This window comes from Thamnophis elegans, chromosome 8, assembly GCF_009769535.1.
Source record: "Thamnophis elegans isolate rThaEle1 chromosome 8, rThaEle1.pri, whole genome shotgun sequence".
NCBI classification, from domain to species: domain Eukaryota; kingdom Metazoa; phylum Chordata; class Lepidosauria; order Squamata; family Colubridae; genus Thamnophis; species Thamnophis elegans.
The window spans coordinates 19,680,059-19,968,416 of NC_045548.1; the positions used below are offsets into that span (position 1 = coordinate 19,680,059).

At 37.5% G+C, this 288,358-nt stretch overlaps 4 protein-coding genes across 5 annotated transcripts in view; 2 read left to right on the top strand and 2 right to left on the bottom strand.

Annotated features, from left to right (window-relative positions):
* Positions 1-26,114: 26,114 nt before the first annotated feature.
* SOCS6 (suppressor of cytokine signaling 6) lies at positions 26,115-51,713 on the bottom strand. The gene is made up of 2 exons (XM_032222778.1): positions 50,958-51,713; positions 26,115-33,280 (listed from the first exon to the last, which is right to left on the bottom strand). Exon 2 carries the CDS (start codon positions 33,145-33,147, stop codon positions 31,546-31,548), a length of 1,602 nt encoding a protein of 533 aa, XP_032078669.1. The 5' UTR covers positions 33,148-33,280; positions 50,958-51,713; the 3' UTR covers positions 26,115-31,545.
* Positions 51,714-63,873: 12,160 nt separating this feature from the next.
* RTTN (rotatin) lies at positions 63,874-164,904 on the top strand. Of its 2 annotated transcripts, none has more exons than XM_032223051.1 (49): positions 63,874-64,174; positions 65,253-65,440; positions 66,981-67,170; positions 69,176-69,262; positions 72,987-73,077; positions 74,007-74,121; positions 75,916-76,066; positions 78,090-78,255; positions 79,695-79,876; positions 82,218-82,333; positions 83,285-83,455; positions 86,408-86,620; positions 86,935-87,047; positions 88,564-88,690; positions 89,419-89,544; positions 90,411-90,527; positions 91,989-92,125; positions 93,255-93,426; positions 94,238-94,337; positions 95,131-95,219; positions 96,622-96,739; positions 97,033-97,129; positions 99,639-99,707; positions 100,209-100,397; positions 101,028-101,267; positions 101,958-102,102; positions 103,666-103,820; positions 104,286-104,505; positions 105,871-105,999; positions 107,650-107,757; positions 114,211-114,369; positions 115,367-115,438; positions 125,536-125,728; positions 127,149-127,231; positions 129,489-129,597; positions 130,643-130,841; positions 133,631-133,721; positions 139,748-139,904; positions 140,940-141,077; positions 142,733-142,941; positions 146,601-146,706; positions 147,666-147,763; positions 150,129-150,206; positions 150,871-150,997; positions 153,766-153,968; positions 157,354-157,621; positions 159,344-159,447; positions 162,350-162,419; positions 164,533-164,904. In XM_032223051.1, exons 1-49 carry the CDS (start codon positions 64,108-64,110, stop codon positions 164,613-164,615), a joined length of 6,735 nt encoding a protein of 2,244 aa, XP_032078942.1. In that variant the 5' UTR covers positions 63,874-64,107; the 3' UTR covers positions 164,616-164,904. The 2 variants fall into 2 exon arrangements, with proteins under 2 accessions (XP_032078942.1, XP_032078943.1); XM_032223052.1 differs by having other exon boundaries at positions 139,751-139,904.
* A 5,641-nt stretch (positions 164,905-170,545) lies between these two features.
* Positions 170,546-197,681, top strand: CD226 (CD226 molecule). Its single transcript, XM_032222877.1, has 6 exons — positions 170,546-170,630; positions 171,009-171,353; positions 184,645-184,980; positions 192,563-192,650; positions 193,489-193,555; positions 196,888-197,681. The coding sequence occupies exons 1-6, from the start codon at positions 170,546-170,548 to the stop codon at positions 196,999-197,001; spliced, it is 1,035 nt and encodes a 344-aa protein (XP_032078768.1). The 3' UTR covers positions 197,002-197,681.
* A 7,590-nt stretch (positions 197,682-205,271) lies between these two features.
* Positions 205,272-288,358, bottom strand: part of DOK6 (docking protein 6) — a 185,576-nt gene continuing 102,489 nt past the window's right edge. The window contains exons 3-8 of the mRNA XM_032223099.1: positions 280,575-280,689; positions 263,052-263,171; positions 254,697-254,886; positions 250,893-251,031; positions 235,572-235,689; positions 205,272-205,540 (exon numbers count right to left, since the gene is read on the bottom strand). Coding sequence (XP_032078990.1) covers positions 205,407-205,540; positions 235,572-235,689; positions 250,893-251,031; positions 254,697-254,886; positions 263,052-263,171; positions 280,575-280,689 — 816 coding nt within the window. The 3' untranslated portion in view covers positions 205,272-205,406. The remainder of the gene's footprint in view (positions 205,541-235,571; positions 235,690-250,892; positions 251,032-254,696; positions 254,887-263,051; positions 263,172-280,574; positions 280,690-288,358) is intronic.

Here is a 288,358-nt window from a genome sequence, read left to right on the forward strand (position 1 = left end):
CAAATCTATGGCACACGTGCCACAGGTGGCACACGGAGCCATTTGTCAGGGCATGCGAGGCATTGCCCTGTCAGCTGGCCAGCTGAGTTCAGCCTTTTTTAAAGCCATTTTTCGCCCTCCCCAGGCTCCAGAGGCTTTATCCTGAAGCCTCCAGAGCGCAAAAAAACGGCCCTATGGGCAGCTGATTTTCGGGTCTCTGCTTGCATGCATTGGGGTTGGGGGATGCAGTGCCCCCCTACTCACGCCCCAATTTTTGGTTCCAGGAGGCTTCAGGAGGCCTGCTAGCACCAAAACAGGAGTCACAAACACAAATGCGGGGCAGGGCGGAGCAAGGGGGCATCACATGTGCATGGATGGGAGTGGGGCCTGCAGAGATCATTGCATTATGGGTGTTGGCACATGCTATCATGCGCACCTGCACTTTTGGCACCCAAGGAAAAAAAAGGTTCACCATCACTGGTATAAAGGAATGTGATTCTCTCCCTCCCTCCCTCTTTTTGTTAATGTTTCATTCTCCTAAATCAGTGTTTCTCAACCTTGGCAACTTGAAGATATTCGGACTTCAACTCTCAGAATTCTCCAGCCAGCGTTCGCTGGCTGGGGAATTCTGGGAGTTGAAGTCCAGACATCTTCAAGTTGCCAAGGTTGAGAAACACTGTCCTAAATCTATCCCTATTTCCCCCCTACTGTCAAAACAGGTGAGGTTCTGCTCCAAATAGTAATATGAAAAATGAACTTGGTAAAATTGTTTGTTCCAGGGGCACCCTTTATGCGAGTCCTGCAGTTAAACGACTATAACAAATAGTGATAGCCTTCAAAGCCCATTACAAAAGGACTCTCGCCTACGTTTTATTGACTGTCAGAAAACAATCCCCATTTTGTACGACAATAAAATCATATTAGTACAAATTTTCTCAAGGTTAAAGCCTGTAACGTTCTAACATCAGATGTGGAGGGTGCCATAGGCCTTTTTTTTTTTTAGCTCCCCTTAACCCAGCTTGAAAAGAAACCTGGACTTCTGTCATAAGTTCTTTTTTAGAAAAAGATGTTTTGCAACATTCTGATGTATGACCATCTAGCAATACACAGGCATGGCCTCAGAAAACGCTTCCAAGTGCTGGTTTCCATTCATCTGACATATTGCAACTCACTGGGGGAAACTGAAAAATGACACTCTTATACCAATGAAGCTCCCCTCCACCCTTCTCTAAGTTAAAAAGTCAAGATGTAAAGAAAATGACAGCATAAAAAGTCTCTTTCTTCCCAGTGAATGATTTTTTTAAAAAAAAATGCTGTTAAGGGGGCAGAAAGTGTTTATGTAACAGCTAGCAAGTCACTGCCAAGCTTAATTTAATTGTTTTTTTTAAATCCTTTAAAATCTTGTTCATTACTGAACAATTATATCCTGAACTTACTTCTAAACAACTGTTATACCAAGAATGAAAAATATTAAATAGAATCAATTTGGTTTTATTAAGTTGTTACTTATGTATAATACCTAGTTTTTCATGATGTGGAAGCTAAGAACATAATGAATAAACCTGTGGTGGAATGTAGTCTGGAGGCCCAATAGGGAGAGGCAAAACGACAGCAGAGCTTGGAATGTCTGGTAGACAGGAAGAGGACAAAGATGGTTCACAGAATATGTCTCTAGTTATGCGGTTACTGGTAGTTGCTTTAGAGCAGTGGTGGGTTCTGGACCCCATCGCACCCGGTACACTGTGCTTGGTGCCAGGCATCCTAGTTGGGCACACGCTCTGCACACGCATATGCCTGCCACTTCCCTGCAATACCCAGCTGCTCGGCAGAGGTTGCGCAGGTGCCGTACACTGTGCGTGTGTGTGCTCAATTGGCCCGTCACGTTATAAACAGCCATGGAATGCAGGCTGGCGGGCAGGTGGGTGGGCCAAACGAGCCACTGTACTGGTACAGTGGCCACTGCTCCTGGTTGCTACCAGTATGGCTGTTCTGGGCTGTACCGCCCACAAACCACCACTTCTTTAGAGCCATAGTGGCGCAGCGGTTAGAGTGTAGTACTGCAGGCTACTTCTACTGACTGCAGGCTGACTGCAATTTGCAGTTCGAATCTCACCAGGCTCAAGGTTGACTCAGCCTTCCATCCTTCCGAGGTGAGTAAAATGAGGACCCAGATTATTGAGGGAAATATGATCAACAATAAAAAAAAAATACTCAAAATTAACTCCCAGTGCTATTCTTGATTCTTGGACCTGACAAAATCTTTCAGATGGAAAAATAAAGACAAGAAAGATTTATTTGTTTATTGTTTATTTATCAAATTTCTGATTTCTGAAACTAGCTTCTTAGCAACCAAAGCATTTCTTTTTCTGAATAATGAGATAACATGGAAATTTATTTAAATGGGCTCATTGACATAGGTAGTCCTCAACTTACAAACCTCCCTTCAGGCTTTCCGTAAATCCGTTAAAACCTGGCTGTTCCGACAGGCCTGGAGTTGACGAGTTCCCTTCCCCGCTCGAATTGTGTGACTGTTGATTGTTTTTAAAAATTTTTCTGTATCCTATTTGTTGTTTTTGCCTTGTCTGTATTACTCCCTCCCCTGGGTTTGTTAGCCGCCCTGAGTCCCTTTGGGAATAGGGTGGCATATAAATGAAATAAACCTATAAACCTATAACCTAGTTGCTTAGTGATCATTCAAAGTTACAATGGACTTCCACAAAGCTACTTATGACCCTGTTTTACAGTTCTAACATTGCCTCCCCCCCCCCCCCCGGTGATCCCATCATCTCATTTTGAGTTCTTGGCAACTGGCCTGAATTTGGGGACTGTTTGCAGTGCCCTACAATCATGCAATTGCAATTTATGAACGTTTTCTTGAAAACCAATATTTATTTCTTGTTTCCGACATATCTGCCCCACAGAGAACTTAACAATTCTGGTATTCACTTAATGGCCACCACAAAAAAGGTCATAAAATCTGATCCAGTCATGTGATGATAATGAGAACCCAGATTGTTGTTGGGGGCAATATGCTGACTCTGTAAACCGCTTAGAGAGGGCTGAAAGCCCTATGAAGCGGTATATAAGTCTAACTGCTATTGCTATTGCTATTTATGACCATCATGACTTCCAATTGTAATTGCCAGGCTCAGTTACAGTCATAGATCAAATACTACCTAATATTTGAATTACACTAAATAAATCTGCAGTATTGTGTTTGTTGTGGCCGACCAGTGGCCAGCGGAGCTGGCAGCAGAATTGTACAGTGAGGAGGTTGGGGAAGAGCATGAGCCAGTCCTGGAGGCTAGGGAAGGCTCAGACAAGGCATTAGCAGCAGAGGCAGAGATGGGGCGGAGGCCATCTGACAGTGATCAGGTGCCTACGGAGTTAGACAGCAGTGAGGCAGAGGAACAGCTAGAGCCTGTTCCCAGTGTGTGCATGTGCAGAGCTGCCAAAAGAAAACTCAGAAATCAGGGTCGACTTGAGAGTAAAGTCACAGGTGGAAGGTGATTGGCCCCTTCCATAGAAAATAAAAGAGGAGCAAAAAGGGAGTGGGCTTTTGCAGGAAACAGTTCATTCATTCAGTCATTAGATTATGTTTCAGAAGTATGAAAATCTGTCCATGAATCTCATAGACTCTGGGCCCAGTCTTTCCTTGCACAGCACCACATTTGGAAAATATTTACATGGCAGCTTTCCAAGATAGATAAGGTCTGTAGTCACAATTACTCCTTTGAAAGACTGTTTGCCAGGCCTTCACTGAATATGATTGAGAGGAATTCACATTTGTTTAATAAAAGGGGTTTGTCGGGACAGGAGTCTGCCTCGTACTTCTTGGGGTAGCCTAGGTCAGACAATATTTGCCTTGTATAAAACATTATACACTAATAATAGATCAATATGAGAGGACAACATATGTTGATATGTGTGTGTATGTGTGTGTGTGTGTGTATTTATATGTATATGTATATATACTGTATATGATCATATATGTATATACACACACAGTATATATATAATGACCCATTCATTTTCTTTTGCAATCTGCAAAGAACCTTGTTTTTAATATGCACAGAGACATATTGTATCTTACAATGAGTATTACATGAACATGACTGCATATCTATCAATACCATTCCCAATTCCTGAATGCAGTATGTCTTCTAGTCATTAAGCAGAAATAATGTAAAACTCCACTGCTGTAATACCTAATCTATAGCGTTTAAAAAATAAATCTCACTTATGGCTCCTTGTCTTTCCCACTAATGAAAAATAGAGAAATGTGGGTATTTGGAATTCTAAGCAGATACATTATAGAAGGTTTATAAAGGATATTGCACGTTACTTATGTTTATTTTTAGTAATTACATACTTGTATTTTTCCATGAACCTGTCATAAGTCCCCCTTCTTCAACACCTTTTGTAACTTTGAATGGTCACTGAATTAATAATTGACAGATACTGAAACTGAAGCTCACATACTTTGGCCACCAAATGAGAAGAGAAGACTCATTGGAAAAGACTCTGATGATGGGAAAGACTGAAGGCAAAAGGAGAGGATGAGATGGTTAGACAGTGCCATTGAGGCAATGAACATGAATTTGGGCAAACTCTGGAGATATTGAAGAACAGGTGGCATGGTGTTCTCTAGTCCATGGGGTTGAGAGAAGTAGGGCACGACTTAGTGACTGAACAACAACAACAACAACAAAACACACATGTATACCCTAGAAACTGAATCTAAAGAGAAATCTTCCAGTTTCCATCACATGCACACGCGCACACTCCCGTTTTGGCACTCAGTGCCAAAAAGGTTCGCCAATACTGTTATATAATATCTAATCTCCCCTCCCCCAAGCAGGGAAGTTGTTTATTATTAGTCCTATAAAAATCAATTTTAAAAGATTTTCACTAGTACAGTTAAAAGGTTTCAGTAATTCACGGACAAGCCAGTCCAAGCACAAAATCTTGACTTTTCTCAGAAAGAGATCACAACATTTAAACTGGCTCATATCATGTGCCATAATCACACATTACACACTACATTTGCAGCCAAAACAGAGGTCATGTCACATATTCATTTATTTCCGGAAGACTAGAGATGCCTAGTTTTTTGGAATGATAAACCAGCCACCTGGAAACCACATGATGCCATGGTCTCCAAGAGGTTAATTTTGATTCCCTGCCTTTATCCTGCTGTATTTTGGCAGATATTTGACTAGCGTGCAATGAAATCAAATCCCATTCCAACTATAATAACCATTTTTATCTTATCCTGTTTTTGGCATTGGAGGTGTTTACCTAAATAATGAATAAAGGAGACTACAACAACAGAATATAGCCAGGAAAGGAAAGTAGGAAGCCTGGTTATGATAATAAAAACACTCCGATGAGCAATTTAGGCCAGAGAGTCTGTCAGTTTTATTCTCTCAGCCATCAGGACACTTCTCAGGGTAAAGAATGTCAGTTTGGTTCCTTCCAAACACAGTGTCTTGTGATGGAGTTGTGTCATTTCAGTCACCCAGGACCACGTGCTGAGTAGTATTGGAATCCTTTGAGCATGGATACTTATGTAGAAAGAGTGTGATGATCCAGGGCAAGGCATGGAAGCAACACAGCCAGCTGATAGTTTGAACTCCTCTTTATTGTTCCAACTTTCCCACAAACGCTCCCACATTTAAGGCAAGTCCCAGACCAAAGCACTCACACACACCTCCAGCAGCTTCTGTCTGCCAGTAATCCAGCAAAACTCTGTTAGCACAACGGCTTCAAGGCAAGAAGTCCAACGAGGCAAAGGAACAAGGCAGTAATAAGGTAAAAAGTCTGGCAAACTAGATGTCAGCAATGGCATATAAAACTCCACAAAGTCAGCCCTTATTCCTGACAAGGGCCCCTCCCCACAGTGTCTCCTTAAGATTCAGGCCCCAGGTATGCCTTGTGAGGAGGGGCAGGGTGCTCTCCTCCGGAGTCATCAGGTTGTCCTGCGCTGCTCCTGCCTCCTCTTCACTCTCTGTGCTCACGATCAGGAAGGGGAGGTCCTTGTTCCTCATCTGAGCTCCATCGCTTCTCATCACCACTGCCTGCCTTTTCTTCTCTCCTCTCTTGGTTGTCCTGTCCCCATTTTTACCTGCTGGCAAGGCATCCCAAGCCCAAGGCTGCCTCGTCCTGCTCCTCCCCATGTTCCTCTGAAGCCAACGAGGCCACCCTCTTGCCCTCCATCGGTGACAGATTTTAAAGCAATTTTCATGCTTCATTTATTTTCTCAAGTGACGTAAGGCACTTCTTTCACTTGCTTGGCACAACCAGAATATTTAAGCTATCCCCAAATTTGTTCCAAAGCTGAGCATCTTGCCTGACAGAACAATAGCACCAACTTGCTACTACCAGTTGCATCAATTTCTTTTAACCTCTGTCTCGGCTGCTGACTTTTCTTCTCATTGATTTTATTTCAACTGCTTGCTCTTGTCTTGCTCCCATTTCTGACCTTCAGCCGATATTCTCATTATGATTTCTGCCTTTGGGCAATTTAATTGCCTGCCGTTAGTTACAGGCAATGCACAGCTGAGCTCCAGGCCTAATAACCCTTTCAGTGCTTCAAAAAAATCGGGATCACCATGCATATTTGAACTGTACTGTGGTCTTTGAAATCCTTTTGTTCATTTCAACATCTTTTAATATTATCAAAATGCAAACATACCATGAAAATATTGGATGTAATGTTGTTTCATGTTAGATTGCAACCTTCCAAAAAGAGAATGGTTTGAAAAAGTTAGTTTTTTTTAGGAAAAATTAGTAAAATGTTAGCTTCATGTAACACATAAATTGTGTTAATAAAGAAAAGTTATGTTGGATCTCATTCTAAATTTGAACTATCAGACTCAATTTAAGGAACTATAATCTATAAGTGTTAAAATTATCAATATAAAATATATATTATTTTTAAAATAAAAATTTAAACGCATTACTAGTTACTGTTGAATTTCAGAGTATCCCTTTTAAGAAGGATATTTTGAAATGCTGTACTGTATTTAAGGCTATGAAAGTGGGAGTTTTAAGACAAGAAATAATATAGTTTACCACTAGAGGGCGCCTTTAGTAAACAAATCTGCACCACAGATGGGAGTTTTATATTTTTGTGTGCATTTGTGTGTAATGTGACACTAGTAGCATTTCATGCACATGCTGTATATGGACATGTATATCAAGGCTTCTGATCTACACATCTGTATAGCAATGCAGTTGTAACACGATGTACATGCAGGTTGCTCTCTTTTACCTGCATCAGTGTAAAAAATTCCAGAATATAAATATTCTGATTAATGCAAGGAAATTTTATTATATGTGAATGTGCAATCCAGGTGTTTCCAAATGTGCATGTGTTTGCTACATTTTAATAATTGTTTTATGTATTTATTTTTTTTAAAGAGTTTTAGAAATCGGTTTTATGATATTACATTTCTTGTGGTAGAATGCATATCAGTTTAAAACATTTAGTAATTATTTATCATGCTATGGAAAGTATTAGTACAAGCATTCATGTTTATCACCAATTATCAATTACTTTTTGAGACTTTATTCCACATGGACACTTTGCATTAGCTTTAAGACCCCTCCACTATTGGAGGAAGAAGATCACATTTTACTGAAACAATGGTTGTTGGATTCTAGATTATTAAGGAAGAAGAACAGATCTTTTCAAAACATTTTTTAAATATCATTTTTAAATTGTGGATGGGAAATTCTAGGGCTCTGATTTGCTGTCAGTGTCTTGGGATCATTTAAGAGAAAACAGGATTGGTTTGATTGTGCTTGTGTAAGGAGGACCATTTCATTCTTAAAAAGCACTGTGTGTTTTAGATGTGACAGGGGGCTGGAAATAGCCAGGTTCTTGTTAGCAAGTAGAGAAATATTGAAAGGATAAGATGCTTACCTCCCAGTTATTTTGGCTTCTTTTGTTATTAGATTTGGCTTATCCACAGGCATCTTTGCTGCCTCTATACAATTTCATTCCGCCTTTGTTAATAGTAAGAGGTGCTTCTTTCTTTTCAGCACTGTAGGTTATAGCAGTTTCATTTAGAGGCAGAATAATTCCTTTGCACCTGACAGGTTTATTGTAAGGTGGGAAACTGAACCTGGTTCCAGTCGTGTTTTCAAGATCAGGGGAAACTGTCTTGGGGATAAACTATCATCTCATCCATAACAGACTTTTAGTTCATCAAGAAAGTATCTTCCTAATTTGCGTTTCAGAAAGCAGTTAAGTACTATAGAACCACTATGGTGCAGCAGTTAAGGCCGTGACCCATCAAAACCGTGCTCGACTAAACCTTGCCCGATTAAACCGCGTCGCTGACGTCATCAACAGGGTGACAACAGCCAGCGCAGAGAAAGAAGGGCGCTTTAAATAGTGCTTTGAAAGCAAGCCGATTCAACTTAAGGTAAGGGTTAGGGTTAGGGTTAGGGTTAGCTTTAGGGTTAGGTTAAGGGTTAGGGTTAGGGTTAGGTTTAGGTTTAGGTTAAGTGTTAGGGTTAGGTTTAGGGTTAGGTTAAGGGTTAGGATTAGGTTTAGGTTTAGGTTAAGTGTTAGGGTTAGCTTTAGGGTTAGGTTAAGGGTTAGGGTTAGGTTTAGGTTTAGGTTAAGTGTTAGGGTTAGGTTTAGGGTTAAGTTAAGGGTTAGGATTAGGTTTAGGGTTAGGTTAAGAGTTAGGGTTAGGGTTAGGTTTAGGGTTAGGTTAAGGGTTAGGTTTAGGGTTAGGTTTAGGATTAGGTTTAGGGGGGGCTAGGTTTAGGTTTAGGGGTTAATTTTAGGTTTAGGGTTTACAGTGTGCTTCTGTCTCCACGCTGTTGTCGCCCTGTTGATGACGTCAGCGACGCGGTTTAGTTGGGCGCAGTTTATTCGAGCGCGGTTTTGTGGGTGAGCCGTTAAGGCAACAGGCTAGAAAACAGGAGAATGTGAGTTCTAGTCCTGCCTTAGGCTTGAAAGCTGGCTGGGTGACTTTAGGCCAGTCACTTTCTCTCAGCCCAAACTATCTCACAGCAGAGGAGATATTCACTTACCTTGCCTACTGATTCACAAATGTGAGCATGTGGACGTCCGCGTATGTGCTCAGTCTTCTATGCATGCGCTTTGGCTAAAGAAAGTGCCTAAATGGGATGCCGTAGAGCCAGGGCAGGTAGGCGGGGCCACCCGTGATTTCTGCTACCGATTCAGGCGAACTGGGCCGAACCGGCAGAATACCACCTCTGCCTCACAGGGTTGTTGTTGTTGTGAAGGAGGGGAAAAGGAACACTATGCATGTACCTTTACTAACTTGAGCTACTTATGAAGTAATAAAGACTGCATAAAAATCTAATAAATCATATAAATTATGTAACAAAAATGAAGAAGTAATCATTACATACCAATACTTAATGGAAATAAATTTAAGGAGGTTTATCCTTTATCTTGAGAATCCACTCTTGGGGAATTAAGTATGGAAACATGAAAAATAGGGAAGATTTATGTGCATTTTAATAAAAATCTTTAATTATCAAGATGGCAATTTACACTGACTTCTATATTTTAGTTGTTGCCAATGTATAAGAATGTCCTTTAGCTTTGACACAATATGCAGATTGTGCTGAAAAGCATAATAAATGATAATAAAACTGTAGTTTTACTGCATATGGTTTCACTATCCAAGCTGGAAATCCGATTTCTATTTCCCTGTGTTATATCCATATTTATACTTTTTCTTACTTTTGTTTATAAAGATAGAGAAAGTGCAATCCTAATCATAACCCAAATTCTTATCATTTAATACTTGCATGCAACATTGTGACACAAATATGAAAGGATGTAGTCTGTTCATAATATCACTATGCAAGTTTCAGCACTGTGATTAGCTGTGGACATTTCTGAATGAATAAAAAAACACACTTCTGTATTAAAAGTTACTCCAGTTACTTCAAATTTCTGTTGAGAATTGGTGCAAAGCAATGCCTTGATGAGTTGTTATGGCCACAGAAAGAATATTTTTTATGGTCATGGCCTCTCAGCTCCGGCGGTCCTTGGATGAAACCGATTATCTAGACTCCTTTCAGTCTGGATTCAGGCCTGGCTACAACATGGAAACTGCTTTGGTTGTGCTGACCGATGATCTCTGGAGAGCCAGGGACGGGGGTCATGCCTCCGTCCTAGTGCTCCTTGACCTCTCAGCGGCCTTTGATACCATCGACCATGGTATCCTTCTGCGACGGTTGCGAGAGGTGGGGGTGGGAGGCACCGTCCTTTGGTGGTTCTCCTCCTACCTCTCGGACAGGTCGCAGTCGGTGTTGGTTGGAGGGCAGAGGTCGACCCCTAGGCCCCTTAAGCATGGGGTGCCACAGGGTTCGGTCCTGTCCCCCCTCCTGTTTAACATCTACATGAAGCTGCTGGGTGAGATCATTCGGCGGCACAGGATAAAATATCACCAGTACGTGGACGATACACAGCTGTATCTGTCCGCCCCGTGCCAACTCAGTGAAGCAGTTGACGTGATGGGTCAGTGCCTGGAGGCTGTTAGGGTCTGGATGGGGGTAAACAAGCTTGCACTCAATCCAGACAAGACCGAGTGGCTTGTGTTTTTCCTTCCCAACAATTGGCCATGTATTCCATCTCTCAGGCTGGTGGGTGAAATTATACGCCCCTCAGACAGGGTTCGCAATTTGGGAGTCCTCCTGGACCCACAGCTGACTTTAGAATAGCATTTGTCGGCTGTGACCAGGGAGGCATTTGCCCAGGTTTGCCTGGTGCACCAATTGCGTCCCTACCTGAACTGGGAGGCTCTTGCAACAGTCACTCACGCCCTTGTGACCTCAAGACTGGACCACTGCAATGCGCTCTACATGGGGCAGCCGTTGAAGAGCATTCGGAGACTCCAGCTTGTCCAGAATGAAGCCGCGCGAGTGATTGTGGGTGCACCTCAGTACATCCACGTTACACCTATCCTCCGCGAGCTGCACTGGCTGCCTATTGGTCTCCGGATAGGCTTCAAGGTGCTAGTTGTCACTTCTAAAGCCCTTCATGGTATTGGACCTGGGTACTTGAGAGACCGCCTGCTGCCAATTACCTCCCAAAGACCTATCAGATCCCATAGACTAGGCCTCCTCCGAATTCCATCCGCTGGCCAATGCCAATTGTCGACCACCCAGAGGAGGGCCTTCTCTGTGTCTGCTCCGGCCCTCTGGAACGATCTCCCCGTGGAGATTCGGACCCTCACCACCCTTCAGGCTTTCCGCAAAGCCGTCAAAACCTGGCTGTTCCAACAGGCCTGGGGCTGATGAGTTCCCAGCCCCACTCGAATTGTGTGGCTGTTGACTGTTCTTAAATTGTTTCCGTATTTTGTTTGTTTGTTTTTTATTGCTTTTTGTCTGTATTATTCCCTTCCCCTTTGGTTTGTTAGCCGCCCTGAGTCCCTACGGGAATAGGGCGGCATACAAGTGTAATAAACCTTGAACCTTGAACCTTGAAGAAGAAAAGGTGAAGTATTTTCATTTTTTTCTCATTCCCCCAGTACAGAAATAACCTATTAAGTGACCCAGGCCAGGCAAAAAGAGATCAGATATGAAGACACTTTCCACGCAGATAAATTTCAGGTGGCAAAAGCAACTGAAGTTTGATGGGTTTTTTTTAAGATAATTCATATACTGAGAATTAATTTTCTGCTGATGGAATTTTTTTTCTTCAAAAGGAGTGTTGTGAATTCAGAGAACATGGCATTACTGAAAAATTTCCACCAGATGGTGTAATCCTCAAGAGACTGAAACTGATTTTTCTCTTAGCCCCTTTTTCAGAACTTCAGAAATATACATACAATAGCAAGAAAAATAAACATCTAATTACTGAAAGATTCAAAACGAAAAAAAGTTCATCGACTTAAAGTCTTTTCCTTAAATGTTTAAAAATATAGTACAGGTGAGGGGGGGGAATCCTACATTGGAAGGGGAAGGAGAGTGGGAGGAAAAAGAAAAGAGAAATGGAATAGCAACTTTTAACAAGTGATGAAGGCAATATAATATTTCACTGTTTATTGTCTTTCAGTTCAATATTATTTTTTTTAAAAAAACACCAGTAACATTTGTAAGAAGCAAATTATGGAATCCACATCCTAAATCTTGCCATAAATAAAGCTACATTTAGACTAGAAGAAAAACCGATATGAACATACGTCACATAAAATAGCTTGTCCTCCAGTTATGCACTATTCTTAACATTTAGGAAATGGTCTTAGCCAAGGGATCGTTTCCCAAGCTTTCCTAGGAGTGATTAATTAAATCGAACTATTGTAACCTTTGTACTGTTGGCATAATATATGGAAGCAGTGCACACCCATGATGTAATACAAATTTGGAATCAGGTGGGCATTCTTTGTCCTCCCTCGAGATCCATGGAATGACTGTGCTGAACATTTTTAGACTGAATAAAAAATTATAATGTAAAAGCAAGATTCTACATTTAGTCAGGAAAAACAAAATGCACATGTATAGTATAGGTCAGTGATGGCTAACCTTTTTGTCATTGTGTGCCCAAAGTGTGCAACCCTCTGTGCATGTGCCCATGACCACCATCCCCCACTGCCCATTTTTGGCTTCCAGATTGGTGCAGGAGGCTTTCCAGACATAAAACAGGTCATGGGGGGGGCACCCCCAAGCCCTATTTTGGGCCTGGAAGGCCTCCTGAACCAACCTGAAAGCCAAAACAGGGCACAGGGGCATTGTGCGAGGCCCCAAAGTGCAGTGCATGCATCCCCCTTGTGAATGCACCCCCACGTCCTGCACATGCACAGCAGAGACCTAGACCAGTTGGCTGGAGGGAGGAGCACATGCATGCATGGTGGCCCTGGGCTGGGGCGATAGCTGGCATGCCTGTGGAGAGGGCTCTGTGTGAGAGGGCTCTGCGGAGAGGGCTCTGTGGCACTCATGCCATAGGTTCGCCATCACGGGTATAGGTGGTACCTGGCTCAATAGTATTAACTGTGAAGGGATCTTGAAATTCTAGTGGACAATTACTTAAATATGAGCCAGCAGTGTGCTGCAGTTGCCCCCAAAAACTCCCAAGGCAGTTCTAGGCTGCATTAACAGAGAGATAGAATCAAGATCACATGAAGTATTAATGCCATTTTATAATGGTTTGCTAAGACCACATCTTGCTTCAAACTGTTGTGCCTCATTATTGCTCTTAGCTTAAACTGCCCCCTTTATTAGCCACTTTATCAAGGATTCATAGATGTGTCAGCCATGTCATTTCATTTCCTATACAAAGGTCTGAAGCACTTTGTAGGCAGATGAGGCAGTAACCGGTATACTTTTCAGTGCCTTGAATCTACGCAATGCCACTTTCCCCCTCTATTTGGGGGAGAATGCTAAACAATTAAATCCATTGCATCTCTGGTTTCTTCTTCAGCAGTATGTCCAAGCCCTTCCTCTTCTACTCTGAGTTTTTTTTTAGCATTTGATTATGGAGATAGATGGACTTCACAATTTATTCCCAACTGATTAGCAGTGTTATAAATACTAACTGCTTGTCCATAGTCCTCTCCTGCTTCCTCTCTTTCAGTGAGGGGTAGATGTGCCTATCTCTGAAAACCTGGATAGAGAGTACGACATTAACAGTTCTGAGGGAAGCTTCTTCTTTGTCTATTCTGTAGCACTGCACTCTTCAAGATGGATACGGTTTTTTTAATGAGCAAGCTACATAGAGCACAGTGATAAGGCACAACATTGGAATACTTTAAAATGGTTTTATTTTAAATTATTGTCTATAGATTATTTTTAAATGGTTGTTAAGGATTTTTTTATTAGTTATAGAATATCTTTAAAAAAAATAATTTTAGGGAATTTTTTATTTATTTATTCTTTATAGAATATGTTTATTACAAGAAATGTTATTCCTTTTTGCAAATGTTTTATTTGTGATGCAATATGTTGCTTTTAAGTATGCAGGTTGGTGCATGGTTTATATGTCTCAAACTGGCTGCTTTTCTATGGGCAGGCCAGGTTGGTGCAAGGCAGCTTTGCCAGATTTTGTGTGTTTCTGTGTGATACCTGGTTGTTTAGGTAATTGTGGTTCCTGGTTCTGTGAGCTTCCTGGCACTGTCCTTTACAATTTGCCACAATGCCTTGATGGTTTTTATTCCAGTGGCTTTGTCTTAGGGTTAGGGAAAAAACTGATTTCATCTGCAGTCTTTTGGGGGGAAATTGTTATTTTTTGGTGTTTTCCTGGCACTGTCATAGTTTGTGTTTGTGGGGTTGTAATGTCCCACAGTTATCTACATATTAATAATGATCAAGTACTCTTAATATTTCCTTATACATTTTAGTGACCTTTTCTTACATAATTGGTGTTTTCTTTCATACTTTTAGATTTCTAATTTCTGTTTCTGTAGTTAGCAATTGATAAAACAAATGTCACGTGAAAAAATATTCGAAGCCTTCTTGATTTTAATTGTCAATTTATTTATTCCTGCACATTCTAATATTTATTCATTTTCATATCTTTGTTTTTCCACTGTTGTGCAAACACAATTCCAGCAGCTGTTAACATGTGTAAAATTAAATATGTATTGTATTTAAACAACAAGTCTTTATCTAACCACAATACCAGGACTCTTGGCCTTGCTATCGCAGCTATTTTAGCTGTTTTGACTATTATGAGTTGCAATTGCTCTGGGAGTACTAACGCCACCTTGAATAGCACGCGGCAGAGGAGAAGACTAAGAACATTAAGACCTCCTCCCTCATATTAGCACAAACCTCATACGAACTTTGCACAGTTGCGCAATTTTTTAACTTGTATGGTGAGTGTATGGGATATGCGTGCGATTGAGCAAATGAGCCCACTTTTATTAACCTATTATTATTGTATTTTGTGTTTTTTAATTATTGTGTGGGGACTGCTTGGGTGAACGAATGAGTGTGTTTGATTCGGAGGACCTGTCGAGGAACGCGGGGGCCATTGGGGTGGTCGGGGGAATTACGGACACGGGAGTGGGCCGGAGCATTATGGTCGTAACAGGGAGGGGCAGATATGGCGGGGACTCTAGGGCTGGCCATTACCGGGGAAGGAGGGCTCGCTACGTTACAGAGATCCCTCCTTCCAGCCCTATGAGTCCCACTCCAAGGCCAGATGGCACGAGTAATCAGGACCCTGGCCTCAGGCTGTTGTCGCTAAATGCCAGGTCTGTAGTTCATAAGGCTCCTCTCGTCCGGGACTTAATTTTAGACGAGAGGGCAGACCTGGCATGTATTACTGAAACCTGGCTGGGCCCGGAGGGAGGAGTCCCCCTCGTAGAGATGTGCCCAGAGGGTTTTCAGGTGCTCCATCAGCCGAGAGCTCAGAGAAGGGATGGGGGTGTGGCCATTGTTATCCGAGAGTCTCTAGTACCTCGTAGGATCCCTGCTCCGGAGCTTGTCGGGTGTGAGTCCCTGCTGGTGAAGTTGGACCTCAGGGGTCAAGTGGGTCTGCTGTTAACGTACCTGCCTCCCAACAGCATTGCAGCAGCCCTCCCCTCGCTCCTCGAGTCGGTAGCCGAGCTGGCAATTGAGGTCTGGGGGATTTCAATTTGGCTTTGCTCGGTGAACACTCTGATGGAGCGCAGGAGTTCATGGCTTCCATGACAGCCATGGGCTTGACCCAAGTAATTCGGGGCCCAACTCACTCGGCGGGTCACATGCTCGACCTCGTATTTCTCTCGGAGCAGTGGACTTGTGATCTTGGTCTGAGGGGTAGTGAGATCGTACCCCTGTCGTGGTCAGACCACTGCCTACTGAGGGGAAGGTTGTTGAGAAGGTGGTGGCCTTTCAGCTCCAGCGGTCCTTGGAGGAAGCCAGTTATCTTGATCCATTCCAGTCTGGCTTCAGGCCTGGCTACAGCACAGAAACCGCTTTGGTCGCATTGACCGATGATCTCTGGCGAGCCAGGGATGGAGGCCATGCCTCCATCCTGGTGCTCCTTGACCTCTCTGCGGCTTTCGATACCATCGACCATGGTATCCTTCTGCGACGACTGCGGGGGGTGGGGGTGGGAGGCACTGTTTTACGGTGGTTCTCCTCTTACCTCTCGGACAGGTCGCAGTCGGTGTTAGTCGGAGGGCAGAGATCGACCCCTAGGCCCCTAACATATGGGGTGCCACAGGGTTCGGTCCTGTCCCCCCTACTTTTTAATATCTACATGAAACCGCTGGGCGAGATCATTCGACGGCACGGGATAAAATACCACCAGTATGCGGACGATACACAGTTGTATCTGTCCGCCCCGTGCCAACTCAATGAAGCGATGGACGTGATGAGCCAGGGCCTTGAGGCTGTTAGAAACTGGATGGGGGTTAACAAGCTTGTACTCAATCCAGATAAGACCGAGTGGCTGCTGTGCTTCCCTCCCAATAATTGGCCAAGTGTTCCATCTCTCAGGCTGGGGGTCAAATACTACGCCCCTCAGATAGGGTCCGCAACTTGGGAGTCCTCCTGGACCCACAGCTGACTTTTGAACACCATTTGTCAGCTGTGACCAGGGGGGCATTTGCCCAGGTTCGCCTGGTGCACCAGTTGCGCCCCTACCTGAACCGGGAGGCTCTCACAACAGTCACTTGTGCCCTTGTGACCTCTAGGCTGGAGTACTGCAACGTGCTCTACATGGGGCTGCTCTTGAAGAGCATTCGGCGACTTCAGTTGGTCCAGAATGCAGCCGCGCGAGCGATCGTGGGTGTACCTCGTTTCACCCACGTAACACCTATCCTCCGCGAGCTGCACTGGCTACCTGTTGATCTCCGGGTGCGCTTCAAGGTGCTTGTTGTCACCTTTAAAGCCCTTCATGGTATTGGATCTGGGTACTTGAGAGACCGCCTACTGCCAATTACCTCCACTAGGCCAATAAGATCCCATAGATTAGGCCTCCTCCGAATTCCATCAGCCGGTCAATGTCGACTGGCAACTACCCGGAGGAGAGCCTTCTCGGTGGCTGCTCCGACCCTATGGAACGAACTCCCCGTGGAGATTCGTACCCTCACCACCCTCCAGACCTTCCGCATAGCCTTAAAAACCTGGCTGTCCCGACAGGCCTGGGGCTAAAGACTTCAACCCCACCCGAATAGTATGACTGTTGCGTTTTTTAATGATGTATTGTCTTTATGTGTGTATCTTGTTTTGTTTTCCCTCCCCCTGGATTGTGAGACGCCCTGAGTCCCCTCAGGGAAAAGAACGGCATATAAATAAAGTTAAAATTCTAAAATCCTAAAATTCCTTTTGAAATGCCCAACCAAATATTACTGGTTTTAAATCCATATCTTGCTTTACCATTGCTTCTAATCATGACACCACTAACTCTTAAATAGCTACTTGGTTTGTCCTAAGTACTGAACCTAATTCATATATTCCTGTTTTTTGAACTGAGAAATAAATTTCAGAAAAAGAAATCTGTATTGCTCTGTGAATCTACCTATGACATTCATTCTTGATCTAACTTCTTAGATGAAAAAATATATCTTTCCTGTTTGTTGGGGGACATCCTTCCTGAAAAGACTATGTATTGTTGGGTGAAAACAGAGGTCCCTTCTGTTATCTGTAGTGTAGTCCTCAGCTTACAACCACAATCGAGCCCAATATTGTTTTATTTCTTCTGCAGTTCGAGGTGGCGCAGTGGTTAAATGCAGCACTGCAGGCTACTTCAGCTGACTGTAGTTCTGCAGTTCGGCTGTTCAAATCTCACCGGCTCAGGGTTGACTCAGCCTTCCATCCTTCCGAGGTGGGTAAAATGAGGACCCAGATTGTTGGGGGCAATATGCTGACTCTGTAAACCGCTTAGAGAGGGCTGAAAGCACTATGAAGCGGTATATAAATCTAACTGCTATTGCTATTGCTATTGCAGTTAGTATTATTTAACAGGATGAAGAGGCAACAGAGTATGACCGCTAGGACAGTCATCTTTCCTATGTAAGTAGCTGTTTTATTGCTTTGCGTGTTTGTTTCATCCTTAATATAGTAGTGCAAACAATTAAAGTTTTCCTTTCTGTTTCTCTTTGTGCAGGCCATTCATTGGAGCAAGGTGGTCAGTGGGTGACTTCAACACACAAAAGGACAGTAATCTTCCTTTTCTATTATTTTGTGTGCTGGTTTCATCCTAAAGCAGTGCATGCAATGAAAGATTTCATTTCTGTTTCTCTTCTTTGTGCAGGCCATTCATTGGAGTCAGTGATATTTAAGACTGGCAAGGACAGTCATCTTCCTTCTGTAAGTAGCTCTTTTATTGTTTTGTGTACTTATTTTAATCTTATTTAAGTAGTAAGTACAGAAAATAATAAATTTCCTTTTTTATATCTTTTTGTAGATCATCCATTGGAGCAAAGAATTCAGTGACATCGTCTTGGCCACTCCCACACGGTCAGATGACTGCCAAGCCACTCCCATCCGGTCACATGACTGCCAAACTACTCCCATCTGGTCACATGACTGCCAAGCCACTCCCACCAAGTCACATGGCCAGCAAGCCACTCCCACAAAGCAGGCCACACCTACAGAAGAGGTTCCCAAAAATTTTGAAACCCACCACTGATATGTATGTATGTATGTATGTATGTGTGTGTGTTTATGTATATAAATATATGCTGGTCTTGTGTATTCTGGTCTTTTCCTATGTAAGATTGTTTCAATCTTACAATCTTACACGGGAAAAGACCCGAATACAATAAGACCAGCATACCTACACCTGTGAAAATCTACAAAAATCTATGAAAACAAATAAATATATATTTATTGTCATTGTACAAAATAAATACAATGAAATTGGTTTTGCCACATATTAAATCAGAGAGCATTCCAGATAATTCCTTTGAAGGGTGAATTGCTTTGTCATGTACTGTATTTACAAAATAGTATTTATTTTAGTTATTTAATGTGATGGTTGCAAAAATTAAAACAACCCAAGGAATGTGACATACTGAGGTTGTAGAAAATTCTCTGACCAATTCCAAGATTAATGTTTAGAAAGAACTATGGAAATAAGGAAATCAAGTCTGATCTTTGATTTCCTTATTTCCAGAGCAGAAAAGAGGAGGGATTTTTTTTTATTTAAAAAAAGAAGTTGTTTCCAATTAACCCTGGACATAAACAACAACAGCCATAATACATTTCAGTGAAAGCAAATTCAAAACTGGAGAGATCTTCCATTTCAAGCAGTTTTTGCTTTGTTTCTTTATTTCTTCTTGCCTTCTTTGCTTTCTCATTCATTCTTTCACTGACTGAGAAACATAACTAGCTTTCCTGCTAGTTAATGTCCATCTCAATCTTCTTGCTGATAAGAAAGGAAACATTAAGAACAGGAAGCTCATTACAGCTCCTAAAAGTAACTTTAGCTCAATAGATTTTTAAACTAGCAGCTAAAAAGAAGGTACAGCCAGCATAGAAAATACAGTGGCCTTTCACCAGAAAATAATAAAATGAATCACAAGATTTGTTAACTGTGGGCCTTATCTTTGGTACTCCTTATACTGCAAGCAACTACACTTTAATAATTAAATCTTGCTGCATTGTCAAATGATAAAGCAAACTATAGTTGTTGTTCTATGCATTGCCAGATGGGCTTGTAAAGAATCAAAACTTTATGATTGGCTGAACAAGCATTTATCCCAATTATGCTGAGGAGTAAAACATTCTACTTTAACACTACCCTTTTTTTTACATCCTAGGAAAGTAGCAAATATAACATTAAAAAAAACATACATTGGATAAAAAAATAGGCACATCTGAATGGCACTGGTGTAATCAGCACTCGCTAATTGGAGACAATCTCCCCATATTGATATAGATTAAATGGAGGTATGAACTAAAATTGAATTACTGTACAGAAACACACAGCAGTGGAGTGCCATATAGCTGCTTATACCAATATACACAGTTATTAGCTGCTCAAGCCCCAAAAGGTGCTTTTTCAGGAGGCAACTGGACTTTCTTGTTTTTCTTTTTTAAAGATGTTTCACTTTTCATCCAAGAAGCTTCTTCGTGTCAATCCCAATTCGCTAAGGAAATTGAAATATTTCATTGGATTAAAAGATGAGGGATTGCAAAGAGCCATTAAGAGAAGTAAAATGAAAACAAGAATTCAGTATACAGTATACTGTATAGGTATGTATGTTTGGGTGCAAAAAGTGATGAAATTTAGAACAGAAAAAAATATCCACATACTGTATGCTTATAGGATTTAAGTCAGCAGCAACTAATTAGGAAAGGGATTTAGGAAGATGTGCTCATTTAAAATCAAAAGATGATACTTGTTAAACCAAAACTTTTAAGAAGGAGACTAGAAATGAAACAATGAAAATGTAATTGCTAAATTTCAGATAGGTTAACTTGGGAAAAGACAATCAAAATTATTCATGGAATATAAAAACTCTCTTGTGAGAAGCAGTTGGAATATGGGAGAAGCATACAATTTACACAATGATGTATCATAAAGAAAAAAGGGATAAGGATTATTTTTTGATTGTGTCAGAGGGACAGTGGACTGATAAATCACCAAGTATACAGTGGATGCTTACCAAAGAAGCTTTTTAAAAAGAATTGGATAACTTTAATGGAAGATGATAAGAAGGACTCTAGAAAGCGTGCAGAGAAGAGCAACAAAGATGATTAGAGGACTGGAGGCTAAAAGATATGAAGAACAGTTGCAGGAACTGGGTATGCTTAGTTTAATGAAAAGAAGGACCAGGGGTGACATGATTTCAGTGTTCCAATATCTCAGCCACAAAGAAGAGGGAGTCAAGCTATTCTCCAAAGCAAATGAAGGTAGAACAAGAATGGATGGAAACTAATCAAGGAGAGAAGCAATCTAGAACTGAGGAGAAATTTCTTGACAGTTAGAACAATTAATCAGTGGAACAACTTGCCTCCAGAAGTTGTGAATGTTCCAACACTGGAAGTTTTTAAGAAGCTGTTGGATAACCATTTGTCTGAAGTGGTGTAGGGTTTCCTGCCTAGGCAGGGAGTTGGGCTAGAAGACCTCGAAGGACCCTTCCAACTCTGTTATTATGTTCTGTTATAAGCCTAACCATAACTATTACCTTGAAAATCCTTTAATCTTATTGCTGCTATTCAGTATCCTTATTCTTTCAGTGACTACAGAATACTGTATGGGAACCCCATAAGCAGGCCATGAAGTCAGTAAACCCTTTTCTCTTTTGGTTCTCCAGCAATATGCTTCTCTCCTGCTAGAAACAGCATTAGGCATTATGACTAATATCTGCTAATTGTCACATCATCAAGAAACCAGCCTAATCTCTGCTCGAGATGTTTATTCATACTGATTACATGCAAAAAAAACCCTTTATGACAAACAGCCTATTAGAAGTCATCGGAAAAATAACAAAAAAGCAAGAAGTTTAATTGTTTCTATCTGCAGTGTATCACCTACTCTTTGCCTAGTATTTTCAGGGAGATTTGTATAATGACTTCCTTGAAAGCCTGTAAGAAATTTATTAGTCAGCTCATCTGAATGTGTTTTGCCAATACCCACTTAAGATTAAATTTCATTTTAACTAGGGCTACAGGTTCTGGTTTTCAGAAATCAAGTTAGCAGTAGAGATATTTTTTTTAAAAAAAACCTTCTTAACACGTTTTTGCGGCCCAGATCTGAATCTATTTATTTGACATTTTATTGCTTGTTATTTTAAGTGGGAGGGAGGGCGCTAGAAGTTTAACAGCCTACATGTATATTCAATTAATATATACACTTTTTTTTCTCCCAGCTGAGTGCTGTTCAGATACCACAGATCAAATAAGAGTGTCCATACTAATTCTTGAATTAACAAGTATTTTAAAGAGGAAATGAAATGGCTTTCCTTTTACCCTCATATGCTATCCTATAATTCATCCTGAATAATGTTGATAACTATGACTGTTTGAAGGCTTTTGTGCTGATTCAGTTTTGGCTTCACCTTGCTGCATACCATAGCAGTCCCAGAAGAATGGAGAAAAAAACAGGATCCTTTGAGTGTTCCACCTTTTCTCAAACTGTGAGAAGGGATTATTTGTGCCTGCTCGGCTTATCTTTCATCTTGTTCTTAAACATGTACAGGAACTATTGTTTACACCATAAATTCATTTCAGTTTTTTTAAAAAAGAATATTTCCCGTGAATTGGCAAGTTTGGGGCCCAGAAACCAAATGTAGAATCCCAGGATTTTGAGATGAAAAGTTGTTGTTAGATTCATAAACTTAATTTTCAAACGTATCCATATTATTTAACCTGACAGATGTTAATATTTTTCATATGCCCCAACTGGGATTAATCGTGACCTTGTTCTTTATCTTTGAATTTATAAAAGATTTCATTGAAAGACAATCTGTTTTATGGATGTTTGTAAAACATACACAGTTACACCTCTGTCTGTCTTAGCAGTAGGCCGAAAATACTTTGGAGTGTGTATAGAGTAGCCTCCCTCAAACACTGCAGTCCAAATATGTTGGAATGAATGCCTGGCTGAGGATTCTGGGAGCTGTAGTTCCCACACTTCATACAACTGGCATCTGGAGGATGTTTAGATGTAGGTGAGCAAAATAAGAATATAGGTAGTCCTCTACTTACAATCACAATTGACCCCCAAATTTCTCTTGCTAAGTGAGTCATTTGTTAAGTGAATTTTGTCTCATTTTGTGACATTTCTGCTGCTGTTGTTAAGTGAATTGTTGCAGTTGTTAAGTTAGTGACACAGTTGTTAAGTGAATCTGGCTTCCCCATTCACTTTGCTTGTCAGAAAATCACAAATCTTCACATGAGCCCAGGACACTGCAACTGTCATGAGTCAGTTGCCAAGCATTTGAATTTTGATTATGTGACCATGGGGATGCTGCAACAGTCATAAGTGTGAAAAATGGTCATATGCCACTTTTTTTCAGAGCCGTTGTAAGTCCAGAACTATTGGTACTAGTTGCTGGGGTTTGCAAAATTGCTGAGATTCCAAAACCTTATTTTGTGGTCAGTGTCTTGAAAATACTATCAGTTTTTCAACTTGTGCAGGAATGTTCCAGGGTTTACTGAAAAATTATCATAATTCCTTGAATGGCTAAAAGAGCATTTTCCCTTTGACAATAAACATCCATACTTCACCATTTTGATGCCCATTTATCGTAGTGATTCTCTGAAGGACTAAATAGAGAAGACACTGCCACAAACATATAAGAATAGAATTCTGTTCTGTTCTATTCAAGAATGTTTGAAAGCTACATTTGAGGCCATGAACATGCTGTTTCTCATGGGACAGAGCTGCAGGATAATCTCCAAGTATGTTGAAGCTTTGCGGTTCTTTTTCTCTTAGTTGGGACATGGTGAGCAGACATTAAAAACGGAAAGGAGAATATGTTGCCTCCTGGAGGCCTCATATGCTCCTCCCTGTCCCTTCTCCAAATGAGCTGAGAATTGCAATTTTGAATGATGCCTGAATTTATGCATGAGGTTTTTTGGAGTGCTTCAGGACCTACAAAAGGACTATCTTAATATTTCCTCTTTATGGCAGTTGTTGCACTCAAAAGAAGCCCCTTGTTATTTTTCTGTTTGAATGATACAATAGATCAATTCTAGCTTTGGTTTTCCTTTTCTAGTAGAGTAGAAAAAAGCTTCAGCATCCATTTTGAGATGAGAATGAGCGCAAGTCTAGCATGTACAAAGCATTTCCATTTCTTATCATCTCTCCTGTTGAGTAAAAAGAAGAAAAGTTCAAAGCAGGTGCTCGGTGAGTAAAAAAAACTGGAAAAAAAATAGTGGGAATAAAGCTAAGATTATATTTAATGCAGAGCATGCTGCTTTCCCTTTTCATTAATTCAAGTCATCACAGTTTTGGGAGTTGTCACTGCATATAGGCAAAATGGCTTTATCCATTGTTTTCTAGCTTGATGCTTTTAGAATCCGAGTTGGCATTACACAGAGTTTTATAAGAATCATATAGTCAAGAATCACATGCCAAAAATATCATTTTTAATTGATTTAAAATTTTTTTACAAGTTCAGCATTAAGCTGGATATCGAATTATTCAAAAAGAAGAAATAAGTGGGACAAAGTAGTCCCGATTGCCTATTTTCACACACAAAAAAAACTTTTGGTACCAATGGGGGGATGTGAACAGGGGAAGCCATCCCAATTAGACAAATTGGAGTTGCTCCATATTGAACTGCATCCATTCCCACAGCACTTGGCAGCTTCCTGACTATAAGTTGCTTTGTTATTTAACTCTGAAGCAGGAATATGAAGGTCTGGTTCCAAAATGTGGACACAACCTCTAGATGTCAGTAAAGTAAAACCCAAAAGCTCAAAATCCAATATCTTGTTTGTTTGTTTATAATAAATGCATACTAAAATTTGTACACTGATATGTTGACACGGTTACTTAGTTGCAATTGGATTCCTTTCTGGATTCCTTTTTTGTCCTTTAACCTTTCTTAATCTTTTCACCGCTTTTACCATTGTGTTGTATTTTTCTTAGCAAAGTTTTTACCCTCAAATTCTGTTTGGGAGAAGCAATTTTCCAATGAACTGGTTTTGTTCAGTCTTTTTCCAGACATTTGCTCCTTAAACTAAGGAGCAAGTGTGCATTAGTTTGCTCAGCCTTTTTTTCAAAGAGGAGCAGCTTAAAATGGTTGCTAAGTCAAAAGCTAGCTTTTCAAAAAGCATAACAAGATGACAAGCCAATTTTGCAATTTTAATTTGAGGTAATTCTCAATAAATAGTAATAGAAAGAGCCCCTAGACTTACCTCTTCACATTTTCTACAGTCCTCTTGAAGTGATTTAGAGTAGGCATATGGAAGACCCAACAATCTGGATCTTCATTTTACCGATCTCAGAAGTAAGGCTGAGTAAGGAAAATTAGCTAAGAGTGAGGCCCGAACAAATTGAATTTGGCTCACACACTGCAGAATCTTCATACTTTTCTCAGGTTTGGGGAAATGGCTCTAATTTTGGCATAATTTTAATGCCAACCAATTTCCCTAGGATACTAAGAATCCATTGTGAAGCAGAACAATTTTTTTCCACCATCTATCGGAGGCAGAGGAGGGACCTAGGCAATCTTTGACATTTCATTAAAATATCCACCAAAGATTTTTGTGAATTTTTTTTATTTACACACTGTATCTAGAAGCAGATACATAAATTCTTATACAATTCTTTTCAAAAAATGTGCAAGAAATTATTATAATCTTTTTAACAAACCAAAACACATTTAAAATCAATGGACTTTGGATAATTCATTCTGTTGTGTGCTTAATACAAATAGTGCACACATTATTGAAACAAACAGAAAAGTGTAAACTACAGCAATCTGGATTTTAAGTATTATTTTCATGGCACTCCACCACCACTATAAAAATCCCCCCCCCCAATACACGGTAATACAAAATGTGATAAGAATTTCCCCTCCCACCCTATTATTGGCATAAAGAGTTTGGATCATTTTCCAAATACTTCAAACTTTACAGTATTTTTTTAGGAACTATCCCAACTTTTGTCAACAAATGTTTAATTCACATTTTATAACATTTTACAATACTAGTGATTGCTGATGTAATAATCTTTTTAGCTTATTAAAAATTTCAGTTATGTGGCTGAAGACCATTCCTTACTGGAATTCACAGTCAGTATATTGCTGGTATTTTGGTTTTATTTAACAATTCCAATATTTACATATTAAGAAATGCATTTCTCTGAAAAACAGCATGTTTTGTAAAATTCACCAATTAGGCTTCATAAGGAGATAAGCACTTGATAAACAATAAAGATACCTGTGGCTTTTTTTATCCCATTCTTGGATTTACAATATTTTATCTCCAGAACTAAACATTGACCACAGGACGGAAATAAGTAAAGTCCATTTTAATCCCTTTTTCCAGAAGATCACTTGGATAAAATTAGAGTAGATCATTATACAAAGCGTATATGGAAAAATATTTCTAAACATCATCTGAATCTCCAGCTTTATCAAACTTCCTTTCTACTCAATGATCTAAGTAGTAAATTTAGGGAAAGTAGTAAATTATCTGATAATAAATTTACAGATAATAGTAGCTGTAACCTGCATTCCCTTTCTCTTGAGCAATCCAATCTAAAAGAAATTGCTTTGTAAAAGGCAAGTACTATTTTTGCAGTTACAGATGTTATGGAATATATTGAGATCTTCACTACTTTTAATTCAAATTCTACGATATGTAAGATTTTCCATTGGAAAAATGGAAATTTCCCACATCAAAGACCTGGATTTAGGTGAAACATCCTTTGAAGTTTATCATGATACTCTTTACAAGCTGTGTTACAAGATCCTTGAAATAGGAAAACCATTGTTTTGGCTCTATTCAATGAATTCCTGTAAGACATTATGTCCAGTGCTAAGAATCAGAGAAGGCATGAGCTGCATGTAAAAGTCTTATACTAGGTGTTTAAGATTTATGGATTAAGTATGTATCTTTGCCTCATGAATAGACAATAAGAAATATCCCTTTGTGTGGTTTGGGGAAGTACTGAAACAAGTAACATTTGAGACTCTGGTGCTCTATTTATAGAACAAATGTAAAGCATTGGCTAATATAGATATATATGGAAAAAGAGAAACAAAAACTTGCTGCTTGTCCATGAACCAATGTACCAGAATTTCTGCCTCACAGATAAGTATATATAACACACACATTCTTCCTGATAGATAGATAGATCAGTTTTTCATCGCTATTGCCTTGCATGTTATTTCTGAAAAAAAAATAATTTAAAATTATTTTCTAATTTATTAGATAACAGCTAGATAAGACAGACAGATACATGTCAGCAACACTGAAAATATCTGTTGCTTCTAACAATTTAATCTATTAAAAGATTTGGCTAATTTCTAAAGATTCTCTTATTTTTCAAGAATTCAATCTGAATTCTTCTACCTAAGTGTGCATGTTGGTTGACATGGCCATTTACAAAAATTGATCACTGTAGATTTTTACTGCAGCTTTTTTAAAAAACTTTTTTGATCTTTGAACAGAGAAATGCAACCAGAAAAGCAACTTTTGTTATTGCCTTATTTTTGTGATTAACTTTGTAACAGAGTGATTTTTTGTTATTTTTATGTTAAATCTCCTGAAACCTTTTTTAAAAAAATTATATTACTAATATTTTCCAATTGCATTTATTAATTTAAACTATGCTAACATTCAGGTTATAGTAATTTTGTTTTAATTAATCAAATTTTGGTTTATATCAATACTGTCAGATGGGACTTTTTTTATCAACATTTCAATAGCATAAAAACTTTCACATAATCTAAATTTCTCATTGTGTTACAAGAAATGTTAGGCAACCAAGAGTTTCCCGTTTTGAGGATGCCCATTTTCTTTTTCTTAAAATGTACTAAACATAAATATGTAACAGCCTATGTGTTCCCCAACATGAGCTGTGTATTTGCTCAAGTGATGTAATATTTGGGAGAAAAATACCATTTCGTTGCAGCACTTTTTGTAAACAGGTATTTCCATGTTTCAGTTGTTGTTCTGAATTGTCACACTGAATAAGGGAGCACTCACTAACAGAAATGTGCAGAAGAAAAGAAAGCAGCATATAATTATGCATGGCAAAATATGTGCTTTCTACAATGAGTACACAAGCAAGAAATTTTGTGATGAAATTTTCAATCAAGCCATTGCAGAATTTTCCATTCTTTTTTAAATCTAATATGCAACATACCACTTATTGACACACACATGCAGAGAGAGATACAGCTAAGGTCTTAATTGGCATAATGAAGATTAGGTTCAAAACAATTATCAATAGCTATTTGTCTTACTACCTTAAAGAGCTGCCGCCCAGAAGACCTAAGTGGATTATTTCTCAAGTTCTTCCAACCTTCTACCTAACCAGCCGCTGCCATAGCCAACCAAAGCAGAAAACAAAGATAGCATTGCCTTTGCTAGGTTGTCTCTTCATAAGCTAGAACGGAGGTGTCAAACTCAAGGCCCAGGGGCTGGATCCAACCCTTGGGGTGCTTAGATCTTGCCCATGGAATCACCCTAGAAACAGCAAAGGACTGGCCTGCTGCCCACTGCCAGTAAAAAGGAAGATTGGGGGGCAACATCCCCACAAGCTCAGTTTTCACTGGCAGAGGGCAGCAGAAGGCTGTCATGACTGAAAATGGAGCTCGGGGGCCTGTTTTTGTTAGCAGAGCAGTTGGGCCACCACAGACGCCAACATGAGTGACGCCCACCCTGGCCCCGGAGTCAAACACAACCCTGGTGAGTTTGACACCCCTGGCCTAGAAGATCAAAGCAGATTTGCTCCTATTGGTGAACAATTCTTGCTCGGCCAAATGTAGGTGACTCAAGGCTCATTTCTGCTTCTAATTTTATTTGTTATTGTTCAGTGAATGAGGGACTAGTGCATGACATTGGCTGTAGCTATTCTAATCTGGCTCTCTGGAAAATGAAGGGCAGACAGAAAGGTTAAGGAGGGTACTGAAGAAGGACCTTCTCATTCACATGGCCATTTGCTAATGTATGGTGTCTTTCCTAGTTCTATATAATGAGAAAAACTTGTTTGTTCTGTGAGGGATAGGACTAGGCGTGCAATACAAGCATGTATTTTTAATATTAATGAACTGAAGATGTAAAAAGATGGCGACAAATGTAGTAAGCGGGTTCAGAGTCTACCATATAGCTGAAAATAGGATTGGGCTATTAAAAATCTAAATATGGAATTGTAATACCATCATAGTCCCTCAAATCATTCTTTGTTAAACACTGGGACTTTTTGTCATAATATACATTAGTTACTCCAGAGAACTTTCTTCATCTACCACTAATTAAACAGTCCTTATTTGACATTTCTTAGAGGCAAGGATTATACTCTAACATGTACTTTCCTACTGTAGAAAATAATTCCTTTTCTTCATTAGACAAAACATGGTACCGTCATATATCATTGTGCCTTTTATATATAAAATTTGTAATCTTGCTTGGGAGTAAAAATTAAGAAACAAAAATGAAGATTTTGCATAAATATCAGAATGGCAAAGCTAAGATATACACACATATATAGAAAAATTTTGCGCAGGAATTTAAGAACATCTCTCTTTATATAATTTAGTTTTCAAAATCTATTATTCTGTAATTTGGTAAGAGAGCTGTTTCCCCCTCTATATCCCAGAACAAAAGACATACTTTGTCTCTGATACTCTTAAACATTATGATCTAAAAATATGTTTTTTAAAAATAGAAATTTAGCATATTGACTCACACAACCCAAGATGTCAGGCCACTGCAGCACCTCCATAATATTAATTATATAAATTCATTCAGAAAAATCACAAAACAGGTAGAAGAAGCAAGAGTGAAGTATCCCAAAATAAAGATTTCTCAAATTTTCATCACCCTTTAAATGTTTTAATAATCAGTAAAATATTCAGTATTCAAATTAGAAAAATGCAAACAAAAACAAATGAGACACATTGCAGTGGCACAAACTAATTTCTGTAACTTTAAAACCACTCTCTCAAATTGCATGATTTTATTCAGAAATTTCAGAATACAGTTTCCTACTTGTTAAGATTTTGGTTCACAGAAACTCTTAATAAACATAAAAATACTTTGCTTCCATAGTATAATGTTCATCATGGAACAAATTGCAGAAAATGTCTTTTGACCACAAATATTTTTAAACAGTTAGGCTCTAATTTCTTTATAAACCTATTGGCATTTTTTTTCTACAAAAACATACACAAAACAACACCATCAGACTTAAAGCCTATTGAAGGCAATGGAGCCAATTAACATCAACTTTTTCCAATTTTTCATCAAAAGAGGTGAAGGTGTTCTTCAAAATTGGGTTTAGGCTATAGGGCTTTGAAGTCATTGGAAATTTCTCCTATGCAAACCTCACTAAAGTGAGAAAAAACAATATACTAAGGCTATGGAAATCTTCTTGTTCCTGGCAGATTATCCCATTATAAGTATCCAAAATTGTATAGATTTTCCTTTTTTTTTTTTTCCAAATAAGAATTTATTTGAATGAAAGTGGCAATGCACTTGAATATTTCCTATGGCGACTATTTTGCTATTTAATGTCACAGTCTTCAATTTTAAAACACGAATTTTTATTTCAAGAATAATATTTGGGGTTAATTTTGGTTCTCTTTATTTGCCAATTAAACTAAATGATAATGATGATAAATTAATGCTGAACAATAAAAGGAAAGGACATTTAAAACTAAGGCCAAAATTAAGTACTTCTTAATCTTTTTATTTTCCATGGGAAAAGATTATACATGTGGTTACCTCATCCAAGGAAATTAATGGAATTTAAATCCCTATTATTTAAGGTCCAATTGTTGTATTAATTACAGGATACAGGTAGTGCTCAACTTACGACCACAACTAGAATCAGAATTTCTGTTACTAATCCGTCCAACGTCATTATTTTTTTTGCAATGGTTATTAAGAGAATCACTGTAGTTAAGTGTGTGGTCATTAACTGAATCTGGTCCATGACTTTGCTTGTCAAAAGCTAGCTGGGTGGATCACATGACCCCAGGATGCCCCAACTGTCGGGAATACATACCAAGCAACTGAATTTTGATCATGTGACCATGGGGATGCTATGGTGGTCCTAACTTCAAGGACTAACTAGTCAGGATTTTCAGGGTCATAACTTCAAACAGATGCTTGACAAATGGTTATGTTGAGGACTACCTGTATTTTTAAATTCAATGCTACATCATTTTTTAAAAAATTCTGTTGAGACAAATCTCAGAGTTCTGAAATTACCTGAATAGTTTTATTTAAATCCAATTTCTATAACCCCTTCAAAACATTTTCAATGTTTTAAGTATATTTAGCTTTTTGTTTGAATATTATTAATGACTTCCAGTATTCATTTTCAAAGGCTATTTTCAAATTTAAAAATGCTTAAGAATGAACAAAAGAAACAAAGCAACATCTGCAATTATGGAACTGCTTAGGAGATAGGAAGCTTTCAAAATGTATGATGCATAACTGTATTGGATCACATATTCCCTCCAACCCACAGTTATATGTTTTTAATTAGATATTAGGGGATCATTTTAAGCATGTATCCAAATTTGGTACACCGGTATTATTTTACCCCAAACCTTTTTTAAAATTAAGAAAAAAACAAAAAAAACCCCAGACTATTTGAAAATGACAAAATATATCCCATCAAGTTTCAATTTTTTACGTATGGTTGAAAACACATGAAATGTGCTTCAAATGCATAAAAATCACAGTGGATTAGCAGCAAAGGAAATGGGGAGTTTAAGGACAATATTTATCATTCACATTGTGATTATTTTGCACACTGAATGAAATATAGTTATTTTACTCTTCTAAAAAATGCTTTGAGATCGTTTAAAAAAAAAGAAAACCCCCAAATATCCATTAAACTCAAAATGCATTTTTTTCTTTATGCACAAAAATGAAATTATGGCAGCAAAAAAATCCCAGGTAATAATTAAGTTTGTAAACTGTGTATCAACCACTCTTTTATTTGTTGTTGTTGTTATTCCCAAAGTGCAAGCTGCAAGTTTCCCATAAGCTTCAGTAGTGCTTTTCTTGTAAATAATCCTTCATTTTGTTTGGCAAAGGCAGTTTCTGAATCAGATCTATTCTGGTATACTGACGTATAACAAAGCGACAGAGATACTGCAAGGAACGCACTTGCATGAAACGAGATACTGGATTAGTTAGTCTGACTGGGTAAGTTGTAGATCCAGGTAATCGAGATCTCGAATAGCAAAATGCACCATTTTCAGAGTCCCTAATCGAGTGTTCAATTAGATCAACTATAGAAGTATGTCCTTCCACATCGGGCTGTTCATAAAAGCTAAACCTACCATTTGAATGCTCAATTCTAGTATGAAGTGTTTTACCATGAGAACGGAAACTCAGACTTAAAAGGTAGCGGTCATCAGAGCTGTCTCGTACAAGAAATGAACCGTCGGGAACATTCGCTAATTTCCCCTCTGCTTCCCATCGTGTGATCGGACCCCAGTACCATCCTTGTTTCGCCAGTTTTTTAAGTTCCTCTGTGAGACTTGTTACAACCATCGGACCACTATTTTGTACAGAATCATAGACTCTTGCAACTCCTGGTGCAGAGTTAGGATCAAAATTCAAATGGCAGCGCATACTTTCAGCCACATGGACATCTGTGCCATTCAGGCTGCTAAAGTTCCTTTGGATTTGATTATTCTGTATTGGAGGTAGCAATGGCGAGAGTGGGGGAACTTCATTAACTCTTGGACTTTGCAACATGATTCCTGTTGTACCAATCAATAAACCGTTTACTGCTTGGTCCACAAAGATATCTGGAGCAACTACTACGTCTTGATTCACTGAAACCTCTTCTTCATGAAACGTACTACTACCCATTTGAGAAGAAACCGTCGAAACCTCCATGGGTGAGGAACTATCCAGACAGTAACTACGTGATCCTTCCAAAGGATACATTCCCTCATCTAAAGGCACAGTGTACTGAATGTAGTCCTGAGGCATAAGTCCAATAACTACAGGCACGTGTTCATCAATATGAAGATGCAAATCTCCATTCTGAGATTCTGTACTTTTGAATGCACTGTTTTGTTCATGGAACCTGCTGTCTGGCTGCAAGTCATGGAAATCTTTGCGTACACCATTCAGTGCAGGGCTTGGGTTTGTCGAGTGGACCAAGGCCTTTACTTTCACTTCCATTTTTATACATGTTTCTTCTGAGTTTGTTGGACGAAGAGGCCATGGTGTTGGACTATAGTGGTGGTTTCGGAGGGATGTGGACCGAAGAGGTCTTTGAGCTCTTACCTCTTTGAAAGTTATTGGAGCAGAAGAAGAAGAAAAGGTATCTTCATCAGCAGAGCTCACAGATGGTGTGCTGCCCTTTCCACCTTTTTGTTTCTGTTTTGCTGAAAGTCGTCTTTTTAATGTACCCATTAAGCTTTCGCTCTTTGATCTGTTTTTGCCACCTTTCTCATCTTCGCCGTTCATGTCACAGGTAGCCAAATCTTTACCATAACAGCCTGCAAACAAGGAGTCATCTTTTCCAAAATCATTTAATGATGGCTGTGCAACCACAACAAAGTCACTGTCATCTTTGCTTTTATTTAAGTTAAAAGATTTACGAATGGTCTTGAGACTAATTTTCTTCATTATGAAATGCAGCAATTCTGGTAGGGATTGTTTATTCTTGAGTGTACCACAGATCTGTCCCTAAAACGTATGAAACCGATGCTTCCACATTGATGCACCTTATCCAGACTCATTAACTTTCAAGACCCATTTCCTGAAAACAAACAAACAAACAATAAATTTCATGCAGGACATGATGTGTAAAGAAAATGAATAACTAAAATGTAAACTAACAAAATCAACATTAATAATAATGTTAATATCAACATTACTACTGATCAATAATAGGCTATTCTGTTTCCCTGAAAATAAGACCTCCCTGGATAATAAGCCCAATTGGGCTTTTGAGTGCATGCACTAAAATAAGCTCTCCCCTGAAAATAAGCCCTCCATGAAAATATTGCAACACAGCAACAGCTATGAGGTGACCATGCTCGCTGCCTCCTGCACCTTAAAAACAATAAGACCTCCTCGAAAATAAGGCCAAGTCTTATTTCACTGTCTTATTTTTGGAGAAACACGATAATTTATTGAGCAGAGTTTATTTCATGCATTATGTTAAACTTTGTTCTGTTGTCTTATTTTTGTATAACATATTTTGGGTTAGGATACATAATAGTTCAGACAGTTGCCATCAAACTGTACATTCACATATTTTATAGCTATTCTTTTGCATAATCTTTCTTCTATTTCTATTAATTTTAATACTATTGTGTTAAAATAACTAAAGTGGCAAATCTCAGTTAGTGCATGTCTAATAAAATTGAATTTAAAAATATGCTATTTATTCTTCTTAAAATCTGAAAGAAGATAACCACTTCATTCTGTTTCAACCACTCATTAAACTTGGCAAGCATTTTCTGTAATCATCCCAAACTGAAGAGCCTTATGATTAAAAACGTTAGCCCATAATTTGTTTGTATGCCCAAGCTGATAGGCCTCGCTAAGAAAAAATGAGGCAAAGAATAAAGTCCAATAACAAAAAGGAAATGCAACTTGGTGATTAACAATTTTGCTTCCAATAAGCAAATTACTTTACACAAGCTCTCTTTTTCACGTCCAACAACCATGTTCTCTGGAATAATGTAGAGAAATGCAGTAATAAGAACTGTAGAAAATATATTAAAGGAACACTGTACATTCACACTATAGATCCAAAATTCTAAGACATGCTGTTATTCTGGTTTTAAACCCTTTTTCTATATACAGGTAGTCTTTGATTTACAACAGTTTGTTTAGTAACAACAGCACTGAAAAAAGTGACATGACCATTTTCCACACCTATGACCATCACAGTATCCCCATGGTCATGTGATTTACATTCGAATATTTGCTAATTGTTTCATATTTATGATGGTTCCAGTGTCCCGGGGTCATGGGATCACTTTTTGTGACCTTTTGACAAAGTCAATGGGGGAAGCCAGATTCACTTAACAACTGCTACTAATTTACTGCAGCCATTCACTTAATGGTGATAAGAAAAGTCATAAAATGAGGCAAAACTCACTTAAGAAATTTCTCACTTAGCAACATAAATTTTGGGGTCAACTGTGGTCGTAAATTGAGGACTACCTGTGTTCCCTTGCTAACCTCAGCGTGCCCCTCCAATGTACTCCAAAACAAGGTACTGAGAGGGAATTACATAATTATGAAATGTAAAAAAGTAGCAGTCATGGAGATAAAAGATTTGATTACAGTATGTAGGAAGAAGATTAATACTTTTTCTTTGTGCCAGGCTCCTTTTGAAAACTTCTTTCTCAAAGCTGGTATTGTGTCAGGAAAAAAAATGTAGCTATTGATACAGCTTTCCTCCTGCATAAACAGCTTTAGGGAAAAAGCCTGACAAGTCAAGGCATGGCATGATGTAAAAACTTACTTCCTTTTTTTTATTATTATCGACCACTTTAGAGTTGCAATTTCTTTTTGAAAATACAAGACTCGTGAAACATAAATGAAACATGTCTCATGTGATCCAGTGTAACCCTGAAAAAAATAATAAAGAAGTTTCTGAAAAGGAAGAACATTCCTGAAAAGGAAGAACACTTGAAAAGAAAGAATAGCATATATGCAAGTCTGTAGCTCACATTAACCCTAAAGGAAAAAAAAAAACCTATTCTGAACAATTGAGTAAAATGGAGACTTATTTTAAAAAGCAAAACGAGGTCAGATTGGGTTAGCACTTAAACAAGATACTATCATAAAAATCAGGGTTAAGAAATTACAGAAGGTATAATTGCAGAGATCCGTGTGTTTTCTTCCCCAACTACATGCAAATAGTCTTTGATTTATGGCTTTTCATTTAACAATGAAGTTACAATGGCCGTAGAAAAAGTGACTTATAAGCCATCCTCAAAGTTCCAATAATTGCACTAGCCCGACAATCACATGATCATAATTCAGGCACTTGGCAACTAGCTCATATTTACAACAGTTGTCCCTAAGGTGCTTTTTCAGGAGGCACCTGGGCAACTGGAGAAAGTCCAGTTGCCTCCTGAAAAAGCACCTTCGGGACAACCATGACCTGGATGACTAAGAATCTCTGCAGACATTTACAATAGTTGCAGCATTTTATGATTGAGGGATTGTGGTTTGCAACCTTCCCAACCAGCTTCCGATAAGCAAAGTCAATTAAAGAAATGAGTTTCACTTAATGACATGATTTATTAACAACTATTGTAATCCACTTAATGGCCATGGTAAAAATGGTTAAATGATGAGTTGCTTAACGACTGTTATTGCTTAGGGATCGAAATTCCAATTCCAATTATGGTTATAAGTTGAGAACTACCTATACCCATTAAATGGAAACTGACTGCTTGAGAATAGAAGTAGGTCAGTTGTGTCCTTGTTACTGTTAATAAAATAATGTTAGTAATGAAAACATATTTTAAGGCCCCCAAATGACTCAGTGTATTGAAGACTTGAGGTTACTTGCAGCTTATGAACAAGTTGCTTGTAGGCATAGATTTAGTGTGGGAAGTTATAATGAAGTGTGTGTGTGTGTGTGAGACAGAGAGAGGGGAGTGTGTGGAGGGGAAGAAATGGAAAAAGAAATGTTCAGAGGTAAGACCATAGTCACCAGTGAAGCTCAACCTGAAGGCTTTTCGAATTTTGTAAATATAGCAGTAAAGAGGCAAACTATAATTAGAGTTAGTAAATTCTGATTACAACTCATTTAACATTTCTGTCAACTATACTATTGCTATACTTGAATTAACAGACCAAGCAGGGATATTTGACATGGCATTCCATTAATCCATTAAATCATGGATATGTGAGCCATATTAAACCATGTTAATGCTAAGTCAAAGTATCTTTTTGGGGATATTAGTTTTACTGCAATTGTACCAATTTATTTAAGGAATGTAGAAAATACCAAACTGATTTCTAATTCAATTCACAGTGTGAATCACAATATGAAACACATACACTTATCTTATTTTTTAATGGCTCTAAAGTGACCCAAGAGCAAGTATTCACTATATCATTATCTGCAGAGCAACCTCGTATATGCCATGAAGTTTGGATTATCTCTGAGAAACAATGTAAGTAATTTCAGCCCTAATCCAAAAACCACTGATAGATACCACTGAAAAACAAACAAATAAACAAACCTATAGTAATTGGATTTGGCTTTCTCTTTGCAAGTATCAGTTTACACATTTAGTAATAACATGACTTTGTAAATAACATTAAGAGCCCAATGATTTTCCAAATATGCCGAAATGAAAACTTTATGTTTGTATGAAAACAGCTAGTTACACTGCAAAAAAATAATCAATACTTTCCTATTTAAAGTCAATGCAATGATGGTGAAAAATATCACACACAAAACTTCAGAAAAGTTTCAGGAGAATTTTAATGGGTTAGGAAAAATTCTTCACTTTCACATAATCACTAATAGATTACAAATCTGGGCTGCCCATCATACTAAACTGTGGTTTAGGGAAGGGGTCAGTAAACATTTGGAACCCTCTGGCTACCTTTAGTCATTCCCATATTAAGTCCTAGATTATATACAGCAGGACTGTCCAACCTTGACAATTTTATGACCAGTGGACTTCAACTCCCAAAATTCCACAACTAGCCGTGAGGGACATCCATGATATAGAGCAGTGTTTTTCAACCACTGTGCCGCGGCACACTAGTGTGCCGTGACATAGTGTAAGGTGTGCCGTGGGAAAATTACTTTATATATAGTCAATATAGGCACAGAGTTAAAAAATTTTAACATTTTCTAATGGTGGTGTGCCTCGTGATTTTTTTCATGAAAAAAGTGTGCCTTTGCACAAAAAAGGTTGAAAAACACTGATATAGAGTACATTAACTTTAGAAGCTCTCTAGCAGGGGTGGGTTGCTTCCAGCATTACTGCCGGTTCGGTGCACGCAAAAATTTTAAGATTTTTAAAACAATTGCTCAAAAATGCAAGAATATTCAAAATTCTGAATTTATGCAAGCCTGCAGAAAATATATGGAATGCTAGAGTGGTCATGCAATAGATTGTGGTTCACATAAGAGTTTAGCCACATTTAAATTTTCAGTTTTTAAAAATATTTAAGCAACATCCATCCAATCCAGTGTGCTAGTCTCATTTGCCAGAAAAGAAAATCCTAGAAGTAAGAGAACAAATTAAAGTCACACTGTTGACTAAACAAATAGCTATTTCAATATAGTTCCCAAGACTGAACAGGTAGTCCTTGACTTATGACAGTTCAATTAACTATGGTTCAAAGTTACAAACTCCTTGGAAAAATAAATGACTTATGACATCTATTTGCACGTATGATCATCACACCAACCCCACAGTCACATGACTGCAATTTGGGCACTTGGCAACTAGCTCACTATTTGCTGTATTTGCTGTAGTCATGTGATTACAACGTATGGCAAAAATACCCATTAGTGAAGCTAGATTCATTTAACAACAATACTTAATCCCGTGCTGAATTGTCTTTACTTAGCAATCACCATGAAGTTGTTGTAAAATTTGGTCCAATTCATCTTATGACCACAACATAAGTGGTGGAACTTCAAGTCTAATTGTGGTTGTAAGCTGACGATAAGCCATAGCTTGACGTACCGCATTGTGATAGCACACAACAGAATAAGACTAGTTTACTATTTGGGTTGAAGGCTACCAGGAAATCACAAAATTATAGCCCAGACCAGAAGGTTAAAAACAATCCTGAAGAAAATTCCATATTTTTGCCAGGATAAATAAGTGGAGGTGTAATTTACTGATTGAATTGCATGCTGCCTTCATTACCACATTAACTCTAGGCAGGAAGCATGCATTTATTTTATTTATCTGTCAAATTTATATAGCTGTCCATCTCACAAACAACTTGTTTCTGACACTTTTGGTATCAAAATTAGGCTTGAACTTGGAAGTTGAAAACTTGAAGGCTGTATTCCAGAAAGAAGATAATAATAAATAAAAATAAAGTAGAAATCTAAATTTAATCTGAAATGAATTAAAAGTAAATTCATACAGTTAAAATGATTGCTCTTATTGTATTTAAAAAATATCCCCATATCTGGGGCGTGTATTCAAGACTCTGTGGGTCCTTTGATTGTGTCTCTTTGTTCTATCCGTCTTTATCTGTTTTGAATACTGAATATGCAACTTAAAATATTCATCTTTAAAATATTGTCAATTAACAGATATTGTTACATATTCCATGAAAGCACAATGCTTGAAAAATTGTCTTGCTGTTCATTTGTCATCTATTTGACTGGTGACAGTTAAATGACTTTTATAAATGTCCGGAGTACGCTTTGTTTTATCATAAAATACCAATGCAATTATAACTTGTTTTTTTTTTTTTAAAAAAAAAAGGTCAACTAATTAAAAAGGAAGAAATTTAATGAGCCATTTGGATATTTCCATGTGGTTCTATATAAGAACCATCAGCAAATATAAGTGGACATTGTTCACAAACAGCATTATCAGCATATTTCACTGCATAATTTAGAAACAACCCAGTTGGGATAATTGTCACCCACAGTTCGGGAAAGCTGGTTCAAAAACAGGAATAAATAATAGGGTAAAATGCTTCTTCCCTCTTATCCTTCCATTATGACTTGTATCTGACTAAGATTGCCAATTACATCAAACAGGAGAACTCCGAATTGGATAAATGACTGTCTTTTTCCACAATGGGAGATGGCAAAGAAAACCATTTATGACACCATGAGGAACATACATTTCTTAAAACTGAAAACCAAAACTTGTGTTTAACGTTGCAGTAGCATTTTTATCAAGATAATTTATGCTCATGTCCTCTTCTCACAACACATACACCCATAACCCACTTTCTCATGGATAGAAGAGGTGTTACAATTTTAATCTGTAAACTATTCCTGGTACAGAAAGACTTGATAGGGATGTGCAATCTACTGCTTTTCAGATGCTGATATGGCCATGCTTGGTGGGCACTTGGAAATATATTTCAACAATTCTGGAGGGCCATGTTTTTATGCTTCACCAGCCTTCCTCTAATCAAGCTTGTAAATCTTACAGGAGTAAAAAAATAGAAAGACATTCAGAATGCAATTTGGTTAGCTATAGTATATACAATAATGCTGGATTAAATGTACAGTAAAACTAATCACCACTAAGGTCATTCCTGAATAGTGGAAGGCTAAACAATTGACATAAGGGTCACAAGCGCCAAGGAAAGGAGGAAGCTAGAATTTGGCGTTCAAAGGCCTATCACGTGCTCGCAGCTGCCCCCCCTGCCTCCACCCCGTGGGCTGGCCTGGCAGGGCAAGGCTTCTGGGGTCGAAAGGAACAGGGTCCTGGCCTTTGGGAACACGTGGCACCCAATGCACCACCTGGGGAAGATGGCCAAGGCGCTGGGGGCACCCGGGGGTCCGAGAGGGAGCCCATGCTGTCTTCCTTTGGGTCCAAGTGGGAAGAAATTCCATAGCAAACCTCAACTGGCCCGTTACTTGGGTAACTCCATGGATCTGAGCACATTCAACTTCTGAACAGGGAAGATGCTAATGAGCAAGGTGAACAAAAACCAGCAAAGGATGCACTATGACTGTTCAAGCCAAGGGCCATTTTAAGCAACTTTTTGAAACTCTTGAAAAAAGAGAGGTCCTTGGTTTTGTTCTAATGTTCCGTATTAAATCTATACCTTTTCAGAAAGCCAAAGAGGATAACCAGATATTAGAAATTGAGCCCTATGAAGAGAGTCTTAAAGAGCTGATATATTTAACATTGCAAAAAGAGAACAGAGGAATTGGCTAGCACGGTTCAAATATCTAAACAGGTGTCACCTCAAAAAGGCCAGGACCTATTCTTTATCATGGAATAATATATTTAAATTGTAGAAAATGAATTCAAATAGAATGCTAGAGGGGAATCCTCTCAAGAGTAAATACATTTCAACAGGGGAATTACACAGACTCCTTAATCAGCGTCTCTTTACTACATGCATTCAAGGAGAGATTTGATAACCATCTCTTGGAACTTTGATATCTAGATTGATTCTTGCCACCAACAGATAATTACATTTTAGCTTAAATGGCTATTTCTTTTTAAGGATTCTACTTCACCTTTTATAGAAAAATAATAATTGAAAGTACCATTAACAGAAATTCATTCTCTGACACTTGACTTGAAAGCTATTAATATGGATGCTTTCCCAAGCCAGAGGAGCTATCCTTCCCATACCCAATTCTCTTTACTCCTGCTGCAAATAAAGCAAATATGAGAGAGTAAATAAGACTCAGAAGGCTGATAACTCTTTTTTCTCTCTCTTTTTGTGTGGCACTTTTTAAAAGAGCCACACAAAATAGTTTTTAGCTTGCTATTACATAATACATCATAATTTCATAAGAATAAAAACTGTGAGTTGGGCAGCCATATATATTTAATAGACAAACAAATAAAATTATTGGATTATCTGATCCTATATGTGCCTACCCTCCTGGATTATCCAAATAATATATAATAATAACTCTTGAATTGTCTGCAGTGATCCTTAAAAAAAACCCAGTACTTTGGTACTTAAAGGAGCAATTCAGAGGAGTGTTTCACAAAGCATCCTTCCAAATGATTCACATAGCCCTAATATTTAAATTGAGATTCTGGCAAAACTCAACCAACTCAAACTCAAAAATAATGATTATCAAACAACACAGAAATCTATTGTTAGGTGCATACAGAAGTAACTGAAAAGTTAAAGTAAAAACCTCTGGCTTAAGCTCGAATCTGGTGAAATTCAGAGCAGCCCTGATTAACAACTATTATTAAACTGATGAAAAGCATACAAATACATTCGTTTCCTTAATTTATCTGAATGAAAACAAATACTTCCATGGATTGTCCTAAAGAAACTTCTAACAAAAATATTTCCAATCTTATCTTTCATTTTTTTTTCCTTCCTAAATGACCTTGTGTCACAGCAGATGGATGATCTTGAAAAAGCGATGTGACATTTGACGTTATCCATGGCTTTGTATCCAAGTTAAAATAGACACTTGGCTAAAGTGTTTGATTCTGATGAAATCCCAACTCAGTTGCAAAGCTCGATGGTGTGACCTTAAATAAACTCTATTTTGTACACCTTTGCTCCACTACTTTACTGTAACAATATATTAGGGCACTGGCATAGAAATGGACATTTATGTTTCTTTATATATGGTAAAAAAAAGAAAGGAAATAAAAAGGAATGGTAATAGTATATGGCAAGAACTTGAGAGACAGGGCAAAGAGATGCTGCCTAGGAAATGGTCAAATAAAGAAACAACATAGCCCACAGATAGTAAGTGGGTAGGGCAAGAGACTCAGAAGGGACCCTCCCTAGTATCTCAACATGTAAAGGAGGCAGACAGCAAGAAAATAACCCTTCCAGACTTGCATGATTCTGTTAATATAGCTTTATAATAAAATAGGATTAGGTTATCTGGTCATGTTTTCTATTACTGGTTGACAGGAGTAGAAATATTTTTAAGTATTAACAGAGATTTCTAAAGAAACAGCATAGTGTATTCATGTTTTCTGCCTATACAAATTGTACCCAGATTGTAGACAATTTGCACATAACAACAAATACTGACTTATCGTGTTTGAATTAGCAGGCTGAAGCATGCTCACTATTTCTTGTATGTCTTCTACTACCAGCAGGGAATAGTTATAAAAAACAGTGTTTGTTGTGTACTACACATAAGCCAAGATACTAATCTTATTATTCTTAAAAGAAGCCAAGATGAAGCCTGGTTTTAAATTCCAACATGTCAAGAGAGGGGCCTTGATCCTTATGGAAGGCTAAACAAAGTATACTTACAGTATGAATTTCCAATTAGTTGTGCCAAAGAAGGAGTTAAGTGTGGATCAGTATGCTTAACCACAACAAACATATACGACTCATGTAACTATAAATCTTAGTTTCTCCAGAGGTTATCGCCTTAAAGTTCAATAAATTAGGCAACAATGCAGAATCTAAACCAAATTAGATAGCAAAAAAAAAATTTCTGTTTCTGCATGCAAATAATTTTAAAAGGCCCCTATACAAATCAATTTATAGCATACTGCTTCACCTCTTACCCCATCTAAATCAGATACAGCCACTATACTGAATCTGCCTATTGAATGCCTAGATTATTCCATTTCAAATAGCTGTAGGATATTGCAACTGATGCAGTGACTCATCGAGGGAAGACACTATACTCGTAGAGATTTGAATCTATGAAAATTAGTGAGTAATATATGGACAACTCTTTGTTTCCTCTTCCATTCACTTGTTTTTATTCTGGCTAGGAAGGAAAGCTTACCCATCTTTAGCTTTACAGACTAAGAGCTTAGTGTTCCCTATGGAAATGCAAGCAAGCTACTATCTTTTAAAAATTATTTACAAGCCGTCTTAATTTCTAAGAACATCATCTTAAACACACTACTCAGTGAAGAGATAAACAATCTGGTTCCTTTAGAAGTGTAAGAACTCTCAGAATTCCTAACTGCTAATGCTGCTGTGTTATGATTCAAAACCAGGATACTTAGACTGCACTAGAGTTAACTGAACAAAAAAAATATATTTTTAAATACTGTGCAGCACATTTGCATAAATTATTGCTATTATTTAAAAATAATTATAACTTATGTTTGTAAAGCCATCAGACTTTAGTCATTTGTTAATCAAATTTATATAGCCTCCTATCTCATAAGAAGTGACTCCGGGCAGTATACAATCATGATAAAAATAATATTGTACGTATATAAAAAGCCATTTAAGAATAGAAAAATCAGCATTAAAATGAAAATGATTAAAACATTACACCCACACACACACACCATTTGTCTGAAGAGGTGTAGGGTTTCCTGCCTAGGCATGGGGATTGGACTAGAAGACCTCCAAGATCCCTTCCAACTCTGTTATTCTATTCCATTTCATTCCATTCTAAACAAATCCCTGACTCCTTGGGAACATGAGGCCTGATAGCATAATCAGGTCTTGAGGGATTTCTGCAACAATAAAAGGGTGGAACTACCCAATGTCCGGGGGGAAATGCTCCAAATGGTGAGAGTCACAGCAGAGAAAGCATGCCACCTGGGACTCACAAAATATAGGTACCTAGTAACATACCCTCTCTGCCAGATCTAATGGGCCAGCCTGATATAACTGGAAGGAGGCGATCCCTCAGATAATCCAGTCCTATGTCACAAAGGACTTTATGGATTAAAACCCTTGAAGTGCCTGGAATTGGATCTGGAAGCAAACTGGCAACCAAAGTCGCTCACAGAGATGGAACAAACGTGTAACATGAGCTGTCCAAGGAGCACATATAACTGCCCATTTCATTGCATCATGCACATTCCAAATGCTCTTCAACGGCAGCCCCACAACAGTCCAATCTGGAGTTGACTAGGGCATGGGTGACTGTGACCGGAGCCCCTACTGCACAATTCCAAGCTGTGCAAGGGTCCTCCTAGGCACTACTGCCACTTGCTACTCAAGCAGAAATTGTTTTAGGAAAATTTAGACTGCACACTGGGTCTGTCCAGGACAGTGTGACCCTCATCCAGCACAAAAGATGACATAGTCCTAAAACCTAGTAGATCCTGAAACATGGAACTACTCAGTCTTGCCAGGGTTCAGCTGAAGCCTGTTGTTCCCCAACCAGATCCACATAGCCTCAAGACACCAGGTTAAAACATTCTCAGCATCGCTTATCCAAGGGCTGAGCTATGTAGTTGGATATCATCAACATACTGATAACACCTCACCCCATAGTAGTAGATGAGTTCACCCAGTAGCCTCATGTAAATTTTAAGATATGTGCAAAGAGGCTTCATCACTATAATTCTTTTCCGATTTTTTATTTTTATTTTTTGCGAAGGAATGCATGGATAACTTTGAGGAAAGGGAAGTGGTGCTATTGCCTAGGAACCATCATACAAGAGAGCAAAGCCCATAATAGTTTAACCATCAAAAGAAAAAGAAAAAAAAACTTAAGGAGGACCTGCCCTAATGGATCTAGCAGTTAAAAGTGGCAGGCGGGAAGTTGGCAATTTCAGATTTGCGATTCTGTTAATGTAGTCTTACAATAAATGTAGGTCATCCAGTCATGCTTACTATCCAATTTACATGGGAAAGTTTCAAATGAACTGAGAATTAATGACATAACAGAAAGCAATAGAGAAATATAAATTGGGTGTACAGGTCTATGAGCAGTTATTTAACGACGATTCAAGTTATGATGGCCTTGGAAAGGATGTCTCCTGGACTGTAAAGCACTTTTGACCATAGTTAAAAGTTCCTGATAGCTTGCTCCCCCATCACACAACCATTTCAAACACTTGGAAACCTGCTTGAACTTATGAACTTCAAGAGCACTGAAGTCATGTGCTCACCATTTGCAATCTTCTTTGCTGGCTTACCCAGGAAGCCATTGGGGAAGTTGGCAGGGAAGGTTACATGCGGCTAATCCAAGGATACTTCCAACTCTGTTATTTTGTTATCTGCCAAGAGGACACCGTCTCATCTCTAGGGGCTGGCTGAAAGAGCTGCCTACCAAGTCGAGCTCAGCCCTTCCACCAGGCTGCAGAAAGGAGCTGGGATCCCAAAGAAGGCTAAGCAATCACCATAGTTCTTGTGATAGTTTGATAGGTCCTTTCTCTAAATTGCCTTATGACCTTTCCAATGATTGCAAGAACCTGCCTGGAGCACACTACAAGGAGGCCTCACTAGCAAGGCCATCTTCACATTGACTGGACACGCCTACAGCTGCAAAGGTGAGTGGATCTGGTTATTGTGGGGCGGGGAGAGAGCTCAGGTTTTGCAGCATGGTGAAGCATGGAGAGGGCTTAAACATCACTTTGCTCATGGAGAATTTGGTTACAGTTGTGATTGTAACTTGAGCACCATCTGTATATTCTAGATGGAGAACCTATGGCACGCAGAACCATTTGTTAGGGCATGTGAGGAGTTGCCCTGTCAGCTCCAGTGCACATGTGCGTGCTGGCCAGCTGACTTCACCCTTACAGAAAAACCGGAAATTTGTTCCTGAACTTCTGGTTTATCCCGCAGGACCAGGTTTTTTGCCTTCTGGAGCTTCAGGGAGGCTCCTGAAGCCTCCGGAAAGCCTACGGGGGGGGGAGTCTGTTTTCGCCCTCCCCAGGCTCCTAGAAAGGCTCTGGAGCCTGGGAAGGATGAAAAAAGCGCACAAAAAGCAGGGGAGGGGAAGTTCTGGTTGTGCACGCATGCGCGTGGGGGGCAGTCACGTGTATGTGCGCAGGGACGCACATAGCATTATGGGTGTGGACATGCCCACGCATGACCCCCCCCCCCCGCGCTCTTTCCACTTTTGGCACACAATCCAAAAAAGGTTAGCCATCACTATTCTACGACATGCAATCAGTTGTATTTTTATCATTCCAGATGTCCAGATTTAGTTAAAATACATTATCCTGCAATCTAGTAACTAATGTTTGTAGAGTTGCAAATAAAATTATAGATGAAAGTAAGCATCTAGAAAATTTGTATTGCACAGTAAGTATCTTATAAATAATTATATAAAAAAGGAAGAACGTTTCTTGGCAAATGGAGTTTATGATCTTGTAATATGCTTAACTTCATGGTACCTTTGAACAACTTTCTATATTTCACTGAACTAGTTTACAATATTTCTTACCATTAATAATGGCAATCTGTTCTAAACACTGGAAACATCCATTTTTTTTATTTTACACACACAGCATAACTATCAATTATGGTTTATAAAGATTTTTTTGAAAAACAATTCAAGCATCTAAAGCAATACCACCACATACACAGACACAGACAGAGAGTACACATTATTTTAGTGTTCAATTTCTCCATTGCTTTCCCCACCTATTATTAATTCCATAATTGTCACATGCAGAATCAAAACAATTGTAATGATTACCGTATATACGGTAGCTTTCTATTCCAAAAGTTGAGGCACAAGGATAACTTTTAACCTGCAGTTCAGCATTTTGTAAGTGAAATACTTTGGTGTTTAATGAATGATCACAGATCAAGGACCACACCTAGAAATTTCTATTAGTTCACATACAATTGGTTTTTCTACATTAAGCTGAATGTTCAAGTAGTTAAGTAAACAAACAATATTCATGCAGTATTCTTTTAATTGTTTATGAATCCATTTTCCCCAAAGAAGAAAAAGATATTATTTAACGCATGCGTCCTCGCCAGAACATTTTAGCACGCTCTATAATACACAGGAACAGGGTGTTTAAATTAAAGGTAATTTTAATGTTTTATCAAATCCTTTGGATGGTCACAAGACAAAAAAAAGTCACGCAACTGTGTTCTTGCATCATTTATTATGTAGAAATGTATCAATAGGAGTGTATAATATTGCTAGACTGGTCTTCCTGTAGTTATTTGACTCAAATTTATGCCTCCCACCGAATTAAGTTACTTATAGCAACTTCATAGTATAAAACTATCACCCTCCGACTTTTTAGTTTGAAATGTTTTCACAGAAACAATTTTTATTATTTGAATAAAGTATCAAAGTATTTGCCTGCCAGAAGTTCAAAGGGATGCATTTTAAAAATAACACAATTGCCTTAGTTCAACATAACAAATGATTATTTCTTTTAAGTAGCTCAACCTAAGTATACTATGTTAAAGGTCATGCAGTTGTCACCAGTTAGCATTTACATGATGCTAGGTGCCTTTCCCTTTAAGGTAATTTTATTGTTTGATGTTACTATGGATATAAACATTACATACATCAACAGATAATGGCTGACCTTTAAAAAGATAAAAAGTCTTGAACTTGATTAGTTCTTGGATTGAAAATCACAAAGAAATCCTGGACACTAGAATATAGTAGGCCAGATGGTTAAACAGATCAATAGCAAATCATTATCTTATTGTTGCCAGGAAAGCAACATAGATCTGTCCACGCAGTCACCATGGATTGAGCCTGACTCCAGGAACCTTAACTTACTTCAACTAAAATGATGGTTGAATAATTAACCAATAAGTTGTTTTATAACATATCAACTTATGTATTTTCCAGATGAATCATTCCCTTGAAGTGCTATTTCAATAAGGTTTGATAAAATTATATTGATTCTACATCCACATCAAGAATAAGATCTACATCTCATTCTTTCATGATATCAATAAATGAGAAATATTAAACACATTTGAGTACTTAAGTCTATTTCTAAAGCAATTCTACCTATGCCCAATAAAATCTTCTCTAAAGAAGGTGCATGTAGAACAGTACAATTAGAAAAAAGGTTGTGCCAACTACGTTCAGGAAGGCTAAAGGCTGCATCTTGAGTTTTCTGCTATTTAAATAAAGGAAGGTAAAAATCAATCCATAATCTTAAATTTACTACATGAACCATTTCTAGTCTTTAATTAGAAACACTTAATATTAAATTTAAATAGCATTCTACTATCAATATTATACTATCAAATAGCATAACGTTTAGCTTCTTCTGAAGGTAAGTATATTTTAGTCGTCTTCTTTTATTTTTACAATTATGCTACGACAGTCAATATTATTTAGTTGCTTTGTATCTTCAAACTAACAATTAAAAGAATTGAAAAAAATATATGTCCAATTAGTAAAATGTAATAAATGACGGGAATTTACATAAAAGTCCTTTGGGATTGTGTAGTATTAAAATATTTAATAAATGATAAATGCATAAATAAACAAATGCAGCCAAAGAAAAAGCAATTCATATATAAATATAAATCATGATAGTGGGAAAGTGATTTATAGAACAGAATACTCATTTTTGCTAAATGCAGGAAGTGTAAGAAAACATGAAAGAAATTAATTCTGAAGGCAGGCAGCATGCAATTGCTATTCAGGAACGAAAGAGTATATATTATGAAAAGAAATCCAAGTGCACTTTTAGCATCTTTTTAAATAACTATTTACCAGATAATAGAGAGACAACTGTTATTCGGTTTTTTGAAGAGAACTGAAACTACAACATTTTGTAATTGGAAAAAATATGTTTCCTCCGTTCATGCTCATATATAGCTTTTGGGTGCGCCACTTGTGCTGACATCACAGGAAATCAGGACTTTTTGCTAACCAAAATTATCCAAAGTTACTTTTAAGTTATTTTAAACTTTACTTTTTAAATGAATCAATGTCCCAACAATAGGAGAGCCTCATTCAGTATGTAAGACTAAAGTAAGGATGAAATTAATCACCACCAAATGAACTTTACTTCTGCATAAACTCATTTCCATTTATTATATCTTCATTTAATGTAGTTTATCTTTAATTGTGGATTTTATTCAGTCTTTCCATCTTTGAACTGTATGATAATAAAAAAGACAACTAGGCTACCCATGATGCAACAAAAGATACCTTACATATGTCATGGAAGCAGAATGGGAAAAATTCTCCACTACAGTTTTCTGTGGCTTGGTGCCTCCATACTTATTAAATTATAATGGCCATACTAACTGGACTAGAATCACTGTTACCTGGGAATTCCCATGCAACTCAACTGGAAGATAGAAAATTCAGACAGGTTATTGTCTCAACACTGATTTCAGCTAACTCTATAATACTGTGGTCCTTTACCAGGTAAATAATTTGACACAATTTTTTTACAGATCCAAAAAACAGTATCATTATATCTGCAAATGATATTTTTAAGTTCAAAATAAGCATTACTGTAGTAAGTTGAGGAAGAAAAAGGTAAGATGAAGAATCTATGTTAAACATTAAAAACCAAACTGATCAATGAAGTTATCTAGAACTGTTTCTTAGAATTGTATGGTCCCGAAATGGATGAATTTGTTGAACATATTGACACAATTTTGTTTTTAAAAATATTTAAACTGATTTAAATATTGAACGGAAGCAAAATATCTATTCCAGTACTAGTTTTGAAAGTTAACTAAAATCCATACTGTATCACTTGTATGCTTACAATAGCAACATGTAACATTATTCTAGAATAATTATTAGAATGTAGAGATGAATCGTGGCAATATATGGTATTCAGACTGCAAACACACCTACCCTAAAATATTTGTATGTTCACATTATTATTAGGTTTAACTGCAAACAATACACATAGAAATGAAGCAAGAAGCTAAACAAGACCTAAGTTATGTTCTATATAGACCATTTTATACATAACTCTCACCATACTATTTTAGTTTCACTAGAAGTCTTCCTCCTGCTAAAATTACATCAGCACATGAACTTTTGATATACCCTGGGGGGAAAAAACTTTGGTAAAAGTGGAAATACAAATTTAGGATCACCTTCCATGTATTTTATGCATGTTTACACAAAGAAAATAATATAGTTTCACTGAATTTTGTACCATTTGGTACACCAGCCTTACAGCCAACTGTCTCAACTAACAAGTTAAATACACTTTTTCAAGATGGAAGTGAGTGACATATAATGTGCTGTTAATGAATGTTTACTTCAGAGAGATCACTGGGCTGGGATTGTAAGAGGCCTACTTTAGAACAAAATTAATTGTCTAGACTTCATTGTTTCTGATGTGTGAAAGAAGAAAGGAGGCTGGCATGGGGTTATGCTTTGGATTCACAGGAGTTCTTCAGATCCTTCCACCATCAATCTCAGTCTTTCCCTGTTCTCCCTGCCTTTTCCCCCTGCAGTTCAAAGGGGGTTCTCCAAACTAATGAAAAAGCTAAAAGCACACCCAAGTTTTTTTCTGTCTCTCTCTTTTCTTTGGCGCCTTATACCAGTGCCTGGAACTTGAGAGGATGGATGGAGGAACATCAGGATTGTGTTGAAAAGACAAAAAAAGTGCTTAAAAGGCAAGGACGAAGTTTATAAACCAGACTTTTCCAGGTGGCCCCGAAGTCCAAAGGGAACCCAATTCCAACCCCACCTCTTGGGGGGGGGGGGTGATTCAACTCCTTATAGCTCTGGCGCAGCCACCCTGATTTTGGCTGGGGACGGGGGTATTAGGAAGGTGGAGGCTGCCACACTGAGCCGGAATAAAACTGCAGGACGGTCCTCCTTTCCTTGGATGACCACGCTGCGCCTCCCCATCCCCTCTCGAGCGCTAGCGGAGCTCCTTTTTCTTCTTCTTCTCTCCAGGCCTCGGCTGTGTAGCTGCAAGCCCCCGACAGAACAAAAGGGGAACGAACGGGGGCTGAGCAGGGATGGGCGAACTGAGGCCGAGTCAGGCCAAGCAGGAAGACTTCCACGCTGGAGGCCGCCGCTTGGCTTCATCGGGGCCTGAATCCCCCCCTCTTCCCCGCCAATCAACCCAGGCCCGGATTCCCTTTCTTGCACCGCACGAGCGCGCGGCTCTCGGACAAGAGGCGTAAGGACGGCGCAGAAGTCGACTCACCGAAGGCAGCCAAATGCTGCTGCTGCTGCTGCTGCCGGTGGCGGCCGTCGTAATGAGCCGAGTGCAGGCCGGCCGGGCTCAAGCGCCGGCTCCGCCTCCGCCAAGCTCCCTTCTCGTCGGTCGCCGCTACTTCCTCCTCCTCCTCCTCCTCCTGCTCCTGGCGTTACAGTTTCCCCCCGCCTCCTCGTCCTCCTTCCTTCTCCTGCGCCCTCCGTCTCCGCAGGGGCGCGAGGGGGGATAGCGAGGGCGCTACCGCCGCCGTCAGTTCACGTACGAGAAAAGCTTCTCCACACGCGCCTGCCGTCGCAGGGCTGAAGCGAGGACAGAGTCCAGGCCGGCCGTCTCCCCTTGGCGTGTTTGTTGTTTTTCCGTCCGTGTGACACCCGGCCGCATTCTTTACGCCCCCGCTCCCTCTGGTGCCCTGCTTGCCCTCAGACGCTCGCCTTTTTCTTTTCGGTCAGTTTTACCCTTTTCGAGCAGCTTCGTTTCATTCCAACGCTGTGCACCTTAACTGGGCAAAACATGCTTGTATACTGTTCGGTTTTCTTTCCTCAGTTAAGAGTTGAGACGCTGTCCGTGAAAGGGTTAGGAAGACGCACAGTACTCCATTCCTGTATATGCGTGTCAATCCCCCCCCGCCCCAACATTTCAGTGGGGTTTGCCCCCTTTGCCAATCTTCGCTGGAAATAATAAAAAGTACGCCTCTCTAGCTGTTTCCTCTGCAAGTCAAGAAACGACCGTTTCAAAGCTGGGCGAATTGACAGGATTGCGAAATGTTTTTGTAAACTATTAGTTTTTTTGATGGGACGCATCATGCATGATTTGAAAGGGGAGGGAATACCAAGAGCTTTTTAACTATTCCTTCCTTGTCCGGGTTGGCTGACCTTCTCTAGATAGACGTAGTGGCTGTATAAGGAATTGCACGATGTTGTTTCCCATTCGCTGCAAGCATGAACTACGCTTTACGGTGGTATCTGTGGCAGCCTTTCTCAGGCTGATGCTCTCCAGTGGATTTTGACTACAATTCCCAGAATTCAACGTAAACATAGCTGTTACTGAAGGTTTAAAATCTTGGTACTTCTAATCAAAGTTAGGAGTCTGCCAGGTTCAAAAAGGCTGTCTATCCTTAATATTTATTAGAACAAAACAAAAACCCTCAAAGCCAGCAGGGCTATCTATTATTAACTGTTCCTTTTGTCACTATGTTGGCTGAGGTAAAGGCAAACCAGAGTTAAAAATTATGGGCTGTATATAAAGTTTGAGATCTGATTCCTGCCATCTTTGTGCCCATCTGTTTCCATAAAAACTTTAAAAGGTTGAAATCTGAAAGTTTTCCTGTAATTTCTACTCCTCTATCAGCTGCAATTTTAACTCAAAAAAGTTTAGTTGTGGAATTAATGTTTTGGTTTGACTCTTAAATCCTTCTGTTCATGTCTTTGCATGAATGTATCTTTTTTTCAGAGTTCTCTAATTTTAGCTGGTTTCAGCATTTAAAAATAGATTTTGGTGTTGTTTTTATTCCAACTCAGGCATGGTCCTACTCAATTGGGAAGACTAAAGAGCTCAAAGAGAAGTAGTGGATAGTTTGGAAGAAAATAACCATGTAATGCTGGATTTCTTGATTTTGAAGGAGATGAATTGAGTTTAGTCAGATGTGTTCTTAAGAAGCTAGATTTTAATAAACATTAATTATTTAGTAAGATTCCATTACAGAGGAGCTAATAAGGAGCTCAATTATCTGGAGTTTCTAAAAAAGAAATAGCAAAAGCACAAGAAGTAATTCTGTTAAGGGGGAAAATGCAACCCAGTTTTGAAAGCTAATATGACTACACAAAGCCTAAAATAAATAAAGGCAGATACAGGCAGTGGAAAGAAGTACTTTTCCAAGAAAGAATATGCAAAGATAGCCAGATTCCTAAAAAAGGTATTAAGAAAAGGTAAACTTTAGAATGAGCTAAGAAGAAATAAAAATAATTTCTTCACATACATTTTTAAATAAAAATGAAAAGAACTTCAAGTACATTGAAGATGGCAGAAGTGTGAGATTAGTCAGAAATACTCAACTATCTTTTCTAGAAAGCTGTATGATCCATAGGTAGTTGGGGAAATTGGTCTGAAAGATTAATATTCTGTTTTGAGCTTGACAGAAACTCAATTGAGGAGTGCATGACCTTGGATGAATCCTAATCTCCAAGAGTAGGATTGAACTTAAAGTACTAAAGGAACTTGAAGAACAAAGATTCCTCATTTTCATGAAAGTATTGAGGCGGGGAATGGGAAAAGGGAAAAAAAATCTGCATTCCAATCAATGTAATATCTGAACGTATAGAGATTAATTTACAACATATAATAAAATTATTGAATTGTAGGCACTTTGAAAACAATATTCAACCAACCAATATGTATTCTGTTGTGGAGATATCTATCAACAAAGTGTCTTTTAATGGCATACACAACTACAGTGATCACTGGACTCTTTGCCAATGAAAGCATAAGAATCCCAAAGGCCACAAGACTACAGGTTAGACACCTTCTAAAACGGTATGGAATATTATAAAAGGAGTATAAGGTATGACATGACCTTTATTGCAGGAATATGGGATGAGAAAAACATGGGTTAATGTTCTTCAGTGCTTTTTGAAATCAAGCTATATTAGATCTACAGTACATATTCCACAAATCCACTAAGGAAGTTAACCATTAAAAAAAGATTAAATCAGCAAATTGTGGGATATAAATAATATCATAGATACTAGGTATAGTTCTAATATAGCTTGATTTCAGCAGAACATTTGACAAAGTATCTGAGTGGCTTGCTGGTTGACTATATTGTTTGCAAACTATTCAAGAAGTTCATCAACAGTTGTATTCAAATAATGCTAATCAAATTGGGAAAAGATAATAAGTAGGATTATTATCAGATGATTTGTATTCTTCAACATTTTAATAATATAGATGAAAAAGTGTGATTGACTGAAAATATAAAATGAAATTGGCCACAGACATATAAGAAAAGGAGGGGATTAGGAACTAAATTGTGTACCAAGTGACTGAGGAAAATTGGTATGTGTAGTTTAAGAAAAAACGATTGAGGTGAAATATGAAAGTATTCTTCAAGGCCCACCATAAAGAAAGGCATATTAAAATAAATTCATGTTAGAGAAAGGTAATTGCCAATCAAGTATCAGAGAGCTTATCGTTGTGGAAAAATTTTCATAGTACAATATATCACATAGGCTATTGGATGTGATCAAGTTGACTGGAAAACTATTTATTAAATTTATATGTCACTCACCTCACTATTAAGCAACTCTGGGTGGCTTTTAAGCTATACATTAGACATTTTAAACCACCCATTATGGTTGTAAGACATGATGGTTGGAAAGCAAACCATCATATAACTGCTCCAATTTTATTTTTGTGATGGTCATTAAATCAGAGTCATATGGCCATATGCTACTCATGGTCCAGACATAGACCTACTTATATTTAACACTGAAACCTACTTTGGAAAGTTATCACAGGATGTACGTATAGATTTTTGTTGAGTTTAATTTCAAGGACAGCCAAATCCAAGATGAATCTGGGTAATTTACAAATTAAAAAGAAAATAAGTCACATCAGGAAAAAAAAGGAAAAAACTAACCAGAGGAAAAATGTAAAGAATCTAGCAGGAAAAAAAAAAAACTAAAGGGAGTCAACTACCTGGGAGAATAACCAGGTCTTTAGCAGTGTGTATGTATGTATGTATTTCCCACCTTTATTACTTTTACTATCAGTTTCATCTATATACAGTAGTTATCTATTCAAAAGAAATGAGATAGTTTGTGATCATTTTGAAAAGATATGAGATAAAATATTGATAAGATTACACATTTTAAGATTCATTATGGTGTGTCTGTAAATACAGTAAATGGTTCACCGACAAATGTGCGCTTGACAAAAGCGCGCCGACGAAACTGCAGCGAGAAAACCATGAGGTCAAAATTGCGCTGACGAATGAGCACAGAAGCATGCCGACAACAGCGCGCTGACAAAAGCGTGCCTTCAACAAAGAACTAATAACAACCTAATAACCCTAAACCTAACCCTAAACCTAACCCTGAAGCTAACCCTGAACCTAACCCAAACCTTAACCCTTACCTTAACTTAAATCGTGCTTCCCTTATCTTAACTTAAATCATGCTTCCCTTACCTTAACTTAAATCACGCTTTTGTGGGCGCGGTTTTGTCGGCGTGTTGTTGGTGCATTTATGACATTGCAGTTTTCTCGCCACAGTTTTGTCGCTGTGGTTTTGTCGTGCACGCATTTGTCGGGTCACGAAATAAATAAATGTGAGTACCTATATGATTTTTAAATACCGTACCATATTGGCAATGCCCCTTTTAAAAGTCATGTTTAAAATGATCCTTGACCTCTATTTTCACTTAATTGACTAGAGGCTAGAGAACCATTTGTAACATTCATTCATCATTATGCCAATGCCATTACTTTATATTCCCATCTACATTATCCAGCTGTTTTTTTCTTGTAGTATTTGGATTGCAAATTTGCTGAAATGAATTATTGTAAATTTACATCAGGATGTGAATGCAATTTGTCTGAAAACATGTAAGCAATCATGCACATTTGAGAAAATGTCTAGGTGAAGCAAATTCATAGGATGCTTTCTTTATTTAGACCAACTAAAGCATCAAATTTGTATAATCACCCAGCTATCAAAATGTAATCTGTTAATGTAATTTTAAATTGCATTTAATAAGTAAGAAGCATGATATTCAATGCTAACTTTTACTCCAATCTTATTACATTGTGATTTCCAAGGTTACTTAGACTTTTTAAAGAAATACAACTTAATTAGATCAAAAATATTTTCTAATGAGAATGAAACACAGAAAGAAGAATCTTCCCAATAAATCATCATTAAAACATCAATTGCCAATGCAAATTTAATGTGTTGAAGTAGACTGAACACTACAATACACTAGACATTAATTTACAATTTTATATTTGGAAAAACTATAATACCTAGACATTCTTAGTGGGAAATCACCATAACTTACAATTTATAAGAGGTAGCATGCAAACCTTGAAAGAAAGTTGAAAGAAATCATTTCCAAAGCTAAAATTTCCTAAATACAAAATTGTTATAGAAAAGAAAAAAAATGAGCCAAGCTTTAGGTAGTTTTTGACTTACAAACATTCATTTAGTGACCATTTGAAGTTACAAGGGTACTAAAAGAGTGAACTGTGGCCTTTTTTCACACTTACTATCATTGCAGCAACCCCATGGTCATGTGATCAAAATTCAGACAATTGACAACTTGCATACATTTATGGCAATTACAGTATCCCAGGGCCATGTGATCATCCTTTGCATCCTTCTGATGAGCAAAGTCAGATTCACTTAACAACTGTGTTACTAACTTAGCAACTGCACTGATTCATTTAACAATTGTATCATAAAATGGGGCAAAATTCACAACTTAACAATAAAAATGTTGGGCTCAATCATGGTTGTAAACCAAGGACATACTGTACAAAAAACCCCTACAAAGGTAAAATGGATAAACATATATAAAAAGGCTATTCAATTATAATGTTGCAAGGTCTACTGGTATCTTTTGATATCTTCAAAAATAATTATTTTCAAAACATGCATCTAAAATTCCATCAGTGTAATTTCATATTCTTCAATGTTTAGGTCCCCAAGAAATAAAAATGTGGGGATTCTTTCTGATAAGGAAAACAAGAATTTGTGCAAATTTCACTTTCACTGTTATGTCTTTTTTTTTTTATTTCAAATATCCACATGTTGTTTCATTTCAAGACTCTCTATCATGCCAGGAATATGAATACAAGTAAGTAATATAATAATTTCACTGTAATATTCTCAATGCATGGACTATAAAAGTTATCATATGAAAATCCATTAAAACCACATGTAACTTTGTGTTTCAGGAAAGAATACAAAAGATAACTAGAAGTCTTGCATGGATTAGCCTAAAACTAAAATTAAAACATGTGGTGCTCTTTACCTACAATGTTTCCAGATGAGAGATTTAATAAGCTATCATCATATCTTATGAAATTTTATAGACTATCAGAGTGGGTTGCTCCCGGTTTGGCCTGGATTGGACGAACCAGTAGTAGTGGCAGCGGGAGGCTCCGCCCACCCACCTGGATGCTTCTGCACATGCAGGACCATGCACAAACTGGTAGTAAAAAAAATTGGCAACCCACCACTGGACTCTATATAACATCACTGTTATATTTTGTGTGTGTGTATCCCTTCCTATTTTTGTAAAGGATGAAGCCAGCAAAGCTGGAAGTCTGAAATCAAACAAACTTATTATTAGAACATTATAAAAGTTCCCTCAAAACCCAAAGCTGAAAAGCAGCAAAAGTATGGTGCCATGTAAGGAAGAAGACAGGCAGGATTTAAATCCTGAAGATGGATAAGACAGACAGTAACTCCTTTTATTTCAGTTACTATTATTTGAACCTCCTTATACAATATTTATTATAAATTCATAAGTGCATGTCTGTGTTTCCAGAGGAAAAAATTGTTGTGGCCAGTTTTTTCTACATTTTTCATGTATAATTTTAATGGGGATAAATTCATCAAAAGTCTGAGTAGATGACAGTACTGTCTTTCAGAACATTGGTGGGATGTAGTTATGTATACTATGGCTTTATGAAGAGTGTTTTAAGCATTATGCCTCCTAATTTTAGTTTGTCCATACCTGTATAATGTTGTTCCTTGTAACAACCTTTTATTTTGCATTATAAATAGGGCTAATGAAAGGGCTGCCATGGAACCAGCAAGAGATTTTGCATTTCCAGAAAAATTTTTAGGGTACACAAAAATAAAAAGTGCTAATGAAACAATATTCTATGATGGTGACACATGGAGTATTTGTGCAGGTTCTCTATTTCCATGGGATCCCCAAGATAGCTGGAAAAATAATGTTTTAGGGGTTTTCCAGAAGACTGGTAGGGATGGGCTAACTTTATTTTGAGGGAATGATATTCCAGAAGGCAAGAGCCACAACCGAAAAGGCATGTCTTCTGGATCCCATCAGATGGAGCTTTTTAGCAGACAGGACTCATAACATGCACTCCTCTTCCTGATCTGGTGGGGCAGGTAGTTGTAATTGGGAAGAGGTAGCCTTTCAAATAACGTGATCCCATGCTATGTATGGCTTTAAAAGGTATATGATTGATCACATACTTTTATCAGTAAGATGAATAATGCAACTGTAGAACTGAGGGATTAATGATCCAGCATCAACACTTGATGCCATTAGCTAGCCTCTTTAGCACTACTGAATCACATATCCACACACTGTGGATTAGGTTCCCATAAGCACTTCCTTGTATTAATGCAGATTCAGTTTATGTCTTTGTTCAAGGTTTTTGGAGCTGGAAGGTAGGACAACTCATGGAAGCAAATCTATTAAGGTGATTTATGCAAATATATTTTGTCTTTGAAAAAGCAAGATAAATATAATGCTTATTTTAATACCAGCATACAAGGATTCATATTATACTTATTTTATCGAGGTGCTTTCAAAAGTTTTTAGGTGTTATTTTAAATATATTTAGAAGAACAATGTTCTATCATTACAATTTAAGTGTGTCATAATAGAATACATATTCAAATGTCTATCTCCTGGCGAAATACAAATTTCTAAGTTTTATCCTTGAGCTAAAAATTGGCATCTATTTTGTAATTACATTTATCTTACAAGGGCAGGATGTGTCATTGGCTAATTTCCCTCTGCTTCAATTTTAGTTTGGAGGATAACAGCAACTATTTTTCAGTAAGCAATGTTGCAACACTGAAATTGAGTTTTGAAAAAAAAATCAGATAAACAAAAAAATGAAGAACAAGCTGTTCTTTTAGAAATAATCATTTAACAGCAGTTTTAGTTTATGTGTGGATCTTTTGTTTCTGGTTCTGGGAATGGCATATGGACAATTCCTCTTACCCTTAGAGGTCAGATTCCATTATATGTGACTGCCACATTACAAATTAACAAACAATGCTATTTGTGAGCATTCACTACTCTTCTTTGTTAGTCATGCAAATGATTCTGCAGTGATGCTATTTCAGCTTTCTAAGATGATTGTTGTTTCAAAAACAAAATGTAAATAAAAATAAAAACCCAAAGCAGTTAAAGAGTATTAAATGTGAGCAAGGTAATATAATTCAACAATAGTAATGGGTAATTAAACATACAATGCCATATTTTTGTTCTATTATTATGTTGGAATATATTGCAATTGAAATTCAGAAATTAATTCTTGATTCTTGAATGTAAAATTCACAAAAGTGCAAAGAAAGCCTTATCCATCTGTAGCAAACAATTCTGCTCACATAATTTAGCCAATAAGACCATGAAAGCATCAAATGAATTTCTATATTCTGGGGGAGTAAGTTATATAATTGGTATCTCACATCATCACAGATTAATTATGGTTTGAAATACACTGCATTTATACAATTCACTAAACCACAAATCATGGTTTCGGTAACAACCCAGGTGATACTATGTTGTGTGAATCTGTCTCTAAGTATGATAAAGTAGGCTTCGGTTGCTCCAAATGAAGATTTACTGATATGTTCGAAGTTCTCAACCTATTCTTTCTTTCACCCTGGATATATTTATTGTAACTGTTTTTGTTAATGGCCATTAGATATGGTACTTCTTTTAATGGAAGCACTTTTCATTTATGGAACTAAAAGGGAAAACGTTTCTCTAGCTGCATTCCTCATATGCTTTACTTATATAGGTGAACTTCCTATTGCATTAATCCACTGGCATAAATCTACTGGCATATGCTGGATGCCATCCTTAATGTTTTAAATACCAGTAAAATACATACATACATACATACATAGATACATACATACATACATACATACATACATGTTGTGATGTAATCTTGCTTTTTTTTAATTCATGGGTCATTTTTACATTTATTTTGGATCAATAAAAATAATATAGTGATCAGTTTTATTGTCAATAATATGAATTGTATAGAAATTGTGCTATTTACTGGTTAGGTCTTCGTTCAGAAAGTAATTTTAGTTTGGGATAGTATGTATGTATGTATGTATGTATGTATGTATGTATGTATGTATGTATTGCATACATACATAAGCAAGCCATGAAGCAAACAAGCTATCCCAAACTAAGATTACTTTCTGAACGAAGACCTAACCAGTAAATAGCACAATTCCTATACAATTCAGATTATTGACAATAAAACTGATCACTATATTATTTTTATTGATCCAAAATAAATGTAAAAATGACCCATGAATTAAAAAAAAGCAAGATTACATCACAACTTAAATCTTTGTCTATAAAAATGCTGAAACTATGCCATGATAATACTATACAAATATACAGAAAATAAATAATTTAGGCAACAGATGTTATTATCTTACCCTACAAAATATCTTAAACTTAACTTACATTTACCATATAGTACATTTATGGCCATTCAGAACTTTCAGAGGATAAAAGGGCAATCAAATTCAACTATTCAAGACAATTAATAATGAAATCACAAGACTTCAGTTGTCTTATGGCTCTCTGCTAGATCTGGCTTTATGTCCTGGATCTGCTGAATCATCATCTGACTGGCAGCTGATAGCAAACAGCACTGCTCTTAAAACACAGAACATTCAGTCTCATATGACTATAGTGTTTCTAGCAAAACAATAAGATTAATTCATACATAACTACAAAATTACATTTTCACGGCAACTTACGGAAACTTCTATCTAGTGGGACAAATGCCCTTTGACAGGTTGTACAGAAGTCCGGCTGTTTTTGATTCAGACCCTGAATAATCATATTCTAACAAAGTCAATCATCCCCTTTATTTGCATCATCACATTGCTTTTATCTTATCCCAGTCCATCAATAAGATACTCTATAAGTTCAGTATTTACCTCTTTAAGTCAACACTACCCCTGTTCAGATTCATGATATATAAAGTCTGTTAATGTTTTATCACTTTGTATTCTGGATACAAAGCTATGAGACTTGGATTTTTATACATAATATACCTGCAAGATGTAGAAGTATAAGCTACCAATATCATACAAATTGAAATATTTGGTCTTAAATACTGCAGATAGTTTAGAGTAAACATAGGACTGCAAGATGTGGGTGTTTACTTTACACTTAGAGCTCTTCTGCAGGCATGTGTGTATCCTTCCCATACATGCCCTCTACCCTTCCCTAAAGATAGAAAAGGGTGACAGGAAGAAAATACTGCTCAACTTTGCTTTGCAGTGAACTGTTTTCTGGATACATGAATGTTTAGACAAAATATAACAAAAAATCTCATCACATGATTAGCAATCAGCAATCTCTAAATTCAGTGATTTATTTTGTTACAATAACAGTATTTTACTTTCATTCAAAAATTTACTGTTGCTTCTAAAATGTTGTATGCTTTGCACAATCCAAAGAGTTATTCCAATGGTGTATTTGTATTGTTTAACTAGAAACTCTTTTCCTCTGATTATATCACCCACTACATAACAAACTACTTTTGAAACCCAATTTTGAAGTTCATTTGAGTACAATTGGTAAAGAACAGTTTGCTGTTCAAATAAACATTTTATCTCTCTTGAATATTAAGAACTAGATAAATACTACTTGGAATCCTGGCAATTTCTAGAAAAGAAAACTTTTAATGAAGCTTGGTACCCACTAAATATACTAGATTATACTAGATTATACTTCCCATAATTCCAGTCAAGAAGTTGAAAATTATGACAATTAATGTTCTCATTAAAATGCCCCTCTTGTATTCATTCTCTAACATAAATAACATAAAGTTTAAAAGCTATTCATAACTAGTGTGGCAATTCTTATCAGATTTAGTGGGGGAAAAACTGCTTGTGTCTATGAGTCAGAAACAACCCAATAAAATACGCCTTTTCTTTCTACAGAAATTTATGAAATTATTAAAATGTGGGAAATATTATTGCATATGAGATTCCAGCTGATTTTGTTGTTTCAGTTCAACTTCCTTTGAACTTAAAACAACTGCTTTTGCGAGGATCCAGATTTCAAGTCATCAACATACGAAATGAATAACATATTTCCCATTTTCTGAGCTTTGCATTATGTAAAGGAAACAAAAAATTTAGCCATGGATTCCACTAATACAGATATTCTTCAACTTGAAGAATACTGAAATACAACTGAAAAAAGTGAAAAAAGCACTAAAAAAGTGACTTAAAACCATTTTTCATAGGTATGACCATTACAGCATGCTCATGGTCATTTGATCAAAATTCAGACATTTGGCAACTGACTCATATTTATAACAGTTGTAGTATCCCAGGATCATGTGATCACCTTTTGCAACCATCTGATAAACAAAGTCAGTGGAGATAGATTCACTTAGTAACGTGTAACTAACTTAACAATGCAATGATTAACAACTGTGGCAAGAAAGGTTATAAAAGGGACAAAATTCATTTTTGAATTAAGCTGTTCCTGACATTCAACCCAAATATTCCCTGTAACTTAAAACCATTATTCCATGTGCCACCATTATTTATTGTGGAATGCTTCTAAAGAGAGATCACAGACAAAACAGCTATTATTTCCCCTTTCTGTTATATTTTATAAGTGCTAAAGATTTTCAGCTCCCTTAAGTCTCTCTTTGCAAGACTGATGCTTAATCTTCAAATTTGTATTTGGATGACTCACTTAGTCAGTTAATCCAGTTTTGTGGCTTTCTAAGGTGCATACATTCAGAGAGAAATGTAGGGGGGGGGGGAAATAATCATCCAAGATTATTTAGCTGACCTCTTACTTCAAGTGGGCCTTTAATTTTAACACTTCTGTGGAAAGGATCCTAAGAAGTTTATTGTTTAATTACATTTGTTACATTTTTACTTACAACTGTTTATATAGTTAAACTTCTCTGAAATGATTATTCTGACATGTGACAAGTAAATAATTGCAGCTAATAATAAACTTACCCCATGAATTGGATTTGTATACTATACTAGGCTAGAAATAAGGTCGATTAGCTTGTGATTCAATGTGTTGAGTGATCACAGCCAAGAACTGGAGTAAAATGCATATACACACACAAGTAAATGTGCACGTCGAAGTATTTCCAGCAGTACATTTGATTCCAACACACGCTTCAGTGCTGCTTGGAGTCACGGACATGCACAAAAAAAACCCCACTACTGGAAGCACTTCGCTGCCCGAATGAATGCTACTGGCAGAAATTGAAAGTAAAAAAATTGATTATGGTGGAAATGTTCCATCTGCTATATATTAATATATGCAGTGTTTCTTTTTACCATGTGCAATGACAATAAATTAAAGTAAAGCCCAATTAGGATATATATTTATTTATTTTTATTTATTTAGTTTGTCAAAGATGTACGAGATAACAGGTATAAGTATAAACATGGACGCGAGCACATGAAATGAGTACAAACATGTTTTGTACTCATTTCATGTGCTCGCGTCCATGTTTATACTTATACCTGTTATCTCGTACATCTTTGACAAACTAAATAAATAAAAATAAATATTAAGCGTTATAGACTCTTCTGCGGTACACTAGATTGCCGCAACTACAACTCTCAGAATTCCCAGTCAGTCTAGAAAATAGAACCAACTTCATAACATGTTATTCTATATTGTTAATTGTGATCCAAAGTCTTAGGTTTAGTGACGGTTCAGAAAAGGTGTTTCATAGGCTTGCCTAGAAGAGACCCCGTTGGCCGCTGAAACAATTGTGGCAGAGATTTCGCCATTGAGAAGACTTAAGTTGAAAGCCGGGCGAATTCATTGAAAAAGGCCGAAGCGGGAAAAGCGGCGCTTCCAAAAGGCGAGGGGAGAAAAACTTGTTCTCTAGGCAACTAGGAAGACTCGGGTCAAAACTCGCGAGAATTACCCAACCACTCGATCTCCAGTATAGTACTCTCTGGTCTGAGAATAATCAGAACGGGTGGGCGGGGAGTCACAGACGGAACTACATTTCCCAGCGGCCTCTTGAGAAAACAGCCTCCCGCTTTTTCCGAGCGCATTCGCGTTCCCTACGGCGCGGCGGTTGAACCTGGGCCGCTCTGGGAAAGCGGTCGCGATGGCTGGCTGCAATGTTAATGCGGCGTCTCCCCCAATCGAGTTGACTCCGCTTATCCGGAAACTTCGTAAGTGGTTGGTTTGTCCGCACCGATAGCCAGTGAGCCTACTCAGAGGCTGGGGTTTTTTGTTTTGCTTTTGGATCCCTAAAAGTTGATAATGGCTTTGCTTTGGGGATGAAAAAAGTAACCCCAAATCACTGCTTAACTGCACAAAACATCCCAAACCAGGATTCTCAGGATGTACAAACCCCAGTGTGAATCTGTTTATTGCACGCAGAAAAGTAGCATATTCCGCCCCTATTTCTCTACTTTTGGTGTTGAGTTTGGTAGATTCTCAATACGACCCCCTTTTCAAAGTCGCATCTATTTTTATACGTATTGATTGATTGGTGACTGTGTCATCCCATCAGTGTCAACTCTTAACGATCACGCAAAATAAATAAATGTTCTTCACAATCTATACAAAGGGAATACCAAAAAGAGGAAAATTTGATAAAGAGGGTAGGTATGTTAACATTGTTGCAGCAGAACTGCACAAAACTGGCTAGAATGTAGTAAAAGGAGATGGAATGGAAAACTAAAAAGGAATATTGACACCGTCAGGAAATGGAAAGAATGCAAGTGACAAAAACAGTAATAGAAGCTTTTAACAATAAAGATTATTATTCCTGATATTAAAAGAAGAAGAAAAATGCTTAGAAGAATAGATTATATGAGATCATGATTGAAAGATAATGAACAGTCACATGTATTGTCCTCCCTAAGAAAGTATCCTAAATTTTCAGTGTGATGTTTTAACAAAATCAATTCACTGGCTAATTTTGAATATGTGTGTGGTATCGCATGTACAAGAATAGATATGAGGAGGCACAGTCTCTAATAATCGAACCATAGATGCAGAAGCTCATTGGGTAATTTTGGACCAATCACTCTCTCTCAGCCCTAGACTAGGAAGTTAAAAACATCTGCCTGTCACCTGCACTGTGGTAAATTATGGTCTGTAATGTACAGGGAAGAAATTGTTTACTCCGCCGCAGATTGTTTGGAATTTATAAAATGTGTGTGTGTGTGTGTGTATATATATATATGTAAAAAAATAACTTTTTTTTTGCAATATTTCCCCCTTTTTTAAAAAAATAAACAGGTCACGAGCTGTGTGAAATTAGAGAAAGAGCGCTTAAGAATATTTTATCTAAATTAAACCATAATTTGATTACATATGACGATTTGGTTCAAGAAAAGCTACTATTTATCAGTCTTTTAGAATGGTTCAACTTTCCTGTAGTACCAATGAAGGAAGAAGTTTTGAATTTAATGACCAACTTGTTAAAGGTATTGCCATCTGTATTCCTTTATTTCTGAAAGAGTAATAGAAATAGTTAATAAATAATGTCTACTAAAATGTCACATTTTAAAAAAAATCACAGCATTACTCAATTTAATTTAAGCATTCTTTTGGAATAAAAATCTTAAAATATACACTTTGGTACATTTTAAAATTTTGCCAACAGACGTCGTCCTTGATTAATAATGGTATTTGGGTCTGGAATTTCCATCACCAAGAAATATGGTCATAGAGTACAACATCACAGTACTGCATTGGTCAGTGACAGTACAGGTAGTCCTCGACTTATGACCACAATTGAACCCCACATTTCTGTGGCTAAGCGAGACATTTGTTAAATGAGTTTCGCTCCGTTTTATGACCTTGCTTGCCACAGTTGTTAAGTGAATCTGGCTTCTCCATTTGACTTCATTTGTCTTAAGGTTACAAAAGGTGATCATGTGAGCTCGGGTCCTGGCAACTATCATAAATATGAATCAGTTGCCAAGCATCTGGATTTTGATCATGTGACCATGGGGATGCTGCCATGGCCCAAAATGTGAAAAATGATCCTAAGTCACTTTTTTTCCAGTGCATTTGTAACTTTGAACAGTCACTAAATGAACTATTGTAAATCGAGAACTATCTGTAGTCCTCGCACTCCTTGTTGCCATTATTAAGTAATAATCATGAGTTGTTAATCAAGTCCCAGGCCGCTTACAAGTAGGCTGTCTATTAGGAAAGTGGGTACTTTTGAGTGCGAGAAGGTGGATGGTTGCTGAGAAGGGAAGGTTTCATGTTGCGTTCAGGCCATGCCTGTGAGGCATGGCCTGAACGCAACAGGGCTGGGTGTGGCTGCTTCTGGGTGAGAACTTGTGTGAGCAACTTATTTGGAGCAACCTGTGACCTTCCCTTCCCTATTGACTTTACTTATGGGAAACCATCAGAGAAAGTCGCAAAGGCAGTCATGTGACCAGGACATTGTGACTATGGTAATTAATCCAATTGCCTAGCACACAGTTTGGATAGCCAAAACTTCGACAACTGATCCTAAGTAACGCTATTCAGATCCCTTGTAACTTCATATGGTTGCTAAATGAGGACTACCTGAACAGCATATTCAGAATATGTCTATCAACAAAACTTTGGACACTAATATTCTAGATTACTTTATAAATTTGTTCATTTGTAAGGCTTTAAACTACCTCTACTGTAACTTAAGTTTAATCGATTCAAAATTCTGCACTATAAAGAGCAAAATAATGTTACTATATGCTTATACTCTCTACTATATAGTACACATAGTGAATGTACTATATGTAGTTTAAATCTATGTGCTTGTGTGTTAATAATGTATAAATGTAGAGATGAGTATTAAAATATAATAACAAGGGGGCAAATACTACACGAGACAGTCCAAATATGATACCATGTCCCTGGTTCTGTATTTGCAACCAGGTTTTTGTTATTGTTGTTACTTATTTTACTCAGAAGAGATTAGTCACTTTTCTGATAATTTTAAATTCAATATTTCATTTATAATTTTAGTGTCCTTCTGTTGTGGAACAATTGGTTGGGATTGGGGCAGTAGAGTTCTTCACTCAGCTTCGTCCCAATGTGGATTGTAGTCTTCAAGCAGTGATTGATGGGATTCTAGATGGTCTGTTTGTGTTACCTTCAGACGTTATGTTGGATTATCACACAAATCTCTCTGAAGCTGGACCAGAAGCTAATTCAGGTAATTTATTTATTAGGGGTCCTTGATGCTCTCTAAGCTTGCTTGTTTTTTTGCAGATGTTTCATTACCCTAATTAGGTAACATCATCAGTGCTAGTAAGGAATATCAGTTTATATTCTGGTGTCTTGCCTGTCATATTTGGTTGGGGGTGGTCTTAGAGATTCTTTGGCTGGGCTATTTACTTATGGCTCTTTGGCAATTTCTTAATTGGGGTACTGCTTACTTGATTGTTGGTCTGACGTTAACCTTGGAGTTAATCTATGCTGATCTGAGTGCTGATTACTGGTGGAGAGGGCTGGATCTTTTCCTCTTTTGGGCTGGTGGATTGTCCCTTTTCCATAGTCTGTAGATGTTATTGTCTATGTGTCTATTGATGGCTGATTTACAGTACCAGGCTCTGAGAAATTCCTTGACATTTATTTGTTATTTATTTATATATTTTATTTATTTATTATTCACAGTATGTTATTAAGCAAATTTTACTGAATGTAATGCTGTTTGTGTTCATCATTGTTGATCCATTAAGTACAGGTAGTCATCAACTTACAATCATTTGTTTAGAGATGGTTCAATGTTATGAGATTGAAGAAAGTGATTTACAACCAAATCTCATGCTTGCAACAGCTGCAGCATATCCACAGTCACATGATCAAAATTTGAGTTTTTGGCAACCAGCATACATTTAGGATAGCCCCAGCATCTTGGGATCCTGTAATTACTATTTGCAGCCTTCCCAGCTGCCTGTCAGATTCAAATAACCAGGAGCATTTGTTGAGTTCAAAGCACAGACAAGTGGTTCCACCACAAAACCGCGATGTCCTTATCCGTGCCGACATAAGTGCGGAGGCAAATCCGCGGCGTCAGAAGCGCTAAGAAAAAAACGACCCTACCGCCGCGACAACAGCGCGGTGACAGAAGGGCGTTCTACATGCTTCGTTCTTTGCCTCCAAAGGTAGTCCTCCTCCTCCAGCTGACAGCGGCAGTGGGCACGGGACAAAGCGGGCTGCCTAGCAGCAGCAGCCCGCGGGAAGGGTCCAGCTCAGCCGCGGGGGGCAGCAGGAAGCGGAGGAGGACGCGGCAGCGGCGGCGGCTGAGGCTCTCCTGGGCCGGCGAAGCGGGCTTGCCCGGCGGAGGCAGGCTGCCCTCTTCTTCCTCAACAACATCTCCTTGGACGGGCGGCCTCCGCCGCCGGCGCCTCCCCCAGAGGAAGAGGCAGGGCAGCGGTGGCGGCTGAGGCTCTCCCGTGGCTGGCGAAGCGGGCTTGCCCGGTGGCGGCGGCCGCCCATCCAAGGAGATGTTGTTGAGGAAGAAGAGGGCGGCCTGCCTCTGCCGGGCAAGCCCGCTTCGCCGGCCCCGGGAGAGCCTCAGCCGCCGCCGCTGCTGCGTCCTCCTCCACCGCCAGCGTCGGTGGCCCTGCTCGGGCCCCCCGCGGGCTTCCTGCTGCCCCCCGTGGCTGTGCTGGACCCTTCCCGCAGGCTGCTGCTGCTGGGCAGCCCGCTTTGCCCCGTGCCCGCTGCCGCTGTCAGCTGGAGGAGGAGGGCTACCTTTGGAGGCAAAGAACGAAGTATGTAGAACGCCCTTCTGTCGCCGCGCTGTTGTCCCCGCGGTGATGACGCGCGGTGATGACGTCGCGACTTTAGCGACGCGATTTAATCTCCGCTATTTTGCGTAGCGCGGTTTTGTCGTGCCACGCAGACAAGTAAGCCAGATTCACTTAACGGCTGTGTGATTCACTTAATGACAGTGATTTGCTTAACAACCAGAGGGGAAAGTGTTGCAAAATTTGGTGTGATTCACTTAACAACCATTTTGCTCAGCAGTAGGAATTCTCATCCCAGACGTGGTTGTAGGTTGAGGTCTACCTGTAATTCTAAGAAGAAAAAACCAAATCTGACAATGTAAAACATTCTTGATAAATAGTGTCACTGGAGAGCTGGACTAAAACAATAATAAAAAAGAGGAAATGCTGATATATATATATACTATTGTTTTATGTCTTGTTAAGTAATTCTCAAAGAACCTCATGCTGGATATTTTCATCAAGGGAAAAATCATTCACAAGAATCAGAAATGCCACCCAAACAGCCAACTGGTAGGTAATTGCAATATTTATTTGAAAATATTCTCTTTGTAATTTATAATTGATCAACACAGAAATCCTAGAACATAGTAGCAGATGTTTACAGAGCTGATGTGTAAACAATTGGTTTATCCACTAAGCATGTTTTGTCTCAATATTTAACTATTTCTGCCACTAGCCGCCTAATAAGAAACGATGTAATATTTCTGTATCCATCCAGGAGACTTAGCTAAGAGAAGCTGTTTCTAATTATAGCCCTGTTCTATAAGTATTAGGACAGCAGATGAGCTATTGATTCAGCTTCATCAGCACCAAATAGGTAGATGTGATCCAAATATATAATATATAGTCTATATTGGACACTGCTGCTCAGGGTCAAGAATAAGCGTATTAAAATGTGCAGATGTGAAAACTGTTCTCTTGAGTTACTCAATTTAGATGGGTAAGCTACTTAACTGTAGCAATGATGTCTCTGGAAGTGCTAGTATAAATCAGGCACTGACTCCTAATAATTGGGATGTTATCAACTGTTATTTGCTGGTTAAAGGTTTTCTCAACTTTAGTAAATCCCAATCACATCATAGAATTCAGGGCAATTGTAGTAGCTTGTAACTTGTCCTCTACTATTTTGCTGCCAACTAGACTAATGGTTTATTTTATGTTTCAAAAGAACCAAAAACAAAAAGGGAGCAAGTAATTTCAACCAGAATTTTTAAAAATACTGTAAACTCAGGCTCTTACCTGAATTGTGTGTCATCTTGTTTTCATCTTGTTATAAAGCTGCATTTAGGACACATTAGATATACCATGCTTAGTAATGCCTTAATATTTGCATATGTACATAATTTGGAGCTATATAGTAGTTGGGTCATCTGCCTGAAATATGTTAAAAGCTAAGATAAAATAATGGCCCTCTACCACGTGAAGTAGTTTAAGTAATATGTTGTTTCAGTCCAATTGATCATATATTCTAAATATAAGTAGTCGTTGACTTGTGACCATTCATTTAAGGACAGTTCAAAATATGATGGTCTTGACAAAGATGACTTATGGCTTGTAATTGCACCTATGACCATCAAGCCCAGTGGTGGGTTTCAAAGTTTTAGAACCTCTTCTGTAGGTGGGTCTGCTTTGTGGCTTGCTGGCCATGTGACTGAGTGGGAGTGGCTTGGCAGTCATGTGACTGGGTGGGCGTGGCCAACTTGTGAAATGTGGTGAAACACACTTAACAACCCTCTTGCTTAGCAACCAAAATGTTGGCTCAGAAACTCTAGCATTTGAAGCACACAAGTCTTAAAGCTGTCAAGTTACAAGACCCTTGCACCCCTAACCCTTATAAAAAACCCAGGGGTGTTCAAACGTGACAGCTTTAAGACTTTAAGTTTTAGATAGGATTCTTCGAGGTGGATGGTGCGATTGGTGAGCCAGCCAATCAGTAAGCAGCAGGCGGGGCAAGCGTAGTGTGGATGGGGAGGGAGCTGGAACCGGTTCTAAACGGCACAGTAGATTTGTAGAATCTCTTCTATAGAAGAGGTTAGAACTGGCAGGAACCCACCCCTGATCAAGCCACTCCATGGTCTGGTGATTGAAATCTGATGCTTGGTAACTAGCTCTCATTTAGGACTAGTTGCAATCTAAATGCAGTCACATGATCTCTGTTTGCTATCTTTTTTGCGTATTTCCAGCAAAAGACATCCACTAGGGCAGGGGTGTTAAACTCTCAGGCCGCAGGCCGGATGCGTCACATTTTGGCCCTGGCTCCGCCCGGATTAGGGAAGGGGAAAAAAAGTCCTGATATGTCATGTGACAATGCAAGTTTGACACCCCTGCACTAGGGAGACTGGATTTGCCAAATGACAGTGTGATTTGGTTAAAGACTGTGGTGAATTGTTTAAACCATTATCATAAAACTGCTTCTGACTCAACTTACGATTGCAATAACGTAAGACAGAAATTCTGCTCCCAATTGTACCTGTAAGTTGAAGACAACCTGTATGTCCTCCAGGGTATATTAAACCTCCATTCATTATTCAGCAGACAAATTCTTTTAGCAAAGAACATTGTTCTTGCTTTATATTAATTACTTTGCAGTCCTTATTCTGACTAATACAGAACAAGCTTCTCTTAAGCTTCTCAACTCCATTGGAGAGATAAGAAGGACTGTTGCATTCTCAGCATATTAAAAAAATCAATATATGAGTTTCTGCTTTGAGGAGAAGTAGATATTAACGATCAGATTGATTCTTTTAAACATGACAAGGAGTGATAAGTTTACTTAATTTTCTTTTAGTTTATTGCTAACACTGAGCTTCAGTGTCACTTTTTTCTCTGTTAGGGGTTTTGTGTGTTCCATTGTTATGGCAGTGAGATCTGTCTGTGACACGGTGGATTGAATGTTTTGATGCAAATAGATTTTTAATGAAAAATTTAAATACCTTTCGAATTAACCTTTGCTTAAAAAAATGGGAGGTTTGGATAAAATTAAAGTTTATGTAAAAAAGGAGACTAGTGTAAGTTTTGATTAAGCGGTGTAACATCTGAATAGAATTAAAGAAATGAGGAACCTGTGGGCAGATATATTTCAGTGTTGTTTAAAAAAACTACTTAGTAAAGCAATGAACTGAATATGAAAAGATAAGTATTTTGAACAAAAAGGGAAGAATGAAAGAATCTAGACCTTATGTTTGGAAGAACAGGGATAACTGAATCATTAAGAGAGGAATTGATCCAAGAAAGGAAAAAGCCTGAGAACAAAATCAAAATAATTTCGGATTGATTTTATTTGGCGCAAGATAGAGCAGAGAATAACTCTCTCAAGTCCTGAAGATTCTGTTCTTCTGACCTGTCACAATGAAGAGCATTGTAGGAATCCTGGCTGTGCCTCTTTCCTAACTTTGCCTGACTCAAAAGCTAAAAACAGAAGAGCATTGAATTATGTGGACATTGAGGTAACTTCTAAATAAACAAATAAATATTGAACTATGAAGTGGGAGTATTGAGCTGTCATATGCAGTATGTCAACAATCACCCGTCATCCAGCTCCAAGGTCAAAAGTCCAATTCTAAAAGTCTGTTAAACTATGAGAAAAAAGGGAAAAAGAAGTTACAGAATTAATGTAAATGGAAGATCGGTGGTGGCGCAGTGGTTAGAATGAAGTATTTCATGCTAACTTTGCCCACTGCCAGGAGTTCAGTCCTGAGGGGCTCAAGGTTGACTCAGCCTTCCATCCTTCCGAGGTTGATAAGATTGTTGGGGGCAATAAGTTGACACTGTAAACCACTTAGAGAGGGCTGTAAAGCACTGTGAATCATTATATAAGTCTTAAATGCCATTTATATAAGAGGCCAATGAATTGTTTTGTGGATTCCCCTTAGTATTCCCCATGCTATGTTAGATATTTGAGTGAATTCAGCTGAGGTTGAGCCATGCTGAGTTGTGTCTCAGAATTTATGCTAATAGCATAAGCCATCCATTTGTAGGTTTACCAGCATATTTTTCATTCCTGTATTAAAAAGCTGTTCTATAGCAAATTAAGTAATAAATATTTAAAATCTAGCTTCAAGCTCAATTTCAAATTACATTATTTTTGATGCAGAATTATGAAATTGAGCATTAGTGGTACTAGATTATTTTTTTTTAAAAAATAAGTAGGGTGTTGGGTAAACACTGTCTGTTCCTGTAAGGAAAGCACTTGAGAATTTACACATACAGAATTCTTTGTTTTTTTTCCTTCCAGTGAAACATGTAGTGAAATGTCTGAGGTTTTCTACATTTCCTTGGTTATCCCTGACCACCACAGATAGACATGTTCTTTCATCAAGTGAAAGGTAATATAAAATTAACACTTAATTTATTTCAGAAGAATAAGTATATTTTGCCTCAGCTTATGAATGATTTTGAAGAGTGTAACTTTAGCAAAACTATGACAAAATAAACTAATACCCCCCCCCCTCCCAGCTTAATTGGAGAAAAGTTCACACCACAATTGGTTTTTATATTCTTCCCAATTCTAGCCCTCTAATTGATGCTCTTGCTGAAGCTACATTTTCCCAACTTGGCTTGATTTCATTGGCAAAACATTAATCTCCTTAATGGTAAGCTCCCATTGATTAATCTTACAGTATGCATTTAAAAGCCTGTGGTGTACTGAAATGAATGGGGCTTAAAAAGATTCTAGATTTGCCTGAATTGTGCTCAGTAGCAGCTACCTGTATTGTAATGTTAGCTACAGTCTATAACAGTATATATTGTTTATAGAAACAATACAGTACTGTAGAGCCTCAAGACATGGAAATTAGCTCTCACAGATCACCAAGGACTGTTAAGTTACACTATAGGTGGTAAGAAAGCTTGTTAGGAAGAAGAAACAAGGCAATATTTGAAGGTTCCCAGCGGCTAGAAATTCAATAACTTTATACTGTACTAAAAACAGCAAAATAAACATGTTAGTAATTATGCAAGTCAGTGCAGGGGGCTTATTCTTTTTGCATAATATCCTAGACCCATTTCTAGAAAAACTCATGAGTAACAAACAGCAGAGATACCATGTTATAAAGTGATGATTGCTGGAAAGTCCATGGGATACTGAGACAAAACTATTCTCAAGCTATGTTTTATGTCTCAACAGTTAAACTATGCGGATCCAAACTATTTATGTTGTTGGTTTATTATCCATCCCAAAACTAAATTAATGAGAAAGATTTAAATAAGTTTGCTAAGCAAATGCCTAGCGTCATCATTTACATGTATTTTTCAGTTCACTGAGAAGCAAAAACTCCAAGTTAATTTGGAATACTTGTGAGCTTCTGCGAGATGTTATCATGCAAGACTTTCCTGCTGAGATCTTTTTACAGAGGCCAAAGATTGTTCAGGTTAGAATGTTTTCATTTAATTAAAATATTTCATTGGTTCCTTTGGGTAAAGTCATATTTGGAAACCTTGAAGTTGTCAGGATCACTGGTTTGAAATACATCATGACAGCAAGACATTTTTCTACACTCAAGCCAATATATTCAAAAGTGAACCTTTCACTCTTACTAACTCCAGAGGTAGATATTAGATTTCCCTGATGATGCTTCCGATGAGAAGGATTTTGCAAAATCACCATCAGTTGATTGCAAAAAGCAGTGCTACTTAGAAAAAGCTTGCATCCTGTAACAATATCTTTAACACCAAACATCATCTGCCTATCCAAGATCTTGGGAAAGACTTGATAGTTGGATAAAAATACTAAATTCAAGTCTAACCATCTGGCTGAGTAATATTGGCCTGCATGATTTTGGTTTCATTGGACTAGAGGGGTTTTTTTCCTCCCAAAAGTTTCGCTTCCTGAAAAAGTTGGTTACACTCTTTCAACTAAACAGCAAAGATAGTTTCAGAATGACTATATTACACAGGAATCTTGAGAAATAGGAAATTAACTTTTAATAATTACTATGCTCCATGAGTTGAACAAGGCTAAAAATGTTTTGCTGCTGATTTTCAGTATCAGTACCATATTTCCCCAAAAATAAGGTGTTATTTTCTTTTTACTCCCGAAATAAGGACTTGGCCTTATTTTCAGGGAGCTCTTATTATTTTTGAGGTGCGAGGGGCTGCGAGTGGGGTCACCTCATGGCTGCTTCTGTGTTGCAATATTTTCAGAGAGGGCTTATTTTCAGAGGAGGGCTTATTTTAGCGCATGCACTCAAAAGCCCAATTGGGCTTATTATTCGGGGAGGTCTTATTTTTGGGGAAATGGTATCTGATGTATCTCACTGCAGTATCCAACAATGGTCAGCCACCATTGATGGATTCCAGTTGCCCATTCTTCCATTGTGGCAATGTCCTTGTGAAAGCTTTCACCATGTTCACCAATGGCTGCATCTAGATTTTCAGGAAAGAAGTTCACGTGTGAATGCAGAAAATGAATCTTCAGTGACATGTTGCACTGCATGGTCTTGTCTGCTGTAAGAAATGTGTCAACCAGCTGAATGTATTTTTATACTCTGTAGTTGCCAAAACAAATTCTCAACAGCTTCTTTGAATGCTTTCCTTACATCTCTGAACCATCTTAAGTCTTCAATTGGAAATGGGAAATAGTGGTTGTCTTCTTAAGCCTGACAAATCTGACATTTGATATTATAAGTAATATGGGAAACAAAGGTAATGTTTGCCTGATACAGGCCCGAGGTTCATCTAAAATAAGAATTGCTTTGATTATATGGATATGATTCCATTTAATGTATAGCCTATAATTTAGTGTATTTATATAGAACTCCGGGGATAGATGTTTATACTCGCATAGAAAATTGCAATCCCTAAGGATGTTTACAAGAGAGTTCACTTCCTGAACAAAATAAAAATCATCCTCCTGGGTAATGGTTTCTGAAAAATAAATGTTTTATAGTCAGTCCTTTATATCATGGATGATGACCAAAATCCAAATGTTGTATATTGAAATAATCTATTGAAAAGTACAACTATAAAAGTCCTGAATGTTTGCACTGCATAAATTCCATGGACTCATGTTTGTCTCTGATTTGCAATATTTTGGCAAGAAATATTTAGGAAAGAAGCTTCAGCAATAAATATTTAGGGTACACTGAATATATTAACCAGGCAGATATGTATAATATTAAAAGTATTTTGCTGAAGTCATCAAAATGTACTTGTGTTTATTTTAGAGTCTTCTGTGTCTAACAACGCTAGGCCTTGCAAAAGATGGACAACACCATTTGGCATTGCAAGCTCTCTTATGTCTAGAGCAACTGTGTGTTTTCTTAAGGAACAGACTGAACTTCCATAGAGATCCAAGTTTTGTTTCAAGTGATACAGGTCTGCATATAGCTCATCAGGATAACCTGAGTCTGTTTTATTCACTGTGAACTTAATGATTTCTTCTCCCCCACCCTCCCCTGTTTTAAGTAAGATGTAGAAGTGTATTGCTCAAATGGCTTTTACTATGGGAGGTTTTAAAAAAAAAGTTGTGGAGAAGAGTGTGAGGATTCAAATTCAATTTACTTCCTGTGGCTAAGGAGTCTGTTCTATCTAAAAATGCTAATAAGAAAATGAAATGGTGGCTTGTAACAGTTAAAATAGTGAAAAGAAAATAGCAGTGTTGGGAAGTAATCGTTTCAAGCAGTTTAATAATGGAATTATAAATATTATCTCCAGGATACCATATATTATCCAATGGAACCTGGATCTGTCTTTATTTTAGCTTTTTTTTCAGGATTTCCTTCACAAATGACAGAATGACAAGTGGTTCTGGATATGTTGATTGTACAGATAGTCCTCGACTTACAACCACTGTTGAGACAGTTGCTACATGAATTTTGCCCCATTTTATGACCTTCCTTTCCACAGTTGTTAAGTGAATCACTGCAGTTGTTAAGTTAGTAACACGGTCATTAAGTAAATCCTGTTTCCCCATTGGCTTTTCTTGTCAGAAGATCACAAAGAGAATTATATGGCCCCAGCTGTCATAAATATGGATCCTATTATGACCCTTCTTGTATACAATGAGAGTATTCAATCCAGTAAAGTATTGCTAAACTTAAAATGGCTTTTTGTGGATTAGCTTTCAGACTATTGTGAAGTCTCAGTAAAATAATTTCACAGAAGGGAGCAAGGAGTAGTAAATGTAAAGCAAACTAAGAGATGCCAGAACCTCAAGAGTAAGGTAACCAAGCTTTAGGAGCTGATGAACATTTAGTTGTCCTTCATGATCTATATCCGTGTTGGCGAACTTTTTCAGCACCAAGTGCTGAAACGGAAGTGTACGCGTGCATCCACAGGTGCAAGTGCCGGAAACCAGTAGAGCAGTCGGCCAGTACGCATGTGTCCACCAGGAAGATGATCTTCCGGTTTCTAGCATGCATGCACACATCAAGATCAGCTGGCCAGTGCACATGCACGTACCGGAAACTGGAAGATCATCTTCCTGGTGCGCTGCTCTTCCAGTTTCCGGCACTCCCATGCATGTGAAGACCAGCTGGCCAGAGTGCCGGAATACGGAAGAGCAACGGGCAATGGCTTGCATGCCTGGAGAGATGGCTCTGTGTGCTACTTCCGGCACATGTGCCATAGGTTTGCCATCACGGATCTATGCGATGAAGACCATCTTCACTTCTGGATTGAACTTGAAGGTCTGGAAGTTTTCAAAAAGAGATTGGACAACCAATTGTTCGAAATGATGGAGGGCCTCCTGCTCAAGCAGGGGTTGGACCAGAAGACCTCCAAGGTCCCTTCCAACTCTTATTATTCTATATTCTATGAGTCAGTTGCCAATCATCTAAATTTTGATTGAATGACCAACCATGAGAGATGCTGCAATGGTCATGTTACTTTTTCCAGTGCCACTGTAACTTTAAACAATCACTAAATGTTGTAAGTCGAGGACTACTTGTAGCTATTCTCCACACATAGGAAAAGTCTATAGCTATTGCAGCAAGGACTTTATTTGAAGCTCCTTAGCTAATCCCGTAGATCACACCAGCAATTTCTCATTGTGTTTTATCAGTTGGGGTCCGGCTTAGGTATGCATTAATCCTGCCCTATTTTACACTCATTATTATTTTTTCCTTTTTCCATATTTTTTCGTCCTCCTCTCCCTCATTTTTTTTGTTGCATTTTATAGTTTTAGCAAAAGGGAAAGGAATTTTTCCAGCTGAATTTCAAATATCTGAAACACCAAAATCTTCTGAGCATTTTAGTACAGCCCGATGGCAGGGATCATGCCTTCCACTGAATATATTTTTTTCCTATGCAGAAAGAAATAGATTTTTCCTTTTAAGTAAAAGTATGTGTTAGTGATATGACAGAGGTGATATCTACGTATCTATGTGTGTTCTGAAAGGTACCATTTCCCAGAATTCGTCAATGTCATATTGCCAAGATGCCCGAAGATTTCCTCATTCGCAGAATCCATCTCCTGGAAGCAGCAGCCCTCGACCTTCTGTAATAGGACGTATAGGCCAGCGTCCAAGGGGTGATGGTCAGGATTGGGATGCAGAATCTTCCAAGTAAGAAGACATCTGGGAATATTATGATTATTACAAAAGGAACATGTTCCTCCTCCTCCTCCTCCTCCTCCTCCTCCTCCTCCTCCTCCTCCTCCTCCTCCTCCTCCTCCCCCCTTCCTGATTTACATTATTTAGTTATTGATTTGTAGGTCCTTCAACAATAGTTTAAATGAAATTATATCTAAACTATAAATATAGTTTATCCGAAACACCAAATCTTCTGAGCATTCTTTGTTCTTGTTCTTATTTGTATCAATTATATTGGTGGAACAACACAGTGAAATAGTTAAATAGTTGAACAACACAGTGAAACAGAACATACCTGTAAGTCTGGAGTAATTAAAATTTCCTTCTGCTGCCATTGGATTAGGCCAGGATTCACAAAAGAAGACCGACAGATATGTCCCAGGATAATGTTGCAGGATCCTATCTGGGCTGGTTATGGGTTTAATCTTCTGAGCTTTTGGACCCATACTGGAGCCCATCCTCAGGGAACTTCTCTCTCACCAGAATGCTCAGAAGTCTAAACCTCTGGTTCCAGTTACCAACCAGATTGTAAAATAAGATTATTTGGAATGGTATTATTTCCTTTAATATAAGTATTTCAGTGTTGCTATTCCAGAAAATAATAAAAAATTGCACAAAAGGCAATTCTATTTTTTAAGATTTCATAAAAACAAGTATTCTCTTGTATGCAATTACACCCTTTTCCAGAAATTTGTATCATTGCATCTACAAGCACGCAGTGAATTCCTATTCTTGACCACATAGGTAGTATAAACAACTTGGGCATACAACGAAGCAAAATGTAGGATGAGCTATATAAAAGCTTAGTAGTGGAAGATGTAGATAAATAATTATGTACCCAATGAATGTGATGATCTTGACTATGAAATCCTAATTGGGTTGGGCAAATGTAGAAGTCTTTGAAGTTGCAGTTATCTCAAGAAGCTTTATAGCCCAACACCAAAAAAAGGGTGGGAAGAGGGGAATAAGATTGTCCTGTGGCAGCATCCTAAATATGGAATTATCTTGCCCCAATGGATAAATTAGCTACAATACTAATATAATTTTATGCAGGCAGAAAGAAGGCTTTTGATTCTTCCTTGCCTTCAGTGGCAGTCAATTCTAACCTCTCCATTTTCTTTGACTTGTTAAGGTCTGTTTTCAATTCTATTTGATACATCTGTTTTTTAGGAGGCTTTATAGTATTATAAACCACTTATAAAGATCTTGTTGACAAAAGATTTGCTTTATCCACAGGGGAAGGAACTCGGATGGAATTACAGATCCATCAATTGTAGTTTGAATAGAATAAAAAAAATTTAGGCCAGTTTTCCCATTCAGCCTGATTATTGGTTATTTTTATAATATAATACTGGCTATAGAAACATAGCGCCTTTTTTATATATATCATTGTTTTGTTTTGTTTTTCGTAGTGGAGGCAGTGCTCACGGTAATGTAACTTCTAGAATATCCAATCCATCACCTTTGGATATGGGTCATGTTGACCTGCCAGAACTGGAAAATGTGGACACTATGGAGTTACAGTTTCAACAATTTAGTCTTCCTCAGTTCTGTGTAGCCATTTTGGAACATGTGATACCTCTTCTTAAAACAGGTAACGTTTATTTTTAAAGGAATTTTTGCTTACAGTAATCATATTTTACTTCCAACCATTTTTTTTCTCCACACAAAGAATAGGCTTGACATGGCAATCTGAACGCTTTAGTTGTGAATCTAAGCACTCGCATTTACATTTTTCATATCTGTCTAACAGTCGGTGTGAAAACTGTAGTGTTTTGGAAAATTTAAAACCTGTGTTTTGGGGCTCTGCCTTATATTCAGCTTATCTCCTTTTAGTTTATGATTCTTTCTGCACAAAGGGGAGCTCAAAAGCAAGATAGAATAGCAACAGTTTTATTGTCTGTTTCAAAATTTTGTTTATAAAGGTTGGATTGATCCACCCAATATGATTGTATGGCATCTTTCCTTCATGTCGATTAGGGCATTCTGCATGGTTCTTCCTTCCCTCTGCTTCTTTCCTTGTAGCAACCAATGAGCTTCACTTTGACAGATAGTTTATAGTTTATAAAGCTGGTTGAGGTTACTGTTTTATTTTAACATCGAGCTGTCTAGTTTTATTGTCTTTTACCATTTTACTTTAAGATTAAAAGAAAATATTTTGACAAATGGGATAGGGGAGATAGGGGAATTGTTGAAGGGAATGGACTGGAAGATTAGGTGGGATTTAATGGCTCCACTTTCTTGAGGCGTTGCAGGAAAAATGCCTTCTTTACAAGGTGTAATTTGTAGCTAGCTGTTTGATAAAGTGGTAGCTGTTTATAATGTATTTTCATGTGGAGAGAAGAACTGAAGAAAGTAGCAGACTTGGTCGGAAGAATTTTCATACTGTTTTCATCAGGAAGGGACTATCTTAAAAATTTAGAAACTTTAGAAGTTCCAGAACTGAGCATTAAGATTGAAGCAATGGTTGATACCAATGGGTTTTTCGTTGTTGTAACACCACTCTGTTTCTAAGGCTAGTTTGAAGAGTTGTTACTGATACTTAAAACTGTCCCCAAGCATTCAATATCTGAAGTGCAGTCTTCTTTCGGAATAACACTTCCTGAATTGCCTCTGAAGCTTTATTCTGGCTGCACACACAAAATGAAATTAGACAGAGAACTGTGAGTAGTTTATAGTGTGGATACTATTTATGGAATGCCTTTGTCCAATTATTACCATATAGGCGTTCAGATTAAATGTTGATAGCTTGATTTTGAAATGTCAAGTGCCTAATTGGGTTTGAAAGGAAGGTTTTATATACACCCTTCTGTTATTTACTGATTTATGCTATTTTTTATTTCTCTTTTTACTTCTTATAATGGCATGGTACCCTATACTGAAAGCCTTTGTTAAAATATACACATGACCCTCATTTAACATCTATTCATTCAACAATAATTCAAAAGTTACAGCGCTGACAAAAATTGACTTGTGACTGGTTCTTCCACTTACGACTGTCGCAGCGCTCCTGTGGTCATATGATAAAAATTCAAGCCAGCTCTTATTTACGGCTGCCCGCCCCCTCCTGCTGACCTTTGTCATCTTTACCTACCTTCTGCTACTTGTCACCCATAAAGCCCTCCATGGTAGTGGATCTGGGTACTTGAGAGACCGCCTACTGCCAATTACCTCCACACGACCTATTAGATCTCATCGATTAGGCCTCCTCCGAGTTCCATCTGCTGGTCAATGCCGACTGGCAACCACGCGGAGGAGAGCCTTCTCGGTGGCAGCTCCGACCCTATGGAACGATCTCCCCGTGGAGATTCGTACCCTCACCACCCTCCAGACCTTCCGCACAGCCCTTAGAATCTGGCTATCCCGTCAGGCCTGGGGGGGAACATTGTAACCCGCCCGAATGGTATGAATGTTGTGTTTTAATTATGTATTGTCTTATATGTAAAAAGTCTGTTTCCCCCCTTTCCTTTTTGGATTGTGAGCCGCCCTGAGTCCCCCCAGGGAAAAGGGCGGCATATAAATAAACCTTCTAAATCTAAATCTAATTCTCTCTCCTGGAGGTCACCATCCTGGTCTTGCCCAAAGAAATGTGTTCTTACTGCATTGCTCAGTGATGGAAATTCCAGTCCCAATTGCTGTTATTAACTGAGCACTACTTGTAGTAGTATTGTATAACAGTGTTTCATTTAGGAAATATTAAACATCTAAACGGCCTTTGGCAAGAAAAATGTTTAAGACTTCTAAGGTGCTGCTGGACATTTAGTATAGTGCAGTTTCATCTGAGCAACCAGCACCACAACGCATGGAGGGGAAATCTGTAATGATCCTTCTTTTAATACTTCTTTATTTAAGAAATCCTTACCAATTAACATATTGCATTATTCAGCAGGAAGGAACATGACTGCTTCAATCCTTCTCTGTTTATCAATTCTCAGGTAGTAGGAGAATAACCATAAAAGTGTTGGAATTGGTTGCCGAAGACCTGCTACTTATTGTTGATGCTGTGTCTGAAGATGTTTGGGAAGACGAAAGTCTCTTTGGTCAAGAATTTGTGAGAATTTAAAATTATTCTATTTTAACCAGAATAATTTGCTTATTTATTTGTTTGCTAGTTATAGTTATGCACCACCATAATCAAGGACCAATTCCATGCAGTGATTGTAAGCTTATCTTAAATGTGTCATCTTTTTATCTTTAAGATAAAAAATATTATGTCTATTTTATCTCTGTTTTAAGCCTACCATTATGATGAAGGGTTTATAAACAATAATTTTTAAAAATTGAATGATACATTCTGTATTCTTTTTTTAACATCCAGTCATGAGTAAAAGTAAAATTACATAAAAAGTCATTGAGGGAGTTAAGAGTGATCATTCTCTCCGTGGTCCTCTTCAATTTCCTCTCTGTTGTACTCTTGCAAGGTCCTCCATGGTCCTGTTGTGTGGTCCTCCATTCCATCTCTGTGGTCCTCTTCAATTTCTTCAATACTCTTCTTAAGAGTAGGAATATGCAAATAAATATGCAAGTTGTGACAAAGTTGATTTTTTTTGTCTAGTTATCTAAAAAACTCCTTGAAACATAAAGTAACAAAGAACAAAATAACATTCTTAATGGAAAACATCATAAACTAATGCATAAGATGCATTAGAAGTCCACATCACCTCAACAATTGCGCTGACATGGTATTTTTAAAAAAATAGGTTGGAACATACTTTCTTTGTAGATTTGTAATGATTAAAAAAAATCAATTGTTCAGGAATTTATTTTGGCATGAAATCAAAATAGAGCTCGGAGAAATACATGTTTGTGACTTTTATTTTGGTTAGCCAGCATAAATGCTATTCATTGATAGGAATATGAGATAGAAATTAAATAACTAAATTAAACAATGAATGAATTCTCCAGGGAGGCTTTATCTTCAAACAGTCCCTGCATTAGCAAGTGACTATTCCTGGCACCTGTTGGGAGTATTGATTTGCAACTTTTTTTGTTTCATCTACAGAAAGAAAAACTGACCGGAGTCCTAGATTCATTAGGTGAAATCATTACCTATCACAAAATCAACACTAGCTCAGAAAAACCTGAGCTTGCAGTAGTGCACCACAGGATGGCATTTGTTAGCGTTTCGCTTTTCACAGTTCGACTTCTGCAAGTATTGCTACCTGTAGAGAAGGTGAGATGTGCCCATTTCTTTACAGCTCAAGGTTATGTTGGGAAAAATGCTTAAGATAGCATGCATTTAAATGATAATGTTTCAAACCGGTCAGTCCTAGAGGAGATCAACCCCGACTGCTCCTGCTTCAGGCCAGATCCTGAAGATGAAACTCAAATACTTTGGTCACCTAATGAGAAGGAGGGACTCACTGGAGAAGAGCCTAATGCTGGGAATGATTGAGAGCAAAAGAAGAAGGGGATGACAGAGAATGAGGTGGCTGGATGGAGTCACCAAAGCAGGAGGTGTGAGCTTAAATGGACTCCGGGGGATGGTAGAGGACAGGAAGGCCTGGAGGAACCTTGTCCATGGGGTCGCAATGGGTCGGACACGACCGCAACTAACAACAACAAATTTCAATTAGACACAGATAAAGGAAAATACAGTGCAGAACTCTTAAAAACAAGCAAGAGCCCTCTTTCTTAGGTAAAGGTTTTTCCCTATTTCCCTCCAGGTCATCTCCCTGACTCTCTACAATATCAAACAATCTATAGCGGTGATGGTGAACCTATGGCACGTATGCCCATAGTGGCACGCTAAGCCATGTCGCCCGGCATGGACAGCCTTACCTATTTGTCTTCCGGGCTTATGGTGCACATGCACATGCGATGATCAGTTGTCCTTCACATGCGTTGCATTGCCCAAAACCGGTGTGTGCATGTGCTCTGGCCAACTGATTATTGGGTGCATATGCGTGCCAGAACCCGGAAATTCGGCTTATCCGGAGCGCAATTCCTTCATGTACACAGCAGTGCCAAAAACTGGTGTGTGCATGCATGCTGGCCAGCTGATTGTCTGGGCCCGCATGTGTAGTACAAGCCAGAAATTCGGCTTTTCCGGAGTGCAGCTCTGACAAGCGTGTACATGGGGGACATTTCCGCACAACCTTTTTGGCACTCGGTGCCAAAAAGGTTTGCCATCACTGACCTATAGCATCTAATATATTACTAGAAGTAGTTGATGTTCTGTTTAGCTTTGAAACATAGTCATCAGTATCTGGTCTTCATTGTTTTGCTTTTGTCATGCTAAGTAGTTGCTTTGACTTGGTGTTCAAATTTTGACCTCCTTATACTGATGTTTTCAATTGCAGTTGTCAAAGAAAAGCCACTTGATGTTGTTGTTCACGCAGAATAGATTTCTGGTCTGACTTACAGACCTTGTATTGGTGATGTTGTGCAATAAATAAGTGGAAGGTATTGCAAAACAGCATTTTAAAGGAACAAGTATAAAAATGACAAGTGCATTGTCTGCCCCCTAGTGGCTGGATAGGAATTTTACATCTTTAAATGACTGCTACTAATCTTGAGATTTTTCTGATAATTGTCAATTCTGTTGTGTCTGAGAGGTTATTCTTCCGTCTGATTTCAATTATAAATTGGTACAGATCGTCTTTGACATGCAACCATTCATTTAGCAACTATTCAAAGTTAAAGTAGCATTTCAAAATGGGTTAGGACTTTTGACCCATCCTCGCACTTACGACTGTTACAACCTCCTCACTGTCTCACGGGTGCTTGGAAAACGGCATATATTTCTGGTGGTTGCAGTGTCTCAAGGTGATATGATTGCAATTTCCAATCTTCCCAGATGGCTTCCAACAAGCAAATGGGGAAGCTGAATTCATTTAACAATCATGATTCACTTAAGAACGGCAATGATTCACTTAACAATTTTAGCATAAACAGTCATAAAGCCATGTGCAATGTCCTTCCTTAGCAATGCAAGTTTTTGTCCCAATTGTGGTCAAAAATCAAGAACTATTTATAATGTTAAAAAACATTGATGGTAACTTGTGTAATTTTACTGCTCTATATTCCTGCTTAAAAATTGCTTTGCTGCATTGCAAACGTCAGCTGTTATAGATATCATTTGTATGTTTGTAAAATATATAATTGTTCTTTTTTCCTTTACAGAACCGTTTAAAATAATATGTACAGGTAGTCCTCAACTTATAACCACAGTTGAGCCCAACATTTCTGTTGCTAAAGGAAACATTTGTTAAGTGAAATTTGCCTCATTTTACGACCTTTCTTGGCACAGTCCTTAAATGGATAATTCCAGCTGTTACACTAGTAACACGATTGTTAAGTGAATCTGGCTTCCCCATTGATTTTGCTCGTCAGAAGGTCGGAAAAGGTGATCACATGACTCCAAAACACTGCAACTGTCAGAAATATGAGTCAGTTGCCAAGCATGTGAATTTGATCATGTGGCCATGGGGATTCTGCAAAAGCCCTGAGTTACTTTTTTCAATGCCTTGTAACTTTGAATGTCATTAAATGAACTGCTGTAACTGCTGTATTTGTGATGATAAATTCATTCCATTTGATGATGCAATATAATTTATGAAGCAGCTGAAATAGTTAGTAAAAGAAGGCCAAAATAGAGATTTACCTGGTGGGCGCAGAAATAAGCAAAATGTAAACATTTCTTGGGGGGGGGGGATTATTAAAATCGCTTTTTGGGGTAAGAGAACTCAGTTCCCAAGAGATAGATTTTAGACCTTTAAAATAATCTAGAAGAAAGCAATAAGAGATTAAAGATCCTGGCATATGCCTGTCCCAGGAAATCAAATAATTACCTTATTAAATTAAGCATAGTTTTTTTTTGGGGGGGGGGGGTTGCAAACATTCCACATAAAACCTGGGTTACTACCTTAGCTGGAGGTGCTGAATTCTGAATGTATTTTTAATTCTTTTATCTCATATTAACTATTTTAACAGTAGTTAAAAATTCCCAAGAGATTTACTATCACTTTGATATAATTTGATGTAATATCTCTGCAAATTAAACATAATTTTGTTTGAAGAAATTATGTTGGTCACATATTCAAAATAATCAAAAGTTAAGACTAATATTTATTATATAGGTTGACTTTTAGAGTCTAAGCCTTTTTTCTTTTATTCCCTCCAGGCCACTAGTGTTTTACCAGAGACTTTAGTGACAGCTTTGTTCGTCCTTTCTGTGGACATGCCATTTTCCTTAGAATATCCAAATATACATGAGTCAGTCATCGCTTATTTGGAACAAATGAATTCAGAAAACTACAGTATTTATAAACAAGCTGCAGAAGCTGCCCATTCAATGGAGTGTGCTTGTAATTTTATGCTGGATGTTCGCAAAAAGGTAAGACATTCAGCTTAAGTGAACTTCAATTGGGGGGGGGCGTGTAAAATGTCATGTATGCCTCCCTAGACCTAGTTAAATGTTCTAAGTGTACTTCTGATCATCAGCATTTTCAATATTTAATAATTTGATATCGTTATTGATAATTCTACTGGTAAACTGACTTGTCTTGTCTATAGAAGTTTTGAGAGTTGCTGCTACTTGTTACATTCATCTTTACTAGATAATTATTTTTGTTGATCGTCTGAGTGCAAGTTAATCATTAATTCATCTGTCTATTCTTTAAAATGAAATATGTTTTACTTTTTTAAAAGGGAGAAAAAAATCTTCTTGATTTACTTGAACTGGCGGAACAAGCCATGAAAAGTCTTCCATTTCACCATTATTTTGTTCTACTTAAGGAATACCTCAACATTTGCTCAGATATGTAAGTTGGGCAATTTGCATGCCATATGAAAATCTTATATTAGGATTCTGTGATGACGTTTTCAGCTATTACATACATAAATTGTTCTTTTGACTGAATAAAAATATTGGATAAATTATTTATGTTTTGTTGCTTTTAAAATAATGGAAAAGGAGAAAAAGAAATGAATAAAACGCAAAAATACAAGTGGTCTTTGATTTACAACCACAAATGAACCCAAAATATGTTGCTTAGTTTGCCCCATTTTACAACTTTTGTTGTTACATTAAGAGCCGTGGTGGCACAGTAGTTAGAATGCTGTACTGCAGGCTACTTCAGCTGACTACCTGTTGCTTGCAATTTGGCAGTTCAAATCTCACCAGGCTCAAAGTTGACTCAGCCTTCCATCCTTCTGAGGTGGGTAAAATGAGGACCCAGATTGTTGGGGGCAATATGCTGACTCTGTAAACAGTTTAGAGAGGGCTGTAAACACTGTGAAGTGGTATATGAGTCCTAAGTGCTGTTGCTATTGTTAAGTGAATCAATGCAGTCATTAAATTAGTAACACGGTTGTTAAGGGAATCTGGTTTCCCCACTGACTTTGCTTTTTAGAAGGTTGCACCAGGTGATCACATGACCCCAGGGCTCTGCAACTGGCCTAAATGTGAGACAGTTGTCAAGCCTCCAAATGTAAATTACACGACCATGGGGATACTGCAATGGCCGTAAGTATAAAAAATGACAAGTCACTTTTTTCAGTGCTGTTGTGGTCACAAAGCAAACTGTTGTAAGTTGGGGACTACCCGTATATATTATTTAAAAATATATATATGGTGAGTCCGTAAAAATAAATGAAAAAATACAATAGCAAAAAAATAATTAAAATATATAATATAATATGTCCTTACAACAATACACAGTTGCAATTTTATACATACAGTAATTATTTAATTGAAAGATGATGCATATATACATATATAGGTGCATAATCTTTGAATTAAATAATATACATGTATTTTACTATATTAGGCATACAAAATCTGTATCTGTAGAGAATATTGGACAAATTTAAGATAGTATTATTTTGATAATGAAATGGGAAATTTTCACTAAATGGTGCCATATATGTGGTAACATGTTGTAGCTAGGTATAGATGAATACACACATCTGTTTAATGAAAATACATCTTACAATTTACAAAGAGATTTAAGGCAAACAATGATCACAAACTTTCCCAAACTTTCCTACCATGACAATGGTGACATCCACAAATGTGTCAGGAAGAGCTAACAGCGTTAAAGTAAAACTTCCTTCATTTTTCTTCAGAATAAAAGATTACAAGATCAGTTTAACTGCTGAAATTACCCCAAATCTCTTAGCTTGCCAAGTTTCATCTTCTTGGGGATTTACCCAGGAATGGCAGCGAATAAATAACTGAATAATAATCCAAGGCCTCTGCGGGTCTTGAGTGGAGAGAATTTGCTATCTAAGCCTTGAAGCCATTTCGGTTATTTCTCTGTTTTTTTCTGGTTGTAGCTGGAAATCTGCTGGAGCTGACCCACTGCTGCAGAATGAGAGTCAGAAGATGCTTCTCCATCTGTTGTCTCATCCTGTGCCAAATATTAGAACAGAAGCCTATCGCTGCTGCCTTGACATTGTTAAGGTTAGCATTTAACAAGCCCCGTGGTTTCTTCAGAATCCAGGAGTTACTCTTCCCTCTACCCCCGTCTCTTCCATCTAAATTCCCCCCTTTTTTCATTTAATAACCTCCCAGGTATTTTAGTCAGGTTGAAAAAGCTCAATCTTTTACTATATAAACTTGAGATTGCCTGATGTGAATTAATTCTGAAGTGGTGGGTTGTTTTTTTTAAATTTGCTGAGTTTCAAAGAGGAAGGGATATCTGTTTGAGTTTTTCATGTTAAAAGGTGTTATGATTTAATGATATCATTGCCTTATGGAAATAAATTAACTGCATGATGTACTTTTGGTCTTTATCAATTGTCAGGGTTCCCTTGTGTTCTTGCTGTTTTCTTCTCGTTCTCTCCCAGCAACCTTAAAGAAGGTTGGCAGGTGGGACCCAGCAGAAAGGTTTTTGCTTATTCCAAGTTATTCTGCTTGCAGATCACTGATTTCTTGCTGTGAGAAACTAGCAGTTTTGAGCTAGATGACAGGATGTATTAGCAATAGGAAACCAGCAGTATTGTGCCCAGTTGTAAGCTTCAAAAGTTTGCAGTTTTAGCGACATGGATATGGGTGTGTGTGTGTGTGTGTGTGTGTGTGTGTGTATTCCAGTCTAAAGGTTGGTGGTTGCTCTATCTTAACTGAGTAGATTTAAGTATTTTTCATGTGTTGTCAGGTTAACATTTAAACATCTTTTATCTTTGTTTTAGGAATGTTTAGGCATTCATAATGCTGTTAAGTCTATTTCTTCACTGAGTTGTGGTGTACATTTTCTCCTTCATCCCAAAGTTCTTTATGAAATATGCACTTTTGGCCTTCAGGATTCCCAGCATGAGGTACATCATTCTAAATATGATACCACTTCCAGAATTAATCTGTAAATTAAATGAAATTAGTAGATCTAAAGCTTTGTAACTTTGTAAACTTTACCCTGTTTGGCTTTTTAATTAATATATAGATTACAAACCTGCATTATATTTATTATCTTTACTACAATTAATGGAACTTGCTTTTGTTTTCAATATGCTTAGGATTGCAACAAGTTTGAGAATTTTCAAAAGTATAAAAATAATTTTAAGTAATGCAGAAAATGACTAAAGTGCAATTAGTCATTTGGCAGCACCAGGCTTACTTTTGATTTTTATACAGTATAATTCTCATTTGTTTCCCTCCCTCCCTCTCCTTCCCCCCCTCTTTCTCTCTCTCTCTCTCTCTCTCCCTCTCTCTCTCTCTCTCTCTCTCTCTCTCTCTCTCTCTCTCTCACACACACACACACACACACACACACACACACACACACACACATGTCCTAAGATTCAAGTTCAGGTAGTATGTCAAGATCTTTTTCTAATATGCCCTGCTTTTTCTGTGGGTAATAAGCAAACCAATCTTAAGTTGTGAAGATTTCCTAAATGTTTAGGAATAAGAGCACTATTTTTAAAAGTCTTCTTCAGTGCTTTATTGAAAGCATTTCTTGACCTGAATCACACTCTCTGCTTGAAGACTGTTCAGTGCTAACAGGCAGTAGATTCTTGACAGTATTTTATCGCTTTCTGGTTTTTTTTAAAAAAAGAAAAAGAAAACAAACACAAAAGCTATTTGGTGCAATGTCCCAAGGCAAAGCCTAATTTCCATTTCTGACACCAGCAAATTGGTTTGAACACACTTTATTGCGCTATTGTATCTTCTCTCATTAAAACAGGTGTGCTCAGCTGCCACATTTCTACTGATGTATCTTCTTCAAGGCCGATTGATGATGGCAGCAGAGACTTGGAACAAGTTTATTGAAACCCTCTATCCTGTTATTCCAATTCTTCAGGTAATCTCATCTTCTTGAAAAGTAGTTTATCTTCAGATAAGCTTAATTGCTTTGCTGAAAAAGCAGTACTGACATTACACAATAGGGGAAAATATGTAAACACGGTAACCAGAAATAAGAGGGGTCGCCACTGGAGTTGTGGCTTGAATGCTTGTAACTAAAGCTGAATGAATAAGTAACATTAGGCTTTTTCAATAGGAAGTATCATCTTGAAATTGGTGATGTGACAGTTTTTTAGAGGAATATCTACTGTTCAGAATTATCTTGAATTTTTGAATGAGAAATGGCTTGTGGGATATAAATGAACAATTTAATATAATCATTCCATCAGGAAACTTCTTGCCTAACCATTGCCTAAATACTTTTCAAATAAAATTCCAAACTCACCTTATTGTGAGATCATTTTGCTTGTTTTGCTTGCCAGTATGGTGCTGCCAATCCATCTTTTTTGGCTTTTATGATAGAAGAGAATATTGTGTAACTCAAGGTTGAACCGTGGGTTCCTTGGTGATCTCTGAGCTTGTTTGCTTTCTTGCAGATATTTTATTATCAAACCAGGTAACACTGATGATGTTACCTAGTTTGGTAATGAATGTTGAGAATATTTATTTATTCATTTATTTGTTAAATTCATTTTCAAGTTATCTCTCTGTGGAGCTACTCTAGATACTTGCATTTTTTTTTACACCATTGATGTTGATGGGAGACAACTTGTCAATGTCAAAATGGCCACAGTGGCAGACACAATCAGATACCCTGTTTCCCTGAAAATAACACCTCCCCGGACAGTAAGCCCAATCAGGCTTTTGAGCACATGCACTAAAATAAGCCCTCCCCTGAAAATAAGCCTTCCCTGAAAATATTGCAACACAACAGCAACCATAAGGTGACCATGCTCACTGCCTCCCGCACCTCAAAAATAATAAGACCTCCCGGAAAATAAGGCCAAGCACTTATTTCAGGGGTCAAAAGAAAATAAGACCCTGTCTTATTTTCGGGGAAACAGTACAAAGCACTAACTTAGTCCCTCTTCTACTTTCCCCATCACCACTACTCTTCCTATTAAGGTTTCCTTTACTTGGAATCAGAAGTCTTATGTGCACAAAGGGAAAGTTAATGAACCTGAGCATTACATAGGGGACTCTCACTATAGATTGTGCTGGAACCTTTTTTGCTGTATTTCTGGTGGGCAGTGATGGTACCAGGCAACCCTACAAGGCAACATTGCTGAGAAAATTGAACCGCGGTTGGCCAGAAGCTGTCTCCCCAAATTGGAACTTCTCCAACAAACAATGTATGTTTGAAAAACAAATGGCAATTGCCTATCAATTGGTCTATTAACTTCCTGGTGCCAATTACGGAGACAGTTTTCTTGGTAATAAAGCAATGATGTCTCTTTTGGAGCATGATATTTACTTATGGTAATTAACTGCCTGTGTTAACTTGTAAGTATTTACTTAGGGTTATGCAAACACAGAAGAACCTCTAGGTAACTGTGTGCTCACCCTGAGTGAAACAACGACTGAAAATGAAGGGATTCTCCCAAAAACTACAAGGCTGAGAGCTTCTGTTCGTCTTCTCTTCTCAAAAAAGCCACTGTGAGTAAATTAGCAATCAAATTTCAGCCCAGGAAGGGTTATTATCTGTACCCCAGCCTCCATGGAATATAGTTTTGAAGATACAGCCACAAAGAAGAAAGAGTCAAACTATTCTCCAAAGCACCCGAGGGTAGAACAAGAAGCAATGGGTGGAAATTAATCAAGGAGAAAAGCAACTTAGAACTGAGGAGAAATTTCCTGACAGTTAAAACAATTCATCAGTGGAACAACTTGCCTGCAGAAGTTGTGAATGCTCCAACACTGGAAGTTTTTAAGAAGATGTTGGATGTTCAGATATTTGTCTGAATGGTATAGGTTTTCCTGTCTAGGCAGAGGGTTGGACTAGAAGACCTCCAAGGTCCCTTCCAACTCTTATCCTATCCTATTTTATTCTATACGGTACGTTAATTTGTGTTTAGAATAGAAAAGGCAGATGAGGGCATAGTACTTCCTTTACATGTACTTGCAGGTGATACAACTTTTTCAGCTGCACGTCAATTTAGCCAATTTGCAAAAAGATAGAAAATGGCACACAGCCCTCCACTTAGATAAATCATTTTAGAGTGAAGTAGCACATCCTTGAGGTGCTGGAAACTCTGCCAATCCTTAGAAGGCTGTGAAATGACTGAAATACACTAATTTGAAAAAAGCAGAGGATTGTAGAAATTGATTATGACTGACTGGGCTGAAAAAGTAGTGACAAGATTGTTTTACTGTTGGAAAAGTAGAGTACAGAAATTATGATACTGATTGAGGTGACAAGGAAATCAACTTGTAAAACATTGGTATTGAAATCTCATCTACTGCATTTTTATACATTAACATTGAGTTGATATTGGACTATTTGATTTTGTGTACTTTTTTGATAACGTAAAATTATTAACTGGCAGCCAGTGTTGTCTGGTGTCATGCATCAAAAAATTTGATCAGATTTAATTCAGCCAACATGGCTTTTAACAGGAACAATTTGGCTATGGTCATAAAGATGTTCGAGAAGTTAAGAATTATGTGTAAAATCAGAGTGATCCAAAAAAACATGTGGTGTGAGATTTAGATTTTTATGCACCAATTTCTTCAGTAAAAGTTTGGGAACCTTCTAAGGAAATGCTTTGTCCCCCCCCCCCCCCAGAGTTCGTTCTGTGGCACTCAAACAGTTAATGTTTCATCTTATGGAAGAAGAAGAGTCGCATCTGAAACGTCCACTCTTGCATGGCAGCATTCTCTCAAGTATTTCTAACATCCTTATTGTGGAAAAGCCTATTGAACTCAAGCTGGATGACACAAGAGAATCTGTTTTTAAGGTGAACGGAGAAAACTTTGCACAAAATTGATAACCAGAGGGATTTCCTAAGCAAGGAAATGCAGTGCAGGTGATACTGTTGAAGTATAAAAGGGCACTGAAAGAAGGGATTAATGAACATTTTTCACACTACCATTCTAGCATCTCCATGGTCATATAATTAAAGTTCAGAATCTTGGCAACTAACTCATATTTATGATGGTTGCAGTTTCCCAGAGTCATGTGATCACCTTTTGCGGCCTTCTTACAAGCAAAGTCAATCGGGGAAGCCAAATTCACTTAAGAGCTGTACAATTAACTTAATAACTGCAGTGATTCACTTAACAACTGCGGCAAGAAAGGTCGTAAAATGGGACAAAACTCACCTAACAAATATCTCAGCAATAGAAATTTTGGGCTCAATTGTGGTCATAAATCAAGGATTACCTGTATAAAGCAATTATCTCATATTCTATTAGAGATGATACAGTCACACAATAGGAAGCCCTAGAAGCTCCCCAATTCTCTATAAACCCCTGAAAATGAAATTGGGAAGATTAGAAAGCAGCACAGATGAATCAGTTTGTGAGATATCTGGCTCAAAAATGGATATTTGGGCTTTAAAACTTAGAGGCAATAATATTCTAGCTTTATCTGGGGAGTATTCAGTTGTTTGATCTGTTGTGAGAGAAAATTGAAGCCCAAGGTCGTGTTATGTATATTGCTGTTCCTTCTTGGTGACATTAGACTTGAAGTGGCTTTTTCCCCATAAGTGATGATATGGAAAAATAGGTGAACAGATAAATAAGAGGATATATTTGTTTTGCTTTTAGGCTGACACAGTTGAAAAATTGTACAATATCTTTATATCGGACACTGTTGATTTGACTTTGAGGAAGTCAGCAGCTGAGCAATTAGTCATAATCATGCAAGGTAAAATTCTTCAAAATACAATTTACCATTGAGACACAGAGTTGTTCCAACATGGGGAAAGTCATGACATGATGGGTAATTCAGGTGATTATTTTTCTCTTGTAATAAAATCTGAATTCCCTTAGCCACTTTTTATCTATTGTGTATGTTCTTGCTGCTTAATATGTCAATAGTGTGACCTCCTAATTCACTTTCCTTAAAACCTGTATAAAAGAAGTAATATGAGAAAGGGATGAGCCTGCTGGCTAGAAAGATGAAACATTTCATTCTGCAACATTTTGTGGCAGATTTCATGCATATTTCTAGTTCTTCTTTCAATTCTCCCAGAGCTGGTTCAAAATACCCATCTTCAAGTATATCAGCATATCCAGAAGGTAGTCAGAATCATAGCAAAAATACTAAAAAGCTGGGGGGGATTCCTATACCAGCAATTCCCACTATCTCCTCTCTACCTCAAAATGGACCAAGGATTTGTCACTGAAGAGTACATTCAATGCATTATTGTTGGCAGAGCAGGGGAGTGGGGTGGTAATTAAAAAGCTATAGTGGCAGGAATTAAGATGAGAATATTTGAAAGATTGACAGGGAATTGAAATTGACCACAAATCAAGGCTTTGATTCACTATTTAAATGTATTTAATGATTGCAGGAAGGAGACACAAGTACTAATCCATACCTAGTTTATCTAATACCCAGTGCCTATTTAAAGATAAAGCAATTTTGAATCAATCTGAATTCAGTGTTATATGTTGTTGTAAAGTGTGTATATGGAAAGTTATTTTTTTTCTTCCAGATTCTAAATTGCACCCAATTATCAAAAATATGGGGGCAGTGGAAAGAATTCTTGCTTACTTTACTAAGTGTATTGCTCAGGATGGCAAGGTAAATCTACTTGGATTTTTCTTTCAGAAGAACCATCCCAAGCCTCCAAATATTTTATGTTCAGTCAAATAATTTTAGATAGGAATTAAATATTTTCTGTTTGGAATATGAGGATTATTATCTCAAGATGGTGACTTAAACATGTGGAGTGCAATGAAAGGCAACTGCAGTGTCTAATTCTTTGACTCTATTATCACTTCCAGCTTGTAAAAAAAAAGCTAAATAAATCCTCATATAGAAACTTGCCATTTAAAACAGCATGTTTAAATAAGCAGAAGAAGAAAGGAGCTAATATGGAACCCCAGACTCATGTGTCTTCCTCTTCCCTCTCCTCTTTCCATTTGATTAGGAAGCAGAATAGTTTGTTATAATTTAGCTGATCTCCAAGTTTAAAAAGTAGCAGTCATAAATGGCTATATTACAAATGGCTAAAGACCATTCCAAATTGTTACCTTATTTAGGAATTGATTCATTAAAAAATGCTAGGATTTCATTTCTTTTTCTAAAATACCACATATACGAGGTCCATTTTCCTCATAGAAAGCTTACCTTCCATCAGCTTACCTTCCAGGCAGGAAGTGAAGAATGATGGAAATTAGGAAAATACTATTTTTTTTTTCTTGTCTACACTGGTACACTGTAATATCATTAGTAGCCATGTGCAAAGATAGGTGGGTCATGGCAGTGGGCTGAAGAAAAGTGAGGAGCTCAGAAAGGAATGGTGGTTAAATCCTATTGAAATTCAGATGGTACAGGGACTAGATAAATTTATGTGGTGATTCTCAACTCATTGTGGCTCAAGGACTGCAGGAGTAGCCAAATTAGCACCATCATTTATTAAATATTGAATAAAGTGTTTAGTTTTTCTTTATGATTTAAATGATGCCAAAACCGATCAAGCCCAGCTTCAGAGATCTTAGAATGATATTACTTGTATATCTAAAAATGGTTTGTTCAGTTTCATGATTACAATACAATTTGCCCAGCAGAAACTAATTTTGTAAATAAATTTAGAAGGGTTTTAATTAAAACATTAATAGAAACCCTCATTTAATTTAATTCTATTTATCTGTGAATTGGGGTAAAATATTAAAAGTCCTTGCAAATTTTAATCTATATTTGATGGTTTGTGCCATAAAAGCAAACAAAGAGGCTTGCTTCAAAAATGTGTCACAGATTATTTCTATTGCCTTCTTGTCTTTGGAATTAAACATTAAAATATGAGCTTTTTTATGAGAAGTACATTCTCTGGATTTGTGAATAATGGACTAAAATAACGTACTGAAAGACATTACTGTAAACTTCCAAGGACTGTTGATTTCAGAGAAGTTTCAGAATGCTTACTCAGTAGGATGCTACTACAGATTTTGCTTAACAAACCATAATTTCTTTTGTTTGATAGATCATGGATTGTATGATGTTGCCATGTCTTGCACTTTTGCGGAAACTTCTCTCTGCTGATCCAGTCAAACGTCTGTCATTGGCTTACCAGCCTTCTGTCTTGCTTGTTTTATTTAGAGGTAACATCATAAAAGCAAAATAAAAAAGTGTAAAAAACATTTGTTTTTATACCTTTGAATCAAGCAATTAAATATCAGGAGTGATATTTTTCCAAGTATTTTGTTTCTAAAAAGCTGGATAGATTTGCATTTCCTAGCCTGCAGATTTAGGAGAAAAAAATAATATTTCCCATATATCTTGTTGATAGATAAAAAGAGTAAATACTTAATTTTGTTGTTCTTTGAAAATTTGATATTTAGAGTCCCGAAAGTCTGTTAGAAAAAAAACATGTAAATGTCTCTTCTGTTTTCAGTTGCCTTGATATTCCAAGATTATGGTGCTATCAGGAGTGAAACTTCAGTATTACTTTGTCTACTACTTTTTGATGAAGCAGCAAGGAAAGAGATGTGGTAGGGTAATTTGTAGTGATTGGTTCTGTGCTACTTCATTATTCCTGCAAGCAAACTATCCCTTTTATTGCCAGCTACAATATATGTAAATTATAGACAACATTTATGCTTCTATATCATATGCATTCTCTCCCTCCCGCCCTCTCCCCCTCCCTCTCTCCCCCTCTTTCTCTCTTTTGCTTGTATTTATCAGATAGTAGACTATAAAGCAGTCGCTGATTGTGTCCTTGCCTTTCACTATAGCACTATTTTAAATTATATAGATGCAAACATAATAGTAACATGGTGACCTGCTGACATCTTCGAATAATCAAAACCCTATCATTGCTAGAAATATAATCAGACCTACTTTTCTGCTCACATTAGAGGAAATGTTTCAGGACCTTTTATCCAAAAAAAATCCATCGGTTGCAAGGTGACTAATTAAGATGTGCTAAGGTAATAAATGCAGAACAGAAAAATGTGGCAGATGTTTCCATCCCATGTTAATTGCTGATGGATTAATAAAAAATTTGTACTAGAAACTCTTGCCACTAAGGTGTTGTTAAGGGTAATATCTATATTTTTAGTAATGCCGTTATTGCAAAATAGTTTTAGATAACATTGAAATAATAACTCTTCAAATGAAGAGTTGATCCAGATATTCAAACTCGCGTTCTCTTTCCAGTCCTAAGAATCATATTTAAGTCTTTTAGTTAAAATAAATTGTAGTTCTTTTTATAACCGGAAAATTGACCACTTTATTTTAGATAATCTTGCTGGTGTGATTGTTTCAAATACCTTTGGCAGAAATCACTTTATGTTCTATTTCAAGGTGGTCTATTTTATTAGCATCTTGTTCTTTCAGTTCGATACCCCCTCCCCCGAGTTGTTTTTGAAGAGGCACCTATACATTTTATACAAGATGTGAAATATTTTAAAAGTTATTTGAAAACAGGATTTTTTTAAAAAAATATTTGTTTACTTAAAGATTTTGTCAGATGTGCATATTCTAGCTTACTGCTTACAAACACTTCTGCTTTGGGATGTTGTATGGAAAGGGGTTTTGCAAGCGAAGAAGCAGGAGGGCACCCAGTGGCAATGAGTGGCAATCTATCTGGTCTTTCATGACCAGACAGCCATATTGTGATTCTTTACGTTTTTCTTCTATCCTGCCTCCTGCTTCCCGGCTTTATATTGCTGATATTCCAATACAATACAATACAATAGCAGAGTTGGAAGGGACCTTGGAGTCTTCTAGTCTAACCTCCTGCCTAGGCAGGAAACCCTATACCGTTCCAGACAAATGGCTATCCAACATCTTCTTAAAGACTTCCAATGTTGGGGCATTCACAACTTCTGGACACAAGCTGTTCCACTGATTAATTGTTCTAACTGTCAGGAAATTTCTCCTCAGTTCTAAGTTGCTTCTCTCCTTGATTAGTTTCCACCCATTGCTTCTTGTTCTACCCTCAGGTGCTTTGGCGATTAGTTTGACTCCCTCTTCTTTATGGCAACCCCTGAGATATTGGAACACTGCTATCATGTCCCCCCTAGTCCTTCTTTTCATTAAACTAGACATACCCAGTTCCTGCAACCGTTCTCCATATGTTTTAGTCTCCAGTCCCCTAATCATCTTTGTTGCTCTTCTCTGCACTCTTTCTAGAGTCTCCACATCTTTTCTACATCCAGGCGACCAAAACTGAATGCAGTATTCCAAGTGTGGCCTTACCAAGGCATTATAAAGTGGTATTAACCTTTCACAGTTACTACTGTTGTGCAAGGTACCACCAATACTGTACCTGTGCGTTTCGTTTTTGTTGCCTAAATGTAGAACCTTACGCTTTTCACCATTGAATTTCATTTTATTAGATAGTGCCCAATGTTCAAGTTTGTCAAGATCCTTCTGTGTCTTTAGCCTATCTTCTGGAATGTTGGCTATTCCTGCCAGCTTGGTGTCATCTGCAAATTTTATGAGTTCCCCATTTATTCCCAATTTATATGATATTGTAAGGCCTGCAGCTGATGAGATGGAAACCAGAATTTCCCAGGCTAGACAGCATCCTTATTTCAGTGTTTATCAGCTGTCTTCCAAGATCGTCAAAGAGTAGTTACATAGCTGTCAAATGAGAATGATAAGAGGGAAGAAACCCCGAGAGTTTTCGTTTGGGAGACCCCTATCTTTAAAAAAAGCCTTTGATACTTTTTTTCTGGAGATGGTTAAAATCCTCTTTGTGTATCAGGCTTCATTCTTGTCTGGAATGAGAAGTCATGTCAAAGAATCATCTGCTTCTAATTTAGCCACTTCCTGAATAAGAAGAGAGCTAAGGACTTGGATTTAGTACTGAGCCCCAGTGTGAAAGCTGACAGACATAAAGCTGAGATGCAGCTTTCCTTCACTACACTTGAGCATTGCCCTGTGTAGATATGACAGTGCTTAGCTAAACATATATGACATTTAATGCATGTCCTGATTAACAGCTAGTGTCTTCTTTGGTTTTGTTTGAATTCATTTGTTCATTTTCTGCAGGGCTGATACTGTTTCCTGTGATCCTTGTACCATTTCCCACTTCACCTTGCCTGTTGCTGTTGTAAGGAGGTAAAGTTATTATTCATATTAAGAGTTACCCATGCAGAAATACTGTTAGGGAAATATTTTAAATAATATGAATGCTAGGCTGGCATTAATTAGAATTATGTGTGAATCCCTATCACTATATTTTGTTAAAAACCATGATTAAAACAAACTTATTCCTTAATTCATTGTGTATATTCAATCAATACACAGAATGCAAATTATAAATGTTCCTGTTGATTGTTGCTGTTTGTTCAAGGTATAATAAGATGGGGCATAAGAACATTATTTTTAAATTGGATTCTCATTTATGATGAACTGATTCTACATAATTGATTGATGTAAAGTTGATGTGGGGGACTGTCAGTAACTTGAATAGGAACTCATTTAATATGCCATGTAACAGTAGTGTATAAAGAAATATTTCAGAAGTCTTAAACCCTGACTATAATCAAATAGTCAACAATACAAGTTTTGTTCTCCAAAACTAGCGTCATTTCAATTTGTCCCTTTTTATTCCTAAAGGTATCATCTACCTATTAAAGTCTCTGCATATCATGCTGTCAGTCCTAACTCGGTGGTGTTACCCTTTTCTTGTGAATTCTGGGCCTCGAAACACGTGTCAGATATGCTAAAAATGGCTTGGAACTTGTCTTGGTTCCATGGAGCAGATAATTTAGTTGCGATTGCCAGTTATGAGACAGCAGCAGAACAGTAAGCCATTCATTTTGTTGTTCCAGTTCTGATGTTTCTTCCAATTTATATTTAACAAAGAGCAATCCTGACTTAGTTTTGGGTCTTCACTTGGAAATGTTTATACTTTTGTTTTAATGAATGAAACCATACCATAAAACACTGAAACTCCAGTTGGGAATAGGGTTGGCAATCTTAGATTTCAAATTCTGTCATCTCCAGCTAGTATGATTAATGATCAGGGACGGAGAAAACAGGAACCCAATAATGTTTTAAAGTCAGCGATTCCTAACAAAGCTTCTAGCCAGTGGTCCGTTCTCCAAATTGTTAGCAAACAATTACACAGGCAGTTCATTTCTACCATATCCTTAGTTTTTCCTTAAACTTTCCATAGCTTCTGATCTTGATTGGGTATATGTTTGTGGTAGTCTTTGTGTATCCAGTGTAAACTTATGAAAAACACAATAGTGAAAGATTTCTTCATGAACTGCCCCATAGAACAAGAAGATCAAATTCTATTTGATGGTTCCAAAAAGATAAAACTTTAAATCAATGTGATGAAAGAAGAAAAAACGAATATGCTATATTGGTTGGTTACTTTAAAATAAATCTTTTAGTTGCCATTTTAATGTTCTTTTTTTTAAATTCCAGATTTTCCAGCACTTTAAAGCTCTCCTCAGAAGATATTATTATCCTTAAGTTAACATGTGCAACCTTCGGTCTACAGGATTGTCTTAATGCCATCACTCAAGCAGCATCTCACGGGGAAGTTAGAGCTGCTGTCACAAAAATGAATTTTTATATTTTGAACGATAGGCTGGCATTAATGTGCAGTGGTAGTCCTTGTGGAGCCACTTTCAAGTCCTTGGCTTGGCAAACAGCATTAAGCAGGTTGGTGTGTAAGAACAAGCTACCTAACTGACTACAAAGCCATCTGTCACTGTAGATTTAGCTTCAACATTTTCAAAAAGAGCCAGTTTCTTTAGAAACTTCCCAAGCATTTTCCGCAACAAGAAATGCTTTTGAAAACGGTAAATCAGTTGTATTTAGCAACCAAAAAGGCAGAAGTTTCCACATTCACAGGCTGGCTAAGGATAAAGCAGTGCTAGAAAATATGTTTGGCCCTTTCGCCCTTCCTACTGTAAGCACTGCATTCATCTGCCTGCCAGCATATTGTGAGGCATGCCTAGATCAGTGAGACGTCTGATTTTGGCAATTTTCTGAATATATGATTTGTAAATACAGATGGTTCATGGAGGCTAAATGCATAAAGAATAGGAAAAAAAGATAAAGGCAATACATTTCTTCTTTGACCATTCCTTCTGCTATGTTTTTTTTTTAAAGTATGGTGTTTCATGGTTGAAACCTTTTGATGTTTATTATTTTTATTATTATGAAAAAAGACTTCTTGCATTCATCTGCTTTGTATTTCTGACATTTATATTTAGCATCAGCACATTGCTGTTTTCAATCTCTTTAAGTTTAACTTTATATTTCACCAAACTACATTAATCATGTAATGCTAGTAACAGGATACTGCTACAAAATGACATGTACGATATCATGGTTTATGCCTAACAGGTTTCTTCAAGTGCTTCCAGCATCTTCAGAGGATGAAAAACTTTTGGCTGATGTCATATGTTTTTTAAACAAGTTTATAAAGGAACAGAAGAATATTTCAGAGTTTGAACACCTAAAATGGATCCTGGACGTGGTCCTGAAGCATGTAAGGATCTTGGGTAACACCTGATTATGTATTTTCACATACAGTGGTAGCTTGGTATTCCACTGCTCTGAAACTTATCAAATCTGGTACTTAGAGCATTTTGATACAAACATTTTGTTCCAATTCTCAACATTTGTTTGGTACTCAGACTTGTTGGTATCGGCTGCCTTGTGACTCACTCACTACATTATTCCTCATGGAAAACATTTGTTTAGTATTCATCATTTTAGGTAGTCAACACATTTCTCGTAACCAATTCACAATGAGTACCAAGGTACTTTCCTGTACTTACATATTTGTGCCTTTGCACTTGTCTCAAAGGACTCTTTATCTCTACTTACTATCTCTACTTACTATACTTACTATGTGTGCATAATAAGTATTAGAAGCAGTTGATAATTTTGTATTTTTTTCTTTTTCTTTTTGGATGGAGCAATCTGTATTGGTAATCTAGTTGTCAGTTTCCATTCAGGCAAAGAAAACAAACAAGACGAATAAGCAGGTAGTTCATGGTAAATGTAATCTTTATAAGCCTGTTCCGATACTTCCAACAAAGACACAATGCAAAACACGAGGGAATTAAAGTCAAGCCTGTAATTCCTTACTTCCCTCCACCATTTAAACCCTCCTGTGCCCCACCCTCCTGTGGCCCGCCCTCTCCTATGTGCGCGCAATACACCTAATATACTCCGATAATGTGACAGACCATGCTGGTTTACATTGTCACACGTGTACAGGTGCCGTTCCGTATGAAAGTCACTGCAGGATCCGAAGGTCCTTCAAGCTCTCGGTATGGCAGGGAAACAAATGTGGCACAACAGCAAGTCACAAAGCACTCCAGTCATGAATCTCCCCACCAGCAGAATGGTACCGGGACTGACACTAACTTAGGAAATGATGGTTTCTTCCCATAGTATGGTCTCAAATCATGACACTGCATACTGGAATGAATTGGAGGAGAAGGACCCTGATCTTCTGCAGAAAAAAAAGACTTTGTCCCATTAGTCATTCATTCATTTATTAGATTTTTATCCCACCATTATTAAAAGTTATCTCATATAAAAATAAGATGCACAAGACTTTCCACAATGAAAAGCACATGCATTAGAAACAATCATGTTTTTTTCTGAATAAAAACCGATTTTAGATCAGGAGAAATGTATGCTTGCCATAGAATGACTATTGTGACAGGAAGTACATTTAAATATATTCACCAAAAGAAAACTCTTCACAAAGTCACTGAATCTGGTAGGTTGTAGCCAAGGAGTTAGTGTCAATTAATAAACCATTTGGTAAATTTGTCTTGTCTCTGCCAGGAAACTCTTACCATCTGCTTGCTTGAATTTTTATATCATTGAAATTAGTTTACTGAATAACTGGTGATCTCCGTCATGCAGCATATTAATTCTGTATAAATTGTTCAGAAAATTTATTCATAAATAGCTTCTTTCTAGTACGAAAAAGCATGTCAACTGCTAGCTTCAAACTGAGTTTTATGCTCTGTTGGAGAATAGGCAGTGAAACATGTTCTTTATTGATGTTATGCCTTGATCTCCTGTGCAGAATCCAAAATCTCTATTAGATCTTGTGGTCCCGCCAGAATCTCCGGTCCAAGATGAAGCTGATGAGCTAAAGACAGCTGTAAGACAACAATTGCAGAAAGAATTGATTGCTTTCTTTAACACACTTCTACTCAGGTTCATGTCTGTTACTGACAGGTATGGCATAAAACCAGATACCCAGCAATATAAATCACTAGTATAATTAGTTGATTTTTGAAGTGCAAGATGTGATGTCCCAGGTCCACAATCAGCTGCCTCAAAGCTTAATTAGAACCTCAGAAGTCTTTCAGAAGTTTCCTCCTGATTTCTTATCAAGATTTCTGAAGTTGTTTGCCATTGTCTACTTCCTAGGTCTGAGTGGCAATGATTGGCCCAAAGTTACCCAGATAGCTTCCTACCTAAAGTATGACTAGAAATCCTGGTCTCCTGGATACTAGCCTTATGCCTTTACCACTAGACAATCGCGTCATGTGATGTAACACAACCTTTTTGCGGAACTGGGGTGGGCGTGGCCTGCACGTGACGCATCTGGCCTGTGGGCCACCAGTTTGACACTCCTGCACTAGACCAAACTGGCTCTCTAATACCCTTTCTTACCATTTTCTCTATTTTTTTTAATAGAAAAGATTTGGAACTTACTGGCTATTTCCGAACAGAACTAGCCTTGAAGCTTCTGCAGTATTTGCGAGTAACAGATGCCCCTCATTTCTATGGATTACCTTTCTTGGAAAGGACATTAAATAGTATGGTTCATGTCACAGCACTGCCAGGCTGGAGTTCATACTCTGTCACAGTGGAGCCATTCATGATTTGCAAGAAATACTTAGCTGGGCTTCTTGAGGTAAACAAACAATGGTATTTTTTTTTAATGGTTGGGAAATAAAAAGAGTGGATTGATCCTGCTTTAAACAGAATGGTTGACACTCCAGCCAAGATTTCACCAGAGGGAAGGGGGACAGGTTTCACTATATCCTGTACAATTGGAAGTTTTTCTAGGGAGCTCATCTTTTGAAAACATTTAGTATAGTATTTTATCAGGTTCTGGTCAATGAATAGTTTCATTAATAATTGTTGTATCTTTACATCTCTCATTACTGTAGACTACAAATATGTATCTATAACTAATTTTGAAAACTACACTTGCCATATAATAGTTACCCTTCTGAAGATGAATTAGATATAAAATAGCATATATTGAATAATGCATATTACTTGGTTAATTTCTTTTTAAAAAGCCTAATCCTCAGATCATTTGCTTTGTGAGAGCACCACAAATTGACTCTAAGATTTTAACATAGAGCCCAGCAGAATAGAATATTTTTAATTGTTATGTGTAATTTAAATATTATATGTTCATCATTGTGTTAAAAAAACCCAAACTCACAGCTGAAAAAAGTCTTAGAGCAACTTGTGTGTTATTAATAAGAAAAAGATCTTCCTGCTGGACTGCAGTCTAAATGAGAGATCAGGAAAGAATGGAGACTTACAATGTGACAAGGGATTTTGTAGCAGTTTTTAGGTTAGTATACTTAATTGCAACAAAATGAGTAAGGGGGTGAGTGAATTAGCTTTTCTCAGCCATAATTCATTTGATCAGATCCATTTCCTGCTACACCTGTTATCTATCCCTTAAAAATAACAGAAATTTTTATTAAAGGCATCCTATGTCACATCTAATTTGAGTTTATGCAGAGTTTAGAAAGTGAACTTAACGATAATTTTAAATAAGCAGAATAAAATTATCACACTCCAGATCTTTAGACATACATTATGCAGGCATAATTCTTTCAAAGGAAATATTATCTCTCACAGTTTATATACCCAGATATATTGCATGATAGCTGTCAGCTCTTCAGGCCTTGATTAAAATTCTACAGGCTTTTAAACTCTTCCACTTTTTGCATATCCCCAAAGTGACACAATTAATACATTTTTTTTGCATCTTACATCTGGCCAGCGTCCAGTAAGGACAAGAATTTATAATTGCTGAATGTATGCGTTGAGAGAGCCGAAACTATTTCCGAATTCAGAAAGAACAGAATTTGCATGTAAACGAAGTTTCATTTCCCCAAGCAGCCGTCAAAACTATTCCAGAGTTTAACTTTAAGGGTTGATAAGCTGATATTTGTGACAAAGTTGTGATGCCTTTGAATAGCAGGTTTTTATGTTGTTGTTGTTGTTTGGTTTTTTTTGCTTCTCCTGTTAGGTCATCTCATCTTTTTATGTTGAGTGGGGAGGCAATGCCATGTCTTTCATGGGAAAAGGAGTTACCAAGAGTGCTGTCCTTTGTTTGCTTCACTTGTCCCATGAAATGAGTATTCAGGCTCAAGATGAGGTATGAAAACAATAAAATAAACTTCTCTTTGATTAGTACATTGCTTAATACAGGCCTGTTTGGAACAGGGCCACGCAACAGGCCTATTTGGAACAACAAGCCTGTTTGGAACAGGGCCAGGCAAGTGGCGGGTCAGTGTCTGCGTGCACGCAACACTCCCCTCATACCAGTGGTGGCCACTCACACAAATGGAGTTATGTGGGCAGGGAACTATCTCCTCTTCTACCACCTGCCCTCCCCCCCCGGGTCGCCAAGCGAGAAAGGTTGGGCAATTGGCACCGCTGGCTCAGTATAACTTTTTTCACACCTCACTATTCTTGATACTATTTTTTACATTGCAGTATGAATATTTTATTTTTGGCTTGTAAGAAGTGGAACCATTTAGTATTTAAGAAGGACCATTGCCCTTAGTACTGATGACTTACTAAATGTATAGTAAAGTTTAAAATAATGTATCGAGGTTATACGACTAGATACTTAAAATTGGTTGGTTGTAATTTTTAGGTTTTTTTTTTTTCCTTTTCCCCCTTTAGAGACTGATAAACATTTTTTAATGCATAACCGTTTATTGTAACTGTCCGCTTTATGCATTCAGTGGAATAAAAGTCAGCATATCTATAACTTGAAATTTGACTATGCAACATCTGATCAGTTTGTTCATCTTATATGCTTATATGCAAATTAAATTTTAGTTCTCTTGCTAGACAGCTGTACCTGTTTGCTTTGGTGCTATATTATAATAGAGATATGAGTATTCTCTGACCCTTGAGCCATATATGGGCTCCATCTAATATCAAAAGTCCTCTATCAGTGATAAGTCCAGTTTTCTAGTAAGAATAATGTATTCTTTCAGATGATGAGAAAGAGAACTGTCAAAAAGTAAGGTGAACTGATATCTTCATTTGTTTTTTGAAGTCTGTTTTTGTTTCATTGATGTGTAACCACCACTATATTTAAAGGAATGTAACTGAACTAAAAATAACAGTGTCCATAATTGTTGGGAGAAACTGAAAGAAGAATGAGAAGAACATAGCTAGAAATTAAGCTTTTCTCCAGTAAAAAAATTCCAGAAACCTTTTATATAGAACCTTTTTGTTCAGTTTCAGAGCTATTTCCTCCAGTGAATAAATATACTGTAAGGACTCTTTTCCAACTAGGCTAGATGAAGTAGAGTTAGTTACATTCCTACAAAAGATATAGACGCTATTTTTTGTTTTGTATTCAATGTTCCTTAGGTTTTTAACTGTATATTCAGCTTAATTTAACAAACAATAACCTTTAATAAAACTTTAGTATTAAATTAGCATAACTTTTTCATACATTTATAACGCCAAATATAAAATGCAATTTTGTAAAGGAAGTGAAATTAGTTCCTGGTTTTATTTTTACGATACTTCCATTTTTCCTAACTTTACTACATTATTCGGTGATCTTTTCCCCTGTGCATTTAATATACAAAATATACTAGTATTCTTTTATTATGTGTGCTATTTAAGCACTGGTTTAAGATATGCATTTCACTGACTCAAAAAGTTCATAGGTATAAATGGTTGGAAAATATATAAACAATTTGTAGTATATGTAAACTCAGTTCAGAGAGAATCTGAAAATTGTTTGTTTGGTTTTTAATAGAAATAATTTCTTTCATAGGATTGGGTTTCACTCTGGTTCTTGCCATATGATACCAGTGAAGAACAAGGTCAATTTCGACAAGGCTTAGCATGGCTCATTCCATTATGGGTAGACAGAGACCCCGAGGTTAGTAAAAATCACATCTTTTATTGTGTATTTTTCCATTGTCATGGCCATAATAGTGTTGTTCTTCTAGTGAAAATATTATTTACCAACTTGGCTCCCAGGCTTGTAACTGCAGAGGTAGGAAATAATGATCTTAGCAATTGTGTGGTTATTTCTTGATTCAGCATCAAGCGTGGAAAGAACTTTAGATTGTTTCGTCCTTGTGTTACTGTTTATCTGTACCACAACCACAGCATACAAAGGAGAAACTTTCCTTTTGTTGCTTTGCAAACCCAAAGAACCTTTCCTGGCCATATAACATGGGTCCTCAAACTATGGCCCAAGGGCCACCTGCAGCCTGCCGAAGCCATTAATCTGGCCTGCACAGGACCATGAGGCTGCCCTGCCTACATCGCCCCATCCAGTCTTCGGTCACAAGAGCCCAAAAACGGGCCGTTTTCACCCATTTTTTGCCTGCAGAATGCTTCTGGAGGCGGAGAAGGTGAAAAATGGAGTGCACAGATGCCCCAGGAGGCCAAAAAACAGGCCTGTTTTTTACCTTCCCCACATTCAGACGATAGAGAAAGAGAGAGAGAAAGACAGAGAGAGACTTGTTGATTGTAAGCTCCTGTTGGCTAAGAAGAATTGCTGCAAAACTGAATTTCCTTAGGTGGACCATTAGACTCCTAAACAAATGAAAAAATAATCTAGTAAAAAGAAAAGTCAACCTAAAGAGCAACATGCAACAAAAACAAATAAAACATCCCCAGGAGCAAAACAAATTAAAGTTTAATTTGTGTGCATTGTTTAATGGATTGCTAAATTGGCCACACCCACCTAGTCACATAACCTAGCCACACCCACCCAGTCACATGACCACCTAGCCACACCCACCCAGTCAGTCCGGCCCCCCAACAGTCTGAGGAACCGTGAATTGGCCCCCTGTTTGTAAAGTTTGAGGACCCCTGCCATACAACATCGGATTAATGCCAATATAGGCAGGATCTTTTAAAGCAAAACTGATGGCGATCATTTTTCCTTGGAATTCTTTTGTTCACAATAAATATACTCAGAATCTCAAGTTTTCATGTATGCGATTTTTTTTCTTACCCTCTCATTGACATGTACAAAAATGATTATTAAAAAAATAGCTGCTTTTTTTCTCCCTTGAATTTTGGAAAGAAATGAAATGGGAATTTGCTGCATTTAAGGCTTCCCAATTAACAGAAGTATTTCATCTTTTTGAAGAGGCTTCAGAAATCACCTACTTGTTCTTAAAATATTTAAATAACATTGTTTGCTCTGCCGTAGGCCTCAATCACTTGTGAGATGCTTTTCTTTTTTATTTGGGATAGTTAGGGAAAGAATCAGAAGTCTGTAACATAGTCACCATTATGATCAAATTCTAAATTGTTCTGGCAATTGTCAGCTACTGGATAAATAAGGAAGGCAGATGTTTTGCTTGTGTGCAAAGATTAGCATACAAAATGACACAGCTTTTGAAAAACAAGAACTAAAATTAGATAGAAATTATTCCTTTGCACTGCCCTAATCTAACTTCTGCTGCAGAATAAGAATTTTCATTGTGTTTTGCCTGGTATCCAGTGTTGATCTACATAGGCTGTTATTGTGTGTGTGTGTGTGTGTGTGTGTGTGTGTGTGTGTACCTACAGACACATGCAAACACACCATTTCATTGAATGTGTGGATTGGATATCTGATTCACACTGGCTTTTTGATGTGCTCTTTAGTACTGAAAACGTTCACTCAAAGCTTTTGAACAAGGAGGGAATGGGTATGGAGTTCTTTTTTTCAGTGGTTGTGGATAAGTTGAATGAGAGAGAAAAAAGAGAAGGAGTAATTGAAGGGAAACAGTCATTATTATAGCCAAATAATTACAGTAAAAATAAAGGAAGGAACTGGATTAAATAATTCTGACTTTCTGAAGTTATATTGTCCACTTATAAACTAAGATGGCAGTTGGAAGAACAGATGTTCTAACAATTTCCTTCTTGTCTCTCTGCATTGGTCGATATGAAAAGTATGAATTACAGAAGAAAATCCCATAAGGAATACTGTATTTCTGGTTTCAATTGTATGTTAATCTTTAAGATCTTCTGAATTAATGTATGTATTTGAATCCAAATTTGTTAGCTGTTTTATTTAATTTTTTTAAAAAAAATCTTAAGAATATATATGGAAATTGATGATGGCTAATCATGGATTCAAATCTGTTTATTAGATAAAGTTGTAATTTTCTCTATTTTATGTTCTAGTGCAGTGGTTCCCAAAGTGGGCGGTACTGCCTCCTGGGGGGGGAAGACTTAGGGGGGCGCTAAGAGGCAAGGGAGGTGGCAGAGGAGTGCTGGAGTTGTTCTGCTGTACTGTACTCCCGACTCGCCTAGCGTGTAGGTGTGGAAGGGAATGCAATGGGACTGAAAGCGACAGTCCTTCCCTGCGCAGCTTGTGTGGAGGTGGCGGCTCAGTCTCGCCTCACCAGGAACTGGTGACACCACGCCTATGGGAAGGGTTGGGTCTTGCGCGTACCTTCAATGGGTGGAAGGGCTGGGTTCTTCTTCGTCGTGTGAGACTGGCAGTTAAAACTGCTCCTCCAGCTGTGGGGGGGGCAGCAGCCATGAACCCCTAAACGTAGCGATGGAGTGGTCTTCCCTGCTTCTCGCCGGCTTTGCCACCTTCCTTCTCTGCGGCCTGCTGTTATTTAACGAATGGGCGTGTGGGTGAACAGCTTCACAATAGCCGAAGGTCCTGTCCCACCCGACATGAGCGCATGGAGACCCTCGGCCGGTCTGTCATGCTGGTTAGAAACTGAGATGCCTCGGTAAAAAATTGCAGAGGAAGCTGAAATTTTGGGATATGATTCTAAGAGGAAGAGCGTCTATTCCGCTTGAGCTACTTTCTTATGTAAATAAGGATTGAACAGCGTACAAAAGAGGTTGTGGATTGTAATCCTTTCATGCTGGGGCAGGGCATGAGTTTGCAACTACTTCATAGATGTATGTTTTTTTCTATATTATTAGTATTGTTAATAGGGTTCCTTTTGAAATCATCTGGATTAATAAACAATCTTAATCTTGTCCACTGCTGGAAATATTCCAAAAAATGTGTTTTAAATTAGTAATAATTTTATAGCATTAGCTGGCTGGCTGATCTGCTGAAAGAGGGAGGCACGTTTTGTTCAGAATAGTTTGTGGAATTGAGACAAGTGGTTCACAAGCATTTACATACCTAATAAAAGTAGTTTACAGTGCAGTTTAACATCATGTCCTGACTACATCCTTGTGTTTCGCCGTGACCCGACAAAAGCGCGAACATCATAAGCGTGCCGACAAAACCGCGGCGCTAAAACCGCGATGTCAAAAATGCGTCGACAACAGCGCGCTGACAGAAGCGCGATTTAAGTTAAGGTAAGGGTTAGGGTTAGGGTTAGGTTAAGGGTTAGGTTTAGGGTTAGGTTACAGCGTGCTTCTGTCGGCGCGATGTTGTCGGCGTGCTTCAGGGATCATTCGTCGCTCATTCGTCGCGCGGTTTTGTCGGCGCGGTTTTGTCAACGCGGTTTAGTCAGGCGTGCTTTTTTCGTTCACGCATTTGAGGTGGAACCGTGTTTCCCCCCCAAAATGAATTGTCATTGCCCTGATTTCATTCCCAGTAATGAGTGAAATGTCTTTAATCATTAGTTGTACTAGCTATAAAGTGGCGTTTTTCCTCCTTTCCTATTGACTTTGCTTGCCAGAAGGTCACAAAAGTGATCAACATGACCCCGGGACACTGCAACCATCATAAATATGAGTAAGTTGCCAAGTGTCTGAATTTTCATCACATGGGCATGGGAATGGTGCAATAAGTGTGAAAAACAGTCATAACTCAATTCTTTCAGTGCCATTGTAACTTCATACTGTCACTAAACTAATAGTTGTAAGATAAGGACCACCTGTATTTCACAAATTGCTAGGGAAGATATAAACTTGCTCTCTTCCTGGCTACATTCCAAACTCTGCTATCTCTTTGCTCTCTGAAAAGCCTTTTTTCTCCTGCTGCAGACTACAGGTAGTCCTCAGATTATGACTATAATTGAGCCCAAAATTTCTTTTGTTAAGTGAATTTTACCCTATTTTATTATCTTTCTTGCCACTTGTTAAATGAATCATTGCACTTGTTACTAACGTTGTTAAGTGAATCTGCATTGACTTTGCCTTGTCAGAAGGTTGCAAAAGATGATCATATGACCTCGGACGCTGCAACCATCATAAATACAGTATGAGTCAGTTGCCAAGCACCCAAATTTTGATCTTACGACCATGGGGATGCTATAGTGGTCATAACTGTCAAAAATGGGCATAAGTCACTTTTTCAATACCTTTTCAATGATGAAAATTTTGATCGTTTGCTGCTTCATACAGAAGATCGTTGGCTATCAAAAGGCAACTGTGTGAGACGCTTTTACAATCTTTTTGACGTTGTGGAGTTTTTTAAAGACAAGAATGCCTTGCTCAGTGGTGAACTAAAAGAGATCAGGCATGATATTGCTTATTTACCAGAACTATTTGTAAAGTTCAATGAAGTGAATTTGCAGTTGCAAGGAAATTAGGTCAATTCTTATCAAGGCCAAATCTGTCATCTCTATGTTTATTTCAAAGTTAACTCTATTCAAGCGCAATATAGGCCGTCGTGAGCTATACCAATTTCCGAGCTTCTCTGAGCTAGAAGAGAAAGATGGGATACAAGATGATGATCTTCAAATTTTTTGTGACCATTTGGACATGCTACATAAAGATATGTCTGAGCGATATCAAGATCTTCTTTTGATGGAAATTCCAGATTGGGTGATAAATCCATTTTCAGATACTGAGGAAGATAGGGTAGTGGAGGAACAACTCATAAAGCTGCACAATGACATTGAGCTGAAGCCAAAGTTTAAGAAATCATACCAAGAGTTTTGGTTACAGAAAGAAATTTCTGATCACTATCCTGCACTATGGACAGTGGTTAAGAAGTTTCTTGTTGCATTTCCAACATCATATTTGGTGGAACGTAGCTTCAGTGTGGTCATCCAACTTCTCTCCAAGCAAAGAAATCAACTCCAGATTACTGAATGTGGTGATTTAAGACTCCTGCTAAGTGACTTAAAACCAGACTTTGGGAAACTGGTATCACTTCATCAAGCCCATCCATCACATTAAGAATTTACTGAACAGTGAAGTAGTTACCAAATTTTACTGAGTTTACCAAGTTACTAGTCACTAAGGTTCTTGATAAATGACTATCAGACTTTGAAAACCTGGTATCACTGGATCATGTTCAACAATTTTGTTGAATTAACATTAACTAAAAAGGTTTTTAAATAGGATTTTGAATAAATGTGCAATTAATTGTTACAGTTTTGAATTTTACTGTTACTATCTTCCTTCCATCGTGCAAACAGCCCAGTCACATGACGCCCACCAAGCCACACCCACAGAAGCGGTAGAAAAAAAATTGAATTCCACCACCGGGTGGGGGGCACTGAGGATCAGTTTGTAGCACCAAGGGGGCGGTAGACTGAAAAAGTTTGGGAACCACTGTTCCAGTGCATAAAATGTTTTCATACATATGATTGTTAGATTTAGAAATATTTCTTTTTGCTGTTTTAAGCATATTGTGGGGGAAGAGAAAAAAAAGATAAAATTAAATTTAATTTACTGAGATTTTAAATTTGGATTTTTTTTTAATTCTCTTGGGTTTAGGATAAAAAGTTTGTCTTCATGCCATGATATGTGCTACTATAGTTTTGCAGGAAAATGATTAGTTTCTTATGTTTGAAAATATTTATCCTACAAGATTTTGTATATGGACTTTGTATGCTCCATTAATTCCATTAATTTCTAAAAACATATGTTTAATATTAGCAACTAGGTCAGTGTTGGCAAACCTTTTCAGCACCAGGTGATGAAATGGGAGCATGCACACACGGGAGAGCGCTGGAAACCAGAAGAGCAGCTGCCAAGCACACACGTGTAGGAGCACTGATAACTGAAAGAGCAGTTCCACAGTGCACATGCGCGCAGTAGGAAGCAGAGCTTCCAAGTTCCAGAATGTGTAAGCGTGCTGGTCACCTGGTCTTCTGGTTTCTGGCGCTCATGCACCCCAAGGAGCTGCTCTTCCGGTTTCTGATGCTCCCATGTGCACGAAGACCAGCTGGCCGGAACAAGGAAGAGCTCCATGTGCCACTTCTGACATGCATGCCATAGGTTTGCCAACACTGAACTAGGTTGAGGCAAATAATTTAAAAATGATACTATTAAAGCAGTACTTAATTTAAACAGTTACTTATAAATCATCAACATGCTATATAAAATGCATTAAAAAGTTTAGTGGGAAGATGAGTTATAATACATAGCATCCAGAGTTGTGCTTTAAGATAAGCAGCCACACAAATATTTAAATAAATTTAATGTGTTCTTTTTTCATTGCTATTAGGTAAAGTTCACTTCACTTGCAATAGGATCAGCACTTACATCACTAGACGTGGGCTGCTTCGCTTTAGCAGAAAGTTGCCAGAACATATCAGGAGGATTATGGGGAACTGTAATTAACATCCTTCTGGATAAATCCGAATGCAGCATGGTGCGAAGAGAGGTTTGTAAATCCCAGAAATGTAAACATGAATTTTCAACTGATTATAACTTGGTACTTGCTTGGATTGAATCAAGTGCTTAGGTCATTTATCTAGAAGAGCATGGACTGTGCCCTTAGCTTTTGCCTGTCTCCCTTTCTCTTCTGAAAAGATTATCCAAGAAATAGTGAACAATGAAAACAAGTACAGTGTGGAATTAAAGGCAAAACTTTGACAGTGGATTATTCTTATACGAATAGTGCTAGATCTGCTACATTAGATAATATTTCTCCAAATCCTAGGTAATCAGATCCTGAACCTGGGCTGTCACCTCTCCTGACAAGACAATGGCTGAGCCATTGCCCTTCCCCTTTACACACACACACACACACACACACACACACACACACACATTTATTCCTATATCCAATAAGTTCACTGCATCAATTTTTGAATTTGAGTAAGACCTTTCTTACTCCTATTTTTCATAGAGCATAAGATGCCTTTAGACAGACCATCTAGGTGTTCTGGGATTGCAGTTTCCCAGGAGGGAAATGTAAAATAATGAAACCATTTTTCATAATAATTTTAAGGGATACCTCATTTTCTCCACAGCGTAAACCAATAAAGTTAGACATTATGAAAAATTAAGCAACATGAAGCAATTTTCAGACTGAACTGTAACAATTAAAACATTAGCACTAAAAATAAGTTTAATTGTAGCTGAATTACAAATACTTTCATCTTTTTAAACTGTCAATCTGTGTAAGAACTTGTTAGAAAAATTACATTACATAGAAAGGAAATTTTCCATCTCTGCTTCAATTCTACTAAAGAATGCAAAATTTGATTCCTTTTTAAATAATCCACTCCATGGCCAAAAGCTTAAAACAGAAAAATTATGACGTATGAATTTAATGCATACTTTGCATTGCATTGATTCAGTATGTACTAGCCTAGATTCTTTTAAATGCAGCCAGATGGCACTGTTGATGTTTGTCTTCTTTTTTTTCTTTGTAGGCTGCATTTATTCTTCAGAATCTTTTGGTTATCCCACTGCCCAGTGAAGAGGCTAAAGACTCCAATTGGCAGGTGACTGGTTGACTTTATATGTTATTACTGCTCATCAATAGGATTATGCACAGCAATTTGTAATTTAGCAAGAGTACAAGCTGTTTTAGATGTACCTGGATGTGAAATTGTACATAATTTAACAAATACCTTGTTAATAGAGAAGCAAAAGGTTTTTTCTCCTAGTGTTGTTGTCCCTCAAACAAAGCTTTCTATATTAGATGAAAACAAAAACTTGGTGGTTTTCAAGTTAAGCTAACCTAAAAAGTAGATTTAGAAATGTCTTGAAAATAGACCCATCATTCAAATAAGATTCACAAGTATTTTCATTTTAAAAAAACATATCTGAATTCAGTTTCCCTGATAAATGTAATTTAGTTGTAATTTACTATCATAGAAGCAGTGTTCCAAGGCCATAGAATTACATGGTTTTTTTCATATAAGGTCAAAGATACAAGTGTGATCTCTGAGAGGAAAATCCACCATCACATTCCTTCTTCCTTGCTCTCAAACTGATTGGATTGAATTTGTTTTATGTATTTTATGTTACAAATATTTGTCAAGGTTTTCCCATCAAAATGCTTTCCACAGTGGTTCAGAATTAATTTATGGGTTGATGATGGCCCAAAACAGGGATGGGGAACTATGGCCCTTTTACAATCTGTGAACTTCAACTCCCAGAATTCCTGAGCAACATGGCTGGATCTAGTCAAATGAAGTGTATCAATGTGGATGAGATCATGCTGCTTGAGAATTGCAGTGGGGGGGGGGGGGAATTTATGAAACAAAATGTAACACAGCTTTTTAAAGCTGCCTTTGGAATGCCTGATACTGTTGATATAATATGATAGTATCATATTCTCCCTGTCTCTGTTCTCCTCAAAGTTGGACTTAGAAAAGGGGAAGTACTAATAAGCTGGTATTCTTTTTTCAATGATTTTATTACAGTTTATATTATATAAGTCAAACTTATACAACTACAAAATAGATACATTAAAGAAAAACAAGTAAAAAATAAGGTGCAGAAAAAAATTAACCGAGATAAAAGGTAAAAATAAAAATAAAAAATCCTCCCCTTCATCCCGAGCAAGTATAATCAACGTTAAGAATTTACCACTGTTGGTTAAAATCAAACAGCTCTTCATTCCATAACTTTCCCCAGTATCTATAAAGCTATCTTTAAAACCTCATCCCTCACTATTTAAACAGTAAAAGTCCAGCAGGGGTTATCAGAAATGACAACCTAAGTATCACAAATTATCTATTGCACCCAGATGAAACCATCCTTTCTCTTTAAATAACTCTCATCTCTCTTGAAATAATAAAAATTCCACCCCACTCAAAAATAATTTAGCATTGCCAGAAATAGCCATCATAATCCAGTCCTAATCAAGAAGCTTTTCAACATTCCCCAAAATAATCTTTTAACCTTAGTCAAATAAATTAATTTTATATATTTTCTGTGGAGAGTCTTTTAAAATCCTCAAAGAAAGTTCTAGAATCTATCTTCGCATACGCTTTTCCTCTCCAAATTGTTTTCTTCATTTTTATCAAGCCCTCTTTATACTTCCAATGCAGCAACCCCAGCAAACCCCTCTTGTAAATTCAGTGTAAGGGAATAATCCAAATAACTTGTCTGGTTTATTATTTGTTTGTTTTTTTCAATTTTGAATAATCATCTTTCATTTGTTGTTTCCATCTCTTACAAGCTGTGATTTTTAATTCCATCTTTAAATCAATTTCAGTTTTATTCAGTGGGGCTGAATCCTCCGTAATTACACCAGCACTGCTAATTAAGAGTTAAATTGGTCAAAAACGTCATGTTACCATGAATGAAATAGAATTCTTTCAAAGTAGACTTCTGGTGCCCTCTAATGTCTAATCTTCAAAGTCTTTTGAATCAGCACAAATTATAAACAGAACATTTTCCCCCAAGGGAGAGAATCCTTTCAATCAATGTCCAAATTTTAAATCTGTTTGAAACTTTCCAAAGCCAAGGGTAATCATCCTCTTGCTGTATATTCCAGAAAATACAGATTTTTATACTTGTAGTTAAACTGCTTTTTAAAGAAGAGTTGGATGAAGAGTTGGACCAGCGATTTTCATAAAAGTTGCCAGTCTGAAAGTTCTTAATCTTTAAAGAAAGCTAAATAAATTTTAAATAAATATTTATTTAACAAATAAATACAATTCAAAGTGATTTAAGAGTTGAATTTAAAGTCCTTATAGGCAATATTAGTGGCTGTATACACAATGTAATGTTGTGACTCCCAGTTGATAGCAAGCCTACTGCAAAAACACAGTTCCTGCCATCCCCTCACAAAAAAAAAAGCAGCTACATGGAGCACATATGGATGAGCAGATTATCTCTCTTTAATGCCAGATAAATTTCAGCTTCCCTGTTTCTCCAGTTGGGCATTTTCTTTACCACTCACTGGAAGTTTAAGTCCGCATTCTTCAGTCCTCCTTCAAAAATCACTAATATTCTTACTTCCCTCCCTGCTGAAACTCTATAAACAGACTAGAATGGCTTTTGTTGGCAGTGGGAGACTGTCTTTTTCGTTTAGTAATAAAAGTTATAGAGCCAGAAAACTTTTTTCACAGTTAAAGGAACAAAGGAATCTCCATGACAGCAAGACTCACTACTTGGACTGATGTTTTACTCTGTTACCCTCAAAGGTAGTGGCATCAAAGAGAGACACGTGAAAGCAGGCATTGACAGAAACTTGGTGTTATTCAAACAGTTGTTTGCGAAATTAATTTTAAAACAACTTAATATAGCTACTTGAAGGACATGCAGATGAAAATGGAATTCCTGCTTTGGGGAACAGTGCCAACCCAGATTAATAATAGACAGTTTGGCAAGCTGCCTACTTGTGGCTTGTCAGTGTGAAGCTGTTATCTTAATGCTTTTTAGTATGCTTGTGATTAACTTTTTAAATTTTTCATGGATGCTTAAGAACTCTCTTTCAACAGTAAATCTGTGCTTTTTAAATAAATCTTATTGGATTGGACCCAGTGGGGGGGGTGGGTTTTTAAGAGCAAGTAGCAGTAATCAGCATATGGTGGAAACGCTAGTTGAAAAATTCACAAAAGGTGTAATAGGTTTTCTAGCCATTCTTCTTTTCTCTTCAGTGAAATTGAAGCAGTATTTTATTTTGTTTTTCCAAGTTCATTGCACTAGTATAAATGTAAAATAATATTACAACACAGAGTTCTTCTCTCTTTTTTTTACACACACACACACATACAAACACTCACACACACTGTGTTTCCCAAAAAGAAGATCCTGTTTTATTTTTTGCCACAAAAAAAGCACTGGGTCTTATTTTTGGGGTGGGGATGGGATGTTGTTCCCTGACTCACCTAATTTGTGTGCATCACCCCCAGCCTCCTTTTTGCTGTCAGAGGCCTTCAGGAACATCTGTGGTCGGCAAGGCTTTTCTGAAGGCCTCTGCAGCCGATAACAGAGCTCCAGATCGATCCGAAACTCTGTTATTGGCTGCAGATGCCTTCAGGAAAGCCTTGCCGGCTACAGAAGAAATGAGCTGCCAAGGCAGGTGTAGGGGTGTGCGAGGCCTGGTTGCAACAATCCAAAGGTAAGTAGTAGGGCAGATCCCCCGATTCCCCCCCCCAGCTTAAATTTTACCCATATATCCTGGAGTGGGCAGGGTCATAATTAGGGCTTATTTTGGCTGTAGGACCTATATTGGGCACATGGGTTAAAATCATCCTAGGACTTACTTTGAGGGTAGGTTGTATTTTTGGGGAATCATGGTATATGATTCAGAGAGAAAGCGGGGGATGGAGAGAGAGAGAGAGAATGAGAATGTACATGTACTGTATATATGTATACATATATATTTTAGAGAACTACCTATTGCATCAGAAAGACTGTCAGTATCCAACAGAGTCGAAATAGATTGGGTCAACAATTAGTTCAAGTTTCTTAAGTCACTGGTAGAAGAATGGAAATCAGCATCAAAAGGAGACGTACACATCAGAATTGGCAGAGCCACTGCTTTTCTTTGAATTGTTAATGTGGTGCCTCATTTCACTGAAAACAGAGATGCAGATCTTGCAGGCACGATCCTGCTAATCTTGCTCAAATCTTACAGATTTGAGACATGGTCACGGTTAAATGCAGGCCTGAACAATCTTGATGATTTCCTAATGTGACACCAACAACATCCTCTGGAATCTCCCTCCACAACTGTCTGAAGATACTATAAGAATGAGATTCAGTAAATAACCTACAAGAGAGGTTGAAAGACAAACATGCGTATTAAGATGGTTTGGGCATGTATGCAGAATGGAAGAACATCACCTTTACAGACCTCAGTGGAAAAAGTAATTCACACAAGGGAAGTTTCAGTGAACAGCACCAACAAAAATATGGCTAAAGCAAATTGAAGATGTACTGGAAAAAAAAACCTAAGACTCTACTTACATGATACAAAATAAGCTGCCCACAATTGGAAAACATGCAAAACCAGTGTAACAGCAACATACTGATTCTGAGATTATCATTGTCCAGATGCTGACTAAAGAAATGAAAATCAAATCTAAAATTTATGATGGCTCTTTACAACCTAAGGGATATATTGATAGTCTAGACTTTATGACTGATAGCATAAGAATGAATTTGGCAAGAGTCTTTAGAACAGATTTCCATTTATTGAATGAAAGATATCAGTGTTGTCTGCCAGTTCTATATTGGGATTAACACAATTTTAGAGGCCACTGAGAAAGTGGTGTAAAGATAATATAATTTTAGGTGCTACTATAATTCTAGTGTAAAGAACCGTATTGGCCCAGTGGTTAGAATGCAGTACTGCAGATTACTTCTGCTGACTGCTGGCTGTCAGAAGTTTGCCATTTCGATTCTCACCGGCTCAAGGTTGATTCAGCCTTCCATCCTTCTGAGGTGGGTAAAATGAGGACTCTGATTGTTGAGGGCAAAATGCTGACTCTGTAAGCCACTTAGAGAAGGTTGTAAAGCACTATGAAGCGGTATATAAGTTTCAGTGCTATTGCTATTGCTAAAAATACTATTGCCACTTAAAACAGATGCAACTCTGACAAACTATATTAAACATGTTAGAGTTACAACTGAAACCACATAGGTTTTTCTTAAATGAGGGTAAGAGAACTGAAAAATGAACCCCAGCCATATTTTTTTCAGTTCATTTCTTTTAAAAGATTAAAAGAAAAATTGAATGTTATTTGACTATCCTGAAGCAACCAACCTGAGGTTCTCACCCAGATTTCTGGTATCTGACTCATTTTTAAGCTGGTCTGCAATGTAAGAAACTTTATAGAATTCTAGGATGCTGTAATCATTTCATTTCGTACTAATACATTTTGCAGCACCGTGTTCACCTGCCAACATACACAGTCAATCCCAAATTTGCTGAAGTCTTCAGTTGTAATTAAGAAGCATTCACCTAGCAATTAAATTTGCTATTTCAAATGGGAAGTAACTAACTATTAATGTACTATTCACCTGGAAAGATGTTGATCGAATTTCTGAGTTTTTAAACAAATTCTATTGATCCAATAGTGTAAGATGATTTTGCAAAAAGCCAATTAGTTAAGCATTTTTTTATTGAGTCTGACGCTAAACAATTCCTCTCAAGGTATCATTATTTTTCAAAGGATGCACCAAATTCTGTAAAAGTCACAGTTGCAACTTTTCAAATAGGGAGTCAATTGTTTTCATCCCACATCATTCAGAACTACATATAATCCAATTTTTCAATCATGAAATGAATGCACCCATGTCACAGTTTCTCTGAATCATGCAAGGAGCCCACAGTGGGAGAATATATGGTGGTTTGGGAGGCAGAACATATATTACATGCAGTCATGCATTCATGATTGAGAATTGGCCTAAGAATTGCAATGATTATTTAAATTATATATTTTATTAAATGTTTGAAGCACTAGAAAGAGCAACATCTATAGTGAACACTGCAAAAATAAAATATTATTATAAAGAAGAGCAGATTGAGTAGTGCAGAAGATTAAGATTCATTGTGTTATTATCAGAACAATTAATTTACAAGGTTGATTATTTGGTGGGTTAGTATTTTCTTCTCTTACAAACAATATTTTTGAAGTCAATAATTACCACACATAGTTCCAGTTCAGTGGATCACAAATGTTATATAGTTTCAAGGTGCTTGGTATCATTTCACACCAAGGGTGGGTTCCTGCCAGTTCTAATCTCTTCTATAGAAGGGGTTCCACAAATCTATAGTGCCGTTTAGAACCGGTTCCAGCTCCCTGCCCCTGCCTGTCTGCACATCATCAAGTTGAAGAGCGAGAGGAGGAATTCTGGGAGTTGAAGTCCACAAAGCTGTCAAGTTTGAAAAACCCCCCCTGGGGTTTTTTTTCTAAAGGGTTTGGGGTGCAAGGGTCTTGTAACTTGACAGCTTTAAGGCTTGCGTGCTTCAAATGCCAGAGTTTCTGATCTAACGTTTTGGTTGCTAAGCAAGAGTGTTGTTAAGAGAGTTTCACCACATTTTACAAGTTGGCCATGCCCACCCAGTCACATGGTTGGCAAGCCACTCCCACCCAGTCATATGGCTTGCAAGCCACTCCCACCCAGTCACATGGTTGGCAAGCCACTCCCACCTGGTCACATGGCCAGCAAGCCACTCCCACAAAGCAGGCAACACCTACAGAAGAGGTTCTAAAAAAATTTGAAACCCACCACTGTTTCACACACATGATTATGACTCCTGTGGCTTTAATATACCTTTGAGACTTTAAACTACTAGGCATAAAAATCTAAAATTGGACTCAGTTGAGTCAAGTATTTTAAAAAAATTGACTCAATGTGATGATCATTCCTAGCATCTGCAAAGCTGTCGTGCTTGATTTGGTCAGTACATCGTGCTTGGATAGTCAGCACTTGAATTCCCATTTTCTATGGTAGAATTAAAGCACACATGCCGAGATAATTAAGCAAATTCTTTCCTGGGGGCTCATTTGAAACAAAAAGTAGTGACAAATATTTTGTATTAGTAAAGATTGGAAGGGGGAAACAAAGGACTTCCATAAATGGGTGTTTATAAATTCCTTTTTTTCAATATCTTATATATATATATTGAATAAACACAAACAAACACCTTAAAATCATCTTCCATTACAAATTGTAGAAAGTGTGTCAGTTGGTTACAAAGAACTTTCGTGCATCCCTTCCACAGTCATCACCTATGATTCATGTCAAGTTATATATTTTACATCAAATATATTTATATATATTGCTATCATCATACCTCATACTTCATATGACTATAGTTGTTTTAACGTCTCTTTAAAAATTCCAAAATTTTAAACAAAACCACATAATGGCATTCCCTTATCTATTTTCAGTATCATCCAGTCACATTATATCTTTATAACACATTCAAAATAAACATTGATTATATTTAATAACAAAATTTTAGACCTCTTTTCTTAATCATTGTTTACCATTTATATCCAATTTCCCTTTTATGTCAATACAAATTATTACATTATTATTATTTTCAGTCATTTATTTAACAATAGTTTGACTAAGTTTAACTTACCTTTTCCCCTTTTTTCACCATTTAAAATTTATACCAAATTTCCTCTTAACAAACCCATACATAAGTATACATTGTTATCATTATCAATCATTTATCTAACTTCATCCATTATCACTACATTTTTAACATAATGCTCTAATTTTAACTAAATTTAACTAGTGTTTTATTATTAATTTTCATATCTCAAACTGTCTTTCCAGTAATAGTGTAGTCCTATTTCTTTTGCCATTTGTGGAATTAGTCTTCTGGTTATTTCCTTAATCAAATTTGTTTGGACTTCTCTTTGCAACTTGTTGTAAAATCTCAAAACCCTCCAACAGCTTCTTTAATCAGCTTATCTTTGGTTATTAATAGTGTTTTTGTCAAAGTTTCTCTCCTTAAGTCCATAAATTCTTCTGGTTTTTTTCTTCTATATCTTGAAATCTGGAGTAATGCACCTTTCCATCTATCTTCCCTTTCCTTGTTCCACTCTTTCCATTTCCAACCACACTCAGTTCACTGTCAATATCCACGGTTATCTTGTCTCTTTGTTCCTTTTTCCCTTGGGTTTTTAGGACTCTAGCCTCCACTTTTTCCATTTGCTGGATATCTTCCATTTTCCCATCAGGTTTTACCACATTACAATTTATATTTTCAATATTTTCCCATCTCTCCTCAATCCTCTCTGTTGTTTCTAATAATTTTTGAATTCCAAACATAAGCTGTTGTAATGTTATGGTTTCTTTTTAATGTCGTGCCATCCTTCCAATTATTAAACACTGCCACTCTTAAAACAAATGGTTTAAAAACAAATCTTTGTTTTCACTTCTTTCCAGCTACCAACAAGCATCCAAAGAGCACCTTTGTTCTTCTCCTTATTTCTTCTATAAACAAGATGAAACCTTTGAATTTCAAGGTCAAAATGATCAAAGGGAAAAAAGAAAAAGCAATGTTTCCAGGTTTCAACCTCCAACCTCCAAGTGGCAGTGTAACTTCTTTTCCCTCTAAGATTACTATCCTCTTTATATTCCTTTTATATCTTCTTTATGTTTCAGGCTTAGAAGAAACAAAATTCTTAAATGAAACAAAATAAAAAATCCATCCCAACCAGTATTGTAGAAATAAAGGAAAAGATTTAATCCATAGGTAAAAAAAAAAGAAATAGAAGAAGAAAATCCAATACTTTCACTTTAAAAAGTAAAAAAAAAATGTTTACAAAACTTCCATCCATAGAAAAAAAAGATAACACATTGTCCAATAATGCTTAATTTCAGCGCTTATTTCCTTTTCTTTACCAGTTTAATTTAACTTCAATCTTTTTTGGACAGTCTTTTTATAAAAATAAGATTTCGTCACCAGATACACACTTTCTCTTTCCTCCCGTTGTGGAGCTGTCCCAACTTCAGCAGCTTGAGGCTGTGCTTATTGTCGCTGGCAAGAAGAGATTCTCTTGGATCAATCAGGGACTTTGCGGTGTCCCTGAGATCAGCAAGATGTACTCTTCCCTGTCACCGTCTCTTCAGGATGGTTTAGGTCCGAATGGACCATCCAGTAGCAAGTGTTGACTGCGATCTCGGAGACATCATCTCCTTTCTCCCCAACATCTTGAAAAGTTTTAATAATCAGTTGTGGCCACTGAATTCACCAATCCTTTTTGGGGGATAAGGTCTGTTAAAATTAAGTTATAAATATTTTGTGAACTAAAATAAAGAGTGTAGGGAAGAACAGAGTAAGGAGAACCAAAAATAGTGTTTAACTTATTAATTAAATCCTCCAGATTATAACAAATGTTAAAGTTTGTTTGAATTCTGTAATTACAATTGTACCACAATTAAGAGCTTGGAAGTTAGTTTTCAAAAAAATGAAGATCCATGAGGAGGAACCCCTCCCCCACCCCAATAACCTATAAATTGCAGTTTACCTGCATTTTCATGGATTTACAATTTATGGATTCTTGCTGACATTTGCTGTGAGAAGAAAAACATGAGAGTTGCCTAATTTGACATCAGATTATTAACAATCAGAGGCACAGTTTTCTATTTAAGAAGTACAGGTAGACTTTTACTTAAGCAGCTGTTTAGCGACCATTCAAAGTTACAATGGCACTGAAAAAAGTAACTTTACAACCAGTCCTCACATTTACAACTGTCATAATCTCCCATGACCACATAATTTCCATTTGCATGTTTCACAGCTGGCCTCTGACAAACAAAGTCAATGGAGAAGCTGGCAGTAAAATCACAAGTCATGTGATCTTTCATTTAATGACCTGTGGTGACTTGTGTAATGATCAAATGGGAAGTGATGTAAGTCAGACATAGTCATGGGATGTTTTGCTTAGTGTCTGTGTTGCTTAGCAATAAAGGTGCCAATCCCAGTTCTGGTCAATCAGCGAGGACTGCCTAGAAACACAGTCCTCAAAACTGAAAAAAAAGGAGGGGAGGAGGAAATTTCATTTTTGGTACCCTATCTTTGAGACACAGGATAAGAAGCTGTAATGTAAGGAGGAGAACATTTTCACTTCCTTCCTTCCTTCCTTCCTTGCTTCCTTCCTTCCAGGGGCCTTGCGTACATGATGAAGCAACTGGTCTATCCCTGTCTGGAAAACCTGCACTGCAGGCCTTGCTCTATCATTGCCACTTCTATGAGCATTTGAATGAGATGGTGAAGCTATGCTACCTGGGTCGGTATACATTTGATGTGGATTTTTCCTTGGGAGATCAGCTGGTATCCCCAAAGAATGGCATGAATGGTAAGTGATATTTCCAAGAATTCACGTAGTGTGAATTTCACTGCTCTTTCCCATGTTTTCAATAATTTCTCCTCATGATCGCAGTTTTAATTACGTGACAATCGAAAGTATTGTCCTCTATGAATATGTAACACGGCAATACTTGTGCATTTCTAAACTAAACAAAACTTTGCTCCTTAATCTAGTTCAGTGTTTGGGGTGCAATTAAATTAAAAAAAATGTATTGGAGATAGAAAAGGAAGGGTTTATTTTTAGTAAAGGTTATTCTTTCTCATTATGTAAAAGAATAATTGAATGTGTTGAATTTCTAAAATGTATATATTAATTAAAACCTTAAGGAGAATACATCTGTAATGTAAAGAAAGGAAGAGGCTGAAAAAACGGCAAGATACTGCCTACAAGAAACAGAATGGCAGTTTATTTCTCTTTGTGACTGTGTTAATGATGTCCTGTGAGAAATTCCATACTGGGTTTATGAAATACTTTTTCATTTCATGAGAATTGTTGGCAGCAGTCCATAGTGCGCAAGGGCCACTTCATATGTATTCTTTGAAGGGAATGTAGTGGAAACTATCAATTCTCAGTGCGTCATGGAGATTTGTTTGGCAGACAATTAGGTTGGATACACGAAGTAAACAGTTGGTGGCTTATTGCTGTCTCTTGTATAAAATGATAGGGAACTTGTTGTGGCTGCGTTCTTTGCAATCAGCATTCCCCCTCTTCTCCATCCTGCTAAATCAAGTGTACCTTCACCTTAAGTCTATTCACTGTTGGGTAAATCAATATCTCAGAGCGTAAAATTATACACAACAGTTTGTCATCAATTTTATGGCATAAAATGCTTATTAGTGAAGATTAATTACTATGCCCACACTTCAGCTTCACAATTCAAGGCGCAGAATATGCAAACTATTGAAAAAAAACATTGAAAACATTTCTATATTTATAAAAAAAATAACTTTCTAAGCATTTCACAAACTGTTGACTTTTGCATACTGGATAATGAAAGGGGCTATTTAAAGGTTAAAAATAATTAGGTAGGGATGTCTTGTTAGGTCAGTTGTATGTTTCTTGGTGTTATCAACCAAACCACAAACTGTGGTTGCCTGGATGAGGCTTAGGGATGACCAAGTTATTCTTTGATATCTTGGACACCACAGCTCACTACTACTGAATAATTATGACCTTTATGACTTGTGAACTTCAACTCTCAGAATTCCTGAGCCAGCCATGGTGGCTCAGGGATTCTGGGAGTTGAAGTCCACAAGTCATAAAAGGGCCATAGCTACCCACCCCTGATCTACAGGGAAGTAAACCTATGCCCAGATTTACTCTTGCTTTTGAAATTATGGAGAAAGTGTGGCTCATGTATTGGTGGAAAGAGTAAACTTTTATAAGCATCTCTGTCTCCCTTTTCCAGACTTTGAAGATTCTCTTTCTGCTTGGGGAGTCCAGAATGGTGGGAGCCGATCTCCAAGTACTCAGTCAACTACTGATACTTGGGTAAGTTGAACATACTGTGAAATGGAATTGTCTGGAGAACTAGGATTCCATTATACTAACTGTGTTTCTTCTTGGGTTACTTAATACAGTTTAGTATTTCTTCTGCTTTTTTAGTCCTTTTTTACTCACATTCAGAACCTTTCACCTTCCAACAACCAATGTTACAAATACTTGTGGATGTTTTCAGTGTAGAAGGCATCCGGTCAGTTTTGTTAGGAAAAGTAAAAAATACTTTCGTTTCCAAAAATGGAACTCTGTCTAAAACAATGTTACTGCACACCACAATATTTTCTGTTATGAGAACTGTTTCTACTAATAATTTCTAGGATTGTTTCTATATCTTACATTAGACAAATTAGCATTAGCTATTGATGGTAGGGAAAACCAAAATTTTTCTTCTCCCAAGAAAATTGACTCATGTAATTATTTTATATTAAGAAAGTCTGTAGTCTTATGGTGACCAGTGACAATTAATTTATTCCCATTTCATTTTTTTCAAGAACAAGCCATTAATACAGAAACAATATTCAAACTGTCTTGAGCTTTACTTTGCTCCTGTACCTTGGCATTGAAAAAAACATGGCTGCTCTCCTGAATGGACTGGTTTCCATTTTGCAATGACTAAATCATTGCTATCATACTGTTTTTCACCAACTATATGAGAACTAACTCCCACACTAGCTAGTGATTGTTCTTGAATCACAGAGGTTAATGAAAATTCCTTCCCTGTGGCTTTTAACCTTTTTCAATACATTTTAATTATTTGGTATGCTTGTGAGCTCTCCTAAGTGGTAGGGCGAAGCCTGACAGGTAGGTTCTCTGTAGTAACCTTGCCATGTTCTCTGGAACAATAATGGGCCTATGACCACCAGGGTGCACACAAATCTTTGTGTTTGACTAGCTCTGTGCTAGATTCATTAATTTCATCATTGTCATCATCGCTGAGAAGTTCGTGTGCTGAAAAGCAAAGCAAAAAGCTTTAGCATCTTTTGTTATTTATAGTCTGCTTCTGGGCCCTCCATAGGCTGCTCAGATAGTAGAAATGAAAACCTCTTATTTCCCATGTGTAACAAAATGGGAAAGGAAAAAGGAAGTGCTTTAAATGGCATAGTGCTTAATGAGCACAAGTTATTAATTAAATTGAAAGTGCCTTAAATGACTCTCTTGTTCTTTGTTGCACACTTAGCAAAGAGGAGGAGGCATTTGGATTGCATTGTGTTATAAAGGAATTCCCATCCACTCTGTAAGGCTGTAGAAATACAGTCATGCTTAAGTTAGAGGTTTTATTGCAAATCCTTATCCCTTGTTCTATGAAGGAAACTCAGTTTAAATATCAATAGAACTGGTTGAGTTTGGCCTTCATGATGACCCTGGATATGAGTCTCAATGTCCCATGTGTAAGATGAAGTTTTTATAGGTCAATTCTATTAAGATTACATAACCCAACATCATGTTTCATGTATACTCGCCATCTGTTTCTAAATACAGTTCAATATGGTGATTATGACATATAGAGGCTTGTAGACTATTTGAAAGAGTCAGTTTGGTATAGCGTTTAAAGTACTGGAGACCATTAATTCTAGTCCTGCCTTAGGCATGAAGTCAACAAGGTGAATTGGAGTGAGTATGTCTTTTTTAGACCCAGGAAGAAGAACACAGTAGCAAATCACTTCTAAAAAAATCTTGCCAAGAAAACTGCAGGGCATTCACCAGGAATCAACCTGGCCCAAAGGCATGTGTGATTCACATGACACACTGCACACGCACATCACATACAATATTTGAAGCATCGTATTTCCTGGAATGGTCTTCAGAAAATACCTTCCCCTTTGCCTCCTTAGCATGCCAAATGTATCAAATGTATTTGGTGGGAACAGGAAAGTGGCAGTGGAGAAGGGGATGGCAGGATTCTCCCCCGCCCTCATGTCTGTTCTCAGACTTTCAAACACATTGCTATGAGAGGCAAGATTCTTTCCTGCCTTACTTTTTTCCCTACCAGTAAAAACAATATTTGGCTACAGAAATTTTGTTGAGATGATTTACTTGACTGAATCCCATGCAATTTTATTTCTTTGTTTACACCATGGTTTAAATTCCTTTACAGTAGTCTGAATTTATTTGACAATAGTCCCAATTTTAGCATTTTGTATTGCTGCTAGGCACTGTGAGCACCATTTGGGCGAAAAGATGGGGTACCTCAGTTAAAGAGCAAACAAAAATGCATATTAAATAAAGTGATCATGTTGGTTCCTTTTAGATAATTTCAGCATCATCGTCACCAGGATGTGCTATGGACATAGAAGCACCCTCTTCGCCAGCTGTTAGTCTTATTCACGATGCATCATTGAACCGACTTGTAACTCAAGGTTGGATATTCTTGCGACACAGTGCATGCTAGAAATTTTGGAATTGATTTGTTCTGACCAAGCTTCCCAAGAGCATGAAGCAAACTCCTTGACCCGACAAAACCCCCTTTTATTAATTTACTGTGAATTCTTCCCGTTCATATCCAGCAAAATCTTTCAAGAGAGGATTTATAGTCACAGACCTTATTTGGCTTGGAGAGCTGCCAGGCCGATATCTGCAAAACTTGGCAAGGAGTCTTGGAGAGTCACAAACCAATGAAGTGAACTAAATGTCTCCTGCAAACTCCACTCCCCTTTCGCTCCTCTTTTATTTCCTCTGGGAGGGGCCAATCATCATCCCCCTGTGGCTTTACTCCCAAGTCGACTCCTGTTCTTTAACTGTTCCTTTCATCTGGCAACTCTATGGATGCACACACTGGGAACAGGGTCCAGCTGTTCCTCTGCCTTACTAATCTCTGACTCTGAAAGCAGCTGATAACTGGCATATAGCTCTGAGCCCCTCTCTGATAAAGAGCCCCCATCAGAGCCAGATTCCAGGACTAGCCCATGTTCCTCCCCAATCTCCTCACTGTCCGAATCTGCTGCCAGCTCTGCTGGTTGCTGGTGGGCCACAATAGGATTGTCCAAACAGCATCCATCACCTGGTAGCTTATTTCTGAAACTCTCAGGTGATCAAGGTATAGGGCAGAAAAGCAGAAAGATTAGCTCTGCACACCTTTCAGATATCAGCAGCTCTGTTTTGAAATACAGTATGTTTTGCCATTTTAAATATTCCAAATTGACAAAACTCTCTTTGGGCCTGTATTGCCCTAGTCTGATGATTCTTATTGGACTGTTGCATATTGTTCTATTTATCCAAACAGAGAATGTTCAGTTTAAGAAACAGCAAGCGACAGGTTGGGTTTTTATGGAAACAATCAGCACAAGAGTTGTTTTGAAGCTTCATGTAGCTAATAGAATTGATTGATTCTCTATGATTCATGTCAGAGTGAGGAATATATCTTATATTTCATGGAGCTTATTTCTTTTGAATGTTGTGTTCTAGGTCAGAGTGACAGAACCACAACAGCATCTTCAAGTCCACATGTTTTCCCAGAGTCTGACATTAGACCTAATCAGTGTATGGCAGTCACGCCTCCTCTCCTTTCAGCTGTGTGTGGCGTGTTGGACAACCTGCTTGTTGTTACTCCAGTAGAGACGACAATTGCTCTTCGGAGAGCACAGACACTAACTGCTCTCAGTAGGTAAGAGATCAATAATGAGAGAGCTTGCAAATAGACTGTGACAAATGATATCCCAAGCTTTGTTACATATATTGATAAACTGTTGAGTGTTCTAAGAATTCAAAAGTAACAAACTGGAAGAATCCCTCCCTTCCTGAAAATGGAGCAAATCTAGAACATCTCAAAGGGTTGATGAAATTGATGGGTTTAGGGCCAGTGTGTGTTCAGGACAGAAAGAAATGTTGTGTACACATTGGAAGCCTCTTAATCTGGTCTGGAGAAAAAAACAAAATCCATTGAGTTGAAAGTGAAAAGAAAAAAAAGGAGAAAAAAAGTTAAGGATTTAAAAGAAAGAGAGAGCTATTTCTGGGGATAGGTATATTTTGTATTAAATAAATAAATATTATTTATTAAACTTACATGCTGCCTGAACAGCTTTCTCTATATGACCTCTTGCTTGCTTGCAGTAATGAAACTCCTCTAAGCCATGATAAATTGAGTGAAACTGATACTTTGGGGGTGGGTGGGTTTGAGATTTATTGTCTATATAGTATGACATTTGACAGTTTTTAACAATTCCATATCTATTGAATTAGGAGTTGGTCAAAATAAAAAGTAACTGTTGTTTTAGTTGAAGCTAACAAAAAGTACACCATTTTCACCTTATTTATGACTTCTTAAGACCTGTATACAAAAAGTAAAACATAGTCTTCTAACTCAGTCATATGCACTAAATTTGCATCATCCCTAAATAGTGTACTATATTTTCTAAACTTCCACACTGAAGAAATGTTTAAAATGCACAGTGAAATACATTTCTACATTAAATCTACTTGAGACATGCTTTTACTCTTATTAGCCAATGACTACAAAAGTAAGATAAAATAAAATAAAATATATTAACATTAATAAAAGAGTTATTATTCATGTATCAAATCAACATCAATAATGCGTCAACATAAATAAAATAGCTGTTGATGTTAAAATTAGTTTTGTTAAAAGTATGAGTTTGGAAGTTCTAAACTTATCTCTGTCAACCACAGAGTCCTAAGATGACTAGGTATCTTGATGCAAATAGTTTTGCTATTTTTGTTAACCAGACTTTGTCTATAATAGTTTGCAGTTTGTTTCCAATGAGGCTACTTCCCACTGTTAATTTCAGTAGCCTAACCCACATAACATGAAACTAAAAATGAACTACTTACTTATTCCTTTAAAAATTAATTCCTTACTTTTTCATTAATTGTCAATAGTCTTGGTTTGACATTCAAGAATCATTTCTAGAATCCGTATCCTCTAATGAGGACTAAAGACTAAGAAATTGTGTCCTAACTTAAATAAAAAACTTTTTTAACTACCCTAATCCTAACCTTATAGATGGTCCAATGTCAAATGTACTAGAATATTTAGCTGGGCTCCCAAACGTTAAGTAGAGCCCACATTGTTGGGTGGGGATGGGAGGAAGGGGTTTTTTTTTCATTCTTTTCCCTGCATGTTTCTGTGGGTTTTTTTTTAAAAGTCCTACAGTATCAGCCCTCTATTAATTTTATCTTTAACATTCCCTGAAAGTAATGCTTTAGTACTATCTTGTCCCTAGACAAAAGGAATACCTGGTTATTTTGCTGGGACAGGGAGAACTTCATAATAGCAATAGCACTTAGACTTATATACTGCTTCCTAGTGCTTTTACAGCCCTCTCTAAGCGGTTTGCAGAGTCAGCATATTGCCCTCAACAATCTGGGTCCTCATTTTACCCATATCGGAAAGATGGAAGGCTGAGTCAACTTTGAGACCTTCAGAATTGAACTCCTGCAATGAACAGTGAGTTAGCCCTGCAGTATTGCCTTCCACTGTGCCACCATGGTTGATGGTACATCTATGCTTTCTAAGAAGGCATAGAAACTATTGGATGTGACTGGACTGGTTGCGTGCAAACAGACACTGAGTTCAGCTAGACAAATCAGTAGTGCGGTACTCCTAAAATGGGAATTAAAATGTGTCCCCCCCCCTCCCAAGTTTTGACTAAGGCATCACTTAAATGTCCTCCAATGGAGAAATTAATCTGGTCACAGAATTCCATATCTCTGTCCTTCTGTATCTAGCTAACTATATGAAATGGCCACATCTTTAGAAAATTCGGAATATGCAATTGCAGTATTCAGGTTGCTTTTATGGTATGCATTTTATAGGCAATAAACTGTGAATCTCAGGGCTCCCACACTCAGTTTATATGCAAATCCAGCTCATATCTGCTGCTGGTTCTTACCTGCAGATCCCCAACGTCTAAGGCAGTGCATCTGTGATGATGCCAGCTTTCCTCTGAATCTGATCCAACTGCAAGTTATGTGTCCCACATTCTAGCAAAGGGAAACTTGATGAGTTCGTAGCTCATCTGTGTATAGCAGCAACCAGGATGTGGAACTTCTTCCATAACAAAATAAGAGTATTGTTTGTTTTATTTGCTTTTTTAGGCAGCTAAAGAAAACACCATCATTCTTTCCATATAATTTTAATTGCTTATGCTACTGTCTGGGTTTATTATTATTTCCTCTTTTTTGTCGCTTTTATATTTTAATGCCCTTGTTATATGTACCCTTTTATTGACTGGGGCGAAATCCTGTTGGTTTCTAAATAAATGTATGCTGGTGATTTCCCCTTTATAGTGGAAAAGGTGCCCTCATGTTCATACTAAACAACAACTTGCCTCTTATTAATGCAGGCCACGGTGTGAGTAACCAAGACCATTTTTTATGATCTGTGCTGGAGTTCATATTTATTTATTTTAATGTATATGTCTTTGTTTTTGTTAGTCTTGTAAATTCTGCCTTGCTGGAGAGATACATCTTTGAAATGAAAGCTCTTCTGCCTTGGCCATCTCATAAGGAATATTCCAAAATGCAGGTTGGTTGTGGGTGCTTGGTTCCTGTTCCTTTCTATTGAACGCCTAAATTTGTCTGATGGTTTAATCTCTGTTTTTGAATTTAATTAATTGGCACTCTATTGTTCATTTTAATAAAGATGTCAGGTTACCCAGACTTTATTGGTGTTTATTCTGAAAGCTGAGCATAATGTCTCCTAAGGGAGAGCTATGGTTCTCTTCAGTTGATGAGAATCTAGGCTATAGAATATTACTTACTATAGAAATAAAGTTTAACTACTTGATTGTACCTTGAATGTGTCTCTGCATGTGGAAAGACGCATAATTCTGGAGGAGAAAAGTAAGTAATGAAAAAATGTTTCTTCAGAAGAATAAATGCTTCTTCCTTTTACCTGCCCCTTTCAGCATACTTCTGTTTCACCACAATCCAGGCAAGGTGGCTTTCGACAACCGTAACAAGTTTTCTTTTCCTATTAAAAATGTTGTAGCTCCTACAGCTGTTCCAGAGCTATCAAACTGCCTGAGCTGTTAAAGTTAGTGGCAGAATCCAGAATATAAGTATATTGAACTTGGTGACTTTGCCTCCTAGGGCAGTGATGGGCAACCTTTTTGGCGTGGTGTGTCAAAAATCGGCAAAAAATCGAGCATAACTCGCGTTGTGTGTCACTTCGACAAAAACATAATTTTGCGCAATTTATAGTTTAAACTACAAAAATGTATAATTGCAATATATAATTGTATTTAATAAACCAAAAACAAATTATTTAACATACCTGCTTAGTAACTTCTTTGTTCATCAGTCGATTTCGTATGTTGCCCTTGATATTATTGAACTTGTTTGGGGTGCCGTGAACCAGGGCTGTGGAGTCGGCTGCTTCCAGCTCCACGTCCTCATCAACATGCCGCTCCAGCCCGCCCCTGCTATGAATATTCCTAGTGACGCGAGGGCAAAGAATATGAATATTCATAGCGGGGGCGGGCCGGAGCGGCATGTTGATGAGGACGTGGAGCTGGAAGCAGCAGACTCCACAGCCCTGCCGTGAACTGAGATAAGTGAGGGGGAGGGCGAATTCTTTAACTAACCAGGAGTAGACTCTCTGTGCCGGCCTGACTGGAGAGAGGCGCGCACTGTTCCCGCGCTCCTCTCCTGCGGGTCCTCCCTCGCCACGCTGATGACGTGTGTGCGCACGGCACGCATGCCTTACCAGCAGCCCCTGCGCTCAGAAAGGGGCGGCGGCGATACAGTAAGTGAGTGTGGGCGGGGGAGATCACACGGCCCGCCCCCCCCCCGTTCCTCCAGCACAGATTCTTTCATCCTCGGCGGCCGTGCAGGAGCCGAGGATGAATCGCATGAAATCCTGTGCGTGTCACCCCAAATGGCTACGCGTGTCAGCACTGACACGCGTGTCATAGGTTCGCCATCACTATCCTAGGGGGAAAATGTCTCTGTCTCTGTCTCTCTCTCTCTCTGTCTCTCTCTCTCTCTCTGTCTCTCTCTCTGTCTCTCTCTCTCTCTCTCTCCCTCCTTCCCTCTCCCTCTCCCTCTCCCTCTCCACAGACAGACAGACAGACAGACAGACAGAGAAATAAAGCAGTCTGGTCCATCTATCAGATATAAAGATACTGCTTGGTCAAGTGCCTGTTTTCTCTTTTACCTGAGTTTTTTTCCTTGCCCTTTCTGTAATATCCCTTCAGTTTTGACTCTGTGGGCAGGTACTACCCTACTTTTTGATATATATGGCATGGTATAGTTTAGAAAAAAAGGACATGTTAATGATAACACTTCTGTTCCTTTCCTATCAATATGCATGTCCTCTAAACCAGGGGTCTCAAACTCGATTTCATTGAGGGCCGCATCAGGGTTGTGTTTGACCTCAAGGGATGGGAGTGGCCAGCTGAACATCACTTGTGTCGGGGGTGCCTGTGGTGGCCCAAGTGCTCTGCCAGAGAAAATGTGCTCCCGATCTCTGTTTTTGGCTCCAATGGCCGCCTTCAACCCCCTGCCAGCGAAAACGGAGCTCGCATGCAGCCCTCCTGAGCTCTGTTTTTGCTGGCAGAGGCACCGCGGGCCGGTCCGTCACCGTTTCCAGGACGGCCCGCAGGCCAGATCTAAGTACCCCTGCTCTAAATCATCTTTTTTCAAGCTGGGCTTCAAGATGTGTGGACTACAACTCCTTAAATTCTCAATTTCTCTAAACCAAACTCTCTCCCACCTTTTTCCCTTCCCTTTAGCCCTATTCCCAGTCAGCCCTATATTTTACTATCCTATACTGATCTCAGCCATAGTTAAGCTTCGTGTCAGTTCAGATAACAAATGTCCTTTCTCAATATTTCTCACTGAAATATTCGTTCAGGGTATACTTTCCTTCACATTCACCAACAGGATATTTTAGAATTAGAGGCGAAGTAGACCGTGGCAAGCAGCATGGTGCAAGAGATGGATCACTTCCAATTTGATGAAACCATGTCTCTCTTGATTTCTAGCCTGAAGTCGTTCCATCAGGTTATTTATCTGAACTATAAGATACTTCAGTGTGCTGGTGTTCTTCTTCCTACTAAGCGATCAGGTATAGAGTTTGGCTCGAGTGGAGTAAAACTCCCTTGAATAAATAAAATCCTGCTATTGGAAGCTGCTGTCATTTAAGCAATACAAGCCACAGCATCTTATTCCTTGGAGTCTTGCAGAACAAAATTGGTGTTTTAAAATAGTATGTTTAGGTGCTACATCTGTTTTACAAAAGATAGTGGTTTAAAACAATAAATGGTTAATTTTTATTAGCATTATTACTTACTAAACTTAAATTAAATTTGCCCAAGGTGCTACAACTACGAAGAGGGCAAAAAATAATTTCCTGGGTTTTTTTTGGGTTTTTGCTGTAGCTGAGAACTAAGGAATGGGGGGTGAATAGCAAAGTGCAGGAAAGAAAGTGCTTGCCTGCTTAGGGATCTGTGTGCCGTAACATCTCGCTCCATCAATTATTCAGGACCTGCAGTGCCTTAGTTGATTGCTGTGTAGTTGTAAAACTCAGGTAACTGAATTACGTTGTGCAACTGAATACAGAGAAGTGACATCAAAGCTCCTTTGATCTCCCTTCCCCATGTGAATCTTCTTGTGAATGGAAAGGAAGATAAAGTGTGAGCAAGATCAATAATATGCTCAATGAGCATTTTCTTTTAAGAAAGAAGATGTGTCCTTTTCCCTAGGTCTCTATTAAATCTGGTTCAAAGTGTGTCCACTTGCAAAACTTTGGATATCTGAGACGCAAGCAACAGTTATGCCATAAAAATACTGAAATAATTTCTTTACTCCCACCCCCGAGGCAAAAACCTCTGTTTTTAATGGTCTTTACAAGTGGTGCAGCTTTATGCTCATGAGGGCAGGCATCAGGTAGAAAATGTTCCAATTTCAATGGCAATCAGATCATTTCTCCCTCTTCCACTTCCTCAGTTGCTGAACAAAGTGAGGCAGAATATCTGCATTCAGGTGCCCCTCCCAAGTAAACAGAACAAGATCTGATAACTTTTCCAGGCAATAAGACACAATTTTGCAAGCATAAGTATTAAGAATCATTTTAAATGGCCAAATGGCCAAATGTGACAATTCTGAAAAGCTACAGATTTTTTGCCTTTTTCAATGTTTTTTTCTGCTAACTTTCTACTGTTATATACTGTCTTGTGCACAGATGTCAAACTTGATCGTGTCACGTGATGTAGCGAGATGTATCACAACATTTTTTGCCTTTGCAGAGCTGGGATGGGCATGACACATCTGGCCTGCAGGCCGCCAGTTTGATATCCATGGACTTGACTATATGAAATATGTTAAATAATTTATTTTACTTTTTACTTTGATACTCTTTTGTGCACAGATGAGTGTTGTGTAATGTATGGCTGCCATGTTGCCCACTCTGCCCATTCTCCTCCTGACTGTCAATGCTTGATTAATTGGAGTAATTAGGGGCCAGAATTAGAGAGCCAGTTTGGGGTAATGGTTAGGGCATCAAGCTAGAAACTGGGAGACCATGTATTCTAGTTCTACCTTGGACACAAAGTTGGCTGGGTTATTTTGGGCCAGCCACTTTTTCTCAACCCTAAAAAGGAGGCAGTGGCAAACTACTTTGGAATCCCTTTGTCAGACCTGAAAGCTATCTTTTACATAGGGCCACATTTTCTACTGTGGGAAAATGGGAGGGGGGATTATATAGACGAGGGGTGATAAATAGTCAAAATAACACTCTTTTTTCAGGGAGTCAAGGACACCTTGCCCTGCAGCTGCGATGATGTAACTGGAAGGCATCTCCAGTTTTGGATGGTGCTTGATTGGATCACGTGATGGACATGTGGGTGCTGGGCAGGGACTTGAACTTTCTTTTGGGTGGGGAAAACCTGGAAACTCTCAGATTCGGGTTTTCCCAGATGTGCCAATATGACATCTGTAATAAAATGGAACTTTGAAGAAGTTACGGTTGTTCCTTGGAACCCTGACCCCCTTGATAAGAAAACTTGTCCACAAACTTCGAAGAGTCAGACATGACTGAATGGAAGAAAAAATAACTAAAGGGATGGGGAAGAACGGGCAAAGAAGCTTGCAGACAATCTAGTCATAAATTTATCATATTTATCTCCTAGGAAACCAAGGAAAGTTGCATGTTTGCATCGGGGTCACGGTTCCTTGGCCATATGCATCCATATTCAAAGTGTTTGAATATATTTGATTGCTTTGGGTATACATATTGATGCATCTATGAAATGTTCGTGTTTTATGCTAGATTTGGATTCTCTGATTTGTTGATTAAAGAATGAAAAAGAGGGAGGCATAATAAAAGAAATTAATTATGTTTTAGATGTCTAGTACAAAGATTTGGCGTGCACCAAGCAATTTGGCCCAGAATCAGAGAATCAGCTTTAATAGATTATTTCTGTACAGTTTTTAAATACATGATATGGGGGGGAAAATGCTATGGCTTACTACATGGAAGGGATTTTCTATTGAAAAATAGAAGAAATGTATCTTTTTGTTCTCAGTGATTAATGATAATTATGACAATTTTATGCATGCTAATATTTTCAATTTACATAATTCCTTACTAAACAAGCAAACACTTTAATGAGGTAGTAATGCCAGGCTCTGATGCTATCTTCTATTTAATTGTTAGTTTAACAGCATTTCTAGTTAACTTCAATTCAAAATGCTATAAAACTTTCCAAACTTTCTTTTTACACGACCTTTACTGTGAGTGCCAAGCAAATGAAGTTCAATAACTCTCACACATAAATATCTCTGTGTATAGAGAGACAGAAAATTAAAAAGAGATATGTTCTTGTGTCAGGATTTACATGTTGATATTATGTACATTACCAAAATCTTGTGATAGAAGAGTATGAAAGTTGTTTATATTAGTAAATAAGCAGTCTTAGTGGATATCAATTCCAAATATATTCTGGATTAGAGGCTTACTTTTTAAAGGTGTAGAATGCTAGCCTTATAGTGCTTTAAGGATTATTTAAAAATGTTTGGATTAAGGCATCAGATGTTTGGTTAAGGCATCAGGCTAGAAACCAGGTGCCTGAGTTCTAGTCCCATCTTTGACATGAAAGCCAGTTGGGTGATTTTGGATCAGTCACTCTCAGTCCAATTCACCTTGTACGGTTGTGTATGGAGATTCTCAATCATCCAGATCATGCTTGTCCCTTTCAAGAGACAACTGGAATTTCTGATTTTTCTTTTCTTGGAAGACATGTCGCTTTTCATCCAAGAAGCTTCTTCAGCTCTGACCCCCCACCATCCAGTCAGAGCTGAAGAAGTGTCTTGGATGAAAAGCAAAATGTCTTCTAAGGAAAGAAAAACCAAAAAGTTCAGTTGCCTCTTGAAAAAAACACTTTTGGGACACCTTCTAGAGTTGTTATTGTGAAGGAGATAGAAGAAAGAAGGTCTGTTGGATATGTTCGCTGCCTTGACCTGTGTAAAAATAATAAAGGCAGAATAAAGATTTTTTTAAAAAAATGTTATCCAAATATCAGAATCTAATAATTTTGTGTTTTTTTAAAGCAGATTTTATTTCTACTGGAATTTGTTTCATCCTTTTCTCAACTGTTGAGGACATGTTTGTTGGTGGACACTCATCTTGTGCTGCAAGATGAGCTATTGAAGCCTCTTTTGGAAAAGTTCTTTGTGATTCTTTCTTTTAGTTCCAAGGACAGCATAGGTAAGGAACAAACATTTGAAAAGGTTGTATAAAAGTTGTGTGAGTTGATGTCAACATTTTGTTTTCTACAGTCTGGAAGCAAAGCAAAGTCTCACTGTAACTCGGTGATAATTGTTGAAGGTTCAGTATTTCCAAATAGAAATGGAAACATTTCTACCTGAAAGATTATCCATATAGACAGTACAGGGCTGGATGGAATAATGATCTGAAAAGCTGATGGGACACACACACACACACCAACCCCCACCCACTCAAGAATTCATGGTCTCCTCAGGAAAACAATCATTTTTTAAAAAATCTGATCTTCTGAAGTTTCAGGAAACTTTCAAGAAAACGCTTTTTGCACTAAGCCCTTCATGGCAGCTAAAGGGAAGAAACAATTTCTAATAGAAATATTCTGATCTCAAATATGGATTGTTTCAAACTCAGAACCCTTTCGGAAGGATTTGAGTTTTCCAATAAAATCATAGCAGTCCGTTTTAAATGTTTTTTTCAGTTCTTTTTTGCTCACCCTTGTTTGCAAAGTTATTTTTGCTAGTGCTTCTTGCTTTGTGTTAATTAAGTGGGAATAGCACCGAGAGTGCCATTTAATTTCTGGGAAACAAAGCACGATTTTAAGTCCCAGGTAGGCCTGTTGCTTCCCATTGTTACCATATATTGTACAAAACTATCAAGAACTTAAAAATGCAGTAATACACGTACTTACTTTGAAGATATCTCTTGAAGATATTAATCTGTGAATACAGTCATAGTCTATGAATGTGAAACACAAAAAATTGAATAAATATAAAGACAGACATAAAAAAGCAAATATTAGAAGCAGATTATATCCAACTTCATTTGCATATATTTTATTAATTGTGGCTTCATAATTTAATTTTGGAATATCCATATGTAATATTTGTCATCTTCCTGCCTCTAGGATAGTGTACAAGTCTTGACCTTCTGGTGGAATGGATAGTTTCTTGTCTTTAGCTATACTTAAACATGTTAAACTGAGCTTACTTTTTTCCCCCCCTTATGTTTACGTGGCAGGACCTGAATTATCATCTGCAGTTCATCAAACATGGGAAGATCTGCTTGTTTTTTTAGCTACCCTGTTCAGAAAATGTGGCCAAAGTGCACTACCATTTGTATCTCTTGCGTTAGCAAAGCATTGGGCTTCTGTAATAGGTAATACCTGGTTTTAAAACAATGTTCTGCATAACAGTGTAAATTGTTTGACTTCTTGTTACCAGTTTTGATATCATGGATTATAGTATACTTCAGGAATGCCAGTCAGAGATGAGACTGTGAAGAATTGGGTTTGTGTTCCTATTCTTAATTGGGTAGATCATTGAAAGGTTTTCTCTCTTTAGGTACCATGTAAATAAGCTCTATCCCAAAAATAAGCCCCAGCCTGATTGTTCAGCATGTGCCTAATATAAACCCTATCCCAAAATAAGCCCTAGCTAAGAGCCCATCCCTCTATCCCACTGTCTGTGGAGTGGATTCACTACAATTTCCTGAAACCTACAGGAAAATCAATCCCCTCTTGTCGAGTTGGCATTTTGGCACAGCAACCGACTGAGCCTTGGAGCCTAAAGTGGGTTTCTTGCCTCGTTCCCATTGCAGGAGTAAACTGAATAAGAATGGACGGGCAAAACTGAAGGATGATGTAAGATGGTAAGGGCAAAGCCATCCCCACCCAACCTCCTGCCTCATCTTGTGGTGGCACCAGTTTGCTGGACATGCTATGCAGCCTCCTGTGTGGAAAAAATAAGACATCCCCCAAAAGACATCCCCTAGTACTTATTTTGAAGCCCAAAAGAAAATAAGACTGGGTCTTATTTCGGTAGATCATTCAGAGGTTTCGTTTCTTGGATTGAACGATAGTAGAGATGAAGGTTCTTTTAATGTCCAAGAGCCACTTTGTGGTTGAGATAATGATGAAAAGCAGATGGAGCCATGGCTTTATTCTTCTTGGATACAAGGCTATGTTTTCATGTACTCATTCCAAGATGTAAAGAAATTATGCCGCCAATTTCCAAGATGGCTTTGTGACTTGAAAAAATTGCCTGGCGGGCTTTATGCGAGCTTGAGGCCTCAGGTTCCCTGCCTTTGCTTTAATGAGTCTCTTACCCTTAAATTATTGGTATAAAACCCAATTATTGTGCTGTTTCATGCAAAGAGTATAGGACACAAAAAGCTTACAGTGAGATAAGTTTATAGGTGAGCACCATCTTGCTAACTAAGGATTTTTTCCTTCAATTTATGCAAATCATTAACATACATATATGCATACATAACAGAAGGCTAATGTCAGCGTTCCAAATATCATGCAGAATTAAATCAGAGTCCAAGGCTGACAGCTAACATGTAGAAGAAGTAGTGATAGCACCTGCAATTTTAATGGACATTTTCCGAGAGACATCTGAGTTGGCACACCTTATCAATTGCTTTTTTGAATAATTCAGTGTCACTATTATGGATCCTTTGCTGAGGTTAAAAAAAAATTTCTGTCAGAACCAAAGGTTTTATTCCCCCAAATAACTTAGAAATGCTTCTTCTCTTTCTGATTCTCCAAACAGACATGCAGACTTGGAATAACCCATTTTTAGAGAATTTGTTTCAGCTTTAATGGCTTCCATTTCAGTTCAAAGTTTACTTAAATTAATGTTTTAAATAAAATATGGGTGGTTGAGCATATTCTGAGGTAAAGTCAACATAATCATCCTGTTATCTATTACCTGGTATTTGTTTCTGTTGGTTCATTTCATATCCTAACACATCATTTAATATTTATGAAACTGCTGCATCATTAAAGTTTACTCTCTTTGACCTTTTAGATACACTATGTGAATGTATCCATCTTTCTACCAGACAACCAAGTTTGTGTACTGCCTCCTTATATTTCTTAGCCCTTCTTTTTGCTGAAGAAGGGAAAAGAGAGTTCAACAATAAAGAGGACACTTGCTACCAGCCAACAGTGTCTTTCCTTCTTGATGAAAAGAAGAACCAATCATCTGTAACCAAGCTTTGTGAATTACTCATTCAGGTAAATGTATAAACTAGTGGTACCCACATACATTTTCCTACAAGTTTAATCACTGTGAATGCATGTCAAGATAAATTAAGGAAGTGTTTGTCAGATGTTTTGTTAAAAAGTGAATAGGGGCACAATTAGGAGCCCAATAAGTTCAGAGTTGTTTAAGACATTTACATCCCAGAGTATTAGAGGCATTGTAGGACTTATATGTATAATTTATAGGAATGTAATCCAGTGGTTCCCAATTTTTGTTTCACCATGGACATTTGCTTTAAATATTTTTGTGGCCACAGACTCTCAAGACTTAATTCAAGATTTAAATCATAACATTTCTTCAAGCCTTTGCACAGCCCCTGTGATGATATCGTGCCCCCCCCCCTGGGTCCACGGACCACATGTTGAGAAGCACCAGAATAAGCAAAATGCAAGTGAGGAAACATTCAAGCGTTTTGGAAGAAAACAGTTTCTAGGGATGATAGATGGATGCAAACTGGTCCTGTAAAGGAGAGGAAAAACTCTGGGAAAGGAACAGGGGGAAAAAAAAACCCAAACCAAAAATCCAGCAGCTCTAGAACTGGAAGAGGAAAAAAAATGTTTTAAATGTACTATCAATTAAACCCATGACCCGACAAAAGGGCGAACATCAAAACCGTGCCTGACTAAACCGTATCGCTAAAACCGCGACGTCATCAACGTGGCGACAACAGCGCGGAGACAGAAGGGCGCTTTACAACAGCGCTTATAACTTAAGGTAAGGGTTAGGTTTAGGGTTAGGTTAAGGGTTAGGTTTAGGGTTAGGTTAAGGTCATTCGTCGGAGCGCTTTAGAACACGCGGTTTTGTCACCGCTGCTTAGTCGGGCGCGGTTTTGTCGTTTGCCCTTAAACCTTCACCTTCATTTAGCTACTCCTTTTCTGCTCTTAATTCTATTAATAGGATGGTTAGTGCGATTTGTTGTTTCCATTTTATAAGCAATTATATTTGGTTTCTAATACTATCGGCTGATACTTGTACTTGCAATCTGACTTCTTTAATTGATTATTTAAACCAGATGAGTAGAATATAGGTCAAAAAGATAAGTAAATCTTACTTAAGATCTTGCATTTCTCAACTAGCTATGGCCTCAAGACTCTTCTTAAGTTTTCTCTCTTTTGGTATCAACTGCTAATAGCTTCCTCAGGTTCTATTTTACTATTAATATAACCTTTATTTTTTTTATCACATATGCAGTATGTACTATTTCAGTCTAATTATGGTATTAATTATTCTGGAAGAGAACCTCTCTAACGGATTATTATAATGAAAATAGTTATTTTAGCTGCTGGCCTGGAACAGCATCATATATTGAAAATGTATTTTAACCTAGGAATTCACTTCATAGTAAGAAAGACAATCAATGAGAATGTAAAGGCCAAGGTTTGCGCCATACATTTCAATTTGTATATATAAAGGCGTGCAATGAGGAGATGGTGGATCACAGTAATAAATGAATGAAAAAACAAGAAATCACAGGAATAATAGACGAAATGTTAAGTTACAATGTATTCTTGCTAGAATAGTGGTTTTTTTTTTTAATTAAAAGCTTCATACAGCTTAATTTTTTCCCACCGTATCATTATAGTGAATGTCACCATTTCATCTTATGTGTCTTTTGAACTGGCGTGTCTTAGAATTGAGATTTGATGATGTTACCATTTAACTGCTTAGAAATGTATTCATGATGACATTTCAACAAATCAATTGCAGAATGTGTGGAGAACTGAGAGGTTGGAAAGAAATTTTGAGAAAGCAATGAAAGTGTTGTTTATCACACCAACAATTTGGTAATAAATCTTAGCTGTGTAAAAGAAGGATCCTGGAAAGGGCATGTCAATACTACTGGAGCAGATGGATTCACTTGCTAGTTTTTAAAACACATACAATTGCAAGGGGGGAGGATTAGAGTAGCAAAATCAAAACAGAAATCAGAAGCAGGTACCTAAAATAAAGGAGACAAAATAACTTCTAAAATTCAATATTAAGTGTGGGAAATAATTGAGTGTGTCTCTAAAAAGTATTCAGTCAAACCTTTGTCAGTATATAAAGGGAGAAAAGAATCTGATTTCCTTTTCCCTATAATATAGTAGTAAGTAAACCATAATAACATATAAACAGTTTGGGGGCCAGCAATTTTTTTTAACTGTAGAAATAATATTATATGTCTATCAAGGTATCATTGCATAAGAGAAATATTTTACTCAAGAGATAGTTTTTGAATTGTAATAGAGCTGGCTAAAAACAGTTTTCAATTTTCAATGCATCTGAATCTTAAAGCCAGTCTTTCTCATTTATTTTGCTCTGATAATGAAAAAGTGTCCTTGCCTGTTAAATGTTAAAAAGAAGAGGAAGAAGATGACAAAGAGCTGCGGTGGCTTAAAAAAAATATGTGGATCTTTCTTGAGTGTCTACACCACACTAAAGGCAACTTGCTGTGGCCAACTCACCATGGTAAACTCACCACAGTCACCTTGCCATGGCCTTCTCGCTGTGGGACAACTTGACATGGACAACTAGTTGCAGGACAGTTCAACAATTCAATTTAATTATTTAAAATGATGTAAAAAATTATTTTATTTTTTGTCATTCACTTGTCATTCTATCATCCTTTGTTTAATGATTCTATGCCAATTTTTTTTATTTTAGTGTATGGTATTTTTTGGAGTATAAGACGCACTGGAGTATAAGACACACCAAGGTTTTGAAGAGGCAAATTTAAAAAAAAAGGTTTTGCACTCTGCAGACCTCCCAAAACGGCCCATTTTTCATGAAAATGGGCCCATGTTTTCCACAAAAGGCATAAATAGCCTTTAGGGGGCTTGCAGAGTGCTCCTGGGGGGTAGTACATTTTTTGCAAAAACGGGCCCGTTTTTTGTCAAAAAAATTTGCATGCATAGCCTTTAGGAGGCTTATAGAGTACTCCTGGGGGCTGGGAAGGCAAAACTGAGCAAAAAATGGCCCGCCTTTCACTCATTTCTGCCTTCTCGAGCCCCCAGGAAATCCTTTTACAGGCTCTGCATGGCCATTTTGGTGAAGGGGCAGGGTTTCAGGAAGCAAAAAATGCTGTGTTCAGTGTATAAGACGCACCCAGATTTTCAGCCTCTTTTTTGACGGAAACAGGTGTGTCTTATACTCCAAAAAATACGATAACTCTTGTTCCATGGTGAGTTGTCCCGCAGCAAGTTGGCTAAGGTGAGTTGTCTTCGTAGCGCTGGTGTCAAATTCAAATTGTCATCACATGACATATCGTGACATTTTCCCCCTTTGCTAAACTGGGGGTGAGGGTGGCCAGCATGTGACGCATCCAGCCCATGAACCACGAGGTTGACACCCCTGCCCTATACCCCATGTGCTAAGTTACAGGAATTTAAAACAATCCATGTTTTTATTTTTGGTTTATTTAATCAAATTTAGAGAATTCCCATCTCACCCATATAGCAATAGTTGATTATTATGTTTCACTTGCATGTCTATTATTTTTTGTGTACTCCTAAATGTTGCATTTAAATGTAGATGACGATCAATAAAGGGAATTCCAATATATTCGTGCAAAAGCATATTGTGGAAATGTCTGTATGTCGGGATCTTATATTTATTTTTGATAACCCATTCTGCTTTTTTTTTTTTTTTGCAGACCTATGAAGTAAACTCTTTTCAAGATGTGATAAAACGAGTTGCTGCCAGTGCCTTACTTCCCTTTTTAGCTGTTAGTAGAAGTGCCCAGAAATGTGCCCTAGAAGGTGAGATGTTACCTAAAAATTAGGGATTTTAAAGCAGGTGTCATTCATTGTGTCATTAAATAGAATGAATGACCCCATAGTAACAGCTGTTGTTGGGTTTATTTCCTGTGATGTCGATGATGGCTTGCTAGTTATGTTCAATGTCAGGCAAATTAAGAACGTGGGAGTCAACAGCAGGTTCTTGTTTTGCCAGGTATGTTCTTGCTGTGTGCACTGAACAGATTCTCATTTCCACCATTATGGCCCATTTTCAACCGATGGTGTCTTAAGTGAGATTAGTGATGAGAAGCTGATGGTTCCTATTACAGCTTCTTTTAGATTTATGCATCTGAACAACCGACCAGGATATATGTGTCCTTCTTTTCTACCCTGGTATTAGCTTTTTATAGATATGGGGTAATACTGACTGCAGGAAGCAATGCCAATAGAATGCTTTTGATATTTGGAGTAAGATCATCATGGAAAACCTGACGACTACAAAATGTTACAGAAATCATGTCCTCAAGAGGCCTGGCCAGTTGTAGAAAGAAAGGGAAGGGAAGGGAGAGGGGAAGGAAGGAAGGAAGGAAGGAAGGAAGGAAGGAAGGAAGGAAGGAAGGAAGGAAGGAAGGAAGAAAAAGAAATTTGAAAAATGTCCATAAACTTTCTTTCTTTATCTACAATTAAGTGATACTGGCTGGAAAGATGCTAGTGAAGAAAATGTTTTGATTCTTTCAAAACAATTAATGTATCCCCAGGTCAAGTATTTTATGTTTCAGAATCAAAATAAAGAAGCAAATCTAAATGTAACTCAATTTTTTTTATTTACATTTGTCAAAGTTTTACGAATGAATAATTCAGCTTATACAATATCAGTTCTTCAATCTATCGTCCAAATTGGCTCATTGGCCCAGTATGCATTTGATCATTGCACATTTGGAGCAGATTGACTAATAGAATGCTCCCCCCCCCCTTTATAGCCAACCTCATAGAGACCGGCTTGGAACAGATGAAACATGTTTACACAGAACTGAATCTCGCTTCCTTGAAACTTGGAAAAGCAAACCAAAGAAAAAAGGTATTTTACCATATTGCTATAAAAATTGTTGAATATCTGAATGATGTTCTTCCTATGCATTTTATATCCTTCTTTTTTTTTACATATGAGTTAGTGAGACTTACTCTCTTGTATATTTAGGTTTTAATAGGCTGGGGATGATGAGATTCCAACACTTCTGGAAAAACAGAATGGTCAATTTTTTTTGTGGGGGAGGGAGCACCTTGTATCATCATCAATGGATGGAATTTGTGGTTTAGGAAGATGAGAGTTGTGATTCACTTTGTCTGGAGGGCTGCAGGTGCTGTACACTTACTAAGAATGCTTCCTTAAGAATTATTTTTCTCTCCGGAATTTCTTAGCTTGTAGCATTACCAAGGCATGATATCACAATTTCAAATGTTTTGCTTTCAAAGGAGTGCATATTCAAACTTCCATTTGATTCTGAATATCAAGCACTAAAGGTTAACTGTTACATTATGGGGTAACTGCTTTGAAAAATAGCAATAATAAATGGCACAGAAGATGCTTATATTCTCTTTTAGCTACTATTTCACCTAGGTAGTCCTCTAAGGTAGGTTTGAACATAAGTGGGAGAAAGCACAGAATCTGCCTGTAAGGCATTCTCAGGCATGGAAAAGTTAAGTAGCCTCTTCACCCTGCCTTACATTATATTATATCAGTAATCAAGGGCTGGCTAGAAATATTTACATGGTGTTTTACTTTCCCAAATCTTACACAGTATCCTGTATGCTTCAGAAGGGAAAGAAGAGGGATGGAGGAAATAACTTATCTTAAGGACATCTATTAAAATCTTGCACTTCTCACTCTCAAAATTCTCATTCTGATATTGATTATGTGACGGTCTAAATCGACACATAAGATGCTCGCTACAAAGTGTATACCTGTCCATAAATAGGCTCTTATTGACAAAGGGAGTGGATAAGTGGGTGAGAGTAGTTTTTATTTCAACTGAATATCTTTAAAACGTAACTTGCTAACTAGCATTTCTCAAGTGATATGTGCCACTCTGTGAAATGATTAGAATGCCATTCAACCCAATCTTCCTCCGTGCACCTTTTAATCAGTTATTTTATATCCTTTGAGCAAAGAGGAAGGATGAATCCTAATTGGAAAGATATGCCACCTTGTTATGTCAACAAGTCTTTTTAGATGGTATTCAATATTTTAATTTTAAATTTGTTTGGTCTAATTAGAAAAGTCTTTATCTTAATATGTCCTTCTATAATTATGTCAATAGAAAGAGCAGACCTCTGGCGAGCCTTTTACAATGAGGGTATTTATATTGTTCCATTCATCACATTGCTTTAGTTTCTTTGTTTTAGTGCTCTTTTGAGAGCAAATTATTTTATTGTCAGCCATTAGCTTTGTTCTGGTTGAAAATATGAAATCCAAAATAGATGTTGGGTAGCATTTGTCTTTCGAATGGTCTCTTCCTGTATTGGAATAGTGTCTCCCTGTGGTCTCTTTGGAATGACCTCTCCCTGTGTTGGAATAGTGTCTCCCTGTGGTCTCTTTGGAATGGTCTCTCCCTGTGTTGGAATAGTGCTCCCCTGTGGTCTGTTTGGAATGGTCTCTCCCTGTGTTGGATGGCCACTAAAGCTCAAAGGGTTTCCACCGCCCATGAAAGGCAAATATTGTTTTCTTGATACTGGTGGTATCCATTCTTGTATTCATTAAGATTACGATAACCTTTGTTGTATGACACACATTAAAATGAAATTCTGATGCACGCTCTCAAAAGAAAAAAACATCACCCACCAAACAATGTCACCAACCCAAGTATAACAATAATAATATAATAATAGCAGCGGCATCCAAAAGTGCCAAGTTATACAAAATGGCGGCAAAACGTGCATACATACATCATTGTCCTGTATGTGTTATATAAACCAGATTCTGCTTATATATTGATCCAAACCTGGGTACTTGAGAGACCGCCTACTGCCAATTACCTCCAATAGACCGATTAGATCCCACAGATTAGGCCTCCTCCGAATTCCATCCACAGGCCAATGCCGACTGGTGACCACCCGGAGGAGGGCCTTCTCTGTGGCTGCTCCGGCCCTTTGGAACGAGCTCCCCGTGGAGATTCGGACCCTCACCACCCTCCAGGCCTTCCGCAAAGCCCTGAAAACCTGGCTGTTCCGACAGGCCTGGGGCTAATGAGTTTTTGTCCCCCCTCGAATGGTATGGTTGTTGAGTGTTTTAAATTGTGGTATTGTTCTGTTCGTGTTCTTTTTTTCCTATTTGTACACACACACCCCGACTTGGTTGTGAGCCGCCCTGAGTCCCTCCGGGGAATAGGGCGGCATAGAAATATAATAAACTCAACTCAACTCAAACCAATTTTTTGTTCTTCCAGGAAGACAACCTCAGCAGAGAATTAAAACTTGCCATGCAGCTCCTAAGAAATTGTTTATTTCGAAATGAATCCTGCAAAGTAAGAGACAAGGGAACTGTCTAACCTCCACAGCTAAAATGTGCGGAAGGCCTGTCTTGCTGGAGATGTAATTGTTTGCAATATGGGGAGCAATCTACTGATGACCTTCCTATGACCTTCGGTTTTCAATTTCTGCTAATCCAACTGTTATAGAGATGCATAGCAGTGGTGATGGAAAGGGATTACTTAGAAACACAAAGAAAAAAATTGACATTCTTATTTTATTTCTCTTCCAAATTGTTATTTATCTTCCAGATTGTGTCATAATTACTGTTTAGGGATAAGCAAAGGGTTAAGTACATGAGTGATAGTTTGGTCCCTTGTTATATTTTAATATAACTGAACTTGTATTCTGTTTGGGATTGGTATGTTTATTGTGGGGCATTAGTTAAACAATTTTCATGTCACAAGAGGAAATAATATTTTCTCCCAAGTACTATTTACACCTCTGTTTCTACCTTTCCAAATTGGACCCTTCCAGATTCATAGATTCCAACTTCCAAAATGGTCAGTTCATCGAAGTTGACATACATGTATGTTTGGAGGACGTGGAGGTTGGAAAAGATCCATCTGTGGTCAATGAGCCCTTAGATTTTGCATTGGCTTCACAGTCACACTTACAAAAGCTCTTTCAGTATTGCAACATCTTCTTGTTATTTGACAGGCAGCAGCCCTTGGAACTCACCTCATTTCTATTTTGCATTCGTTGTGGCCTTGGCTTCTAATGGACGATTCCTTGATGCAAGCAGCCTTGCATTTGCTTTGTGTCTATTCTGCAAACTATCCTTCGGGTGAGTGATGTTTCAAGCATTACTGCATATGGTAGGTGACCATTAGAGCTGGAAGGGAGGGTTGGAGGGAGGAAGGAAGGAAAGAAGGACCTAACTACCATTGAGTTAGTCTTTATTCCAAACTCACTTTTCCAGGTCCTTGTGTCACAATAATTGTATCCCCCTCTCCCGATTTATTTTAGGTAGTCATGTTTAGCAACTGACTCATTCTGCAACCATTCGCACTTACAACAAATTATGACAAATTTACGGTTAGGGGCAAATCTTCCAAGCAAAGGAAAGCTGAAGGAAGATTGTAAGCACAGTTGCAGTTTCACTTTGCTTCACAACCAAGTTGCCAGTTCCAATTGTGGTCACTAAATGAGGACTATCTATATTTCAACAGAAATGGAAACATTCGTGCCTTCCTACCTCTGTAAACAGTTGATTGTACTTATGCATGTGTGAGAGAAAAAGAGTTACTATTCACTTTTTCTAGCATGTTTTTATTCTTTCCCTCTTAGCAAATATATTCCTTTTCTATAAAGGCTGGCATAAAATACCATAAACAATTATTTACCGATCACATATTAAAATTTCTTAATATTTACATGGCTGCCCTTGTTGAAAGATGCAGGCTCTTGGTGACAGCATCTGAGTGCACTAAACATTTCATTTGAAAGAAGCTGATTTTTCATAGTTAATCAGTGGGCAACCTTAGGTAAAAATGTTTCAGGGGTTATTTTTTTAATAAATCGGTAGTTAAGGTGGGTGGATAGTTCATGAATCTTCTGTATCTACAGAATGTGAATAATCTTAGTTCAATCATTCTCTGTAATTTGCAATAGAAATTACATGTTAGCAGTGTTCCGTGGAGAAACTTTTGCAAGTTCTTTTGTGGGAGTATATCGACATCAAAAATGTAACGGAGGAGAGTGCAAAATTTAATTCAAAGCATGACGAGTTATAATAGAAAGCAAATGAGTTTGTATTTAAAAATAGCTTTGGAAGTCTTCAGGAATGCCTTAATTCCTCTTCATCAAAAAACTGAAAAAGTTAATGTGTGCATCCTTACAGTCCTCAATTTCATCAAAGTTGAATTCAGTTTAAATTATATTCCATTTTAAATTATACATCTGTATGATAATCTAAATACTTCTGCATATCCAAGGTTGTACGTGCACATGGCATATTTTCAGTTTTCAAACTGAGACTATATTCAAAAGCAGCTTATACTGTGATGTAATATATTCCAGAGAAAAAGCTCCATCAGTTCCATTACACACATCAAATCCTTGGAAAGGCTTCCAGTAGATTTTTGGGTTACAGCCATGGCTGAGATCTGTGTCTGCAAACCAAATTTTGTTTATCCCTCAAACTAAATTAAGTTCCTTGTGGCTCCCAGCAAATGCTTGTTCCTGTGTAAAAATACATCAGTGAGAAGTCATTAATAGTAGGGAAGCTTTCACATTTCACTATCTCTTGACACTGAATTTGAACTTGGAATTATTTCACTTGAAAGATCAAGCAAGCATTACAGAGCCAAAATTCTTCTCTAACTTGGATTTTGTAATCTGATCATTAAAAAAAAGTCAACTCCCATATATGCATTCAAATATCCACCACTTAACTTTTTTGGTAACATCCAGAAATGTTTTAAAGTATGAAAATGCTGGTTTAAAAGAAGTAGGAACTCATGCAAGATAATTTTGAGTTCTTGTCATTCCTAAACTGATGTTAGAGATTATTACATGTCTTATTGCATGACTTAATATATGCCATATTCTTCAAAATATTACACATTACTTTAAAAATGCATCATAATAGGCTTCTAATGTCTGGGTTTCCATCATTAAATGATGCAAATTTATTCATATTATGTTTTGTCATTGTTTTATGAAGATGAATGATCAAGCTGTTGGTGGATGTGTCTTCATAGATAATGTTATGCCAATGAATTCTATCACTTTATGTTTTAAAGAAGAAAGCTCTCCTTTCTTCACTTCTTTTAATCATCATGAATCACTCTCTCTAATAGTACATTTAGATGATAAATGCCAACATGCCTCTAGTTAGAATACGGCTAGAAGAAAGAGCTAGAGTTGAGAGCCAGTGAAAAAATAAAAGAAATATCCTGCTTGGAAAAAAACCAGATGATGGAATCTAAAATGGGGGAACCGGTGATTTATAACTGTAGCTTTTTCTCAGTTGATTACTTTTAAAACAAACAAAAAATAGTGTAGGTTGAAGGAAATTAGTACACATGAAAGGGCAACTGCATAAACTATTTATTCCCATAAGCCTGGACATGGGAGAAGGATGGATTTCATATGAGAAAAAGCTTGAAACAAGATTCCTTTGTCTAATCAACATTGTACTCTTGTAGCAGTTGATAAAACGAAGTGTGTTCTGTGATATTTAATGGTTTATATTAGTTTTCTTGAGTTCTTGATGATCTCTTAAGCTTGGTTGTTTGCTTGTAGACGTTTTATTACACACTAGATTTTTTTTTAAAAAGAATCAATGTGAGTTTGCACTGATGATATTATCTAGTTGAACAATGAAACATCTGCAAGTTCAAAGAGCATCAAGAACTCCATAGTATAATCCTGAGCAAAAAAATACTTTTTTATATGAGTTTAATTGAAGAGTTTTTTTTAAAAAAAATGTTTTCAAAAACTCTAATTTTAACATGGAATGAGATTGTTTACCAGCAAACAGGCAACTTAACAAAAAGTTCTTTCCCCTCCCTCTCATATTTACCTGTAACAACATTTTGATCTTTAAAGGCTGTGCTTCCCTATGTGTGGCAAGTAGCAGCATGTGCTCTTTCCAGACAACCCAAAGAACGGCAGCTGGGAACTCATTTATGCATAACATCATGAAGTTAGCAACTCAAACTCTGTCTGAGAACAGCATCATTCAGCAGATGACCTTTAATCTTCTGGCAAACCTGGTTGTATCTCAAGACTGCAAAGGGGTTCTTCAGAAGGTAGGCATTCAGCGTTCTGAATGTAGTGATAAAATTCAGGAAGTGGTTTTTGTTTTGTTCAGTGCTCAGGGAAGATGTTAAGGTAATCTGGGTCAAGCAGAAAAAAAATGTGAATGGAAGATTGAGGTTTATAATTAAGAATTATATTACAAGCAAATGCAAAGTGTGGGGAACACAATTTGTGTGTGTATGTGTGTGTACATGCATTCATATGTAAGTATATGTAGATACTGCATCTATGGAATCTTAATGAATCATCTTTCTTACCTTTGAATACTCAATATTCGCAATTGTAGGGATTATTACTGCAGCGTTGGCTCAGTTGTAGTCCCTGATTAAAGATATAAATACAAGTGTGTATAATTATAATTTATATTTATAATTTATATAATTATAAACATATATATAGTTTTTCCATTACTGATTTCTGTGGAAGAACCTTGCAGATATTATCACATCCAAATACATGTTTTAATCGGCCAGATTACTGGCCCATAAAAGAGTAATAGAAAAACTGTTTTGCCTGTTCTGTTTTTTAGTTAATATTTCTGCTTCTTAGCTCAGCAAAACGTCCATTCCTGCATGTTTAATGTAAGCATCTTGGCATCGTTTGTACATGACTTACGTTTTAGGGATAAATTATATGCATTGTCAGTATAATTTGTCATATGTCAGAAGTGCCTTTTGTGGGGAAATATCTCCTCTGTTCTTTGCTTCTTTTCTTCATGACAGGGTGGTTATCCTAAGATGAAATTGTGGAGTAAAACTCTGCCCAGAAATGATTGGTTGTGTTGAGGCAGCAATTCTTCCTTGAATGGCAAAGTCACTTCCTGCATGTCAGAAACTCTCCCTTTATTTTTAAAACTCCCAAATGCATGGCAAAAACTCTGCCCTTTTTGTAAAAAAGAAAAACAAAAACCCAAGCCAGAGGTTTCTGTATGAGTATGAATAATACTGTAATGTAGATAGCTAAATGTGACGTCAAAAAGGAAAGAGCACGGGGGAACAAAGGGAAGTAACCAACAAGATAGTGGTGGTGGATGTTTTGTTGTTATTATAGCTGCTCATTGTGATGGAAATGGGCTGCTCACAGAAACAGAAGACACCATCTAGCTCCAGAGCCATGTGTCTTGTTGCTGGGGCTCTGAAGAAAGAGGAACCCCTCTCCTCAGATTGGGCACACTAACTGGAGAAGGCAGATCCTCACCCTCTGTTTCTTCACACCACCGTTTTCAATAGGCATAGAAACACTGTATAAAAAGTTAAAGCTGCTCAGATGAAAAGAAATGAGGACAATTGCAGTAGCTTTTCAATGTGTGGGATTGATTGAGATGTTAACATTTATATTTTGCAATGTAAAATATTGCAAAATGCTGTGTGTGTGTGTGAGAGAGAGAGACTGAAACTTTAAATATCAAGTTAAGAGATGCATGAGCAACGTATAAAGTATAAAGCAGTAAATCATTAGATGACAAGTTTTTTTTAAAAAAAAATCATGTAAGTGCTTTAAATTGAAAAGATGCAATGCTGGGAGAATAAAAAGGTCTTTTGCTAGTCTTAAAAGGGGCAATGTAGGAGTTTTAAATGGTGACAACCATTGCTAGAAAGAATGAATTAGATTTAGACTTCCATAATAATGCAGGTTGTTAATATTTTAATCACTAATTCAGAAATGACTGAATTATTTTCTACCAGCTTTTCTTTCTTTCTTTCCTTCCTTCCTTCCTTCCTTCCTTCCATCCATCCATCCATCCATCCATCCCCTACCCTACCCTACCCTACCCTACCCAAAAAGCTTTGGTTCAGTTTCCAGTCCTGCAGTTAGAAAGTGAACTTTTCACAACTTTCATAACTGCTTTACATTTGGTCTATAACCTTAGGTAATAAAATTATCTAGAAAGCTATTTCATTTCATTTGTAACCATCTAGCATTTAGAATAGCTGATAGATGGGAAAAAATATGGGTTGCTTTTTGATTTTCTAGCAGAAAATTGAGTTGTTGAGCAAATGGCTTGTGTGCAAGAAATCCCTCAGTTCAGCTCTTTGGCAGCTCCAAGTAGAGCCAAGACATATCGAAAGCCCAGAGGTTTGCTTGTAGTTTGATGGAGCAGTCGCCTATCTGTATACGTAGCTTTTCCTGACAGCAGCTTAATATACATGCTTATATCTGAAGGAAGTTTCCTTTTGGAGGCTTTTAAATTAATTAATGAATGTTTAATTTTGCATGTCTGACAGGCTCAGGACACATATATTCCTGAAAATAGCTGGCCTTATATATCTACAGGAAGCATCCGGCAATGTAGAGCTTCTACATTTTGTGTATTATTGAGGGTTTTTTTTCCTGTAGTTGGAATAGGCAACATTATGCACAGTTGCAGAAGCTATAATAAGGTCCGTTTGCAGCACATGAGTATATGTTATGGCTTCTGTATTGCCCAGTGCTCTTTTGCCGGTGGTCCGCTTCTCCTAGCCAAAGCAGTCTTTTAGAAGTGTACTTCCTTTTCCTAAGAGCTTCCTGTGAAAGATCTTCAAAGGTCTTGTAGCACACCAGAGTTGGCACACTGTCTCTCCTTACTGACAGTATTTCTTCAACTGAAATGTTTCTCTGACAAATTGTTACATTGTGCATGAGGAAAAAAATACAGTCTCTTACAGAAAAAAAAATATCTCGAATTGTTTTTACAATTTTCATATGGGTATCAGTTACTACTAAAATAAAAATGATGGCATACAACTTTTTGTATACAACTCTATAAATAAGCCAACTAATTATATTTCCAGATTACTATACAGTGATAGAAGATAGAGGATTTCTTTTCAGTTTATAAATGACTAAGGTCTTTTGTGTAGGCCAGGATTTTCAGTTGAAGTTCTGACTAGGGTAACACAAAAATGAGTTATTAATTCTCCTCAGATGTTGCTGAACTACAGTTCCCAATATCCATTGCCAGCAACTAGTCAGATTATTGGAAGATCTAGTTTAGCAACTGGATGTTCCTCATCTCAACAGTGGAAAGAAAACGTTCTACAGTTAGAAGGATAATTAAGAACAAAGGGAGCTAATTTATTCAAATGTAACAAGAAAATTTATAGTGAAATGCCTTATTCAATATTGAGGGGTGCTTGGTGCTCTCTAAGCTTGATTGCTTTCTTGCAGACATTTCATTACCCAACCTGATGATGATATCTAGTTTGGATAATGAAACGTCTGCAGGAAAACAATCAAGCTCAGAGAGCACCAAGGACCCCGAATTTCAACCCTGAGCTACAAATATTCTCCTTTATTGGTTATTCAATATTTTCAGAGGTGGGAAGTAACATGTTTTGTTAATGGGTTGTGAAAAATAATTTCTTAATAACCACATCTTTTTCTCTCCTACTTTAGAACAATTTTCTGCAGAATTTTTTATCACTATCATTGCCAAAAGGAGGAAATAAAAGCCTCAGCATGCTGGCTGTTGCTTGGATAAAACTCTTACTGAATTTATCATTTGGAGAAGATGGGCAGCAAATGATTGTTAAATTGAATGGTGGCTTGGATCAACTTATAGAGATGGCCAAATATAAACACAAAACCAATCCAGACATGATCCTTCTGATTCTGCACAATATCTGCTTTAGTCCAGCCAACAAACCCAAGATATTAGCAAATGGTAAATACCTATTGTCCGGCTTTTAAGTCATTCTTCCCAATTAAGTGCCTTTTAGACATACAGGATCGCATTATAACTAGTCAGAGTATTTAGTTGAGAATAGTTAGAGTTGGAGCTTATAAAATAACCCTAGTAAAAAATTTCAGGCTCAGAACTACTATGCAAAGTATAGTAATATGTAAAGGTTTTACATATTATTGTGGGCATTGTTCCTTCAATGCCCATATAAGATTCAATTTTAAAAGCAGATAATCCTAGATTTTCTTTGCTTGATTATTTTGGTAGACTATCACACAAGATTTTCTGCAAGGAGTCCTCTTAATCACTCAGCATATGTTGAAGGTGAGAAGGAGGGAGGAAAGACCTATAAATAAAGTCAGTGGATGGAAAAATGTACGGTGCTGGCCAAGAAAGGAAAATTTGTATTACCCAGTTACAAAATCTTTTAAAGATAGCTATACGGAAGGTCAATAATTGATGCTCTGAACCAAATCATACTAAGAACTCAAGTGCAATAGACAGTAATTTTTGGAGGCACAATCAGAAACCTTGCATGAAAGCAGAATTATAGGACTTTTTTTAATACTGAGAAGGGCTAATCAGCATCTTAATCATTTCCCTCAATATATAATAATTGTAATAGAAAATGTAGATTATGTGTAATATAGAATATTTATAGGATAATTAGTACAAGAAGATAGCCAGTAACTTAAGTTCTGAAAACTTGGCATAATTCCTTACATTTAGATTTATTTTAAAACAACTTTTAATAGGGATCTAAAGCAGCCTAGATCTAAAGGGGGAAAGGTAATCCATGGAATACCTCTGGGCATCTTTTTAAAGAAACTGACACATCTGAGTGGAAAAGTTGCCAACTGATGCTGCATGTGTGTTCCATGTCACATTTTCTCCTTCACATCTGGAGCTCTGTGTCTTTTTTTAACACCAATGCAATAGAAGAAGTTACTGTTCCAACCATGATGGCAAACCTATGGCATGCATGCCACAAGTGGCACACAGAGCCATTTTTTCTGGCATGCCAGTCATGAGTTCCAGCGTGCATGCACTTGTTGGCCAGCTGATTTTTGGGCTTCCGGAGGGACAGGAGAGGCTGTTTTTGTCCTCCCCAGACTTCAGGAAAGCCTCCAGAGGCTGGGGAAGGCAAAAACCAGGCTCCACCAGCCAACTGGAAGTTCGTTCCCAAACTTACAATTGGCTTGTTGGGACTGTTTTCTGCCCTCCCCAGCCTCCGGAGGCTTTCCTGAAGTCTGGGGAGGGGCAAAAAGTGCCCCCAATGAGCCAACCGGAAGTTTGGAAACAATCCGTTTCCGGGGGACGACGACAAGGGAGGCCGTTTTTGCCCTCCCCAGGCTTCAGGAAAACCTCCAGAACCTGGGGGGGGGGTGGTGTCATGTTTGCACACACGGGAGAGGGTGTCATGTCATGCATGCATGCGCAGGTGGGTAGGGAGGATTAAATTGGTGTGGGCATGCGAGCAAGCGCGATAGCGTGCACACACACAATTTTGCCACGCCATAAGAAAAAGGTTCGCAATCACTGGTTTAGAGGTTTCTTGAAATGAAATTGTTGTGGCTTTTACAAGCCTATGCATTGCCATAATATTTATCACAGGAAGTGGGAAATTACTGACAAGAATGCATTGGGGAAGCTGAAACTGTGATATTGGTTAGATACATGTGTGGTCTTTTTTCTTCCTCCTAGATAAAGCTGTTGCATTGCTATCTGCCTGTCTGGAAAGTGATAGCCTTACAGCTCAGAGAATAGGAGCATCTGCAATTTGGGCTTTGCTTCACAACTATCAGAAGGTTAGTGTTTTAAAGGCATGAGGATTTTGTTTCTGCTGTATTCATACAGAAGTACTGCAATTTTCAATGAGGCACTAATCCCTTAGTCTGCATGTGTATAGTAATGCATACACAAATACATCAGTCTCTCTATACACATAAGGACACATCCACCTAGCCTACATTTTCATAATATGGTCAGTAATACAGTTGATTGCCTTTGAATATAATCAGTGAAATCGTTGAGAAAAATCAAAGAATCTAAGAGCTGGAAACATCCAGTTGTGTCTGCAGCAAACTGCATGTTGAAATGATGACACTTATGTGATTATGATATGATAGAAATCCCATTATGTACTCACACCCCAACATCTGAAACAAGTGCATAAATTGCAGCGTCCATCATATGCATATGATAACACAATAACCGAGTTGGAAGGGGCCTTGGAAGTCTTCTAGTCCAATTCCCTGCTCAGGCAGAAAGTCCTATACCATTTCAGACAAATGGTTGTTCAACCTCTTCTTAAAAACTTGGAGTGTTGGCGCATTCACAACTTCTGGAGGCAAGTCATTCCATTAATTAATTGTTCTAACTGTCAGGAAATTTTTTCTTAGTTCTAGGTTGCTTCTCTCTTTGACTAGCTTCCATCCATTACTTCTTGTCCTGCCCTCTGGTTCTTTGGAGAATAGCTTAACCTTCTCTTCTTTGTGGCCTCCCTTCACATATTAGAACACTGCTATCATGTCACCCCAGTTCTTCTTTTTATTAATCTAGACATACCCAATTCTAGCAATCATTCTTTATATATTTTAGCCTCCAGTCCCCTAATCATCTTTGCTGCTCTTCTCTGCACTCTTTATAGACTCAACATCTTTTTTACATCATGGCAACCAAAACTGGATGCAGTATTCCAACTGTGGCCTTACCAAGGCATTGTAAAGTGGCATTAACACTTCACGTGATCTTGATTCTATCCCCCTGTTAATGCGGCTAGGACTGTGTTGGCTTTTTTGGCAGCTGCTGCACACTACTGGGTCATATTTAAGTTATTGTCCACTAGGACTTCAAGATTACTACTATTAAACCAAGTAGCACCTATACTATATCTGTGCATTTAGTTTTTCTTGCCTAAATATAGAACCTTACTTTTTTTACCATTACATTTCATTTCGTTAGATAGGGCCCAACATTCAAGTCTTTCAAGATCCCTTTTGTATCTTAAGCCTATATTCTGGAGTGTTGGCTATTCTTACCAGCTTGGTCTTGTCTGCAATTTGATGAGTTCCCCATAATACATCAAGAATTTATGATGCCATGTGTCTGCCATTAGCCCTTTTCTCACTAATCTAAGCACAATGTTGCAGCAGATGAAAGCATGCAGCAAAAATGGCGGGTCCTATTTCAGTCAAAAACATACTATTTAAAATTATTTTGGTTCTTCAGTATAAGTACACTATTTATTTTTTACAAAGGAAAATTTTTGAGACAGTCTCCTTGTATTTGCTGGGTTCAAATGTTTATTATTAAAAAAGGTCACAGATTTTTTTTTACTTTATGTAATGCAGTGGTTCCCAAACTTGGCAACTTTAAGACTTGTGGACTTCAACTCTCAGAATTCTCCAGCCAGCTCTGCTCTGCTGGCTGGAGAATTCTGGGAGTTGAAGTCCACAAGTCTTAAAGTTGCCAAGTTTGGGAACCACTGATGTAATGCATGAAAGAACATCATCTTTAAGTCTGGCAAATAAGCTGTTCTTTTCTTCCATGAATTTCAGGTTATGTTTTTTTTCTCCTCTAGTTTGATCTGTTTTCCACTCATTCTCTCATTTCTAACTCTGCCGTCTTTTCTTCAGCAATTTCTTACAAAAAAGAAGAATGTTTGTCAATATTTTGTTACACTCTAGAGCTAAAACAACCAAAAAACCCAAAACCCAGTTCAGTCTTCTCTAGCTTTCAAGATGGAAAAAGCACAGGTCACTTGTCCCTGAAAAGCACTGACTGCATAACAATAAGATTATGGCTGTGGTTCAAAATGTTTAAAGCTCCATTTAATAGATGAAAGATATATATCCTATTCTTCAGCTTTAATATTATATTTCTCTCACTCTCTCCAACCCTTACTCATTACTGAATGTCAAAATCCAGGTTTGGCATTGTCTGGTTTACATTAGAGCAGTGTTTCTCAACCTTGGCAGCTTAAAGATGTGTGAACTTCAACTCCCAGAATTCCCTAGTCAGCAGTGCTGGCTGGTGTATTCTGGGAGTTGAAGTTCACATGTCTTCAGGTTACCAAGGTTAAAAAACCACTGCAGTAGAATATGATAGAAATCTCCTTTAATATTCATTTTTCTTGTTGCTACAGTCTTGTTCTGAATATAGTTTATGAAGCTCTTACCATTATGAATGCAAGTGATTGTTAGGATATGTCTGATTAAACCATATATTTTTCTTTTCCTTTGCACTAAGTTTCTGAATTATACATTCATTCAGCAAATTAACATGGGTATATCACATCATAAGACTATCTTTAAAACACAATGTTTGTTACAATGTAAAAAACACCCTACGCTTGTTCTGGAGTACTGGCTGGCTGTAAAGCAGGTTCATATTCAATAGGGAGCATTCTGTTATGCTGAGCATTGCAAACAGCTATTTTTTGGGGGGGGGGAAAGCTTCTCCTTTTTATTGTGTTATTTCATTGAACCTGTTTTCTTTCTCCTGTTCTACCCTGCACTCACCACCACCCACATCAAACAATTCACAGAAGTACCTCCATGTTTTGCATTCTTAAGTTTTTGAATGTCATAGCCTTATGGCCCACTGCCAAGGAAAGAGTAAGACGAAGAAATGATTTGAAGAGCATCAGCACAGGGGAATTAACAAACATTGAATTATTCTTTTGTTGTCTGTGTGTGTGTTCTACAGGCAAAAGTGACTTTGAAGAATCCATCAATAAAAAGAAGGGTGGATGAAGCTTTGATGTCAGGAAAGAAATGTATGTTATTAACAAGTTCGGTTTCCATCTCAAACAAACAGCATTTGATATGTGAATATGTGTTCACTTTTCAGCTTTACCCAAGAATATAATATTGGGATTGGATGAGTGGGTGTGTGTGTGTGTGTGTGTGTGTGTAGATGGGATATTCTCAAAGAAAAGGCAACTTTCTAAAAATTTTATGAGTTCTGGATACTACTTTTTAAAGTCCATTTGCTTGCATGGAGGAATAGATGGACAGGCGGATGGAGAGAAATATGCATGATTTGGAAATTACTTTTTTGGGGAAATGGCACTGGTATATTCTACAGGCAAGATGTTAGTGGGTTAGGGAAAATAAGCAAGGCAGTTGAATCATTGGGTCCAAAATTTTAGCTATAAATTTCACCGTTCTTTAAAGTTAATAATAAAACAAAAATTGTAGGTAGAATGTATTTGTTAGTGATAGGCATCAGGATTATCCAGCTGCACTTATTATTCAAGTACAACAACAACAACAAAATGGTTGCTTCCTGGCTCTTGCCAGCGGGTGAGGTTCCTTTCTGGCAGACAGTAAACATAAAGGAAATTGCCAGGCTAATATCAGCACAGCTGGAAAGTAATTTTGGATAATTCACTAGATAAAAAGCCAATTAAGCTTTCCCCTATGTTTTTCCAGGAAAAACGTTACATTATACTAGATGAGCTGAATATTACAGATGTTTTCATAGTTTAATGAGATTTTTCTTTACAATATATTGATTAAACTTTTAGAGAAATGCAGTCTATAATTGAAAAACAAAAAATAGGTGTATCATGAGCACATTGTATTTTAGAGAGAGAGAAATCTGTAATGTTTCCCATGGATATTCCTGAGCATTATGATTTGGTTGGTGTATATGCTTTAGAAGTATTCCATCTTCTGAGACATTCTTGATTTATTTTCACATCTATTTCTTGATTCAGCCATAAAACATTCAGTAAAAGAAAAAAAATAGGATATCAAAATAATCATTTCAAAAGCCAGCTTGTATAGCCTTCTCTAGAGAACCAATTGTGGATTATCTTGATTTACATCCAAGCTAGTTACAAAGTGAAAGAGCTATATAGTGAAGCAAAAAATAAATAAATAACAGGTATAATTAGCACAAGCAGCACTCTCATTAAATCATAATGAGTTGTACAAAAGCTTGTGCACACAAAGTCAATTTAATGCCTGTTCAAGGAAGAAAATAGAATTTCCATGCACAGTGAGATTTAATTCTAGGAAAAGAGCAATTGCCATTTTAAAATTAACATTTTTAAAAAATGTAAGAATTAAGCATGTGTTAAATCTCTTTTATAAAAATAAACACTTTTTAAAAATGTTGATTTGTGCCCTATTTCATATACTAAATGTATAATACTGTACAAATCAATAGTGAGTTAAGAGTTTGCAAACTATAAACAAACCATGGAATGTTTGGTTGTTGGGATAGCCAAAAGTACTTCTGTTCTAGAAAAGATAGATTTCAAACATGGACCATTCTATGTGCAATATAATCTGCATGTTTAGCAACAACATGAATCAGAGATGTCCAATCTTGGCAACTTTAAAACTTGTGGGCTTCAAGTCCCAGAATTCCCCAGCCAGCTCTGGGAGTTGAAATCCACAGGTCTTAAAAGTTTCCAGGCTTGGACACCCCTGCTCTAAACGATAGAAGGGAATATTGAACGAGGCATTGTTTGGTTGAAAGACCAATGCAGTCCTCACCCATTCAAATAGATTTGTAAGGCTCTATTTATTATATAATATATTGTAACATTGTCTAAATGTTTTGAATAATAAAGAAAGGTCTGTAGAATAGTGTGGCCCCTCAGTTTAAACTTTAGCATAACCAGATAGGACCGGGAAAACCAATGTTAGAAACTCAGGGGAGGCATTGCTAGTTAATGTAGGCGTTCCTGGATCAGATTCAAACTCAGCTGCCAGATTTTGATGGAAATGTATTTTAATTTAATATGACTAAATAATGGACTATCAGATTTGTAATTATTCACAACAACATGACAATGTAACAGGTTTGGGTTTTATGTCTCTTTTCAATTCAGACATTAAGCTGTTATTTTAAAAGTTAATGCATTTCCCTTTTAGGTCTTCAACAGCCACAAGAAAGTCAAGAAGAAACGTATCACATAAAGTGCCTGGAAACACTTGTACAGCTTCTCAGCAGTTGATAGACACCATGTTAACAGAGGGCATATCAATTGGACTGGATTTTCCAAAAGGCACGAGAACTTAAATGGCATATTAAATATTAAATCCCTCTTATTGGATTATCTATCAAAAAAAGGAACATTTGCACAGTTTTTGACTTAACAGTAGATGATGTCAATCTGAAGAATGTATAGTAAATGCCACCATGGAAATGCTATTCTAGCATTATGGTGTTACAGACTGATGTAAGGAAGTAATGAAGCAGCTAATTGTAAATTGTAATTATGTGAATATATATTTTTGCAATGTTTGAGCTTGTATTAATAAATATGTTTTAATAATGAGATTGTAGAAAGAAGTGTTGTCTCTTTAGGGCAATGGCCCAGTTTTGAGATAAAAAGAATGGGTGCTGCATTCCAGCCAGCTTCTCAGATGCTGGAGGACCATGGAGACATGAGCAATTGTCAAATGTTTCTAGAGGAATTTTGAGGATGAACAAATCATGACAGGAAAAAAAAGTCTGAGATGTAAATTATATTAATGCATGTTTAGCCTATTACATAGTTTGCTCTTTATAAAAAATCAGAGCAGGATTGTTTGACCATGCTTAAGATGCCAAGTCAAGTAATCCCATCCTTCATTTTTCTATTGATTCATTTTCTGGGAAGATGAGAAGAGACCAAGGAAACGTCATGAGTTCTCTTATAGCAGTTAGACTTATATACTGCTTCATAGGGCTTTCAGCCCTCTCTAAGCGGTTTACAGAGTTTACAATCTGGGTCCTCATTTTACCCACCTCGGAAGGATGTTACCCTGAGCCGGTGAGATTTGAACCGCTGAACTGCAGATAGCAGTCAGCTGAAGTGGCCTGCAGTACTGCACTCTACCCACTGCGCCACCTCGGCTCTTCATCCAATCACATTCTGTCTTCCAAGGTCACATTATTGAATGCCTTGCTTTACATAAATAATATTTTAAAATTATTATTTTTAACCCTGTTTCCTAGCACAATAAGCATCGCTTATTGTATGTTTTTTAACTTCTCTAAGGTAGAATTTAGGTCACTTTCAAAGACTTCATTTGATTTACCTTCCCCCCCCCCCAAAAAAAAAATTAAGTAGAAACTGGAAAAAAGAAAAGAAAAGAAACTGAAAAGAAAGACTAAATGAAAGATCATTGTCTAAACCAAATGCTTAATTTCTTGCTTGTTCCCTTGATTGATTGATTGATTGTGTTTTGACTGCCACATCTAATAATTTCTATTTGATCATATTCCCACAATCAAACACTGAAGTGAAAGTTTAAAACAAATAGATATAGCTATTGTAAGAAATAGTTTTATAAAAAATATATATCAGCATCATATGCAAGACCATAAATGTTGGTGGTGTTTACTTGGTACTGTATAGAAATTGATGCCCGAGATGTACATTTTTGCTACAGTAGAGCACCAGAAAATTTACCTCAAACTATTTTTTAACAAGAGATTATTCTCTTTATATCTTAATACAGTCAAACCATTTTACAGGAAGCTTAGACCATGTTTAGCATCTCTTAATAATTCACCAGTTAATGCTAATCAATCGCAGTCGATTATGTGAATGGATTCCTTTGGAAGATAATGTGTCCTTGATAACAGTTGTACATATAGGATGAGCCATCTTCTAAATTTCAGGTTATCTTCATTGGAGATTTTAATGGAATGAAAATCATTTTAAAAATATAAATGAGAGAAAAAGACCTAATAGTAACATGGCATTTTTTATAATAATTGCTGTTGGGAAAAAAAATGCAAGTGTCGTGACTACTGTGTTTGAGAGATCTATAATTCTGTGGGTTGTGGAGGAAATTTCTTGCATAGTGGAAATAGCAAGTAACATCTGTGGGTTGTGTGCTGAAAACCATAGATTTAAAGATAATTCGTCAGTTACAACTGTGACAAAGCAAAGGGCAATATAGCAGCTGCAAAACATTGCCCAAAGGCACCAGACAGCATGTCATACGTTAGCCAAATTACTATATTTTTCCCATACAGGAATTAAACATATATATCAGCATTTAGGTCAGAAATGAGTTAGTGACAGGAGTGGCAATCCGCCCCCCTCCCCCCCACACACACGGGAGGTGGAGTCAAAAAATGATACTGGACAAAAAGTGTCATTTGGAACCCCAGTTCTTTTTAGCATGCATAACATGGATATAAAAAGTGTAAGCTTTGGCCATGCTCCACTCTCACCTTCTAATACAGGTAGTCCTTGACTTGCGACCACAATTGAGCCCCAAATTTCTGTTGTTAAATGAGACATTTCTTAAGTCAGGTTTGCCCCATTTTACAACCTTTCTTGCCACAGTTGTTAAATGAATCACTGCAGTTGATACATTAGTTACCCAACTGTTAAATGAAACTGGATTCCTCGTTGACTTTGTTTGTCCGAAGGTCAAAAAGTTTATCAAAAGACCCTGGAACACAGCAATGATCCTAAATATGAGTCAATTGCCAAGCATCTGAATTTTGATCACTTGATCATGGTTCCACCACAAAACTGCGAAGCCCTTATCCGAGCCGACATAAGTGCGGAGGGCAAATCTGCGCCATCTGAAGCGCTAAGGAAAAACGCGACCCTACCGTGATGACATAACCGCAGAGGGCAAATCCGCACCTTCCGAAGCACTCAGCACCCTAAACCTAACTCTAAACCTAACCCTAAACCTAACCCTAACCCTAAAGCAAAGCCCTAAACCTAATCCTAACCCTTACCTTAATTTAAATCGGCTTTCTGCCCCCACACTGTTTTAAAGCCCCCTTCTGCAGCCGCGCTGTTGTCGCGGCGGTGATGACGTCGTGGTGATGACATCGCGGCTTTAGCGACGCGGTTTTATCACCGCTATTTTGACGAGCGCGGTTTTGTCGTGCCACGCTTGATCATGAGGATGCTGCATAGGTCGGAACTGAAGAATGGTCATAAATCACTTTTTCAGTGCTGTTGTAACCTTGGATGGTCACTAAATGAACTGTTGTAAACTGAGGACTACCTGTATAGTATACTGTTGTGAATCATCTTGGATTCACTTGTTTGATGAAGGGCTAAGCACTCAAATTTAAAATAAACTTTTCAGGTCAACTTAAACCCCAATTCATTAAAATTCCAGAACCTCCTTGTTAATGTTCAAATTAGAACCTTGGAAATTTGATGCTTAACTATTTGGTTTATGTTAACAGATTAATGGAAGTCTGACTCATAATCCGCCTAGATTAAATCAACAACAGTATCTGCAATTTCTACATTTCTCTTTCAATATTAAATAATTAAATATGGATTTTATCAGAAACCTTTTTTCAGGAATGTTTACAAGCCACACTTAAAAAAAAAAAAACTCACGATGGTTGTGGCAATGTGATAAAACCCATCTTTCTTCCTACGGACAGAGCTTCAACCACATTGCTGCAACTGCCATTTCAATTTACTTTCCTGTTACAGATACCACCAAAACTATTTTTACTATCTGCAGTGCACTGAATTCTTGTTTATTGGAACTGTTGGTCTAACTACAAAGATGTTTTAAAGAATCTCTTTAGAGAACTCACCACAATGGTGCAATCAAGCCAGGCAGAGCTTTGATTAGAGTGTCATCATCACCATTTTGATTTTTTTTTCAGCCATACCCTGCTAATGCCTCCGTATTTTTCCCCCCAATGTTGTGTCAAGATTATATTGCTTTCATTACTCTTGTTTGTATGCTAATTGATGCTTTTGCATATTCTGGAAAAGATAATTCCTGAATTGAAGTATCTTTCATTCTGTGAAGAAGAGTCAAGCTCATATAGCAATGCTCTTGCAAATAAAGCTTTCCTTGATGCTCCTGGTAAATATCATCCTTTGATGCCAAATTTAACAAAAATGTCATTTAGATGGAAAAACAATGCACCAAAAAGGATGAGGCACTTATTGTAAAGACTGTTCGTTTGACAAAGCAAGGTAAATTAATGTCCTCAGGGAAAAAAATGCAGCAAAACTTATATATTGAGCTGTGTCTTTTGTAGGAACGGGTTGACTATTCTTCACTTAAGACAAAGCTGTGGTTTTCATCAAATAGCAATTTTATTGCCTGCTGTTCTGAAAAATCTGTCAAATATGAGGTCAATCCCATAAACTTTTCCTTCTCAGAATTTCTGCAGCTTCCAGTCAGGGTTCTTTGCCAGTTTCAGTCAAGATTTTACAGAGAGAAATTAAAATCCAGAATAGCTACCTGATTAAGAAGGATAAAATATCAATAATAAGGTTAATCAGATGAAATGTGCAGTTCCAAATGCTGAAACGTTACCGTCATATCCTTCTGCTGCTGCTGCCTCTGGCTCATCCGGTCCTGAGTTTAAATCAAAACAGCTATCTACCTCGGATGGCAGAATAGTGCAAGGTGTAATTTATCTTGGCACACTGCTTTGCAGCCCTTAGATAATACATCCGATATCAGAAAGCGCATTGTGCTGCTGTCCTGAGTGGAGCCTTTCATGTGGCATTTTACTGAGTAACTTTAAATTAAATATGATGGAATTTCTGTTCAGTATCATCCTTGGAACTTTGCAACCGGGAACAATGAAATGCTTATCTTGTTTCCCAGTATCTCCATTTCACAGCTAGGTGATACAGCCTGAGAAATTATGTTTCAACCAATGTCATTTCTTATAACACTGTTAAGATTGTCTTCTGACTTGATGGGCTATGCTTGCCGTGTGATATACAGCTTTTGTCTGTTGGATTAAAATAGAAGTATTTGTTTGTTTACATGATTGACACAGCCACCCATCACACAAGCAACTGGGCAGCTTACAAGGATTAAAACCACAGAGAAAAACTAACAACCTATAATCCCAGTGTACAAGGATAAAGAATAACCCTACTCATTTGACATTATATGAATCAAGAAAGCTCATGTTGACAACAGGAGAGCTCATCTAGCCACTTGGCCCAATGAAAGACTATCAAGGTCAGGATCATCAAGATATCCAGGGAAATGCTGCTTCACATGCAGCTGCTGTTGCTGAAAAAGCATGACTCTGGGGTCCAACAAGATGACCTTGTTTAATAGGGGAGACCTGGTGAACGCCCTCCCTGAGCAAAAGCAATTGGGGAACTCTAGCAGATTTACATCTGTTGAAATAACTATGAACTTTCCTATGTTGGAGATTGGGAATGTATTAATAATTCTAAAACAATGGAATGGGAGATATAAAACTCCACCCATAAACCGTGGTAGTGCAGTGGTTAGAATGCAGTATTGCAGGCTAATTCTGCTGACTGCCAGAGTTCGATTCCCACCGGGTCAAGGCTGACTCAGACTTATATCCTTTCGAGATCACTAAAATGAGGACCCAGATTGTTGGGGGCAATATGCTGACTCTGTAAACTCTGTAGACCTGAAACTAAGGGAAGGCTTTATTTGTTCCCTGGCAAAGAGATTCCTTTGCACAACGAAGGAAGGAAGGAAGGAAGGAAGGAAGGAAGGAAGGAAGGAAGGAAGGAAGGAAGGAAGGAAGGAAGGAAGGAAGGACATAAGAATCAGTAAGCATAATTTTACAGATGGCAACAAAGTGCTGCCAATGCTTCCATTCAAAACACTAAGACAGAGAAATTCAACTGTGAGAAAAGAAGGAGCCAATTCAGGAAGGTCAATCAATCAATCATCAATCAATCATCAACCAATCAATTTTCTTAGCACAAACTTAGAGTACAAAAGTAATATTGGAATTGATCTAAGGGGGGAGGCTAGCCTGTAGTGTCCTAAATTGTCATGGAATTCATGACAACTTGTGTAAATGAGCTTCCTGTGTCTCTTTACAGCCACCCCTGCACTACAAGAGCTCCTGAAAGTGATGTAGCCCTTTGTCTTGCTAGTTCAGATAAAAATACCATCCTCCCTACCATGTGACTAGGAAACACAGAAAGCATAGATGAAGCTCTCTCAGTCCTTTTTTGCTGTGCTGAAGATGAATTGCCTTGTGTTCTTGGTGATGGCTTTTCTACAGTCCTATCAAAGTAAGATTCATTTCTTAACTAAAACATTTCTTCCTTGTTGCTGTTTTGCCTTAAAAATCTATGAAGTTTTGAAGTAATTTATTCCAATAAAAGTAAGACCGCTGCTATTTGTTTCTAGTGTCGCAATCCTATGGATGTTTAACTCATTCGTGAATCTGACTATATTCAAAATGAATTGGATAATGGAGAAATTGTAGTCAATATTATAACCTCCTTGTAATATTATTAGTAATAACTTTGGAGATGGGTTTCCAGAGCTTGCTGTGCAACTATAAAGAGTTTGGGTTGAGGAAAAGACTTTGTTTGATCAGTGGCCACGTGTCAAATGGATATTTTTTGTGACTCACTTTTTAACAAAATAAAAATGTTTTGTTTTAGGCAATGTATCTTTAATGGCAGAGGGAAAACATGTGGATTCGATTGTGAGACTCTCCAGTACCATGGCTCTTAAATGTGTCTGCCCAATGAATGCATCTATTTCTCAGATGGTATGGGAGAAGGAAGAGAATCAAACAAAACAGCTCATTGCCGCTTTCAGGCTGCCTTATGATCTACATATAGAAAGCAACTATAAGGCCAGAGTCCTGGTCACTAATTTTACCTCAGACAATAAGACTTTGATTTTCAGCAACGCCACTGAGAAAGATGTTGGTTTTTACCTATGTTCCTTTCATACTTTTCCACATGGGATCTTGGAAAAGACAATACACGTTGTTCAATCTGGTAAGGTAAATCTATTTATTTTCATTTTATAAACTACTGGTAAATTCAAATTCTGGATATTTGCTTTCAGAGTGGAAAGGAAATCAAATTTCAGTGAAGATCAGAGGTCGGTTGCTCCCGGTTTTACTACCGGTTCACTTTGTGTGCACTTTGCATGTGCAGAACAATTTACAGTGAACTGCGCACATGCACGTGCCACTAAACAACATGCTGGCAACAGCAGCGGCGACCGAGGAACCAGTTCAGGGGCATGGCCAGCCTGGATTGCTGCTGGTTCTGCGACCCAGGCCAAAATACTCCTACCGGTTTGGCTGAACCAGGCCGAACTAGTAGCAACCCACCTCTGTTGAAGATGCTCTCAGATGAGTTTTTCCTACCTTCCCATTGATGTTACAGTGAGTTTCAGGCAGCTCCTTCCTCACCCAAAGCCACTGATAGTCGATATCTTCTAAAGGAGAAAGAACAGAGGTAGATTTTTAAAGCTGGGATGCTGCCAAGGAAAAAGAAGATCTTAGCTTTGTCTTCACATTCTTAATTAGTTAACTGACCAGGGATTAGACTAAGTAATATTCAATGTTACTTTTAACTCATTAGTTCTATCAAACAACAAGTGTAAATTTTGGAAAAGCATAACAAAACATCACCTGTCAGATACACTGTTCCTTTACATATATGGTCACCATCTCTGCCTGGGTTCACACCTAGTGCAAATAATAAGCATAGTTTATTTGGTTCGGTTTTGTGGGTCTTGGGAATGCCATGGTTTGCAAACTAGGTTTATTCATCATATTTTAAAAGTACCCCTCTCCCAGCAGAGGAAGACTTCATGACTTTATGACTTCATTCAGTGCGTGAATTCAGGCTACTGTGCTTTATTCTACAATGGTGGCATAGAATAAAACATAAAGCAGTCTCTTTCTTTTGCACACACCACATCCCCCCACTTTGGAGCCTTGCAACACTTATATGAAACAGGAAGAGATTATTTTACGGGAAAGAGAACACTGAAAGAAATGGAGGAAGCTATTCCTGGTTCACCTGCCCATCAGTTTTGTACTCTAAAACGAGTCCTTATTTCTTCACTGCATGGAATTCGGACTTCTTTTTTGCTAGGAAAAACATTCCTTTGCAACATCATTAAGAAAGGGAGGGAGAAGAAATTTGTGAGAAGAAGGTTCAAATGGAAAATTCAAGAGACTTTAACTCCCTGTTACGTGATTTTTTTTATTATAGAGTTTTTTTGTTTCTTCATTTTCATAACATATAATCACATGTATACTATTACATAGCCAACATCATATTGTATTATTAAATGTTTACATCAATTCATCTTACCATCAACTCCCAAAACAATTATTGGCTCTTCTGCTCTCCATACACCATATTTGTACCTTGTCCATCACTTTCTTCTCTCTCTCTCCTTCCCCTCTCTACTTCCTTTCTTCCCTCTGTCCTCCCTACTTCCCCTTCCTCTCTTCTTTTCCTGTCCCCCTTTCCACTCCTCATTTCTCTCCTCCTCTTCCCCCTTGCCCTCTCTCCTATCCCTCTCTTCTTCCCTTACCCTACTCTACTTCACAATCTTCATCTCATTTACTTGGTGTATTTTAGCTTCTAAGCGAGCTCCATTTTATGTTGATGGTATTTATAATTCCTTTTCAATATACATATTTAATTTTAACATGTATTCTCCTCCTTTAAAAAAAAATAGAACAAGAAAGTATACATATATAGTCATTGTGCTTTTAACACCCCACCCCCCAGCCTATTTTTGGTCAAGATGTAGACCTGGTTACAATTCCCAGCTATTCCCATCATTATCTTTATATAATTATACATCCTTACATGCCCCCAATTTGTGATTCTGTCTTTAAATCTCAATAGTTTCCCATTGTAGGTTTATTTCATGTTCCCTCTCCATTTTCCATATTTTGGATTAGATTACCCTTAATTGTCTATAAATGGCAATCCTTGCTGCTCAATGTTCATTACAATTCCCTTAATCCATTATATATAATAACAAGCAGTAAACATCTCACTTTATTGATCATCTTAAAAGTTCTATATATGTCCATGTTTCATATATTTTAACCCATTATGTGATCTTGAAAGGATTTTTCTGAGAAGAAAAAATCTTCTGCCTTTATACATAGTGGTAACAAAAACAAGAAAAGAAATGTTCTTTCTTCCATTCTTCCATTTTTTCCACTTCCTATAAATGTGCCTCTGCTTAAGTTACCTGTTTATTTATTTAAAAAAAATAAAAATTGTGCCTTATGTTTTCACGGCACTTGCAATATTTTCTATCGCCTTCAACCAAAAATGTCATATTAAAACTATATTAATTTTCCTCTTTAGCAATGAACAATTTTGCACTTAAATCTATTGCTGGTGGGTTTAGAGAATGAGTCAAAAGCTCTTGAGATGTACTTTTCGCAGGTACATCTTTATCTAAAAAGAAAAGGTACCAAAGGAATCATTGCTTTTCTTTATAGATGCTGTAGATTATTGTACTCACTACTGTTTATTCCATCCATTGTTAGAAGCCTTTAATTTTGGAAGCTGCCATTGTATGCACATTGAAGTAGAAGACTGTATCCCTGGCACCCTTTTATTCATGAACCTTCTCCCAGCTGAAATTTTAATTGCTGCTCGGTTGGGACTTTGATTATGCTAATATCTCATTCAATGTTTCTCAACTTCAACAACTTTAAGAAGTGTGAACCTCAACTCCCAGAATTCCCTGGCCTGCATTGCCAGTTGGGGAATTCTGGGAGTTGGAAGTCCACACATCTTCAAACTGCCAAGATTCAGAAACAGTGTTCTGGTTCCTTGCCCATTCAGAATACCCTCCTGAGATGTGAATTTTAATTCTCAAAATTCCCCAAATAGCCATATAGAATAGAATAGAATAGAACAGAACAGAACAGAATTCTTTATTGGCCAAGTGTGGTTGGACACACAAGGAATTTGTCTTTGGTGCATATGCTCAGTGTACATAAAGAAAAATAAAATACATTCATCAAGAATCATAAGATACAACACTTAATGATAGTCATAGATTACTAATAAGCAATCAAATTGCTCTAGGAAACAAAACAATATAAATTATAAAGATACAAGCAACATGGTTATAGTCATAAGAGGGAAGAGATAGATACTAGGAAGGATGAGAAGAAGAATAGTAATACAGTCTTAGTAAATAATTTGACAGTGTTGTGGGAATTAGTTGTTTAGCAGAGTGATGGCATTTGGGAAAAAGCTGTCCTTGTGTCTAATTGTTCTGGTGTGCAGTGCCCTATAGTGTCGTTTTGAGAGTAGAAGTTGAAACAATTTATGTCCAGGATGTGAGGGGTCTGTAGATATTTTCACAGCCCTCTTTTTGACTCGTGCAGTATACACTCCTCAATGGAAGGAAGGTTGGTAGCCATTTTACAGAGAATACTCAGACTAGGGATGGCTATTTTAGAGTCCCCAGTTTAAATTCTGAACAAATGCTAATGAAGAATAAAATAGGAAGGTTCAGGCTTAGAAAGTCCTCTATGCCAGCAAGAAGGATAAAATATAATTAGAAGTACAATTTCTGAAATTGATGAGGAACTAGACATTTGCCTTCTATAGTAAGGTGACCAGACGTCCCGCTTTTGGCGGGACACACCCGCCTTCCAACGCATTTTCCCGCGTCCCGCCCGCCTTTTTAAAAAGCACGCTTTTTTTGGCGCTCGCAGCTCCCGCCCATCAGCTGCTAGCTTGCTGGGCTGGCTCATCGTTCTGTTCTCTATCCTACCTCCTACCTACAAATTTAAGCCAGCCCAGCCTGCCGCTCACAGATTGGATTGGCCTGGACTCCAGCCAATCAGTGAGCTGGCTGGGATGGAAAACGCGGCATGCTTAAAGTTTTCCATCCCAGCCAGCTCACTGATTGGCTGGAGTCCGCTTAGCATGCAGCATGAGTCCCCCGCCCATCCGTTGCCGCTCGCATGGGCGGGGTAGCGTAGCGAGTGAGCGGGGAGCGAGCTCGCCTTTCCAGCTCCACTTCCGGACAAGCTGTGGAAAAACCTCTGCGAAAAGTGCCATCTGGGGCCACCGCTTCTTCTCCGAACTCAGAGTAAGTGACGGGTGGGGCGAGTGAGGGGGGGGGTGGCGGGATCGCCACCCGCTGCACTGCAGTTGACTCACCCCGGGCCGGGCGGGCTGGGAGGCTCTGGGCGTCCGGGCGGGAAGAGCACAGAGAAAGGCAGAGCGGCGCTCGACGCGACTCTGCTATTTCTGCTGGAGGAGTCCCTAGATAGGGAAGGCGGGTGGCGAGGCAGAGCAAGGGAGCGCAAATGGCGGATCCCGGGCTCATATGCAGAGGGAGCTCTCCAGGCACAGGAGCGCTGGAAAAGTGCTCCACTCATGCACCCACCGGGACGGAGCACGCTCGCTCCAGCCCTGCCTGCCAGCATGAGTTTGAAGGGCTGGCTTGCCGCTTGCCTTCCACTTCGGCCCGCGCGGAAGGCAATCCAGCCCTTTCAAAGTCATGCCGGCAGTTTAGAACTCACCCGCCATTCAGCGAAAGATGTTTTGCTGAATGGCGGCCGAGGGGCACGCTAAAGTGCCAGCATGAGTTTGAAGGGCTGGCTTGCCGCTTGCCTTCCACGTCGGCCCGCGCGGAAGGCAATCCAGCCCTTTCAAAGTCATGCCGGCAGTTTAGAACTCGCCCGCCATTCAGCGAAACATCTTTCGCTGAATGGCAGCCGAGGGGCACGCTAAACTGCCAGCATGAGTTTGAAGGGCTGGCTTGCCTTCCATGTCGGCCCGCGTGGAAGGAAAGCCGCACTTCAAAGTCATGCCGGCAGTGGGAAGCCTTTGCTGGCCCAATACCAGCTCTGAAGTTGCTTTCCTTTCTACTAAAGCCCCTGCTCAGCAAAGCAAGTCCGGGGAAGTCCTTTGAGCCGGCTAGAAAAGGTCTGCCGCGAACTGGGAAGCTGACGCACCCCCCTCCTCTCTGCCCCCCCTCTGCAACCCCGGATACCCTCTGCCGCCGTGCCTGAAGCATGGGAGCGCTCACCAGCCGGCAGAACGCCGGAGTGGAAGAGGTGGATGTCCCGTCCAATTCCCTCTACAGATATCCCCCAAAATCTGGTAAGACGGAGCAAGCGGGGGGGGGATATGCGAGAGGTTTGCGGGGAGTCCCGCATGGCAGGGTTTTGCGCGCGCTCCATACTCTGAGTTGAGGGAATGGGAGCAGCGGCTGCAACCCCAGAGTTCGGCTAGGCGAGAACTTTAAGGCGAGCGGTGGGACGGACCCTTGCTGTCAATCTCCCCCCCCCTTGTGCCTTTTCGCAGCCGTCCCATCGTTCTCCCACCAGTGGGGCTGCTCCTGTGATGTGGTCGTCCCCCCCCCCCCCCCGTGGCTGCGAAGGAGTTTCCCGAGAGTTTTAGAGGGTCAGGAGTACGACCCTCATTGCAACGTCGCCATTTGCAAGCTCTGGCTGCTTGGGAGGATGGTTATTTATTTATTTTTTTCTTCTTGCTTCCGCTTTCTTGCCGGCTTGCAAGGATTGTGGTGGCGGCTTGGATGGAAATAGTGACATTCGTGGCATCGCACTTGGGGTTAAAAACTGCTTTTCGTTCGCGGCAGCAACTGCTCTTTGAGAATTCTTGCTTGAAAAAACAGGACTCCCTCACGCGGTCCTGAATTGAGGTCCATCTCCCTCCACCCCTAATTAAAAAGCCCCTGGTAAATTCTTGCCTGTCCTGTGCCACTTGGCATGCCTGCCTGTTTAGTTGTTACTGCGCTGATTGAATTCTAAAATACCCCATCAATCTTCCGATGTAACATTTAACCATCCCCGCTGCTAATGAGAGTTCGCCCCTTCGCCCGCTGAGTTGGAGTCGGCGATGGGACGCGCGGGGTCGGTCGGTGGCTCTCTCGCTCGCTCCTCCCGCCGCGGCGCCAGCAGCAATGGGATATGCTTGGGGAAGGGACAGCCAGAACCACCTGCCCGGATTTGTGCTCCAGCCGTCGCCACCGCTTCTGCTGCTGGTGAGCACGCGAAAGGAGAAAAAAGGAAAGGGCGACGGCTCCAGGACACAGCGACCCGTGGGAGCGCCGGAGGAACCGGGGGATGTTATAGCTGCTTTTCGCTTCTCCGCCTTTTCCTGGGGATCGTGGAGGAATCTTGGTCTGGCATCATTGAGGAGAACCTGCCGCGCGCCTGTTTCGAGGCTCATCACTAGCAAATACCCACCGCTAGAAGATGGGGAGGGTAACCTGGGTCTTCTCGGGCTAGCCGCCGGTTGGGGTGGCTGTCAAGGCGCTGAAAGGAAGGAGCTGCAGCCGAAGGGAGAGACGCTCGCCCCCGTGTTCAGCAAAGCAAGCCCGCTGGCGGCGCCTGTGCTGTGGTGGGAAGCGAACTGCGGGTCCCCCCCTGCCGCCGCCGCCTTCTTTACCTCTGCCTCTTCCAGAGCCCGGGGTGGCTGTCAGGGCGCTGACGGTGGAGCGGACGCGGCCAGTTTGTTACTGCTTCCAGGATCGAGACCGACGAGGGAAGCGGCGGTGGCTGGCCCCAACAACAACACGGTGCGGTGGGAAGCGAGTCTGCAAGGCTTGGTTGCTTCCCATCCAGAGGTGGCGGCAAGAGCAGCGCGTTGTTGTTGTTGGGGCTAGCTACCTTCTCGTCCATGGCTGGACCTTCCGTTCTTCCTCCGCACCTCGTTACAGTCGCTGCTGACGTCCGCCGCCACCGCTTCCCTCGTCCGTCTCGATTGCTGGAAGCAGTAACAAACGGCGCGTCTGCTCCGCTGTCAGCGCCCTGACAGCCACCCCGGGCTCTGGAAGAGGCAGAGGTAAAGAAGGCGGCGGCGGCAGGGGGGGACCCGCAGTTCGCTTCCCACCACAGCACAGGCGCCGCCAGCGGGCTTGCTTTGCTGAACACGGGGGCGAGCGTCTCTCCCTTCGGCTGCAGCTCCTTCCTTTCAGTGCCTTGACAGCCACCCCAACCGGCGGCTACCGGGCCTCACTGGAGTCAATTGCAAAACCGCGTTCAGCGCTTTGAGGACCTGAGGCATCTTGGGAAATGCAGTTCCCTATCGGAAAGAATGGAGTAGCTGCGAATTTGTAACAACAGAAGATAATAACTTGGTGCTTCGCAGGTTACGAAATTTGCACACTGTTTTTTAAAAGTTAGATAAAGAAATTATGCTGTGAAAGCGACTAGAAAGCCTCCCCTTCCCTTCCTGTGTGCGAGAAAGGGAAGGAGAGGAAGGAAGGAGGGAGGGGGGAAGGAAAAAAGAAGAAGGGAGGGGGGAGAAGATGGAAGGAGAAAAGATGGATGGAAGGAGAAAGAATGGGAGGAGAAGGAGGAAGATGGAAGAAAAAAAGAAGAAAAAGAAGAAGGGAGGGAGAAAAGAGGGAAGGAGGTAGGAAGAAAAGGGGAAGAGAGGAAAAGAGCAGAAAGACAAAGAGGATGAAGTTGATAGGCAAGAGGAAAGAGGAAGGAAGGAAAAAAGAAAAAGGGAGGGAGAGAGGAAAGAAGAAAAGATGGAACTAGAAAGGAAAGAAGGGAGGGAGGAAAGGGGAAGACAGGGAAAGAGCAGAAAGACAGAGAAGGTGAAGGTAGATAGGCAGAAGGAAGGAAGAAGGAAGAAATAGGAAAGGAGGGAAGGAGGAAGGAACAGAAGCGAAGAGGAAGAGAGAAATGGAAAGAGCAAAAAGACAGAGAAGGTAGATAGGCAAAAGAAATGAAGCTGAAAGAATGGAAGGAGGAAGGAAGAGAAAAGGAGGAAGGGAGTGAGTGAGGAAAGAAGAGAGGATGGAAGGAGAAAGGAAGGAAGAGAGGGAAAGAGCAGAAGACGGATAAGGTGAAGGTAGATAAGCAAGAGGAATGAAGGAAGAAGTGAGGAGTCTCGAGGAGGGGGAAAACATTTAGTGACCAAAGTTACAATGGCATTGAAAAAAGTGACTGATGACCATTTTTCACACTTAGCGACCGTTGCGACCATTTTTCACACTTAGCGACCGTGGTCACGTGATCCTCATGGTCACGTGATCAAAATTTTGTTTGGCAACAGATTCGTATTTATGCTGGTTTCAGTGTCCTGGGGTGACCTTTTGACAAAAAAAAATTTTTTTAATCAAGCCCCCCCCCCCCCCCCCCCCGGTCAAAAGCGTCCCTCTTTTCCAATCTGAAAATCTGGTCACCTTATTCTATAGCTGATATCAAGGCTGAACCTAAATATTTGTAAGTTTGGCTGAGACAAGAAATAAGAGATTTAATTCAAATTATTTCATTTTTAAAAATCTGTGACCAGTAATTTGTTTCTAATGAATATACAACATTTTAGATAAATATTTTGAGTACATATTTGGTCCTTCTTATAACACTCCGGAACAACCAAAGATGTGTATGTGATAAAAGGAGCTTTTTTTTTGGAGACATTGATGTTCATCAGATAATTGTAAATCAGTAACTGTGACTACAGTTTTGACACAATTTTTAGCCCCTGTCTATTGTTGTCATTCATTGTAACATGAGTATACTTCAAGATTATCTGGAATAGCACAACATCAGAAATGTGAGGTTTCCTTTCCTCCACTTTTAAGAGTTCTTTGTTGCAACTCAGAAAGTACACTTTTCAGAAGATGTCAATCTTCTTGATCATCATTAGGAACAAGTTTTTCTTCCTTAATTCTGTTCTCACCACAGAACAAAGTTTCCTTAAGATCTTACCAAGAATCATAAATCCATGAAGTTTAATGACAAAAAACTATAAACTCTGAATTTCCCAATCTGGCTACTGAGTCACAGATTGTGCTACTGAACACAATCTATGGCTAATCCAACTAAGGATTATGGAAATTGATGAAACTATTTCTGGAGGTCACTAATAAGCCACCAAGCATAATTAGGCAATATGAAAATAGTTCTTAAAAGGGCTACTGAAAATTAAAGAGCAATATGGCCATATTTTTTCATGCATGGACATGTGTTATGTGATGGAAAATAATTTTAAACAACTATGGCTTATGTATCATGTGTCAACTCAAGTCTGTTACAATCAACCAAAAGGCAGTTTAAATTATAAAAACATGAGATGGTTGTAGGGCAGGAAGAAAACCAAAAGGCAAATCTGTAGCTTAAGAAGCCATAAATTTGAAAGTAGGCAGTTCAGGGAAAGGTAGCCATAAAACGATATGCATGCTTTCACATCAATGAAGGGGGTTGACATGATTCTTTTTTTCTATTGTAACTGTCTGCTGATGAAAAACAAGAGTAGATGAATAAAGTAAAAATACGTGCTTAGAATTGTGTTTCTTTATGGTAATTGTGTTTCAATTACCTCCAATAGACTGATTAGATCCCACAGACTAGGCCTCCTCCAAATTCCATCCGCCAGCCAATGCCGACTGGCGATTACCCGGAGGAGAGCCTTCTCTGTGGCTGCTCCGACCCTCTGGAACGAGCTCCCCGTGGAGATTTGAACCCTCACCACCCTCCAGGCCTTCCGCAAAGCCCTTAAAACCTGGCTGTTCCGACAGGCCTGGGGCTAAAGAGCTTTTGCCCCCCCCTCGAATGGTATGGTTGTTGTGTGCTTTTAAATTGTGTATTGTTCTGTTCATCTTTTTATCCCTTATCTGTACCCCCTTCCCTGACTTGGATTGTGAGCCGCCCTGAGTCCCCTCCGGGGAAAAGGGCGGCATATAAATGCAATAAATTCAATTCAATTTAATTCAATTCTTGTAAATATAAAAAATTGCAAGAAAGTCTAGGGAAAAAAAGCTGAAAGCTCCATTAGATCCACCAAACTTCTTTCTTAGAAGCACCCAATTTTCTTTGGCCCAAATCATTCTTTTAGACATTTTCTTCACTTCTGTTTTGCTAAAAGTGGAAATGTCTGACATGATTTACAGTCACACTAGGTAAATACGTTTTAAGAAATGTTTTTGTCCCACCAAAGTAAAGGACAAAACAGTCAGAAGGGCAGAGCTTTAACGATGCAGTTGCAGCTGTCAACTTGACTTTTTTTTTATTCCCCTGTCGACACCCCTGAGTGATCAAACACATTTAACTTCTTCTCCTGTAATAACACTTCTCATTTTAGAAAATAAAACAAAATGATTAATTTTTCCTCTGCTTTTATTTATTGTATAAATTATGTCCAACAGCCAAAAGTAAACAGCCCAACCAAAGAACTTCTAAGACATCCCCACCAAAAATGACAGGGCAAGCCACTAGAACAGTGGTTCCCAAACTTTTTCAGTCCACCGCCTCCTTGGTGCTACAAACTGATCCTCAGTGCCCCCCACCCAGTGGTGGAATTCAATTTTTTTTTACTACCGGTTCTGTGGGCGTGGCTTGGTGGGCGTGGCTGTGGGTTATGTGACTGGGCAGTTTGCATGACGGAAGGAAGATAGTAATAGTAAAATTCAAAACTGTAACAATTAATTGCACATTTATTCAAAATCCAATTTAAAAACATTTTTAGTTAATGTTAATTCAACAAAATTATTGAACATGATCCAGTGATACCAGGTTTTCAAAGTCTGAGAGTCATTTATCAAGAACCTTAGTAACTAGTAACTTAGTAAACTCAGTAAAATTTAGTAATTACTTCACTGTCCAGTAAATTCTGTGTAATACAGTACATGCCTGATCATTCACACATACACTGCTGCCTTTTGTTTTTTTCAAAATAACAGGATGGGGTAGGGGTAGAGAAGGAAGAAGGCTTTGTTCTGTGGTATCTGCCATTTCAGAAATACTCATTATACTGCTCCATTTGTATTTGTATTTGTATTTTATTGTCACTTATAGGCCGCCCTTTTCCCTGAGGGGACTCAGGGCGGCTTACAACTCATGGGAAGGGGGTGCAAGACAAAACGTAAAAATAATATGTGAATACAAATAATAATAGCAATAAAACACAACATTCATACAACATTCGGGTGGGGTGTATGAAGGTCTTATCCCCAGGCCTGACGGGATAGCCAGATCTTGAGGGCTGTGCGGAAGCTCTGGACTGTGGTGAGGGTGCGAATCTCTACGGGGAGATCGTTCCAAAGGGTCGGGGCTGCTACTGAGAAGGCTCTCCTCCGCGTAGTCGCCAGTCGGCACTGACTGGCGGATGGAACTCGGAGGAGGCCCACTCTGTGCGATCTGATGGGACGAAGGGAGGTGATCGGCAGAAGGCGGTCTCTCAAGTACTCAGATCCACTACCATGAAGGGCTTTATGGGTGGTAAGTAGCACCTTGAAGCGCACCCGGAGATCAACAGGTAGCCAGCGCAGCTCGCGGAGGATAGGTGTTATGTGGGCGTACCGCGGTGCGCCCACAATCACTTGCGCGGCCGCATTCTGGACTAGCTGAAGTCCATGTGATCAGTCTTTCCATATTCCTCAATATATTGGTGCCCAGCAGATGGTCAAAACCCTAGTAGTACTTATGGAGCTGTAGATGATACTGTGGCAAAATACAACCCTTGCAGCTCATGTATACTCATACTACATAAGAGTGATGCCATTATCCAGGTTTATCCGTGACAAAAGTCTCACTGTGTATAAATATCAAGATGGGAAGGGCACTTTATTTTAAAAAACTGCAGGGTTTTGACTCCATTTGGTTATAAAACATCTTGTTTGACATACTGGGAACATTTAGACAGCATTTTCTTCTAATATGGGATGTTGTTCTATCATAATTTTGTTTTGCTTTGCTTTTTCCTGTATGTGACAATATCCAACTTTAGACAGTAATTAGACCACTTTTTTATTTACTTTTTAAAAAACAGTATATGTTGGAAATGCTTATCCCTTTTCCACAATCTCCCCTATATTTCAGCCTTCAATGAGATTACTTTGCAACTCAAAGTTTGAGAAACCACCCCAAGTGCCCTTCCTCCCGCTCCTCGCTTTTTAAGGCCACCTCTACGAATGGAGCGAGGAGGCAGAGGGGGGCTAGCCTTCCCCCCCGCCGCATGTTTACCTGTGTTGTATTTCTAAGGTGGGAGGGGTTCTAAGAGTGGCGCATCCATGTGGAGCGGGTGCAAGAGGAATTGGGGAGTGGCTCCATTGCACAGGCACGCCACAGCACAATCCTTGCAGAGGCGGCTCGCAGCGCAGCCCTGGAAAGGGAGTCAGAAGTAAAGCCATTTATAAAAGCGCAAGAGGCAGGCAGGCAGGCAGGCAGGCAGGCAGGCAGGGGAGCGCTCTTGTGCAGTGACATCGGAGTTGCTGCAGGGCCAATTCCCAATCCCTGAAATGCAGGCCCAAGGACAGCCCCATTCAGTCCTGCATCTCTGCTCCGTGCACAGCACACACAGAGTTGTATCAGAGGAGAAATGCAGGCAAAAGGCTCTTCTCTTCTTTCTCTGGCCCCTCTTTGCCCCCCACCCAGCCTGACATGCTTGTGTGCCTCCTGAATGAGCGACCGAGTGAGCGAGCGAGCGAAAAATCCTTCCACTCTGTGGGACGTTAGACTGAATTTCACCCCTGCTGGAAGTGCTCAGTTGACTGGCAGCCAACAGAGCCCCAGGCAGAATTGCGCCCTGCGAGGGGGCCACCTCCAGCACTCCTCTGCCACCTCCCTTGCCTCTTAGCACCCCCTGCTACCCCCTTGCCTCTTAGCGCCCCCTTAGGTCATCCCACCGCCACCCCGGGGGCGGTACCGCCCACTTTGGGAACCACTGCACTAGAATATAAACTGAGAGCAAACCTCACTCCTTACTAGCACTGATGATGTTACCTAGTTTGGGCAATGAAATGTCTGCAAGGAAACAACGAAAGTCAGAGAGTACAATGGACCCCTCACTTCAACCCTGAGCTACAAATATTCTCTTTTATAAATTATGCCTTTCAATTATTAGGAACCTGGTATAATTATAATTAAAAATAATCATTAGCAGCATGTCATATAAAATAAAAAATAAAGATAACAGAGGTATAATAAATTGTAAGAGTCAAATCACAATGACAATCCATCATTTAGTTTCTAAAGCCCAAATTAGGAAACAATATTTTACTCAATATCTGAAATATAGTAAGGATCAAGTGGCATTTCTCAAAAATCTAATTGGTTCTCACCTTTCTGATCAATTGATGTTATAATCATGTAGAATATTGTAAATGGTGGTTTTAAATGTTACTTGTGTTTATTTTACTGCTTTATATTACTGTTTTTAATTCACTTGTCAGCTGTTTCCAGAGCTTCTAAAGCAGACAAGACATGTAACATTTTTGAACAGAAATACATTATGCATGACATTATCCCTATCTCTCCCACTTACTTTTATCATTTTTTTTTCAAAACAGGAGCATTTGAATTTTCAAACTTGTCAATTCATCATTTGATTACTAAACCAGGAGAAAATGTCACTTTTAAATATCCATTTAACTCTGATGTAGCAGTGAATCAAATGACATGGGAAAGAGTGCAACCCGACTGTATAGATCTTATAATCCAGTGTGCGGATTCTGAAATGCCAATCTATGGTTCGGATTATCAAAACCGTGTAGACTGTATCTCCGAAAGTTCAATTGTACTTTTGGATGTCACAGCTTCTGACTATGGAATGTATCGCTTTTCTTACGACAAGGTGAATGGAGAAAATGGAACTGGCTGGATAAAACTGTCCTCTAATAACTTTGGTAAGTTAAAGGAAAGCATATAACGATGATAATGATGGTGATGAGTCACATAGTCAACCAGATGTTTAGTCTGGATTTGGCATTTTTGTCCATCTATCGAGTCTTTCCCAATGTCCTGAGACAGGAGATGTTGTCATTTAATAATTTTAAAAGTATTGTTGCAGGATGTAAACTGTTCCTAGTAAAGCTGCATTTTGCAATCGACTGATTCTGATTTTGTCAATTCTGATGGTGTTCAAGTAGATGTTTTGGAATTGCACCCGAGGAACCTATTACTATTGGTCCTATCTTTGGTTTCATTTGCTACAGTCATTCTATCTGCAGGTCTTTATATATTTTGTGATTTTTTCCTCCTGTTCTTTCTCTTCTATGCTGCTGTCTCCAAACATAGAAATTAACCAGATTTTTTAATATTTCTTATCAACAGTTGTTAAGTCTGGGGTGTTGTGTGGCATGCAATTGTTTGAATTCTAAAGTCCCAGAGCACTTTAGCTGCTTCATGTTCTTATTACTTTGTCTCTTTTGTGGTCCTACCAGTTCTTGCTTTTGGGCAAGTGGTATTTCTTGCAGATCTTCCAATGCACCATTGTTGCTACTTTGTCATGCCGTTGTTTGTAGTCAGTCTGTGTGATCTTCTTGCAGCAACTAACTAGGTGGTCCACTTTTTCTTCAGCTTCTTTGCAGAGGTGGCATTTGCTGTCTATAGCTGTCTTTTCAGTTCTGGCATTGTAGGTGTTTGTTCTTGCGGCTTGGTCTTGTGCAGCCATTTAGTTTGACACTTCTCACCTTTGCAATATTTATTTCTTAACACCTTTGCAACATTTCCTTTCCTGCCTACTTTTTAACCATTCAGTCGAAGATAATGTGTTCAACTTGCCCTTTCGTTTTTCAGATGTTTACCAGTCACATATATTTATTTAAGAGCAATGTAAGGAGTGTGCGCGCGCGCACACACACACACATTATATATGTAATGTAATATATATATAAAAAATTATTATAAATAGGAATCCTAAGTTCTTGGGAACAACTCAATATGTATGACGGCCAACTCCAGCTAAAGAACCGCTGGTTGTGAGACCAAACTAAAGACCAAACTGGCCTACAAGAAAGAGCAAATGAAGAATAGAAAGGAGACTTAGCAAAGCAAAGTCTTACATGGCCAATGCATTAAAAATGCAGCAGGCAAAACAGATAACGAAACCTGGCAATAATTAAGAGCAAGAAAATTGAAAAGACTAAACTAAAGTGTCAAACTAAATAAAAACATATTACTGTATCCTACTGGGGAAAAAAAACCCACCACGTTAAGCAATGAAGACTAAAGAACCAGATCTGTGTCCTAGAATAACACAGAAGACCACAAGTCAAACTGATGGAAATTCCCATTAAAAAAAGAGAACAAAATCCCTTTTGCATTTGTAGAGCACTGTCTTTTGAATCTTAGACATCATATTAAGAAAAGGCCAAAATGGTTACATCCATGTTTAATTTGTTCATAGAAATAAACTTCTCATGGCTCTCCTGGGTCAGGTAACAATTTGCTTAATATATATTAAAAAAAATTACGACAATACCTTCTATCACAGTCTATTCAGAGGGTATTGTTTTGATGCCACTTGGACACATTTTCCAAAACATCAGGTAGAGGTTTTTCATTGCTATGATTCTTTCCGATTACCAGCAGATGCCACAAACTGAACACATTGCAAAGCTCAGTCTGAATTCTGGCTCAGACCCAAGAATGCATCCAACAATCAGGAAAATATATCTTCCCTTCTTCCGGCTTACGAGTTTAAGCTCTTTTTTACAAGATCTCTTTGCAAGAATATATCCCTATTTTTGCTGCCCCTCTATTGATTTCCCTTTAGAAATGTTCCCATTGAAGCTGAATGGACAACTTTAAACCTGAGGTCCAGGTATCTTGTTCACAGAGCTGACGTGATAACAGACTGATCCTTCTCCACTCTTCTATATCTTCTTCTGTCCTTCTAGCTTTCTTTCACTTTTCTTGTTTGTATTTACCCTCATTTCTGCTTCTACATGTTTCCCAGCAGTTTTGGCAAAAGAGGAAAATTGCTAGCTAGCCAAAGTTGATAAGAAAGTAATCAAGAGAAATAATGCATTCCCCAGGATAGAATAGAATAACAGAGTTGGAAGAGACCTTGGAGGTCTTCTGGTCCAACCCTCTGCCTAGGCAGGAAATCCTACACCACTTCAGACAAATGGTTATCCAACATCTTCTTAAAAACGTCCAGTGTTGGAGCATTCACAACTTCTAGAGGCAAGTTGTTCCACTGATTAATTGTTCTGACTTCAGGAAATTTCTCCTCAGTTCTAAGTTGTTTTTCTCCTTGATTAGTTTCCACCCATTGTTTCATGTCCTACCCTCAGGTACTTTGGAGAATAGTTTGACTCCCTCGTCTTTGTGGCAACCCTTGAGATATTGGAACACTGCTATCATGTCTCCCCTAGTCCTCCTTTTCATTAAACTAGACATACCCAGTTCCTGCAACCGTTTTTCATATGTTTTAGTCTCTAGTCCCCTAATCATCTTTGTTGCTCTTCTCTGCACTCTTTCTAGAGTCTCCACATCTTTTTTCATTGTGGCGACCAAAACTGATACAGTATTCCAAGTGTGGCCTTACCAAGGCATTATAAAGTGGTATTAACACTTCACATGATCTTGAGTCTATCCCTCTGTTTATGTAGCCTAGAACTGTGTTGGCTTTTTTGGCAGTTGCTGTACACTGCTGGCTCATATTTAAATGGTTGTCCACTAGGATTCCAAGATCCTTCTCACAGTTACTACTATTGAACAAGGTACCATATACTGTATATTTTGTTTTTCTTGCCTAAATGTAGAACCTTATTTTTTTTCACCACTGAATTTCATTTTCTTAGATAGTGTACAGAAGATAGTCCTTCTGTATCTTAACAAACGTGAACATTAGAAGCTATCTAAAAAAATGAAATTCAATGGTGAAAAAAATAAGGTTCTATCTTTAGGATCGAGAAAAGATACCGAAAACTTTGTGCAGAAAACCAAATGAATATGAACCTAGCAATTTAAATATTAGTAGCAATAGTAGACATTGACAATAAAGCCATAGGTCCCTCATAAGTATTTTTGTTTATTGAGCCACAAAATGTTTGTTTGTTTTAAAAATCAGAATGCATTCCAATCAGAATGGAATGGCTGGTACAGAAAATTGAGGCAGAGGCCTCTTTTCACAGGCTGCTCCTTTGCAACTCTGATGCTTTTTCCCTATCGTCAGCCACAGCCATTCTTCGATGTGGCTTTTTTCATTTTTTACATGCCTCATTTATCACTTTAATAGAATCAGTTTCATTGTTTGCCAGCAGTGACCTTTTGGAGTTTTTTTGCTCTCTGCTTGGATTTTGGGACTTTTGTTTGCTACCTGTGCTGCCGATCCTGATTCCAGACAATATGACTGCTAATCCTCAAACCTGCAAAGTCAATTAATAGCATTAAAAAAAAAATTAAAGCAGCCTTAGCTGGTTCAGGAACGCCAGTGTTGTTGTTCCTGAGCAAATGACATAGCAAAGGGCCAGATTTCCAAAAGGAATCTTGGCTACTTGAAAGTGGTGTCACTGGATGCATCTCTTTTTTACAAGAAAAACGCAGGAGAGGAAATCACACAGAGGTGGACCTGATGGTGCTTAAGCACTCCACACCTTTGCTTCGTCTTCCACAAGGCTCAGTGCTGTCACAGACCTGTTCTTACACTTTGTGTGCTTAGCAAACATTGCAAACCTTTTAGTAGCGAAGCACCTAACAAGCGGCTCTACCGTCTACCTGCTTGTTTGGATTGAGCGTGTTGGAATTGACAAGCTGTCAGTGTTTCTTTTAGAGAACTGCAGTCGAGGGGCAGTGAAGGTTGAAATCACCCACCTACATGTTTCTAGGGCTAAACTTCAAAGCAGGCTTAATAAGTATTTCCTCTCCTTGGAGATGGGAGGGTTGTCAGAACATGTGATTTGTCTCTGCTGTCCACATCTTGCTTCTAGGAAATAGGCTGATACATTAAAACTGGTGGAAGTTTATGCCTGACTTGAAATCCTGAGAAAAAAAGAAAAGAAAAAGAAACAGACCGTTTTTGTTTGCATCTCAGTCACTACAAAGAAATAAAGAACACCCAGGCATTAGTTCTTATTTGGAATAATTTGAGATTCTGAATTAAATAAAATAAATAAGGACTACAAAACCATGATCATTCTGAAACTATATTACCTCATCAGCTCTTATTAGCCAAATAACAGAGAGCTGGCAGATTTCTGAATGCTCCTGATATGCAGTCCAAGTTGTATTGTGTTATTGGCTTTGGGTCAAAACTGACCATTTTATTTGCAGAGTTTGGTTGTGGGGAAGGTTGAAACCATTTTTTGTATACCATGTCTTCATTCCAAATCATGGATGCTCCAGAACAGTGGTGAAGATACTTTGATAAATTTCAATTGACTGGTGAACTTAAGCGAACTCTCTGTAATGATTGAAGGGTTAAGGGTATGAAGGACTCTGAAGAAGATACCATACATAGGGTTAGGTACTATCCAGCCCTAACCTTGTGAATTCAGGCCAGGTGATCAGTCAGCCAATCTTCTTCCTCCATACCAATTCTGAAGAAGTGCTTTGAAAACTGGAGGTGTGACAGAAAAGATGTCATCCAGCTTAACAAAGTGCTTTTTAATTAATTAGCACCTGGACCAATCTCAAAGTTATCCCTATCTTGGAAGGTCATTTGAAAACCCTGGACTGTACAGTTTTAGGCAGGGAGGTCGTGGAATAAGACAAGAGGGGGCTGGAATTTGAAGTCCCCAATAGCACTTAAATTTGTCTAAGATTTGTTGCATTTTTGAAGGGGACACCTAGGGCCAGAACCACTAATAAAACGCACATTCTATCTTCATCCTATCTTCATTCTTCTGAAATGATTCTGTGGATCAGGACATCTCAACCTTCGTTTTAGATCCATGCATCTCAAAGCTACCAAGGTTAAGAGACATTGTTGTAGATTCTTCTGCCTAGATCTGTGATGGCAAACATATGGCACGCGTGCCAGAAGCGGTACACAGAGCCATCACTCCAGGCATGTGAGCTGTCACCAATTGCTCTTCCGGGTTCTGGTGCATCAGCCAGCTGGTCTTCATGCATGCGGGAGCACCAGAAGATCATCTTCCCAGCATGTCCATGCGCACCAGGTGGCTGCTGTTCTGATTTCCGGCATGTGTGCAGGCGCACAGGCACCCTCCCGTTTTGGCACTTGGTGCTGAAAAGGTTCACCAATACTGGCCTAGATTAAGTGAAGGACATTGTTTAGTTGTGGTAGACTTAACAAGAACCGTGGTGGCACAGAGATTAGAATGCAGTCCTGCAGGCTACTTCTGCTGACTGCCGGCTGTCTGCACTTTGGCAGTTCGAATCTCACCTGGTTAAGGTTGACTGAGACTTCCAACCTTCTGAGGGGTGTGTGTGTAAAATGAGGACCCAGATTGTTGGGGGAAAATATGCTGACTCTGCAAACCACTTAGAGATGGCTGTAAAGCACTGTGAAGTGTATAAGTGCTTTTGCTATTGCTATTAGATCTGCAAAACACAGGTAATCAGTACTTTATTATTTTTGAGACTCATTCATTGCAGCAAATATAGTCTCAAAAACAGATCGGGAAATATAACCTATTATAGGATTTTATAAGCAGCAATTCCCATCTGATTATAGTTATAACTCCATTAAATCACATTTTCATAGGCTGAGAAGTATGAGAGTGTGTTGGCTCTTTCAGCTTTTGAAGTCACACGTCAGTGACATGCTTTATTCCCAAGCATAGCTTTGAGAAATAGGCTGGAAACACAGTCTTTCAGTTTTATGCCTCAGACAGTAGCATAGAAAGTTAATAATCAGCTTTACCTGGTCTTTTTAGAAGATCAGTTTGATAAGGTTCTTCAAGACAATTGTTATCTTCCTCAGCCTTTGAGATTTGAATTTATATGGAATATAACATAAAGACTACCTTCACATAGGCTTTCTGTTTTTTTTTATTTAAAGAAACTAATCCTTTTAAAAGTGTCATAGATTCTCTAGGAGTTCTTATTATGCGATAGTATCTAAAGCCTGTCTTAACATAGTAAAGCAGAAATTTTACTATTCGCTAACAATACAAAAATGGAACATCCATAATATCCGATTCTCAGATAACTATCTTGGAAGGTTTCTTATTTGTGAAAGTCCTTGATACAGTGTTGGAAGCAAAGTCCCCACCCCTCTTAATGCCTCTTGAAATAAAACTTAAAGAACATGTTTTGAAAGCTATCTGTGATTGATAAACTGTCACTCATGGTAACTTCATATTGTAAGGTGGGGAAAAGGAACTGATGATTGTACAGAATTCCTTCCAATGGCCCATACTCTCTTAGCACTACAGGGAGCAACCTGAAGTTACATTTAGAGAGCCACAAGCTTCCACAGCTCTGCTGACCTCTAATGTTCTATGACAGTGCTTCTTAACTTGACAACTTTAAGATGTGTAGACTTCAATCACAGAATTCCCCAGCCAAGGCTTCTTAAAGTTGCCAAGATTGACAAAACTTTGGTCTAGGTTTATCAAATCCAATTACCTAATAGGAGCATGTGCCAGGAGCTGCCTATAGAAGCATATAATGATTCCTTATCAACAAAATACAATGCAGTTTTAATCTTTTCATTGTATTGGATGCCAACAAATTATTTCTCTTTGTACTTAGAATTCTTTGCCCACAAAAGTGCGCATAGTCAAGGCTATGGTTTTCCCAGTTGCAATGTATGGTTGTGAAAGTTAGACCATAAGAAACACTGAATGCCAAAGAATTGAGGCTTTTGAACTATGGTGCCGGATAAGACTCCTGTGGATCCCTTGGACTGCAAGGTGATCAGTTGACCGGTTGGTCAGTTCTAGGGGAGATCAACCCTGACTGCTCTTTAGAATGCCAGATCCTGAAGATGAAACCTAAATACTTTGGCAACCTAATGAGAAGGAAGGACTCACTGGAGAAGAATGCTGGGAAAGATTGAGGGCAAAAGAAAAAGGGACGACAGAGAATGAGGTGGCTGCATGGAGTCACCGAAGAAGTAGGCATGAACTTAAATGGACTCCAGAGGATGGGAGAGGACAGGAAGGCCTTGAGGAACACTGTCCATGGGGTCATGATGAGTTGGACACGACTTCGCAACTAACAACAACTTATAATTCATATACAGGAACTGATTCATGGAATGTCTTCTATAAGCACTACATGGCTGCAAACATGATACCATTTATGCTCAAAATAAAGTCAGCTAATGAGGATTAACTTGACATTCTAAATTGATTACAATTACAATGAGATAATTACAACAATCTCAGAAGAGAAGTAATTTTTCTGGATTCCATGCACTCTACTATGGTCTTCTTGTCCTTCTCATTCTCATATATTTAATACTTCCATATGCATAGTATAAGTTATTTGAAGTGTCTTCTGATGATGCATTGTTCAGAAAATCAACATTTCATCTTATTGATTATATTTACCGTATTTCCTTTTTAGAACCTTTATTTACTAAGCTGCATATAATTTTTATTGGAAGTGGTGCCTTTTTAATCCTGATTATTCTGATCATACTTATATACAGAAGGTAAGATATGATTCAATACTATAGCAGAATGCATCCAGTTTAATATGTTCCAAAAATTTGTATGCTGTCATGATATCTAAAGCTTTTTCTGTAGCTTTATCAAGTTAATGTTGTGCTGATCTTCATACAAGGAGAGAGGGTTAACTATGTGGTCTTTGCTGCAAGTTGTTACAGTTGGCATGGAAGCATTAAGGGGAACCTATCTTGCTGATTTCTGCCAAGGAAAAGAGTTTTTTCATGCCTCAGTCTGTAGCAATTGGTTGAAAATGTTCAATTACAAGGTAGTTAATGGACCTTTGCAAACACATAAAAATGTGGTTTTTGTTCCAGGCTTATCTCTTTCCGAATCTCATTCTGAATATCACTAAGAGTCTAAAATGGTTCTTGTATATTTTTATTAGAATGTTTCAATATAATAAAAAATACAAACCAAACCAAACAAAAGGAGATATAAAATAAGATAAAGAAAAAAGAAATAATAAAACCATGCTTTCCCTCTCTGTCAAGTAATTGTCCTCGCAATATTTTCCTCATTCTCGTCATCTGTTTTTAATCCTTGAATCCCCAAATCATCAATTAAGTGTTTTCTTACTTCACCAAAAAGTCCATATAAAATTTCCAGGTTTTTTTTTTAAATAAGAAGAATCTTTGTAGGAAAGTATGACATTCTTGATGGGAGGGAAACTACTGTGCCACATATTTCAGTTAAATTGATTTGCATAACATTTTATTCAGCTGCACATCCTGATTTAGTTGTGCAATTTAAAATAATTTAAGTTTTAATCATGATAAAAAGAATTAATAGTTAACAATCACCAAATTATTTTTGTTCATTTAGTTTTTGTGTCACCAAAAAGAGAAAAAGAATTAAGAAGATGAGAGACTACAAAGCTACTTGTAGACAGGTATGTGCAAATGGCAAATTGTTTTATTGGTGGATTTAAAAAAAAATCAATACTCTCACTGGGGTCAAAGGATCCAAACCATACAGAAACAGTATTTTTAATAATCGTACCAGTTACAATGACAAAATTCCAACAGTAGTACATGACTAAGGGAGTGTCTTATTAATCAGTGTTAATGAAGGAAAAATGGGTTAGATAAGTATATGGATTAGATCGGTACATATTACTGATTACATTAAGGCAAGGTTCTCTTGATGTTTTTTTCCCACGGTCTTCTGAAAAGATGACCTTGCTAAAGGGGTAAGGTTGAAATGTTCATGTGGTCCTTATATATCACATTTAGTAAACATCCCTTTTCTTTCTGAGATTCAGAGAATTCCATTAGTCCATTCTATTACATCAGGTGTGTGGATAAAGAGGGACTTCACAGGGGTATCCAACTTAGGATAGATTTTTGTGTCAGAAAAGTAGCTGTGCATTTTGGGTTCAAGAGGGTCTTCAATTAGTATCTCATTGGGGGAAGCATGTCTAGAGATACTTGTTGCAGGAAACAATGGCAAGAGTGGATATGCTTTCAATTTCTACTCCTGACAATCAGAAGTATCTGGATGACATCATGGATCAAGGTGGGCCTTGGCCTGGTCCAGCACAGTTGTTCTTGTGGTCTTAGGATAAGACTTTGTAAAACAAACAATTGCCTTGGCAAAACTCTGACACTCTTCAAACTGCTTTGGGGCAATTTACATAAGATGCTCACAAAGCACAAAGTCTTTATTTACTTATTTCTAGAATGGCATTATAACTGAGAATCTATAAGTCATACAAGAACATCATATATTCTATTCAGAATTATCTTGTTTCCCCATAATAGCCATTAGCTGAGCTGATTCTGTTTTATTCCTATTAGGTAACTAATATTCAGCTTTTCATGGTTTGCCAGCTTGGTAGCTTCACAACTCTACCAGCCTGAAAGGCTGAGGATTTGGCTTTCTTTGTTTAGCTTTCTTTGTTCCTTTTCTACGGAGGGGGAAAAAAAAAAGAAGAATCAGTTGCAACGGAATCTTTCTTCCATTCTTGGAGCAAAAAAAAATATTAAGTTGGATGATTTCCATGCACTGGCACAGCAATGATAATGCAGGACGCAGGCAGTAGAAGGGTGGCTTGATGAGATTAAGTTATTTTGAAAGAATATTTCCAATAGTTAAAAGCATGTTTGACAGCATTTTCATAGAAGATGTTGCATTTCAAAGAAGCAGGAAGAGACATATGGTTTATTTAGACAGATAGTCCTCACTGAACAACCCTCGTTCAGCAACTGGTCCTTGAAGTTGCAGACATTGCAACATTCCTGTAGTCACATTCATCACTACCCGTGTCTCCCTGAAAATAAGATTGGGTCTTATTTTCTTTTGGGCCCCAAAATAAGCATGAGGGCTTATTTTTGGTGTGACTTACCTCTTTTTCTATGAACAGGAGGTCCACTTCTTCTGCTTGCTCGTGGCATGGCAGGGGGCTACGTAGTGTGCCAGTCTGCTGCCACAAGGCAGAGGGGATGAAGCTGTCTCCCATGCCCCCGCACTGGTTTACTTCAGGGCCCCCACAGCCAGGACATCCATGCACCAATACCTTCTTCACCTCATGACCATGGCACCAGCTCACTGCTTGGCCTCCTGTTCCATTTTGGCCATGAGCAAGCAGACAAACTGAACTGGCAGCCACATGAGCTCCTGCTGCACATGGATGCTGGTGCTGCCGCTGCAAGGCAGGTATTAGGGTGTGGATGGTCAGGCTGCAGGGCCCTGAGTTAAGCAGGTGGAGGGAGCATGGGGCAGCTCCACCATCACCCCGCCTCATGGCCGCAGCACTGGGAGCAACCAGACAAAATGGGTGAGCAGGCGGCTGCACAGCCTCTTAAGTAGGGCTTATTTTGGGGGTAGGGCTTATATTAGGCATACATGTAAAACATGTGAGGGCTTACTTTTTTGAGTAAGCCTTTATCTTTGGGAAGACAGGGAATAGGAACTTGGTAACTGACCCACATTTCTTACCATCACAGTGCCTCCCATGATCATGATTTGTGACCTTCCCTGCTGGCTTCCTACAAATAAAATGAATGGGGAAGCCAGAAGGAAATCAAAGGCATGATCACATGAGATCTTTGCTTAGTGACCTGCATTGATTTGCTGAACAGCAACCAGGAATTGCTAGGTGTCACAGTCATGGGATATCACATTTTATGACTCTACCGAGTTGTTTTGGTGACTGAAATCTCAGTCCCAATTGCCATTGTTAAGTGCCTGTAGGCATATATATATATATATATATATACACACACACACATACATACACACACATACATACATACATACATACATACATACATACATATATACATATATACATATATACATATATACATATATACATATATACATATATACATATATACATATATACATATATACATATATACATATATACATATATACATATATATATATATATATATATATATATATATATATATATATATATATATATATATATATATTTGCTAATAACATATTTGAATGAGCATACAGGCTATGGATCACCAGCATTGTGGAATACCTCCACAATTGTGTGATTGCTTGTCTAGGCAAACCACATTTTTAAAATTCACCATAAATCTCATGCAGAAAGCTCTGGAATGAGACTGCTGAAATGTCATGACATTTTGTAGCCATTTTAATTCCAAAATACATTTATTTAATTTGTAACATAGGCAGGTACAAGATCTGGTATGTACTGGGAATATGTGCAAGCTACAGCATTTTAAGCCTTTTAAAAATTTCCTCCAACAATAAGAATTACGGTTAAGTCAACTTTTAATTTGTTGTGATGCTGCTCTGTGACTCTTCTGAGATTGAACTCAGGGAGTTCTACAGTTTTTTTTCTAAATAATACTCTTTATTTGAGTATGTGGTGTGGATTGGAAGGTTGGATAATTCTTAGAAATTATTTGGCTGGGGTAATGCATCAAGTTACATCACGTGATTGATTTGGTCTTGGTTTAATATGTTGTGTTAACTCAGCTAATTATGAATTATATAAACCTCAATTACACAAATTACGGCTTAGCAGTAGATGTGAATTAGTCTATACCTCAAGTAATTTTCTTTAATGCCTACCACATCTGCAATAACATAATGTGCATGTGTATTAATGTTTTGATCCTAACTCTTAAAAGTGCAACATGGAAAGTTTGCCTCCGTTGTGAGCATTTGTGTTTGAAGGACAGTCTTTTTTCACTATTTTTTCCCATTACTGTCTTCTTCTTCTTTCTTTTATAGTCCCAGCATCAGTACAAAAACTGGGCTGGCCAGCGCTCAGCAAATTCAAGTCAAAGTCCTACTGCAACAGAGGATCCAATCTATGCCAACTGGGAACAGGCTATGAAAAAGTGAACTTACTGCCTTTTATATCAATGAACTACCTCAACTCATCCCATTGATCTCTGGGATTAGTATCAGAATAGAGCAAGATAACCAATGGTTTTGTTTTTACCTAATAAATCAGGAAATTAAAAAAATAGATTTTCTTCTTCTTAGATGCATTGATTTGTAGTGGTATATCTGAATTTTCAAAAACACTGTTTTTGTATATGAGACAGAATGAAAACCTACTGTGCTAAACAGAACTGGCAGGACCCAGCCCTTCCGAAGTATGCTCAGGACATAGCATATGTTTTCACAGAATATAAACAATAGAGCTGGAAGGGACCTCAGAGGTCTTCTAGTCCAATCTGCTGCTCAAGTGGGAGATAGTGGCCTTCTTGAGTCTAAATATAATGCTTTTCCTCCTTTCCTAACCCTAACTGGTAAAATGCCACTTACAAATCTCTGCCATTTGCAAAGTGCAGTTCTCATAATTATTTTCTATAATTCACCCAGAAGGCAACCCAGAATGGATACAAGTTTGTCATAGTTTGTGCAGTATTCCTGGTGTACATATCTGCAAAACTTGGCTAGAGTCAGTAGGTATACAAACAAGCAATTTAGTTAAAAGAAATTCATACAGTGATGATGCAACTATTTGTGAATATTTTTGTTTTAACTTATATATTAATAAATGATTCTATGTAAGATCAATTGGCTATTACTTTAACATGGTGTAATTTTGTTTTCTCATTCATAGCATAACACTGAAACAAAAACTTACTTTTGTACAAAGGGAGCTTTCAAATAGGGGTGCTGTCAAATATATGATAACTTTGATTCAGCAGATCTGTCAACAAGATAATGTTATGTGAGAACCATGGTTGAAGTCTGTATCTGAGGGAAAGGAAGAGAAATCTCATCTCCAAAGATTTATGAGGGCAAATGACAAAGTTAATCAATATAAATACAATCCAGTCATTCTAGATAGTCAGGCAAAAGCCTGCAAAAATCAGGAAATTCATATAGATGACTCAATCAGGAGCAAGTTTCCCTTTCAGTTGGGCCTTAAAAGAAGATGGGGAAACCTCCAATTTGTGTTGGTTTTTGATGTTCTACCCTGAGATGACTTTTCTTCTTGGATTGGCATCCCAACCAAAAGAGATCTGGAGAAGAAGAAGGAACTAACCTTTTGGGAAATATAGAGATAGATGTACATTAGATTCTTTAAACAAAAATACATTCTGGATTTATCTTGTGTCTTTATATTCTTGGTATAAGATACACACCCACTCCCCCCTTTATTATGCACGTATATTCCCGCTGACAAGATTAAAGTCTGCAAGATTTCTTCCATTGTCTACAATTCTCAATTAGCTCTAAACTTAATCTACATAACAAATTACCTGTATCTTCTGTGGAATCAGTAGTCTCATGCTGACAAGGAATTTATCGTTCCTTGCATTCCAGCCACTCTGGTAACTCCAAAAATGAATTTACAAAGGCTAAAACTGATTTCTTCTCTGGAAAAGTGTGGTAGTATCAGGCTTTGCCCAGGATTTTGAGATGGCATAAATGTATGGATTATGGATTAGGACATTCTCACTGGGGGAGCCAGAAGGGTTAATATGGTATGTACCAATGCATGTATGTGCAAGCACACACTCTATTACAATATCACTAAGATCACATCAGATACAAAGCAAGATTCAGAATAGTTTCTTTCTACCTGAGAAAATAAATTACCACTTCTAGGCACTGTCATTACTGGTTATGTTCTTGGCATGAACGGAGGACATTCCCTAGATCAAAAAGGGATTGCACGCAATTCTGGAAGCTGCAGGGCCATAGCTGATTTGGTCTTGTGAAGTTAGTGTAGACAATGCCTGGATAAATATTTGGTCTAATCCTGGACATTTTCATTTAACCAGTGTCATGCAACATGTCTGAGTCCTGTGCTCTGAAGGGAAGGGAAGGCCCCCAAGAAAAGTTAATTTAATGGAATTAAAATTAAAAATGATTAGGGTCCCATATTATTCAAGATTTTGTCCGCTAGTACAGTAAAATTAGTTTGCAGTCACATTGGAGCCAAGGTGGCGCAGTGGTTAGAGTGCAGTACTGCAGGCTATTTCAGCTGACTGCTAGCTGCAGTTCGGCAGTTCAAATCTGATAGGTTCAAGGTTGATTCAGCCTTCCATCATTTGGAGGTGGGTAAAATGAGGACACAGATTGTTGGGGGCAATATGCTGAATCTGTAAACCGCTTAGAGAGGGTTGTAAAGCACTGTGAAGCGGTATAAAAGTCTAAGTGCTGTTACTATTGGGATCACAGCAGATATTTTGAGTGGTCACAAATGCACTATGGTCAATATGAATAATATAAATAATATAAATAATTGTGACATGACATTGTAAGAATTCTCAGAATTTCTTGTCCGGCTTTCAGAACTTCATAGTGACACAGCAATACAGACACTTCTTCATATACAGCCTTTTCCAACCCGTGCTCTGTTGGGCACATTAAGAATTGGATTCTTACCAACCTATGACCATTCTTTGCCTAATGTAGTTCTATTTTGTTCGGTGGATGGCTTTTGTTCCAAAATTTTGAGCTTTGTGGAGAGGGCAAATTACACACTACATCTTGGTACTTGTTTAATCTGATTTAATTCAAATTTCATAGATGGTTTGGTTCACAGGGAAAACTGGATCATCACATCACACAGAGCAGAAGAGCAGTGTATTTAACTCTTTCCATTAATAGAACAAGAAACAACAGTAAATGTATCATTCTGCCAAGATAACACATCAGTGAACAGTAGCTGAATGCCATTTTAAGCCACACAAAACCTGCTTCTGCCCTAAATACCCTTAAAACAACTTTCATTCACCCACGGTGGCAGAAGCTTCTGTTAAAGAATCAACAACATCTTAGAGAAATATACTGTATATGGCTCATAATTTTCCCTTCCTCCAAAATGATTTAACTTTATTGACATTTTACATTGTGAATTTTCAAGTGTGAGAGTCTTAGTTTAGCTTCTCCGGGGAAAATGAAATGGTTGAAAAGCAGATCAACATGGGAAAGGAGAAAGTAAAGGTTGATTGATGATCTTAGTATTCATCGTTATTTTGAGAACTCCATCTGGGAAACAAGCTGGGAAACGTGGATGACAACTAGGTTTGCTCTGTATCAAATAATAGCAAAAACTGAGTAAAGAGGTAGGAAGGCAGGTCGTGTTAATCCTACTTGATTCCAGTATTCAAACTTCACAGCATCATTGAAAACCAAAAACTAAATTACTAGACTGGACCAATTAAATGTGAATAAACAATCATTCTAAAATGCCTGTAGTCACTGACAAAAATGTAGAGATCAAGGCATATCTTACAGGTGCCATAAAATTCTTCTGATAGGGGATCTAATTTAGATGGAGACCAAAACCTTCTCTTCCATTTCTATCAAAATGATGATGGAATATTGGTGCAAAGCAATCCATTTCTTTCAGTAACTCAGATTTACAACTTCGGGATGACATAAAATGACCGTTGTTAATTTCAGTGTTTAGATTCCCTTTTATAGACCTTTCATTTTTTATGTTTTGGTTTGATCAGCATTTGGCTTCGGTGGTCACTATAGAATGCTATGTGAACTCGCCATTATGCAAAACCATTAAATCAGCCATGCAGAGATGCACTTCACATATGATGCAGTATACAGGTGGTCCTTGACTTATGACTACAATTGATCCCACAACTGCTATTGCTAAGCAAGACAGTTGTTAAGTAAATTGCATCTCATTTTACAACTTTTTGCCACAGTTGCTAAGTGAATCACTGCAGTTCTTAAGTGAATCCTGTGGTCATTAAGTGAATCTGGCTTTCCCCATTGTCTTTGCTTGTCAGCCGCCAACTGGGAAGGTGACAAATGATTACCTGACCTCAAAAAAGTGCAATTGTCACAAATATTTGCCAGTTGCTAAGCACTCAAATTTTGATTCAATGACCATGGGGATGCTTTAATGGTCGGAAGTCACTTTTTCCCAGTGCCACTGTAACTTTGATTACTAAATGAATGGTTGTAAGTCGAGGATTACCTGTAATTTAATTCATGTACATGAAATGGGGAAAAATGTTCTCTACCAAGACTATCCTGTCTCAGAACCCCACTGGGGTCTTTAAGAATTCTTTGAAAAGAAACGTACAACCAAATTAATCTTGAGAGCATTCTTCTTCTTGAATTAGAATAGTCTTGCAGGTCAAGTACAAAGAATTCTAACAGGGTCCTCAGTCAATAGATCTACCTGCCTATTAAGTAGGAAACTGTGCAGTGGAAAAGCTTGTTTCCCTTGGGTGAATGGGAAACGGCAAGAGCGTTTAGACATGCAAGGCTGTACGCTCTACTAAACCCATTCTTTAATTTGAGCCATTGCTTTGCCTTACTCATCTGGATACCTCTCCCCTTTGATTAGATCCAAGTACACATAATTGTTTCCTTTTAACAATTTAGCTCATTCAAGGGTATTTCAAAGTATGGCCATCCCTGTAGATTTTCTAGAAATTGTACATTTTGTGAAATGTTGCTCTTGCAGGAGATGCTAGGAACAAGTAAATTATGACATTACTCGAAGGGCTATTACTATCAAGCAGACATTCAGGGGTTTGTGAATAGCTTGCACTAGGTTGATCTTCCTTAATTGGCATTGTATAGGAGTGTTAGAACTGCAGCCCTTAAGCAATATAGGAATGCTAGCTGGGAAGGTTAGGAATTAATATATGAAAGACACTTTATTGAAAAAAAAATTGCATTCATAGTATTTGTATACTGTAGTTCTCTGTCTGTTGAATTATTCTTTGTTGGACTCTAGCTGAAGTTCACCATCCTAGCGATTCTGAGAAGGATGGGTAATGGGTAAATGAAAGCAGGTTCTGACAATGAAACCGCACAGAATAATGTACTGGGAATATAGGAGTCTTTTCTGAGTGTTATTTTCTCATGGGAAAATAAAGAACAGTAGTATGGATTATTTCAAAAACGTATCTAGAGGCAATTCTGGTTTGGGACATGAGATCATTTTTAGTCATTTTGAAATTATTTAGTGGAAATAATTCTGTGTATTTCCTCCCTTTTAAGTTCAAGGAAAACTTGTTTGGATGAATCTAATTTATATATAGTGACATTGACTAATACCCTACTTAATACAGAAGAGTGTGATTTCATATTGAAATTGTCAAAATGGATGACCAGAGCTACAGCAAGAGAATGCTTGCATGTTAGCACAACCAGGAACAGTAATTTTGCATTGTTGTAGTAGGTAGCTTATCATTCTCCTGCAGAGGAAGTCGCTCTCTAGTTAGTGGAAACATGGTGAGCAAGATAAAAGAAAATAAGGGGAAGAGATGCTGGCATGGAGGGAAGAGTGATTAATTTCATCAGATCACACACTAGTTTCATTCAGCAGCTCTTCACTGAGGTGTATAAGCCTGCAAGGGATTAGACTGCAAGAAAAGCTTGGGTAAGAAAAATCTTCCACTGTAATGTATTAATAAATGTTTAATTGAAGTAGATATTTCCTTCACATTGTTTACAAAAGGAATAAAAGTAAAATTCTTTCCGTCCAACTGTGGTAAATAAAACTTCATCTTTTAGCGGAATGGGAAACTCGCTTCTCTTCCTTTCAACATGTTCTGTGCTGGTTTGACAAAACAATGAAAAGCAGAAACTTCAACGATGGAGCAGTCTTCTGGCAGTAAATAATTTCTGATGATTGCTTTCTATACGTTTGTTTTGACAACATTTATGAAGGCTGAAAGATACTGGATGGGAAAATCTCCTTTTGCTTTCAACTGATCTCAACTGATTTCTTATATATCTCATTTTATGGCCAGCATGAGTGCTATTTCATCTCATACATGGGTGGGGACCCTATTTGATTTCTTTCTGTGCAATTTATTTGCAAGTCACAACATTTAGCAAAAATCCAGGCCTTCTCAAAAATAAAATTCTTGAGTATATGCCTGTGGGGGAGAAGATCCACATGTTGGATGTGCTCTAACACAAAGCTTTATTTTAGTTCTTCTGGTCTTGTTCTACCATGGAAATGACTTCAAGGTTGATATCTTAGATAAATTACACATGAGCATTTACCACCACTGTGACTGTTATTTTATTTTAATCTGTTTAGAATTGGACTATAGGCAAAAATGAAGAAAGGACCTCTTTTACCATGGAGGGTGATACCAGACATTCAAACATTGTATGGAATGCAGAATAACATTGCCAGGTTCTTTTGGCCACGTGGATTACTATATGAAGCATGGGTTTCAAGTTTCAATATTTCTTTGATCTAATTTAGTTTGTTTCTAAATTCAATTCAAAGTAGTTAAAAATGCCACTCTAAGTAGTTTGCATTCCAAATGGCCAGATTTGCTTTAGAGATTAACTGCACAAGACCATTTTTGCGTTCCTTTTCTTTAGTGCTTAAAGATAATCAATGATAATGTTTTCAATGTTGACATCCTCAGTTTGCAAGATTTTGATTTTGGTATGGAATAATATTCAATGTAATAAATGATGGGTGACAGAGGTGGTAACAAATGATATTGTATTGATGAAAAAGACTGAATAAATGGAGTTAAATCTGACAAATTAGTATAACCACGACCCAGGTGGGATTTCGAAAATATTGTTCGGAAAAACTTATTCAGATCTTCAATAGTTTCACCTCTTCTACTCATGGCTATCACTGTTCATTTTATATAGTTGTTGGAAAAATTTGAAACAGGCAAAATATGCCAATAAAAGACTCTACAGTTTGAAACAATCCAGTTCCATGCAATTGACTGTAGGAAGGACTAACAAGACATTGTTTACAGATAAGCCTCACTTAACAAGTGCTCTGTTTAATGACCATTCAAAGTTGTAACAGCACTGAACAAATAACCTTATGACCACACACACACTCGCCACACGCTTGTGACTGTTACAGCATTCCTACGATCATTGTGTACTGCTATTTGTTCACTTCACAGCCGACAAGCAGAGTCAATGGAAAAGCTAGCAGGAAATTGCAAGTTGCAGTCACACATGCTTCGCTTAAAGGTGGCATCAGTTAGTAATAGACTTGCTTTTCCCAACAGTGGTTGTTAAGTGAGGACTACCTATAATGAAATGTAAGTGCAAAATGGATCTGTACATATGACCAGGGTAAAACTGAGTAAGATATTAGTACACAGAATCCACCACAAAAAGAATGCTGTAGAACAGGGATGTCAAACTGGCGGCCCACGGGCCGCCCAGCTCCGCAAAGGGGAAAATGTTGTGATATGTCACGTGACAGCAACATGATGCCACAAGTTTGACACCCATGCTGTATAAGGAAGAGAGAAAATCCATTTTGTTGCCTAAAAGACCTCTGTAAAAACAACTGCTCTTGAAATTATTCTACCTGCCAGGCATCTTGCTGTGTAAAACTATGGAATGTTGGGCTGCCATTAAGTCATGTGATGTCAATTCTTACCTGCACAGTATACAGGGTTAAAAGTATACTGACTACAAATTCAATTATCCAAAAATTATCTACAAAAGGAAGACTTTGAAAAGTGCATTGTAAACACGGTCTTCCTTGACATCTATAACCACTGTTCCCAGTAGAAAGCTGTGGATTATTAGGTTCAGAATGCACATAGATAAGAGCAAATCTGGGCATACAAATTCAGTGTGGCAAATATTCTAGGCAAATTACCTCTTAATAACACGACACAATCTATTTTCTGAAAGGCTACTAAGCATCACCATGCCATCCCATTGACAGTATCTATCTATTTATCTATCTTGGGTATTAATTTGAATAATGAGAATCTGATTAAGAGTCACTGGCTTCTTCTCACAAGTGAAACTTTAGGCTATTGTCCTAAAGATAGACATGCATACATCCCATGGAAGTTAATGGGACTAAAATGTGCATAATTATTGGAAGGAAGCCTTCCAACCCTTTGAAGTTTTGTAACATGTAAGAATGAGCCAGGCTGATGCCTTGGAGATAAAAGTGGTTACTGTCATGGACAAGCAGATCTGATGGCAGAGTTGATCAAAAGCCTAATATTGCAAACATGACATCCACCCTCTTAGAGCACATAATGTTTGTGGTTATGCAGAAACATCGACTGCATACATCCATGATTTTCAAGGGAATTCTTCTTTTAAAAAAACATGGACAAAAACAACTATAAAATTTAAATAAATAAAAGACTTAGACTTCTGCCTCAAGGAAGCAGTGATCCAAGCTTTCACTTCCACTGTCATCAGGCGGGAGACTTCTCGGTTTTCACTACCAACTGTCTTCTCTGGATACCCAAGGAAAGATCAATGGCTTCCAGGGCCTGCAGGTAGGTTCCACGTTAAGAGTGTTTCTTTGTTCAAACACCAGATGTGTGTCATTGCACAAGGTCCGAGCTGTAGCTAAATCCATAGCTGCTGGAAAGGGACAGGCGTGGCTCATGCTCTTCACCTTGTTCTGAGGTGTAGCTGGGAAATGTCTGTGCACGAGCCACCTTTGCAAGACTGTGCCCTGGGAAGGAAGGAGACAGAGTTTATGAATATTCATTCATTCATTCATTTTCTTTCTTTCTTTCTTTCTTTCTTTCTTTCTTTCTTTCCTTCCTTTCTTCACTTTTAATAATTGAAACCATTGCTCTATCTTTCTTTTGCTTTAAACAATTAGCCAACATCTTACCAAATCTTTCACCATTCTCCCAATATTTCTATATTCGTAACATATTTGTAAATATGTTGGTGTGAATTCTGTCTTCTGTGCTATTATAGTATTTAGTTTGCATTTCTTCTTTAGTTTTTCTCTGTACAAGTTAATAGATGGACATTTAATCATCTGTGCCCATTTAATTCACCTTTCAGGTCATTTTCCCTTTCATTTTTATGCTTATTTTTGCACAACCCATAAGCAAGAATTCAACCTCGGATATAAGATTTATGTGCTGTACATTAAATAATTCAAGCATTTGGTGTTTCTGAATTCAAATCAAAGTATTGCAAAGTCTCTACCCACATTTCCTGTACAAATTATACAATAAGGAGACACTGTACTATAGATTTCAGCCATTTTAACTGATTTTCCTGTTATTTAGAGAGGTCTGCAAAAGCACTATGAAGTGGTATATAAGTTTAAGCGCCATTGCTATTTTTTATTTTCTATATTGCTTTTCAGTAACAACTGATCAATAACAACAAATAAGAATGTTTCTAATAACAGCAGGAATAACAACCATGGGCAATTAGTGTTTAAAGCCATTTTTAATGAACCAGTTGAATGCAAAGGAACAGACCAATCAAAAAATGTTATGAGTAACAACAGAATGAATGAAGGGAGAATAGAGAGTAGACTATGAATTTGTAAACTGCATTTTCAAGGGCAATATAATCATTAGATAATTGACTTCATGACATCTAATGTGAGAAAGCATATACAGCTTTATAACTTACTTATTAGAGTCTGTCAATTTGTTGACTCTCAGAATGTAATGTCACAGTTTAGATATCTTTCAGCTTCAAGAAGTTAATGCATAATTGTATTAAATGCAAGGTGGCAGCCAAATAATGAAAAGAATGCATCAGTATACACTGTTAGTTAGAATATTAGAGACAGTCATTATCATCCACGAGATTCCAACTGATGAGCTTATAATAAATCAGAGGTTCAACAAAGTGCCCTGTTAAATTAAAGTTGCCCTTTTTATAAAATACAGTTGCCTTGAGGCAGGAGGGGGAGAACAGGTAAATACCCCAATGCTTTCTAAGGGTATGAGACCCCAGCTTATACAGTATAAATTAATGTTGCATACTTAATATGGCACTTTGATTTCTTACTTCCTCATAAGTGTTACAAATCTTAATGGAACAGTGTGGCAAGATGTTGTACAAAGAAGGGCACAGGAAACTAACCGTAGGTGTCAGATAGTGCAAGGATAAAATTGCATAAAACTGTACTATTTTAAATATGTTGGAACTTTTCTTTTTGTAACTTTCCTATTAACTTCTTCTTTTGTATTTTTCCAAAATATACTTCTCTGTTTTAATAAGGGACTTTACTTTTTGTATGAAAACGCCTTATAGTAACGCCTTCAAATGATCAAGTTTGAATCAAGGTATAAAAACCAATGTCCTGGGTGGAGCACAGCAGTTCAGATTTTGGTGTGTGAACACACTGAACTAGATGCATCAATAAACCTGTCTCGCTTGCACCTTCGTGGTCTCATGTCCTGTTTTTCTTAAGCTTTGTGGCGAAAGCCTCAGTCTGCTGCAACAGCCTGATCTTAATGCTGTGCTATTGTTATTGTAATGTTATTGCAGATATGCCAGAATTCCTTTGAAAGCATAAACTTAATCCCCATATACTCTGCCTTTTAATTACCCAGTAGATCTCTAAAAGAGACATCTTATTTGGAGTATGAAGATCCACAAGGAAACGCAGCAACTTTATTTCTTTCCTTTCTTAGTCATAAAGGCAAAGCATGTAATAAAGAACTTAGAGAGAAATCTGTGTCTATCAAATTCCATTCCTGGGGTGCCCAATACTATGAAGCAAGTAAGGTTACATTTTACATTCAGCACTCCTCTAAAGAATGAGAGGTGTCAAACCCGCTGACCGGATGCATCACGCGCTGACTACGTCCACCCCTATTTTGGCAAAGGGAAAAAAGTCATGATACGTCATGTGATGACAACATGGCACCACGAGTTTGAATCCTTGTCCTAAAGAATGTGGGGTTTCAAACTCGTAGCCCACAGGCTGGATGTGTCATGCACTGACCATGCCCACCCCCATTTTAGCAAAGGGAAAAAAAGTCATGATACGTCACGTGATGACAATGTGGCACCACAAGTTTAACACCCCTGCTCTAAAAAATGAGGGGAAGGTTCAGTAAATGTAAATCTAAATATATAGCCCAAGGCAGAAGATGGACTTTACAATTTACTGCTAAACATAAGATTCTGATTTTGTAATACTGATTAATGAAAGTACAAGGGGAAAGGAAAAAAACAAGAAATAATCATAATATTGCACATTTCCCCTCCAAACCCATCCCTAGTTCTATGCCCATATTCACTGGGCTATAACATGCCACTGTCACCAAACTATGGACTAGATGACCTCAATCCATTCTTTATGACAGATATGTTTGCCTTTTCATTCATAATTAAACTATAGCTTCCTTTCCTTTGTGCATTCATTAGCTCTATAAATCATTTAGAACCGTTCTATCCTTCTCTTTCTCTTGGTTTTGTGGATACAGTACATTTTATTGTATTTGTTAATTAATGCTCTTTAGCATTTACTATTCCTACACCTATGTCATTAACTAATTTATGCCTTGGTAGCCTTCAGCTATGCTCATTGATGCAGTATTGAACTTTATTCACCCTCTTCACCAAGGGTGTCAAACTCGTGATGGCACGTTGTCATCATGTGACATATCACAACTTTTCCCCCCATCGTTAAATCGGGGAGGGTGTAACCAGCTTGAGACACATCCAGCCCATGGGCCATGACTTTGACACCCCTGCTCTATGCCTTTGATCAATCAAGGCCTTCACATATTATAATGTATTTTAGTAAGACAGAGGCAGATTACTTCACTAGTCTTGGTAGCACTCTTGTCATATTATAGTTAATCTTAACTATAATATTATATTAGTTAATTTTGGCATATTTTGGTCAGTAAGTCCAAGGTATTCCAATTCAGGAGCTGTACTTCTCAGGATGTGAAATCTAGGGACTCATATGTGTGACTTTAAAGATCAAATACTCCCACCAAAACCTGCCGATCACTAACACTTAATGAATGAAAAACATAATGCATTGGAGTCATGTTGCATGATTCCAACTCATATATTCAACTTGATGCTAAATAAATAACCAGTGTGTATTGAATTGAGTTCTTACTTCTTTATAATCTAGCAAACAAATAAACAAGCAGACAAGCAAATCATATATCCTTTTGTAGAAAGATATTGCTTCAAGATTTATAATGTGATATTGGCCTGGTTCTGACTGTTGCATTCTGAAGATAATTTAGCATCCAAGAAAATCCCCTTTATTTTCTATCACACTTGGTTTCTTAAAAAATTTCTGATGGTTTAATGTTGCTTCAATCATGCTGACTCTTAGGAGCTCAGAAATAGAAATATAATACAACATACTATAAACTTAACACAAGTAACAATGATCATACATAATAATATAATTTTTAGGATCAACTGTCAACAGTAAAGGAACCAGGAGCCAAGGGGAACCTAGTTGTATGCTACTATCTAGAAAGATAGTCATTGCTACCTAGGCCTTAGGGAAAAATACTGCAGAGACAAAGTTACTGGTATCAGGAAAAAAAATGCAGCTAAGCCACTTGGTCTTATCCAGTCCTGAACAACTGCAGGTATTGGACCAGAAACTTGACAGCATCATTTGGTTGGCCAGGAATTGAAATATACTGCTGAGTATCATCAGAATACTGATGGTACCTGATGGGTAAAAGATGACATCTCCTAACCATTTTATGTATTAAATAGCTTATTAAACAGAAAGGTAAGAGTATCAATCCCTGAGATACCCAGAAAATCAGGGATCTGATTGGGATGACCTATCAACACTGCCCATGACTGGAACTTCCCATTCAAAAAAGAGAAGTCTTGTAACATTATGCTTCCCATTCCTTAGCTCCTGTGCGTGTTAATCCTTCAATAGGTTGAGTCAGATCCATAATGGCCATGAACTCTGCAGCCACATTGGATTATGCACATCAGAATTCTCACTCTTGGAGATTCCACAGCCAACTCAGGAATGAAATCAAGCAGAGCCACTGCAAAGGAAAAGACGATAAATGCAATTTCCGTGAGGGAAATCAATTTCAAGTCTGTTGAAATCCAATCAAAAGATGGCAAAAGTTCCAAGGCTGCATATGCATGACAGCTGCGGGCTACAGACTGCTCCTCTCCGAAATATTTTAATTCATATTACAAAGGATATGTAGTTTGAGCAGCAATTACATAAAGGCACTGTGGTATCAGTTCCTAACCATTCCCACACAGTTTTAGTTAGCAGTCACAAAGTATAACCATGTTAGAGAAGTTCATTTCTCCAGTACAATAGCATTTCAGTGAGTCATTCAGCAACTAATTGCAGGGTTGGCTGAGCTATGTAACTCCATAAAGCTCCATAGCTACTGTTTTATGAAATCAACACTTAAGAAGCAACTGCAACAGTCTTTGGTGTCTTTATTATGAAATCCTGTTTATGTCAATGAACAAAAATAGTTTGATTCAGGCAAGGATTGGAGAGATTACTTTTCTTCTCCTTTTTTGAAGTGATTACTAGCTTGAGATGGGTTTTAGATTTAGATTTAGATTTTATTTGTGATTTATAGGCCGCCCTTTTCCCTGAGGGGACTCAGGGCGGCTTACAATTCATGGGAGGGGGAGTGCAAGACAAAACATAAGACAATACGTGAATAAGAAAAAAATAAAGCAATAAAACACAACTTTCATTCAACATTCGGGTGGGGGCGAATTAGAATCTTATCCCCAGGCCTGACGGGATAGCCAGATCTTAAGGGCTGTGCGGAAGGTCTGGACGGTGGTGAGGGTGCGAATCTCCACGGGGAGATCATTCCAAAGGGTCGGAGCTGCTACTGAGAAGGCTCTCCTCCGCGTAGTCGCCAGTCGGCACTGACTGGCGGATGGAACTCGGAGGAGGCCTAATCTGTGCGATCTAATAGGTCGAAGGGAGGTAATCGGCAGGAGGCGGTCTCTCAAGTACTCAGATCCACTACCATGGAGGGCTTTATGGATGGTAAGTAGCACCTTGAAGCGCACCCGGAGATCAACAGGTAGCCAGCGCAGCTCGCGGAGGATAGGTGTTATGTGGGCGAACCGCAGTGCGGTTTTAAGACACAAGTCAACGTTGAGTATTGCCATGCTCCCTCTCCCTGTCTGGAAAGTTCATCTGGCATTACCCCAATCAAGTGATGCAAGAGAAAGTAGCTTACAACTGATTTGTCTGTCACCTAGACATATATGCTGTAATGTAACAAATCGGTTTAAGCATAGGTATAAAGTTTGTGTAAATATCCAAGAAAAGGTAATGCTGTAGCTGTAGCTGCTTGGCTTTTTCCATCATCCAAATCTGTTTCAGTCAATGCTATATTCACAAAAGATTCACTATAGAATAGTTTCCTTCTACAGATATGAGACATTACATCTATACACTGATATGACATTATATCTATACACTGAGATGTAGACATTATATCTATACACTGAAATGAAATGCAGAAGTAAGCCTGGAAATTAGTATGATTTAATTCTGATAAGACATGCATAATATTGCTCTCTGAATCACCTAAAACCAGTGACTTGAGCACTGAGATGTTATTAAAAATATTAACAATCTTTAGGCATGGTACTTTAAAAAAATAATCTTTAATTCTTAAGAATACCTAGAAAATATGGAAACACTGATATGGGGCATATCATGGGGGCATAACTTCCACTGACAATCTGAACGAAAGCAACCTTCTGCAGTAGATGAAAATGAAGTGGACATAATTCTACAAACATAGTATATTGCTTCCTGTTCCAAATAACACTTGGTTTTAAACCCAAAACATATATTTCTTTCTGCTACACAAAAGATTGCCCATGCCTATAGTACTTAGTAAGAACTTCTTAATTCATCCTTTGCCAATGCAATTCACAATTCAGAATATTTAGTATATTTTATAGACATCTGCAAAGCTGAAAAATAAATAAAGAGACGATCATTTAATGAGCATAAGGGTGACAAGTTATGAAGAAGAGAAACAGTAAACAATCACGCATCACCATGAGCCAGAGTTGCACTTACAGTTTGTCTTCCTGGATAATAAGGTTGTCTAAAAGTAATTTAGCAATTATGGCGATAGCTCACTTTTAGTTAATGCCAAATCAATTGGATAGCAAAGTTAAAGTGGTGTGTTCAGTTGAATGCATCAGGCTGAATATGAAACAGCCAATGCCACTAATGACCATGTGCAAATGATTACTTCTGAAACAACGTTTAGAATTTATTATAATGGTGCTCAGTCCAATAATGTCTAAATCGCCTTGATTACTCAGGAGAAAACCATACCATTTTCATCCTTTTACTATTTAAATAGTTGTTCCTAACTCTGCTTCCAGTAGGATACTTTGCTCCTTAACTCTTAGATAAGTCAATAAGGCACATGCTGCATGGTACAGTGATTATCCTGTTCTTTTATAATTACAAAGAAGTGCCTATAGATTAGAAATAAATTATATACTTTGCAGATAAACTATTGTGTAAGAACCCCAGATCACTGCAACAGAGAATAAACTACAATACATTTTTAATTAAAAATCTGAATATTAAATGAAGGGATTTTTAAGAGTGAGAGATTCGGATCCACATGGTAACTTCATTGTCTAGACCTGGGGTCACCAAACTTTCGGATCTCAGGGACCACTAAATTCATAATTTTAATCCATTTCTTAAATATTCATGCATTAAATACTGATGTAAATATTGATGGGGACTACCTATTTCCAGAATGGCGCCTATTCCACAGGTACATGGACCTCCAGGCATTCCAACCCTCTTCTTTAAGCTATTCCCACAAAGCTCCATTTTGCCCATCTATTTCTTCCTCCATGAATAAGGAAACTATTATCTATTTCATCCTGTATGAAGAAAAGCTTCTATTGTCCCACACAGAAAAGAAGTCATTGTACCCTGGAATTTTCTTTTGAAAGAATGAGGAAAGACAAATTTTACTGAAGAGGTCTTCATCCTGCCTCAAATTGGGGTGACAGTAGTTAGTTATTTATTTTGAAAAGTAACTATTTTTTATACACCTGGAACTTAAATTGAATCTTGTTTTTTGAGGTGGTGGACAATATTTTCAAGTATTACAGATAACAGTGAATTGATAAAATCCTGTGAAATACAGAAAGGAACAAAGAAAGGATATCCATTTTTGCTGCTCTTATTCATTCTGGCTTTTGAATTTTTAAAAATATTTGTATTATATGTTATAATGCAATACAGTATTCACTATTGTATTATAGAGATGTGAAACAATATGGAAGAATAGATGGGTTGAAAATTAAAAGAGAAATATACAAGCTAAGGCCATTTGTGAATGATGGTTTCAACGGTTTTAAAAATAATAATGAGAAAAGATGTTCACAAAACATGACAATGGAAGAGCAAAAAGAATTGTTGGTGAAGATTTCTCAGATTGAGAAAAAGTCAAATATTGTGGCATTACTATGACAAATATGAATTGTATGGCATTTCAAAATATATAAAAATTATGTCAAGGTATGGAGCAGGGGTGGGTTTCTCGCCCCGTTCCAACCGGTTCGGTTGGAATGGGGCCGGCGGCGTCCTCGTGCACGCACGCAGTGCACACATGCGTACAAGCGTCTGTGCGATGCTCCAGCTGCTCCTGGAGAATCGCGCAGGCGCTGTATGCATCCTGCGCATGCGTGGAAGCGCAGAACTCGTCAAAACTGGGTAAGAAACGCAGGCGGGCAGGTGGACCCTTCGGCGTTCCCGGAAGTTACTTACTTCCGGGTTCGCTGACCAACCGGTTCGCGGGGACCGGCGCAAACCGCCTGAAACCCACCCCTGGTATAGAGTGAAATTAACACAGATTTACTCAGAAAAAATACAGTTATTGTTTGGAAGAATTTATGTGGTAAAAATAAATAGATTACCTAGAATAATGCTTTTATTTGAAACAATATCTATTTTGAAAAATGATGCACCTCTAAGCAATGTCAAAAAAGTATATGTCTAGATCTATGTGGTAAGGAAAAAACTAAGGGTTGAATATAAAATTCTTCAACATGCAAAGGAAAGAGGAGGACAAGGCCTGTCTGATTTTAAATTGTATGTTGGAGTCTGCTTTTTGGTTTGGATGAAAGAGTGCAGTTGAGAAATAAGATAATGTTAGAATTAGAACATGGCCTGAATTTGGATGGCTGGGTATAGTTATGCAAAGCTGAGTTTAATATAGATTTCAAAAACTAACCCAATGATCTTCATGCTTAAGTATTTGAACTCAGTATTCTCTGTTCCTAATCTAGGAGGCTAATTATTCAACATACTAATTTGCATGACTGACTATATAGGCAGGTAAAATGAGTCATAAGGAAGTCCAAATAACAAGTATGCTATAGTATACTTAGAATATTAAATATAATTTCTATACTTAGAAATTATGAACAAACTTAAATATTTGATTCATGGATACAAGACATATATTTTCATTTAGACACAAACAGAAATGCCTAAGAAAAATCATGACATGTAGAGATTGGAAGACACTTTAGAGATAATCTAGTCTAATCTAGAATGAATGAATCCAATACTTAAAACCACAGAATTAATTCTATGAAAAGTCAGAATTCAGACTGCTGGGATCTTTAATACTTTGAATATAGAAGTTAAAATATGTGTCTTAACAATTTATGGCAGCTTCACAGAAGAACATACATCAAAAACCATTTGAAAAAATTAGGAAGTGCTGGTATGGATATTATGCCTGGCACCAATGAGTTTTTGGGATACATGGCTCTGGTCTATGAAAATGCCTTCGATTGCTTATGTGATGGGAAGAGCTACACCACAAAGTAGCTTGCTCCAGCTATGAAGATGCCTGTTACAATTGCTGGTGAAATGTCCCAACAACATAAAATTAGATCATGGACATTTATCCTGAAAGCTCACCATTGCTTTCTTAGGACAAAGTGTTTTGAAAAAGACATTTTCACTTTCCAGAAATATAACCCAACTCTATATTTTCAGATTGATGCCTGAAAGGAAAATAATAAACTTACATCAATCAATCAATCAAATCCGGATTATGTGGTTCTGCCCTACAATTTTAGTTAAATGTAAAGGATTAACACTATCCGTACTATGTTTCATGAACTAAAGCACTATCATAATTTTAAAAGAAATTTCCAATTTCTGAGAGTAAATTTCTAAAAAAAATATTGCCACTCTCTTTTGCCACCTTTTTCTTTCAAATGAACTTGATGATGGTTCTGTTTAGTCCTTTTCTTCCAAACTATTGACAAGATGTGGAAAAGCATATGGGGAATGTTTTACAGCAATGCTTACTAGCTAATGCTTATCATGTAGCCATTCACTGATTATGCAGCAATTTGCGAACATCATTATTTCAACTTAAGTATTCAGCAATTAGAAATGTAATTACATGTAAAATAACTTTGCTATTAACATTGCACTTCACCATGCTGTACTTTCCTTAATATTTACTACAAGAGTAAAACATGAGATAAGTTTTAAGCACAACAACTTCCAAACTGGTAGGATATCAGAAAAGGTTATTTGTACTTTGATTTGTCTTTCCTAAAGAGGACAGGAACCAGCATTGCTGCCCTGATTTTAATATTGACATAACCACTTTAGGGTAGAAAGAAACTCTTACTTATATATCTATTTTGTAGAAGCAAAATCTCTTGCTCTAGTATTATAGTACAGTAATGCCTTCCAAAAATAACATCTTTGAAGAGTTGTAACCTACTACAACTTTCAATTTACCTTACCATTAGTGTTGCGGGAGCTGTAGTTCAGCAACATTTGGACTGAACGTAAGTTTGCTATCATAATGTACAACAAATTACAATAATAACTCAGTTGCCCAAAGATTTGGAAATGCTACCTCATTTTTACTAAAAGGGTTTTTAAGTGCTTGCATCATCCCCAAGCCCACCTAACTAAAATCCTGCCAAGTTTTGAGTTTTGATGATGTAAAGTATTTGAGGATGCTATGAGTAGTTCATATTTTCTTTCTTATATAAGGTGAAATGTGTAACTAAAGAGGTCTATTTTCCTTAGTAATTTACTTTCAAATATTTGGGACAGTAACTGATTCCTTCTAGATACAGTGCAGCTGTCATGTATTTAGTATTAAGTAAGATTTCATATAATTTTATAGTCATCTGCCATCAACCGATGTAACGGCTGAGTTACTATGGGATACAAATACCAGCTTTCAAGCAATACAACTTGAGATGATGAAACATGTAGCTCTATCATACGAAGGTTTATATTCAAAATACTGTACACTTGGAGTCAAAGCTGATTTATTTCTAAGTGTGTTCAATCCACCAGCACAGAAGGCTTCCTGTGGGAGGAGCCTGTCGCCGAGGAGCTCAACGGAGCCCCTCTTAAAGTTCTGGTCTGTATATCTAATTAAGATCAATAGATATCATCCTTTTCTGGCAGAAAGGGACAGGCAGAAGCTCAGGTGTTAGGATTTATTCGTAGTTCACAGCCCTCTTCTTTTTTTTGGGGGCTGCGAACAGAGAAATGGATCCAGCGTAACTGAGCTCTTATCTCCAACCAGTTCTTTGCAGCTGCCTTTTTGCAGCCCTAGACAGCCGACTCCCGCACTCAGGACAATGATAAATTGTTTTTAAGATAATACGAGCGGGTCGCACTTCTGTGATGTGTTGTTTTTTTTTAACTATCTAAACACCAGCCTCGTTTTTCCTTTGAACTTCTCTGCGCAATTGGGATACAAAATGGCGTTTTTACTGTGTTGGTGATTGATGACGTAATTAACTGGCTTTATTTCCCCGGAGACCGCTACTCATTAATGAGCAAAATCTACAAATAATTTATTGAAAACTGGCCAGCTGAAGACACTGTTTATCTGTCTATTCTCAGATTTTATCTATAATGTCTCCCAGGTCTAAACAGGCAAAAAAATTCTCCCCCCTCGTGCTTAAAGAACTTGCTACCAAATCGCTGCCTTTGTCTCCTACGCCATCTACTGGAGATTTCTTGACACAGGAGCTTCTCTTTCAAATAATTAATGACTTTAGAAAAGAAATTCAAGAATTTGTGTTGGATTTATGCGATAAAATACATACCAAAATTGCCCAGATAAATGCGAATACGTTTGAAGTCACGTCTACTTTAACGGATTATGTTGAAGAAATGGAGACGAAATTGGAAACTTTGGAGAGGGCCAATTTTAATTTGACTTCTAATATTCAAGCTTTACAACAAGAGATTATTAATAATCAAACACAACTTACAATGATAAATTATAATACAAAGGCGTTTGCAATAAGAGTCAGAGGGCTGCCTGAAAAGAAAGGAGAAAATTTGAAACAGACTTTTGTAGAAGCTTTCAACCAAGTGGTGGGAGGCCCAGGACTTAATTTTGATTGGAATATTCGAAAAATCTATCGCCAAAATTCGCATGTAGCAGAGCAACGACAGCTTCCAAGAGACATAATTATATATTTTTTCACAAGAGAATCCAGAAATGCGATCTCACAAAAGCTTTATAATAGCAGGCTTCGAATCGATGGCCACGATTTGTTCGTCTTTAAAGATATCCCGCTTCAGATGCTGCAAGCAAGGAGAAGTTATACTTTTTTAACCCAAGAACTTAGAAATCATCAAATAAAGTATAAATGGGAAGCTCCAGTTGGAATCACAGTTACATTTGAAAATCAAAGATTCCGTATTAATTCTGTTTCGGAAGCTCAGGACTTTTATTATAAAACTCTGAAGGCGGGGCTTCTTGACTCACTCGGAAACGCGGAAGGAAAAGGTGAAGGAAAGACAAGCAGCAAGTCACTTGGCTACAAGAAGGAGGGAGTTGTTCTCCCCCTACTGGAGAGGCAGAAGAGCGGAAACTGAGGATTCAGTTATATCTTCAAAGCAGCGGGACACGTGGTTATAAGGCAGAGGGTTGCCTTTTCTTTCCGGAAGGACAGAAGAGTAAAGAATATAGACCCAGCGACGTCTTTGAAATACTTTCTAAGCTTTTGGACTGATTAAAACTTTAGGATTTCTGTTTGGTATGAAATGATAAAGCTGTGTACTGATACGGGACTTTTACAAGACTTATTTGAATTTCAATACAAACTGTGCATGAAATGTTTTCTGTGAGGAAAGCGGGGACTAAGATTTATTTGAATTGCGGTTTGGGATGAATGGAGTGTGGGGCAGAAAGGAAGGTGGAGCGGGATATTGATGAAGGGGTCTTGGGATTGAACGAACTGGTATGAATTTGGGGCATATATTTTACGAATTTACATGTTTGAAGTATAATATAAAAAGCTCAGGATTTTAAAGTGAAGAGCGAGATCCTAATCTTATGCAACTTGGGCTTGGGAGGAATGGAGACGTGAAACGAAGGATAGGAAGATGAGTAGCGAAACTATGAAGATAAATTGATTTTTGTATAAACTAATATTTGAATATAAGTTTAAGAAAGGCTATCTGGAGATTCTACAGGAAGATGGGGGTAAATATCAAAGAAGTAAGGGATGAAGACAAAATATAAATGGAATGATTCACACTGTTTAAATTTTAAGAATGATGGGAGGCTGAGCATAATGCAAAAGAGTTTTCAATTTTTTTTTATTTACTTTTTTGTTTTTGTTTTCTTTTTTGGAGTGTTCTTTTTATTTTATTTTCATTATTATTGTTAATAAGATATTTTGAAGGTGAAGGGTATTGAACTGTGCCGGGTGTGTGACCTGGGAAGTCGGAGGGGGTTAGGGAGGGGGGTTCATTGGGGGTGGGTGGGTGGGTGGAGATATAGCTTCAATATATAGAACAAGAAGAATACACTTGTATACTGTTGTTCCTTATCTTTTCTTTTTATTTTTCTCTTTTTTTTTCCTTATTGCTTTTTTCTTTCCTTTTCTTTCTTTTTTTTTTTTTCTTCTTTTTGGTGTAAGGAATAGAGAAATGCACCATAGTGAGAAGTAGGGGAAAAGAAGAGGGAGAAGTAAGGAGGGAGGAAGAGGGGAATGTAAGGAGGATGAGAGGGGAAGGAGGGTGAGGAAGGCGAGAAAGGAAGATAGGAGGGGGAAGGGAAGTAGGAGGGGTGATCGTTGGAGGGAGAAAAGAAAGTTGGAGGGGGAGAAGAAGGGGTGTGTGAAAGTGGTAGGTTGGGTTTATGAGTTGTGTGTAGGCTGGGGTTTTTTTTTTTTTTGTCTTTTTTCTTACGATCATATTATTATTATTGCAAATATCCAGTATATAAGTGAATGTACAAAAAATTGAAAATGAAAATGAATAAAACATTTAACAATCAAAAAAAAAAAAGAAAAACAAGAAACAAGAAATCCACCAGCACAGAAGAAGCATGACAGCAGAGAAAAACAACAGTGGATGAGCTCTGCCTAATACAGTAAGTGAGACTCCAGCTACTGGTAGAAAAAAAAAAAACCAGTCAAGCCCAGCCCAAGAATAACATAGAACAATCCAGCCAAAGTCTTTATGCTCACAACAGTAGACAGAATCTTGCCAGACTAAACCTTTACTATTCTCACCCTAACAGATATACCCTGGGAAATTCTAGGGAGTGGCTATCCTAACTATCTTCCTCTACCCTGTGTTCTCTTTTGTTTCATTCTCTTCCTTAGAACGTGTTCCCTCTTTCTTGGAAAACTTGTTATTTCACTGAAGTCCATTACAGCCCACTTTTCTTTACAATGTCCACACATGTTTTAATTAACATGGCATTTTATTTCCTCCATTATGCACTCTGATATATAACATGGAAGCCAATGCCTTTGCATCTTGCTATATGGAAACAATAACAGTTGCACATTGCAAAACAAAATCTGGGTACCTGCATTTACTGCATTTATATTTATTATATTTATACTACTGCTGGATTCTCCCAATAAAGTTATGAGTAGTGACTTCAAAGAAATAGCTACATAGTTTTCTCATCAATAAAGTAATATAAAATGACAGGTGAAAATGGCCTTGGGAAACAAAAGAAAAAGCCACAGACTGAACAATAGGAATGTAAAAAATATTTCAGCCCACAGAAGGAAAGGCTACATGGGAAATGTTTTGGAAGATACCTTCCCTAGTTCTTTGGAGACTAAAAGCAAAGGAGGAGCAAAATATTTCCAGTCTTGCAATTTTCTTTTAATGTAACCTATTCTTGTGCTTCTTATGTGAACTACCTTGAAAGGCTTATTCAGGGTCATTTCACCTATTACTGGTCTAGACCACACTTTTAGTATTCCCTGGTGGTTATCATCCAAATAATAACCAGGCTTTTTCCCTGCTTAGCTTCCAAGACCAGAAACACTGATTTTTCTCCCTGTTTCCAGATTACACATAAAAAATTGAATGGTGAAATGCCTGGATTTACTTTCCAAAGTAATATATTCCATACAATAAAACAACACATAGTATAATATGCATTGAGACATTTACTGTTGTCTGGTTGTGAGTCTATTGAAGAATGTTGAATTAAGGCTTACTTGTACATAAAATGGTTTACTTGAATAGAGATAAATAGCAGCAGCTGTGTGTGTAACTCAGATGCCTGCTGACTTAGATCAGCAAAAGTATTTTATGATATGTTATATTCTGCTGTGGTTTTTAAAAAATATCTGTATATTTTCTGTGAGATAACAAACATGAAAATCTTGAGAAGAGATCAAAAGAAGAAAGGAAAATTGTCTTCATGTACTTCAGAGGCTGTCACAAAGAAAATGGAGCAGGGCTACAAAAAGAAGACATTAGTTTCAATGGGTGGAAATTGCAGGGAATTTTCATTGCAGACAAGGTGCAAAAACAGTGCACTTACATTGGCTTATATTGTTTTTATTTTGGTTATGAAATGTTCTGTATAGTGTGATACCTATACAGTTTCAAATTGTGTCATATTCAAGAGAAGGTGCAAAAAATGTGCTGTCTGATAATGTGATTATAACACTCAACTTTATTTATAGTAGATATCTTCGGGCAACTCTAATCAAAATATATCACCATGCAGTGGGGGCAAGAAACAGCTGGCTGAATCTATAGTTTCAAGAAAACTATTTGATCCACACTGCATAGTATTTGGAACTTACATTCTTTTTGCCTAAGTGCCGCATTGAAAGAAATGGTTTTTGATTCGTACAACAATTCTGAGGGATTCCTTGGCTTTGGGGTCTATAGTTACCATTCTGAAACTGTACCAGGGGGAGAAATATTTATTTTAACAAATCGTAAACAATGTAGAGGTTAATTTAATGAAGTTGCCTATCAACAGAAGACACATCAATTCAAGATATAGTAACAACTTTATTTGTGTTAGAAATGAGCATCATTTTGCTCGGAAGCAAAAACAGGTTGGTAATCATGTCTGTCGTCTACCGTGACTTAACCCATACAGTTTTTGTTTCCTAGAATCCCACTTCAGCTGCAAAGGTAGTCATATGAATCTGGACACAGATTATTTTAAGTGATTTGCAATGCTCTTCTTAATGTGCCACACCCATGCACCCCAAAGCATCTTTTCATTCTGAATACAAAGCACTGTGTAAGCTTGTTATGCTTAATATTTTATTTATGTAATCTTTGAATTTTGCTGTATTATTTCAGTTCAAATAAAAAAACTATGAAGCCTAGGGTTCATTTATAGTTAAAAACAATTTTTTATTAAAAGTACTTTACATATTCTACTATTAAAGTAACTTCTATCATACAAAAAAAATATCTAGTTATAACAAGAGAAGAAATGTTACAGTTAACCACAGTGTAATGTTGTGTAGGAATCACTAAAGATGTTCAAGTTTGAAATGTAATATTTTTAGTAATAATTTAGACAACTACTCCACCAAATGAAATAATTTGGCCAGTGGCAAAACAAGAAGAAAAGATCTCCCTTAATTCATGAATTATCACAAAGATCGGGTTCTAGTAATACCCTTATATTGTTAAAGTTTGTAAGTGTATCCTACCCTTCACTGTGCAATCTTCATTCTCTTGACTTCCTTTGTTTTTGTTAATTCCCAAGAAAGGGAATCATCTGGAACATGTTCAAGGGGGTGTTTATTCCATGGGGTATTTGTGAACAAGAGTGTGGACAGGCAGCCGAACAATGGTCTTATATGTCACAGTATAAAGAAGAAGAAGAATCACTCTAAGGATTATCTTACAGCAATAAAGCTCAACAATCCTTCAAAAGAAAGTCAGAAGCGCAGTGAAGCCTTTTTTTTGCAACAGGAAAAAAAGAATTGTACCATTGGAAGGCCCATGTAGGTAGTGCCAGTGATTTGGGATGGAAGAAAGAGAAAACTTGCACATCAGAATTCAATACGTTCTATATTAAAAATGTATTCATAATAATGAGAAAAAGTTCAGACAATGGGAGCAATCTATGTAAAAGCAATGTAAATATTCTGAACTCTTTTGAAAGGAGGAGTGAGATTTAATTTACACAGTAAAATAGGATTTAAAAATGCTCATTCTTTGTCTTTGTCTGTGAATTCTTTATCTGCAATGGGAGGGGGATTTTTTTTTTGCCAGAAATTGGCAAATGCTATTTTCTGGCAAAAAAAGGATCATAAATCATGGTCATGTGACTGTGGGACACTGCAAATGATCTTATGGCCAATGTGGGCAGTTGCAAAGTAACAAAGTGATCATGCGACATGTGTGCATATGCGCCTGGCAGTCAGAACTTTGAGCCTGGGTCGTAAGTACTCTTTGAAAGGTCTGTCGTAACTTCAAATTATCTCAAAGCAACCAGTCATAGGTTAAGAACTACCTGTATGGCAAAAGTCTAAATGGAAAAACAAATAAATAAATTGCTAAATTGTTTGCCTAATTCGAATTAAAAAGCATTTTTTTATCCTATTTCTTTATTTGGGCTTCTGCCTTTCTTTCATTTAACCACTACTGTCTTCTAAGTCAACTTTCTTGTTTTACTGATCGTTCAGCAGGCCAAGCTTGTCCAGATATCTGGAGTCATATAAAGATCTGTGAGAACAGTCTAAATGTAAAGTATCTTTGACAGGAAAGCAATATTTCAGCTGATGATACCCGATTTCCTATGACTACCTAATACATCAAGAAAGGCCAAAGTCAGATTAGGTCTTGGCAAACACCAGGAGGAAAACAAACTGGGTTATATGGATGTTTTGTGAAGAATACAGATGCTGTGAACAGTAAGAAATATGTTCCCCCTTTATTAAACACATATAGTATGAAATACTGTCGTATGCTATTAGTCTAATCCTTTAAAATGTGGCAAAAGATGAAAAAGTACTCTTTCAGAAAAACTGTTTCCAGCTTATTCTGTTTTATTCCAGAATATTACATGTAGTGAGGTCTACTACCAAATTGTACAGTTTTTCCCCATTGTGTATACATTAAATATACAGCTTTTGGGAGAAGGAACACATTTGCTTTCGTTGCAATTTTGTTGTGATTTACCAGATGACTTGCAAGCAGCAATATATAACAATAGAGAATGAAATCCTTTAAGTCTTGTAAAGTGATCCTATGGAGACCACTCTATATATATACTCAAGATACTCTATTGAGCAGATTATCTCTTAACTATTGGATCCATCTGATGAACCTTAATATGCCCCTTTAGTATTCATGATAAATTGCCAGCATGGCCATCCCTTGAGCAAAATTTGACTACCATTTTTTTTCTAAGCAGTTTGCTATTCAGCCCTTGAGAACTATAACCAACATGCTTCAAGAAGCCAGCACAATATTTAGGCAACATTTATGACTGAACTCTAAAAAATCTTGATGACTAGCTATAATCTTAAAACACTTTGGGGATTGTTACTTACTCTCATATCAGTTTTAGTATTTCAAGATGGTGAAGATGAAGTATATAAAGTGAAGTATTACAAAGAACTAAAAAAGCAATGTTTGGGAGGGCTAAATAGAAGGAAACCAATATTAAATCTTCTAATGCCATTGCTTCAATACAGTAGATAAATTGTTGACTGTGAAGGCCCCAAGCAAATTAGAATTTTCTAAAATTTCAAAAAAACCATATAACAATCACAATCATAATAAATACCAAGCATTTTCCCTATGTTTGTTCTATTAGAACATATAAGCACATGAGAAAATTAACAAAAATAATTATTTAAAATGATAATTTACAGGTGACCCTTGATTTATGACTGATTGTTTAGCAATCTTACAAAGTTTACACCCAAAAGGTACTTACTGGTTCCAAAGTTCTGACTGTTACGTCCCTCAAGCCAGTATTTTGGGTATTTGGCAACAAGCCCACATTTATGGTCATGTGCAGTGATTGACTAAACATTAAACCTATGTAGCCAAAATGGCACCAAGAAGCACAAAAGTGCCAGTGAATTTAAAATGTAATCTTGCAATGGTACAAAAGTCTTTGTGAGATAACCGAGATGACTGTAGGAAAGTAAAATAATCCAAAAGGGAATAATATTCATTGGGTGCCCTGCACACTCAAAACATTAAGAGGAGAAAGAGATACCCACAGAGGTTTATTTCTATGCTGAAATAATTATGAGGAGATTCAAGGTGGATATAGCCTCATTGTCTACTGAAAAGAAAGTTGCCCTTGACTTCATTAGGAAAACTTATTTTCTCTCTTCTCCAACTTGAAAACTTAAGAGTTATCTTTATGGGCAGGGATGGTAAAGAATAGTAGAAATGATATTTATAGTTTGTTGGTGTATATTTGTGCAGGTAGGACTAAGAATAAAAATTCATGCAAAAGCAATGAAGGGAAAATAGCAGGAACTTTGTGAAAACTTTGGGTGGTTTGTGAAAACTCTACTCTTCTATGGCAAAAAAGAGGACACAGTACATCCTATAAATAATTTTAAAAATGATTTTAAATTATAGTACAAGCAAAATGCACACTTTATCACACTTATTAAGCACATTAAGGACTTTAGTAATGCTAAAAAAAATTCACTCATATATTTTCACGTTCTGCATTAATTTCTACACATCTATACATTCTATACACTTCTTTGTATAACACTTAAAAAAATTATGTAGTGCAAAGTAATTGGTCATAAGCTGTTTTATGGGTAATGACAATAATTAACCTTTTATAAGAATTCCCCAAGGTTACTTTCTTCCCAACCATTCCCTTTTATTCTGAAATACAGACCAGGTTTTGTGTATTAACAAAGCTCCATCAAAGCTACTTGCATTTTATGTATTTCAAAGTTTGAAGTTGATCTAATTCTTTTTCTCTCTGAACATTCAGGTCAGGAAGCACATAAATCTGTCTGTCTGTCTGTCTGTCTGTCTCCCAAATTTATACCCTCTCCATTTCATTGTCTGAGTGATTCTGGGCAGTTTATAGATAAAAGCCATAAAACCATATAAAAAGACACAGCTAAAAAAACAGTTAAAAACAAAGTTAATGAAATAATGCCCACTGTCAACCATCATCAAGAATGCATACTATTCTTAGATCCCCATGCCAGTTGGCAAAGTCATATCTTCATGTTCTTTCAGAAGGCGGTAAGAATGGTAAGTAGCTTCACATCTGGGTGCAAGATTTCTATAGGGCAGAGGCAATGGCAAGGATAATCTCTTCTTAGACCCACCAGTTGAAATACGTAATCAATGAGGTCTGCAACATATCCTTCCTATCAATCCATGGTGGGATGGATTGATGTAACTGGGACAAGATAGGTAGCCGGGTCCCATGCTGTGAAGGGCTTTAAAAATCCCATACCATGAAGGGCTTAAATTGGACCCAGAAGCACACTGGCATCCAGCTCACACAGCAAAGGTGTTACATTAGAGCATCCAAGATTGCTCACCTGGCTTCACTCTTTACCAGTTGTAGCTTCTGGATACTCTACAAGGATAGTCCCATGTAGAACACATTGCAGTAGTCCATATGAGAGATGACCAGAGCATGAGTGACTGAAAGAAGAGTTTGTGGTCCAGGAAGTGGTGCAACTGATTCACAACATGAAGTTGAGCAAAGATCCTCCTAGCCATAACTGTTCGTAAAACACGGGTCCAGGAGAAACCCGGGATTATACACTGGGTCTATTTGGGCCAGAGTAACTCCATCCAAGACCAAAGATGATAAACCCCCAGATACAAAGAAGCCCCCCCCAACCACAGTCACTTTATCACTCAATCACTAATGAGAAGCTTCTTCAGCTCTGATAGGATAGTGAGAAATGGAAGGATTTATATTCCTTGAATTTAATGACCTTCTAAAAGGATGCAAATGACCAGCTGTCTGCAAGGAATATAAATCCTTCCATTCCCCACTATCCTGTCAGAGCTGAGGAAGTTTCTTGGATGAGAAGCAAAACATCTTCAAAAGAAACACAAGAAAGTCCAGTTGCCTCCTGAAAAAGTACCTTTGTGTCTCTGAATGAAACTTTTAACAGTGAAGTAATATTTGAGAAAATTATTAGGTGCTGTCTCCCACATACATATCTCTCATTTGGATGCTGGTATATAATTTCAAAGTATACAGCAGGCTGCTTTTTCCCCAACCAGTCAAATCAGGCAAAACAGATAATTCCTTTAAAAAAGAAAAGTAGATTGCAAAGCTACAAGAACAGTCAAAAGAGAGTTTGGAGGAAAAGAAAGGCAGAGTGTAACTTCTCAGAAAACTCTTTCTGGCAATTAGAGGAATGGACGAATCTTTTGTTTCTTTTTGCTTCTTTATGTTTTTTAAAAATACCACTTAAAAACAAGTTAACAGCCCATTTGGAAATCGTGTTTATTATATGGAAACTGTGACTTTTCTTTTAACAAAATGTATATGCAGACATGCATGATTGCAAAAGATTAAGACATTTTTGCTAAAGCTATAACATTAGCAAAAGGGAAGAAATAATTTTTATTTTTAGTTGGCTATTAGCATCAGCAAACGAAGTACTGCAATACTGAAAAAAAATGTTTTCAGAGAGATAATGGTCTCCTGCTGCCTAAGAAGAATATTATATTATATTATTGACTTTTAATGTAAGCATCTTCCTATATTTGCCTGTCCATGTTGGAAACTTAGCAATTGATGGTCTTTTATTTCCTTGCTGGTAAATGATGGGAAGGGAAAAAAAGCTGATCACATTTTAAAATTTATCCGGCATTAAAATAATCAGATCAACTTCATTTGTCACCCTGGGCACCCTGGGCACAATATGATCACTACCAAAGGCAGTGCAATGTATGCCACCCTATTTTTTTTTGCCAGCTTTAATGTGGCCACCTGGATGGGCGCAGAGGCTCACTGTAGTTTATTACTATCATGGTAAGCTGTGGTTCATCTTGCTGTCTAAACAAAGCCATAGTGCAATATATTTTATATTCTTTTCATTGTTTCAGTTCATAGTGAGATGAAAGAATACACTTAGGAGAATTATTTAAATATGAAAGTAACTGTGGATATGCCAAAATGATGAATGCCCCAGCAATTTCTTTTAACATACTTTAATTTGCAGATAGTTATACGGGTACAAAGGAAATGCCTGCAGGATTAACCTAAAAAAAAACAAAAAACAGCTGAGTAAAATGATTCAGAAAATTCTTTTAATGTTCCGTACATGACTTTTTTTGTACAATTGTGCAATGTATTTTATTTTGCTTCTAAACTCTGTGTATTTTGCATTTGAATGAAATTATTATTGTCTTTTTTTCCTCTTTAATGCTAAAATATCTTAAGGGTATTGGTAAAATATTAAGAGTATTTTTCCTAATGACTTTTGAAATATATAGCAATAAATTAATATCTAGAACAGTAATAGCATCTTAAGGACTGAACAATAATAAGTATCGTTAAAAAATAAACCAAAACTTTTAAAAAGTCTGAACGCCATTTGAAAACATCTGTAAGAAACATGCACATAATTTCTATATTAAAGATTTCAGTTGAGTATTTGAGTTGGGTTTTTTTATTTTGGTAACTTTTTTATTTTTTCATTTTCATAACATATAATCACACGTATACTATTACATAGCCAGCACCGTTTTGTATTATTAAAAGTTTTATATCAATTCATCTTACCATCAACTCCAAAAACACAATTAGCTCTTCTGCTCTCCGTACACCATACTTGTCCTTATCCATCACTTTCTTCTCTCTCTCTCCTTCCCCCTCTACTTCCTTTCTTCCCTCTGTCCTCCTTCCCTAATCTACCTCCCCTTGCTCTCTCCTTTTCCTCTCTCCCTTTCCACTCATTTCTCTCCTCCTCTTCCCCCCTCCTTGCCCTCTCTCCTATTCCTCTCTTCTTCCCTTACCTCTTTCCTTTTCTTCCCACTCTTCATCTTATTTACTTGATGTATTTCAGCTTCTGCGCAAGCTCCATTTTATGTTGATGGTATTTATAGTTTCCTTTTCGATATACATATTTAATTTTAACATATATTCTCCTCCTATCTTAAAAAATATAGAACAAGAAAATATACATATATAGTCATTATGCTTTTAATCCCCCCCAGCCTAATTTTGGTCGAGATGTAGACCTGGTTACAATTCCCGCCTATTCTCATCATTATTTTTATATAATTATACATCCTTACGCGCCCACAATTTGCGATTCTGTCTTTAAATCTCAATAGTTTCCCATTGTAGATATATTCCATGTTTCCTCTCCATTTTTCCGTATCTTGCATTGGATTATCCTTAAATTGTCTATAAATGACAACCTCGCTGTTCAATATTCTTTACAATTCCCTTAATCTAGTATGTAAAATAACAAGCAGTAAGCATCTCACTTTATTCATCATCTTAAAAGTTCTATATATATCCATGTTTCATATATTTTAACCCATGTTTAGTTATCTTTCTGTTGTCATTTTCAGTCAATTCGCAACTCAGTTTAATTATCATATATAAAAGTGAAACACAAACTGCTTTACAACCTCCCCATATCAGTTTCATATTTATCCATATTCCATATATTTTGGGCTTTTTTAGTTATCTTTCCATTATTATCTTTAACCAGTTGGCAACTCCATTTTATTGTCATATTTAGGAATAAAATCCTTATCTTGCTTTATATTTCCCCATATCTAGATATCTGATTTTTTCCTAGTAAGTCTTTTGTCCCACTTCTCTGTTCCTGTCTTCTCCCTTTTCTTTGTTTTAACACTTCCACTCCCATCAATTTTCTCCAGGCCACCCTCATATTTCTCTTTGTTGGGGCATAGTCTCCTACTTCAGCTTTCCTTATGCCACTAGCAACCTCCAAAACCACTTTTGTCTGCTTTTTATTCCCTTTTGTTGGGACACCTCCTCTTTTTACAGTTTTTCCTATACCACTGCCAAGACTGATAGAGATTTTTTGTCTGCTTTTTATTTTCCTCCATTTCTCCCCCTTCGTTGCTTGCCTCACTCCTTGTTCTTTGAATTCTTCTTTAGTTCTCTGCTTTCTTGGGTTCAGAATACTATTTAGGCTTGATTTTAATCATTTAGGCATATTTTTTATAATTTCACATAGTTCTTCTAATTCCCAGTTTTCCATGATGTCCAGTTCCAAAGTTATAGTTAGTTATACAATTCTTGCTTCAGCTTATATTTATCTACTTCAATTGCTGTGGGGAAAAGCAATGGGAGCCATTAGTCTTTTGTTCTTCCTTAATACCCAGTTCCAAGGTTGCAGTTAGTTATACAAATCTTATTTCAAAATTCTGGTCACCTTAAATTTAGTTAATCTAACTACTTTGAAACCGGAAAAGAAGCTGACACCATCTTAAACTTTTGCAGAAGAGAGAAAAAAAAAAAGAAGAGAGAGGAGAAAAAAAGCCCTTCTATTTCTCAGGTCTCGAGTCCGATATTTATTCTTTCCTTTAATAACTGCTCATATATGGTGGACTTGTAAAAAGGCTAAAGCATTTTGGATAAAAATATGGTGGATTATGCAAAATATTCTTAAAAAGGATAAAGTTTACTCCTCAGTTATTCCTGTTAGACTGTATAGTTATAGAGACTAATATGATTTTGAACTTTACAACGGGAGCAAGACTATTGGTCCCACAGTACTGGAAGAAGGAAGAATTACCTACTATTCAAGAATGGACACTAAAAGTAACAAACTTAGCAGAGGTGGCTAAAATATCAGCATATCTTAAGGACCATTCAGATGAGAAATATAAGCTGGAATGGGGAAAATGGATTGAGTATATTCAGAATAAATATGGGACTAAGAAATTCCAGATAGCTTATGAGTGAATGAGCAAGGAAGGATACAATTTTCTTAAAGCTAGCTTTACAAAAGGGAAGTTAAAGTACAAGTGAGGGATGATGCTAAAGTCAGTTAGCTTATTTTAGAATATGGATGTTAATGTTTATACCCTGTATTTCCTCTGGGAGGTTGGGGTGGGTTGGTGGGGGAGTTGGGCTTGGTGGGGGAGGGGAGGCATATATTTGTAAAACTGTTTTCTTTAAAATTTTCAGTAAAAAAACTGCTCAAAATAAATCACTTGTAACAACCTTGCAATCAGCCAGAAGTTTCTCTTTGCCTCCTACTTTTCCAAATTCTGATTTATGGCAGTTGGATAATTAAAACTTCCCGCACAGTCAAGGTTAAGTTATCCGTTATCAGTGAGAAGACTTGCTTTTTTCTTGATTATATTAGCTGGAAGGAATTCAAACAAAGTAAAAGTAAACCCTTCGGGATATTGGTTTCTATTTCAAATCCAAAACCAAATTTAGAGTTTATAATTGAATGGGTTTGTCACTTCTCTGCTTTCTATCCTTCTGTCAGAAAACATTTCAAACAAGGAGCTTCTGGGGGGGCTGGTGTTACAACACTTCCTTTCTTCCTTTTCTTTTGGAAAAAGAAAGTCGTGATCTGACCATCCATATTATTTATGTTTTCAGGATTTCTTTGCCTTTTCCAGGTTTAATTTATGGCTGTGGGTTAGATAAATTTTCCTACCCGGTCTTTCATCTCTTCCACTCCCCTCCTGTTCCATTTGCTTTGATAAAAAGCCAGCATCTTGTCAGCCATGTTGAAGGCTGCTGCCCCGACTCCAATTCATAGGAAAATCTCTGACCTACGAGCGACCTGTTTCTTCCCTCTAGGTCTGATGAGACGCTGCCCTTCTTTGTCCCTGTCTCCAGTGGGGGTTGTGATCCAAAGGATCTCAGAGATGGTTTGTCAGACAGGGTTCATGTGAGACTCTTAAGAGTCTACATCCCCACATGTCTGTCCAGTTTGAGAATTTCCTGTTGAATCGAGTATTTGAGTTGTTAATTATTGCTATCATCTAGATTTTTTTAGTAAACATACTGGATGGAATTTGGAAAGAGTTTTATTAATTGGCAGCTGCCAAGAATACAATAATATAGCTTCCTCCAAATAACTGCATTGATTAAATATTTGATAATTATTTTAAGATTTTTTTTCTTGATGTTTCAAAGCAACCAGGCTTAAGAATTGTATATGCATTTAATGGATTGTGGGTAATCCTCAATTTATAACAGTTTGCTTAGTGACAATTCGAAGTTACAATGGCACTGGAAAAAGTGACTTATGACCATTTGACTGTTGCAACAGCCCCATGGTCACATGATTTACCTGTCAGCATTCTGAGTAACATATCCAAAGAAATCGGAACTCTGAGACAGGGACATTGCTCAAAGAACATGTTCATTGGATACATTATATCGGCACAGCCAATGAAAACCAACCCCCCAAAATTCCCATGGTTACAGTGTAATTATAATTATTGAGTGAAAGTTTCCCTCCTCAAATGTCTCAGGTCACATTGTCCAATAGAAGTGGTTGGCAGGCTCCTTGGTCACTCCTGTTCCTCCTTAATGGCCACCTGTTTGGATGACCTTGGTTTTCAAGGCAGAGCTCTTTATTATGTCTGTGAGACAGTTTAGTTATTTCTCCTTCTTCCCTTAGTATGTGGCAACTATGAGTGAAGCAAAAGATGGCTTCAGCCAGGTTCAATTCAGAGTTGACGATGCATCATGCCAGAGCCTAGATCAAGGCTTGCTGAACTGCATCAAGTACTTCATCAATCACTTCTTCTACAAGTTTGGCTTTGAAATTTGCTTTCTAGTGATGTTCTAATGATGTTTGGATACTTGACAATTGATTCACATTTATTAAGGTTGCAGTGCTCTGGGGTCATATGACCCCTTTTTGCTACCTTTTGCCAAGCAAAGTCAATGGGCAAACCAGATTCACTTAACAACCATGTTTGTGATTCAACTGCAGTGATTCACTTAACAAATTTGGCAAGAAAAGTAATAAAATGGGGCAAAACTCACTTTACAAATTTCTTACTTAGCAACCTAAATTTTGGGCTCAATTGTGGTTGTAAGTTGAAGACTACCTGTATTTACCAGTGGGTGCAGTTGTTAATGTTATAAGACTTTTGTCTTGTTTAATGCCATTTACTAACCACCCATCATAGTTATGTGTAATCTACTTCATTCTTAAAACCTAGACTGCAACTATTTATTTTGGCATATAAAATTGAGATTTGGCTTTAATTTATTTTAGGTATGGTGTTTGTATTTTACACTTGCTAACTGTTCTGAGATATTTTAAATCAAAAAGTGGGTTATACATGAAATAGATTACCCATTTTAAATTTCCAAATATGCAGGAGCAAAAAATTTGGTGTCAGTGTCCATAATTATTGCACAAAAGTATATTACATAAATAAAAACCAGAAGAAATCTATCTATAAGGGCTGTTGATGTCCTTTTTCCCCATGCTATGTTAACATTTCTCTTATATATTACAATAAGATAGCTAAGCCAATTTTCTTATGCAAAATTTGTTGAAAAGAGACAATAGGATAAGTTCATATGTCCTGCTAATCTATGAATGGCTATACATGATTTATAAATAGTTTAGAAACTGTACAAACATTGTGTATTGGTTTAGGCGATGTATTAAGCCCAAAGTAAGTAAATCATATTATAGTTTAATGCAATACATGAATCATTCATTGGGAAGTTCTGCCACCTTTGTCATGTTGGAGAGGAGTTTTACAAGAGGGGAAAAACAACCAATTTTATGTTCCATTGGCTATGTGGTTGGATTACTCATTAATGACTTGCACCTTAGGCTTCAGCAAAAACAAATGTTTTTTCCTAACGTCTAAGGAAAAAGTATGAGATGCTGATCTATAAAACTGTATTCATTTTACATAAAATATATTTACTCTAGCACCTCTTAATACATACATTTTATAGGAATTGAACAAACTTTTGTATATCTCAACATACAGTATATAATTTTTTGTAACTAGTATTTCATAGTCATCCATTCTATAATCAGGAATAATGAGAAACTATAATTAAGCTCTATATTACTGCTTATCCCTTATATTTCCAAGAGCTGCCCACCTGCTGATGTTAATTTAAGAATAGAAGTATTTTTTAAGAGAACTAAACATTTCATTTCTTATTTTCCTTACTTCACATTGTTCTAGCTTAATCAAAAACAGTTAAATATTCTCTTAGGCAATACAGTCTGTAGGCTTTGTTATTTTCTAAACCTGATTCCTGGTTTTCAAAGAGATTATATAAACATATACTCAAAGGTATGCGTATCATTGTAGCTAATAACAGGAAATAGTGCGTAAACCATGTCATTGTCAATTAAAAAAAACTTCTTTAGGCCTTCTTAATCCGTTCTTACCTAGAAAATGGCCAAGTTAACAACTGAGAAAAATACAGATAAGAAATAAGGATGCCCACAATTCAATGTGATTTGGAATAAGTTCTTCAGACTCCATATGAACATCAATATAGCATCAGTCATTCACTAAAACTGTCCAACATTTTAGGCTTTTATGGCAGTGTGATGAAATCTTATGATTGGATTAGATATTTAACATGGTTCTTAAGGCAGAAGCTAACTTTTTCTTTAGACACACACACAAAAAGATAAAAAATGATGGACTGCTTTAATAAATAGAAGAGAGATGCTGAGAACTTTAGAATAGAATAAAATAGAATAACCTTATTGTCACTTGGAATGTACACTAATCGGCATATATTAAAATGAAATTTCATTGCATACAGCTCTCAAAGGGTAACCACCTTCAATATACACTACATAAACATGACAAAATATATACATAATACATACATAATTATGTACATACTCACATATATTATATGACATGGAGAAACAACACAATCTAGTTTGGATGTAAACATAGCGGGAAAAACTAATCCTGCGAGTTTAGAAGATGGGTGGCATAGGGTACAAAACTGTTACAGAATCTGGTAGGTCTGCTAGAAAGACTTTGAAACCTCCTCCCAGAGGGGAGCAACAGAACCAGACTGTGAAGTAGCTGTGTGGGATCTTTAACAATACTTTGAGCTCTAAGCGTATAGTGCTTATAAGCAGTATCCTGAATGACAGGAAGCGAGCTTCCTATAATCTTCTTGGCTATCCTTACCACTCTCTGAAAGGACTTTCTCTCTGAGGCACTGCAGCCACCAAACCAATACGTACGTACACATATTCCACAATTTACCAAAATGTCTCCAACTTTGTATCTTAAGAATCAAGTAGAGACACTGAGGGAGATTCCATTCAGCTCTATTTTTCTATTCTTTTAAGCAGAATTGTATTTAAGAAACACAAGGCAGTCACCAAAAATGACCTTGTACTAGAAGCATTTAATTCTTCATGGTATGTTTTTATTTCATCAAATTATGAATGTCCCTGATGATTTAAGGCTGTAGAGAGCTGCACAGGAAGAGAATCTGACCTAAAGACATTGCTTCTGACAGTCCATCACTCTCTTGTAACACATAATTTCATTTTTTTCCTACAAGACATCAGCAAAAAGCCATCTCAATTGAGGATTAACAGCATATTAACTCTCAATCTCTGTACTTTGATTTATATACATAATTGCAATCCCACTTATTAATATACCATGAATATTATACCAGAAGTATATTGTTTGGCAGGTGTTATCAACTGTAATAATTTTTTATTGTGCCAATGTTGGTAAGTTAATAATTACACATGTGTGTTTCAGTAAACTACTCAGATAGCAGACCAAAATGATGATAAAGGCAAAAGATAATAATAAAGTAACCAGAAGTCATGTAGGCATAAAATGATAATAATTTCGGTAACTAAACTGGACCTTATGTACAGTCCAACCTATAGTTTTTACCTCTATCTGATTTGAGTGAATGAAGACATATATAGAAGAAGCTGCATATGTGCCTGTATTTCTCTCATTTTTCAAACACAAACACCATCATTGTTGTTGGGTGTTTTTGATAAAAATACAACTAGCAGTAAATAATTCCTCTGGTAAATTCCAAATAACCCTTCCACATTAGTTGCCAAGGCTCAATATGTCTGTCCATCTGTTCATCCATCTGCCTTAGTAATCTAAATGGTAAGAAAAACAATTTATGATGTGACCCTAATGCAGGGATCAGCAACCTGCACCTCTGGAGCAGCATGTGGCTCTTTCATCCCTCTGCTGCAGCTCCCTGTTGCTGCACCACAATTGATAGGGCTAACGCTATCCCTAACCCTTTTCCTTTTTGGTAGAGGAAAAAGGATGCCGTGCTAGAAGAAGACTCTATGGTGGGGGAACCAGACTTCCAGTCAGCAGAGGAAAAAGGATGCTGTGCTAGGACACTTTATGATGGACTTCCAATTGGCTCTAGAATTGAAGGGGGGGCTTTCCGTTTAGGACCTTTGTGGCTCTTTGAGTGTTTAAAGTTGCCGACCCCCTGCCCTAGTGGACATACCTTTTCACTGTTCAAGCATCTTACCTTGTAAACTATATATTTCTCCCACGCTGTTCTGCCGAGTGATGTGATGCCAGTATGCACTACGAGGAAGTGAGATTGACTTAGGTAATGTCATTGGTTCAGTCAAACTGGTCTGAAGCTGCAAAGATAAAGTAAATACACCATAGCATGTTTTTCAGTAATTTGCCATATGTGTTTCAGGATAACATTATCACAATCAATTTATTAAACTGATATACTTAACTCACAATCAATTATATTTTATTGTGTCCACTAATGCTGAAAAATGTTTGATGAAAATCAACAAATCAATACCTTGTTCCTTACATTTTCAAAAAAAAAAGCCAATTTGCTATAGTGGTTAAGGTTTTGGCTTAGAAAGCTGGAGACTGTGAGTTCTAGGCCTTCCTTAGGCATGAGAAGCTGGTTAGTGAGTTTGAGCCAGTCACAGTCTCAGCCCTACCTATGTCACTTTGTTGTTATTATGAGGTAAATAGAAGGCAAGAATATTAGGTATTTTCGCTGCCTTGAACTGTTCAAAATATATGAAAAGGCAGAAGATCATCATCATCACCACCTTCAGTCCAAACTCAGCAGATAACAAGCAATTAATATCCGGGCAAATCCAATTACTACATACATAGCTGGAACAGTGAAGTCAAGCAGAACTAAAAGCCTTTCATGATGGCTTATTGAGAACGAGACCAACCCTTAAGCACTAGTGAATACAAGGATTGAGAAGACAGCAAAAGAAAGCAAATTCCTCTAAAAAGAAGCTGAAGAAACAGTGGGCCACCTAGTTGGTTGCTGTAAAAAGACCACAGAGATGGATTACAAACAATGACACAAAAAAGCACCAACAATGGTACATTGAAATACCAAAAAGAAACACCACTTGCCTACAAGCAAGAACTGATGGGACTACCAATGGACAAAGAAATAGAAAATGAAGTAGCTAAAGTATTCTGGGACTTTAGAATTGAAACATAAGAAAGACCAAAAAATAACCCTCTGGTACTAGAGACAGCAAAATAGAAGAGGAAGAACTCGAGAAAATAGAAAACAATAAAAAAATGAGCAAATGGAATTAGAACAACTGCGGCAAAAGAAAGCAAAGAAAGTAGCAACCGTAACAGGCACCTTGGTTTCAACCCCAAAACATCTGGAGCACCACTTGAGCACTGACAAAATCACAATCAGTCAATTGCAAAAAGCAACTCTACATAGAACATGCGATGATACCTTTATCATCATCACACGTTCAGATCCTTAGGAAGGACTTGATAGGTGGATAAAGGGCCAAATCCAGTCCAAACATTTGGCTGATGGTGTGATGAACCATAATAATAATAATAATAATAATAATAATAATAATAATAATAATAATAATAATAATAATAATCACCTCTTCTCTTCATCATCGCAATGATCCCACTATCAGTAATCTTAAAAAAAATGAAATTAGGCTACCAAACAGCCAAAAAAGCTGAAAAAATTTCGCATTTACTATATATGGATGATTTGAAACTCTATGGAAAGTCAGAAATAGAAATCCAATCATTGACAAATACAGTCCGAGTATTCAGCACCGATATTTCAATGCAGTTTGGCATGGAAAAATGCGCCACTGTATCCATAAAAAGGGGCAAAATCACTGCATGTGAGGAAATTGAAATGCCCAATGGCCAACTAATTAAATGCAACGAAAATGAAGCCTACAAATACTTAGGCATTCTGCAGTTGGATAACATCAAGCATGGAGAAGTAAAAACTATTGTCAGGCGAGAGTACACCAACAGAGTTAGGAAAATTTTGAAATCTAAATTGAATGGTGGAAATACAATCAAGGCCATAAATACCTGGGCAATACCAGTTATAAGATACACAGCTGGCATAGTTAACTGGACACAAGCTGATTTGGACCTTTTGGACCGAAAAAACCAGGAAACTAATGACAATGCACTACAGTTTACATCCACGTGGTGATACTGATAGACTATATCTGCCCCGAAAATCAGGTGGCAGAGGATTATTACAAGTGAAGCAAACAGTTGAAGAAGAAAAACATGCACTGGCTGATTATTTAAAAGACACTCAAGAACATCTATTAATCGAAGTAAAGAACAAAAATCTACTGAAGGCCCAACAGACAAAACAAGAATACAGAAAAGATGTGATAAAATCAAGAATGGAGAGTTGGCAGAACAAAGCACTGCATGGTCAATTTCTGGAAAAAATAAAAGATAAAGTGGACAGTGAACAAACTTGGTTATGGTTAAAAACAGGTACATTAAAGAAAGAAACAGAGTCACTAATCCTGGCTGCGCAAGAACAAGCTATCCGCACAAATGCCATTAAGGCCAAAATCGAAAAATCCTCTGATGATGCCAAATGCAGACTTTGCAAAGAAGCTGATGAAACTGTTGATCACATACTCAGCTGCTGTAAAAAAATCGCGCAGACTGATTATAAATTGCGGCACAATTCAGTAGCACAAATGATCCATTGGAATTTGTGCAAAAATTATAATATTAAAACAGCAACAAACTGGTGGGAACATCAGCCTGAAAAAGTCACCGAAAATCAGATGGTCAAGATCTTGTGGGATTTCCGTATACAAACCGACAAAATACTGGCGCATAATACACCAGACATCACACTGGTTGAGAAAAATAAGGTCACAATCATAGACATCGCAATACCAGGTGATAGCAGGGTCGCCGAGAAGGAACATGAAAAAATCGCAAGATACCAGGACTTAAAAATCGAAATTCAACGACTATGGCACAAACCAGCAGTGGTAATTCCAGTGGTAATTGGCACACTGGGTGCTATTCCAAAAGCACTGGAATTACATTTAAAACAGTTAAAAATTGACAAAATCACCATCAGTCAAATGCAAAAAGCCGCACTGCTTGGATCTGCACGCATATTAAGAAAATACGTTACGACGTCCTAGGCCCCTGGGTGGGGCCCGACTAGTAACCAATGCCAAATCCGGCGAAACAACTGGCCGCTGTGATACAATTGTATAATAATAATAATAATAATAATTGGAAAAATGCGCCACTGTATCCATAAAAAGGGGCAAAATCACTGCATCTGAGGGAATTGAAATGCCCAATGGCCAACTAATTAAATGCAAAGAAAATGAAGCCTACAAATACTTAGGCATTCTGCAGTTGGATAACATCAAGCATGGAGAAGTAAAAACTATTGTCAGGCGAGAGTACACCAACAGAGTTAGGAAAATTTTGAAATCTAAATTGAATGGTGGAAATACAATCAAGGCCATAAATACCTGGGCAATACCAGTTATAAGATACACAGCTGGTATAGTTAACTGGACACAAGCTGATTTGGACCTTTTGGACCGAAAAACCAGGAAACTAATGACAATGCACTACAGTTTACATCCACGTGGTGATACTGATAGACTATATCTGCCCCGAAAATCAGGTGGCAGAGGATTATTACAAGTGAAGCAAACAGTTGAAGAAGAAAAACATGCACTGGCTGATTATTTAAAAGAAAGTCAAGAACATCTATTAATCGAAGTAAAGAACAAAAATCTACTGAAGGCCCAACAGACGAAACAAGAATACAGAAAAGATGTGATAAAATCAAGAATGGAGAGTTGGCAGAACAAAGCACTGCATGGCCAATTTCTGGAAAAAATAAAAGATAAAGTGGACAGTGAACAAACTTGGTTATGGTTAACAACAGCTACATTAAAGAAAGAAACAGAGTCACTAATCCTGGCTGCGCAAGAACAAGCTATCCGCACAAATGCCATTAAGGCCAAAATCGAAAAATCCTCTGATGATGCCAAATGCAGACTTTGCAAAGAAGCTGATGAAACTGTTGATCACATACTCAGCTGCTGTAAAAAAATCGCGCAGACTGATTATAAATTGCGGCACAATTCAGTAGCACAAATGATCCATTGGAATTTGTGCAAAAATTATAATATTAAAACAGCAACAAACTGGTGGGAACATCAGCCTGAAAAAGTCACCGAAAATCAGATGGTCAAGATCTTGTGGGATTTCCGTATACAAACCGACAAAATACTGGCGCATAATACACCAGACATCACACTGGTTGAGAAAAATAAGGTCACAATCATAGACATCGCAATACCAGGTGATAGCAGGGTCGCCGAGAAGGAACATGAAAAAATCGCAAGATACCAGGACTTAAAAATCGAAATTCAACGACTATGGCACAAACCAGCAGTGGTAATTCCAGTGGTAATTGGCACACTGGGTGCTATTCCAAAAGCACTGGAATTACATTTAAAACAGTTAAAAATTGACAAAATCACCATCAGTCAAATGCAAAAAGCCGCACTGCTTGGATCTGCACGCATATTAAGAAAATACGTTACGACGTCCTAGGCCCCTGGGTGGGGCCCGACTAGAAACCAATGCCAAATCCGGTGAAACAACTGGCCGCTGTGATACAATTGTATAATAATAGTAGTAGTAGTAGTAGTAGTACTTCCTCTTTGTAGCAAGATACTTGCTACTGTAGTTGCATTTCAAGAAGCAACCTGGCAGGCAAACAAAAGAGAGTTTGCCTTTCCAGTCATAGTTACTTTCAAACCTGTTCAGAAACGTGATGTGTTTTTTAACCCAAGAAATAGAACCGTTAACTACCCATATATTTAGCTGCCTTAATAGCTGTAAGCGAGCAAAATTGCAGATATTGTTCAAGGGATGGGAATTTGAATATAGGGATCTCCATAACATTATAAACTCCCTATCTGCTCCAAGAACAAGGGTATGTGATGTACTAAGAACAATGTCTTTGGTATAACCAGCTCCTAAGATAAATTATGAGCTATGCACAAAGGTTTGCTCTCTACATATTTATTGTCTTGCTGAAATAGTGGCAGATTTGTTGATAACAAATAACAAGGAGCATGCTAATCAAATGAAGTAGTGACTAAAGATGAAGGTGAATGAAAGTTACATGGTGTAAAAGCGATCAATTAAGAAGGAAAGTGGCACAATATTTTCCAATAGGCATCTTGTGCAATTAGTAGAAAAGGTTTTTTTTTTATAGTGTGAGCTGTGAGAACTGATGTTGAGATCTATGCTTTTCATAGCTACTTTTGGTGACAAGGAAGACTATGAATAGCTGGAGTCAAGAGGTTATGAATATTTCTTTCAGAAAAGATGCAGTTCCATAAATCCTGAAAGAGGTGGTAATGCATTGTCTTCTGAAGAAGCTTGACAACCTTTGACCAATACCAAACCTTTCCTTTCTGGGGGAGACTTTGGAGAAAGTGATGAGAAATCAGCTTCAGAGGATGATAATATAGGAATCATTTCCAGCATGGATTTTTATCTTGCAAGTTTCTTAACTCAGTTTTAATCTGTATTTTTATTCATTGTTTTTATTGTTTTATTTTGTTATTGTAAACCACCAAAACTCACTTAGGTGAGATGGACAGTGTAGAAACTTAATAAATGAAAAAAATGATTTGGCCTCCAATTCAACCACCGCAGAAGTGAATCGCCATCCTTGCATGCTTTAAAATCTTACAATGGCTGCAATACTCTTCTATGCCTTTGAAATGGAATAAGCATTTTGAGCTTTTAATTAATGTAAAGGCATCAAAAGATCAGAGGTTAACTCCTTCCACTAATTTCTTTTGAGCCACCAGGGCAGCTAGGAGGGGGAGATGTGAAAATTGACCCCACTCTCCATTATTGTAAGGCTCTTCTCTACCTGTTGCTTAATGATTATAAACCTTGCAACATATTTTAGAGGAACCTATCTTTCTAGGATTAGTTCCAAAATTTCAACTAAACTTTATGGTTCCTATATCTGTGAAAGAGACCCCAGACATCTTTTCACTGAAAAGAAAAAAAAGTGAATTGTAGATTTTGTCCAAGCCAGACTGGATTTGTGAGTAAGGCTGAGTAAAACTGGCTTACTACAGCAGCTCTAAAAGGCAGCGTTCTGTGTAAAGTTCATGGACTTGCAAGCAGCAATCTCATTAGGAGGTAATGATTCCGAAAAACAGCATTAATTCTCATGTGGTCTTTCTACTGCAGCTATTGTACAATGATTAAAGGACATCAAGGACTGGACCAAAAAGAACCTATAAGGCTATACGGTCTGCATCTCACAGCCATGCTGCCCTACCACCATAATTTAAAAAATATATAAAAATACTGTAGATCAATACATGCAGACATGACATTCATTTCAACAATGTTTAGAAGTAGTAGTAATTTACCGATTAGTCTTGTGGCCTTATCAATAAAATACAATAACAATAAAATACAGCATATAGTCTATTTCTGGAGTAAGGTAGGAGGAAACAGTTATAAAATACATATGTGCATAACAAGGTGTCATAATCAGTTAAATAAATCTCCTTTACAGGGTACTATAATGCAATGTACAGGATTCTGAGAACCACTGCTTTAGTTATAAACTTAGCACGTCTATATACAGTATGTATATTTGAGCCCTGGAGTAAATATGAGAATCTGGACTGGATACCCAGTCCCTGGCTGTCGTTTCCAGTAGGGATGATAATTATTTAAGACTAATGGACACATACAATTGACACTTGAACAAAATCTGAGAAATATTTTCAATAGCTGAGGTATTGAGGTTCTCTTGATATATGGCAAGTGGTAGAAGTGATCATATTTAACCAGAGAATCTAACAACTCAAATCTTGCTCTAGAATGGGCCCTTGTTAAAATTTATGTCTGACTCAATGACAGGCATTTTCATGACAGGAATAAAGATCACTTTATTCTTAGCCAACCAACCTAGGAGTCTATTTTTAACCAATAATCCTATGTTGTGTTGAACATTAATATCTAGGACTCTTTATTTAAAAATTTCCTTTGCTGGGAGGCCATTGAAAGTAAATGCTGCATAGAAAACCCACACTGTGAAATAACTGGGAAAAGCTGGGCCATGCTTTTCTATTCTGTTAAGCATATTTTGGGAAGTCTATCAAGGTAACAATATTTAGAATTCTTGTGTATTTTAGATTTGATCAATTTCTTTTCAGAAGAAAGCCTCATTTATGAAATTTCTATAAATCAAAGACAACTGCTCCAGAGTAAATTAGATGCACTGGACAGGTATTTTGAGGATTCCAAGGTCTCTTTCTAAAAGTTTCATTTTATGTCTCAGTTATTCTACTATTCACACTCAATCCTGACAAGACCGAGTGGCTATGGATGTTGCCTCCCAAGGACAGTTTGATTAGTCCATCCTTATGCCTGGGGGCGTGAAAACCTACTCCCCTCAGAGAGGGCTCATAACTTGGGAGTCCTCCTGGACCCACAGCTGACATTAGAACATCACCTGTCGGCTGTGACCAGGGGGGCCTTTGCCCAGGTTTGCCTGGTGCACCAGTTGCGGCCCTATCTGGATCGGGAGGCACTTCACACGGTCACTGACGCCCTTGTTACCTCGAGGCTTGACTACTGTAACACGCTCTACATGGGGCTGCCTCTGAAAAGTGTTCGGAGACTACAACTAGTACAGAATGCAGCCGCGCAAGCGATATTGGGTGTACCTTGGTACATCACACCTATCCTCCGCGAGCTGCACTGGCTTCCCATTGGTTTCCGGGTGCAATTCAAGGTGCTGGTTATCACCTTTAAAGCCGTACATTGCCTGCGAGACTATCTTCTGCCACATACTTCCCAACAACCAATAAGATCGCACAGGGAGGGCCTTCTCCAGGTGCCGTCAGCCAGACAATGTCGGCTGGCAACTACCTGGGGGAGGGCCTTCTCTGTAGCCGCTCCGACCCTCTGGAATAAACTACCCCCAGAGATCCGGACCCTACCCACTCTCATGGCCTTCCGTAAGGCTCTTAAGACCTGGCTATTCCGGCAGGCCACGGGCTGTTGAACTCACAATTGAGTTCCAGCCCCGATCAGACTGGGTGTATGTTGTGGTCTTTTTAATCAATGTTTTTGTGTTTTTAACTTCTATTTTTAAATGTATTGTTGTAAGCCGCCCGGAGTCCTTCGGGATTGGGCGGCCTATAAATTTATTAAACATAAACATCAACATATTCTGTGACTGGCTTGCTCATTTAAAAATAAAAATCCCTAATCATAGAGATTATGGCAATATATTAGCCAACAAAGCCCACAACAGATTCTATCCATGGTGCTAATAGCTGGCACTAGGGATATGTCAGTAAATTTCATTTTCAGAAACTGGGAAAAACATGTGGGACATAAAAATTATCTACTTTCCTGGTAGATAGCACTTCTTTTTTTGCTACAGGCAAGGTAAAAATAAATGAGATAAACTATAATCCCTGTATCTTCTCTTGTGCTTCCATTTGGAACAATGTGCACTATGCATGTGCAATACAGATATTGCTATAGTGCTGAATTTTCAGTTTGTAAACACAAAGTTTCAGTAGTTTTGTTGCATAGCATATTTTCCCTGTTGTTCGCAAACTCTGCTGAAGTGAATCTAACAGATTGTTCTTTACTTCACTGATGACATCAGTTCTGTGGATATTTATTCGGACATATTCTAAGAGGTCACACAAAGAATGTTTACATGTTGTTTCCTTATTTCCAATATGACTTTAAAACATATTTTTCCACTAAATCTTCTCTTTTGCAGTTTTCAATACATTGGATAATTGTTTTACCTTCATGGTTCTAGAATGAAAATTATTGTTCCCTAATTCACATGACCTAACTTCACTTTCTATTTTGTGAAAATCAAGATTATTTACATAATCTAAAATTTTGGGATTAATAATAAATATGCATTATAGATGATAGAGATAGATGATATATAGATAGACAAACAGACAGACAGGATGGATGATAGACAGACAGACGTAGACATACTGTATGTAGATATATATCCGTTTCAATTTATCATCAAGTATATAGTGATCCAAAGTATATTATAGAGATGGATTTTCAAAAACGTTTGAAACTCCCTCTCCTAATAGAAGTGCTTATAGATTGGTAAATAGTTATTTTACAAAGTAAAAATAAACAGGCAATTTTCACTTAGGGAAGATATGAAAAATGAAGTCCCCCATAAACCAGTCCACACTGGATAGTGAGAAATTCTGAATCAAGACAAGTACATACTTTTCACAGTATAGTTGAACTGTGAATTCACTAGCAGCTGTTGGGGTAAAGGCAACCAGTTTGTGTGGTTTTAAAAAGGAACTGTGCAGGATCATGGAGGATTAGCTTATTAATAAGAATTAATGTTATGCACTACCTGTTGAATCACAGGCGATGTTTTAAATGTGGATTGCTAGAAGCAACAGTTAAAGAGTTATCTCTATTTCCTGTGAGTTCAAATTTGTGAGCTCTGCAAAGCCATCTAGTTGTCCACTGGGTGACACATAATTCTGGATTATGTTCCAAATATTTCATGGCAGTGTTCCAGATCATTTTATCTCTTTCTGTGTGTGAATGTGTGTGTTCGCATACTCAGTCTTAACATATACACAGTCTCTCTCTTATCCACAAGCCGTTTTGGAACTCATACTGAGAGTTCTGTAAGCATTGGTACTACTGTTCATGGATACTTTTTCAGTTTCAGTTCAAATAAGAAAAACTACTTCAACCTCCAAAGTTGCTTTTGAAGTTTTAAAAGCTTCAGTGCTACTGGATACAGGCTATTTGATCTCATACATTACCTAAATGATATCTGAGATCAAAAGATCTTTTTACTGCAAAAGAAAAAAGCTTTTCTTCCTTCAGAAGAAGCAATGGAGGAAATTTTACCTTGAGATGAATAGAATTCTCCCTCAGAAACAAATGTATCCCATATAATGGCACCATTTCTTGCTACTGAAATTGTAGCATTTATTTATACAAAGGACTTGGTCTAAATGGTAAAAGATAAAAGCGGGCCCTTGAAAATTAAAGGTCAGTATAGTAACATTCCAGATTTGCCTTAATGTATCATCAGGGAGATTGACATGGTGTATGGTTTAATCTCCAATAAACATACATTAATGTAACTTTTCACAGTTGCCTCTTTTTAGTTAATTTATTCTGGGTTTTTTTCTATGTTCTCTTATTTTGGCTCCTCAAAGTATTTATTTAAATGTTCCTTTAAAGCTGTAAGGTCTTTAGGGCAGAGACTGTCTTTTGCTTATGTTGCCCTATGAAGAGCATATTGACAGCTGGCTATTTATCACCTTAGCAACAGAATGCACCCTGCTCTGTTTTGTTTCAGTACTATAAATATTCTGCATCAGATGGTAGCAAATTGAAGTGCATCCTCCTCCCTTGCAAATAATTTGTGCCATCTTGGGTAATACAATATTAATATTTGCATCATTGAACACATTTCAAAATTCTAAAATATCACTTGATTTATTAGGAAAGATACTACTGATGACTTGTTTGACATAATGTATCCTTCATCACTGTATTATATAATACAATCTCTTTAGGTCATCATTGACATATCCTTTCAAGTAGAGGTGGGCAACACCTGCAGGCTGCATTCACTCAGAGCTAAGCTACTTGAGGCTATGATTAGTGGAAAAGCACCGCTGATGAATCAAAAGGTACCAAGACAATTATTTCTTGTTGACAAATCTTTTTTCTCTTCCTTCTGGATCATTCTTGCCCAGAGATTTGAACAGACATTTTCCAGAGGGTTTTAAAATCAAGGGCCACAATTGTCCAGTCTGCTTTAAAAAAAAGAATAGGTGTCAACGTCAGAATGGATCTAGGCTGCCGCAGCCATCTTTTCATTTCTCAGTTTACCAGACTGTATGGCGGAGAGAAGATGCTTGGAATGTCAGACTACACAATAACAACAGATCGTCCCATGGGAACCAAGGTCATCTCAATAGGTGCTGGCCAGCGACTGGAAGGAGTAGGCAGAGAGATGCCAAAACACATGATTGGACAATGTGACCTGTGACAAGGAGGAAGAGGAATATCTATTCTTTAATTATACTAAAACCATGGGAAATAGTTCGTTTTGCTTTCATACGTACAGAAATGATGTACTCAATAAAACAGTTCTTTGAGAAATCTGATCGTCTCAGAGTGCTCAGTTGGGTTTGTCAGTCGGAACCTTGACAATAATCTTGTCAAAAAATGAGAATTTACCTCTAATAAAATAGTTGCTAATTGAGACTAATTCAAAGACAGGATGGAATGCAAAGAATGACTCCACTAGTCAAGGGTGTGTACATAAAAACTCCAAAGGAAATTAATTATAGAACACATAAGATGCTACTTCATCAGTTCTGTACTTCCTTCTTGTTTCTCCAAATGTGTTTGCTATTATCAAAATCTATCACTTGATGACTCATGTGATCAGTCATATTCTGGCTCAAGAGAAGAATATGCAATATCATAATGGTTTTTGCACATTGTACAACTATCCAATTTCCTGCCTGAGGCAGGATCAGATAGATCAGTCAAACACTGTAAGTGGGAATATCTGGATGCCTAAAGACGCAGGCAAAAGATGAAGCACATAACTTTCTTTCAAATGTGCTATTATTTCCTGAGTCCCAGAATCTGTCATCTGAGATGGTTGCTAAACTCCATGCTATAACATGCTCTGATTACAGGTGGCTTGTTTGAAGCATAGGGCCATCTTCTCTGGTCCAACTTGTTTGGCTTATGATGAAGGGAGTTACCCTGTTTACACTACATGGCACATGCTGGCTTGTCCAACTGCTACACCTATTTCAGGTTCACAGTGTAAGGACTTATGAATCACACTACTGGATGCTAGTGGTGTCTGCAGACAGCTTCCAGCAACTGGAACTAGCCACAACTGGATTTGCTTGCAGTACTAGTGGCATAACTGTTAGACTGCCCTGAGTGATCTTCAGGCAATACTAGCATCCTTTGGTGCAAGTGAGAATTCGCAATGGATCGAAGTGTTATTGTAAAATCATATAATTTGGGCAATCATAAATGTGGGCCAGCTTGAATATTGATCACATGACTTCAGGCACTCTGCAACAGATGGAACTTCAAAGACATAAGTTTTATTTTTCATTATTATAGAACTTTGTTTATGGAGATTCTCAGTCATCCAGATCATGGTTGTCCAAAAGATGCTTTTTGAAGAGGCAACTGGACTTTTTCTTTGAAGACATTTTACTTCTCATCCAAGAAACTTCTTCAGATCTAACTGGATAGTGGGAATGGAAGGATTTATATTGCAGACAGCTGGCCATTTCCATTCTTTTAGACAGTCCTTGAGGCCACTTGGAGATTTATATGTGTTCTCAGGGTCACGTGAGTAGTGCAAAAGGGTGTGGAGCCTTCTTGGAACTGCTAAAAGGACTGTGTTGTAGACAAAATGATGTCTGATGAGAAAGGGCTGTTCAATTTTGACATTAGATGGCCTCTTTACCCGCTCTTGTTTGAAAATAACTTTTTATAGTAACCTTTATTGCTAAACAAATAGCCATAACTCAAGGACTACCTGTGTATCTTTATTTGCAGATAAATGCATAGCTGGTAAAACTATAAAGAATCCATAATATGCAAAGACAGACTTCCTGTATCAGCTATGCAGAAATGTTTCAGCAAATAAACTCTAATATGTACCTTGTATATGATTTGGAATGCAACTGCTTATGCATCAACTGTGGATTACATATGAAGAACATACTGGGATAGTAACATTATCTTGCCATGTTCTTATCAGGTAAAATTTCCACTTATTGCATAATTTAAATATTAAAACAAATCCATATTTTTTTTTAAAAATAAGACAAATAAAATCTAAAGTGTTACTTTTGTTTTAGGAAAACTTAAAATATCCCTTCTTGATTGACCTTCAAGGTTTTTAAATCAAAGAAAGAAAAAAATCATACAGTACAAAACAAACAAGATTTATTGCTGCCTTGGTAGTTGGTATTTTATAAATAAGTCTGCCCACTTGTGCTGTTTGCATTATTTATACAAAATGAAATAACAGATTTTCCTTGTGTGAATATATAAACTGGTAAGATTGTATTAATTAAATAAATCCAGCTATGGCTAAATCTTATGCCTTGAAAACCTTAGGCATTTGGCACAATTCAGTTTGTCTACTATAATGATTCCAAATATTTTCCAAGCACAATTCAGATAATAAAATCAGATTTTTAACACTTGAGTAAGATAAGATGCAAGCATTAGAAATGGAAAAGCTTTTTTCTCTGTTCCCTCTTCCTTCATCTCTTCTCCTTACACCTACAATATTCAACAAGACAGAACCTTGTTGTTTTCGTTGTGGATGATGGACGACCTCTCCCCCTTTCCTTTAATGTAAGATACAATATGATTATTGACATAAAGCATGTCGAAAAATATTTGTTTTCAACCACTTACTGATCAATAGGAAGTCTACATTAACCTGTGTGCTCCTTGTATTAAGAGCCGAGGTGGCGCAGTGGTTAGGGTGCAGTACTGCAGGCCACTTCAGCTGACTGTTATCTGCAGTTCAGCGGTTCTAATCTCACCGGCTCAAGGTTGACTCAGCCTTCCATCCTTCCGGGGTGGGTGAAATGAGGACCCAGACTGTGGGGTCCTCACTGCTGACTCAGTAAACCGCTTAGAGAGGGCTGAAAGCCCTATGAAGCGGTATATAAGTCTAACTGCTATTGCTATTGCTATTGCTATTGCTATTGTACTTAGCTGTATAACCATAGCAGATATGGCTGAGAGAAGACAAATTCCATTATTAAAAGAATGCAAAGGAAGTAGGTTAAAAGCAAGAAGGTGATTACATAAGAAAAAACTGGCAAGATTAATCTTCCATGAAGAGAAGATATTATTAAAAAAGGTGAGGTTTGCTACTTGTTTTATATATATATTTTAAAAAAATTATTGCATTTTTATTCTTATTTTTAAGCACTAGTTATATATTTTCTTTGATAAGCAATAAAAAAATTATGAAAAAAACACTTGTGACTTTGTTTTAAATTATATCTGCACAGAACACAATCCTGAAGTCGTTAAAATATCCTTTCCTGTATATATTAATGCAAACATTTATAAATAAATATGGGAAATGAGCACATTATATATACAGCAAATTGAAGTTTTATGTCACATTAGTTATATCTACCAACCTATATCGAACACCTTAAATTTGTACAAAATTTCCATGTTTCCTCAAATTCATTACATTTTTGCTGTCCCTCCACTACATTAATAAAGATTTATAATAATGACACTACACATATTTCATCTTTCTTGCATCCAACTCTTCCAGTATTTCACATGAATAGTTATTGTGGCTTATTCTAAAATAAAAATTGGACAAAGAAAGGAAGAAATTAGGCTAACACAAAACCTCATAGCAGGTTGTGTGTTGCCTTAATAGTTGATTTGTGGTGAATGAGACTTAAGATTCCATAACATATTTAATTTCAAGCAATATTTGAGTTCTATGGACTAAATTATAATTCACTACAAATCTCCTCCAAGGGTGACTTGGTTTCAACTATTAACTTGTGTAATTTATGGGAATTGTGATGTAAGTAATATGGAAGCTAACTGGAACATTATGATTTATAATAGGTTTTTGGAGAGACCTTGTTAGTTACTTTCAAACCATATTTAATATATCAGAAATGTCATAGAATGTAAGTTCAATTAGTAAGATAAATTTCACATCAGAACTATTCTTCTGATCAACAGATTTGAAAAGGGTACTTGGCCATACTTTTTTCTCCTTTCTTTTAGAACACTTTAGATCAACTCTCACAACTGGCCAGAGAAAAACTAAAAGGAAATGCACAGTAATTTAATGTGCGATAACATATAGCTGCTCTGAAAGTATTGACTTTACCCTAAATGGACTTTTCTATTGGTCTCCTAGAATTAAACACTTAAGTCAAATTTAGTAGAAGAGAAAAGATCCATGTGAGTCAGTCAGAAAGACAAATTACCTTCTCAATTTGCTGCAAGGCTGCTTGATGAAACGTGATGTAATAAGGCTAGTTACCTAGCAATTCAGAAGTTTATAATACAAAGCCTACATGATTTAAACATTTTCATTACCTTTCTCCTTCTTGATACCATTTTTAAAAACCAAATAAAAATAAAGAACACTGTGATGTCTTAGGTCAGGGGTGTCAAACTCATGGCGTCACATTGTCATGATGTGACATTTTGTGATTTTTTTTCCTCCTTTGATAAACAGGGGGTGAATGTGGCCAGCATGTGACAGATCTGGCACATCCAGTTTGACACCCCTGTCTTAGATGGTTAATATATACAATAGCAAATTGGTAAGGATTGGCTTGTGGAAGGCCTTCATTTTTAAACTATTACCTGAAATAACTAGGTAATTACCGTAAGGAAGATCTGGTCTTACCCGTGCTTTCTGTTCCATCTCCATCATCAATCTTTCATGTTGCTCAGCTATTGCCAGTGTTGCAGAGTGGACTTTCTGATAGATCATCTCACCTTCTCTTGTCTGAAAGGTAAATAGCCCTTCTCCTGTGTCACACATCCTGAAAAATGTATATACATGCACATTTATATTAAGATGAGTTTCTGTTTTAAAGAATAAAGAAATAACTGAAATACTTTCAAGAAATATCTCACAAATTTCTATGCTTAAATTTGTAGGTGTGTGTGTGTGTGTGTGTGTGTGTGTACACTCATATATACAAACAAGATTATGAGAATAATCAAGAATCTTCTTTAGAGATGCACATATTAAAATATTGAAGGAAATGTCCAAGCCATCACCTTATTTATAATCCCCCCCACCCCCCAATACCTCAGTAATCACTCCTCATGTTTCTATGTTAGGTCCTGAATTTGGAAACAATAGTTTCACTGCTTGGCAACAGTCCAAAATGAGTTAAGGGCATTAGTTATACCATCCAATATGACAACATCCCATAAAGTTTTGCCTCAGCATATTGTACAGACATGCCAATAAATCCTGATTTAGTGCTAACTGGATATACTGACCAATTCATGATTAGGGAAATCATGGCTTAGGATGCTGCGTGATGTCCCAATTAATGAGATTTAGGTTAACTGCCTATAGAAGGAAATGCAGAACATGGAGGCAGAGTCAAGGGAAGAATTTTGTTGTTATATTCCCACAAGCAGTGCAGGTCCAGCTCGTTTTGAATTCTGCTAACTCTTATCTAGCACAAATTTAGTACTGATCGTTAATTGATTAGATTCTTGTATATAAGCATGAATAATAAATCAGCTTAACGGGAACTTAACACTTGGTCCTGATTCTCCACACCTGACACTGCCTACAATTATGTTATAAGATTCAGATAACAAAAATCAAGTCTATATAATTTATAATATAGAGATACAGGATTGAAGAAACACACTGTATTCTCAAGAACAGCTTTTCTTTCAACTGTAAAGCAGCTGTTCTATTTCTAATATATAACAGTTAACTTCCTGTGGAACCCATCACATCCCTTCAGTTCCCAAAGACAAGTTTATATTCAATATGTGAATCTCAGAGAACAACATATTTGTGAGCCCAAAATTATGGTCACCAGACATACATCATTGTGATTAAATACTGTAGGTCACCATGTAACGGCTCACAATTTTACAAACTTTTTTGCAGCAATTATGAGAACGTGATGGACATTAAACACACGTGGCAGTTATTAAGTAAATCTGTTTTATCCAAGTGGCATTTTTTGTTGGAAACTCAAAATAAACTCTAGAAACAGGCAACAATCAACAAAAAACATGGTGGTATTACTGTGAGACACCATGAACATCCCTAACTATGCTCCAATTGCCAAGTACCCAAAACACTGTATGACTACTGGAACAAGGTGTAGGAATTTGGACATTGGGCCTTGAGCACCTATTAGGGGATCTGCATAACTCTGATCAACCACTAAGTTACCGGTCATTAAGCAAGGACTGCACTGTAGGAAAGATAATTCTGGTGCATAGAAATATACAAGACCCATTATATAACCCTGAACATTGTTTTAAAAGTTTCTTCAAAAGTTCACTTAAAAAGTTTATATGCAACAGTGGCATGAAATCAAAGCTATTTACTTAGAGGTAGACTGTTGCAATGCAGGAAAAATCCAGAAAACTTTGAGAAAAATAAAAACACAGTATATAACCCTATGGATCTAATTTTAGGATGGGATAGTCAATAAACTAAAGGTTAAAGCCATGGAAGATCATAGTTAAAGTTAGCAAAGGTTAACCAATAAAAATGAAACTGAAGCCCAGAAAGCTATTAATCAGTTGACAAGCCCTAAAGGTGAAAAAGGATCACAGAAGTAAAGAAATCTGTAAATCAAAATGAAGATTAATCTATTTAAAAGTGAACAAAAAACTCCCAAGCAAAACAGATCAACTTGTGAAGATTTTATTCAGCTCTTATCAGTTGCCTTTCTCTTTTATTCAAACCAAGGAACCTTCTCTACAAAAATAAAATCATTATTACCTTATGAGTGTACTTTGTGGACATGATTCATATTTGAAATTTGAAAAAAAAAGAAGTGATAATCTTGGATATGGACCAGTTCATTATGAGTGGCTTATTTTTTTTTTTTAATTATTCCTTCCTGCTTTAACGGATTACTCATAATACCTGTTTTCATAATCTATCATTCTGTGCGATTTTGTTTGCCATGTATAAATGGCTCAGTGCATTGCTTTCCTTCAGAGTAATTCTGTCTACATCTGTTACATTCCTGTGAGACTGAAACTCAATATACAGATACTGGACAGAAAACTAAGGCAACTCAAAACTTAATTGGCTTGGATTAAGCACAAAATGATGCTGATTGATCAGCTACTCTGTATATTTGGCTACTGAACAGGAACATTCCTTTTTTTTCATCAGTTCCCATCTGAATAATTGGAGGAATAACATCCCAAATAGTGTTTCAAATTAGGAACAGCCAAAAGAAATAAGGCACAACAGTTTAAATACCAGCTTCTGTCATCAACAGAAGTATGGTTGACCATGGAAGCTCCATCCTTTTTTTTTTTGTGAGAAGTACAGTAAAATTTTGATTCTCCAGTCCAGGCCTTCATGTGGTAGACTTAATTGGATTGTACCCCCAAACATAGGAGAAAAGCCCACACTTTCCAAAGCAGCCAGAATAATTGTCATTTGCCTTAAATGGTGCAGCTGATATAAACGATCTATGATGACTTGATGGAATATCTAATATGTCAATTAATCAACTGATATTATCGGATGCCTGACGTCCTTTCATGAAACCAGATTGTGTGCGAAAGATTACTGAAGTAATGCATTTTGAAAACTTTATGCCAAGGCTGCTGTCAACATTTTAGCAAGTATATTTAGAGCTAAATTTAGGATCTGGAGAAGAACTCTTGTCACTTTTCATTGATTTAATAGAATTAATTACTCAAGAAAATACCATGCTGTTAAAGAGACATCTCAGTCATAGTAATCTTTGAATGTTTTATCTAAAAATTTTTTTAGTTTATTCCATGAAGATGCTTGAATCTAGATTATACAGTTGACTATAAAAATATAAAGCATTACTAGTTTTTTATTGCTTTTATCCTGAAAAATCATTTATTGCAGGAGTATCATTTGTTGGTATAGTTTCAACCTAGAAGGCTATTTATTAATCAAATTTGTATACTGCCATAATTCACAAGCACTCACATACTCTCACACATCCTCCACAACCTGTACCTCTTATGCACCCTTTGTCTGTTTTTTTTTGTAGATCTTTACTTATTATTTCCCTCTATTCATCATGAATTAATTTATTTGATAGGTTTGTCAATCACAAATCAATACAAAATAATAAAAATTCTATAAGAATTACAGTGTGCCTAATAAGGCATTTCTGAGTTTAGGATATTAAAAATACAGTCAACATTTTATTAAAAACTGATATTCTCCTAATGTGTCAGAGATACATCTTCACCAGACAAACCCAAATGCTTAAAACCAGGATGTAACGTCACATAACTATAGTTTGTAGACCTGAAATGCAAATTAATTAAAACAACAACAAAAACTTAAACATATAGAAACAATTTTGTTGAAAATAGGTAAAGCAACTATTCTTCGTACTATACTGTACCATGCATGACAAGGCTGATCTTGGCAATAACACACAATTATTTGAATGTAAAGTATGTTATTTGAGTTCTATGAACTGGTACTTACCTTCCAGATTCAAAAGTGAACCATGTTGAATCACGCCCATATCTTCTCAAAGAACTGAGAGGCCACATGACCAGTTTAACCTTAGCATTATGGATATCCCAGAGATAAATGTTTTCATGTGTGATCTGCATCGTACATTCACCATAGATATCTAAATTTGGTGTAGGCATAAGATATACATTGAATCGTTCTGGAAGACAGAAACAGAAACAATACAATCGTAGTAAAAGGTGTGAACTGGCTTGAATTATGACCACAATTTCCATTTTGCCTATTGACTGAAGCATTATTAAAATAAACTTATTTAAAGGAGGGCATAATGAATTTAGAGGACAGGGTTGTATTTTATTCCTACCTCATATGAAAGAAGAGTTGAGACCCTGTTGATGAAATAAACTTTTCCTGTTTTTATGACCTTCATAAAATCATATAATCACTTTCCTTTTTTAGCATTTATAATTTCAATTAGTGCCTTTAGTTAGGAAGATGCACCTGTTTCCCAGATTTAAAGAACTTGGCACATTTTAGTAACAGACTTGTAATACATACTTTAAGCTTTGAAAACTACAGTTAAATAAAAGAAAATATTGGAATTAAACTCTCTTTTTGTCAAGCATTCAGTTTCCATGTTTTCTTTGTATAGATGAAGAAAGACAGTTAAAATATATTTCTCAAGTTGTTTTATTACATCACCTCCTAATTAATCTATCAAAAAAGTGATAGGTAAGCAACTTTTTGTAGATAAACAAAGTGCTCTGTCCAAAGCCATTTATTTAGTAAGCCATTTATTTAAGCCATTTAATTTATTCTTATTGACTAGATGCCTGCTATTATATGAATTTATAATTTCAAATTATATAATGCTAAAGTTCTAGACCCAAAGGTGCTTTTTCAAAAGGCAACTGGACTTATTTGCTTTGAGCACTAAGCTGGAAATACGCATCAGAATGTGAAATATTAGACACTGAACAGGAATGAAAATTTGAAAAAAAATCAATTAATGAACAATTCCATGTACAATAATATTAAAGATTTCAAGCTAGGACTAAAGTTGCATATATTAATACAATATATACAAATATTTGTCCCTCAGCCTCAATATATATATTTTGTCCCTTAGCCTATTTGATTGTACTTTATTGAAAAGTTCGGATGTTAATTCACTCAGTGTTATACTTTCTATATAGATGTCCATATAGATGTTTTTCTCACTAACCGCATTAATGATATACCGGGCCTGTAAATAAAAAACACCAGTGATGATTATGAGAATATATTTTGGTTTTTTATAGTTTTCAAAATCTTAATATATTGCCACCAAGTAAGGCTTCTTCCATTACTTAAGTATTCTGCGCAATCACTCCAGTTTTTGTGAGGTTTGTTTTAAAAAAAAACAACCAATGCAAACACTACTTAAAAAAAGTGAGTCCATTCATAATTCCTACTCACATTTTCATAAACATAACCTGTGGATTATATTACTAAAGCTATGTGGTCCTACCATGTATATAGATGATATTAAAGCTATTAAAGCTTGTTAATTATGGAAAGCTGATTGAAGTATATTCTGATTACAATATTAACTGGAATTAACTTAATCCACTAATCTATTTATTTTACTGTATCTGTAGACTATTGTAAGAGATTAAGAATTAACAATTTGTATAATTCTATAAAATACTTGGTTTTTGCATTTTTTCAAAGTTAATCACAATATGTTGCATTAAATACTTACAAATGTTTGGATGGAGCTTTGAAAGACATAACTTGACAGTTAAAAATACTATGGGGTCTTTTGGATAGGATTAATGTTGCTAAAATGTGTTTTATGTCAAGATTAATATATATTTTAAGAGACATCCAAAATATTAGATATTTCACATATAGTTTAACTTAATTAGATCTTTTTTTTTTTTACAGCAGGAGATTTGTTTTAAAAAAATTGCAGTCACTTTGTAAGGATTTTCAACTATATAATTGGGCTTTTATTTTTATTTATTAGACTACACATTACAATTGTTTTCCTCTTTCCATTCATTTGAAAGGAAATATGTAAAGTCTTTGAATCTCTGCAAGCATTAGGGACTGTGTATTCTAAACTAGGATTTTATTATAATTTGAAAAATGCTAAGCCTATTTGGTTATTTATAGGTAAGTGGCAAGTTTTGATCACAAATTACATATGAAGAGGGCAATGGAATAACTGAATTTTAAAAATAATGGGACAGGTTTTCAGTTGGAATGTTTGGGCTAACAAGGGATTAACATTTTAAATCAGTTGATTCTTAACAGTTGGTTTAAAGTTTTCAGGTCTAATTTGCTTTCAATATACACATGATAATGTATGCAACTGAAACAGGTATTAACTGCACGGCCTAGGTTCGTGATGGTGAACCTATGCCATCAACTCCAGCACGCATTGGCCAGCTGATTTTCAATCTTCCAGAGGGCTGGGGGACGCCGTTTTCAACCTCCACAGGCTTCAGGAAAGTCTACCGGAAGTTCAGAAACAATCCGTTTCCAGCTGCCGGAGGGCCTGTGGGGGGGGGGGCAGGGGAGGCCATTTTCGGCCTCCCCAGGCTCCAGAAGCTTTCCTGGAGCCTGTGGATGGTGAAAATGCCCCCTCCAGCTCCCCAGAGGAAATACCAAGCTCAGCTTGGAGGTGAGCAGTGCAGTGCATGTGGGGAGAAATGTGTGTGGGATTCTACATGCATACGCATGCGGGGGTGCACTTTGCATTATGGGTGCCGGCATGCATGCATGCAATGACATGCATGCACTTGCATTTTTGTCACCCAACAACAAAAAGGTTAGCATCACTGGCCTAGGAGCTTTAACATGCTCTGGGTCACTTGCAACTTTGGTTTCTTTCAGAGAGGCTGCACTTTAACAGAAACTCACAATCTTTTTAAAAATTATTAAAAATTCAGATAAAAGGTAAAATCAATTATTTATCTGCTCTGTTGCAGAAAGAGTTGGAATAGTAAATTTTGGAAAATCAATCGATTATTTCAGGAAAATACTTTTTTGAAAAAAAATGTTTGTTTTGAGGCATGGCAAGTGCTCTTTGAGAACACTAAAAGCTCTTTAAAAACTTACAAAATGTATATTAATAAACTAGATCAACTTTTTGTGGAATTCAAAATCATAACACAGTAGTCTGAGTGGAGACTACTCTGTCAATATCCTATATATTTTATTTCACAGTTGTGACTGCAATTAACTCCCAGATGGCATCTGTTAATTTTTGTGAATAGTTGAATTTCAGAATGAAGATGATTTCAAATCAAATCAAATTAAATTAATCTTTATTACAGGTTTAGTCCAAGATATATCAATTAGTATGATAGGGAGGGTTTTTGATATCTTTTTCCTTAAAATTTGATTCAGTAAATCAGGGAAAAATATTTATTGCCATGTTAAATTATTTGAGATTATTATTAGAAAAGAACATTTGGGAAACACAGTTTGCTCAAAATGTCAAGATACAATTGTTGAACATCAGTGTCTTAAGCTGAGTTGTCCTTAAAAAGAAAAAGTCCTGATTAGACTGAACATCAGCTGCGAAACAAAGAAACAGAATCAATAGTAATTATCCAAGTGGATAAGAGTGGAAGACAAATAAAAAGTATGCAGTGAAATTTAGAAGAATTAGAACTACTGATAAAAAAAAACTAGAAGTTTCATATACCAAGCCACTGGGTAAACATGACTATCACAAAGAGATCTTGCAGTAAATCATTTTATTATATTCTTGTTTTGTAACACTAATGGCATTAAACATACAAAAAAAAAACAATACTCCTACTCCAGATCAATTCCAATTTTATCCATTGTAATCCAGAACAGAGTTAAATATACAAGAGTGGTAAAAAAAGAAAAGAAATACAGATGTACATATCCTGACTTGTTCAAAAACCTTGCTGAGAAAGCACAATCATAAGGTGAATCCTTTATGCTATGAAGCAAAATGTGAATTTAAGAATCAGCTAAAGGAATTGAAATGTAAAATTAATGTGAATTAATAGAAGCTGAAATAAATGGGAGTAAATGTGACAGCCTAGAAGAACGTGTTCGATCTCATCCAGTTCACAAAGGCAAAACCCCTGAGAGATTTTACAAAACTAGCATTGTAAAAGAGCCAATGGTAAAACACCAAACCAGACTTTCAAGTATGCTCCTAATGTTTGGGAGATTTAGGAGAAATACAGGTAAATTGCTGGACTAGAGCTTTAGGAATTCCTGAATGGTAAATGCGTCTCTGAGGTTTGACTCCATTCATTTTCAATACTGAATGTACGGAACCCGCCATCCTGCTATTTTTTTTTTTAAGCAAAATGGTTGTTTTGACTCAGCTCAGAAATGTAATTATATCTTAAAGAAAAAGAAGAAAATGCAGATAAAATTCAAATGACAGGCAAGCCTTAATGTGATAGTCTGTGATAGTGAATGACATTCATAAATAAATACAATTAATAGAAGAGGGATATAAGAATGAAAAACAAAATATTCTTGACAACTCTGCACTGGCTTTAAGATTCTGATTCCATAATATGAGCTCATTCATAATAAATGAGTAATTTAATGGGTTAGTTGGCAACCTAGTCATACATATTTGCAAATGAGATTTTAGGAATAATCCAAGAAATAAACTATAAAGGAACAGGCATCATCATCTGTTCTCCAGATGGTTTGGGCTATAATTCCGTCACTTGCTGCCCAGGGCTGATGGAAATTGTAATTCCAAACATAAGAAATATACTTGGTTGTACAATCGGGTTTTGTAAGAACAATATTCTTGTTTAGATGACCTACCTAATCTGTGACTGTTCTGCAATATGGATGAATTTGAAGAGTAACTAATCAAGAAATATTCATATGAAAATGAATGGAATTATGTTAACTAACTTTGGTTAGAATAAAAGCATTCTCTGAATTTATCATTACACAGAATTGAATTTGCTATAAATCAGAGGACGATCTATTTATTGCTTTTTTTCTTTCAGTACAATATGTTATGTACAATTTTAATACTTTTTGCAACCTTAATTTGCTCTGTTCAAGAGCTATTTTGCACAGAACTTTTTTTTAAATATGCATATTAGCATATAATTATTTTACATTTCCTGATTCATATGCACACCTATCTATATAAAAAATAACTGTGTGTGTGTTTGTGTGTGTGTTCCAGCATAACTCTGGAACGCCTCAAGCAATTTCAACCAAACTTGGTACACACATGACTTACTCTCTGGAAACAAATACTGTGGGGATAAGACACCCCTAACACCTCTCAGGCTGTGTGTTCTGTTAAGATACAGCCCGGTGTGCCTTAAAATGGCTTCTACTGTACTGCTGTAAAATGGCTTCTACTTTACAGTGCAGTGGAGTTCCATGGTAACGTCTTCACAGTACTACACAAGGGGGCTCCCTCTGGTAAAGGAGAAAATCCCACATTAGAAATTATGTTTGATTATTTTCGAGGACAAATGTATGGATTAGGATAAATAAATACCCAGGCAATGCTGGGTTATCAATTAGTTAAAAATAAATTGAAGAAATTTCTTTTTCCTTTAAATTTGTGTCAATAATATGAATTAGAAAAAGGTGTACTCCATTAATGATATCAGACTAGTTTTGGCTGGCTCTAATTTGACTGAGTAGTATGTGAAGATAGCTACAGATAGTTTATTAGTAGTTTAAATTGAGATATGGACGGTTCCTCCTGTGCTGGATTTCAGAATGGCCATCACAATTTAGATTCTTCAGCAGACCTTTGGGCTAAGAAAGTGAGCTGTGCTTTCTGTACAGTAATGTGGATTATAAATAATAAACATAAAGTTTATCTCTGCAACATTGTTATCTGTGTACCTTTTGTGTATATATGATAGCTTATGTAAGCCACTCACAGTTGGTTTCAACTGAAGTGACAGATCAGTTGCATAAAAGCTCTGCAAAGAAATATTAAATCTGATCCTCTGCCAAGAAAATAATAACATTCAAGCTAACAATTAAAATAGTAGTTAAAAAGCAGACTAACCCTTGTCCGTCTCTTTGAATTATTTCGCACGTAAAACTGATGAATTGTATTAAAATCTGATCTAGTGGTTTGGTCTAGTGATTAAGCACCAAATTGGAAACTGGGAGAATGTGAGTTCTAGTCCTGCCTTAGGTGGAGAAACTGGCTGGATGATTTGGAGCAGTCATTCAACCCAACTCAGTTCACAGGTTTGTAGTTGTGAAAAAAAAGGAGGAGTAAGGAGTAGTAGGCCTTGAATTACTTATAAATAAAATATAATTTAAACCATGATTTTTTTTAAAAAAAGAATAAGTTATCTGTGATTGTGAGTTTCTTAAATACAATTCTGACTTCAGGCTAGGACACCATTTAGTTGTCAGAACCCCTTTTTGCAATGAAAAATTCATCAAATGCATCCTAAGTATTATACAATAAAAGGGAAAACATTTCTAAACTAAATTATTTCATTAAATAAAATCTCATGAAACTCATGAATATTTTATCCAATCCTCTGAATGTGCATTTATATCTTGTTTTTTCTTGATAAAGGTAGCAAAGCACAGCTAGGTTTCCATGAATGTTACATTACAACTTTTGCTTTGATGTGCAAGTAAGAAGTGAGTTGCAGCAATTTTTTAAAAAAAAATATGTGTTTGCAGAAAAAAAAAGATATTTCAATGCATTTGCTAATGCTCCTGTTATAGATGGTTTATCCAGTCCTGATACCTGATTTAAATTTATTAATAAATATTTTGCATTGTGTCTTGCTGTGTGTAGCAACCGTAATGCCTGCTTTTCTTTTTAGAGTTAAGGTGACAGCTAGCTTTAGCTCTGCTAATTTAAATGCAAATTTCAGCACTGGGGGATATTTATCAAAATTGCAATGTCTGGGGTAGTGAAACTAATGATTCAATTCTGCATATTACTAAAACATCCATTTGTTCAGGTCTTGAATTTAAATGCTGCTGTTAATTATGGCTACTTGGAGTCTTACGGGTAGATTATGAATGGAGAACCTGGGGACAGTGTCCTAAATAGATTCGTTTCAAACCAGTTGTTTAATCCAAAACAATAAATATGTTTTATTTATCTATACTGAATACATAAATAGGATAAACAAATTTTAGTTTCTTTATTTTGACTGTGGTCTATTGGCAATTTAAAATTGCCAATTCTAACCTGATGCATCAATTGACATTTGTGCATATATATTCTCTGACCTGACTTGGCTCAAGGGAGTCCTACAAAAAACTCAGAAATATTTCAGCCTAGTGTCCCAAAGGTGCTTTTTCAAGAGGCAACTGGACTTTCTGTTTTTTCTTTGAAGATATTTCACTTCTCTTGGATGAGAAACAAAATGTTTTCAAAGGAAATCCAGTTGCCTCTTGGAAAGACACCTCTGGGATAACCATGACATGAATGGCTGAATCTCCATAGACATTTCAGCCTGCTCTACGCCAAATTATGATTTTGCTTATAGCATGAATAAAACTGTGTTAGGTACCTTCTGGGAAGTCCTACACGAAATTTTCAAAAGTTCCATACTGGAATTTCAGAAACTAGAGAGTTCCATTCTAGTTTTAGTGAAACCCACTGACACTGCTTGCTTTGCACTCCAAATTTGTCCCTAAATATTTAATAGTGATTGTTCTTTATGTAGTAATGTCTGTATTATCAGAATATGACAAAAAAACTTTGACACCATCCTTTCCTGGTAAATCTATATATCTATCTATATCATCTATATCTATATATCTATATATCTATCTAACTATCTATCTATCTATCTAACTAACTAACTATCATCTATCTATCTAGTCAACTACCATTCACTCATCACGAAATCTCAGAACAGTAAAGCATATAAACTTGAAATTTGACACATATGTTCCTCTTTGCTTCTAGGTGCTCACTAAGAAAGGATTTTTTGAAATGACCATCAGATCATCAGTATTCCTTATACAGTATTATATATACTTTATATATGCTAAGGAGTTAGATATTCTTCTCCCCCACCTAGACTGGGCATGGGCGTGGCCAGCACATGATTAATCCAGCCTGCAGGATTTACATGTCAATTTATCAAGCCCGATCACATAGTTTCATAGAGAAGCACAGGTGTCTAGCTAGTTACTCATAAATCACAACTTACTTTAGTCCACAATCTTGAAGGAAGTCAAACCTCCATAATAAATTTTATTGACCTTATCTGAACTACCCATTAGTAAAATCAACTATTTATATGCAACATAAACATTCCAATAAGCCTAACCTATACAATTTGACAATGAGCTTCTGATTTTTAAGTAGGTTAGGTAGATTAGTTAAACACATACCATTTTGCTCTCTTTGAACTCCAGCAGCAAGTAGATCAGGTTCACCAAGGCTTATATCATTAAGTCTAGTTCCAAGACATTCTATGCAAAGATGTTTGCACCACTCTTCTGCCTCAAGCTCTGAAAGACAAAAAAAAATGCACCAGGAATCTTATTAATAGAATAATATTATTTACAGAGATGGTGGAATAAATCAAGTTAATGATGAATGTGAGAAGAAGCTGCAAAAAAAAAATCAAGGAAAAAAAACACAACTGGGTGTCAGAGAAGATGGCAGGAAGCCAAAGCCAAGAAAATAAAAGATTTTAGAAAGGAACTTGACAAAGAATTTCAGTGAGCTATTAGAATAAATAAGATTCAGTGATATAGCTACATCTCCACTAGTTTTCAAAAGAATTCTCTATATTCAGGAGGTTTCAATCTCAAAATGGTGTGGTAAAGGAGATTTGAAGCCCCTTTAACTCATACGATTTAGTCACGTGTTCAGGTTTTTTCCATTTTTATTGACCAGACAATATTGTGAATAGAGTTTTAGTAAAGAAGTTAAAATTTAGGGATAAAATGGTTAGATAATAATTGGGATGGGAAGAATAGGAAGAACTCTGGGTTGACTATGCCTGGAAAATTGCAAAGAAGATCTTAGAAAATGATTTGGTCTGTTATCAAAGGCTGGCTTGGCAAAACACAAATATTTAATGATAAGATTCAATGACAATAAAATGTAATTAGTATTTTAAAAGTTGAATTATTACCCTTTTCAATACATATGATTGTTTATTTTATTCAGTTACTTTTTTGTTTCTTCTACTCATATGTCTAGGTTTCATTTTGTTATTGGATTAAACAGTTCACACAAGAAAAGAAAATAACGAATGAATTATTGTTGGGGACTAAACCCCAAATTTTAATATCAGATAAATTTTAGCATAAATGCATTTAACTTTATTATATTTAAAATAACATTAAATATAATTACCGTATATACTCGAGTATAGGCCGACCCGAATATAAGCCGAGGCAGCTAATTTTACCACAAAAAACTGGAAAAGTTATTGACTCGAGTATAAGCCTAGGGTGGGAAATGCAGCAGCTACCGGTAAATTTCAAAAATAAAAATAGATACCAATAATGTTTTTGAATATTTATTTCAAAGAAAAACAGTAAACTAGCGGTGTATTCAATGAAATACTTCACTCACCTCATGATGCTGATGTCCCGCTGTGATGATGATGTCCCGTGCAGCCGCGGGAGCGATGTCCCGCCTCCTATGACACACGGCACAGTGATTCCTATCATTGGATCACTGTACCAGAGGAGGTGGGACATCGCTATGTGGCTGCTTGCCATAACAAGGAGGAGGTGGGACATCGTTGCAGAGCGGCAGGAGGGGGAGGAAGGGGAATTGTAAGACAGCCCTGCATTACATTAGAACGTGAGGAGGGGGGATGGTGCGGTGCGCGCTGCGCGGCAAACTGACACAGAGGGAGGGGAAACTCACAGGGGCACTGGGCCATTCACAAGTGTCACCCAGCGGCATGGCCCCGCCCCTTTTTCTCCTCCATTTCGGGCAAATTTTTCACTGACTCGAGTATAAGCCGAGGCGGCTTTTTTCAGCCCAAAAAGTGGGCTGAAAAACTAGGCTTATACTCGAGTATATACAGTAGTACAACCACTTTACTATTCATTTAAACATATTAAATGTACAAGTCATTGCTGCAAATCAGATTTAGATTTCTGTCTTCTACTTTTGAATAATTCTTTTAATCAAATAACTTACAATTCTTTGTATGTATCAAGATGTCTTGATATCTTGATATAACTATTGATATAACTTGATATAACTATTTCCCTTATCTACTTACTGAATATTGTTTTTCTGTACAATTTATTTTCTTTGTTTTCTCCCTTTCCTTGCTAGTGCTCTTTTTAATGATTAATGAATAAATTTAATGAAAACGTTACCTGGGACAAGTTTATGGTAATATTGAGGACATGAATCTCTAGGCCACTTTACTTCCTTTCCTCCACCAGAAGCATTGATGTTGAAGTACCCTGCTCCAAAGGCCAGAGAGAGTCCAATAGTAGCTTTGCAATGAAGCTCCAGGAGTGTTTCATGTATCGTTTCATACAGTTCCATGGACAGTATTCATACAGTTTCATCCAGCCATTTCCTGTGTAATGTTGCCTTCTGAAAGGGCCTGAAAATCTGAGTCTGCCAATTGGCTTAAAGCCCCAATGTGGGCATGTCATACTGGAGATGATTAATGGACTGATATAAGACTATACCTCTACTTTGTGTGTATATCTTAAAGAGCAGTGGTAGTCCAGTAGTTAAAATGTAGTATTGCAGGCTAATTCTGCTGACTGCTGTTTGCCAGAAGTTTGGCAGTTTGATCCTGATGGGCTCAAAGTTGATTCAGCCTTCCATCCTTCTGAGATTGGTAAAAAAAATGGGGGGGGGGAATATGCTGACTCTGTAAATTGCTTAGAGAGGGTTGTAAATACATGGTATATAAGGCTAAGTGCTGTTGTTATCTTGTTTCTTTTCTTACTATCTTTCTTAATTTTACATCTATGTTAATATTTATTATTTTAACAGTTTAATGTTTATCTTGTTGCTTTTATTTGGTTGTAAGTCACTTAGAGTCACCTCTAGGCAAGATGGATGGCATATAAATTTAATAAATAAAAATAATATATAACTCAGCTTAAAGATTTCAATATGTAGGGGCACTTCTCTAGGCCCAATGAAGCAAATTTCCTCTATTTAATCAAGTCAAAGCTCACTACCATGAATACAACTACTCACTCTCAGTTAAGGATAACTGTTAAAGTGCAATGTCTAAAACTCTCATGAAGCAGTTTTAAGTTATATTTTCTTTTGGAATTTGAATTGAGGTCCTTCTAAGAAATAATAAAAAAATGTCTTTCTGTATCATACATCAACCAAAATTGTCACCATGTAAAAGAATGAAGTCACATATTGTAGGAAGGCTCCCTTCCTAGAATAAAATATTCTTTATTCTTAATATTAAAAAGAAGCAGAATAGAATATTTCCCATGAAGGAGAACAGGCGAGACATCTTCTTAAAGTCAGAAAGCAGCCCCAATCTTCCTGCTATAGGAGAGCAGTCCTCAAGCAGGCTAAAGAGGCTAATATTTAGAAATGGATATTTTATATCCATTCAGAAAGCTGGCCCACTCTATTCATAAGCAAAGAGCAGCCAGAAACTCCAAATAAGCAACACAATAGGCAAGGAGCAGAAACTAACAAGATTAGCTCAGACAAAGAAAACAACTAGGATTTGCATTTTCTTTGCCTGTAAGGTAGCCATGATCCCTACATGACCCCATAGAAATCTGGCAACAGCCTTTAAAATATTAAAGGAATATTCTTGCACAGGAACAGGCATCTCTATTACAAAGCCCCAAAGAATGTATAAAAGCTCACCTACTCTAAATCCCATTTTGTCAGCACCCCAGAAACATGCTGTTGTCACTAGTTTCTGGCTGCCAAATAAAGAGAAACCTCCTTTCCTGCAGTTTGCCTCCATTTTATTTCCAGCATCTTTCTCCCAGCTTGAACTGGGCCTTATACTTAGAAGTGACACTGCCAAGAACAAGAAAACTATGGTCCTTAGATGTTATCAAGGAAAGGAGTTCTGGGAATTTCCACTCCTGATCTTTATGAATAAATTTTACCAAAAGTTCTTTTTATTTTTTATCTGTGGTACGCATTGGGGATGATGTTTGATGTCTTTGTCCGTTCCTGCAACTGACAACACAAACTGAGATCTTGAAGGGGGCAAATCTATGGGATTGTGGACTTGCAACATTATTTGTAAAGACTTCATAAGAAGCTACTTGAAGGAAGAAGAGAGATTCAGCAAAGGCTCTGGAGACAGTGTCTGCATAGTGAATGAAATTGGGAAATATAAATTCTACTTTCTTCTTCTTGAATCTCTTGTCATCAATACCTTCTCAGTGCAGTGAGAAATCAATAGTCTCACGATAGGCTCTAGCCATCAAAATCTTCTGTTCCCCAATTAGGAAGCCTCAGTAGTTAAGGTTAGCTACAGCTCAACATAAATCATCTTTCATACTCTTTAAATTATTATATTTTCAGGTTAATGTTTTTGCTCTTTTAATTAAAAATACAGTCTTAGAAAACTGAGTGTACTATTTCAGGTTTCAGCCACAAAGATGGTTACTCAGAGATTATCAATTTTACTTCAAGGCTGAAGAGTTAACAATGAAGCAAATGACTGTAAGAAAAGAAAAAGGCTTGGCTGAAAAGTTTTATTTGAAATACTAGTGCAAAATAGTTGTCTAAAGTTTCTCCAAATTTCAAAAAGCCATGTCAAGGTTGTCAGCCAGTTCAAAGATCAGATGCCCAAGAGCAGAATCTATACATGGGTAGAAAATCAGATGTTGTTTCCAGCAAAGAGAACCTAACTCATAGATTTTTCTTAAGGCAGTAGCTCGCTATCACTAGTCATGACAGGTCCTTGGTGCTCTCTTGAGCTTTCTTGTTTTCTTGCAGATGTTTCATTACCCAAACTAGGTAACATCATTGGTGCTAGTTATCTAGTTTGCTTAATGAAATGTCTGCAAGAAAACAAACTAGCTCAGAGGGCACTAAGAACCCTTCATGTTAACCCTGAGCTACAAATATTCTCCTTTATTAATATCATTAGTCAGAAAGTTTACTCTTTTGCTTAATGAGGAACCTAAGAAAAGTTCAATGTGTTGCTGTCTTCTCGTCTCTTATCTGATGGGGAAGCTAGGAGTGTTACATCATCCTCACCTGACTTTCCCAGTTGCTCAGATGATAACTGTGTTTGTTCAACCTGATAGGATTCCTGGCTTTGTGCTCCCCGAGGCTGACATTCCACAGACCCACCTGGAAGAGCTTCTTCAGGGCCAGAAACTTAGAAACACTTAGAAGTTTAGTTGCACACATGGCAGTAACAGAAAAGAAATTTGTAATATCCTGGTCTTTATCATCTTCAGCTGAATAACGTTTTTTTCACTTAAACCTAGTTATTATTGTCACCTTATATATGAGTTGTGAAGCATTACAGAAAATCTTTCCCTGGATTCAGTATAAAATTGGAATTTGACAATTTCTTTGGACATGGATGAATATAAATCTGACCTTGGATAAGCCTGTATACAACAAACTTTCCACATTAGAGCTTTAAAAAAGTAAAGGTAAAAGTTCCCCTCGCACATACTGTATTTTTTGGAGTATAAGGCTCCAAAATAAGACTTTTTCCCCTAAAAGAGGGAGAAATTTTGGGTGCGTCTTACACACCGAATGTACCGCCCCCACCAGAGGCCAAAAACGTGAGGCATGGAGGCAGTGATGGTCTGTGGCAATCCCTAAAGCCTGGAACAGCTGATTGGGGGTATTCTGGCAGTCTGATCCACCCACCAATCAGCTGTGCTGAATCAGACTGCAATAAGTGCTTAAGCTGACCTGGCTGGTCAGAATTTGCAGCAGTAATCACATTCAGAAAGCACACACAAGTAACTGATTCAGCAGGATTCAAAATAATAATAATATACAATACATTACCAAAAGCAGGCTTTCCAAGGTAGCAGTAAATACAAGCAAATACAAGAAGCTTTGCTTTCAGTTCTCGGCTAAGCTAGGCAACACAGCAAATTTCAGAGTCCAAATAGCCCTCATTGGCTGACTTAGTTGCTATGCCTATTCATTGGCTGACCTTGTTACCGTGGATGCTGGTAGGCAGAGGCAGAATTTTTCTTCTTATTTTTTCCCCAAAAATTAAGGTACGTCTTATACTCTGGAGCGTCTTATACTCGAAAAATACAGTATGTGCTAGTCGTTCATGACTCTAGGGAGTAGTGCTCATCTCAGTTTCAAAGCCAAAGAGCCAGCACTGTTCGAAGATGTCTCCATGGTCATGTGGATGGCATGACTAAACGCCGAAGGTGCACGGAACTCTGTTACCTTACCATCAAAGGTGGTCCCTATTTTCCTACTTGCATTTTTACATGCTTTTGAACAGTTAGGTTGGCAGAAGCTGGGACAAGTAATGGGAGTTCACTCCATTATGTGGCGCTAGGGATTCAAACTGCCGAACTGCTGACCTTTCAGTGGCATCTTAGCCACTGAGCCACCACATCCCTAGAGCTTTATTGGGGTGCAATTAGGCATTTTTAAAAAAAAGAAAGAATAGGAGAACCTGTTCACATTAAAATATGAAACCAGAGTATAACATGAACACAATGTGTATGAATCCCAATGGATATTTTACAAATACAAATGTTATCAATATTGCACAATGTGTTTATATCTACATGGCCTCACTGATTTAAAAATGACAATGCTTAGATAAGAGCCGAGGTGGCGCAGTGGGTAGAGTGCAGTACTGCAGCCACTTCAGCTGACTGCTAGTTGCAGTTTGGTGGTTCAAATCTCACCGGCTCAGGGTTGACTCAGCCTTCCATCCTTCCGAGGTGGGTAAAATGAGGACCCAGACTGTGGGGGCGATATGCTGACTCTGTAAACCGCTTAGAGAGGGCTGAAAGCCCTATGAAGTGGTATATAAGTCTAACTGCTATTGCTAATTATTTTCATTCAAAATACTATTTTGCCAAGAAGTGAGCATATTTTAGAACATCATCTGTCGGCTGTGACCAGGGGGACCTTTGCACCAATTGTGGCCCTACCTGGACCGGGAGGCCCTTCGGATAGTCACTCATGCCCTCGTCACCTCAAGACTGGACTACTGTAACGCACTCTACATGGGGCTGCCCTTGAAGAGTGTTCGAAGACTTCAGCTTGTCCAGAACGCAGCCGCACGAGCGATCATGAGTGCACCTCAGTACACCCACATTACACCTATCCCCCGTGAGCTGCACTGGCTGCCCATTGGTCTCCGGACACGCTTCAAGGTGCTAGTCATTACTTTTAAAGTCCTACATGGTATTGGACCTGGGTACTTGAGAGACCGCCTCCTGCCAGTCACCTCCCAAAGACCTATCAGATCCCACAGACTAGGCCTCCTCCGAATTCCATCTGCCGGCCAATGTCGGCTGGCGACCCCTCGGGGGAGGGCCTTCTCTGTGGCTGCTCCGGCCCTCTGGAACGATCTCCCCGTTGAGATACAGACCCTTACTTCCCTTCCGGCCTTACGCAAAGCAATTAAGACCTGGCTGTTCCGGCAGGCTTGGGGCTGTTGAACTATCCAGTCCCATTTGAGGTTATGACTGTTGTGACTTTTAAACTGCTGTTTTTATTTTATTTCTGTATCCCCTCCCCTTTTTATTGTGAGCCACCCTGAGTCTCTCAGGAATAGGGCGGCATACAAACCAAACCAAATCAAATCAAATCAATTAGACAAAATGGAAAAAACAGTACTTGGCAGTTTTTTTGCATGTCTTTGGAAAGTAGGTTAGCTCTTTGAAGAATTTGGTAAAAGTATGACCCATAGAATAGTGTCACATGACTACCACAAATTCAGGACTCCTCTGAGAATAATACACATTTAGTGATAACACACAAAAATGACATAAATTTATATATGGAATTTAAGCTATTGACAGATGATGTATGAGTTTCTGGGTTTGGAGAGATTTCAGTGAATAATATGGTAATTTACTGCACCTAACCTGAAATACCAGATCTATTTTTCATTTTCTGTTTTCTGTCACTGTTTGGTCTCACTTGCATTTGGCTATTTATGTTGTATTTGCAGTACAGGCAGCTGTAAATAGATTAATCATTTGGGGACTTTTTCTGAAATTCAGCCTCCTTTACTGGCTGAAAGTCTGCTAAAATGACTGGAATACTTAATTCTAATACACAGTACAATAAGTTATCTAACGGTGAGCTCTTGTGCTGAAGGCAATATAGTCAAAATAATGCTATTGAGAAATGGGAGTGAGTTATTAGCACGCCTTGGGATAGCAGGTGTAACTTTAAAAGAAATAAACACACACATATAAGGGAACAATCCTAAACCTGCAAAACGAAATTTAAAAGCACAATATATATTTGCAATAGGACATCTTGCTATGAAAAGACAGGAAGGGAAGAAGGGAGTGAAAAATAAAATGGAGTGCTATAGAATAAAGCCAAGATGGTCAATAACCAGAATAGAAGCATTACATATTCAGGGCTTTTTTTTTTAAGCGTTCACCTTATATTTGAGCCTGACCATTCAGAAAAAAATGTGACGAATCCTTTTTGGTTTATTCCCCCTCCCCCCAATGTTAGAAACCATTCTGTAAAACATCTCAAATGGAACAATGTCTTTGTGTTTACCTATCTCCACTAAAACAACTCTCAATTATAAATATAAATTTCAGTGCACATTAATATAGAGAAGATATTTAAGTTTCTACTTAGCAATCAAGATAAAATAGAATTTAAATCTGTAAACAAGTTAGCAAAAATATTATTTTGTTTCTTTTCATATATGTGTTCTTTTTTCCACGAAAAAGTATCCTTGTTTTGTTTTGTCCTGAATTGCTCAGAAAATCCTTACCTATTTTCTAAAAGCATGAATTATAAATAACAAGTTATTGATGATATAATGCAGATAATAAACAAATAGCATAGTTGCTTCTGTGTATAGCTCTTTAAGTTGTTTTAACCCACTGATCAATCTTGATCCTAAAAGGCTACTACCACCTAGCAATAGATTCTGACCAGTTCATATGCAGCAGAAGTAAGACAATATCTTCTTTTAGCCCCTTGTTTGCTCATTGGAGAACCACTTATGGTGCCTACCTACCCCTGGCTCCAGCAATATGCATCTGGAAAAGTTGGAATAAGGGGAGTTTTTTAATTCAGGTCTTTGTCTAGGAAAGCTTAAGAAGCTGTGTAGCTCTGAGCTCGATTGGGGATGTGGAAAGAGGTAAGTCGGCAGGGATTGCCGTGATTGCATGGGCATCGGAACTCCGACCCACACGCCTCTGTCGACAGCTGCCTGCAGCCTTGCAGCACCTGGGTGAGCCCAGGACACCGGAGAGGCTGGGGAAGGTGAAGAAAAGCAAAAAGGACAAAAAAACCTCAGCGAGGGAAAAGCAAATAATTTCACCAAGCCTGCTCTCCAAGGAAGGAAGAAAGGTAAAAGAAAAGGCAAAAATAAGCTACCAAGCTACGTATCTGCAAGGATGAAGAGAAACATGTAGCGCATTGACTGGGCTGACTGAATTGGAAAAAAACTGGAGACTGGTCAGCACCAGAGGAGTGACTAAAAGTTTCAATTCAGTCCTGGGCAAATCGGCTGTATTTAACCCACGCTTGGACTTTCCAAGCAACGCACAGGAAAATAGAGAAATTAATTAACTGGGTATGTTCATTATGTCATCACAGAAAAAATGGAATATTAGGACAATATAATACAGAACCCACCAAATTAATATACTGTATCCAAAGATAGACCCCAAGATAGAATATATTGAATGAAATGGCTTATGTAAACACATTTTGCAGTTTTGAATCAATGCTCAAAGTTTCAGCAGGTTCTGATATATAAAAACTGTTCAAGTTATGCATTTATAATAAGCCATTTTAAAGCTAATATATTATATCACTATCACTGTTTTCTAAATATTCTATAAAAGAGAAAATCAACAATATTGTGCTCATCCTTAGTAACTATTCATTGAACAAATCAGGTGTGAGGGCAGATCATGACAAAATCCTTTGCACTGTTCCTAATTTTATGAAAGAACAAAAGAGTGTTTGTTCAGTTGAACAGAATGAAGACAACACAAGAGTATGTATTCTGAATTTCTGCATACCATTTTCATTGCATGATTTGCCATTTGCTAAGTCTTTAAACCCAGCATTTTAAAAAACATTAAAATCAAGTGGACCAATAGTTTCACTATAATGTTAACAAATATTGGCAAATACTGTGAAATGTTGGTAGTCTGCTCTTTTAAAGGTCAACAATGAAATCTGAGCAGCCGCAGGGTTTGAGACCATTATAGATTTTAGTCAAAGTGATGGGTAAAAATTATTGACTTTGCTGAGAAATATGGTGACTCCCCATTTTTAAAATTAGATTAAACTAATCATATTTGAAATTCACTTGACCAATATCCAGATGCCAAAGAATATTCTAATTAATAAACTGGAATAGCTAAAATGAAAAAAATATTCTTATTAGATGTGATATATTCATTTGCAATAGATCTGCAAGATGTATTGAAATCGCCTCCCTCTTTTTAAAAATTTGAGCTTAAGTAAAGTATTTCTACCTGTTTTCTGCATCATCTACAAAACATCAGTTGCCATTAATGTAGTATAGCATTAATTTCTATGGGCACTGCCATCCTGAATAGGTATTACATAGAAAAGACAGGATAGAATTGTAAAGCACCCTAAAGAATTAAATAAATAAATAAAACCCTCATGAAATTAGCTCCAGGACAGGAATTTTGTGACTCTTGAGAAGTTGCTGAACTACAATTTTTATCATCCTTGATATTCAAGATTGGTCTGAGGAAACATCTGGAGCATGCCACACCTGATATAGACCAATAAGCTGCATTTTTTTAAAAAAAATATTTCCCCCCACATAACCTTAGTTTCAGTTAAGCTGATTTGGCCTGGGTTTGTACTTTTATAGGGACCTCCAAGGGATTTCTGGGCTGTATGCCACACTAAGAAAAGAACAAACAAACAACATTTTGGAAGAAAGCAATTAGATAACTTTACCTGAATACTATTAAGAAAATTGTATGTCATGATTTCAGCTCAAGGCTTTTTAAAAATGTAATATAAATCAAACATTCTAAACAGTCAATGTTATGAATGACTATATGCTCATAATCATATTATTTGCAAAATTTGGGTTTCAAAGTTCATCAGCAATGTTTTCTTTTAAAATATTTTTATATTTTTTGTATTATAAAACAATGTTGATCTGCTAGTCTCTGTTTAATTATTTCTCATTCTAGATGTTATTCTTTCCAAACTGGTGCATTTTTTTCAGATATTCTCACTGAACTGAATAGCAAATCATTCTTTTATTTTTGTTTTCATTCTTATTGTATTTGTGATGAATAACCAACTTTTCTTCCAGTAGTCCTGCAGCTGCCAGCTCTGGTTGCTCAGCAAACAATCTGGAGTCCTGTGGCTCAGAGGTTCTTGAACTCCAAAATCTTGCATGTCAGTGTAGGTTTAGACAAATTATGTCTCACCATATTGCTTATGGGAGAGTTATTTTTCATCTGGCTCCTCCTCTTCCAGTATGGTTGAACTTCTGGCATAGATCTCAGTATGCAAGCCCCACAATTATGTTGATGTCACTGGGGTATTATTATTATTGTTGGTTGCATAGTCAGATTTTTAGACTTGTTTTATCATTTTATCCATCTGATAAATAGATAGGATATGTTATTTGGTGGTGATGATGACAAATTTCTGTATTTGTGAAAGTTATGCAATCTGGTCTAGGTCAGCATTACCCAGGTCTGCCTAACTAGTGTACTTTCTAGTGTATTTTTTGGTAATTTTGTTGTTTCTATTCTCTTGTATTCTTATCCAAACATTCCTGTCTAGATATTTACACTCAAATTTCTGGATTTTAATATATATATGAGCTTACTTCACATTTAATGTCATTCCCTTTTTGTTTTTGTCTGGCCTATTCCTTTTGATATGTGCTGCTATTCAATGTTTGCATTCTTCAAAAATTTCATTCTTTCATTCTACAAGGTATCTGTGAAACCTACAAATTCATATTTGTCTTCTTGTGTTAAAATGTCTATATTTTTTCTCTTTTTGCTGCCCATATTTTGTGCATTTGTAATAAGTTCTTGGGTCGTGTAATTTGTCCTCTGGCTCCTGCATTTTTTTTTTTTTTGCTTAACTTTGCATTCTCCATGTCCTGCATATCACTACTTGTTCCATTATCAACACTTGGCATTTAATTATTGGTGGGCCTTTTTTGCCCCATCTTCTGGCTCAGGTTTATAAACCACCTCCCAAATACCTACAGTATTTTCCAGCTCTTGTGGCAAATTCATATAATGCATAAGTATGTATGTATGTATGTATGTATGTATGTATGTATGTATGTATGTATACAGTATATGTATTTTGTCATATTTATGTAGTGTATATTAGAGGACCCTTTAAGAACTGTATGCAATGAAAATTCATTTTAATGTATGCCGATCAGTATACATTCAAAGTGACAATAAAGTTATTATTAAGTCTAAGTCAGGGGTCAAATTCCTAACCAAAAGCCCCCTGTTCAATTCTGGAGCCGACCAGAAGTCCAATTCCCCCACCATAGTGTCTCCTCCGAGTGTAGTGTCATTTTTCCTCTGTTGACCAGAAATCCAGTTCCCGCCATCACCACCATAGAGTCTCCTAAGACGGCATTTTTCCTTTGCCGACCAGTAGTCTGCTTCCCCCCACCATAAAGTCTCCTTCTAGCGTGGTGTCCTTTTCCCTCTACCTGTCCTAAACAAAAGCCCTAATAATTGTGGAGCCGACCGGTGACAGGGAGCCACAGCAGAGGGATGAAAGAGCCACATACAGCTCCGACCCATGGTCTAAGTCTAAGTCTCTATATTTTGTCAGAATCCCTCTTTTTGGAAACATATCCCTATAAATGAATTCAAATTGCCCTTGTTAGCATTACTTGTGTAGCTAATTGTTTGCTCTCTTTTCTTGGGCCACTTCCTCTGATCCAAAGGAGCAAAAAAAAAACAAACCCCACCACTTCCTATCCCCTAATTGTTGTCCTTCTTCCTAGTGTTTCTGAGTCCCTTGTGATATATTCAAGGCTATGTTTGGCTGTATCGTATGTTCTCACATGGATCAGTAGGATAGATATTTCTTAATGAGCTTAAAGAGTCTTGGGATTCTTTCCGTCACATCCCAGATGTGTGTCAAGGGACAGCAACTTATTTCTCTTGACAAACTATTTAGCCAAAAATTGCTTTTTCAGTCTCTGTCAGTAGGGAAACTCATCACCACCCACTCTTCTACTTTTTTGGGGCAAATGGAATTTTATTTAAATGCTATTTATCCTGCTGCAAATGCCAAGTGGTCTATCTATCTTTATTCTGCTGAATAGTCATGCACACACTTTACATTTCTAAGCAAAATAGTTAACTCTTAGAAGGCATGAGAAACAAGAAAAATGTTTTAGAAAAAAAACAGTCAATGGTCCAAACTGGATTAGTATCATAAAATAATTGTCAACCCTGAAGCTGGAGCTGAGGGATAGGAAGGGGAGGAATAGAAATAGCTGGGGTTTTGTAGCCAAAACAAAATACATTCTCTTGGGAACCAAGGACATTCCCACAGGTGGTCAGAGAGAGGAGGAGTGAAGATACCAGGCAACCAGATGGCACTTCGGAGTTCTGTTTGCTATATTACTTGGAACCCTGACAGTAGTGTACATTGTCAGGTAAGCCAAATCTCTCTCCATAGTTCCTTTGTTTTGAAAAATAAACCCATGGATCGAAGAAATCTTTTTAATTTTAATTTTATTTATTTATTTATTATTTTCCTTTGAACATCCCTGCATCAGCATGTATAACAGTTACAACCATTCATTTAGTGACCATTTGAAGTTACAACGGGACTGGAAAAAATGACTTATGACCAGTTTTTACACTTAGGACTGCTGTACCATCCCCACGGTCACGTGATCAATTTTTGGGTGCTGGGCTAGTAGCATGTATTTATGACAGTTGCACTGTTCCATGTTCAGGTAACCTTTCCAAATGACTTCTGACAAGCAAAGTCAATGTGGGGGGGTAGAAATCAGATTTGCTTATCAATGACATAATTCACTTAACAAGTGCAGTGATTCACTTACCAACTGTGGCAAAGAAGGTTGTAAAATGGGACAACACTCTTTTAACAACTGACTTGCTTAGCAACAGATATGCTGGTTTCAACTATGGTTGTAAGTGGAAGATTACCTTATATGTAATTTCTTTGCATTGCATAAAAATTGTATTACAAACAAAAGGAGGGATATAAATGGAATGAAATAATGAATAAAACAAATTCACCATTCTCAGCTTATATGAAGAAGGGGAAAAGATTATGTAACATTGTTATATTTGTTTCTGACAATCTTTTATTTGAAATTTATTAGATCCGAGACTACCAAAACTCACTTATTTTTGTTTGATTCTGTGACAGTATTAACAGTATAGAAAACAAATGGTTCTTCTGTGTCAATAAAAATACAGCAATGCTATAGAGGCATTTTATATCCTGTATGCTTCCATGTACTGCATACCCTGTTCTTTCATATTTTACTGGCATAATACAAGGATGTAGCTTTGGAATTTTTAATACGTCAATAAGTCCAAAGGTAATTTGGTTAATGAAACGTTGCTTGCTTTAATCCTTATTATGTTAAGTCCCAAAGCCCTTACCTCCACCTCTTAGTCTACCTCCTATGTTTCAAAGGGTGCCTCACTGAGCATCCAACCTTGAAGTGTATTTTGGTTTCTCAATTGTTACATTACTAGCAATTAAAGGGTTAAAATATAAAAATATTCTATAATACCACTTCTTAACCAAATAACATATTCACATTTGGCTAGAGGATTCAGTTCTTACCCTTTCTCTTTGCGAAATAATTATTGATTATAACCAATCTCTTAAAATGATTTTTTTTTATAAACTTGCTTTTATTTATTAGGTTTACATTTTGACATCCCAGTGTTTAAAGAGAAATTCATAATGCTATTCTGCTCATGAGACTTATGTATAAAAAGTATAGTTTGTAAAAGAAAAATACCATGCTCCAAACAGCAACCAGAAGGTGCTAGTCAGTTTTGTAAAGATATGAATTAAAGAGTTTGAAATTAATATTCATAAAACTGTACGAAATAGATTCTACAGAACAAACAATATTTTTTGAACCCAGAAATTTATAGTAAGGGTGTAATACAATAATAATAAAAAGAATACCAGCCAAATTTATTTTATTTATTGTATTTCTTTAAATAATTAGTGTTATTATTTGCTTATACATTATATGACATGATTTTGTTTACTGTTTTAATGATGAAGATATATGACTGATGCTTCTAACATAAAGCCAAATACTTTTTAAATAAATACCAAAGGTCTATAGTAAGGACTAATTATTAACTATTAAAATTGCAGCGCTATGAATAATGTATTTATAGTTGTGCATATTATACAATTTGAAAATATTATGATTATTTGTTCTTTACATATTTTCTATGATGCATGGCATCATTTCTTTTTATTTCCTTTTCTTCTTGGCTAATTATGAAGCCACTTTATGAAATCATGTGGAAATATCAAAACTGTTTAAGATCAATTTCCTGATTAAGCTTGGCTCTAAATAACAAAAATGGAATTGATGATGGTTGGCAAAATCCTTAATGCAGAAAGGAAACCAATCACTTGATTCAGCCTTCAAATACTCATTACTATATTTTGGCCTTTAAATTGGTTCTAATTTAAGGATCTAAATCCTCTTTTTTTTGGTGTTCTACTACAATTTCATACAATTTTCTCAGTTATTTCATTTGAACCACAATATGCTTTTGTGACACTACATTTCTCACTGTATGTTTTAAATTTTGTATTGTTGTAATTGTGTTTATTTGTTTTTGTTTTTTAGCCTCCCAGAGTCAGTTGTTGAGATGGTGACTATAAAAATTGAATAAATAAAATAAAAAGAGAGATCCCACAAGAGGGAGCAGTGAGGCAGTCACTTTTCTGAATGACCTTTAGCTATTGAAGATAGTAAAATTAGAGATTATGAAGACTCCTAATACTGGGAGAACAAACATACGGGTAGAATCCTATCCGAAATACGTGATGTGATGAATATGAATAGGTATGGAATTTGAGTTATAGTAAATATCTGAGTAGATGCAAAAATTCAGCTGCTGTGAAAAATACACCAAAATACTATAGGTGTATTTCATACCAGTAGTATGTATGCATTCTATAATGCATCACTGGCTAGATAATTCAGTGTAATTTTGTTCACGGTATTTCAAAATAAAATAAATCTAAAGAAACCTTATATAGCAATAGCAGTTAGACTTATATACCGCTTCATAGGGCTTTCAGCCCCCTCTAAGCGGTTTACAGAGTCAGCATATCGCCCCCACAGTCTGGGTCCTCATTTCACCCACCTCGGAAGGATGGAAGGCTGAGTCAACCTTGAGCCGGTGAGATTAGAACTACTGAACTGCAGATAACAGTCAGCTGAAGTGGCCTGCAGTACTGCACCCTAACCACTGCGCCACCTCGGCTCTTGAGTGTATGGGTAATTAGTATATGAGGTGGGAGCTAAAAGCTTTATTCCCAACATTGCCTTTGACACACATGTCACTGGGTTGAATTCTGGTCCACACATCTTAAAGCTGCAGAGGTCGAGAAACACTGCTTTACTCTAATGGATTTTCAAATAAATGAAAACCTAGTTCTGAGGCACAACATTACGTGGATATTAGATTTTGATAAGGTATTTATCCTTTTGACTAGTGCCACTGCACTATATATTTTGCTTTTCAATGTTCCACAATTGTCAACCTTTCTTCTTTGTTGTACACTGCTTCCTGGCAGCATAGAAATGTGAGAAACAGAGTTCTACAACATAAGCACTTTAAATGAGGATAAACGATAACAGATTTACATCCTTAAAAAGCCAGTACAATTTAGCATAGTCCATAATAAAACAATGCTATTTGTGTCCTCAAAATATGGTGACAGCCACCAGCTTAGTTTTAGAATTAATGAAGGAGAAGGGAATTGATAGTCGGACATCATGCTGGGAAACATGTTTTTGATTCTATGGGAGAACAAAATGAGTTAAGGACCAAGAGAGGAGAGAGCTATTACTACCACCCATAGGCCTCTGCTGGTCCATTAGAAACATATCCATTCACGAGAAGATAGAGAGGAGGGAGTGGGAGAGGAAGGGAGGGAGGGAGGAAGATAGAATGCAAGAGTCTAATATGGTATAATTTATTTCCAATGAATACTGTAATTTTAAAAATAGAAAATTTTCTCCAATGAGAAATGTTTAAGTTTTTTTCCCCTCATCAATCATGTTTTTTTTGTGTGTGTAATATTGGAAAACTAAAATAAAATGAAAGTGAAGGTGAATTTAACCTGGAATTGGAACAGATCTTTGTACTCCTCTTACACGCATGGGATTTTTAGTATTCTAGCATGTGTCTGTAACAAGCTTAGCAACCAACAAAAATATACGTCACTGCTTCTCTTATAGCTTCCCTAAGACAATGTTTATTTAGCTCTAAAAGTTGCACTAGAAACTTGAAAGGGACCTTTTGTCCACCTGGGGGACAAATAACAAAAATAAATAAGAGCAAAAGGTTCTTTAAAATACCGAAAGGGGGAGATATACCACCCCATCATGCAAAAACAAACAGTTATGGCACATTCCTATTAAGATGAATGATGTAACTTAATCCAGATGAAGTACTGTTTCATAAGTAGCAAAATTTACTTAAGTTAAAGATATGGTAATAACTGCTTACCTGACTCACAGGCAAATGTTTTTGATGTCTTATCATGAAAGATAATTGCTACTGCATGCTTCTTGGTTTCTCGAGGCAGTCTGGTTATGTTTTTGATGTTGTGTAACTCTGTTACCTTAAAATTAAGGGATACAGAACATAGTCTTGTTTATAAATAGCAGAATAAACAAATAATGCCCCCTCTATTTTCATTATCATATTTTCCATCCATCAGAGTGGACTTAATTGTAAAGTAACAGTGTATCACTGTAGGAGTGTACAACCCATTTGCTCTAGCCTATGCAATTACTTGTTTTTTTATAAGAGAATTTTTGGAAATATAACAGATATCCCTATCAATTTTTGCAACCTTGATTTGGAAATTGTTCACAGTATAAAGTGCTTGTCAAAATTTCTAAAGTAGCAAATTTGTTGTGGAAGTAACACCAAATAGCTTCTGTATTCTGAAAGTCTACAGAAAAATAAAGAGAGCATATCTTTCTGTTATCCATCACACAAATTAACATGACACAGAGATTGGCTTTTTTTCGCTTTAAAGGGAATTGCTTGTTCTATTGACAGCCAAGCTTGACTCAAAGTACACAAATTTAACTTTTATCTTGAGCAATTCAATATCAGCTATTCTACTAATTCCCACAAAGTTTTTCTCCATCTGCTGAAGAAATAAGCTATCAATATATAATAATAACTGGCAGGGTAAGACAAATAGAACTGAAAACATATTTTTCATTTATAGTTACAAAACTATATTTACAAAAGAGGGAGAGAAAAATACAATCAACATATGTTCAATAATTTGATTAAGGAATCATTCCAAAATGGGGTGTTTAACTGCTGTAATTATTATAATATATCCTACCTTTTTAAAGCATAACTCAAAGGCAGTAATACTTTAGCCTCCTATTCACTGTATATTGGATTCAGCATAAACAGAAAACAGGTTGAAATATTTTTCTTTATTGCTTTCCACTCAGTACAGAGCGTCCTCACTTTACAATGCTAATTGGAACCAGAATATTCATGACTAAATGAAGTGGTTGTTAGACAGAACATCACATGACTGCAATGCTAAATGACAGCAGTTGTGGTAGTCCCAGTTGCAATCATTAGAATAACTTTTAACTTTATAACTTTATTGTCACTTTAAATGGACACTAATCGGCGTACATTAAAATGAAATTTCATTGCATACAACTCTCAAAGGACGGCCACATTGTTAGGTGAGGCCACGTGCTTCTTTTCTCTTGTTGGGCTTGCCTCCACTTCAACTCGCAGTCTGACTATCTCCACCCCACAACCTCAGGGAGCTGCCTTGGCCAGGTGAAGGAGGAAGAAGAGGAGGAAGAAGTTGGGGACGGCATCTGGGATAGGAAAGGGTAGGCAGCAGTGGTAAGGCAGTCAAAAGGACAGATTTGTGGAGAGACAGGCAGGAGGAACTGAAGCACATGCTGCAATCCTAAATGTGAGAAGGCTGGCAAATGTTAGAAATTGGGTCATAGGGACAGCAACTGTAACTTCAAGGACTTCTTGTAACTATCATTCATTCAGCACCATTGTAACTTTGAATGGTCACTGAATGAATGGTCATTAAGTGAGGACTACCTGTTTCTTGAAACAAAATCATTTCAACAATGAAAGCCTTTTTACTTAAAATTGAACTTAACAGGATTCATTTTTTATAACATAGAATTGCTCATTTTGTTCATGTGATATAATAAAAATAACTTCAATGTATTTTACATGGACAAGAGTCCAAACCAATGGCCCATTCATTGTGGATTGTCACTTCCCCCCCAAGGATCTGGAAGGCATACTCTACATGGATACCTCTACTGGAATTGAAGAGACTAGCCAAACTATAGAAATTCTGCCATTATGACAGACATCAAAGTTTTTGCTGCTCAAGAGTCCCTTGTCTGGAACAAGAAAACATACTTGCAGAGGAGCAAGCTGATTTTATAAAAGGCCGTTCCACCATTTATCAATGCTTAATTCTCCGCATCAAAAAATAATCCTCCTGAACACAAACTTCATTTATGCTACCTTCACATACTTCAAAGCAGCTTTTGTTTCTACAGGTGAAACTCGAAAAATTAGAATATTGTGCAAAAGTTCATTTATTTCAGTAATGCAACTTAAAGACTCGTTACATACAAAGCAAGATAATTCAAGCCGTGATTTGTCATAATTGTGATGATTATGGTGTACAGCTCATGAAAACCCCAAATCTACCATCTCAGAAAATTAGAATATTACATGCAATCAATAAAACAAGGATTGTACATAGAACAAAGTCCTGCCCCCCCTCCATCCGGTAATGAACGCAGACCCAGGCTTAGCGGTTTGCCACTCTTTATTCACAGCAATTATAATCCTGTTGGCTGAAAGCCCAGACACGACTCACTGGCAAGAAGTTGGCAGCAACCCAGATTCCAACAGACACGGGAACACAAGGCAGACCAGACAAGGAGTTCTCCAGATTATTATGAATGGTTGTGTCCTGCAAAAGAACTCCTCCCAAAGTCTCTTCTTATATACTCTCTTGGAAAGGGCCAAGCCACAACCACCTGGGCTGGATTATCTCTTATGAGTCTGTCTCCGTAACTGCTGCCTCCATTTCTCCGCCCTCCATTGCCTGGTGTCAGGGACAAACTCCCTTTGATCTTCCCCACTGCTCCATGCCTCAGGTGCCTCCTGGTGGCCAACCAGTCTCTCTGGTCACTGCTCTGAGTCTGAACCCTGCTCAGGGTCCTCCACATCTTCCATAGCAGACTCATAGGGTTCCTTGCTATCGGAGTCCAGCGGCAGCTCTAACGGCTCCTGCTGGGCCACAACAGAACAATATTGGACCTCTGAAAAGTATAAGCATGCATATGTACTCAGTACTTGGTTTGGGCCCTTTTTGCAGCAATTACTGCCTCAATGCGGTGTGGCATGGAAACTATCAACCTGTGGCACTGCTGAGGTGTTATGGAAGACCAGGATGCTTCAATAGTGGCCTTCAGCACTTCTGCATTGTTCGGTCTCATGTCTCTCATCTTTCTCTTGCCAATGCCCCATAGATTCTCTATGGGGTTCAAATCAGACGAGTTTGCTGGCCAATCAAGCACAATAATCCCATAGTCATTGAATGCAACTTTTGCATCTCATTTGGAAACCAAGGACCCAGAGTGTGGAGGAAGAATGGAGAGGCTAATCAAGCACAGTAATCCCACAGTCATTGAACCAGTTTTTGGTGCTTTTGGCAAAAGTTGCTCTCATCAGAAAAGAGGAGTTTGGACCACTGAGCAACAGGACTTTGGACTACTGTGTTTCATTAAGACCAGGGTCAACGCAGCCGTCTACCAGGAGATTTTGGAGCACTTCATGCTTCCTTCCGCAGACAAGCTTTATGGGGATGCTGACTTCATTTTCCAGCTGCCCAAAAGCACCAAAACCTGGTTCAATGACTGTGGGATTACTGTGCTTGATTGGCCAGCAAACTTGTCTGACCTGAACCTCATAGACAATCTATGGGGCATTGCCAAGAGAAAGATGAGAGACATGAGACCGAACAATGCAGAAGAGCTGAAGGCCACTATTGAAGCATCCTTGTCTTCCATAACACCTCAGCAGTGCCACAGGCTGATATCTTCCATGCCATGCTGCATTGAGGCAGTAATTGCTGCAAAAGGGGCCCAAGCCAAGTACATATGCATGCTAATACTTTTCAGAGGTCCGATATTGTTCTATGTACAATCCTTGTTTTATTGATTGCATGTAATATTCTAATTTTCTGAGATGGAGGATTTGGGGTTTTCATGAACTGTACGCCATAATCATCACAATTATGACAAATCACGGCTTGAATTATCTTGCTTTGCATGTAATGAGTCTTATCTCATATATTAGTTTCACCTTTTAAGCTGCATTACTGAAATAAATGAACTTTTGCATGATATTCTAATTTTTTGAGTTTCACTTGTATATACCAACTTAAACTATGGGAAAAACAGGATATCTCGATTTATTGATGTTTACTTCATCTAATATGTGTGCTTTATGAAGGGACCTTAGTCAAAATAAGATGAAACTCCCAGGGCCATCTTACCACTGTGATTGAAACTAAGAAAGGTGTCAAGCAAGGTTGCCTATTAGCCCCAGTCCTATTCAACTTCTATATCAATTCCCTGGTAGCTTAACACAAACTTTCACTCCCTAAAAGTGGCTAGAAGACACATCTTTGTTGTAGTGTAGATGGACAATGCAGCAATACTTTCAAGACTACTTCCAAGTCTTAAAAGAACACTGAGAGCTCTAACACGGTATTTCAAGGAAGAAAGACTAGCTAGAGTTCAATTATCATAAAAGTAAAATCATGGCATATGCCAAAACCCAAAAGCCATTCATAGAGCATAGATGGCTACAAGACTGAGCAAGTCTCCTATTTCAAGTACCTGGGAGTGTACCGCCAACAGCAAGAAACCCATGGGGACTACATTACTGAAAATATACAGAGAAGCTCATCTGCCATTCTTAAATTCCTCAGGACAAGAGATGGTGACTAATATCTAAAGCATTCAAATTATTCCAATCAATAGCACAACTTTATTATGATATTTAGCTAGAACCTTTCTTTAATTTTGCACTGTTAGAATTTATTCATTCCAACTCTCTTAAGATTGACCCTTCAAGTTCCAAAATATGTCTCTAATGCCACCCTGAGACTAGAGATGAGTCTCATGAAAGTAGAGGCTAGAATGTGGGCCACACACTCAACCATAGCCTCAGGCTATCCTTTTTTGCCCTCAGCACTTCTGATGGAATTAAGTATGGAATTAATTATGGGAAATGATTTTCAGACCAAATGAAAAAAGGCAGTGGCAACTTAAAATGTCATCCTTGGGTTTCCCTGCAAGTTTTCTACTCAGCATGGGATATGTTCAGGGCAAGGCACTCATTAAACCATGTGTAGCAGATGGGGTGCCACTTGGATCTAACTAGGTCTTCAACCTTTATTGCTAGCGAATCTAACAAATATTATGCCTCCCCCTAGGACACATGTAACTAAACTCAAATTGCCCACTACTACTATTGCCATGATATCAGATCCTCTCCTCAACTCTCCTTGAAGGCCGGTACAGGAAGATTCCCTAATTGGAGATAAAATGCCACTGTGACTCTGAATATACAGAAAGCATATGATTTGCCATTGTCTGTATTGTAGAGTCATTTGTACTAGCCTCACTTCACCACTATTGCATAAATACCCACCCAAGCAGTAGCAAGGTAATTCAATAACTTGCTGCTGCTTTTATATTAGATAAATATATGCTGCTTTTATATTAGATATTAACCATGCTATAATGTAATATTACCAAGTTCTATGCAGCAGTCCATCATATGATGACCTGTGTCGCAAATTAGGCTTAGTGCATATCTAAATTCATCATGACCATCATACTAGGGTACAGTACAGTGTGTTGTGTGATACACTTATTCTGTTCAACTTTTATGCGTTCTCTATACCCATCTAATGCTATTTCTCATTTTGGATTTATTTTATGCTTTGTTTTTTATCTACATTTTCTATTTTATAATTGTGATTATTTTTAAGACTGTACACCACACTTCCTATGCTTGTCTTTGTAATAAATATATGACTTGATTATAATATGGACAAGTCACACAAGGACTTCAGACTATTAGATACCTAGAATAGTTCTACATACCCCAGCACTGTTATTATACATTTTGCTATTTGTTGGACATAAAGCTGCTTCTGGGCTTAAATTACTATGATTATAATGTCTAGTCAGTTTGACAGCACTAGTCTCCTTTATAAACAATCATTATTTTTCACAGCACTAAAGCAGGCAACTCTTAGTTTGGAGGCAATCTACTTTACCGGATATGTATATTGTTGCTTAAATCCATTTGCTAGAATTATGGCTATATAAGGTTTCCAGGCTATGAACCCTTGCATTCATTAACCTTTACAACAAATATTTAAATAAATACTAAATATATTTAAGTTATCATAATTTTTTTCAGGTCTATGCTGGTACTCAAAGTACTACAGAATCACAGGTATGTCTCTATTTTTTTTTGCAAGTCTACAGCTTGCACAGAACTTAAACCAGTTTATGTTTATTCTAGCTCCTTCTAAAGTGACAAAATAGCTAGGTATCTCTTGGGAATTCACAAGGTTGCAGAAATTCACTGAGTTGTGAATTAAAATCTTTATTTATCCTACCTTTATCCCAATCCACAAATCCTAAGAGACTGTTCTTTTCTATTACAAGATAAGAGAACTTCAAGTGTTTTTTTAAAAAAATCAAATGAATAGATCTAGAGTTGATAGATCTATATTAAGGGCTGTGTAAACCGGAACACAAAAGCCCTTTAGAACAGCAAGAATGTGAAATAAAAGAAAGATACACAAATACTAAGACATTGGAAGTACCATGTTCAAGGCATTAATCTCACATGTGAGGGCATGTGGTTTTATATAGAAAAGAAATGCTGTTAAAGTATTAGAGGCATAGATTGATTGGGGATAAATCCCTCTTATAAAAATCATTTTGCTTTCCTGGAACATAGAAATGCAAAGATTACTGATATAAAAACAATGCTGGTTACATTGTCTATTTCAAAGAAAAGCTATCATATCACTATTTCTGAAAATTCCAAGGTCGGGAAGAAAATAAGATTATATACAGAAAAGTTCTGAATTATAAAAATCATCAGCAGGCAAATAGTATCAAAAAAGTTGCCTGGAACTCTTGTATTTTTTTTCTGAAATAAGTTGCTTTGTCCCAAGTTACTCAAAAGTAACTTCTTTTAATTTTGAGTCTTCCTAACTCCTTCCTGAAGATATGTCTTTATCAACTTTTTAGTGAAATTCTTTGCTACTGTACCATACAAGATATGTGAACATAACTAACAATTCAAATGGCAACTATTTCATGAGAATTAAACATGTATTAGTCATGCTCCAAATTTGAAAGGAATAATGAATTAATCCATAACACTTTTACATTTGTACGAGCATGGCAATATCCCCAGAGTGGGCATGACAAGGAGTTACAAGTTTACAAAGAAAAATATATTTTGAAGACTTCAGAACATGGCAGGCAGTATTTTACAATAACAAAATGGATAGGTCCATTTTGGAAGTATCGGGGAATTATTGTAGCAAAATGATTGTTTTAATAAGATGCTCATGTTGTTCTTTAATATGGAAAAAATCATATCAATGAAAATCAATAACACAATTTGTGTTACTGTATATACTCGAGTATAAGCCTAGTTTTTCAGCCCACTTTTTGGGCTGAAAAAAGCCGCCTCGGCTTATACTCGAGTCAGTGAAAAATTTGCCCGAAATGGAGGAGAAAAAGGGGCGGGGCCATGCCGCTGGGTGACACTCGTGAATGGCCCAGTGCCCCTGTGAGTTTCCCCTCCCTCTGTGTCAGTTTGCCGCGCAGCGCGCACCGCACCATACCCCCTCCTCACGTTCTAATGTAATGCAGGGCTGTCTTACGATTCCCCTTCCTCCCCCTCCTGCCGCTCTGCAACGATGTCCCACCTCCTCCTTGTTATGGCAAGCAGCCACATAGTGATGTCCCACCTCCTCTGGTACAGTGATCCAATGATAGGAATCACTGTGCCGTGTGTCATAGGAGGCGGGACATCGCTCCCGCGGCTGCACGGGACATCATCATCACAGCGGGACATCAGCATCATGAGGTGAGTGAAGTATTTCATTGAATACACCGCTAGTTTACTGTTTTTCTTTGAAATAA

Coding starts and splice junctions, on each gene's coding strand:
- SOCS6 (XM_032222778.1), bottom strand. CDS start 33,147: ATGAAGAAAATTAGTCTCAAGACCATTCGTAAATCTTTTAACTTAAAT.
- RTTN (XM_032223051.1), top strand. CDS start 64,108: ATGGCTGGCTGCAATGTTAATGCGGCGTCTCCCCCAATCGAGTTGACT. Junction 93,427..94,237: donor CAAGAGAATCTGTTTTTAAG/GTGAACGGAGAA, acceptor TTTTGCTTTTAG/GCTGACACAGTTGAAAAATT. Junction 142,942..146,600: donor TTTGTGAATTACTCATTCAG/GTAAATGTATAA, acceptor TTTTTTTTGCAG/ACCTATGAAGTAAACTCTTT.
- CD226 (XM_032222877.1), top strand. CDS start 170,546: ATGAAGCTCTCTCAGTCCTTTTTTGCTGTGCTGAAGATGAATTGCCTT. Junction 184,981..192,562: donor ACTGTCCTCTAATAACTTTG/GTAAGTTAAAGG, acceptor TTTCCTTTTTAG/AACCTTTATTTACTAAGCTG. Junction 193,556..196,887: donor ACAAAGCTACTTGTAGACAG/GTATGTGCAAAT, acceptor TTTCTTTTATAG/TCCCAGCATCAGTACAAAAA.